The following is a 203,815-nucleotide window of genomic DNA, read 5'->3' on the forward strand; positions in this document are numbered from 1 at the left end:
ATAATATATGTAACCAGTGCCTGAGGGGTATTTATTTGTAGAGTGAAGATGAACAGTGGGGTCAAAGTGTTTCCTGTAACATTATTCCCTCCTGATTGGAGAAATTTAGGTAGAAATTCTGGCCTCCCTATAAGTTGAGGCAGAAACATAGAGAGGAGAAATTCACCCCAATCCTAGAAATATCTTCTACAAATAATGATAATTTTGCCCTTTCCTTTTTTCATTCCAGTGGTGTACTAGAGCCAGTTAGTACCAGCTCTCAAGGGTCAATTATTAAATTTTCAGGAATTTTAAGAACTTTAAACAGAGCTATTATAAACAAATTATATAAACTTAAAACCAAATAAATTATATTAAAAAACAAAGGTAATACTAAAATTCATCACTTCCTAACTTTTTTCATTTATATTTTACTAATATCTATGTTCTCAAGTTTATTTACATCTATTGTATCTATATGGTTGTAAAAATTATATGATAGTAACCTAAGGTGTATCCATTCCTAAAACATGTTTAGTGGTTTCAATCATTTCTAGCTGGAAATAGGTCATGGTGGGAGGATTTACACTTTGGAAATTGGCAAATGCTGTAGATCAGAGCCCCTCCCAGAGCCATCTGTTAAACACTTACCAACACCCCACTCCTTTAATTCATTTGTCATATGTTTTGGCTGGTACTTGTAGGGCATTCAAACCCCTGTAGGTTTGGGGGTAGTTGACAGTGAAGCTTTGGAATCAGACTTCCCAGATTTGAATCCATGCTTCACTATTTACTGTGTGATGTTGGGCAAATTACTGATCCTTTCTGTGAAGTTAGAAGAAAGATTACCTACCCCACGCATGATTTTGAAGTTAGAGCACTTATTACCTAAAACACATGTAGAACAAACAATACCTAACACATAATATGCATAATTATTTTAATTTAGATAAATTTTTTATTTCAAGTTTTTATTTAAATTCTAGTTAGTTAACATATATGGTAAAATTGGTTTCAGATGTAGAATTTAGTATTTCATCACTTACATATAACACCCAAGTGCTCATCACAAGTGCCCTTTTTAAATTATGCCATGAAGCCTCTTTCTAATCCTATTTTACTAAGGATTTTTAAAGTCAGGTATCACTGCTGAATTTTATCAAATGTTTTTACATCTCATTGACTAGACACTTTTGATCTTTGACATATTAATATGGTGAGTTTTATTAGTAGAATTCTTCATATAAGAAAAACCTTAAATCCCTGGAATAAATTTCAGTTAGTCATGGTGCACTGTTCTTTGAACACACTAGTGAATTCCATTTGCTAATAATTTGTTTTGCCTATTTCCTTATTAATATAAATTATCTTGGTCAAAATTTTCTTTTTTGTAATTTTTAGGTTTTGGTATCAGTGGTTTTATGACTTTCTAAAAGTAATCAGGAAGCTTTTATTTTTTCTGTTCTTGTAAACAGATTTGGTAGCCTTCAAAAATAACTGATTGCTGCAATATTAGAAAGAACTCACCTAAGGAACTATCAGAGCCTGGCACTATTTTGTCATAGCTCTTTGTCTTCTCTATTTTAATAATTCTCAAATTTGGCTGCACATTGGACTTACTGGGGAACTTTTAAAAATATTGATGACTTGGGGCGCCTGGGTGGCTCAGTCAGTTAAGTGGCCAACTTCGGCTCAGGTCATGATCTCACGGTCCGTGAGTTCGAGCCCCGCGTTGGGCTCTGTGCTGACAGCTCAGAGCCTGTAGCCTGCTTCAGATTCTGTGTCTCCCTCTCTCTGACCCTCTGCTGTTCATGCTCTGTCTCTCTCTGCCTCAAAAATAAATAAAACATTTTTTAAAAAAATTAAAAAAAAATATTGATGACTGAGCCCTCTCAATACATTCTGTTTTAATTGGTCTGATATGCAGCTAGGGCATGGGGACATTTTATTTTATTTATTTATTTTAATTCCAGCATCATTAACATACAGCATTACATTAGTTTAAGGTGTATAATATAGTGATTCAAAAATTCTATACATTACTCAGTTCTCATCATGATAGTGTATTCTTAATCTCCTTCACCTAATTCACTCATTCACCCATCTACCTCCTCTCTGGTAACCATCACTTTGTTCTCTATATTTAAGAGTCTGCTTTTTCGTTTGTCTCTTTTTTCTTTGTTTTGTTTCTTCAATTCCACATATGAGTGAAACCATAGGTATTTGTCTTTGACTGACTTATTTCACTTAGCATTATACCCTCTAGATCCATCTATGTTGTTGCAAATGGCAATATTTCATTCTTTATATGGCTGAATAATATTAATTGTACATATATGCCACATATATACACATCTATACCACATATTTTTTTTAAGTTTAATTTTAATTCCAGTATAGTTAACATACAGTGTTATATTAGTCTTATGTGTACAATATAGTGACTCAACAACTCTATACATTACTTGGTGCTCATCATGATAAGTGTGCTCTTTAATCCCCATCACCTAATCCACCCATCCCTCCACCCACCTCCCATCTGGTAACCATCAGTTCATTCTCTATAGTTAAGAGTCTGTTTCCTGTCTTCTCTCTCTCTCTCTCTCTCTCTTTCCCTTTGTTCATTTGTTTTGTTTTTAAATTCCACATATGAGTGAAATCATTGGTATTTGTCTTTCTGTGACTTATTTCACTTAGCATAATACATTCTACCTCCCTCCACATTGTTGCAAATGGCAAGATTTCATTATTTTTGATTGCTGAGTAAATATGCCTCTGTGTGTGTGTGTGTGTGTGTGTGTGTGTGTGTGTGTGTGTATCCCACATCTTCATTTTTTAAATTATTTTTAAAGTTTATTTATTTGAGAGACAAAGAGAGCATGAGTGGGGTAGGAGCAGAGATAGAGGGAGAGAGAGAATCCAAGCAGGCTTTGCACTGTCAGTTCAGAGCCCAGTGTGGGGCTTGAACTCACAAACCATGAGATCATGACTTGAGCCAAAATCAAGAGTTGGATGCTCAACCACCTGAGCCACCCAGGTACCCCCACATCTTCTTTATCCATTCATCAGTTGATGGCGATTTGGTCTCTTTCCATAATTTGACTAGTGTTGATAATGCTGCTGTAAACATAGGGGTGCATGTGCCCCTTTGAATCTGTATTTTTGTATCCTTTAGGTAAATACCTAGTAGTGCAATTGCTAGGTCATAAGACAATACTATTTTTAATTTTTTGAAGAGCCTCCATACTATTTCCAGAGTGGTTGCACCAGTTTGCATTCCCACCAATAGTGCAAGAGGGATCCTTTTTCTCCACAACCTTGTCAACACTTGTTACTTCTTGTGTTTTTGATTTTAGCCATTCTGACAGGTGTGAGGTGATATCTCAGTGTGATTTTGAATTGCATTTCCTTGATGATGAATGATGTTGAGCATCTTTTCATGTGTCTGTTGGCCATCTGTATGTCTTCTTTGGAGAAATGTCTGTTCATGTCTTTTGCCATGGGAACATTTAAAAACTCTTCAAGTTGGGGCACCTGGGTAGCTCTGTCAGTTAATCGTCCAACTCTTGATTTCGGCTCAGGTCATGATCTCACAGTTCGTGAGTTTGAGCCCTGCATCGGGCTCTGAGCTGACAGTGTAGAGCCTGCTTGGGATTCTCTCTCTGCCCCGCCCCCCCCCACCCCGTGCACTCTCTCTCTCAAAAAATAAATAAATAAACTAAAAAACAAAACCAAACCAAAAAACCCCACAAAAATCTTATAAAAACTCAAGTGACTATCATGTGAAGCTAAGGTTTAGAACAACTGCATTTCATTCCTTTCACTCAGAATATTAACTTATCTTGATTTCTATCTTTTCTTTAATGAGTTTTAGTGATTTATATTTACCTGGAAAATTATCTTTTCCTCCAGTACATATTTCCCCCTCTGGTCTTCCTTAAGTTAATTTTGTTTATCTAATTTTGTTTATCTAATTTTGTTTTATCTTAAGTTAATTTTGTTTTGTTTATTCTAACCTCTACATCAATTTTATCTGTTCTTATTTTGTTTATGTTTATTCCTTTTTGTTAAATAATGAAACTATTTCAGGCTATTAACTTTCTCTAACAAAAATCTGTGTATAGTACTTATTAATATATGCTACTTTTATTATCAGTACTTTTTAGATAATCTGTAATTACTCTTTGATTTCCTTCTTTGATCTAAGGATTGTTTTCAAAGGGCTTTTTTTTCCCTCCATTTTCAAGTAGCTGGGGTTATTTTCATAATCATGTCTAGTTTTATTATTGTCACAGAACCACTTCTGAATTACTTGGCCAATGCTTCTAAAACATCTGCTTGATATTTTTAAAAATTTTCATTATTGAAGTTCATCTGCTTTATATTAATTGAACATGTGTAATGCCAGGCACTTAAAAAAGGAAAAGCAACTGATTAAATGAGTTTAATAAAAAGAAAAAGAAGTGGCACCAGCTGCCCTTCCATCCAGGCAAATTGGTCTCCTAGTTTTGGCCTTCTTGGGAAGGAAGTCCTTGAGAAGGAAGTCCTTGAGACTTGATGCACCAGAATCCCAGATGTGTACTCAGGACTGAGGCCTTCTTCATTGCTTCCCTTACACACCCTTGTTTATCAGAAGCAAGTCTACAATAAAGTCATTACACTAAGCAGGATCAGCAAACATTTTCTGTAAAGGACCAAATAGTGAAATATTTTAGGCTTTGTGTGTTGGGTTACCAATATTGCACGAAACATATTTATAATAAAAAGTATTCATTGTTTGTCTGAAGAACACATTTAATGAATCATTTTACATTTTTATTTGCTAAATCCAACAACTGTATTTACAGGCTATCTGGTCTCTGGCAACTACTCAGCCCTGCCATTGTAGTGTGAAAACAATTATAAACAATGCATAAGTAAGTGGGAGTGGCTGTGTTCCAATTAAACTTTGTTTATAAAAATAGGCAGTGGCCTATATTTAGCTTGGGGGCCACAATTTGTCCTGCCCTACATTAACCTGGTAGTTTTCAATGTTTAATGTGCATCAGACTCCCATGGAGGTCTTGTATTTTAAATACTGGTTTCTGGACCCCATCCCTGAGTTTGATTCAGTGGCTGAGGTAAGGCCCAACTGTTTGCATTTCTATCAAGTTCTCAGTTAATGCTGCTGGGGGTGATGGTCTTTGGAGCACACTTTGAGTACCACTGCATTATAAGAAATGCCTGTTGCCTTTTTATTCCTAAAATCCACTCAGAGGAACATAGGCCTATTTATTGTTATTTATTCAAAAATTTCACCAATGTTGTAAGACAAAAAATTTAAGTGCTACAATTTAAATATTCTCAAGGCCAGATCTTCCTGATCAGCAATGCTTCCCTAGCACATACGGTACCTTTGGGCTAATTATAAAAAGTCACTCTCTGTCAGGCAAGAACTAGAGGAAAAGGCATCACTTCTCTTGAACTCACACATCACCAGGGTGCACAGCTTGATAAGTTGAGCACAGGCTAGATTACATAGGCTGGATTTCAGCATTCACTCTTCCCTTCAGGAGCCTTTGTGCAGTGCACAAATGGGACAATGCTCCTGCAGCCTTGCTAATCAGAAGAGTGTTATTTACAATTTATTTATCAAAGAAACACATTTGAAATGTAAAATTTCCAGTAAAAGTTTACTAATTTTCTTGAAGTAAAACAAAAACAAAAACCTCAGCAAACAATATTCTCTTTTATCCACTTGGATTTGACAGACTTTTTTCAGCTTTAATGAGGTCTAATTGACAAAATTATAAGATATTTAAAGCATACAATGGGATGATACACAATATTGGTAAGCAAAATCCCATAAACAAGCTGACCAGCCACTGTGCTCTTTTTCTCCCTCAAGAGAAGAAAATAAACACAATTTTAAGAAATCCCCTCTATACAGAAATTTAAGAATACTAATGCCCAGTGTTAGCATAGTGAACATAGTCTGCACTCTTTGGGATCTTTGGAATTCATTTAAGGTTTCTTTGTACTCTAATATAACAACAGTATTTTACAAATGTTCCATGACCTTTCAAAAAGATACATTCCCTGTATGGAGGCAAGAGAGTTTGAAATATATTTGCTTATAAACGTATGCTTTTTTGTTAATATTATGCATATATTATATGGATTCTCTATATTCTCACTTATCCCCTTGATCTAATGACTTAGGATATAGTATAATACCCATTAGGTCAGGGAGAAAGGTCTCATTAATGATTTTATATCCATGGCACTTAGCACAATATGTGAAACATAGTAGACATTCACTTATCAAATGAATAAATTATTTGGGGCTGCAAAATGGGTTGGAATGCAATTGTGCCCAACTGCCCATTCAAACAAAAGATGAATGTTTATCCTTTATACTTTCTCCCTATTGGAATCCTCCAACCTGGAATCAGTGCTGCATTTCTTCCTGAAGCTATACTTCTCTCCAACTTAAGTTTTGAAGGCAGGTTCTACTCAGACCTTATGTTGATCTTAAAACATAAACTAAAATAGCATAAACTAAAATATTGATGCAGTTTCTCTCTAGGTGGTTGTTTTTATTTACTTAATTTTGCTTTTTTTGGGTATTTTCTAGATGTTCTATAATGAACAGGCATTGCTTTTGTAGTTAAGAGCAGAAAGAAAATGTGCGATTAGAAATATCACTCATTTTTTTTCTCTGACATTTCTACTCTCTGGTTCAAGTTCTACTTATTGACAGCATACAGAAATAGAAAATTCACTCCTCTAGATGGAGATTCCATTAATATTTAAATGGACGTCTCAGATTTCTTGAGTCTTCTTTAAAGTTTCCTTCAAAGCTTTGTCACGTGGTTCCCAGATCTTTCACCATCTTGTTTGTCTCATGAACATAGCCCCATGGATATGGGTAGTCCCAGTGGATAACCATTTAAAACAGAGGTCCAAGAACTGGATACGATATTTTCAGATGCAGCCTGATTCACACAAGGTACAACAGAATCTCCCTCGGTTCATAATATGGTTCCACTAGTACAGCCTACAATAGCACTAGCATTTTCAGTGCCCATGACAATACTGACTCACATAGAATGTACTAAAATTTCTGTCTTTTTCATTCCTTTGTCCCCTTTGTCTTTATACAACTAGGTAGCATCCACACATAGCTGTCTCACCTGTGCTTTTCCTGTCTTCCCTCCTCAAGCAGGCCGCAGATGGTGGATCTAAGGAATGGGAGCACAGTGACAGAGTTTATCCTCGTGGGCTTCGAGCAGAGCTCCTCTTCCACTCGGGCATTGCTCTTTGCCCTCTTCCTAGCCCTCTACAGCCTTGCCATGGCCATGAATGGCCTCATCATCTTCATCACCTGGACAGACCCCAGACTCAACAGCCCCATGTACTTCTTCCTTGGCCATCTGTCCTTCCTGGATGTCTGCTTCATTACCACCACCATCCCACAGATGCTAATCCACCTGGTGGTCAAGAACCACACTGTCTCCTTTGCCTCCTGCTTGACCCAGATGTACCTGGTTTTTGGTGTAGGTGTGGCCGAGTGCATCCTCTTGGCTTTTATGGCCTATGACCGTTACGTTGCTATCTGCCACCCACTCAGCTATGCACACATCATGAGCCGGCAGGTCTGTGTGAGGCTGGTGAGTACTGCCTGGTTCTTTGGGCTAATCAATGGCATTCTGCTTGATTATATGACATTTCGTGGTCCATTCTGTAGAGACAACCACATAGAAAACTTCTTCTGTGAGGCCCCCATAGTGATTGCCCTCTCTTGTGGAGACCCCCAGTTTAGCCTGAAAATGATCTTTGCCGATGCCATCGTGGTGCTGCTCAGCCCCATGGTGCTCATTGTTATCTCCTACGCCCGCATCCTGGCCTCCATCCTTGGCAGAACCTCCTCCTCAGGTCGGGGGAAGACCTTCTCTACTTGTGCCTCCCATCTGACTGTGGTCATCTTTTTCTATACCTCAGCCATGTTCTCTTACATGAATCCTCGCAGCACACACGGCCCTGACAAAGACAAGCCTTTCTCCCTTCTCTACACCATCATCACCCCCATGTGCAACCCCGTCATCTATAGTTTTCGAAACAAGGAAGTGAAGGGGGCCATGGTGAGGGCCCTTGGGAGGACCAGCCTGGCCCAGGCAGAATCTATCTAGTGGGAAGACTCCTGGAAGAGAAGTCCCCCCCCACCACCCAAGTCTTGACAATTGGGCAACTCTCCAATGCTGAGAGCCTCCAGGAAAGAGCATTCATAGCTTTCTTTCTACTAGCATCAGCCCTGGAAGATCCTGTTGATGTCTAATGCTCATCTGTCTGATTTCACTTCCAGTATAGATTTATCTTTCCAAATTTCTCTTACTGATACATGTTCATGATTGGAGGGGCGAGTAAAATGAAATGGAAAAGTTTATTCCAAATTTGGGGGAAAGGTAGTAAGCTCTTCAAGAGAAAGACAGTAAGAGGATGACCATTCCATTCTTTGGAGCATTTCTCTCTAGGGCAAAGGCAATTAGCAGGAGCCCCAGCTTTGGGAAAAGAACAGACTGAGAGCCATGAGGGAAACAAAGGGATGTATATAAGTTTGGGAAAAAGCAATGGGTGAGAGAAATGTGTTAAGGGGTATGTAATATTATCCCTATATGGTGGCTACAAAATTCTCCAAGAAAGTTCCCAGAAAAAGTAAGAACTGATGAATAGGATTGTATTACTTCTCCAAGGAAACAAGAGGAGGAGCTATATGCCAAATACATGTGAATTATTAATGGAGAGGTGGGAGGGCAGAGGCAAGAACAGGAAGTCTGAGGGGTGCATCCACATCCCCAGATTGTAAACTGGGAGTGGGAGCTATAGAATGAAATCTTGTAGGGTCAGGGAAGCTTCCAGTGACATCTGCATTTTATAAGAATATAAAAAGAGCACTTTAAGTTATTTGTGTATTTGTTCACTTTCGCTGGAAAAATTTTGTGCCCTGCCTGGACGCATGTTTTGCAATTTAAATATTTCCCTTTTGTTCTTGAAGATTTCTTCCTCTCTCTTGTTTTACTTATAATACACTACATTTCCAAGACTCTGCTCACACCTCTATCTCTTTCTTCCCTGCCCCTATTCAGTTACCTAAAGTCTAGAGCAGGAGTTCTCAGCAGGGATGATTACCTCCCCCAGGAGGTATTTGGCAATATCTGAAGACATTTTTTGGTTGTCATAACAGGAGGAGGGTGTGTGCAACTGGCACCTAGTATGTAGGGGTCGGGGGTGCTGCTGAACATCCTACAATACACAGAACAACCCCCATAATAAAGAATTATGCAACCCAAGAAATCAATAATGCTGAGGTTGAGTAACCCTGGTCAGGAGATAAAGTATTAAAAGGACAGAATGAGGAAGATGATGAGAGGAATTGATATGGGAAAAAAAGAGGCAGGAGGAAACCAAGAATTTAGGATGCAGAATTTTGTCTTCAAAGACACTTCTGGTTTACCATGGGCAGGATTTCTGCTGGCACTGCCACGGCAACAATCTATATAAGTAGATGTGATAAAACCTGCTGTAAAACCTCTGTGTTTATCCCTATCTGAGTCTACCCTTACTCCTCTACTTATCTCAAATTATAGGACTTTTCCTTCTCAATCACATCCTTCTGCCTGCCACTAGCATGGACTCCTACTTAAATTCTGCCCATTTCCTCTGTTACTTCCATTCAAACTTCATCCATCCATCAGTGATCTTTCTCTTGTTCCCACCAATCTCACATTCTTGCCTAGCTCAATCCTATCATTCATTGCGTTTGCTCATTTGCATTATGATTCCTGCAAATGCCATTCAGTGCAACCCGTGAAAACCATGTGCCCTCTAACAGGAATACTTCCTAGAATGTCAACATTTTTCTCATTCACCTTATCAATCTCCCTCTTTCATCAATCTGTATATTTCCCCCACCCATATGCTCCTCTCATATAAAGGATCCACTCTTCCTTTTATGTATGATGGATATTTTCTTTTCCCCTATAGAACTAAATACATACCTTCTCCCTCTGATCTGTGTCCTGGCAGACAGACCTTTGTTTGCTGCCTCAATGGGTTTCGTTGCCTTCTACATCCTGTTGGGCTCAACTAATAAGAGTTACTTAGCAGGATAGAGGAAGGCAGGAGAATTAGTGAGTGAGGCTCTTTATTCTTCTGCTTCTTCCCTGATGTCCCAGAATTACTGTCAGGTGTCCTCCAAAATCTCCCTTTCCTGTCCCCATAAGGTGGTACCTGCTTTCTGCTCTTGAGAGCCTGGGATGCTTCAACATCCCTTTCTGATTCCCCTAATCCTGTTCACATCCTGGTAACCCCCCTCATTAGTCCTATTTAAGTATGCCAACCATTTCCTCCCAGAACACTGACTAACAAGTACCAGGCACATATTAGCAACCGTGAATTGAAAATTTTTTCGAAATAGGCCATATACTAGTCAATAAAGCATATCTCAAAACATTTTAGATATGGAATCATACAGATCAAGTTCTCTGACCATGATACAGTTAAGTTAGAAATCAGTATCAAAAAGATAACTAGAAGGAAGCCCATATGGTTAGAAATAAACACAACTCTAATTAACCTACATACCAAAGAATGAAGTATAAGTCTAGTCCAACGTGGAAAGAATAAAAAGCTTGGAAGTTGCTGCTCCCACACTCACCAATAAAAAAGGGTAAACAAACTGAAAGTCAGCAAGACTTCTTAGATCTATCAGAGAATTGAAGTCACAGGAAAAACCACCACCCCAAAAACTAGGAGACAAGGGAACACAGAAAGTTACAGCTTTCTGGGAGTAGAAGCTGCATCTTGAGCCTGGTCAGAACATTAAAGGAAAATGAACTATTACTAGAGACTGAGCATAGGCTAGCTTCAGAGATAAAAACTACTGAGGTCCTGCCCTCAGAGGAGCTCTCGTAGTTTCATGAGTTTTACTTCCAGCAGCCCCATTGGTTTCTCATGATGAACATCAGGAAATAAACCCCCTGTGCTTCAGCAAGAGGAAGGGAAAAGTTAGCATTTTGAAATAAACCCAGAGAGCACTGTTCTCCCTAACAGTCTCCCCTCAAGGAAAACTATTTTGTGAGAACCTAACAAATCTGGGGGAGGATCCAAGAAAAAAAAGGAAAACTGAGAGGGACCTATGAAGGTTACAGCCCAGGGACAAAGGCTCACTAGGAGACTGAGACCTAATCATAAGACTATGGAATTCTTCCACTCCCCTGTACCTTGCTACCACATCAATAAGGCTGGAGAATTTCAAGGAGTACAGCTGAAAGAGCTGAATCCTCAGACCTTATTTATGAAGGAGTCTCTGGGGAAACAAAAAAACAGCAAATGAGACAAAAACGAGGACACGAGGACATTTTAACCTCTGACACCACAACTACAGCAAACAGTAAACACTGCCTAATGCCTAACACAAAACTTCCCACTAAAGGCCTATTTACCTCAGTTCCTTTTACCCAATACCTCATGTCCAGCTTTCAACAAAAGAATTGATGATAATAAAAATTAGACAATTTTACAAATCCAAAACTTGTAATGAAACTATTTACAATTTTGTGGGATGTACCTAGAGCAATACTTCCTTCTATTAGGAAAAAAAAATAAGTGTTAAAAAGTAATAAATTAAGCTACCAACTTAATCACAGAATAATAGATTATGCAAGGAACATGGAATAAAAATGCATCATATAATTAATTCAAACAAATCTAAAGATTGATTAAATTGATAGAATAAATTAATAATTTCATAACTGTGGCATGACTGATCAAAAATAAACAGACTTAAACAATACTAAGAATTAAAAGGGCACATAACTGCAGACTTTGCAGAATGAATTATAAGAGGCCTTCTGTTTCTGATATTGGTGGACCATGTAATTTGGACCAACTGTCTCACTAAAAACAGCAAAAGCTGGACATATATTTTAAACTATCCACTTGAAGGCACTAAAGCACTAAAAAAGCAGTGAAGAATTTGGGGGCTGACATCCAGGAACATTCAATCTGCATTTAAGCATGTTTAGAAACAACCAATAAAAGGATTAGTAAAGTGAGTGATATGTCATAAAGAAGATGAAAGAAAGAATAGATAGAGCAAATACATATTTGAAGAGAAAATAGCTGAAATTTTTCCAAAACTGGAAAAGACATCAATCTACAGATTAAAGAGGTCCTAAATACATCAAAAATACATTATTTATAAAAAGAAATACACACATGAGCACACCATTAGAACTTCTGAAAATGAGAGGCAAAGAGAAAAACTTAACAGCTACCTGAATAAAAAGACAGATTCCCTTCAAAAGAACCACAATTAGATTGACAGCTGTCTTCTTAACAATGAAAGTCAAAATATAAAATTTATTTTATATAAAACTGCATTATGGCAGGCTAGAGAAGGGCTGGAAGTCTAAGAAAGATAACACTCCGGCTAGCTGGAAAAGAACATACATCCACATTGTGAACTGCCTGTGGTGGCCATGTGGCAAGGAACTATGGGCAGCCTCTAGGAGTTTATAGCACTGTCAGTTTATAGTGACTGACACCAGCAAGGAGATAGGTACCTCAGTAGTACAACTGCAAAGAAATGGATTTTGCCGACAAACAGTGAGCTTGGGAGAGGACCCTAAGCCTCAGATGAAATCACAACCTGGTGGCTCCTTAATTTCAGCCTGGTGCAACCCTGAGCAGAATACCCAGCTAACCATACCCAGACTCCTGACCCAAGGAAATTGTAAGATAATAAAATTGTGTTACCTTAAGTCCTTGAATTTGTGGTAATATGCTACATAGCAATTGAAAACTAACACAAGTTTTTAAAATTCTACTATAATACTATGGAAAATTTTATGACATTAAATCTGCTTCAATAAATAGAAAAGTTCTAGAAAAGATACTATTTTCCAGAAATGACTAAGGGAGAAATAGAAAACATGCACACATTTGTAATCATACAGTAAATCAGTAGTTTAAGATTATTTCCACAAAATTGAAGATGACATAAAGAAATGGAAAGACTTTCCATGCTCATGGATTGGAAGAAAAAATATTGTTAAAATGTGCATACTACCCAAAGCAATCTACACATTTAATGCAATCCCTATCAAAATACCAACAGCATTTTTCACAGAACTAGAGCAAAAAATCATAAAATGTATATGGAACCACAAGAGATCCTGAATAGCCAAAGCAATCTTGAAAAAAAAGCAAATCTGGAGGTATCACAATTCTAGACTTCAAGTTACACTACAAAGCAGTAATAATCAAAACACTGGAACTGGCACAAAACTGGAGACATAGATCAATAGAACAGATAGAAAATCTAGAAATAAACCCATAATTATATGGGCAACTAATCTTTGACAAAGTAGGAACGAATATCCAATGGGGAAAAAACTCTTCAACAAATGGTGTTGGGAAAACTGGACAGCTACATGCAAAAGAATGAAACTGGGCCACTTTTTCCTCACCATACACAAAAATAAATTCAAAATGGATTAAAGATCTAAATGTGAGACCTGAAACCATAAAAATTATGAAGAGAGCACAGACAGTCATTTCTCTGACATCAGCTATAAAAACATTTTTCCAGATATGTTTTCTGAGGCAAGGGAAATAAAAGCAAAAATAAACTATTTGGATTACATCAAAATAAAAAGCTTCTGCACAGTGAAGGAAACAATTGACAAAACTAAAAGGCACCCTACGGAATGGAAGCAGATATATGCAAATGACATAACCAATAAAGGGTTAGTAACAAAATATACAAAGAACTTATAAAACTCAACAACCCCAAAATGAATAATCCAATTAAAAATGGACAGAACACATGAATAAACATTTTTTCCAAGGAAGACATCCAGATGGGCAACAGACACATGAAAAGATGTTCAACATCACTCATCATCAGGGAAATGCAAATCAAAACTACAATGAGATACCACCCCACACCTGTCAGAATGGGTAACATAAAAAACACAAGAAACTGCAGGTATTGGCAAGGATGTGGAGAAAAAGAAACTCTCTTGCACTGTTGGTGGGAATGCAAACTGCAGCCATTCTGGAAAACAGTTTGGAGTTTCCCCAAAAAGTTAAAAAAGAGAACTACTCTACAATCCAGTTAATCTCACTACTGGGTATTTACTCAAAAAAAGTACAAAAACACTAATTTATAGGGATAATGCATTGTAGGGAGGATAGATGTAGGGATAATACATGTTTATAGTAGCATTATTTACAATAGCCAAATTATGGGAGCATCCCAAGTGTCCATCAATAGATGAATGGATAAAGAAGATGTGATATATACACAATAGAATATTATTCTGCCATAAAAGAATGAAACCTTGCCACTTGCAACAATATGGATGGAGCTACAGAGGTTAATGCTAAGTGAAATAAGTGAGTCAGTCAGAGAAAGACAAATACCATATGATTTCACCCATAGGTGGAATTTAAGAAACAAAAAATGAGCAAAGATTTAAAAAAAAAAAAAAAAAGGAGAGGCAGATCAAGAAACAGACTCTTAGCTATAGAGAACAAACTAATGGTTACCAGAGGGGAGGTGGGGAGGGATGGGTAAAATAGGCAATGGGGATTAAGGAGTGCACTTCTCATAATGAGCACTGGGTGATGTATCACTATATGGTACTATATGGTACCATCAGTATATGGTACAACTGAAACTAATATAAAACTGTATGTTAACTACCCTGGAATTTAAAATTAAAAAATGTATTTCAATAATATTTCTATAAATAAAGAACCAGACATAGGATTTTAAAGCAAATACTATCAATCAAGGAAAGTTAATCTAATTTTATATAACTGGAAAAAGAGGAAAACACCTCAACTTTTTATTTTTTTTAAATATGAAATTTATTGTCAAACTGGTTTCCATACAACACCCAGTGGTCATCCCAACAGGTGCCCTCCTCAGTGCCCATCACCCACCCTCCCCTCCTTCCCACCCCCCATCAACCCTCAGTTTGTTCTCAGTTTTTAAGAGTCTCTTATGTTTTGGCTCCCTCCCTCTCTAACCTTTTTTTTTCCTTCCCCTCCCCCATGGTCTTCTGTTAAGTTTCTCAGGATCCACATAAGAGTGAAAACATATGGTATCTGTCTTTCTCTGTATGATTTATTTCACTTAGCGTAACACTCTCCATTTCCATCCATGTTGCTACATAGTATTCTTTCTCATTGCCACGTAGTATTCCATTGTGTATATAAACCACAATTTCTTTATCCATTCATCAGTTGATGGACATTTAGGCTCTTTCCATAATTTGGGTCTTGTTGAAAGTGCTGCTATAAACATGGGGGTACAAGTGCCCCTATGCATCAGTACTCCTGTATCCCTTGGGTAAATTCCTAGCAGTGCTACTGCTGGGTCATAGGGTAGGTCTATTTTTAATTTTTTGAGGAACCTCCACACCATTTTCCAGAGTGGCTGCACCAGTTTGCATTCCCACCAACAGTGCAAGAGGGTTCCCGTTTCTCCACATCCTCGCCAGCATCTATAGTCTCCTGAGTTTTCATTTTAGCCACTCTGACTGGCGTGCACCTCAACTTTTTAAATGATAACTTTGATACCAAAACTTGATGAAGACAAAATAAGCTAATCTCACTCTCAAACATAGTTGGCAAAATTCTCAAATAAAACTGTCTCCTACAATGTATTAAAAATATAATACCTTATATAATGAACAAAATTGGGTTTATTCCAGTAATTCAGAGTTGATTTCACATCAGAAAATGAATTATGTAAATCACTACGTTAACAGACAAGTGAATACCTCATGATTATCTCAATAGATGCAGGAAATGCATCTATTTTGCATTTATACCTGTTTATAACTTAAAAAACAATACTTCTTAAAAAACAATACTTTGGTGATTATACACCAAACTGAACAGCAAACATTCTCCTCTAACAGTGAAACATTAAAATTACCTTCAGATCATAAAGAGGGCTAGGTAACCATTATCCCTACTTTTATTCAAGATTATATTGAAGATCCTAGAAAGTACAATAAAACAAGGGAAATAGGTAATTGATATAAGAACTAGAAATGAAAAGGCAAAATTGACTTCATTTACAATGATATATGATTGTCTTCACAGAAAAACTAAAAGAATGCATAAATAATATATTAAAATTGATATAATTTAACACAGTTACTGGATACAAAATCAATGTACAAAAACTGAATTGCATTTCTATATACCAACAAATTAGAAAATTAAAATTTTAAGATATGATTTTAAATACTATCCAAAATATAAAATATATAGGAATAACTCTAATGAAAAAGGGTAATCCATCATGGAAAGATGCATATAAATTTATGGAATGTCATTAGAGAAAATCTAAATAAATGGAAATATATACAGACTTACCTCACATAGCATCAATAGAGTTAACAACTCTTTGCCCTAATGGCTCTTGAAATTATACCACTTTTGGACATCTCTTTTTTAGATTTACAAGTGACCCTTGAACACCAGGGGCCTGAACTGTGCAAGTCCACTTACACATGGATTTTTTATGGTACATTACTGTAAGTGTATTTCCTCTTCCTAAAACGATTTTCATTTTTACATTTTCTTTAGCTTACTTTATTGTGTGAATACAACATATAGTACATATAACATACAAAATGTGTCTTAATCAATTGTAGATGTTATTCATAAGGCTTCCAGTCAATAGTAGGCTATTAGTTGTTAAGTTTTTGGAGGAATTAAAGTTTTATACAGATTTTTGACCACACATGGGGTGGTGCCCCTAACCCCTATGTTGTTCCAGGGTCAACTACAATTATTTTTTCACCCAAATTTGAATTGCATATCATGTTTGGGTTGGAATTCTGTCTTTAAAATGTTGTGAACCAGAAGTTATAGGGAAGTGAGGACACCAATAAGGTTCCTTCTTACAGTATCAATTAATGGTATAGAAATAGCTATAGGGGCGCCTGGGTGGCTTGGTCGGTTAAGCGTCCGCCTTCAGCTCAGGTCATGATCTCGCGGTTTGTGGGTTCAAGCCCCACGTCAGGCTCTGTGCTGACAGCTCAGAGCCTGGAGCCTGATTCAGATTCTGTGTCTCCCTCTCTCTCTGCCCCTCCCCTGCTCACCCTCTCTCTCTGCCTTTCAATAATAAATAAACGTTAAAAACATTTTTTTTAAAGAAATAGCTATAAAGAACTTGACAAGTTGGCTTTTTTTTTTTTTTAGGAGTTTTTGAATTGGTGTCTGAACAATGTCAGACATCTTGTACTGCAAAGGTCAATATCCTGAAGCTTAGCTTTTGTGACTTATGCTTGAAAATCGTGTCTTCCTCCAAACTGAATTATGTTTCCCAAATGCCCCAATTATATTAGATCTTGTAAGACCTAGACTTGGAGACCACTTGGTTGGTGGTGAGTGGAGACCATCCCACACATTTAGAATGAGTCAGGACGCAAGCATCATAAACTTTAACTTTATAGGACTCCAGGCTCTCCAGGGGTAGAAAGAAGAGCATTAGAGGATTGAGGGGATATGAGGATGACTGAAGTTCTTTGAGTTATGCTGAATCTAATTCAGTACTAGGCAGGCAGGGTTTGGGAAGAACAGTGGGTAGATCAGGGGGAAGAAGTTATTCCAGGGGCGCCTGGGTGACTCAGTTGGTTGAGCGTCCAACCCTTGATTTCGGCTCAAGTCATGATTCCAGGGTCATGGGATCAAGCCCTGTGTTGGGCTCCATACTGAGCATGAAGCCTGCTTAAGACTCTCTATCTCTCCCTCTGCCCCTCTCCCCAATTTGTGTGCGTGCACTCTCTCTCTCTCTCTCTCTAAAATAAAAAAAAAAGCTAAAAAGAAGGTCATTCCAGATTTGAAGAATGGAAGTGTGATAATGAAGAGGTAGAGGATGGCAGTTAGAAGGGAGGCATGTTATCAAGGAGAGCTTGTGGCTGTTTGTTTAGCACCCTATTGGCAGCATTTAACAAGGTAACTGGAGCAGAGTGGGTACTCAGCCAGTGTTTGTTGTTGTGTTGAATGTAGTGTAATCGTATGAAAGTGAATATTTAATTGGGGGCACAAGTCATCAGAAACCCTAACTAGAAAATTAATGCAAAATAAAATTGGTAGATAAGAGTTAGAGGGCTCCCAGATTTAAAGCTGAAAACACAGGGATAATGATATTTGCTAGGCCCCTTATCTATCAAGTTACCTGGTAAATGGACCAGAACTTCCCTGGGAAAACCTGAGACTAGTCTAGACTTTCCAGGCCACCTGCCATGGACATAGCCTCACGAGGGAGTCTTGGATGGGACTGGTTTGAGACTATCCCTGGGGATCCAGTTAGAATGGTAACACTTCAGGAAGAGATAGTTGGCCTTATTACAGTTGGCTCCCAGCAGTAACCAGTTAGAAGCTCACATCTATGTGCATATGTGCATGCATGCACACCTTGCACATGTGCATTCACAGAAGGATGTCATACTCCCTGTCCTATAAACAAGCAGCTGGTTTGCAGCAAAATTCGCGGTACCCTCACTCTATGCCTGTGGATCCCTCTTCTGGGGCTGAGATCAGCAGAGCCAATGTCATCACCCTCATGTACCAAAGCCCGTGGAGAAGGTCAGTAAATGTACTCACTTCCGCAATGAAAGTTGAGCCTGACTTGGTTGGCATCTATCAGAGATGAATACCCCCTGACTCCCTCAGTGACCACCTGTGTTCAGATCACACCAGGCTCTTCACACAGTGGCCATGAAGGAGAGGCCACTCCATTAACCTCCACCTTGTCTATTTCTCGCTTTCTAGATGCCTAGCTCTGTCTCCACTTTTCTAATTCTCTCCAGCTACTCTTTTCTTGGGATCTCCCTCTGAGTCCCCACCAGGCTCTCAGAGTCTGCCCACCAGCCCTCATGGCTTTGACTGAGGGGCTTATGGCTTGGATGTTTCTGGTGGGGCCAGTCTGGTTTGCAAAGACCAGTCTCTAATTGCTGCAGAGAGAAAGACAATCCAGAAGGTCAATCTTGTACTCCTAGAACTTAAGGAAGCAGAATCCAAGTACCTGGCTATTTAGTTTTGATTCCACATGACCAGGGAGCCATGACTAGCTTGCCTGGTCAGTCTCTCAGTCTCTTTTTCCACATTTGGCTTTGGCTTTGGCTTTGGCTTTGGCTTTGGCTTTCTCTCTCTCTCTCTCTCTCTCTCTCTCTCTCTCTCTCTCTGTGCTGAGATTTGGGTTCTTAGTTCTCTGTCTCTTGATGTGCTTCTTTATCCCTCCCCTAAAGGTCCACCTATTCCTCACTTTTCCACACATACACCATCTTGTCACATGTGCACATTCTTTCCTATTTCACTCTTCTCTATTTCAGTCTCTCTAATTCTTTCTTTGGCTTTAACATTTTTCCTCCTTTTTTGTTTGGTGTGGGTAAGATCTCTCTGCTATACCAGAGATATCCTAGGATATCCTAGTATCCTCCCAGAGGATTACTTTTTCTCCTTTCCTTTTTCAGTCTTCCTCTTTATGCTTGTGCATGTCAGTGTTTTCTGTTTATCTGGCACTTTTCTTTATTGTTCCCTGGAGAAAGAGAGGCTGAGAAGTGACTCAATGATGATCCTTTCCTAGAGATTGTGATACAGAGCTTGGGGTTGATATTTTTTGCAATGTTTCTGGGAGAAGATTAAGAGAAAATGGGACTAAAATATATTAGGGGGAAAAAAACTTAGTTAGATGGAAAGACCCTCCTGACAGGGAGAAGTAGGAACCATTAGGATGGATGAGATCCTTCCCTTTCTCTGAGTTTCTGCAAGTGGGAAACTGGACAGATCTTTACAATATTCCTTCCACATGTGAAGTGAAACCACAAGGAGATGAAGAGGAAACAGAGATCACAACTAATTTTTATTTATTATCTAATCTGTGCCACCCATTAACTGTACATTATTTTAGTTAATCCTTATTTTATAGGAGAAAAAACTTGTGACTCAGCTAGCCAACTCCACATTATAGTAAGTGACGATGCCAAGGCTGAATTTCAGGTATGCTTGCCTCCAAAGTCCCTGTACTTTACCCCATTAGCCTCTTTGCTTCCCTATAAAGTGATAAGATCAGGTTCTAGATGTAGTTTTTGAATCTCTAAATATATAACTATTCACCTTTTAAAATCATCCATTTCTCAGTCCAGGAATCTTTCTGTGCTTCAGCTTTATATTCTTCTATTCTATTGATATACATCCCCCCTCCCCATCTCTCATTACCTCTAATTTTTTCTCTCTTCTCTAAGCCATTTAGAGTCACTCCAGTTTTTTTCAGGCATTTTAAATAGTAAAATAGCTCAGATTAACTAATGCCACAGAACAGCTGAAGTTATCCAATCTGCTGATGTTGAGTAATTCTTGATTACTAAGTTCTCCTCTTCAATTTCTTACTCATCCCTCTTTGGACATATACACAGGCCATCAACATTCAGAGGAATATCATTATGAATACCTTTGCATATCATTTTCTTTTTCCCTTTGCTTTTTTGGTTGTTTTACTCTTTAACGTTCCGTACTGAAAGTGACTGACAAGGGAGAGGAGCAACAAGTCTAGTCTGGTTTCATTATAGCTTCTAATGGAATAGGAAGTTCACATTAGGGTTCAGATAGAGAATGGATAAGCACAATGGATGATCATGTCTTAGGAGAAGGAGGGAAGCAAAATACGGAGTTAGAACTTGAGCTATGATGAAACTGACGTTATTTTTGGTATTTCCATTATTTATGGTATCTCCCACTAGTGCAGATCAATAAGGTCTTCTGTGAAAGTGTGTGACCTACATTTACCTTTTGGACATCACAGGAATCTAGCCCATAATAGGCATCTGGCGTGCCCAGCATTGGCACATTTATAATATTTGGCCCTGGCCAGGTCATCATCAGGGGACTGCAGGTACTTCGGGGGCCTCAGTTTCAGAGAGATATGGAGAGATTGAAGTGAATCCAGGAGCAAAGAGGTAGCTGAAGCAAAAAGAATGCAGAAGACTAAGAGAGACACAATGAGAGATTTTAGAACATTTCTACAATTTCACTCAATTGGATAAATCTTTCTTGCAAGCCAATTATTGAAAATGCACATGGAGGAGCAAAGAGACTACTCCGTGTCCATCTCACTTAGGAAAATGGAGATGGAAATGAGCTTAAAATAGAAAAGAGGGGAAATGGTAGATCTATAGAAACACTTCTGAAGTGATTTAGTAAGACATTGAGATGGGTCGTCTTTCCTTAAAAATCATTTACATCTGTCCTCCAAATATCTTTTCAACCATGGTTCCATATGCTTTTGTCTATAAAACTTTGTTAGGTACCACATGGCACAACCTGTTGTCTTCCAATTTTCTTCTTAAATTCCTCAAAGTTCATGTGGATGTGTTAGCAAAACTCATGAGGGTCCAAAGCTTTTTTAAATCTTTAAAAATACCACAATTACAGGGCATTCTGAATAATGCATAAAATCAGAAGGAAAAACAATTATTTTTTTCTGACAATGTAAGGATTTGGTAAAGGTCTGGACTGTCTTTCTAATGATGGGGCTACTGCAATAGGTCTCAGAATAAGGCCTGATGGGTGACAGCTTTTGTCTTACAAGGTCTTTCTAGTTTCACTTTTTTTGGCTCCTGGTGAAGAGTCTCACTGTAGGTTACTATCTTTCTAAAATTTTATCTTATCTTATATTTTATTTTATTTTATTTTATTTTATTTTATTTTATTTTATTTTATTTTATTTTAGAAAGCAAGGGAGAGGGGCAGAGGGAGAGAGAGAGACAGAGAAAGAGAGAGAGAGAGAGAGAGAGAGAGAGAGAGAGAGAGAGAGAGAGAAAGAATGAATCTTAAGCAGGCTCCACACTCAGCTCAGAGCCTGACATGGGGCCCAATCCCACAACCACAACCCTTGGATCATGACCTAATCTGAAATCAAGAGTCAGACACTTCACCAACTGAGCCACCCAGGCACTCCTGTCTTTCTAATAATTCTGATGTGAGATACAATCCAGCTAGATACAAAATACTTGGTTCTCTTCCTTCACAGATAGGTCTGCAACTTGTACATTTTTCCTGATCTCAGGTTATGGATGACCCCACTCTCACTAACAAGGAGCTCTGTAGATCCTGGTTGCCCTTCTCTTTTAGCAGAGTTAATTCAAGGACCCTTATAGCTTTCTAGAGGTTTTCATCATGCCTGTATTTTTAAATGATCAATGGTCCTTCTTTTGTTTTTTAAAATCTCATTCTTAGTTAACAAAGAGAAATTGATTATTCACTTTAGGGTGAACTGTACATTCTCTGGGCTGGAATCAGGAGAGTGGATGCCTTTACCTTCTTCCTGAAGGCTGCCTGTTTATCTAGTCTTATTTAATTATGAGAGTTTTTCAGCCTGTCTCTCAGTTCTCAGCCTTGAGAAGCAGTGAAAATCTCCACTCAATTCTCGAATAAGCCCCAATTAGTTAAATGTTTTATTTTATATATTTAATTTCAAAATTATTGAGTATCAGCCATTATGGAATTTGATGCCTCCAATCTACCCATTCATTGTCAAACTGGGTACAGGAATTTCTATTTTCCTTAATAAATATTGAGGAGAAACTGGTTTTCATCACTGAATCTATCCTTTATATCACAATAATCACATATCTACTAATAATTCAATTTACTAAAAGAACATCTTTTTTAGGGCCACTTTTTGCCTCTTAGAGTCTTCCTCAAAGTTTATGTATAATTTCAATTTATATCTAAACTGAAGGTTTCCTGGACTTAATCCATGTTCCCACCTAGATTGGCCATTTTTTCTTTTATAAAAATGCCCTTTTCCAAGAACAGCCTCTGAATCTGTCCATCATTAGCAGATATTTTTTCCTGAGCCTTTTCTTATTACACTTTTCTTATTATACACTTTCCCCTGAGCATTTCATTATTTTACTACTGTTGAGATCCTGCAGTATTTTTTAAATTTTTTTTAAATGTTATTTTTGAGAGGGAGAGACAGAGACAGAGTGCAAGTAGGGGAGGGGCAGAGAGACAGGGAGACACAGAATCCCAAGCAAGCTCCAGGCTCTGAGCTGTCAGCACAGGGCCTGACATGGGGTCAAACCAACAAACCATGAGATCATGACCTGACCCAAAGTTGGATGCTTAACCAACTGAGCCACCCAGGTGCCCTGAGATTCTGCAATATTTTATTAAAGCCCTATTAGAGCTCTTAACCATATCATATTATAGTTCATTTGTAAAAATATCTCTACCCCCAACTGTACTGCATGCTTTGCCAGAACATAATGCTTAGAAATACATTTTTAGGGGCGCCTGGGTGGCTCCGTCGGTTGAGCGTCTGACTTCGGCCCAGGTCATGATCCCACACTTCGTGGGTTTGAGCCTCGCGTTGGGCTCTGTGCTGACCGGCTCAGAGCTTGGAGCCTGCTTCAGATGCTGTGTCTCCCTCTCTCTCTGCCCCTCCCTCATTCTGTCTCTCAGTCTCCCAAAAATAAATAAACGTTAAAAAATTTAAAAAAAAAAAAAAAGAAAAAGAAATACATTTTTAATTTGTGGATTCAGTTTTTAAGAGGCTTCAAGGCATTTTGAGGATTACTGACATTTAAAAATGTAAATGTCTCAATATTTTTTAGTTATCCAGTGACCTAGAAAAGGAAACATTAGTTTTGTGGAGCACTTTCCCTACTGCAAATACTGTTCTATGGGATTTACATATATATACATACACACACATTTTTGATTGAATTAATAAATCTCCTCTTAATCTTCAGAACAACCATACAATTATGTATTTTACAGACTTAAAAAATGGATTTAAAGGAATTTATTTCCCAAGTTGATGCCACCGGGGGCGCCTGGTGGCTCAGTCCAACTTCGGCTCAGGTCATGATCTCGTGGCTTGTGGGTTCGAACCCTGCATCGGGTTCTGTGCTGACAGCTCCCTCTCTCTCAAAAAATAAATGAATGTTAAAAAAATAATTTTAAAAAAATTTAAAAAAATAAAGTTGATGCCACTGGCAACATTAAATAATGCAGAAAGTTGGAACTCAGATGTTCATTTATTCTATTTTTCAGCAAATATAGCTATGTGCTAGGCAGTTTCCAGGAGATAAAGATGTAAAATCCCTATGATTAAGGAGCTTGTAATAGATGGAAGATGTTGTAGCATGTGATGAGTGTTTCCCCTAGCAGATGTAGGAGTGAGTGCCACTTCAGATGGGCCGACCTGGGCAAGAGTAATTGAAGTCTTCACTATGGATGCAGGACTTGATGTTGGTCTTATAAAAGCAAGATTTTGCCAAATAGAGAAAATGTCTGAAGAATGAATTCCAGAAAGAGGGAATCGCATACACAGAGACTTGGAGGCCTATGGTATTGTGGGGGATGTGAGCTGTAGCTGGACTTTAGGGTGTCTGTAGGAGAGTAGGAGAAGATAAAGAATATTGGCACTTAATATAATATGGAGGTTAGAAAGACAAGAGTGAAAGGTGACTTTTGTGGTTTCTGATTTAGGTTACTTAGAGTTCAAATAATACAATTAACTGAGGAGGAAGGATAGGAGGAGGAATCATGGATCCTCCTGGGGGCACTGATAATTATGTAGGCTGGTGTCTGTCCTTTGCCTTGGTACTGGACCAGTCTAAAACAGACCTGACATACTAGAACTTTCAGTGAAATATTCTCAAAAAACCTACAGAGCAAGAAACTATACCCCTTAACCAGTAATATCATTGTTTAAAAGCCCTTGTGGGACAGAAAGTTCATCTAGCTACCATTTCTGCTTGTCCTAACCTTGAAGGAAATGGAAAACCACTGGTCATCATAGAGGTTTTTCCCAGGATGAACTTCCTCAAGGGCATTGAAGCTCCTTTTTTTTTTTTAATTCTGCTACCTCCTCCTACTTCTCCAAATACAAACAAACAAAACAACAACAATAACAAAAAAACAAACATTGATACTGTCTCTAGATAAGACCTGGTTGTTCATATGGCCAGAAATACTGGCTCCATGGTGATTTAGAATTTCATTTTCTGAACTTATATCATAAATATGCTATTTAATTACTCATCTTATTGTACCCTCCTCCCCATCCCAACCCTGTTCTTAGGCCTGTTTATTCTTCTTTTAATTATGATAGTAAGATGGGAATATAGGTCTGGAGGATAGAAACCAGGAGACTTCTCACTACTTTTAGCACTGTAGGCCTTAGGACACTAAGTGGCCCAGGCAAAGAAAGCTTACCATGTGGTCCTCCTCAAACATGAGAGCTAGGAGCCCTCTAACATAAGGATTGGGAGCCAAAGCCCAAGCTAGTAATAAACTGTTTTCCTGGACGACTTCTTTGAGACCTCTTGGGAATAACTATGATCTCAAGAGGCTACCAGTGGTAGAGCTGGGTGCTCAACCATGTCTCAATCACACTCCATAGAGATATTTTTGAGGAAACAAACAATTCAGCAAGATGAAAGAATACTTTGATTTTCAGTCTAAAGAAGAGAAGTCTATGGGAACTTAGTGACTTCAAATCTCTAAATGACAAGTTTTTTACCCTTTGTGGTTTCCAGTTGCCTTTGACACGTTGATTAAGCTATGAACTCTCCAAGAAAAATGATCTCGTGCACACGTTTTCCTACAACATTTCAGAGATGCACGGACACTCTGAAATATACCTACTGATTCCCCAGAGCTCCATGAACTCCTTGATAAATATATCTATCATAAAATTTTTCTGCTCAGAAAAATAATGCTTTTTAGGTGTAGACTAGAGTAGTGGGAAAATGCCTCATTATAATGTAAGATTTTGATTCCTGTCATATTTACTGAAGAGAATCAGGACACTATTGAATACATTCAACAGTTAGCCACAATGTTTCTGTTGCTTGGTCATGAAATTATGTATTTAATCCAAAAAGCAAGGGATTAGGGTATGCAGAAGATAAACCAGGTTTCAAGCTATTTAAGATTTGAAATTACTAGAGGCACATTTTATTTACAGCAGACCTGAAAGAGAATAGCCAAGCCTCACAGAGGCTGAGGCTTTCTGAGAATCTACATGATTTAAACAGGGCTGGTGAATTTGTTTACAACTTAAGTGAACTAATCTCATTCTTAAAACAAACATACTCTACAGAATAAACAATACAGTGCTGTATTGTATTATATTTTCTTTCCTGTGGTCATAGCATGCTAGGAAAGCAACAGGAGCATTGTGGCTAACTGTTGAATGTATTCAATAGTGTCCTGATTCTCTTCAGTAAATATGACATGAATCAAAATCTTGCATTATAATGAGACATTTTCCCACCAGTCTAGTCTACAATAGCACACTTTGTTCATTGTGCTCCTGTGGTCATGGAATGTAGACTTCTCTCCCTTAACTCACCAGCACTATACTTTGAGCATTCAACATATGTGTATCAGCACAACTCTGCTCTCTCAGGATCTTCCCAGACATCATCATGACTCATAGTTTCTTTTCGTTATAACCAAGGCTGTATCACATTTCCTGGTTTAAATTTTATTTCCATATATGTGATTATATTACTAACAATAATCATTAGGGACTTTGAGGGGTTCATTAAATAACACTGCTCTTCCCAACTGAGTCTGAATCATCTGAGAAATAAGACAAGTCTGAGATGGAAGCTAAAACATCATTTTTATTAATAACAAAGCAGACATTTGAGCATTTGGACTTCCTAATCCAGAAGCACAGAGTCAGACAGATAAAATTTCCTCTGTATTGGCAAGACTGTACAACCACAGAGTCTCCCCAAACAGGATTAGAGCCTACCCCGGAGAAGGCCATTCATTCCCAAGGGGAAGGTGAGAGGAAAGGGATAGACAACACATGCTCCATTTCTCCTTCTAAAGTCACCAATCCAGTAAGCCACCCCCTATGGTATGGTGTAAATGAAGAAGAGAAAGGTCAGGAGTGTTATGCTATCACAATTTCACCCATGTGGAAGGAAATATCAGGAATATGGAAGAAGTTAATCCCTGCCCTACCCTACTCACGATAGTATCTAGCATTGTAACCATTAAGTCTATGGTTAACTATAGGGTGTGAAATATTGAAACAGTCCTACCTTCACCTTCATATTGGCTACTCCTCCAACACAAATCACTGCTCTATTGAGAGGCTCTTAGAACTTTTGAACAGTTCTATTTTGCTTGCAGATAGATTCTAAAATGAATCAGAACAGTAAGTTAATCAATTCTGAAGCCACTCTAGACCCACAGTTGATAATGTATTCCCTATTCCTTTCTCCCTGCCAAATGATGTTCATCTACATTGTCCATCATAACTTAACAGAGGGTCTTCAATGAGATTAAATTATATCATTAAACTATAATACTAAGTCAGAGGTTCAAATGTCGTGACATGTGTGGACTATTTTATAAACTATTATTAATTTAAATGAGATTACAGACCCTTGACTCTTTAAACAAGAAATTCAAGGCATCACCGGTGGTTATTTATCTTATATCTGTATACTTGGCATAAGAAAATCCCATGATCCTCTTCTAGTTTAACAAAGCAATCTCACAAGTATATGTGCCTTTCTGAAAACAGAGAGTTATCAGTTTAAATATTACCATGGCCATAATTAAGGTCACCAATAAAAATGATATTTTAGAAGTTCAAGGTTAGGTTTATAGCACATAGCAACAATTTCTTATATCCAGTCTCAGAAAATTCTTTGGTCAGAAATAACTTCAAGGACATGTTTTAGAATAATATGAGATTATCAGCAGCTAAAGGAGAATGAATGTTTTCTTATTTTCTTGCTGGTATTTCTTTAAGTAACAATTAAGAGAGCATGTGATTTTCAAGTCAAAGTGCAAAGATTCAGCTAGCACTGAGACAAAATTAAAAATCCTGAGAAGCAGGTGTCTGGGTGGCTTAGTTAAGCATCCAACTCTTGATTTCAGCTCAGGTCATGACCCCAGGTTCATGAGATCAAGCCCTGTTTTGGGCTCTGCACTGAGCTAGGAGCCTGCTCAGGATTCTCCCTCTCTCTCTCTCTCTCTCTGCCTCTTTCCCCTCTTCCTCTCTCAACATAAATAAATACACATTTTTTTAAAAATCCTGAGAAGGTCAAAACATACACTATGAAAAAATCGGAGCAAATAGGGTTATTAACAAATGGAATATGTGACAGTTGAAGTGCAGTACACACGTAACTTAATATTATTATTTAAGTAAACATCACCTATGGTGTGAATATCAAAGAACTAACAAGGTCTTTACCACAACTTCTCTTCCAGAGTGGCCCATCAGGTCAGACCATCCTCCCTGGACCAGTTCTTCAAATACAATGAGATTTTCTCTATTATTTGCTGCAGTGATTCAGTGACAAACATCACCACCAGCCAAGCAACAGAATGAGGTGGGATATGATTTTCAAATTATTATCCTGTTTATTTATACCAATGCTTGATTCATTAACCCTGGTTGTTAACAGGGCACTAGATGCCAGGTATCACAGAGTATTCTTTCTGGGACTGTGAACCACAAATAAGAATTTATACTCCTATAGATCCTAGTGCTTTCTTAGGTTGAACTTCAGTTTCTTCTTGGACAAGTCCCAGGCTTGTCTGGAGCATAGCTCACTGACTTCTCTTGCCCAGATTCTGACCTCAGCCCCAATATGTCCACTGGGTCCGTGATTCCAAGCCATATCTTGGATTAAACATTGCTCTCTGACCCTCCCTGCCTTTTCTGGGGCCTGAAGAGGAGAATATCTAGGTACAAGTTCTAGAGGGGCATTCCAAAGTACAGATGATGGGAATGGCCCACTGCCTGACCTATCAGGAAATCACCTACCGAGAATACAAAGCTAAAAGGAGTGGCAGTAATTGGGTACATCTCTTCTAAAATTAAGATAGGCAACTTGAGATATTTAAAGACATGGAGAAAAAAATAAAGATATGGAGAAGAGAAGGGAGTCCACCCAGAGGTAGCTAAATGGCAAACACCCACACCAAATATGAGAAAGGGAGAGGGGGAAGAAAGAGTGAGAAGTAGAAGTGGAAAAGGGAGAGCAAAAGACTAACACAGGGGGTAGAGTGAGAGTGTATAGAAAAAGGAGTGGGAGAAAAGAAAATGAAGAGTAGTTGGCAGAACTTAAGGTTAAAAAGGAATATACTAACCAACTATAAGCATCTGAAAGTGGAAGGGATCTGATATCCTAACTCAAAGACAAGATGAAAAGTACAAGAGAGATTTAATATGAACATAATGACTTCCAAAAGTTTACAATAATGAGAAAAGAACATGAGTTTCTGAATTCTCATTCTCTGATGATAGAAAAAGAACAAGACTTATCCCAGAAGCCAAGGGACAGATCAAGATTTTCTGAAGGTCCATTCCAAAAAGGCTGAATTTGTGCCCTGCTCATAGCTTCCCTTGTCTCACAGTGATGGTTGCATACTTTCCACCCAATGGTGCAGAGCCCTAAGTTTCAACCCCAGTAGGAAAACTGTCTCCTATGAGGAAAGCACACAATAAAGAGTTCACAAGTATGCCCCATCTCCAGCATGCACAGCATGGGTGTTTGATGCAATAGTGGCAACCACTAGGAGAAGGAGTCTGGAAAGAGGATGGATGACTGGTAATCATGGCTGTTTCCAGAGGTATCCAAATTATTATCAGCTAAGGGACAATGCCAAAGGCTAGAATGTTATTGTTTTCTCTGAAACTTCAGTCATTTATCATTTTAAATATATACACTAAGACTAAGCATTTTTTTCTTCTAGAAAAATATGTCTTTAAACATGTCCCAAGTGCTTCCTAAATATGATCTTCTATAAGCTAATAGCCACAGTGTCTTCCTTCAAATACTCCATTCTTCAATTTCTTAAACCATTCCTCAGTTAGCCTGGGTTCCAAGCCCTACTGAGTTTTGCACCTTTGAATACATTTTTGTTAGTGGCTAATCCTTCAACATTTGGAGCCCTGTATAAGATGCAGTACTTCACTTGAGGCCTGACCAAACCAGAGTAAAGTATAACCATCACTTCCTCAATTTTTGATATTACAATTCCATGTATGTAGCCTATAGTGACCTTGATATCTTCACTGCCCCATAACATGGCCACTTACATATTTTACTAAAGTTCTAAAATGTTTACCGCTGCTCGTTATTCCTTTATAGCTGGGTTTTGGGGCCCAAGTGAGTACCTTGCATTCCCCTACAACTATCTCACCTGTGCTTTTCCTGTCCTCCCTCCTCAAGCAGGCCGCAGATGGTGGACCTAAGGAATGGGAGCACAGTGACAGAGTTTATCCTCGTGGGCTTCGAGCAGAACTCCTCTTCCACTCGGGCATTGCTCTTTGCCCTCTTCCTAGCCCTCTACAGCCTTGCCATGGCCATGAATGGCCTCATCATCTTCATCACCTGGACAGACCCCAGACTCAACAGCCCCATGTACTTCTTCCTTGGCCATCTGTCCTTCCTGGATGTCTGCTTCATCACCACCACCATCCCACAGATGCTAATCCACCTGGTGGTCAAGAACCACACTGTCTCCTTTGTCTCTTGCTTGACCCAGATGTACCTGGTCTTCTGTGTGGGTGTAGCCGAGTGCATCCTCTTGGCTTTTATGGCCTATGACCGTTACGTTGCTATCTGCCACCCACTCAGTTACGCCCAGATCATGAGCCAGCATGTCTGTGTGAGGCTGGTGAGTACTGCCTGGTTCTTTGGGCTAATCAATGGCATCTTTCTTGAGTATATGTCATTCCGGAATCCCTTCTGCAGAGACAACCACATAGAAAACTTCTTCTGTGAGGCCCCCATAGTGATTGCCCTCTCTTGTGGAGACCCCCAGTTTAGCCTGAAAATGATCTTTGCCGATGCCATCGTGGTGCTGCTCAGCCCCATGGTGCTCATTGTTATCTCCTACGCCCGCATCCTGGCCTCCATCCTTGGCAGAACCTCCTCCTCAGGTCGGGGGAAGACCTTCTCTACTTGTGCCTCCCATCTGACTGTGGTCATCTTTTTCTATACCTCAGCCATGTTCTCTTACATGAATCCTCGCAGCACACACGGCCCTGACAAAGACAAGCCTTTCTCCCTTCTCTACACCATCATCACCCCCATGTGCAACCCCATCATCTATAGTTTTCGAAACAAGGAAGTGAAGGGGGCCATGGTGAGGGCCCTTGGGAGGACCAGCCTGGCCCAGGCAGAATCTATCTAGTGGGAAGACTCCTGGAAGAGAGGTCTCCCCCCGCCCACCCAAGTCTTGACAATTGGGCAACTCTCCAATGCTGAGAGCCTCCAGGAAAGAGCATTCATAGCTTTCTTTCTACTAGCATCAGTCCTGGAAGATCCTATTGATGTCTAATGCTCATCTGTCTGATTTCACTTCAAGCATTGTTTTCTCTTAGGCCTTCCTGAGGATAATTTAAGACTTTCATGTTTTTCTTCTATGTTGTCACATCTTTTAAAGGCATAAGTGCACTTAACTCCATTTAATTTTATTCGTACAGTACTTTTACATACTATTCCTAGCCTGAGTTTTGCATACACATTTAGGAGCAAACTTTTCTCTTTCAACTTATCATTGTAGTGTTCTTTTCTTTCTCACATTCCACTCTCATATCCTGAATCCACCCTCATCCACCCCACTCCTACATAAGAAAAAATAGGGGAAGAAGTTAAGAAAAAGGGAATTAGGGAGCAGTGTTGACATTAAGAAAAGTCAGAGAAAAGAAGAAAAAGAAAAACGAAGGATGATAAGCCTGAACCCCATCTTCTTAGCTTCCATTAGCCCATAAGGGAGAACTTTTATGATGGCTTTAAGTGGCTACCATAACACTGCATTCAACTTATGTTTATGCTTGTGGGTTGTTGAGGAAATGCAGGTGAGATAGACCAATCTGTCAAATCCCTTCTAAATCTTCTAGTTTCCTTAAGTAACATGACTGTTTGATATTTCCCTTATGATCCAAGTGGTCAATACCTCTTCCAAGCTTCTCAGACTATTAGTTTCCTTCCCTGGTATATACTCCAAATTAACTCCCCTCTCCCTACTGCCTTCCTTTTTCCCAACCATCTTTCATTTCATTGCACCTTACTTCCCACCTTAAATAGACATATTTCATTCCCTGTACTTTAAGTAACACCTCTCCACACTATCTCTACCATTGCAGAAGTCTTTCCATTTGCAACCCTAACCCCTCTCACTTCTTCTAGCTTTTCTCCTTAACCAAATTTAGCGTCCCTTGAGAGAGCATTATATTCTTAACCACTCTTTTTTTTTTTTTTTAATTGCATCTTTCTCATGCCCCTTTCTTAATAATAGGAAAGGGAACAGGTCTGTTATTTTCTGGTGCCACTTCCATAAGATGAATTCACCTCAGTTAGGATTCCCTCAAATAGATGTACTACCCTTTCCATATTATACAAATCACACTACCTTCTGCAATGACTTAAAGCAGTAGCTTCACTCCACAAAATTCTAATCTTTTGAGTCCAAATTGGTGAATCTCTAGATATCAGAGGACATGTGAGAAGCACTTCTTAGTCAGCAAGGAGGAAGAAATGAAACACCACTATAATTGAGAAGAAACAATAAACACAGAACAAAAAAATTTCCATTATCGAAGAGAAATTACACCAGGCAAAGTTAAACAGGAAAGAAAGACTTTATTTAAGACTACTGCAATAGGAGGGGAAGCTGGGTGGCTGCTAGTTGAGCGTCTGACTTCCGCTCGGGTCATGATCTCAGTTTGTGGGTTCAGGCCCCGCATCAGGCTCGCTGCTATCAGCGCAGAGGCCCGCTTCAGATCCTCTGTCTCCTTCTCTCTCTCCCCTTCCCCCTGCTCTCACTCTCTCTTAAAAATAAATAAACATAAAAAAATAATAAAAGACTATTGCAATAGGAGGTTGAACTCAACTCTACTAAAACAAGTGGCTGGAGAGTTCTTAAGAGCTGCAGTAGGGCTACCTGTGTGTGGTGACTGGTTTTACTCAAAGGAAAAGTAAGTTTACAGGTTGTAGTTTTGCAATTTGGAGCAAGATGCCCATTGATGTTGGGCTCCTACCCTCCCATAGAGACTAGGAAATAGGAATGCCATCTTCCTGAGGGTTGCATTTTAAAGGAATGGCTCCCACAAACAATAAGAGACTCAACTACAGAGAACAAACTGAGGCTTAATGGGGCAGGGAATGGGTGATGGCATTGAGGAAGGCACTTGTTGGGATGAGCACTGGGTGTAGCGTGTAAGTGATGAAGCACGGGAATCTACTCCAGAAGCCATGAACACACTGTATACACTGTATATTAGCTAGCTTGACAACAAATTATATTAAAAATAAAAATAAAATAAAAAATAAAATAAAGTAAAATAAAATAAAATAAAATAAAATAAAATAAAATAAAATAAAATAAAAAAGGGATGGCTCCCAGGTCATTGAGAAAGAACTTCCCTGGGTCTGGAAACTAGAAAAAGGCTTTAAAGGAGATTCATATACATTTCAAAAGGGGCACAGAAAGATTGGCAATTACAAGTTTTCTAAAATAAATGCTCTGAGAAAAGGGGCCAGGGGCCTATACTTAAGATGAAACCTGTCTAAAGTTGTCAAGCAGAAAGGGAAAGGATAGGGCCTTCATGGTCACCATGGAGAACAAAAGAAGTGCTTATTCTTCCCCCTAGGATCTCAGCTTCTTCTCCAAGTTTGAGAATTCCTGTCTCAAAGAGGCTTTAAGAGAAACAAACAAAAAGTAAGAAAGGAAAAGAAGAGGGTGCTTTTTGCAAAGTTTCCAAGAAATTTCTTGGCTTTACATTTGCCCAACACTGTTGTATGCTGACATTGTAACAAGACACAGTTCTGGCTTTTAAGCTCAAAGTTTAATAGGGCAATATAATATAATATATTAATGGTAATATAAAGAACAAACGTTATAAGGGGCCTATACAAAGTATGTTGGGAGGGCAGATAATAACAGCAGCTCACATTCATCAAGCACTTATGTTCTAACAGCTCTACATTTGATCTTCACGATACCCTGGAAGTACATTACCTCCATTTTAAGAGGCAAAACTGGGGCTCATAGAGGTTAATTTGTTCAAAATCACACATTTCAAATGGCATTTCTAAGTGGGCAGCAGTTCCAGAGCCCACATTTAGCGTAAGGATGTAACTGAATAACTGTCCCAAAGAATGGAGCAGGCTTTATACTGAGGAGATGGCATTAGAACTAAGCCTTAAAGAATAAGCAGTGAATTGTAAATTGGGGTGGGGTGGGGCGGGGAGGCTAGAAGCTGGGGTTGAGTAACTCCAGGTATAACGAACTGCCTGATTCCTTGTTGAAATGCTTTCAACGTGGAAGGTGGAGGGTGAGTATGGCCAGGAATGTTGTAAAATCGGGATGAGCGACCTAAACTGTCTTCTCAAGGGCGAGCACTTTCTCATTCAAGGACCTGGGCTCTGGGAGGCCGGGGCACCAACGGACCTTGCAGGGGCAGGGGCGCGGAGGCAGCGCTCCAACGCCAGAGAAGCCGACGCCTTGGTGGTGTCTCCTACTTCAGCCTCTGCCCTGGTTCCTGAGCCCGGGAGGCACACGAAAAGCCCCCAGCGACTGCGAAAACGCACGTAAATGCAACAACCAGAAATCACTCCGAAATGACCGTCTCGTCCCAGCCCCCTCACTATCCGTATGCAAAACCACTTGTCGCGGGAGGATGCACGACAAGCCTCTAAGGTTACCACAGTTCAGCCCAGGCCCTGAAAACGTGGGGAGGGAACCCAGGAATTCTAGCTCTGGTTCCAGCTCTTCCAGCCTTCAGGATCCCTCCTAAAACCGACGCCATATTTCCCAATCTAGCATGCCCAAACTACCCATGAGGCTTTGGGCCCTGACCCGATTGCGAAGGGTAAAGAAGATGGGCGTGGTCAGCACTAAACAAACAAACAAACAAAACAAACCTGCGGCCAATCACCCTTCCCCAACTTCTCGGATCACCGTTATGGCAGCCAATGAGCGTCTTCTTGGCCGCGCTGGGGCGGGATTGCGCTAACCTGAAGACCTCCCGGGAACACGAGCTATTCTGGGAGACTAGGCAGCAGCCGCGCCCCGCGGTAGCTGCGTCTCTTGGGTTTGGAATACCCTCCCAGCTGAGTGGAAATGCTGAAGGGCCGCTCCCCTTTGGTGGAGGATGGGATGCAATGGGATGGGATGGGATGGGGGCGGAGCAAGGCTGGAGGCTGGGCTGAGCATAGATCTTTGCCTATCACGTCGAGTCCTCCTACCTCCTAGCCTAGTCCACCGATCTGTAGCTTCGATATTTTCAGGTGATAGTGAATAATTGTTGGGCTCCTCCTCCCTTCTAGACAACGCCGGTGTCTTCGAAACTTCTTTACCTCCCTTTGCAGTTACTCCAGGAAGCCTTCCTTGACTCCTTCCCCTTTCTGGATTCATTGGACTTTATTTGGGTTCCCTTCATAACCAATGCATTTTCCTAACACTGTACTCTTACTTCTTTACTTCTCTGTCTTCCCCACTGATATTCATTTATGCGTCCTTAGCATAGTACCTGGAGGTGTTGTAGCGCTATTTTCTCAACGTAGCAGAATCCTGATGTTTTAAACCAAAATAGCAAAACTCTTCTAGTAGGAGTGGAGAGGGAGTGTCCAGAGCCTTGAACCCCCCAAGGAAGCCCCTGAGGCATTCATCATTAGTGACTTAAGCTAAATATTCACTTTAATATCCAGAAATATGGCTTACCCAGGACATGAAAATTAAACATGTCTAGATCCTCTATAGGGAACTCTTAAAGTCTTATCTTTTTGGACTTCCAATTTGATTGCACGTTTGTTTTTATTTTCTAGTCTACAGGCCTAGATATCTCTTTGCCTCTGCAGATCAATTCCTGGCCCTCTTTACCCAGCTCTGGGCTTGGGAGGCTGACCTGCATGGAACCAGGTCAACAGATCCCCTGACCCCTGGCTTTCTATTGGGTTCAGCCAATGAGTAGTATAGGCAGAAGATTAGAGGGAAGTAGGAATGTGAGGTTAGGCTATTTAATCCTCTGGCTCTTTCCCTGTGGCATTGTGGCAAGCTCACTTGAGTCCCTTTAGGTAAGATCTCAGCTCTTGTCATTGTAGCCTTCTCTACTTATCTATTTCTAAGTTGTGGAACTGCATCTCCCATTACCTCTTCAGGCTTAGCCCCTCTAATACCAGATTTGGGGTACTGTAGCTCCTTTGCAATTTCCCTACAACCTACCCACACCGTTATAAATAAACCTTTATGAAATTCCCCAAACTATCCTAATTTGAATATGCCATCTGGTTTCTGGAGATACCTAATATAAGACCATTCTCTTTTACAGAAGTAATGAAATCAGTTTTTTTCAAATGGAAACATTTTGGAGGCTGTATGATGTAGTACAAAGAGCATGGGCTTTGAAGTTAGAGAAAGCTGAGTTTCATGTCATTCAATTATTCATTTGTTTGGCAAATATTCCACAGTCCTGTTGGCCATGGGAGATACTTTAGAGGGTGCTATGGCACTCAGCCCATTCTCCAAGAACCCTCTTCTTCTCCCACTGGGGTGAGCCCTAGCAGTCAAGTTAGTACTATGGAACACCACACCCCATTATCACCACAATCAGTGCAGCAAAGCTAGATTGATTAAGTCCTCTTTCCTAGGAATTTGGAATTGGTATGCAGCAGATATACCCACTTTGGGGCTGGAACAGGCAGATACTCAGATATGGAGCCATTGTCTTCTTGCATGTATGTGAAGAAGCAAAGAAAATTGGCAGGTAGGGAGAATAGATTGAAGTCGGAGGACAGAGAGAAGCAAAGATAGAAAACCATATCTTCAGAGAAAGAGCCTGAGATAATGGTTGCCCTGGTTTTGTCAACCTTGGAGGGCCAATTGCATTTTTGCTCTTGGGTTTTGGAGATAACCTGGTGTCTTTATAATAAACTTTTTTCCCTCAAAATTATTATAGATAGGTTTACATTTCTTGCAACCAAAAAAGTTCTAAGATATCTACCTCATGTGGTTATGGGGATTAAATGAGATGAGGTATTTCAAACATCTAAAATCAGTGCCTCCAAAAATGTATATAGCACCCCATGTGTTCTGAGCATCAAAGGTATCAATTCTTTGTATTTCTTTTTTGGAATAACAAGCCTATTTTGCTGTCAGTATTTTTACAAGTTTTTCCTCATTTCGGTTTTTTCTTCTCTAAGTGCTATTCTGTTCATGGTTTAGTGCTGATAAATTTGTGTTTGTGTTTTCCTGTGTTTTGTTTTGAAGTTTTTGTTCCTTGAAGGATTGAGTTCATCATACTCCTCAGTTCATGATACACCATCATTGTGCCTGCAGGGAAAAACCCTCTTGTTTTATGTCTTTATTTCTTTATTCCATCTTTACATTCTATCTCCACTCCCATTCTTCCCCAACAATAGGCAATTTTCTGATGTGTTTAGTGTGTATATTTCTGTTTAAATGTGTTCTTAGAAAATAGTTATTATTTGGTAGGCATGTATTTTTAAATGTATTCCAAAGCTACTGAGTTATAGGTCTCATTCTGTGTCTTACGTTTTTCACTAAGCACTGTTTTTCATCTCCATCCATCTTGCCATATGCTAACATTTAATCTGTTCTTTCACACTGATGCCATGGTGTGCATTTGCCATGTTGTACTTCTCCACTACTCCAGTGATGAACACCCACATTGCCCCAGCTCCACTTCACTACAAATAACTCTGCAATGAACATCCTCTTATTAGCCCCCTTCTGAACTTGTAAAGAATTTGTTTTATGTTACTTAAGAGAGAGATTACAGGGTTATAGGGTATGAATCTATTTAATGTGTCCAAGTAATGCCAGCTTGCTTTCCAGAAGTGGTGAAACCAATCTTGTAGCAGATTTCCACATCCCTGACATCTGTAACTCTCTAGATTTCTAATTTTTGCTGGTGTGATAGGTGTAAACTAATATATTATTGTTGGTTCAATGTGCTTTTGATTATTGATGGTTTTGATCAAATTTCTATATGCATACTAGCTTTTTCCTATTTTTTAAATTGCCTATTGATATCTTTTGCACCTTTTTTTTTCTATCTGGTTGCTGTTCATTTGTAGGAGATCCATATCTATTCTAGGCTATTATATCCTTGTCAGTTTTAGACAAAGCAAATGGTTTCTTATTCTGCCATCTACCTATTAGCTTTGTCCATGTTGGCCTTTGTAGAACATAAATCTTTATTTTGTAATCAAATCCCCCAGTTTTTGCCTTATAGTTTGTGCATTTGAAAGTATTGAAATATATGGACTACTCTCTTAGTTATGCCTACTCTCTGCCTGACATCTCTAAATCTGAGTTCATTGGCAAGGTCCCTGTGATCATTCATTCCAGTCCTCTTCATTGGACTCCAAAGCAATTGTACTGACTAAATTTTATTCTTAAGAGAACGCCATCTTCTTTGAGCCTTTTCCCCCTATAGAGTTGCAGGCTATAAAAATCATACCTTCTAGTTACTTGAAGTCAGGCTTCCAGTAGCCCTGGACTACCTCTTACCTTACTTCTTTGGCTATCAGGAAGAACCAAAATGCAATAGTTATTTTCAATATTTTCCTCACCCTCATTTCACCAATCAATTCCATCTTTGTGGGTCAGAATCTGACCCGGAATCATCTTTCCTCTGCCATCTTCTTCCTTCTGAAGGATTCTATTACATTAAATCAACTTCCCCTCACTTCTGGAACTTCTTTGTGCCAGTTTCATAATTTGTTCCTGGCATCTATAATCCAGTTCATCTGTTTTGGTGGAATCTAGCACATTTTTACAATAATATTGCTTCTTTTCCTCTCCTTTACCTTCACCTAAATAATTCATTTCCTGTTTCCACTCTCAAGGATATAAAATCCCATAAGACTGTCTTCATGATGTAAAGTGCTACTCTTTTATCATTTTCTTTGTTTTTTATTGTATTCCTCCGCTTACTTTCTTATGTCTCTTTCCTTCTTCCATTCCCTACACTTTTTCTTCCTCTTTTCCTTTCTGAATTTTATAAATACTAAGAGCAGGGGCTGACTTTCTGTAGATCACAGCAAAGAAGCTGCTTATGTTCCCACATATATGTGGTGTGTATCACATGACTGCCAGTTCCTTTCCAGCTGCACATCAGATCCCAATTGTTTATTTGGAACAATGTACCGCACCTTTTCTCACTGCCGTGTCCCAGACATGAGTCCCACCCTACCAAGTTTCTTTATATCTGTGAGAATTTATTTTTCTCATTGTACGAAATCTCAAGTTCTATTTGTATATTACCTGTACTTTGTGCACTGGTGTAGAGGCCATAAGTATTTTTCCCCAACCTCTTTCTACTTACTTTTTCCAGAGAAGTATGAGATGCCAGCTCAGCTACTGCTTTTCTTCCAATGTTGCACTTGATGTCCTCTGTAGTATAAATTTTTGTGGGTTTTCTCAGCATTTCTTTACTTTTGTCCTCTCCATTTTACCTTGTTTCCCCCACCCCTTGGCCCCCATCACACACATACACACCATTTCCATTTTAAAATTGAAGTACCCTTAATTCAGTTGACAATGCTCAAAGAAAACAGATTTTTCCTTCAATATTCTGAGAAGTACTCTCTCCCGATTTGAGAGCACATCATTCCCTTATCATTAGACTATGAGAAACTTAAGGGCAGAGACCATGACTTCTTAGAGTCTGCCCCAGTGCCTACCACCTTCCATGATACATAGTAGGCAGTTGGTAAATACTTGTTGGCAAATTGACTCAGTCATGGTTTCCTTCTTGGGTGTCTTTTTCCTTCATGCTTATAAGAATTATTCACCTGCTCTAAAGGAATGTTGACTTGCCCTTTTTATTATTGAAGCTGAACCACCAGTTAGTATATTATAACTACTAATAGCAGAGATGGGGCACCTGGGTGGCTCAGTCAGTTGAGAATCCTACTTCAGCTTAGGTCATGATCTTGTGGTTCATGGGTTTGAGCCTGCTTCATATTCTTTGTCTCCATCTCTCTCTGTCCCTCCCCCACCTCAAAAAACAAATAAACATTAAAAAAGAATTACTTGTAGCAGAGAAAGGTACAGTACCATTTAATGGGTTAAAAAAACAACACTGATCTATATAATTTAGACAGAGTTCTGGTTCTGATATTGTCATTAACTATGCAACCTTGGGTATGTCATCTCATCTATTTCTTTAGTTATATGCAATGGCATCATATATTCACTGCAGGAGACTACACTTTTTTATAACGTGCTTGGAGTAGAATAAAATAAATTTCTCTCATCCAGGCACTAAATGGGAGAGAAACTATTTTTCTCAAAATAAGAGAAAGAATTTGCTTGTTACTCTGGAGCAGGCAGGAGGAAGAAGAGAGTAAAGGAAGGATAGGGTAGAGGAGCCTGTGAAAGGCATAAACTCCTCAATGGGAACTCTCCTTGTGATCACTTCTCCCTCATCTTTTTTTATTCAAGTCTACAGTAAAAATTTTTCAGTGCCTAGTAAGGTTATATTTGTTATTGAAACCAGTGAAAGGGCTGTTTTATGTGTCCCAGAGCTGATAAGAAGTCAAACTGAGGCAGCTTGCATGGACTCGGGATTGTGGATGCAGAAAGAAGCAAAAGCAAAATAAACCATAAGACGCTACAGGCATGTATGGAATCCTGTGGAATTCCCAGATTTTGGCATTTGAATTTGGACCAAATTTAATCAGATCTCTAAGGGACATAGCAGTCTCTTCAGACATCTGAGTTATACATAAAATGGTTATATCGGGGTGCCTGGGTGGCTCAGTCAGTTGATCATCCAACCCTTGATTTTGGCTCAGGTCATGATCCCAGCATCATGGGAATGAGCCCCACATTGGGCTCCATGCTAAGCATGGACTTAAGACTCTCTCTTTCTCTCTCTCTCACCCTCTCTCTCCCTCCACCCCTCTCCCCTGCTCATGTTTGTGCTCTCTCTTTCTCTAAAATAAAATAAAAATAACACATAAATAAATAAAATGGCTATATGATCATCACTAAGATTTCTTTCAGCAGTAACACTTTTGAAGATTCTAAGAGATGGGGACATTTTTTTTATTACCAGTTCTAAAATTCTGTATTTTTTTAATTCTATATTTAAGGCTCAAACATTTATTTCTGATTATAAGGAAGTTCCCATGCTACTGATCTCATCAATTCCAAATATACTTCCCACTCCCCCATTTTAACACTTCTGAAATGGGATGTGTCTCATAATCAGTAATCAATGTCAGCTTACAATTACTGTTGGCCAAGCAGCAGTCATGACATTGTTGTCATTGCCTACACATGCCTGGGCCTAGTTGTTATTCTAGGTGGTATGACTGGAAATCTACAACCCCTTGATGTTTCAGTTAATTGACCATTCAAGGACCATTTGAAGGAATATTAGTTCTGGTTGTTGTCTGAAAATATTCCTTGAACACTTTCTGGCAAGATCAAAAAGTTCCAGCTTTAAAACTTGCAGAATAGATTTTTTTGGCCTGGAATAAATTGCCAGAGACAATAGGGAAGCTCTCTTTTTAAGAAATGCTGCTTCACTAACACTCAAAATGACCCAGAGAATATAATGTTTGGAAAAATAACAGACATCAACAACCTTGAGTCAAAAGTGATTCAGAAGTGTCAGACTCAATATGAAGAAATTATAAGAATTCCATAATGACTTTAAATTATATTTGTGTGCTTTGGAGTGATACAAAAAAAAAAAAACCCATCTCTTTCTAAATAAGTCTTTCTAAATAAACTTTTTAAACAGAATAAAATTTTTAAATAAAATTGATAAAGCACAGTGAATGTTTAATTGGCAGTGTTTTTTTTCTTTCTTAATGGCACCTAAAATAATTATGTGTCACAATTGATGATGCCTTAAAGTCAATAACATATGGTAAATACTTAAGAGAATATAAAAATTAGAAAGAAGTTCCGGCCCTCAAGATATTCATAATCTGGAAGGGGGAATAACAAGCACATAAATAACAGAAGTGAGTAAATAAACAATAGAAGTAAGGAAAATATAATAATTATCCCCAAAAGAAGTACCAACAGAAAGATTTGGATATTCATGGGGTGCCTGGGTGGCTCAGTCAGTTAAGCTTCTGACTTCAACTCAGGTCATGATCTCATGGTTTGTGGGTTCAAGCCCTGAGTCCAGCTCTGTTCTGACAGCTTGGAGCCTGGAGCCTGCTTGGGATTCTGTGTCTCCCTTTCTCTCTGCTCCCCTGCTCATGCTCTGTCTGCCTCTCTCTCTCAAAAAAAAAAAATAAACATTTTTAAAAGTTTAAAATAAAAGATTTAGATATTTAAAGGAGGAAGAGATCACATTAGGAAAGACTCCATGAAGGAAGTAGCATTTGAGAAGGACCTCAAAAAACTGGTAGGATTCCAACTGGCAGAGACAGAATGGAGCAGGAAGAGTAAAGAGAATGAGCAAAGAATCAGATGTGGGAAAGTGGGAATTTCTGGGGAATGGTAAATAACTTATTTTGACTACAGGGTTTGTTTAACCTTTTCGTTTTATAGGTCTCTTTAAGAATTGGATGAAAGCAATGAATTGAATTCCTAGAAATAAAAGCACAAATTAATAATCAAAAAGTTTTACATACCCCTTCTGGGGACTTAACCATTTGCAGGTAGCATAAGAGAGAGAAGAGGGAAAAGCAGCCTTCCCAGACCCCATGAGAAGCTGGTACAGGTGACCAAGGCTGCAGAAATCCCTTTTCTAGAGGAGAGATTTGCATCTGACTGCACTTAGGAAGAATGACTAAGAGAAATGGAATCAAGGGCCAGGAGGGACTCATCCAGTCTACTCATCCAAAGATTAAAAGAACTGGGATACCCTTGGGAATCATTTCTAGCTGACTGGATGATACAGACTTCCAAAGATGGAATGTTGGCTAGAAAGCGTACCTGGGAAATAAATGTATGGGTTAAAAAAAAGTATGCCAGGGTCTTATCCAAGAGGACCTTGACTCCCTACAACCACTGGATTTTATACTTAATTCAGGAAGTAATAGGGACATGATGTAGATTTCTGAGGAGGATAAATGTTCAGAGCTGTGGTTTAGGAAGACTTACCTTCAGGATTATAGGTATGTGAGAGGCCAGGGGAGACCAGTTAGGAGTTTATTGCAGTTGGTTTTTATATTGTTCAAATACATTCTATTTATTCAGCTTCCCCTGCCACCCACTATTTGGCAAAGAGCCAGGCCTTTAGTAAGCATTTGGTAGGGCTTGCTGAATTGAAAGCCATAAATTCAGAGGGTCTCCTTGTAATGTCCCTATTCCTCGCCAGGTGGCACCATGACAGCATTATTTACAGAGCTGACTTCCTTCCACAAGCACAGTGCTTCCAAGCAGAAAGGCTGTGCTTCTGTGAGGGAATTTACCTTCTGGGGACAATCTAGAAGTTGGGGGGAAGTGGTAGTTGGGATAAAAGATTCAAGAATACTCCTTTTGTACTTCTATATAATTTCTTACTGTCACAGAGTATTTTGGCTGAATTTCTATCCCTAGGCATGTACCTGTGGAAAGGTGCCTAGGAAAACCTGCCTTTGCAAAGATGCAGTTTTCTGTCTTGCGAGAAGTATAAAATTGAGTATATAGGGGAAAGAACTGTTTCTTAGTTCTGGGAAAACTTCTAAGTGAGCCATTTCATTAAACATATCAAGCAGAGACCATAGTCTGTGGTAACACATAAAAATGCATATTTATGTTGGAGGCCATTTTGCATCTCTTATAAAAATAAGTATTGGGGTGCCTCGGTGGCTCAGTCAATTAAGCATCCAAGTTGATTTCAGCTCAGGTCATGATCTCCCAGTTCGTGGGATCGAGTCCAGCATCAGGTTTTGCACTGACAGTGCAGAGCCTGCTTGGGATTCCCTCTCTCCCTCTCTCTCTGCCCCTCCTCCGCTCACATGCCCGTGCTCTCTCGTGCTTGCTCTCTCTTAAAACAAATCAACACTTAAAAATAACAATAATTATTTCTCTAGAACAGAATTTAGTTGTACCAGGCTCAAGTTGTACCTTATTTCTATGAAGTTGTAGGTCTTTTCATTTTGAGATTAAGAACTAACTCTGAGAGGGGCGCCTGGGTGGCTCAGTCAGTTAAGCGTCCGACTTCAGCTCAGGTCATGATCTCACGGTCCGTGAGTTCGAGCCCCGCGTCAGGCTCTGGGCTGATGGCTCAGAGCCTGGAGCCTGCTTCAGATTCTGTGTCTCCCTCTCTCTCTGCCCCTCCCCCGTTCATGCTGTGTCTCTCTCTGTCTCAAAAATAAATAAACGTTAAAAAAAAAAAAAAAAAGAACTAACTCTGAGAGATTTCCCTTAGAAATCAACATCCGAAGCAACAGAGTTATGGTGAGTTACATGCAGTGCCATGTTAGGCCCCGACATAAAGTGCAGCACAAAGCTTTGGGGGGACAGGGTGCATCTCCTCACCTTTACACATCAGCAGTGCTCTGGCAAACTCCCAAGTATGAGAAGACTTGGAAATAATGGGAGACAGGATTCTTAGCACATTTTAATGTGTGTTGATATAATTTGAACTTGTTGCATAGGTGGTGAATAATCAGATTTATGTGAAGATTTCAATTCAAAGTAGGAAATACTCTGGAGGTCCCAGGAGGCAAAGGTGCAATACAGTACCAGTTCGGCAGGGTAATTTCTTCTTTGGTATTTTTCAAGTTAAAAAGCCTCATTATTCTTTAGCTCAGTGATTCTTTTTTACTTAATTCTTACCTTTAAGAATTACATTGAAACAACAGATATCTCTAAGGAATATTGATACTTACAGAATTTTGCATTCAATTTCAAGAAGCTGTGTCCCGGCGAAGTTCAACAGGGACCCTGTCCATGAGTCCCAGGTTAGGAATCTCACCTGAATCTCACTCATCAGGAGCTTCCCAAAGGAGAAATGCAAGAGGAGGATAGGGAATAGGGAGAAATAAGATGATGGGAGAACAACTGTGCTGCCCCCCCTAGGAGATGCTGGTGCAGGTGACTTTAAAAAGCTGAAGGACTGTTTTTTTCTGGGAGAGATTTTAATCTGGACTTGGGAGGAATAGCTGGAGAACTTTTAGGAGGCCCAGGGCTAAGGGACTTATGACATGTTTAGGACAGTGGGCATAGGAAGGAGAACTGAAATGGAGCCAAACGGTAAAGAGCTCAACCAGACCTATAGAGCCTAATGGGCTAAACTGCTTGTGATTCCTGTCAGACTCTGCAGAATCTGAGCCACAGGACACAGGAAAGAGGCACAAGAATGAAGCCATGGTGGGGAATACCCGGGAGCATTGGCTCCTTCCTCTCAAGAAGCAGGTCCAGAAGGCCATCTTCTCAGTGCCATCATTATGTTATCGTCCACTAGACTCTGATGAGAGCCACTAACCAAAACTTGAACTTCCATTTCTTATTCTGAGAAGATGAAAAGAGACCAAACCTAATGCTATTTCCTTTTCAGGACTCTGAGACTCTTGACTGGGGAAATAAGGGGCCTGAAGATCTAAATAACAGAGCAATTAACACAGCAGTTCCAATTTAGGGTTCTTTAAGTCAGAAGACCTGGGTTTAAGTCCTTGTTCTTAAAGCCAGCTAAGCTAAGCCAAGCACTAGCTGTGTGACCTTGAGAAAGTCTTGGCGTCTGTTTCTGAAACTGTTAAGTGAGAATAAAAATAGTGCTTACTTCTTGTTGGAGATAAAAGTGAACAGTGTCTGGCACACTGTAAATGCTCAATAGGTGACAGATGTTATTGTTATTGGTGTTGAATGCTGGAACTATAACAGGAAACTATCTCCCAGCCTTTGGGGATAGTTCCCCACAAATATGCTTCAGCTACCCTCTCTAGGGCCCCAGCACACGATCCCCAACCACTGAACAACCCACAGCTTCCTCTGGTTATCCTATGTATACAGGGCTGGCCCCGAAAATCTTTTTGGCCCGTAACTGCATGACATTTATGATGAGGCCCATATCACCTCAGGAATCTCATCATACGCCTTTATATGATTCTCCTGAAAGTTAAAGAGTTCATTAGACAGGGAAGGATTATATAAAAAGAGAGCTTCTAGCACCTTCTCAAGGTAGTTTCGTTTTCCCAGAGGAGCCAGTCACTACCATCCCCATCCCAAGAAAACTATAAAAAAAACTAACATTTGCACAAGAATTTCTACAGGTCTAACAACTTCTTGTCCCCATTTTACACATGCAGAAATTAAGTCTCAAGCAGTAAACCAAGTCTCAAACAGTCATTCAGTGTTGGAACTGAAATTCAAACCCAGATCTGTGATTCCAGTGCTCTTTCAACCTCTCCACAGCAACCAGTAGCAAGAACACACACACACACACACACACACACACACACACACACACACACACACCATGCACACCACACACACACACACACAGAGCATTCCAACTCATTCTTCTCCCAAATTTGTTTGGGACAGCCTTGGGAAATTCCATTGCCCAAGGGAGCAGACTATAGCTGATGTCAGTCTAAGCTCCACGGGGAATACCTTACCAGCGGTCTCCACTAGAGGCCTGAGGCAGTTATTTGTGGTTTCTTTTGTGATGTGTCACTCTACTCCCAGAGATCCCGGGCAATCCCTCCCAAACAATACCCAAAATACCCCATCCCTAACCCTCCCATGGAACAGGTGTCATGCCTGCCATTCCAGGACTCAGATTTGGAAGTCATCTCCCAGGGACCAGGTGCTTCACTGAAAAGAAGTCACTTGCACACCTGGAGTTCAGCTACTAAAAACTGCTGTTAGTTTGGGAGTCTCAACACATACCCTCTCCTTCTCCCCTGTCCAGCTTGAGTTCAAAGTCCAGGATGGAAGGGAAAGTAGGTTGAGTTGGCAGTGCGTGTCCTGACCAGTGCAGGGTCAGTCAACTCCTTGGAACCGGAGGTAAGGAGAGAGGAGGGAAGGCATGGCTTGTGCAGTCCCAACTAAGCCCTGGTCCATGTAACGGGCCCAGAAGCCCCACCCTGACATCCCCCTAGTACCAGTCAGCAAAGAGGGGAGATGACGCCTCTTTATTAAGGTTAACACCAAGGAAAGCATTGAGAAGGAATACACAGTGGAGGAGAAAGGGCACACAAAGTCACTACTCAAGGAGGTGGAAGGGAGGCACATCAGTTAAGAACCTCAGGACAGCCACATGCTCCATGCCCTGGTTGTGAGGGAAAAGAGGAAAGGAGAGGGGAAAGCGCCATGATAGCCTGGGGCTCACAGAAGGGTCTGAAGCCCCCTGAACCTAACACCAGAGCCACAAGCCCTGCCCCTCAGGGCTCACACACTACTGCACGAGTCGACATATGTAACACACACAAGACATTATGGAGGCAACACCGAGAGGCAGCGGGCAGGGACAAATTGACAGGAAAAGGAACTGAAGTTAAGCAGGTGTAGCCAGGAGAGAGACAGTTTTTGGCTGCAGCCTCCAAGAGTCCCTCAAACGTCCCCTAAATCTGGGCTGCTGCTGAGCACCCCCAAGTCTCTGCCTGTGTACTGGGCTCTTTGTTCTCTAAGCCCCAGTGAGTGGATAAAGCAATCCCAGATGAAGTCAGTGACAAGGCAGGATCCGCTCTGCATGCAAAAATCCTAGAGGTTGAGCTATTATGTCTTCATGCACATTCATAGCCAGCTCCTCCCAGCCCAGGGGCCCTTGGAACCCCATTCACTTAGATTCCTAGGGCTGCAGTTCCCTCCTCAAGCTTCCTTTACCAATCAGCAGCCGCAGAGATCTGTGAGGGGGAGAGGCTTCTGCAGAGCGCTGAATATCTTGGATTTCAGCAGAAGGGTAAATTTTCTGTTGCCAGAACAGAATACCCTCAATTCCTTAGTTTCTAGGTAAATCGTTAAGAGATTATTTGCCATAGTCCTAGATAAGTCCTTTTTCAGAATAGAAAAAGCAGAATTTTATTTACACAATTCAGGGGTTCTCCTGTTGGCCGGGGAGGGGGAATGGTCAGGGTAGGGGGTGGAAGGGAGTCCAGAGATGGGCGCTTCCTCTCCCGGAACCTCACCTTTCCGCAGTTTGCTACGTCTCCCTCGGTTGGGCAGAAGGGATTCTTGACGCTCCCAAAGTCCTTCACCCTATAAATCCTTCCTCGAGGGAGTCTCTCTGCCTGACCCACATGAGCAGCGGTCGGAGTGAAGCATGCTGCACCGCACCGTTCAGTCCCCTCGCGTCATGCACTCGGAAACCCAAAGCCAGCCCGGGAAAGTAGTGCCCCCTCGGAGTCCCCTCACAGAGAGGCCTCGCCCTCCAGCTGCAGCAGGGTAATGTCGGGCAGATCGAGGGGCTCCACAAGTGGCCCGTCCCCCCCAAGGAGACCAGCACAGGGGCTCTCGGGGCGCTCACAGTGACTAGTGGGTGTGGCGGAGCTGGGCATCTCCTTCTCCTCTTCTTCATCGTCGTCCTCGTCCTCAGGATCTCGACCCAGCAAACCGCTGTCCCCGATCCCAGGCGAAGGGGTCTCCGGCTCTTGGCGGGCACCCGGGAAGCTCCCCTTGCCGCCGACCACGCCCAGACCGCCCTGGCGGGGCGCCGTGGTCATAATCTGGCACATGGAGACGATGGCCCGCTGGTTGGCGCACACGTCGTCCGAGAGCACCTGGATGTGCGAGGCCTGCTCGTCCAGGGCCCCCCGCATGGCCCTCACGTCCTCAAACAGGGCCTGCAGCTGGGCCTTCAGGTGCTCCATCAGTTCCTTCATGCCGCCGTTGTACTCCCCGGAGATCACGTCCCCCACGGCCGGCACGGTGGACACCTCCAGAGGTGCCGGCATGTCGCCGCCGTCCTTGGTCATGATCTCCAGCAGACCGTCCTCCATTGAATGGCAGAAGCGGGCGGTGGCGGCTCTGGGTCCGGTCCAGCCCGGCCTCCGGGGTTGGGGGGTGAGGTGGGGGAGAGGGACGGGGAAGGGGGAGAGGTCCCCGGAGGGGCGGGGAGGAACCGAGGGCAGAGGAGGCTCCCGAGAGGGCAGGGAGCCGACGTGAGGAGACGAGTCCCGGGCGGAGGGCGCGGGCAGGATCGGGGGAGGCCGGAAAGAGCCGGCGGGACGAGGACCCGGCGAGAGTCCCGGGCCGGCGACTCTCCGGCTTGCCCCGGGGCGAAAGCGCCCAGACCTGCCTCGCCTCCCGAACTGCGCCTGTGTCAGCGCCGCTCTCCCGGCGCCACGAGCTGCGAGGACCCGCGGGTTCTCTGGGTCACAGAAGCGCTCGCGGAGGGGCCCGGGCGGAGGCCAGCAGCGGGTACCGCTCGGGAATACCCCCGGCCATTAACGGGCAGCGCCCGCGAGTGTGCTTGGAGTGGCAGGGGCGGGTCTCCCGGCCTCGCCGCGGATGCTCCCCTGTTTCCAAGGCGACGCACGGCACGTAAATGACGTGTGTCTCCATGGCAACCAGGAAGTAGGGAAGAAAAGGAAGGATGGTTGCGAAGCTGCAGTGGGGCTCGGGAGTCGGAACGGGCGGGTGGGGCAGGAGGGGAGGGGACGCCGCAGTGGCCTCCGCTGAGTGGAGAGAGCGTGTGGCTGCGATGTTTAATCGGGAAGCATGAGAGAGCAGTTTGCTGCATGAAACCCCAGGTCGGGGAGACATCGTCCCTCCCCCCGTCTGGGTGCTAGACCCTGAGCGCGACCGCCTTGGAAGGATTTTCACCCACCCGCAATCCTTTCTCAGAGGACGGCGCCAGAGCCGGGTCCTGCTTCTGTGTCCTCCAGCCGTCCGCAGGAGAGCAGAGAGGGTGGAGAGGCCGACGCTGGTCCCAGACTGGAACTGGGGCGCCGCGGCGCCCCGGCGGTGCAGAGGGTGGGGAGGGCACTACGCAGGGTGTCTGTCGCCTTTCCCTCCGGCTCCTGCAGTGAATCAGCCCTCGCCTCGTGGTTAGCACAGAAGCTAAGAAAGGGTGGGATTCCCTCCCGTCTGAGATGAGCCCCAACCGTTCCTACGCACTGGGAGTTTCTGCAGGATGGTGGGGCAAAGTACTTAAGTTTTGAGAACGAAAGCTCCATAAGGGCAGAGATTTTGTGTCTCCGCGCCCTCAACCGTGGAGTCCCCAGCACCGAAAATAGTGCCTGGCACGTAGTAAGTAAATGCTCTCTGTGTATGTTGAACGAATATTTAAACAAGAACCACCATGCCCCCGTTCCCTCATCCAGAACTCCACAACCCACACAGAGTTGAGTTTAGGAGACCTGAATTCAATTTTGTTTCTGCCATTTAATTCAGAAGTCTTGGATAAATAATTTTCCTGATCTGTTAGGGCATTGGACTGGGTAGTCTAGATTATTCCTAACTCCGAATAACATTCTGCATCAGCTCACAGGTAAAAGGGTAAACTGTTGGCTGTGTGTGGAAGGGATGGGTAAGGACATGGGGGGATGGGTGTGAAGGCAGTTTCCCCTCCGCAGGCCCAGTGGCCACGTACAGACACACACTGAGTGTCTCAACCTTTGTGACAACTCCTTTCCCTATTGGAGAGATGGAGTGGGGAAGGGGGGTGGGTAAGAAAGAAAATTTGAATTTAATATATTTACAGATGACTTGAGATTGAGAAGCAAAAGCACCTGGTCAGCAGCATACTAACGAGTAAATGACCCTATTAATTTGGAGACGCCAAGTGGCCGGAAACTAAAAATGAATTTCATGAGAAGACATAAATCTAAGGAGGAGAAACAAACTGTATCACTTCAAGATGGGGAAGAGCTAGGTACAGCTGAGTGTTTTGCACACTAGTAGTTCAGCCTTAGCAAACGTGTTACCTTTGGGTTTCCCTGGTAAGGAAGAGTGGGGCTGACCCAAAGAAACTTTCCCAGTGCTAAAGAACCGTTTGGCTTATGCCTGTTTCACTATTAAAATAGAAATAAGTGGGGAAATAGCCTAAAAGTAGAATATTTAACCTAAGGCATTGCCGATATAATCAAGTACTTAACAGCCTTTAGAAATTTGTTTTCCCAAAACAACTTTATGAACAAATCAAAACCCCTACGGTGTGATATTTCCTAAAATAAATGATGCAGCCCTATTTGCTTGCTCATTCCTTTCTCCATTCCCCAAACTTGTGGCTCTCTCACCTTGGTTATTACTTCTGCCTCCACCCTGTTCCCCACGGGTTATTCCTAAAGCTTAGGAGACGACAGCAATATTTGGCTTTCCTAAGCACAGCCAAAGTGGACTAGTATTTACCAGAAAAAAAAGACTTTTAGCAGAAAAACTATAGGAAAACTAGAAACAGAGACAACATACACACACACACACACAAACACACACACACACACACACAGAGCTAAGCTTCTACAGCATAAGCTTCTAATCATAAGATAGCAAGCATATTCTCAGGGCATACAGGTTCAACCCCACTGTTCATCCTTTCCTGGAGAGTTCTGCTATAGCCAGAAAAGACATGAATTGCAGGTTTTTTGCCAGGGTCTGTGACTTCACATTCTTGATCAGCACTTCACGTGGTTGATTTCATCTTGCCAGCTTTCTCACCTTTCAGGCGGGTGCCTGCCTTCTACCTATAAAGAGTAACCCTGTCCCTAGTATAGGGCCTCCCATCTTAGCTTTAATCTTACATTAAACATAGTCCCCATATAGTGAGAGCTGGGTTATGTCATCATACAGGGCTTTTTGCCACTATTGTTGAGGATACCATGTATGTTAAGGCTTTCAAGCATAAGATTACATCATGCTGCCCAGAGATGTTAGCATGAAGTCTGCTGAGAGTACAGGGGGTCTGAGCCTAGAGGGAGGGGAAATTATTGGAGAAGCACAAAAGAACATGGGAGACAGGTGCAGAGATCAAGGGGTGTGACTGATCCAGTCAAGTTCCAGGTCAGACATTTGAGAGCCAAGGGTAGGCGGGAAGTTGGGGAGTGGACTAGTAGCAGGACTTGAAAATGTAAGGAGGAGACAATCGGTGCATCAGATTCAGAACCAGATCATTTTAGGAATTGTGTGTCAAAATGGGACTAGGGAAAATGGGAGAAGGGTCTAGCCTCTGAAAAATAAGAGCGACAGATGCAGAGAGTGAAGGAACCTCAGTCAACTGGCCGGGTTTCAGGGCTGGGACTTCTGGACACCAGTGCCCTAGGGTTTGTTGAGTGGGTCCATTCCCATGCAAAAGAGGGCTGAATGGGTACTCTGGCCATGTCATTAGAATATTCACACATATCATGTATGCCACATAGCAAAAAAAAATAATAATAATAATAACCCTGTCTTTCTTTTACCTTCCAGAAACCACCTTAGTTGTTCTATTCCTTCATCCCAGTCTCATGAGCCAGTGGAGTGAAGAGATTCCATGGAGCATAGATACAGGTCTCCATCAGGTACACCTAGTTCCAAACATCACAGCCTCACTAGAATGGTAATTGTCAGTAGTCTCTGCCATTTTCCTCTAACTGGCGTCCAGTTTATTTCCAGTTTCTCTTTTATATAGCTGGTATACTTTTTGCACTATAACTCCAACAACCATGATGAAGATGCTCACTTGACCCAGATCTAGAGTGATGATCAAAATCAAAGTAGAACTGACTGCTATACCTTAGGTCCACGATCCCAGACAGTACTCCCCAGATGTAAGTCTTACGGCATTGAGTTGCCTTATGGCATCTCAGCATGATGTCACATTCAAAAGAAACACATCCAATAGCCAAAAAGAATTAAAAAGCAATTTATATTAATCTCTGGGACTTTATTATAGTTTTTTATTCTTTATTTATTATTTATTATAGTTTATTATAGTCTCTGGGAAAACTCTAAAGGAATTTGCATTCCCAGCACAGAGCAAAAGATCTTCAACTTTTCTTCCCTCCTTCTCTATTCATCTTGTACATCGTGACATAGCTGTAGCTGCCATCCCCTCTCCTTTCTCTGCAGACACCCCCAAACTTTCTCTCAAGCCTGGCCTTTGTTTTCTCATTCCCCTGCTTACTTCACTTCTTGGATGTATTCTTTTTCTCTTCTGCAGGAAGGAACTCCTGGTCCTTGTTTCAGCTCCTTTGATTTTGTTCTCCATTCTGCACCATTCTCAGTGACAGGGGTCTCCTTCCTAGGGGGCAAGAAAGACTGAAAACACCCATTGTTGTGAGTTTGGTCTCTCACCAAACTCTGCCTGGTGTTACAGTCTGTTTTTCTCATTTCCTTTACTCTTGTACAGAGAAATGGGCATGGTACTTTGCAAGGACTTTGAGCTAGTATGAGCCTCCAGCTTGGAGAGGGTGTCCAACCGTCCACACTCTCAAGAACTCTGTTGTCACAGACATGACCATGAGGTTAGACACACACACACACACACACACACACACGCACCTACGCACCCACACCCTCTCTTAAGTCTGAGCAAGACTTCCAGTGGCTTGCTCTATGCCCTTGAACTATTTTTAGGAGTCTTAAAAAGACCATTCCCCCTACATTTCTTTCTCTTCCATATCAGCTTTACTCAAAGCAAGAATTCCAGGGGACCTTCCAACTTCTTATGCAGTCCGAATTTCCACTACAAATAACCCGTCATTCCAATTAAACTTGTTGTGCTGGTGTTCACCCTGTCTCCCCTTTCTGCATTACCCACTGCAACAGCTTCTTTGTGGCAACACCAGCAGAGGCTTATTTCTTCTCTCAGTGTATTATGTCCAATCATTTATCATGTGCCACTCTGGCAGGACTAGTTCCAGTCCAAGTGTTGCTGGGTAGTTGGCCACAGACTGGCATTCGGGGCTCTGGGGCCACCCATGATGCCTGGTACAGGGCCTCATGCACCCTCCATCATTTCCATGTGTTTTCTGCACCCAGAAAGTTGCCAACAGCTCAGGGACTGGTTTGGCCCCAAGTCAGAATCCTCAACAGGCACTGATGATGCTTTACCACCCGAGAACACTCATAATTTTTGGTGCCATAGGACAATTTTGCTTGACAAATTGCCTCTCCCAGAGTATCGGTCCAATTTGGAGGAAACTCTAAGCATCTGGGCAGGGTATGGACTCTGGTATGTCTGCCCTTCCATTTAAAGGAATGTATAGAAATATAGTGTTCCTCTATACTGACTTATGCAGACTTCCCAGCCTCTTCCCACCTGTTGTATCCTGAGAAAGTCTGTAGTATTCTATTGTAGACAACTCATACAAAATGTTGTGGTCTCACTCTTACTGTTACATCTAGTTATGCTCTCTCTCCATACCTCTCAGAGACCCTAAAATAGTATCAGAGGTAGCTTTACCACTTCCTTTTTGCTACGAGGTAGTATCCCAAGGATAAGCAAAGCATTGCCAACTGCATTCTAGCAGCGACTGTGAGGGTGCACTATGCTTCCATTCCATTGCACACATGTGGGGACCACACTACTATTCATGATGGTGTCACACACTGGGTCCCCAAAGGTGACCCACATCCTCAAAGTACTGCAACAGTGCGGGATCTTAGATGGAAGTAAGGAGAAGGGTCCTCTCCCCACCTTTTCCACCCAGCCCCTCAAGCCACTGTTTTAAAAAGTCCCACGTGAAAACAACTCCATCTTCTATGGTCAACCATAAGTTTCACGGTTTACAGGCCCAATGCCTGCTTTGTTTTCTTTAAGGTGCAAGGATCCCCTTCACTCCAGAACTCTCTAGTCCTTTCATTTTGCTTTGCTTTGCTCCATAGCAGTTAACATCCATCATACTGTATTTTACCTGTTTGTTTGTTTATTGCCTTTCCACGAGGGAGTGAGCTCCATTGGGGCAGAGGTTTGGCTTTGTTCGCTGTGATATCTCCGACACCTAGAATAGTGCCTGGCACATGTGCTGAGCTCAAGAAATACTTGTCAAATAGATTAATGAATGAAGGCTGAATCCACATCCAAGAAAAGAAACATCTCCCTTAAGGACATGTAGCCCGCAGAGCTCCAACTCTGGCTTATCTTCGAGAGCAGCATCGTTTTTTGTTTGTTTGTTTGTTTGTTTGTTTGTTTTGGTTTCAACCATTTACTTTCATGATTTGTAGCTTATGTTCACACAATTAAATGGCCCTGTTAGTGACTTATTTCTTTGAACAAAGATACTTATTATCAGATACATAGAAGTAGCCACTTCTTGCAAAACAAGCGTTTGTGGCTTTGAAATGAGAATTATCACCTGCCTACCCACTTGAACCCCCAGTGGTATATTCCACCACTCTCTCCATCTCTCAAAAATAATGAGGCCAAGTTTTGGTCAGAACTCAAGGTCGGAGGACTGCATGCTCTCCCCTCTCCTCAATGTTGTTTGAGAATGGGATGATGCCAAGCAGTGTATCCCCATCCTGTATGTCAAGGAGAGCTCCTGATTTATACTCTTAATCTACTGGAGACAGGCTCCATAAAAGTACCAAGCTACTGGTTATAAGATTGATAGCTAACTGAAAGAGGTGTTATAAACAGAAGGGTTGCTGTGCTTTAAAAAACTAGTGTTTCTCTTCTGTTCGAGTTCCTGAATTGGTAGACTAGTAACGTAGGGTAATGTTAGCCCAGGATACTTTTTACTGTAATAAAATGTAAGCCTTTTTCCCCATTGTTTGTGCCTGCTCTACTTCTAAAACCAAATCAAACCAACACAAAAATTCTCCACATTGATCAAATACATAACAAAGGAGATCTAAGGATCAGTCTTTCTAGAACAGTAAAACCAAAGTAAAATGAAACATCACACATGGATCAGAAAAACAATATTCCAGAAATTGAGGTTAGTCTCTAAAACAATCCAAGGAGAACAATTTCAATAAGATTTTGCTTTTCTCAACAATGTTGTCTAAGTCTCTAAGAAGCAGAGGGAAATTTTATGTGAGTTCACTGGTGATTGCCAGAATGAATGCACTAAGCTGGGGCTTAGTTTCCCTTAAAGTACAATCCTGAGTTACATATCTGTTCTCCTATCTATCCCAGTTCATCCATCACTGTATCACACAACTGCTCCCAGTTGCTTCTTATGTTACTAAAAATCAGTTCCCTCCTACCAATGGCACTAGTGGTTTTTGCTTCTCTGCAAAATAATGAGTACCATTCAAGACACCTGCAGGTGTGATAACTAATAAACTGCCCACAATTTCACATGATTAGAACATTGAAATTGCTGATGTTTAATTGTAATGAGGTCTGTGAGACCCCTAAGTCTCCTCTACTTCATACTTGTGGATTTTTATTAGTGTTTAGGAGGACATTCTCGTCATTGGAAAGAGTGCTTATCGAGAAAGGTTCTTTGGAGTGGAGCACGAGATGATGCCAGGGTGTAATTTGAATTTAAAGTCTAATGGAGGAAAGGAAATAATCAACAGAGATGTGAGAGAGAGGGAAAGGCTAGAAAGAAGTTCTCAGTAAATTTTTAACTCTGAAACAAACTAGCACAGAGAATAGATAGCATCACTCCCTGATCCACTGTGCGGGCAAGACACAGGATGAGGCATTTAAGTCAGATTTTTTAAAGGGCCGCTTTCTTTTTTTCACGTTTCAAGTTTTTATATAAATTCTAGTTAGTTAACATATAATGTAATATTAGTTTCAGGAGTAGAATTTAGCTATTCACCACTTGCATTAATACCCAGTGTTCCTCACAACAAGTGCCCTCCTTGAAACCGACCACCCATTTAGCATCCCCTGCCCACCCCCCCCCTTCAGCAACCTTCAGTTTGTTCTCTGTAGTTAAGAGCCTCTTATGGTTTGTCTCCCTCTCTTTTTTTTCCTTCTCCTATGTTCATCTGTTTCATTTTTTAAATTCCACATATGAGTGAAATCATATGGTATTTGTCTTTCTCTGACTGACTTATTTCACTTGACATAATACACTCTGGGTCCATCCACATTGTTGCAAATGGAAAGATTTCATTCTTTGTGATGGCTGAATAATATTCCATTATATTCCACACACACACACACACACACACACACACACACACACATCTTCTTTATCCATTCATCAATCCATATACATTTGGGTTCTTTCCATAATTTTGCTATTGTTGATAATGCTGTTATAAACATTGGGGTGCATGCGCCCTGTTGAATCAGTATTTTTGTATCCTTTGGGTAATACCTAGTAGTGCAGTTGCTGGGTCATAGGGTAGTTCTATTTTAGTTTTTTGAGGAAGCTCCATACTGTTTTCCAGAGTGGCTGCACTAGTTTGCATTCCCACCAACAGTATAAGAGATTCCTCTTTCTCTGCATCCTTGCCAACATCTGTTGTTTCCTGTGCTAATTTCAGCAATTCTGACAGATGTGAGGTGGTATCTCATTGTGGTTTCAATTTGTATTTCTCTCATGGTCAGCGATGTTGAGTATCTTTTCATGTGTCTTTTAGCCATCTGTATATCTTTGGGAAAATGTCTATTTATGTTTTCTGCCCATTTCTTAACTGGATTATTTGGGGGGGGGGTGTTGGTGTGGAGTTTGAAAAGTTCTTTATAGATTTTGGATACTAATTCTTTATCATATATGTCATTTGCAAATGTCTTCTCCCATTCCATAGGTTGCCTTTTCGTTTTTTTTATTGTTTCCTTCACTGTGAAGATGCTTTTTATCTTGAGGAAGCCCCAATAGTTCATTGTGTTTTTGTTTCCTTTGCCTCCAGAGACTTGTCTAGTAGGAAGTTGCTACAGCCAGTGTCAGAAAAGTTGCTGCCTTTTTCTCCTCTAGGATTTTTATGGTTTTCTGTCTCATGTTTAGTTCTTTCATCCATTTTGAATTTATTTTTCTGTATGGTATAAGAAAGTGCCCCAGTTTCATTCTTTTGCATGTTGCTGTCCAGTTTTCCCAACACCATTTGTTGAAGAGACTGTCTTTTTTCCATTGGATATTCTTTCCTGCTTGATCAAAGATTAGTTGGCCATATAGTTGTAGGTCCATTTCTGGATTTTCTATTCTGTTCTATTGATCTATATGTCTATTTTTGTGCCAGTACTGTCTTGGTGACTATAGCTTTGTAATATAACTTGAAGTCCAGAATTGTGATGCTTCCAGCTTTGTTTTTTTCTTTTTCAAGAGTGCTTTGGCTATTCAGGGTCTTTTGTGGTTCCATATAAATTTTAGGATTGTTTGTTCTATCTCTGTGAAAAGTGCTGGTGGTATTTTGATAGAGATTGCATTAAACATGTAGATTCTATGAGGCCAAGCATTACCTTGATTCCAATATCAGACAAAGACCCTAGTGAAAAGGAGAATTACAAGCCAATATACCTGATGAACATGGATGCAAAAATTCTGAACAAATTCTAGCAAATCGAATGCAACAGTACATTAAAAGAATTCACCACGATCTAGTGGTATTTATTCCTGGGCTGCAAGAGTGGTTCAATATTTGCAAATCAGTCAACATCATATACCACATTAATAAAATAGAGGACAAGAATGATATGGTCCTCTCAATAGATGCAGAAAAAGCATTTGACAAAGCACAGCACCCATTCTTGATTTAAAAAGAAAAAAAAAACCCAACCCTCAACAAAGTAGGGATAGAGGGAACATACCTCAACATCATAAAAAGCCACATCCAAAAGACCCACAGCTAATATCATTCTCAATGGGGAAAAACTGAGAGCTTTTCCTCTATGGTCAGGAACAAGACAGGGATGTCCAATCTCACCATTGTTATTTAACATAGTGCTGGAAGTCCTAGCCTCAAAAATCAGACAACAAAAAGAAATAAAAGGCATCCAGATTGGCAAGGAATAAGTCAAATTTCACTCTTTGAAGATGACACAATACATTATATGGAAAACCTGAAAGACTCCACCAAAAAATTGTTGAACTGATACATGAATTTAGTAAAGTCTCAGGGTACACAAATCAATGTACAGAAGTCTGTTGCATTTCTATACACCAATAGTGAAACAGCAGAAAGAGAAATCAAGGAATCGATCCCATTTGCAATTGTACCAAAAACTGCAAGATACCTAAGAATAAACCTAACCAAAGAAGTAAAAGATCTGTACTCCGAAAACTATAGGACACTTGTGAAAGAAATTGAAGATGACACAGAGAAATGGAAAAACATTTCATGCTCATGGAATGGAACAACAAATATCGTTAAAATGTCTATACTACCTAAAGGGCTTCTTGAGAGTGATGGATATCTGAGACGAAGGAGCCTGAATCTCTTGGAGGACCTGAAAACTGGGCGAGTCTTACTTGTCTGAGATTATCTTGGAAAGAAATAGATTTATATATGTTTGAGTCCAGCTCTGTGATATTTTGGCACCCTACTGCCTGCATTTTAACCACAAATCCAAAGTGAAAGAGCCATGAAGTGATTTTGTGTTTTTCAAAATAGGAAGACTACCAGAAGCTACACAGGTACTTCTCTAATCCATTTCCTCCTCCCCATTTCTATAAGCAACACCACCCTTCAGGCTCTTGCTATCTGATGTCCAGAGGGTTGTATAGCTCCTCAATCTCAGCCTTGCCTCTGCCACTTCCCTTCCCTCTCTTCCCCACAGCAGTTAGAAAAATCTGCCTAAAATTCAGATTTGAGCCTGTTCGCAGACCAGCTTAAATGTTCCAAAGGCTTCTCATAGCTTCCGACCTCATTTTTTTTCACCACTTTATGCCCCATTGTTTACCTTCTAGATGCACAAATCTGCTTGTAGTTCCCATATCCCAGCACACTTTCGTGCTGCCATACCTTTATTCATACTGTTCTCCATGTTTAATGCCTTCCTTGACTTTTTTCCCCTTTATTTTTGGACCTTAATCAGTTGTGAAATATAACACAAATATATACAAGTAAATAAACATATCTGTACAATTTAATGAACAAAGGTAATAGATGTATAATCACTATCTAAGAAACAGATATTGGAATCATCTCCCCTCCCCTCCCCAAAGCCCCCATTGCCATGCTGGAGTCAAGACTCTCTCCTTCCTACGGATGCCCACTATCTTTATTGTCATGATAATAATTTTTCACTTTTCTACATAGTTTGTCACATATTTATACAACCCTAAACAAGATAGTATGATTTTGCCTGTTTTTGAATTTTATATGATGGAATCACAATGAATTTGTTCTCTTGAACTTTATATGAATGGACTCACACAATTTATTGTTTTATGTCCGGCTTATTTTCCTCTTTTTCACAATATTAAATTTGTGAAAGTCATCAGTTTTGGGGGTGTACCTGTGCTTCATTCGTTTTCATTGTTTTACTGTATTCCATTATATGAACATACTGCAATGCATAAATATTTGTATTCTGTTGTGTTCTACCATTGATAGTTCAGTTGTTTTCAAGTTTAAGACTATTACTACAATACTGCTATAAATATTCTAGTACATGTCTCATGGTACATATAACAAGTTTTTCTAAAATAGAAGTTTTTCTAAAGTTTATACATATGGATGGACTTGCTGATCATAGAATATGCTTATATTCAGCTCTACTGGAAAATATCAAATTGCTTTCGAACATGGTTGTCATAATTTACACTCCACCAACACAGTAAGAGTTCTCATTACCCCATATTTTCTCCAACCCTTGGTGTGTCAGACTTTTAATTATTACCTTCTCTCTGATATAATCCCAGGTGCCTAGAACAGTACCTGGCTCATAGTAAGCATGCATTACATATTTGTTGAATGAATCAATATTTCTTAATTTCCAAACATGAGACTTTTCTAATTGTCTTTTTTGTTATTAATAGCTTAAATTAATTGTAGTTGAAGAATACTTCCTATACAATATGAACCTTCCAAAATTTGTTGAAATTTGCCTAATAGAGAAATTTTTATTTATAATCACTACATACATACATCATGAAAGAATATGTGTTTTGCATTTGCTGGATGCAAGTTTTAGATATATACATTAGTACAAAATTAAAGAGATTTATAAAGTGTTTATAAAAATTTTCTATATCCTAAGTTATTTTGCTACTTATATTACAAGTTACTAAAAAGGGGTTATTATAATCTTCCACTATATTTCTGAATTTACCTTTTGATAACTGATAATTTTTTCTTTATATATTCTGATGCTATAAGTGTAATCTAAATTTTTTAATTGCCATAATTTCCTAGTGAATTGAATCATTTTCATTATTAGGTGGTTTTCTTGTTCACTAATAATGTTTTTTGCCTTAAAGTCAATTTTGACTGACATTAATAAGAGTTGCACCCGCTTTCTTTTGAATGGGGTGCATGATGTATCCTTTTCCATTCATCTACTTTCAACCTGTTTCCTTAAGTTTTTTATTTGTTTGTTTGTTTGTTTGTTTGTTTGTTTGTTTGTTTGTTTTGAGAGAGGGAGCACAAGCAGGTAAGGGGCAGAGAGAGGGAGAAAGAGATTCCCAAGTAAGCTCCATGCTGTCAGCAGAGCCCCACATGGGGCTTGATCTCACGAACCATGAGATCATAATCTGAGCTGAAATCAAGAATCAGATGCTCAGCTGACCGAGCCACCCTGATACCCCAATGTTTCCGTAAGTTTTAGGTATTTTTCTGGTAGGTAGAATATAATCAGATTTTGTTTTGTTTTGCTTTTTATCCATTTTGACAGCCTTTGTCTTTTATCTAAAGCATTTGGTCTAATTATATTTAATATCAATACAATTAATATTTGGTTTAAACTATATTTGTAGACTTATCTATTTCTAATGTCTATTAGATCTTACTTCCTATATTTTGAAACTCTTTATTAAGTGATGATTGTTATGTTCTTTTGCTAAACTGACCACTTTACCATTATGAAATGGCTTTTCTTTATTCCTGGTAATATCCATTGCTCTAATATTTACTTAATCTCTATTAATAAAGCCATTTCAGCTTTTTAAATTAGTATTTGCCTGGCATATCTTTTCCATTTTTTCTTTTGTCATATGTATGCCTTTATGTTTAGAATATACTTAGGTCTTACTTTTTATCTAAACTGACCATCTCTACCCTTTAATTAGGATATTTAGACTACTTACATTTACTACAATTATGATAAGATTGGTTTTCAATCTCTCATCTTGCTGTTTGTTTTCTGTTTGCCCCATCTGTTCTTTGTTTCTTTCTTCTTATTTCCATTCCAGTGTTTACATTACTTGAATTTTAAAATGATTCCTTTTTACCTTCAATACTGACTTAATAACTCTCCTCTTTTCTTTCTCTTTTTCTCTTTTGCTTTGCTGTTAGTATTGCTTTAGAACAATTCTTTCCAATAGAATTTTCTGTGATGATGGAATTGTTCCATATTTTCACTGTTCAGTATGGTAACTACTAGCCACACGTAGATACTGAACTGTTCTACTGTGAACTACTAGCCACATGTAGATATTGAACACTTCAAGTGTGGCTAGTGTGACTAAGGAACTAAATTTTTAATTCTATCAAATTTTAATCTTAATAGCCACATGTGGCAAGTAGCTACTGTATTAGACAGTGGAGCTATAGAGTTTATAATATAAGCCTGCACTTTATTACAGTCAACCTTGAAATAGTGTTAAGCACCTCACAACATATTTTCATTTCCTCCTTTATATCCTGTGTTTTTGCTGTTATATCTATTACTTGTACATATGCTAAAATATCAGGTACATTTTTATTATTTTTACATTAGTCACATCTTTCCAAGAGACTAATATGTGGGAAATATTTTTTATATTTTATTTTATATTTCATCTTCTGTCTGTTTAAAATGCTCTTTATTTTACATTTGTTTTTGAAAGATATTTTTGCTGAATAAAAACTTCTGGGTTGGCCTTGTCCTCTGCCTTGCATAGCTTTTATAAGAAATATGCTGGCATTATTTTCTTTGTTCTTCTGTAGCAGAATGGCAAACTTTTCTGTAAAGGGCCAGATAGTAAATCTTTTAAGCTTTGCAAACCATAAAAGCCTTTCAGACCACTGCAACTACTCAACTCTGCCATTGTAGCACAAAGCAGCCATAGCAAATACATAAATGAGTGTGTGGGGCTGTGTTCCAAATAAACTTTACTTACAGAAACAAGAGATGGGCCAGATTTGTCCCGCGGGCCATAATTTGCCAACCCTTGCTCTATATGTAATACGTCTTTTTTATCTGCCTGCTTTTAGAAATTTTTTCCTTACCCTTGGTTGTTAGCAGTTTGATTAATATGTGCCTTGGCATGTTTTGTTTAAGTTCATTCTACCTGGATTTCATGCGCTTTCAAATTTGGAAACTTTTTAGCCTTTAAGTTTTATTTAAATATAATTTTAGCCCCCAACTCCTGAAACTTCAGTTGCATATATATTAAACTGCTTGATGTATCACTTTTGCTTGAGATCACTTTTGCTCTGACCCTTTCTTTTTCAGCCTTTTTTCTCTCTGTATTTCATTTTAAATAGTTTTTATTTCTGTGTCTTCAAGTTCTCTAATCTTTTCCTCTGTAGTCTATAATTTGCCATATTCCTCCTGTAAAATTAAACAACTTTTATTTATTTTTTAAAAATGTCTTTAGGGGCACCTGGGTGGCTCAGTCGGTTAAGCATCCGAGTTCAGCTCAGGTCACGATCTCGCAGTTCGTGGGTTTGAGCCCCACATAGGGCTCTGTGCTGACAGCTCAGAGCCTGGAGCCCGTTTCAGATTCTGTGTCTCCCTCTCTCTCTGACCCTCCCCCGTTCATGCTCTGTCTCTCTCTGTCTCAAAAATAAATAAACGTTAAAAAATGTCTTTAATATTTATTTAGTTTTGAGAGAGAGAGCAAGACAGAGACAAAGTGTGAGTGGGGGAGGGGCAGAGAGAGATTGAGAGGGCCACAGAATCCAAAGCAGGCTCCAGGCTCTGAGCTGTCAGCACAGAGCCTGATGCGGGGCTCAAACCCACAAACCGTGAGATTGTGACCTGAGCCGAAGTCAGACTCTTAACCGACCGAGCCACCCAGATGCCTAAAATTTAAAAAATTTTAAATTTGATAATTATGATTTTGTTCAATATTACGTTTGAAAATTTGCGTCACATTATCACGGTATTACTTGACTCACAGTAACATTTTACATATTTAAATTCAATACAACCACGAAATAAAACTATTTACTTAAACAGTATAATTCTCCTTTCATAGAAGTGGCTTTGTGTAACAAGTTTGATTTCAAACTGTCATTACCATTCTGCTCTTTGGCCCCCAATGTCCAGAGACAGGCACATTTCAACTCATTTCTGTAACGAATATTTTATAACCAGCTCCCGAAGTTTGCCATTTCCTTTACCCTTGTAGAAATTCTTTAAAATGCATTAAACAAGGATACTATTTTTTTGTCTGGTTAGATGGAATCCATAAGTGGACCCACTTTCTGGCATGTCTGCTATCAATTTCTCTGAAAACAAGGCCTTCAAAGCAGTGCCCAAACCCTGAGTCAGACTATTTCCCTACAGTTGACCTTTAAGCCAACAAACACAATCCATTATGTTTGAAACATTTCTAGAAGGCAGCCTAAAGTCGCCTTTAGTTAGCTTGCTCCTTTTTCTATTCTAAGCAAAAAAAAAAAAAAAAAAAAAAAAAAAAAAAAAAAAAAAAGAATTTGTATAAGAATGCAAAAGAATGTATTTAACTTTATGAAATATTTCTAAGAATATCTACTGAATCTTAAATCTTGTTTCCACTGAACAGGTGAAAATTTGGGTGCTCAGAGAATGGTAGCACTTGAGATAAAGGCCTTAATTCGTTTATGTAGAGAACGTACTAGTTCTTGAAATTTCCGTCAAAACCACTGGTGAAATTCTATAATGTGCATCCCTATTTCTTTTCCAAACAGGTATATTGTGAGGTCTGCCTTACACTCAGATGCACATCAATGCTTGCAGGCAATCCAGATATAAGTTTATTAAATGCCCCTGCCCCTTTCTTTTACATGGAGCCCATCTGTGAAAAATGTTCTCTTCACATTTCCCTTGGCCAGAAGCTAAAATATTTAAAAGTATTAAACAATTTTCTTCATAAATGATGATACTCCTTAACTTCCAAGTGTCTGATCCCTTATAACTGTAATTCTGTAATGCTCAGAATTAAGAATAATCTAATTTTCAGTATCAGGGCACTATATGTCATCAGCTTCACAGGAGTTGTCTGAGGAATCATGAGGTTCGGCCCACGGAAGATGTCTGCGATCCATCACTCAAAGATTCATCCATAGCTCTAAGTCATTCAGCTTGTTATTCTTCAGTAAGATTATTGCCTTCTTCAGAATACCTATGGCTTACAGATTTAATTTGAACACTCAATTTTTAACTTATTTGATTTTACATTTTTATTACTTCTTACACTGAACTTATTTGCATTCTCCTATACTGTACATAAAATGTTTCATGATACCAATATTAGTATTAACAATAAAATTACAGAATGATGTTTAGGATTCTTCACAGTCTGTTTTGTTATTAGGATATATTCCACCAAGGAAGGACAAAGTCTTGCATTCAAAGGTCATTTGAAAGAAATCTTTTGTGTGTGTGTGTGTGTGTGTTACCAATCACACACTTAGGTTTACTTAATTTGTTTTCAGTTTCAGGGATTGCCCTTTTTTCCCCCTCTTTTTGACTTAATTTACTTTTTGAATATGTAAAATAATTACATGATTCTAAAGTCAAAACTATATCAAAAGGTTTACTCAGAGGAGTCTCTCTTCTAATCCTACCCCTGATCCTGGTTCCCCATCTCCACCCACCTATAAGTAACCATTGTTATTCATTTCTGGATTATTCTTTAATGTCTAATTTTATATAAGAAGTAGCTATGACAAACATGGATGGAACTGGAGAGTGTTATGCTAAGTGAAATAAGCCATACAGAGAAAGACAGATACCATATGTGTTCACTCTTATGTGGATCCTGAGAAACTTAACAGGAACCCATGGGGGAGGGGAAGGGAAAAAAAAAAAAGAGAGGTTAGAGTGGGAGAGAGCCAAAGCATAAGAGACTCTTAAAAACTGAGAACAAACTGAGGGCTGATGGGGGGTGGGAGGGAGGGGAGGGTGGGTGATGGATATTGAGGAGGGCACCTTTTGGGATGAGCACTGGGTGTTGTATGGAAACCAATTTGACAATAAATTTCATATATTAAAAAAAAAGTAGCTACGACATATACTGCTCTTCACCTTGCCTCACATAATGTATTGTGATGATCATTTCATAGCAATGCAAAGAAATATTCCATAGTCTGTATGACTATGTCTACTATGTACTATAATTTATTTACCTATTCAGTTCCTCTCTCTTAATGGCACTTGGGATATTCATAGTCTTTTGCCATTAAAAATAATGTCACAGTGAATAACCTTGTGCATGTATCATTCCAAATTTGTACAGATGTACTTTTAGAATAGATTCCTAGAAAATGTGCTTGCTGGGTTAAAGGGTGAATGCATCTATTTGTAATTTTGCTAGATAGTACCAAATTCCCTTCCTTGAGGGCTAAATCATTCTACACTTTCAACGGTGGCATATCAGTATGTCTCTTTCCCCTGTCCTTCGGCAACAGTGTGTTCTCAAACTTTTGGATTAGTGCCAACACGGTAAGAAATGCTACCTCAGTGTAATGTAATTTGCTTTTCTTTTTTTGAATGAGCGGAGTATGTTTTACTACTTTAAGGGACACTTGCATGAATTTGTTAGCTATGTTTATGTCTTAGTATCTATGTGTATGTGGAAAATACATGATTTATGTCTTTTTATTTCTAGGAGTTCTTTATATGTTAGATTAACTTTTTCCCATGGCTTAAGTTGCAAATATTTTGTCCAGTGAATCCTTTGCTTTGGCCTTACATGTGGTATTTGAGCCATGCAATTTTTAAAAAATATTTATGTAACAGAATTTATGTCTTTTATTGATTCCAGATTTTGAGACCCAGAAATGCTTTCCTACTCATGTTTTCTTCTATTATTTTTAAGGTTTCCATTTTTGTTTTGTTTGGTTAACTAATCCATGTGGAGTTTATCTTACTGTGCAGTATAAGCTATGAATCCAATTTTACCTATGTCCAAATGGTACCTGGATGTCTCAGCAGCATTTATTACAAAGTCCATTTCTTCATTGTTTTGCAATATCTTTATTGTATATTACATTCCTTTATTACTGGATTTCTATTATGTTTCAGTAGTGTATCTTTCTATTCATGTACCAGTTCTACACTTTTAGTTATGAACGCTTCATTGTATTTCAAACGTCTGGTAGGACTGGCCCCTCCTCATTGCTCTTCTTTCCAGGGCTTTTTCCTGGAGAGTTTTGTTTATACAAAGATAAACTTGTTTATTAAAAAAGTTTCATATGAACTTAAGAATTGATTTATCTAACTAAAAGAAAACTTGTTAGAATTTTTATTGGAATTATATTAAATTTGCAAATTAAGGTATGTCTTTCATTTGTTAAAGTCTACTTTTGTGTTTGGGGGGAGTATTATAAAGTTTCCCTCACTGGTTTTTACATATTTCTTATTAACTTTATTCCTAGGAATCTTATAATTATGGCTGCTATTGCAAATGGGATGGGGAAGTTCTCTTCTACGTTATTCTCTCTCTCTCTCTCTCTCTCTCTCTCTCTCTCTCTCTTCTCTCTTTTTGAGTTTATTTACTTTGAGAAAGAGAGAAAGCTGGGAGGGGCAGAGAGGAGAGAAAGAATCCCTCAAGCAGGCTCCATACTGCCAGCGTAAAGCCTGATGTGGGGCTCGAACACCGCACAAACCGCGAGATCAGGACCTGAGCTGAAATCTAGTCCGGCACTTAACCCACTGAGCCACCCAGGTGCCCCACTTCTACGTTATTTTCTACTGGTTCTTCCCTGTATGTATGATGCCTACCAACTTCTGTAAATTGCTCATTTATCCTGCTACCTTACTGGATCATCTTTTTATTTACAGTAGTTCTCCCATTGTTTCGCTTTCATTTTCTAGACACACCGTCATATTATCTGCAATTCTCATACATCTAATTGTTTTCTCTGTATCAGTGCTGTGGCAAACACCTCCAACCCCATGTTAGATGTTATAGTAACCGTGGACATCCTTGTTTTGTTTCAAACATGAGCAGAAATGCCTCCTGTGTTTTCCCATAAAAATAATAAGATGCTGGTAAGCAAGATGCTTTATGATATTAGGAAAAAACTCTTTTATTCCTCTTTTCAAAATTAGTTTTATTAGAAATATATCTTGAATTTTCTCATATATTTTTCCAGAATCTATGGAGATAATCACAAGACCTTTCTTCTTATATATAATAATATTAATAAATATATTAGTGTATTTTTTAACATTGAAACATTTTTGCATTCCTAAAACAATTTCCACTTGGTCATGACATATTGTGCTGTTTGATTCCATTTGCCAATATTTTATTTAGGATTTTTGTATTGATTGGTCTGTAGCTTTTTTTTTTTTTTTTTTTTTTTTTTTTTGGTCTGTAGCTTTATATTTTGTATAACCTTTATCAGATTTTGGTTTCAATGTTATATTTATTTCATTAAAGAATTTTTGAAGTGGTCCTTTTACTGTGCTTTGGAATGGAGTTGGGATTATAATTCTTTAAAGAATCCTATTTGAAACATCTTGGATACTTTTTAAGGAGATTTTTAAAAAATATTCTATCCAGTTTTTCAATTGTTTTCAGCAGATGGCTGAATCAATTCCTTCTTTTTCCGGGAGAAAAAAAAAAACGTCCACCTTTCTTTACCTTACTTACCCCTAATCCTTTAAGGCTCTGTTCAGTTATAATCTTCTCTAAAAAGTCTTCTCTGAGCCCTCCAGGTTGTGCTAAATTGTCCCTTTTCTGGACTTCTATTGGGTGGCATTTATTCTTGCATAGCCTCATAATACTGAAACAATTCATTAATATTATCATTATCTTCCATTAGTCAAAAGTTTCTTGTGGCAGGAATCCTGTATTGCCTCCATTTAAAAAAAAATTTTTTTAATGTTTATTTAATTTTGAGAGAGAGACCGAGTGGGGGAGGAGCAGAGAGAGGGAGACATAGAATCCTAAGCAGGGTCCAGGCTCTGAGCTGTCAGCACAAAGCCTGACGTGGGGCTCAAAGTTGCAAACCGCGAGATCATGACCTGAGTTGAAGTCCAATGCTTAACTGAGTGAGCCACCCAGGCTCCCCTTGCCTCCACTTTTTAATTTCCAGTGTCTAGTGCCAAACACACTGCCTGAAAGTTAGTAGGAGCCTTAATAAATATTTCATGAACTGATCTTTGATCAGATCCCCCCCCAACACACACACACACACACACACACACACACACACACACACACCTGATTCCTCTCAAGTTCCTACCTTTGTTAATGGCTTCTCAATTCACCTAGGAGCATACAGAAAAAATCTAAGAATCACTATTGGCAAACTGTACCCTCTCATCTTCAGCTTGTAGTCAATCACTAAGCCTATTAATTCTAACCTAAAGTATTTCAAATTCACTCTTCTCCCTTTATATGGCCACCACTCTAGTCCAAGTCCCCATCACTTCTTGCCTAGATCACTTAATTGCTATTTTTCCTATTTTAGTCTTTACTCTGACCTTTCTATAATCCATTCTTCATCAGAAACTCAAAGTGATCCTTTAAATACATAGACATGATTATGTCACTTGCATAAAACCTATCAATAGCTTCCTATTCTTTTGGGATAAAGTTTAGAATCCTTAACATGTCCACCAAGACCCTGCCTGATTTGGAGCATCTGTTCCTTTTTGGCTTCAACTTGTGCCCTTGGTCTCCTTATCATTCTGGCTTCTTATTCTTCTTCCAATTTCGTAAGCTTTTTTGCTCTCACAGTCTTTGAATACTCTTGTCCTTTTGCTGCAGTGCCCACTCCCTTCACCTCTGATCCATAGCTTTTATCTGGTTATATCCATTCATTTTCCAAGTCTGTGCTCAGGGAAGTTTTCCTTTACCTCCCAGTGTTATAGAGGCTCTCTGTTGAATGACCATATTACCCTCCGTACTTTCCCTTTATAGAACGTTGTCTAGGCATTTGGGTGATTCTTTATCTAATGTCTATTTCTGACACTATAGTTTCCCTGGAGGCAGGGACCATGTTGATCTTATATTAAATTGTATCTTAAGAATCTATAATAAGGAACAGCACATTAATAGAATTTAATAAGTATTTATTGAATGAATGGTTGAATGATGCATGAAGGAACACAGAACTACTTGCTGAACGCTGAGCAAGAAGCCTGAAGGAACAAATTCTCCATTTCTCCTCTAGGGGGAGACCTACTCCTACTAGAAATAGCATAGACCTCAAGAGAGCACAAAATCATGAAGTTAACAGTTAGTAAGCTTCCTAAATCCCTGAAATTGATTCAGAGAATTCAATAATTCCTTGCTAGTAGAACTCTCCAGATCAGTCTGGACCACCCAGTGGTACCATAAGAGTGAGCATTTCCTGTGTTAATTTCCCTTCCTTGAACGATCTTAAAATCTCTCCTGCTAGTTGTCTATTCCAGTCTTGGTTTGCTAGGTGATTTAGCTATAACTGATCACATTCTTGGAAAAATAGTATCTATGTATATCTAATTTATATATTATCATTAACATTGTTATTTGTATTTTTACTACATTCCCCCCTTCCAAATCCCTCAAGCGTTCTTTCTCTGTGAAGTCTCAAAATGTCTTAAAATTATTCTGATAGTGTAAAATATTGGTAACCTATAAGGCCAAAGTAATTTTCAAAAAGTAGTTATTTGTAAATTTCCCTGAGCCTTTGGGGAAAGTTAAAGGGAAAAAATAAAAGAACAGTGTGAATATTGGGAGCCTGTCTGCCTCTGAGCAGATTCTGAAAGAAGTCCTTGTTTAATCCTGATGACATGTCTTGGGAGACTACCCCTGCTGCACATTAATTCGGTTCTTTTCTCTGCTGAACTACTTTCTCTTGGACAAGGTTTAAGTGTATAAAAAGCTTCAGGAGGCTTATATTTCTCTGAACTTTTTTTTTTTCCTTTGCTCTATTTCCAAAGTTCCTTTTCAAATTTCCCTTTAAATGTAACTTCTGACATCTTTCTCGGGATCAAGGACCAGTACGTAGAGGCATTCTACTATTCCTGTCTTTGGGAGGTCAGTTCACTTTAGTTCAATCCTGTTTACATTTATCCAATACCTACTGTGTGCTGTGGGGAAGGGAGCAGTGAGTGCAGGAAATCTAGATCTGTGCCTTAGAGGCGTTTATGGTGCAACTGGGAGGACTAGACAAATACAAAATATTACAAAGATGACATAGATAAGAACCAACATTTAGATAGCTTACAAAACCACTTTTCACAAATGTGATCTAAGTTTTGTGAAATTAACTCTTGGGGTAAGTGTTGTTACTCTTGTCCTGTACAGATGAGTAAACTGAGATTTAGGTAATGTAACTTGCTTAGACAAGCAAAGTAACTGGAACTACTGTCAGAACTGGAAACGTAGTCCCTATGGCATTTGCAGATTATGATGTCTCTAAAATAAGAGATGCAATAAACAATAGCTCTAAAAACTGAAGAAATTCAAAGAGAAAAACACTATTATATTAATGAAGCAACACTATTTTTCCTAACTAGTCTGACACTTAGATCTTACTTTTTCTTACCCTACTTTGTTAATTTTGACTGATCCCTTCTCTCTCCTTGGCTCTTAGGATATCACAAACTTCCTTTTGGTTCTCCTCCTCTTCCCCACCCCCTCCCCCACTTTGGTGACAAAAGCTCATTTGAAGAAATTACTTCTTACTCAAGTCACCTTTCTCTAGGAAGGGTGTCAGGAAAACTTTGCATCAACATTAGCTGAGTGGCCCCTGAAGAAAGATGAGTCCTTTTCAGACAGAAGAGGAAGAGGTAAGTTCTGGCCAGAAGCCAGAAAACTGTTGTGAAAGGCTTTGGGTTACCACTTACAGAGGCTGCAAGACAGAATTCCTCTCCCCCAGCACACTGTCACTCTAGAGGATAGCACTCAAAATCAGGAAAACGTTTGAAGCCAGCAGATGAAGAGAGGAGTTTTTCACTCCAAGAAAAGGAGTTGCACAAAAGCCTGTGCCTGTTAGGTAGCCACCAAACTCAAAAAGTAAGACACCCAGATCTGTAACCTGGGACACTTCAATGGCACCTACCCAGATACCGGACACTAATACATGTTGAACAGCAATGGCATCAATCGCTACAAGCAAAACAGCATTATCAAATTTCTAGTTACGTTTATGCCAAGGTCTGAAAATAGGAACGCTAGTTGTACTGTCAATCAACACCATCTAATGAACACTTCTTGAGAGCAGGACTGGAATTAGCAGGGAAGAGAAGAAAAAATAATGACCTAAAAGTCGTATGAGAGACACACAACACATTTAAAACAAGCAAAAAACAACTCATTTGTAATCAAAGCATGAAGATCACAAATAACAAACTAAAATGTATAGAGATGGAGCTGGAATGTTGAATGCAAAATTCACAGATGTGATCAAAATGCCATTTTGGTTTTTGGCTTTTACCATCTTTTAAAGATACGGGGAAGGGATAATCTTCCCCTGCAATTTTCCCTGAATGGGAAATTGGGCAGATTCCCTGACTTTTTGGTTCATTCTTTGATAACTGACAATCCTTTAAGTAAGTCACTTTAAGTCAAGAAAGAGTCTTGATTTGGTATTTAGAATGTTTCCAGTCCAAGATGGCAATCAAATACTTCAGTCTTCATTCTAAGCACTAGTTTAAGACTTCTCCTCCCCCTTCCCCCACGTAAGGCTTCTTGTGGCTGGTGGCTGCCTGCCTTCAGCTTTCTCCTTAACTTACCTCCTCCCCCTCTAGCTAGCTGCTGTTTGACTTGCTGTGTAAAAGTGGGAAGCAAGACAGCTCAGGGATATGACAGATCTGTACTACCTGGGTCAGGCAGATGATTTAAGTTGAATTTTTCCTGTAGGGTACTTTAAAGGTTCTTTGCAGATTGCTCTCATCAGAGACCTCTCACTCCAGTCTTTTTGGCCTAAATAGATGCAGATGGTTGCCTCTGACATCCTCTGTGTATTCTAGGATTCCTATGTTTGTTCACCTCTAACTTCTGGTCACGGCGTCTCTCCACACCTCTAGACAACCCTTTTTGAATAAACCAAAGGCAACACCATGCTGACTGTCTTCTATATGGCCCATATCTGGTCTTGGAAACATTCACACATTCGTCACTGCTATCGAATCTGGGAGTGCTGCAGATCCCCCTGCAGCCACCTCCGCTTTGCGGCTACTGCCTTTAAGTTGTAGGCGAAAGCTGGTGCAGGCCACTGTGTTTCACAACTGTGGGAAACAGTTGCCAAGCTCTCTGGTCCCACAGAAATCCCTCTCTGGGCTGGAGGACAAGGATGCAGCACCAGCACTATGTCTCCCTCTGGGTGGGAAGGGAGTGGGAACAAACTGAAGAAGCAAATTGTTCCTCAAGCAGAAACAAATTGTTCCTCAAGAAACATCTTCACAGACCCTTCCCCTCTACTATTCTTTTGATCTCACTCTGAAGTAGAACTGTTCTTCACCATTGACTTTGCACGTGAAAACTTTATTGAAATTATTATCCTGAATTGCAACTGACTGTTTGCAAATCTATATCCAAGCCCTGAAAATAAGGGAATGTGTTTCTCCATCACTGTCTTCCCTGCACTGTGAGCCCTGAGCCTGGAACAACATAGGTGCCGGCAAATGTTTGATAAATGTATGAATGAATGGACCTGAAACTTCCTTTGGTTGTGCAGTGGATTCTCAGAAACATTATGAAATAATCTGCATAGATGGCCTATGCGAGTCTCCCTGGGAGACAAATAATTCTATATTTATAAGATGTTGGGAGTTTCGCAGAGTTTATACACCTCAAAATTTACCAATGAAGAAATTTTGAGAAATGAGACAACACAGGGAAAAATTCATATTTTTCAAGGAAGAAATGGATAAATAAACATGAGATAGTTCAATTTTTAGAAAACTTATGGGATGTCAAATCCAAACTTCCCCCCAAACTGTGAGAAGTGTGGATATTATCTGAATAGTTTAACTAAAAACCCTAAAGCTGAACAAAACAACAAAGAAAAAAATGATTTAAAATAGTTGGCAAAATGTTACTGTGTTAAATATAGATGATGGATAGGAGTTCATCATACTATTCTCTCCAGTTTTTTCAGTATGCTTGAACATTATATAATACCAATGACATTTAAAAATTGGAAGCTTGGAAACAGCACTGTCTTTACCTTGCTTTAGAAAGGAGGCAACAGAAGAAGCAAAAATGGAATGGAAACTATGTAGACTTTGGCATCCTATAATTAAGACTTCAAAGGTCCCATTAATATAGTAGTATTATGATAGTCATAAAACTGTACTCGTTTGATGAAAGTAAAAAAATTTGGAAGCAGGAACTTTTGCTTAGGAATTAAATAGATTCGGAATTATAGAAATGGAAGGATATTCAGAAATGATTTCAGCCAATGCTCTCACAATGAGAAAACAGATGCCCAATGAAATGGAATGAAATAACTATCAGTCTCAGAGCCAGGACAAAAGCTAGACCTTCTGTACTCTGGGTACAGGATGTACTCCACCATCCTGGGTAGTATATGACATTGAACAAAAGCAGCCTGCAGTCACCATTCCCTCAATAGGTCAGTTGTCTGAAGCTCATTCTCCACTTAGAGAAAGCTATGGATGGTGCCAAACAGAGCATCACTTTACTGGATCTAGAGACAGGGAGACTTAGCACACCTGGGCCCACTGCATGATGCAGTGGAATTTATTACACATCTGACTCTCACCTCATTAATTCCCCAGCTAAGTAGGATTCAATGGGGATTTGGGGGAGAATATACCATTGGGGTATTAATGTGAGTCACACAGTTCTAGACATAGGGATGGGAGTTTGAGAGGTACTAACTGAACCGAGGTTAGGTTTGACAACACATGTAGTGGCTTGATTTTTCTATGATCTTCCCTGCTGGTAGCCAGGAAGGGCTGAGGTTCACAGGATGAACTTCCCCATTTGTGATTAGCACCAACACAGGTATCTCTTGCTCTTGTGTTTGGAGATTTAACAGTCTCTAGAGCCCTAATACAAATTTCTGGTTTAGAAGCAATGGGCACAGAATCAAACTGTTTCCATTCACTGAATTTGATCAAATGCTTTAGAGCAGCTTGCAGGGGAGGGGGGAGGGGTCTAGCCTCCTTCAAGCTTTCCTAAGTAAATCTATGAATTAAAAGCAATGTAGTTAATATGTAGCTACAGCTTCAAGTCAACTCCCCAGAACCCCTCCCAATCAGAGAGCTACCGCTAAACCCTTCTTCCATAGAGCTGTCAATGACCAAAGCAGCCTTTAATCCCGACCAAAGCAGCCCTTTCTTTAATCTAGAGTATAGAATTGGTGGCTTACAAGGCTGAATGTTGCCTGTTTTCAAAATGATTTTTTTTTTTAATGTTGCCAATATTTGCAACTTGGAGGATTCACTTGTTTAAAAAAACTGGGTATCAGCTTCTTTGGAAAAATTGAACAACCTCACCACAGCAGAGTGGCAGAAGGTGGCGGACACATTCCTGCATGGCAAAAATCTTTTGAGTTTGGAACGCAGGGGAGGCTCACTCCTCAGTCAAGGCATGAGATTCTCCAGTTCACCATCCCCTCATTGATGTTCATGAACTGTCTGGGCCCTGCTTTCTTCTCAAACTGGTTGATGCTGCTGCTTAGAAAAAGCTTTGGGGAGTAGCCTGTGCAGGCTACTTCACTCTACCTGCACCACTACGTGCTGCTGGCTTCCAATGTTTATGCTTTTGCTTGGGAAGGACATCACTGAGACGCTGCAGCATCTCCCTGGCTGGGAAGGGTTACTGTCAGCGGGTACATCGTTTTCAGTCTTCGACATTTGGACTACTACGCCTCTTAGGCGGTTGTTTATCTTCGGTATAGTTCCCTTTGAGGAAGGGTGGACACTATCCAGGAGGTTTCAGAAAGCACACGTTTCCAATATTATGAATAATGATGGAAGTCTCTTTTATTTTCCAAAGACACTTCTTACTAACAGTTTAGTCTCCTAAGCAACCGAACCAATGTAGCAAGGTTAGAAATGAGGTGCCCAGGCCCGATCTCAGCTGGAGACCGTGGGAGGCAGCGGAAAGCACGAAAGGACCCACTACAGGCCTGGTCCACAAAGGGGCGGCCCCACAGACTCGGCCCAATAGCCAGGGGCGGTGAGATTTTTGCCTAGAGCTGCGGACCCAAGACCCCGGGCAATGGCCGACAGCGCTACATTGCGCCGGCGCACAAACCCTCCAGCAGGGAAAGAAAATAATCCGTTAACTATGCCTGGGTAGGACGGAGGCTGCCTCACGACTCTGCGCAGGCGCCCCCCGCCTGCAGCCATTGGCCGGTGCGCAGGTGCCCCAATCGCTCTTCACATCCTGTAAACAGAGGCCAGCTGGAGACGCCAACTTCTGTTTCCGGGTCACACCTTGACAGCGGCTTTCACCGCCCAGCTCTGCCCCGAGGTTCGGTGAGTGCGTCCCTCGCTGCGGGCCTGCCTGCAGCCAGGTTCCCTAACCCGTGGCACTACGCCCAGTAACTCCTCCGTTCCCCGCTCGGGTTTCGTTAGCCCTCGCGGCAGAGACAGGTTCCCGGCCTTGGGGAAATCAGGGAGCGGGTTGGTTAACCTCCGGGGCTCCACCGGTGTAGGTTGCGCGACCCTCTTTCACCCCTCGTTCCGGGAGACCTGCCGGGGTTGCTGAGATCTTTTCGGATCCCATGCGCAAAGTGACACCACACGTCCTCGCATTTCGTGTCCTTGCCCTTCGGCCCTTTGCCTCGGCAACAAGTAGCGGCCGCGAGCTCTCCCCCTCAGCAGGTGTGGTGGGGTTGGGGGCGCCTCTGACTAGGCTGAGGGTCTCTCAGCTCGGGCGGAAGCTGAGGCGTCACTAGCACCAGAGCTGTTGAATGTCGCCTGTCTTCCACTGTGCTTCTAGCATCGCAGTAGAATACCTCTTGGTGTCTTCTTTGGATCCGAAGTGAAAGAAAATGTGGGAGAGAGGACTCTTAGTTCCAGCAGAGGAAAGGGGCCACTTGGGGTCAAACCGCGCACGGGCTGCTGTCGGAAGATAGGTCAAGTTTACATTGCCTTGACCCTTCCCGACAGTGCATATCGTCAGTGTGCCCCGAAGTTTCACTCTTTACCGGGAACTTCGATGCAGCAGCAGAAGACCACTGGTCATACCCTGACTTAGGAGTTCTTAGCCTAGAGTCCCAAGAACGCCTCGAAAATGATTGCAGGGTTTAGTTTCTTCAGATCATCCATTGCCCAGAAACGGTTAACAGAGCAAGTCCAGTCTAAGCCTTCCACTTTAGATGCTCTGTCTTCTGACCCCTTTCTTGGGATCTCTAGTTCAAATGCACGGCTGCTTTTTTTCTCCTTTCGCCTTGCAACAAAGAAGTGTAAGATACACGCCCTTGTTTCCGAGTTTAGTGGCTGTTAGATTAAAATTATGTCAAGTCTAAATTATCTAGAAAGTTTCAGAGAGACATATAAACAGGTGTACATGTAAGCTTATTCGTTCATAATAACATAGGGGAGAAGAATGCCTGATATGAATTATTGATACCTATGAATTGAATATTTTAACTTGCATTCTATTAATTAATACTGTATACAGTTTAAACAGATAAATAGTAAAATAGAAACTATTCAAGTATAAGGAGATACTTCATTACAAAAAGCAAAAATTACATAATTTGAAGTGACCAAAGTCATTTTAGGTTTTTTCCCCTTAGTCTAAGTCATATACATAACATTTTTGATTATGCAAGTCTTGAATTTTTAAGGATCTAAAGTAATAATTTTTACATTAACTCAACAAATATTTATTGAGAAACTGCCATGTGCCAGGAGCTATTATATTTGGGGCACCTGGGTGGCCCAATCGATTGAGCGTCCGACCTCAGCTCAGGTCATGATCTTGCAGTGCACCAGTTCGAGCCCCACGTTGGGCTGTGTGCTGACAGCTCAGAGCCTGGAGCTTGCTTCAGATTCTGTATCTCCCTCTCTCTGCCCCTCCCCTTCTTGCTCTCTCTCTCTCTCTCTCTCTCAAAAATAAACAAACTTTAAAAAAATTTAAAAAAAAAGAAAATAACACTATATTTACCCCCAAGGAGCTTATAGTTTAATAGGAAACCTTATTCCTAAGCAGTTACACCTAGAGAGCTGATGCTGCATAGTATATTTTCTCTACAGTTTTTGATATATGCCTTTTCATGGAAATGCTCCATCTTGTTTGTTGTAATTTTAAATGTTTCCCAACTAGTGTATGGCTCTTATATAGCCAAAACTTCTATCAGTTAAATTTAAGTACATTGCATTATGTTCTTTTCCATGCTAGAACCCTCTGTCATATTGTGGTTTGAACATATATTTGCCCAAATCTATTTCTCAGTTGTCATGAATGGCCAATTATTAAAATTTTTAATTCATTTTGCACTCTTAAATCTGCTTGTTTTCCTGTAGCTACAAACATACGTCGTTGGTGTGAACTTTGATTTTTTTTCTTATATACATGACTAATTATACTTTTGAGTTTTTTGTTTTAGAATACCACTTCAAATATTTCCCACTTTTTTCTTTGCTGAAGACATTTTAAACTGTTTCACAGATGCCTTGCCATTGTTAACATAGATGTATTTGTTCCATAACCTTTTCCCTCTCTTCTCACAGGTATCGATCACTTCTTAGCCTTTAGTCAATCAACCGGTATTTATTAAATACCTACTTTTGTGAGCCTCTGTGGCTGGCCTTACATGAACAATAATATAGAAGACAGGGACCTCGCCTTCTAATTGATTACAATTTAGACGAGAAACAATATAAACATAACTATACTGCAGGGCCAACTGTAACAAGTAAGCTAAAGGTGATGCTGATCGTAAAGACCACAAAGTCCAGAGGAGGAAAAGAATGTTTTGTGGCATCTTCTGCCTTTAAAAAATATCTTCTTCCTTGCCTGGTCTTGTTTGTAAGCTACACAGAGCTCCATAAGGGTCTTGGGGCCTCTTGAGGAAATCTTGTTCCAGACTATTCAGAGAGTAGAATTGAGGTGCTGAGGGTCAAAACATTTTCGTCCAGGTTTACCCAGCTCCCTGAGCGACTATTATAATCTATTTCTCTGTGATTAAGAAAAAATATTAATTCATCATTGACCTCTTTGAAATCTACTTTTACTATTGGGAGGGCCTCAGAGAACTAATCCCAGAGACAGGTATGCTCAGTGATATTGTGTATGCCTAAAACTTCTTTGTTTCAGGCAGTTTGGAGCATGTGAACATACTCTGAGCCTTGATGAGTTCCAGTATGTGGTATATTATGCAGAGCATTCAGAGCAAATACTCTCTCTCAGAGCGCTTAATCCGAACAATCGCTGCCATTCGTTCCTTCCCACATGATAATGTAGAGGACCTCATCAGAGGGGTGAGTGTGCTGTATTGATGGAGAGTACTTTGGGAGGTGAAGCGGGAAGGTTCCTGGGGAATCGTGATAGATTACAGATTTGCAGCATTGACTCAGCGCAAGATGACAAGGAGTTTTTACAGTCCTCATACATGTATTAACTTGACGATGCAAATACAGTTTCCTTGTGTTTTGCTTCTCTTTCCTTCTCCCTTTCACTTTGTGCATCTGATATTTTTCTTCAGGAAATATGTTCTGGATGACCCTAGTCTCACGTTCTTTGTAAAATCTCTGTCTGGATATGATGCATGTGGGATCCAGCAAGCTCAAAGTCTCCTACACGTGTTCTACTAAGGGAGGAAGGAGACGAGCAAAGCAGAAGCAGTTTTCAAATCCTTGTGGTTTATAATAATCACATAGAGAGATATCACCTGCCGTCTATCTTAACAACAGCTACCACTTTTAATTCTGTAAGGAATGTCAACCTTTAAATGCAGGGTAATTTTTGACTTAAGAAAGCATCTTAACATCTTTAACCACTGCCATTCAGCAATTGTTATACAACTAGTGTCCTAGTTGTATCCTAGTATCCTAGACAGTCTTTGAGATATTTTCCTGATTATTATTCCTGCTGAAGAGAAGTTACAGGGTAATTTTTTGATCACTAGAAAATGCATCCAGATGGTTGCTTTTGTACATTTCTTTTCAACAACAGTGGAATCCTTATTTACCGCCTGGAGCTGTGTAGCTGCTTCAGGGTTGTGTGGTGCAGCTTTGAGAAGGAATAGTCATACAGCGTTAACTTGTTCTCAGCAAAAGTGGTACCAGAGGATTCAGCAGTAGGAAGTTTGTCACGTTCTAATTCTAGCTCTGCTGCTGAGTCATTCGGCGACTTTGGTCTGACTGTGAGATCCCCATCTCCTTTCATCACATTTGAAAAGAGCCATACCTCCGGAGGCTAGGTGGCAGAGAATGCCCATACTCAGAGGCTACTTTGAAGATGTTTATAAACAAAAAGATAACGTTAAGATGACCTTACTATTAGTGATGGTCATCCGTTGAATGACAAAGAGGGTGCCAGGTCTCCTGGTTTCAGTCTGACCGACTCACTTTCTGGACTTTTGTAGAACATGGCGGCCGTAGAAAGTGGATGGGTTTTCCAGCTTTCCTGAGTGGTGAGAAGTTTCCCATTGCTTTTGCACATAAGGTTATGTCCTCAGTGATGCCTAGATGGCCATCTGGCAAGTTACCTTGTGGAAAAACTTAGTAAGTTGATCTAGGGAATTGATAGCTTCTTTCTTTCATCTTCAGTGTGTTCCCTCGGTTTGGATATTAGCATTATATTATTTTAATATGTAGTAGAAACCGGGACTAGTAGTATGTTTCCACTACAGTCAGAGCTAGAGCCGTCTTCCACCCTGGACTCAGTTCTGAGTCTCATCCTACTCAGTGAGCCAGAGCTGAGCACACTGACTGAAGTTTCCTTGTGCCCGTAGGGAGCAGATGTGAACTGTACCCATGGCACACTGAAGCCACTGCACTGCGCCTGCATGGTGTCAGATGCTGACTGTGTGGAGTTACTCCTGGAAAAAGGAGCTGAGGTAATGTTTTTAACACTGTCGCGTTAATGAGCCACTACAACTTGAGCTTCACGTTTTCTTAAAATTTCTGTCTCTTCTCCCGTCCCTTCCCACCTTCTAGCCCGTGGTAACATTGGCATACCCAATATCAAAGCAGAATGTAATGGTAAATATCTATATAGCGATCCAAAGGATTTCATCCTTTGCCTTTCTTTCTTAAGTTGTCCCGGGCTCCAGGAAGAGGGAGTTTTATCTCCCCTTTTTCTCTCAGCCTTCTTTCTGGAGTTGTTTGCATTTCCATTCAGTGCTCTCACGGCCTGTTGACTGTCCAGGAGCTCTAAGTACCGAGGCCCCTGGAGTGATTAAATCTAAACCATTTGACACCTGCTACCAGACATGCACTTCTAATACCACTGTTTCTGGGGGATAGATGTCATTAGGTAACCCATTCCTCAGGATTGGGCTACTTGTGCTAGTTCTGCCCACTAATTATTTTCCGTTTATTGTATCCTGTTCCTGTCTTCTTTCTGACGTATCTTAAGACAAGAAACCTAGATTAATTTATATCGGCATCAGCAAGAAGCAGCATGGTATAATGAAAGGTTAAAAGAATAGACTCTGGAGCCAGACTTCATGGATTTGAATCCCAGCTCTATCACTTCCAGCTGTGGGACTTTGAACAAGTTACTTAAGTTTTCTTTGCCTCGGTTTCTCCATCCGCAAAACGGGGGTGACAATGGTATCTTCTTCATAAGGTTGTGAAGTGTTTAGTACACTGGCATGTAGTAATTGCTAAGTAAGTGTTTGTTAAGTAAATAAATAAGCAGTTTTGACTGTTTGTAAGCAATCTGGAAGTTGCACGTGCTGAGGCGCCAATTGGAATCAGACATGCCGCGAAGCTGGTGTGCAGACCCCAAACATATTGGTCAGTAAGCCTAAGGGGCCAGCCGCAGCACCATCCACCCAGCCATGTTGTTCTCTACTTGTCATTATCTGTTACATAACTCTTGTGAGTGACCCTGAAAATGAAAGCCAGTGATTTAATGTCAGTGATGAAAACTATCCCCGGGGGCGTGGAAAGTTTTTAGCTAAATAGAAAGTTGAACTGAGTTAAATATATCAGCTTATTTTTATTGCATTTTATGGGGGAAGATAATATGTTAGTCTTAAGTTTGGGTTTTGAAGTCTTTATTATAGGGAATGTTGATTTGTAGCAAGTCAGCTGCTTTTGCAGTATTGCAAGGTTGTGCTCTTCTCTTCACATGCCTTTATTGAGGTTCTCTTATGACCGCACGGCATAGTTTTGCAAGGGGCTGATCGGATTAACAATTTGAGCTTCTCGGTATGGTTAAAGAACGCGGCAAAGCTATATGGGTGGAGTTTGGCCTCATTATTTTTCAATCTGGTTGCCATCAGCCACAGGTTAGAGTGAGTTGGGATAAGTAAAATAATTCAAAACCTTTACTCTGGCTCATGTGTTGAAACTACTTTCCAATAAGTATCTCCCAGAGTAGTTACAAGGATTTAGACTTCATCTTCTCTTTCTTTACCCTTTACCCCATGGTAGAGATCCTAGTGAATAGTAAAGAATGTAGCAGAAAAACCCTAAATAATGCAGGCCAGCTGATCAGTGCACATAATAGAGTGCTGGTTGTTTTGAGACCGCTCTCTTCCTATTTGCTCCGAAGCTCCTGACATCTCTCCGTCTCGATCACCAAGACTCCCTGGGAATTGCTTGTTGATTCTCATATTCAGAACATGACAGAGCACAGGTAGTGGATAAACACATGCAAGCTTCTTTGCCCACCCATCTTCCTCTCGGTAGTCTAGCTACTGTCATATAGTTCCTCCGTCTTTACAGGTGAATGCCCTGGATGGTTACAACCGAACAGCCCTCCACTATGCAGCTGAGAAAGATGAGGCTTGTGTGGAGGTCCTCTTGGAGTATGGCGCAAACCCCAACGCGCTGGATGGCAACCGAGATACCCCACTTCACTGGGCAGCCTTTAAGAACAATGCTGAGTGTGTGCGGGCCCTCCTGGAGAGTGGGGCTTCTGTCAATGCCCTGGATTATAACAACGATACCCCGCTCAGCTGGGCTGCCATGAAGGGAAATCTGGAGAGCGTCAGCATCCTTCTTGATTACGGAGCGGAAGTCAGAGTCATCAACCTAAAAGGCCAGACGCCCATCTCCCGCCTGGTGGCTCTATTAGTCAGGGGACTTGGAACAGAGAAAGAAGACTCTTGCTTTGAGCTTCTCCACAGAGCTGTTGGACACTTTGAATTAAGGAAGAATGGCACCATGCCACGGGAAGTGGCCAGAGACCAGCAGCTGTGTGAAAAACTGACTGTTCTGTGCTCAGCCCCGGGAACTCTAAAAACACTGTCTCGCTATGCTGTGCGCCGGAGTTTGGGCCTCCAGTATCTGCCAGATGCAGTGAAGGGCCTTCCACTGCCAGCCTCTCTGAAGGAATACCTCTTACTTGTGGAATAGGCTGGAGAAGTTGTTTGCACCATCAGGCAGGCAACTCTGGGTGAGATTTTTCCCTGTGGTACTGTCTCTTTGTCTTGGAAAACAGGAAAAGCAGTTGTTCCTGTTGTGTGGTTTATATTTAGAGGCAACATGTCACAACAGTCACCTCCACACCACCTCCCCTCCCCAAACCAAGCAACCAAACAAACAAACAAAAAATCCCTCACTTTTGTTTTCTCTTTATTGCTTACTTGGCTTTTTATATTGCACCCTGCAAGCGAAGAGGTCTCCCCCTACCCCCCTCCCCCTTTAGGGAAAAAGTCAACAATGCAACTGAATTCTCTAGGAAGATGAAGAGTATTTAAAGAGTGTGTGTTTAGTTTTCCTTTGGGAACATGATTAACATTTCAGAAGAATCCCTCTAGAAACATTTTAACTGGTCAGTGAAGAAGTCTAAGAAAAGTCCAGCTAACAAATGTGGCCCAAAGGTGAAGATACTGAAAGCTCAAATGGTGTGCAGATTCACAGTTGGGCTGGATGATATTCCTAGAGTGCCACGTCATGGAGCATTCAGAAGGGACTGGCCCCCTGTCTCACCATCAAAGGAAACAGCGGTCTTGGCCTCTTTTCCATGGGTGTGCCTGAGGGTTCCAGTAGTTCAGCAGTGTTATTTCAGAACTAACATTTTCTTACTGCTTTCCACATAGAAGAGGTAGCAGGTTCTGAGCAGTCCTAAGAACTTTTCTAACGCAGTTCTTTCTCTTGGTGAACGCCAGTTTGCTCCAATGGGCTTATTAGCAGGTGCTCTTGCACCTTAGATGAAGGTGTTTACTCTAGCAGGGAAGGAGATGGGCTGGGCTGCCTTTTCCCATGGGTCGTCTTCATTTCCCTTTAGGGAATTCACGCTACTGAGGGTTCAGAATTATTTTCCTTTCAGTTGTTTTGGCAACTTTGCTTTTTACGGATCTATACAAGACATTGGGGGAGGCCAGCGAGTGGGGGAAGAGCATTATAAGAGCTGCTTTCAAGCTGGCCCACCTACTCAAAAAGGAACTGTTTTAGTGAACCATACTTAGTCAACGATACTCTTCCTTTTCATGTTCCTAAACTAGATCAAGTAGTTATTATTCTTGGATGACCCAGATGCAAATTTGAAAAACTTTTTAAGTTGATCGGGAACTACAAATAAAAATGACTGCAATCTGCTGACACAGCTAATTTGAAAAAACATGTCTGCTTTTGCCCTTTTGCCATTGGTGGTTTGTTTTTTTTTATTTTATTTTTTTGGGTTTTTTTTTTTTTTTTTTTGCTCACTTAAAAAAGAAATAAACACTTCTAAAAGCAAGTTTGGCAGTTTCTACTGTTCCTGCTTTTCTCCACATCGTTTAATCACCCAGAGCCCCGTTGTCCGTAACTTTGAAATGGGTTGTCACCACCTCCCTCATAAGCTGTTTTGAGGATGCAGTGATACCAGGGCTTAATATTTACTGTTAATTTTTCTTCCCCTTAATGAACTGCACAAAGAGCATTTGGCTGCCTTAAGTCTGGACTCCTGACAAGCCTTCTCAGTTGCTGTTCAGAACTGTTTTCAGGGTGTAAAGGTAATACTTTGGATAGCCAGCAAAAGTGACATATTAGAGATCATCATTCCTCCACGGCCGGTAAAACCTTGAACCTCTTCCTGCTTCATCAGGCAGGTGAGGAAACTAGGTTGGGAGGAGTATGCACGCTTGTGCTGAGAGTCAGGATCTGGTTATTGGAGGCTAAGCTTAAACTTGGCATCAACAGGTGCCATCCTGTCAATTTGGGTAAAATCTGCGGTCTCGCTCCTGAAGACCAACTACATTACATGGTTACTTGGCTGATGAGGAAGAAGCTATTGTTATGGAATAGAAAACAAATGGAGCTGAATGAGAACTGACCGCTTTCTCAAGCAGTATTTCAGCCAGCCCACCAAACCGGGTCCAGGAGTGGGGGTCTCTTTCCCAGGCCTTCAAAATGTGCATGTCTCCTCACAAATGGGGTCTGCGTTTCATCTAGGAAGGAATAACAGGGGAAGAGTTGAGAAGGAAGAACCCTGAGTTGTCAGAAGAGAAGTAGAGATCATGGAATGGCTGGAAAAACCCCTAGGTAATGGGTATATGATCACGAGGTGAAACACAATTTCATGCTTAAAGGAGACTGGCAGGGCACCTTATGGCTACAGAGGATGCAGGAGGGACTAGTGTGCGATAGGGGGTAAGGACCAGTATATGATGTTCTAGGACCGTATGTGCAGAGCCAAGAGATGGAGAGGAGTACATGGGGTGATCATACGGGATGCATTTTCCCACGTGTCTGTCTGAGCAGGGTCTGGTGCTTTGGGTTGACAGTATGACATTCTACTTACAAAAGTGACAACAGGAGAACCAAAAGCACAGTGACCAGTTGGCCTTTATTAGTGTTACTGCAGTCAGAGTAGTAGAGGAACCAAGACTTTGTTATCACAAGAAATAAATAGAGCTTATTTTTAGGAAGATTCTAACCGAGTAGTTGAAATCTAGCAGTAGCACTAGAGGAGCCCAGTCTTGTGTGACAGATGAAGCTGGGGTAGAAGTGATGATAAATTCTACCTCAAAGGACCTTCTACGCACTGCCCACTGCCTCAGCTCCCTGGCCAGAGCTGGTCATGGCTACAGGTGCAGATTAAAAGGAAACCTAATGAAAAATGGGCTAAAACACTTGAGAATGCATGGACTTGGATCTATCGGGGGGTGAGCTGACCATGATCAGACAATCCATTACCCTCACTCCAAAGAGGGTTAGATAGAAGCTTCTCCAGATCGCTTCCGGCTGATGTGCTCCAGGTGGGCGTGCTCTGAGGTGTCCAAGTCAATCTCATACTTGGCTAGGATTTTGAGGATGGGCCTCAGCTTCAGCCACCACTGCTCCTTGGGGATGCGGTGGCTACAGAGGAATGAGACAGATGATTTAATCTTTCAGCACCCCAACTGATTTCTATCAAAAGCTTATAGGAAGAAGTTGAGCAGAAGAGGCTGGATTTTAGGACATGGCCTAAGATCCAAAATGGGTACGAGTCCAGGTGTTACTCCTAAGATAAAAGGATCGAAGACAGCGAACAGGTTGGGAAGAGGAGATCCTGAAACTACCGGGGAAGTAGATGTACTCACTCAAAATCCGTCTGCTCCTTCAGCTCAGTCACCGGTTGAAAGACCAGAGCCCTCTTACGCATCCCCAGAACACAGCCTGAGTCTGGTGTATTGGCGAAGATCCTCCCTGCAATACAGGATGGTCAGTAGGCTTCTATAATGGGGAACCAGCCACTATGGGGGGGTCTTACCCTCTTACCCCACCTACCATTACGGTAACTCTCTTTGATTTTCCCAGACATCCAGTTCATAGCCTTGGCACCCATCTTAGTGGCAAAATTCCTGTCAAACGGAGTTGGGCTTCCACCCTGGAAAAAGAATCATAAAAATTACAGAGGGAAGGACTCTAATGAAGTGGCAGAGATACCTGAATACACACAGAAAAAAGGAAAGAACAGGCCCCAGGTTTGCAGCTGGAAACAGGAATCCAGAAGTCTAACCATGAAGGAAATCCTGAGACAGTGCTGAGAACAGAGTGAGCTGGCACAGCTTATTTGGCCATTTACCAGGGGTAAGAGTAACTAATTAGATATGGGGGGACCTGGTCTCACAGCTGCCAGATCCTGTTCATTCACTTCCAGTCTGATTGGCCAGTCGCCTCCTTGCCCCTCTTCAGCCTAGCAGCTTTTGTCAGTCACCATCATCGACAGAAGTGTTCCTTGTGAACCAACATAGATGTCCTTGGTAGCACCTCAGAATAATATAAAACATCATGCAGATTTTCTCTGAACTAAGTGAAAGGAGGTGGGAAAGTGGGGAATAGATCGCCATGCTTTATCCAGTTAGACCCCATTCCTGCAGGGGCTAATAAGCTCATTCAAGTTGAGGATACTGGGAATTCATAGGTAGGTAGACAACGGTCAAAGGTCCATACTTAAGCAGAATCAGCTGGGGACATTTGGGATGGGGAGGCCTAAGACCACCAGTACCGTCTGTGAGTGAGGCCTGCCGTAGGTGGGGATTGAATGTGGATAGCAGAAGGGAATTCGTTTCCCCCGGAAACCCCGGTTAGTACAGACAGAGCCCAACACCAGCAAGGTGGCTGTACTTCTTGCACAGGAAGGCAGCATGGCATGCTGGGAAGAGCACTGGAGTGCATTCTGGCTCTCACCCAAGCTTGATGAGCGGCCCTAAAAAAGTTGTTTCTCCCGTCTGGGCCTCATTTTCTTCATCTGAATTAGTGGTTCTCAACTAGAGATGATTTTGCCCCCCAGGGGACATTTGGCAAAAGTCTGGAGACATTTTGTATTTGTTACAACTTAGGAGGGAGGTGCTACTGGCATCTAGTGGGTAGAGTCCAGGGATGTTGCTAAAGCATCCCGCAATGGCACAGAACAGCCACCCGCAACAAAGATTTATCCAGCCCCAAATGACAATGGTGCCAGTGCTGAGAAGCCCTGCCCCAGGAGGGATCACATAACCTCGAAGGCCATTTCCAGGGTAATGCTGTTTCGATTCTGTGACAGTAAAAACTGCAGGCTCGTGCTCTGTGGTGGCACCGACAGCCTCCAGCAGATTGGGGACCAGTGGGAGACCCAATGGCTATCGGGGATTGTGGCCGTCTGGTGAAGGGTATGACTGGGGTGTCTTCCCGACCTGCTGCATGTGCCCAAGCACATTCTTCCTGCTGTCAAATATGCCCTTCCCCTCCTCAGAGTACAGGTTGAAGATGAAGTCCGTGGTATAGTTCTCATTGCACTTCTCATTCCTGCCAAGTAGAGACCAAAAGCCTGTGACTTTGGTTGTCTCCCCATCCCTCCCAACCCTTTTCTGCTTCAGTAGGCTTTGTTCTTCCCTTTTCTGTCTCCTCCCATGGCTCCAGTTCTCTCACTGTGTCCCCAAATTCCTCAGGGCATCCCAACCATGGATTCATTCTGTGGGCTAGAGCCAAAGCCTAACTGTTCTCTTCGCTTAGGAACACACCATGGATGAGGTACCTTAACACCAAGCCCCTTTTCACAGTGGTTTTCATCTTATGCACCAGATGTTCAACATTTGCCTGAAAATAAGAGAGTAAATCTTAAGCCTTGCCAGGAGTGGATAAGGCCGGGCAAGTGCACAGATCTCTTGTTCCCCACCAGGCCTCTCCAGATGGGGAGAGAAACTGGAAGAGAGCTGTTTACAATCTGTGCCTAGTCCCTGTGAGAAGTTCAGTGCACGCTGCAATGTGAACAAAGACTCCAAACGAGCCAGGCAGAACTGGGAGAGGGTGACTTAAGGACAGCCATGGTAACTGCCGGTCTTCACCTTTCCACCTGCTCCCAGTGTCCCCTTCCAGGGGATTCTGCTTCCCTTCCCTCAGAGGGCCGAGTGGGGGGCCCACTGCTCTCAGTGTTGGCCTTTGAATGGGTTGCTTGTCGGTGCAGCAGTGATTCGCTTGGGAGGAACCAGTTCCTTCATCTGGGCTTTGAGATGGGGGTGAAGGAGGAAGACTCCCACCTTCCATTCCCAGCAGGGACTTGAGTTCTTGCATGAGGGAGTTCCCTCAGCCTGCTGCCCCTGCACTTTGTGGCTCTTCTTCCCTCCAGTGAACTGAAATCTTGGAAAACTAGGATCATACGGCCCCTCTGAGAAAAAGGAATCGGAGCGCCCTACCCTAACCCCGGGAGGGACAGGAATGAGAAGAGTCTGCTTTGGTAGCAAGGGAGCCCAGGGCGGGTGGCATGATCAGTAGAGACACCACCGACTTTCTCTGTTAGTTAAACCACCTACTCACAAGTTTAGAAAAGTCTTTTAACCTCTCTAAATCTTTCTTGTCCGTAACACGGAGATAATAATAGCTCCCTTGCACGTGTGTTTTGAAGACAAAATGCAAAAACACGTTGAGAAGGGCTTAGCAACGTGGGGCCTTCGAAACGAATGCTCCAGAAACAGCAGCTGTGGTCACGTGTGCGAGGTTACACTGGAGATGCCCTCTTGCTGCTCTTTCTAGTTTCCTCGCAGGGCCCCAGAGACCAAGCAGCTATCCTCATCTTGAGCTCTCACAGCTCAAGATGCTGTGGGGACAGACTAGGGCAGGGGAGAGCTGCATAACAGGCTCTGAGTGACCATCTACCTGCAGGTCCCGAATGGTGAAGGGCTCCTCAAAAATGTAAGCAGCATCAGCCCCAGCTGCCAGTCCTGCCATGGTGGCCAGGTAGCCACAGTAGCCACCCATCGTTTCGATGATAAACACCCGACGCTTGGTGCCTGCCGCTGACTGCTTGATGCGGTCACAGGTCTGCAAAGACAGCGGGGTCTCAGTTAGAAAGACAGAGTCCGGGGTCTGATCCTTGTCACTTCTCTGGCCCTTGCCATAAACCGGCCCCGGCACGCCACCCTCCCTGGCTCAGCCAGGCCCCTACGCCTCATCAAGTTCTTGCCTTAGGGGGCGGCCGGCACACCTGCCAACTGCCCTGTGGAACTCGCCTCCTGGGAAGGAAGCTGTACTTACCCTTTGTGTCGTTCAGGGCAGGGAAATTAGGCTATCTGACCTCAGGACGGAAAAAAACATTTGGGACGCAGAGTACTGATGCGTTGGAGGCTGACAGGTGAGAATGAACACCGTAGCGTGGAGAAATAAAGTGCGTAAGGGCCTGGGCTCGAAGAGGCACCGTTTGAACACTGTCACTTGGTTAGTACAAAAACAGTAGCTCACTCTCCAGCACACGTGGTCCAGGGATTACAGAGCTGGCCAGAGGCCTGGGAAGCGGGGGCGGGCTCTCACCGTGCAGATAGTATTGAGTGCTGTGTCAGCCCCCACGCTGAAGTCCGAGCCGGGGACGTTGTTGGAGACCGTCGCGGGGATGACCACAAACGGGATGCACAGCTCGTCAAACAGCTTCCTGCCCTCCATCAGTTCCAGGCCCCCTGTGTAAGCCTGAGAAGGAGGGTGGCAGCCATGAGGGGAGAGGGAAAAGTGGGGAGGAGGGGAACAAACGGGAGGGCACTCACCTCAAAGCCCCCAATGATGACAAGGCCCTGAATGTTAAACTTAGTGATGTTGGCACTGATCTGCTCAAAGCTCTTCTTGGGTAGAGTCCTAGTTGATTGGGATGAGGCGGGGTGGGCGATGAGGTGATGGAATTTGGAGAATTAAGCAAAGTTGAGGGAGAAAAAAGCTAGAATTAGAATGTGCTTTATGTATAACTTCTTGACCTGTGCCCCCTTCCCTGCCCACCCCCTCATGGCTGTGTAAGGACACATCCTGGGGCTTAAAACTGCTACAGCTGCTAAGAGATGTCTAGATATGCAGGCCTTCCCTCACTGAGGCAACTGTGAGCTTGGGGACAGAAGATGCAGACTACAGCAGTGTAGACGCTGACCTAATGAACTGACACCCACATTACAAGGGACATCTTTAGGGGTGACTAGGAGGAGGTGCTTCCAAAATGCCACTTACCTTTTAGTCCCAAGTTTGGAACCACCTTGGCCAGTCCAGCCCCCAACATAGCTCCAGCCAGCTTCCTCGATCTGCAGGAAAAGATCACACAGGTCTGCCCTGTGGACTGAATGCTACTTCCTGAGTTCTGATCCCACCCCGACACCCACCCTGGCTGGAAGAGGAACACCACGCATCGGCTTTTCCCCACCTCAGTGAACTTCCTCTGGTCTTATTGCCCATTCACAAATAGTAAGCACCTACTTATGCCAGGCACTGCACTGAGCTTTGGGACAGAGAATTAAACAAGGTGTGTTGCCTGTAAAGGGTTCATTTCAGTGGCTCCTGCCTATTCATACTGCCCTAAGATTAAGCATCTACTTCTTTAAAAAAAAAAAAAAAAGAAGATTAAGCATCTACTTCTGCTCAAACCCTGAGAGGAAAGAAAGGTAGAGAGAGAGAGGGGAGGGGCCAGGAGAAAGAAAAAGACCGACAGGTCACCCCTGCTACGTGCCTCAGAGTACGTGCCCTCCTCCTTTTAGTCCCCGTACCTGACCCTTGGCCAGGCCCTCGAAGCCATCATGTACAACCAGCACCCGGTTGCCCTGGATGAGGCCAATCCTCACGGTGGAACGGACGGCAGCGTTCATGCCTGCGGCTGGGGCCCCCACGTTCATCACGGCCACTGTGTGTATGCTACTCTGGGGAGAAGAAGTGGAGAGGGAGCAGGACGAAGAGGGGGACAGGTCAGTAAGGGAAGCTGAACCCTGTGTCCCTCATGGTCCTAGGGTCAGGACATGTGCCTCTGGACAATGTACCCCCTCTCCAGGAATGCCAGCACAGCCTGTTCCCTCATCCTGTGGAAGCAAATTCTTTATCACAAATCAATAAGGAAAACCGCTGTCCCTGCCCACAGATAGCATTATGTAACGAATGAGGCCTTCCAGAGCAGCATTTCCCAAAGTGTGATATTTGGACCGCCTGATCTAGGGAGCCTGTTAAACCAACCTATTCCTGGCCATGACCCAGAGCTAAATCCTCTCTGAGGGAAGGATCCAGCAATCTGCACGTTAAATAAGCAGCCCAGATGATTCTGATAGACACTCAGTACCGAGAACCACTACTTCAAGGGAAGAAGTGGCTGAAGTACATTCATATGATCATTCCCAGGTCTGCCCAAAGGATTAATCCGTAAATCTCTTTCCCAGTCCTTGCACGCTACCTCGTCGATCCTAAATTGGATGTGGGCCTTGGGGCAGAGACGTCCGGGGCACATTAAGAACATGGGGCTAGTATCTGGGGGTGCTAAGAGAAAATTTCTTAGTAGGGTCAGGGACTCGGCACTGGAGATTTTAGTGGGGCGAAGAAGCTGGCCAGGCTCTAGGTTATATGAGTGGAGGTGGCACTTCACGGAGGGAGACTGAGAGACAGAGTCAAAGGGAGAGAACTCACCGGTCCCTTAGAGACTGGGGGTCTGACATGAGCCAGAAGCTTGTACACTTCCCAGTTGTTCATGAAGCTCCTGGAAAAAGTACAGGTGGGGTGGGGGGTCTTCAGGCCGCTCCTCACGGCCAGGAGCCAAGGGGATCTAAAGTTCTGTTCCCAGTGTGAAGTCCAGCTGGGCAAACCTCAAAGGACATAACTGGGACCTGGCAGGAACTGGGCAGGGGCTGAAAAAGGGCCAGTAACCGATCAAACCCTCCCTGAGGACTCTTCTCCCAGGCACTGCACTCAGCACGACACGCTGTCCCTTGGCTAGAGAAACTGAAAACCTGGCTGGAACCCACACAAAAACCACCGGATTACAGCAGGCCAATCCCAGGAAGAGCATCCCTGGGACAAACTGTGCCTCCTGGTCACCTCACAACCAGCTCTCTCAGGAAGGAACTGTCACAAAGACAGTAAGAACAGGGAGGGGCAGAAGCTCTTATATTGGGTTTTAAACCGTGTCCGTTTTTTGCTCCATTCCAATATCTGATTTTTGTAGCTAGTGAGCTTCCGGTCATTCCTCACCGGCCTCTCAGCTTCATGGCTTCATCAAATTTCCTGTCGTTCATGGCCTTGGTCACATCTTTGGTCTGAAGGAGGAGCACAGCAAGAGTCATGACTACAGGGCAGGGTTCTACACAGCTGGATTCCTAGCCCGTGGTAATGCTCTGTCTCCACTCTTATGCCTGGATCCTACCCACCACACCTCCCACCTTTGCTATGCTCCCCAAACATTCACAGAAAGCAGCATCTTTGTTTTTCCTTAATTTTTGGAGAAATGAGCAGCCAAAGGAAGGAGCTGATTCAATGCTCTACTTATTTGAATATTTTTCAGAGTGGAGGAGTGCTCACAGATAAAATAGCATCTTCCTCCATTCCGCAACCTGAAAGTAGCCTCTAAACTGAGTGTATGAAGAAGACCCTACGGATCCCAGTTAGGAAGAAAAGCTGATCCCTGCCGTGTGTCTCCCAGCTACTGATTTCTGCTCTGTGAGCCTGTGCTTTAGCTTTTGGGATACATAGTTCCAAGCAAGGCTGGAGCCTGTCTAGGCTGTAGGTTTCTGGGACTCCCAGTTTGAGGGAGAAGCAAGCCAGGAAATGGGGAGCCAGCCCTGAGCATGCAGGCCAGTCCTAAGAATCAGCCAGACACCTCAGCCCCAGACACACAGCTCTGTGGTATCACAGGAGTGATTCCTTTGTAATAAGAGCCATTTCCTGAGCACCCGGTATTTTCCAGATACTGCATCAGACCTTCTACAAAGCTTCCCTCTGCTCCTTATAGTAGCCCTCAGGGTGAGTGTTAGGAACCTCACGTTGTTTCAGAGAAACATGTTCAAGGTAGAAATCATAGAAACATACGAGCTAGCCAGCCAGACCATAATACTATTCCCTGCTTTTAATAACATTTGGAGACATACTCCGTTTCTTTTCCAACAAAGACATGGCAAAAGCATCCGAGGCTGGATATTGTGCGACGTTGGGTCTCACTACTTGGTAAGATGTAGCATCTCCCACGTTTCTTAGGAACATTTAACAGATGGGGACACTGAGGCTTAGAGAGGGGACAGCTCCTATGCAAAGCCTACTGTGCCCTTTCCTCATTTGACTCTTAACTACACCATGCTGCCTTCCCATCTCCAACAGGAGTTCCAGTGCCCTTCGAAGTTGGTCTCTTTCCCTCTAAGCTCTAGCTCAAAGACAGGGGCTTGGGCTGTTAGGACGGGGAGCTGAGGTCGGTACTTACCATTTGGACACACTCCATGAGGGGCAGGCGCACAGCCTGGTTCCCAGAGAGGCTCACCACACAGGCTGGGGTGTCTGGAGTCCCTTCCAAAAGTGCCATCACTGCCTCCACACCCATCCTGCTGCCCTGCAGGAACCCAGGGAGAAAAGACAGTCTGGTTCAGGCCTCCCCATCTGGACTGGGCCTGGAGAGCCAGGGCACCTGAGGCCCTTCCAGATCACAGGGTTGAATTGCACATTTAAGGACTACAGCTAAGAGCTTATGGGGCTTTATCTCCCTACCCAGATTTCATCTAAAGCTTGATTCTTCATCCTCTTACCATTAGAATTCTATTTGGTTCCAGAGAAGCATGTCCATTGTAGTAATCAAGGAGATTACTGAGGCTTAATATTCCCTTCTTATTGATAAAACAAGGGAGAGTATTGCCTCTCTCTTCTAACAAAAGTAGGATGAGAGGGTTCAACCTGAGTGTCTAAGGTTAGATCTTAATAATTTTACTAATGATCAAAGCTGAGATATTAGTCCTCACTATTTGGAGAGCATATAATTTCCCATCATTTTTTGCAACAGAAGAGAACTCGGGTGGATGGGAATGAGTCAAGGGCCACTGCAGTCCAGAAGCTGGAGGGAGGCGGCATGGCCAATGGTGTAAGCCCCTGTCCTGGGAAGTGGGATTCTGCAGGGGAAGGACAGCAAGTCCTGGGTTCTAAGACGCAAGGGCCACAGAACCCCATGACTTACCAGGATCCGGTCAAAGGCGGATGGTGTCCCACCCCGCTGCACATGCCCCAAGACAGTGACCCGGGTGTCATATCCCAGACGCTTCACCACCAGCTGAGGAGACCAAAAGAGGGACAGAGAGATACAGAGTCAAAGAGAAAAAACAAGCAGAGGCTTAGATAAACCACGATGGCTTAGCCTCTTATCTTATATCTTATCTTCCTGGGAAACCAGGGGGCAGGAAACCTGGGGAGAGATGTACAGAAGGACTAAGGGGAGACTCAGAAGTCACTGGGGAAGGGGGTGGGGGGTGGTGTCCAAGGCCTCTCTGGTTTCATTCATACTAACATTCTTGATGTCTTCTGAGGTTATGGGTTTCCCAGTCTTGTCGATGGCACCCTCAGCCACAATGATGATGTTGAGACGAGAACCACGGGTCCTTGTCTGGTCAAGAACAAAGAGGAAAGAGGTCAGTGGGATGAAACCGATGGAGGGGAAGTGCATCATCAGTGAAACAGGCGAGTGGTTTTTCAAGGGCAAAATAAAGTGCCAGTACCTCGCTGAGCCGGCGACAAAGATGTTCCTCCCAGTCATCATCCGGTGGACACTCAGGAATAAAAACCCAGTCAGCCCCACAGGAGAGAGAGGTGACAAGGGCCAGGTATCTGAGATGAGAGGCAGAAGCGTCACACTAAGAGCCACGCTCCACAGACTGCCTGACCCGTACCTGGCAGGTCTGCCTGTTCCCATAGGTGGTGAAATGTGTGAGGATCTGTGCTTTCATGCTTGGGGTGAGGGTAAGAGCGCCGCTGAGACAGCCTCTCAGTGAAGTTTTGTCCCTGAAGGGCACCTTCTCTTCGTGCTCACCTGCCACGGTGGCTTCTAATCTCAGAGCGGTGTCTGTCCTGTGCACGGGCACACAGGCACACCCTTCCACGCATGGGTACGGGGGTGGGGAAAGGGGGCCATAACCGAGACAAGCATGGACACCTCTGAATCTGCTATCCCTGGGAGACCTCTTTGGACTCTCTGGGGAAGAGAAGGCTACTGCTGGCTCCACAAAACAGATGAGTGGAGACAGGGATCTTACCCACAGTGCCGGCCCATCACTTCTAGCACAAACGTCCTCTGGTGGCTGCAAGAGACAGACACAGAACCTTTACAGTCCCAGTGTCCTGATGGTCCCAAGCCGCCACCCACATGTAGGCCGCAAAACCTCCCTGGGAGACGCATTTATATTGTTAGACCTCCCAGCGGGTTTCTGGAGAGACCAGGAAGACCCAGACCTAGGTCTAGGATGGCTACAGGCTGACTAAAACATAGCAGTAAAAGGTGTCAGTACTGTGGCTCTGTTCCAGGGAGCAATGGGGTCCAGGAAAGGAAAGAGAAAATAGGAAAAGAAGTGAAGAAGTGAGGACTCGACCAGCATCAACCTGGAATCCCCTAGGATGACCCTGGCAAACTGTTACCTTCCGCCTCCCATTCTCCCACACTGCCTCCCCAGGCCGCCTACTGAGCAGCGGCAGTGACGGCCTCTACAGTCTACACTATAGCTGAAAGGGTGGCTAAGGTTTGGAGCTCCCTGGATTTGTCTCATGTTGGACACTGATCATTTGGGAGACCCTACAGGTATCAAAGCCCTCAGAGCTACAATGTGGACAGTGGGCAAGACAGTGACAAGGGGCAAACATACGGCCTGTAGACAACAGTGCAATTTCAGGGCTTTAGGGATGCTTCTTCATTAAAGACAGTGTTCCCACCCCAGAAAACGGGTCGTTGGGGGTCTAGAGCCCAAGGGCATTAATCTTCTCTAGACGCCCTAGCCCTGTAGCCTGCCCCAGCTGCGATCCTCCTCCACTGCCCCACCTGCCCCCCGCAAGTCCCCTAACCTCTGAGCAGTGGTGGTGATGGCGTCCACAATCTCTATGATCCGGTGCAGGGCGGAATCAGTGCCGATGGTCATATCAGTGCCACAAAAGTCATTGTCAATTGAGCCCACCAAACCCACGATATTCAGATAGCTGGACTTCGTAGCCTCCTCTGCTGTGATCTTACCTGGCAATGAGAAGCAAACCAGGAGCCACCTTGACATGCCTAAAGAGCAGATGACTGGAGAGAGAAGGAACTGCAGCCAATGGGAAGCATAAGCAATGGCAGAGAAAGGAGGGCAAAGACCTCCCTTTTGTGTCTGGGTGATGATTTCCTCCAATGGGAGGAGAGGGGTGTGTGTGCATGCGCACAAACAATACTTATGACAATGTCTCACCCGCTTTCTGGAGGTCACTCAGTAAGTCACTCCACTCAGAACGGAAGGTGTCAGCCCCAGTGAGGCTGCCATCACCCCCGATGACACACAGATTAGTAATCCCACGCTTCACCAGGTTGTGGGCAGCGCGGAGTCGTCCCTCTCGTTCACGGAAGTCCTTGCACCGGGCACTTCCAATGACTGTGCCTCCCTGTGGGGAAGAAGTAGAAGTCAGCTCTCCAGATGACACAGCCAAATTTGAGCTCGACATGCTAAGATTTCCCCTATTCCAACATCGTGATGAGCTGTCATAACTACCTGGCTTTCTAGGAAGTGCCCTAACATCCTTAAGAGTCATTTGTCCTTTCTAGGGGCATCTGGGTGGCTCAGTTGGTTAAGTGTCCGACTCTTGATTTCAGCTCAGGTCACAATCTTGCAGTTCGTGGGATTGAGCCTTGCCTCGGGCTCTGCGCTGACAGTGCAGAGCCTGCTAGGGATTCTGTCTCTCCCTCGCTCTTTGCCCCTTCCCCACTCACAACTCTCTCTCAAAATAAATAAATAAACTTTAAAAAAAAAGTCATTTGTTCTTTCTAAAGGAAAGGGAAATAATTCTGGCTGAGCTATCATAGGGTCATTCCTATATTCTGCTACACCTCTTAGAAGACTGCTAAGGTTAACCCATTTCATTGAAGGCTTTGTCATCAAAGTGATTATCCTCAAGGAGAGCAAAGGAATACATACATGCTGTTGGCTTTTGGACAATCTCCGTCTTTCACATGTTCTTAGAAATGTAAGATGTAGCACTGACTTTAGTCTTTGGAAATTCTCCCCAGTGGCCTGACTTTATTGGATTGTGTCCACACTATAATTAGCAGTTCATCCCAACGTGCTTGGTCATCCCAATGTGCTTTCCCTCTTGAACTCACTGATTTCTAATTGTAACCAGGCCCTGCCAATCCTTTCCCCTTCACTCCTCAGGATCTATGGTGCTCGTGGAAGGAGACACAATATCCACATATTCACAGGAAAGGTAGTTCTGAGTATAGAAAGCCTTAAATCCCCAGGGACTTATAGATGCCCCAAGAGAGGTAAGTATACTTAGGATTTTCACAAATCGTACAATCTTCTGGCATTCATGCCTTTGGGAGTACTGGTAGAGAATTCTGACTCATTTTCAGACCACTTAACAGCAGGCACCATCGCCTATAAAAAATCTTTGCTAAGTACTGCATATTGTATTTCTTCCCATGGATTTTTAGAGGACTGCGGTAAAGAATGGGGGTACAAATGTAATTTGTGGATTTTTCAGTAAATCAGAAAATAGGTATATAATGACTTACGGAAAGTAGCACAAAGGGTTATGGATACAATCCGCATAATCTTAAGGTATTTTTGGAAACTCTAAAAGGCTGTGCTGGTTCCTTCCTCCCTTAAACAGTGTGGTTTCAAGTGACCTTCTCACCATCACATGAGGACCAGCAGATTTCAGCTCTACTTCTGGCTCTGGCTCCAGGCCTCTGGGAAGGTTATTTTCCTGGCCAGACCCTCCCTGTGACTCCAGAGCAACTCCTGCTTACGTGCCAGTTCCTTAAGTCTTGCCTGTGACCTTTCCATAAAGAGCAAACTGTCCTGTGACCGCACCCCCACCCCCATGCCACCCTAGGAAACCAGGGTGATGTTTTCAAATGCAAAGAGTAAAGGGCAGTCGTGGCACCTCTCTCGTCACAGAACCCTTCACGTCGAGCCACATGGGGGGAACTTGAGCAACCATGAGGCCAAACCAGAGTGGGGTGGGACAAGGACAGGACAAATAAGGAACAGGAGTCCTCTGGAACATACCAGCTGAAGCATCATCGAAACACTCTCCCAGGTGGCTTCCCTGATGTTATCTCCACCATCCACCAGGCCTTGATAACCCTGTGGAGCACATTACACCCATTCAGCTTCTGCTAAGCCAGTTTTCCCTAAACCCCCACAATTAGGACAGGATCTCTGGGAAGCAGTTCTCTGAGAATCAAGTCATCTCCTCCCATTACTGATCCCTGGATGCCCATGACACTGTCATATTTAACACAGTCCCAGGAAGAAGACATCAACCTTTCAATACCCTCTTCTATTTCCCTGCAATCTCAAAAGGTCAGGATGTCCTTCCTAATATTTCATCCTAATTCTTCTTGCTTCTGGTTTATCCCATGTCCTCCAATCTGCTTTCCCGGGGAACTAAATAGCAGATAGTTTTCATAACAGTAGAGGGAAAAGAGAAGGGTGGTGGAAGAAGGGCAGGAGAGAAATGGGACCTGAAAAGATACAATTTAGGAGAAGGCAGATAAACCTTACAGGGAAAAGAGTGGGCAAAGAATGAGAGGGAAGGGAGAGAAGGAAGAGGAGTTAGAACCTCAGAAGGTACAGCAAACTGCAGAAATCTGATGAGACTTTGTTCTTTCCAAAGGCTCTGTCTCAGGACATACTAAATTTTCTCTGAAATACTCATTTCAGCTTCTCTCTTTGTTTTGGTGGAGGTAAGGGGAAGAGAGAGTTACTTCTTCCTTTAAATTGAACGGGCAACATGAGGACCCCATCTGTAGATCCCTATATCCTACCATCATTACTGGAGACTGGAGTCGGGGAGAGACACTCTTAGAGACAAGGAGCTGAGATAGGTCAGGCATAGCATGTAACTGGGAGGTGAGGAAACAGGAAGTAGGGAGGGGGGAGCATAAAACAGAGAAAGAATGATGGAGAACAAAGTAGAAAACCAACCTCATGGACAAAGAACACACGGGCACCAGTAAAGATACCAACTCGAACCACAGCCCTGACAGCAGCATTCATACCTGAAAGGAGGGAAGCAAGACGACAGGAAGAGGTTACTCCTGAGAAAAGCAGCCTGGACTACAAGATATCTCAGTCCTTCTCTTAGGCTTTTCTCTGAATCTAGAATCCTCTTCTCCTCCAAGTCTTCTGGCCTCCCCCACAACACTAAATTATCGTGTTCAGTGTTAATGTAGCTCCATATACCTCCAATTCATCTCCCTTCCCTCCCCAATCCCATCTTTCTTAAGACCTTTCCCTGCCAGGGCAATCCGGGGAATAATAATCTTGAATGCTTACAGTAGGGTTAGACACCGCTAAACGCCTGTCAAACCTCATCTCATTTAATCCTCTCCACAACCCTAAAGTTACCTCCATTTTACAGATTTGGAAACTGAAGTTCAAAGAGGTCAAGGTCACAGAGCCCAGTCTCTCCACTGGGAGACAATCAGGACTAAAATTAATTAGGACTAAAACAGAGAGGAGAGCCTTTCCCCTCTCTCCCATGTTAAGTATTCTCCCTTTCCGGTAGCTACTCAGTGACGAGAACTGTCTTTTCTGAGAGTACTGTGGAGGAACCACCCTGCACAGCACACAACACAAGGGGGAAGCTATAACGGCCTCTGTATTAGAAACAATGCTACTGATAATTGTGCTGAGCAGAGCTTCCCCAGTGAGACATGGAACACATACCTGGGTCTTGATCCCGGTAACCCCATCCTGCCCTGTCATGTGAGAAGGGGCTCATGGTGATGCTCAGGGAATCTCAGAGCCCTGATAGATCAATTTCTTGTGAACCATTTTATCCACCTGTCCTCAGATACCCCAGAACATTTTTTTGTTTCAATCTACAATCTATTCCTAGGGTCCTTAACCCTGCCTGGAGAAATATCATGTGCCAGTGAGCACTAGAGAAACCAGTAATTAGAAAAATCTGCTAAAATCCATCATGAACTACTGTAAATTCCAAAGCTACCTGGAGCAGAATAGAACCAACAAAACCAAAATGTCTATTTTGGAGGGTTTTTTTCTGCAGGCTGACGAAAGTTGGTGTTAGATGACTATAAGCACCAAATCAAATTGAAGGCCCATTCACTCACTGAGCAAATATTGACTAAATACCTACCATACTCCAGGCACTATCTAGGCACTAGGGAAACAGCAGTTGAATGATACAGTCTAGGGATGCAAAGATACAGGAGACGGTAATGGTCCTCAAGACTTGTGAAGAATATAACATGGTTACAATATGGATCCCTATGAAGGAGATTTGTACAAAGCGCAGTGGGGACAAGGAGAAGGAGCATCCAAGCTGCCAGAAAGGAAGTCAGAACAGGTTATACAGAAAAGACAACATTTGACCTGAGACCTAAAGGACAATTTCCTTATAAATCTTTTACGTCAGGTGGACACTTTGGGGGACAGTGCTCTAGGCAGGAAAATAGCACAAATAAAGGTGAGGGTCAAGAAACAACCTTAGGTAACTGGGTATTACAAAGGATAAAACGTAAGACAGGAAGTGGTGAGCAGTGAAGCTTCAAAGGTAAGCAGGCACCTGTATGCCACGTGAGGAAGCCTGGCTCTTATTCTGTAGGCCAGGATTTGATTGGGGATCCATGGGTGATGGTTTCAGGAAATCCATGAACCCATGAAACTGTATGAAAAGTTTTCTGGGCACGGGAATTTCCTTTGGGAGAAGGTCCACAGCTGTCATTTGATTCTTAAGGAGGTCTTTGGCCTAAAAAACAAAAGTTGCAAATGATGGAGAATCTCTAAGAATTTTGAGAGTGGAGAGACATGACGCTATCTGTATATCAGAAAAGATCACTGGTGGCAATGTAGAGGACGCTGGGATAAGATGGCTCTCTGGCAGCCTAGACAAAATGAGGGCCTAGACTGAGAGAGTGGCATTTGGGACAAAACAGAGACACTGGACAGGAGGCAATGGGGAAAGAGAAGCACAGCACTGTGGTTAGATTTCAAGGTGTTGGAGAAGAAGATGGAAAGGCCCCATGACTGACAGGCAAAGAGTTAAGACTGAGGTGCAATTAACTAAGCAGAGGCAAGTTTTGATTCAGGCAGGTAGGGGTGTGGATGATACATTCGTATTTGGAAATGTTGAGCTTGAAGTTCTTGTGGGACACCCATGTGGACTTGGGAGAGATGGTCTCACAAGAATATGTAGAATTAGAATGGGAAAGGCAAGGAATGGAACGCTGAGGAAAACCAACGCTGAGGGAATGGGCAGGGGATGATGGGTTCCATGAAGGAAACTAAGGAGCAGCAAGAAAGGCAAAAGGAAACCCAGGTCTTAGCCATGTCTTGGAAGCCAAAGGGAACAGTTTCGAGAAGTTGTAACACTGCCAAATGCTTCCAATAATCGATCTAAGATAAGAACGGGAAGGTTGGGCTTGCCAACAAGAGGTCACTGGTGAGCACTGCTGTCAAAGCCCACTTCCGCCATCACTAAGGCAAAGTCACATAAGTCTAGAAGTCTAGGTTCACATTCTCAAACTGAAGGAATCAAAATGGAAAACTCTGTGATGGGAGCAGGCTTCTCAGAAGCTTTAGGAAAAGCCTGCGTGTCTGAAAAGAACAAAGTCAGGGTCAATGCAAAGCCATCAGTGCCTTAGTAAGGATAAATCAGTAGGTCAGAACAGAAATGAAACTATTGTTGATTTATTTTCTAGACTTTCACAATGCCTGTGGGCTTGTCTATTGGATACCTACAGTTCTGGAGTATGAATTTGTAATCTTAAGAAATAAGGAAAAAACACTCTACTGAAATTTATAGGTTGGAATGCTGTTTCCTACTCCTAAGCTGAGTAAGGGTAGGGAGAAAAGATTTAAGAAAAACAAATGACTTAAAAGGTTTTAAGTACAAAGTAAACAATAGATGGCAGGTAGGAAATATCCAAATCTATTGGGCAGAAGAAAAATCCCACAAGAAAAGAAGATTCTTTCTCTTCTCTCATCCCTTTTTACCTTCTTACCTCAGTCTTGTCAACCTCCAGAGGTCATCCTGCCTCTAAGCTGGACAACCGTTTTCCTAGAAATCAAGTTTTAGGACCCTAATTGTCCCCTATACCTGCATTTCAAACCCCCCAGTTCCCTAGAATTCACCGACCAGGATGTATACACATAACTTATGCTAGGGAGTCCCAGTAATTCTTTGGGCTCTCCTACTTAACATCACTGGCCTATTCTGGCCTCAGACCAGTCCTGGCCAGGATCTCCTTAGCTGTACCATGTTGCCCTAAATAACTCTCTATTCACAGCTGTCTGACTTATTAGAAGCAAGACGAAGGATAAGATTACAGGCACCACCCAGGGGGTATTCTGGGTACAGCCAGGAGGGGCTCTGGAGAACATCAGAAGCACATACTTTGGAGTTTCTAATTACAGCCTGTAGGCAAGAGGCTTTGGGGAGAACTATGGGTAATGAGTCTCTATGACATGAGATAGAAAAAACTAATAAATGACTTGGTCACTATCTTTTTGAAAGCAGATGTTAGAAAGTTTCTACCTTAATTGAACTTTGAATAGGAAAAAAAAATCCTTTAATTCCAACATGAAAAATAAATGTTAGATCTGAATTACACTTCTGACAAATATGTAATTAATATTATGAATACTAGAATAGCAATCCAGAGAGGTAATAGAATCCCTGTTCCTGTAATCCTTTAAAAACAGGATAAACATGTATTTGGAATGGACTGCCCATCTGAAGGCAGAGGGCTAGAGCGATGACTGAGATCCTTTCCAGCAGAATAAGCCAATGTTGTGTGGGCAAATGTGGTATGGTTTAGCAGAGCTGGGGCCATTCCTGGACTGGAATTTGTATCTACTCAGCCCAGTTTCTGAGCTCAGGGTGTCTGAAATCTGGCCTCTCTTCTGCTTTAAGAGGTTATTGGCTTTGCTAAGCTCAGGGAATGACAGAGCTGTGGCCTCTGTGGATTTTATAGAACCCAACCTTCACTTTCCCATGTGGCCCACAGCCTCTGGGTTAAAAGTCATTTCTGTGCCCTCTCCCTCGGAGAACTGAAGATCATTAAACTTATCACTGGGCAGGCCGCTACTTTATTTGAGCTGCTCCTTTAGCTGAGACCTCTCAACTCTACTTTGAGTTTTCTGCTTTGCTTCCCTGCCTCCCTTAGTTTCTTCCTGTACCACCTGCTCACATGCACCTGTGATGTTATGTGGCCTCGCAGTGGGATATTTCCCTGGGTACACTGTGCCTGTCACAAGATCCCCTAGGCCTTGGTCCAGCTGGCCCTCCAGAAATCAGCTTATGCTAGCGCCTGCCTCCAAGAATGATCTTCCCTTAAAGCTGGTGATGGTCCCTCTAAAATAAGAGGGTTTCTGTGCTCAGGATCAGAAGCTGAAAGGGCTCTGCTGCTCTTAGACCCAAGTTAAATCCTAGCTCTCTCTCTCTCCCTCTGTCTCTTTTTTTTTTCCTCTTTCCCTCTCCAGAGAGCCCTTCTTTTTCATAAATTCTGAACTTTGTATGCCTCACTTGGATTTTTAGCAGGCTCTTCTTGCTTCACTTAATCCAATTTCACAGGCCACCCTACCAAGGTTTTAGGATCAACACTCAAGAGTTTATGGAGCATGGGATTCTTTCCAGGAGAGAGCAGAGAAGCAATAGAAAAGCAAGGTCAGCCTCAAGTAGGGCTCTGCATTCCTAATCTGGCCACTCTTCCTGAACTCAGACCTCTGTGCCCCTCTTCCTGAGTGTCCTCATTCTGGCATTCTCATGTTCATAATACATATCACAATTACAATTAAATATACATTAGATAAAAAATATACTTAAAGCCTAGATTTACTAACATATAATGAGGATCATAAGAACAATGTGTAACTTTTTCATTGATGTATCCTTAGTGCCTGCCATCCTGCTTGAAATGCAGGTGCTCAATAACATCCTTTGCATTTAACTAAGGATACATTTATATAGCACCTACTTTGTACACCAGACACTGTGGAATGAAGAATTCATTCAATGAAGAGTTCAGTCTCTTGAAATCTACCTTCTCTGTGAACTCTTCCCTGGTTAATCCAACCAAAGCCTATCTGTTCATTATAGAAGTGGGTTCTACTTGGTTAGGCACACTTGATTCTTGTTATTTATAAGCCTTACATAAGAATTCCAGTAACGTATGCTATCTTTTCTCCTAAAACTATAAGTTTCCAAAGGAAATTAACTTCTTCACAACATACAAGGCAGGGCTCTAAGCAAAGTGGGTGATTAACACAAAGTTTAGGAAGCCTACAGAGAGTGGTGCAGAGTGAAGGGGAGACTGGCTGAAATCTCTTTCCTTCTCTATTTTTCTCAGCACAGTCTCCATGTCCTGGTATCCCTCTCAAAGAGATTCTGAAGGTAGATTTCAACGTATTATAAATTACAATATACAAGATCATCAGGAGAAAAAAAAATCACACATTCCCTATCTCCCACTTCGTTTTTCCATATACCTGATTTCCCTGACTTCCAGGCTTCTGGGACTCAACCCAGAAAGGGGTTCTCTCTGGCTTTGCTTTCTGCCCCCGCCCCCACCTCACCCCATGGGTCTGTACCGATTAACTGCTGCTATTCCTGCTTATGCGAGGGACAAAGGAATGGAAGAAGAGGAAAGGCCAGAGAAAACTAAGCATGAAGCAGAACTGTGCCCAGTAGAAGGAAATGTGCTGTAGGAGTGTGGTGCCGGACCCTGGTTGGTGCAGAAACTCTACGTACCTCAGAGGTAACACCTGAAGATCTAGCTAGGGCCCACCAAATACCAATTTCTGCATCTCCCCCTTTCCCCACCTACATTTTCTATGTATTTGAAGTGAATCCACCTACTGCTTTCTCAACAAGTTTATCTCTTTAGTCTCTTTCTTCCTAGTGATGCTTGAGAAAACACCAGTCTTTTAGGTACCAAAGGAACAAAATGGTCCCAAATCTTCAGAGAAACTTGGAAAGAAGTTTTATGAAGATTTGAGTAAATTAAAGTAGAGGAAATAATATCCAGAAGCACTTGGGGACTTAGACCTGACAGAGATTCTCGGGAAAGCCCAGGATTCCAGTGTGAATCTACAGCAGGAGGACATTAAGGACAGTTCTATTCTACAGGCTAAGGGAGTTAAGAAACTCAAAAGGGCCTACCAGCCATGGTTTTTTTGTCCCTCCCCAAGCAGGGCCTTCCTCCTTACCTTGGGCATCTCCACCAGAGGTTAACACGGCGATGGCTTTGCCAATCCCCAGGGTTTTGGCTGCATGGTGCTCTTCATGGGTCATGATCCACTCTAGAATTGAAGAGCACGATCAGTTAAGACACAGGTGGATTGAGGTGCTCAGGAAATGGCTCTGTTAGACTGGCTAGAGCCACCTCAGTCAGGCTCTCCTACTATACTAAGTCTGAGCTTTGCAGCCTGGGTGTTTTGGACTTCTTCCAGAAGAGGGCCACGCCCCCACAAACTGACAAGCTGAAATGTCACAGTAATCAAACCCAACACTGCAAAGGTCCTGGCTAATCCCTCCCACCTGAATTGGAGTCTATTTGGAGAACAAGCTAAGGTCAAGGGGAAGGGCAGTTGACTGAACAGAAATGAGAAAAGAAGGAGGAAAGTTAAGGTGGCCTCAAGGATTCCTCCTTTTAATGAAGGGAAGGGCTGCTGCAGACGGTAGGAATCGGCTGAGGTTTGGGGCACTGATGAGAACCAGCCAAGTGGAAGCAGAAAAGTGAGGGAAGGCAGGGTTATGGTGAAGATTAGGGTTTCGTTTTATGGAATTGGGCTAAGCTGGAACTGGGGTTTGAGGTTTTACATGCACATTTGAGCCTGCACAAAACGATGGTTCAGGCTCAGGAATGGTTAAAGACATTCCATGCCTTCTCCCATCGCTCTCAGGCTTCCTGCCTCCTGAGCCTCTCTTGACTCATCTTCAGGCCTTGCCCTTCACACTACATGCTATCAAATGGGAAGAACAACACAGAATCATAGCCAGATATACATAGATTATGTACACGCGCCATGTGAACACCTTCGTATTTTTGTCTTTAGGGCTTATCTCTCTCAAAGGAACACACAAGACATACTTTTGTGTCTATAAAATGTCAAAGGAGTCATCACTCTACCAGTTATCCAGGTTAAAATCTAAATTTTTAAATTGATCTCCTCCTTACTCTGAGAGTCAAAAGTTACCAAGTTCTATTCTTCTCCCTTACTATCTTCCCTTATCCTCCCTTATTTGCGATCCTCAGCGCCTCTCTCCACCTGAATTGCCTACTACAATAGCTGGTCTCTGTTTGTGTTTCCCTTCTCCACTCTACAAGAGACATAGAATAAACCTCCATGGGTAGGTCATAGGACCCTGAGGATGCATTCATTTGAACTGGGCCAAATCACTTGAACCGGGGCTGATGACCTTTATGCACAGCTCATGTTTCTGCTGTGAATCTGAGGAAATCAGGGTAGCCGCTGATAAAGACACAGGTCACATAAACACACAAATCTGCATACATACCAGTAAAGTACATGCAATGAGACACTCGTGAAGACATACAAACACAAACATATATAGCGTTATTATGGGACACAGATTCACAGACATACTACATATAATCCATTCTGATGGATGAAGTCCAAATTCTTGAGTTGGCATTCAAAGCTTCCATGATCTAGCCCTTGCCAAAGCTTGAACCTTTGTTCCCATGAATTTTCTGTCCCATCATCACCTGAACATTACTTTGCTCCTTCCCATTTGTGTACCTGGGCACACTGCATCCCTCATCCAGAAGGCCACCTTGGTCCTTTCACAGATATCCCATTCCATCATTTAAGGCCAGGCCTAGCTGCAAGCCTATGAATATTAAGACTATTAACTCTTCCTGATTACCATAGGAGGGATTCTTTGTGGACCTCCTCTAATCACATATTGTCTGGTATTAGATCATTCATTTAGCACTTAATTACTACTTTATATGGTATTTAAATTGCTTCTTATATATTGACAATAAGGTTGGACTGGATCAGGGGTCAACAAACTACAGAGCACAGGCCAAATCCAGCCCTTTTTTTGGTTTTGTATGGCAGCAAACAAAGAAAGGTTTTTACATTTTTATTTTTCTTTAAGAAACCTTTTTTTAGAGAGAGAGACAGAGAGAGAGAATATCTCATACAGGCTCCACATTCAGCAAGGAGTCTGATGCAGGGCTTGATCCTACAACCCTGGGATCATGACCTGAGCCAAAATGAAGAGTCAGATGCTCAACTGACTAAGCCACCCAGGTGCCCCAGATTTTTACATTTTTAAATGGTTTAAAAAACCATTTCAGGACATGTGAAAATTACATGAAATTCAAATTTCAGTGTCCATACCATTCTCATTCTTTCACACATTATCCTATGGCTGCTTCTGTGCTACAACAGAGTAGATTATAGTGACAGAGACCAGATAGCCTGCAAAGACTAAAATATTTACTATCTGGCTTTTTACAGAAAGTTTGCAGACCCCTGGATAGATGACTGCTACGAGCCACTTTCCCTAACTAGACTGAACAATCCTCCAGGGAGGGATCACGTTCATTTTTTTAAAACTTTCCCACAGCTTAACCAAAGGCTGGTGAAGTCCATGCACATAACAGTTCAATAAATCCTTGTTGAAGGCATTAGTGAACTGACGGAACAATACAAGACGCACATAGACCTATGAAAACTTTTATTTAGTATGCTTGGATACAGACAGCTCCATATTCTATTTCTAACGCATAGAGATACAAATAGGACTTAAGAAAGCATATAGTGACAGTGAAAGGAATGTAATAAACATATGGATACAGACACTCTCCTATTAACTGGAGTGTTCATGTCCAAATTTCTGCTGTTCTCAAGAAAAAAAAAAAAAAGACTAAGTAACTGGTGCAAATAAGAAGGCAAACATTTGGAAACGAAAGAACAAAACATGAGTATGCTGATCCCATTTTCCTTGAGTTTTTTCTTCTCATTCACTCTGGGAGCTCATCACTGACAAACCCACACAGGGATCTGCCACCCATGGAGTTTCCAGTGAGGGAGAGAATTCACCATTAACAAGGGGGAAGGTTAGGAGTGCTGACCTGCAAAAAAGAACCTTCTCCTGTATCTCTAAACCAGTTATAAGAGGCACAGGACACAGAAGTGCACGCAGATTCATATATAAGCAACCTTTAGAGATCCACAGTGACACACACATAGAAGCACACAGACATAAAACCTAAATATAAAATCACATGTGTGAAGATAAGCAGGAGGGAGGGATAAATACAGGGAGGCAACATCCTAGGTGCACTGATTTGAACTGGCTGAGTGCCTAGGGTAGGAGTGAGGCAGCCAGGGGTAACGAGGTCCGAGCACCACCCACCCATCCCTGATTCCCAGGGGCGGGGGCTGTGCGTGCTAGCGGAGGAAAATGAACCGAAGGGCTAGGATTCTTCACGGCTCCCCTACCCATCCCCCCTCTTCGCTCCAGCTTCTGATGCCATACCACCTCTTCTTTTCCCGTCCGCTCCTTCCAGTTCTCCCCAGCGCCTCCTCCCAGCACGGTCATCCCCACCTCGCTCTCGGCTTTCCCCCGCGGTCTTTACTCAAGGGCCCCTCTTGCCTTTTAGTCTTAGCTCTCCTCCGCCACGGCTTCCTTGCAGACTGTCCTTGGGGAAGGGGGAGGGGAGCTTGGAGAACGCGGGGAGGAGCCAGGTGGAGGCAACAAGGGAGGGGAAAGAGGAGAGGCTTCCCAACCTCCACTAGCTGATGCTGGCCCGGAGGCTCCGCCTCCTCCTGCTCCTCTTTCTCTACCCCTCCCTCCTCCTCCCAAGGACAGCTCAGATATGGCATCAGCTTCTCCTCACTCCCCAGAAGGTTCTCGGGTCCCCATCTCTGTCTCGGGAGCCATCAGCTCCTGTACATAGTGGGAATCAGAAATTATTTAGTTGCCTCTCACGTTGTCTGCCGAGACAACTGTTTCCTAGCCAGACTGAGACTCCTTGCATTCAAACATCCTCAACAACTAATAATAAACCTCCCCCTCTGGCCTTATGCATTATCTCACACCTCTGTCACTCTTTGAACAAGCATTCGTGGAAAGTCTTTGCGCCAGGTTTTGTATTAGGTGCTGAGGATGAAAAGATAAATGAAATAGAGTCCCTGCCCTGGAGGAACATTGAACACCGGTATTTTCTGTAGAGGGACGCCCAAAACTCCTTTTATATTTATGTACCTTTCTCTGAGAAAATACAGGGCTGCAAAGCAAACAGTGTCCGTGGAGGCAACATGGGCCAAGAACTCCCAGAGCTAAGGGTGCATCCTTTCCTCAGATCCTCTTTACTCTTTCCACTTCACCCAGGTCTTTGTTGCAATGCCTCTCCACAGGCATCTCTCCTCTCCTGACTTCCTATGCCCTCCCTCTTGCTTACTTTTTTTCTGCCTCTGCATATTCTGGCTGCAAACAATAAGAATAAAGATAAAACCACTGGAATACACAAAAGTAACTTTTGTGATGTAAATGTTACCATCCAAAGACAGCCTAAAGAATGGAAGAAAATATCTGCAAATCATATATGTGATAACAGATGGATAGGTATCCAGAATATATAAATAACTCTTGCCACTCAATAATAAAAAAAGATAATAACCTTGGGGCACCTGGATGGCTTAGTCGGGTTGAGCATCTGACTCTTGATTTTGGCTCAGGTCATGATCTCACAGTTCATGAGTCTGAGCCCCCCTCACTGATGGTGAGGAGCTTGCTTGGAATTCCCTCTCTCTCTCTCTCTCTTTCTCTCTCTCTGCCCCTCCTGCATGCACACACTCTTTCTGTCTCTCAAAATAAATAAACAAAAAAATTTTTAAAAGATAATAACCCAATTCAGAAATGGGCAAAAGGTCTGAACAGATACCTGACCGGTAAAGATACACAGATGGCAAATAATCATATAAAATGATGCCCAGCATCGTATGTCATCCGGGAACTGCAAATTAAAACAGAGACGTACTACTACATATTGTTAGACTGGCTAACATCAAAAAAAATTAATAATAAACCTGATAGTACCAAAAGCTGACAAGAATGTGGAGCACCAGGAACTCTTATTTTTTGTTGGTGGGAATGCAAAATGGTACAGTCACTTTAAAAGACAATTTGGCAGTTCCTTACAAAGCTAAATAGAGCCTTACTGTATGATCCAGCAATCACATTTCTCTAAGTATTTACCCAAATGAGTTGAAAACTACATCCACACAAAAACCTGCACACAAATGTTCATAAGAGCTTATTCATAGTTGCCCAAAACTGGAAGTAACCAAAATGTCCCTCAAAAGGTGAATGGATAAACTGTGATGTATCAATTCAATGGAATAGTATTCAGCAAGAAAAAGAAATGACCTATGAAGCCAAGAAAAGATATAGAGGAAACTTAAATACATATTGCTTAGTCAAAGAAATCTGTCTGAAAAGGTTACATACTATATGTTTCCAACTAAGTAACATTCTGGCAAAGGTAAAACTATAGAGAGAGTAAAAATATCAATGGTTTTCAAGGGCTTAGAGTAGAGAGGGAATGATAAATATGTAGAGCACAGGGGGTTTTTAGGCCAGTAAACCTATTCTGTATGATGCTATAATGCTGGATACATGACATGGCATATTTGTCAAAACTCATAGAACTTCACAACACCAAGAGTGAACTTTAACATAAACTATGGACTCTAATCAATAATAATGTATCAATATTGGCTCATCAACTGTAACAAATGTACCTCACTAAGTAGTAATAATAAATGGAAACTGACCACAGGAGAGGAAACTCTGTGTGCAAACTGCTCAACTTTCTGTAAGACTAAAACTTCTGTAACAAACAAAGTCTACCAATTTAAAAAACATATTCTGTTCAGTGAAATATCTAATAAAATTGTAATATTAAAAAACAAAAAATGGGCAAGGGTTTAGACATTTTTCTAAATAAAATATACAAATAACCAATAAACATATGAAAAGATGTTCAACATCGCTAATCACTAGGGAAATGCAAATCAAAACCACAATGAAATTCCACTTCACATCTATTAGGATGACTATTTTAAAAAAAGGAAAATAACAAGTATTGGAGAGGATGTGGAGAAAGTGGAACTCTTGTGTCTTGCAGGTACAAGTGTAAAGTGATGTCGTCACTATGGAAAACAGCTTTCCAGTTCCTCATATTAAACAGAGTTACTATATGACCCAGCAATTACACTCCTAGGTATATACCCAAGGAAAATGAGCACATATGCACACACACACACACACGCACACACACACAGGCACACACACACATGCACACACACACAAATGTGTACACCAGTGGTCATGGCAGCATTATTCATAATAGGCAAAAAGTGGAAACAGGCCAAATGTCTCCAGTGATGAATGAATACATAAAATGTGGCATATCCATATAATAGAATATTACTTGCCAATAAAAAGAATGAAGTACGGATACCCTGCAACCATAAAAACATTATGCTGAGTAAAAGAAGCTAACAAAAAAGACCTCATAGTATATGATACCATTCATATGAAATAGGCAAATTTATAGAAACAGGAAGCAGATTAGCAGTTGCCTAGCACTATGGGGAAATGAGGAGTGACTGCTGATGAACACGAGATGTCTTTTGCATGTGATGGAAATGTCCTAAACTTAAAGTGACTGCAAAACTCTATGAACATAGTATATACCATTGAATTGTACGCTTTCATTTTAATGAAGTTGAGCTTATCAATTGTAGTTGGCCCTTGAGTCATGTGGCCCCTATGCAATCAAAAATCTGTGTATAAATTTTGAATCCCAAAAAAACTTAATTGCAGTTCACCCTTGAACAACATGGGTTAGAACTGCATGGGTCTACTTGCGCATAGTTAATAGTTACTACTGTTAGTAGTTAACTTTTGGGGGAGTCAAAAGTTATACACAGATTTTCAACTGCATAAGGGGTTGGTGTCCTTAAGCCCTGTGTTGTTCAAGAGTCAACTGTACTAATAGCCTACTGTTGACTGGAAGCCTTACCAATAATGTAAATAGTTGATTAATACATATTTTGTATATTATACGTATTATACTGTATTCTTATAATAACGTGGGCTAGAGAAAAGATTATTAAGGAAGTCATAAGAAAAATACATTTATAGTACTGTACTGTAAAAAAAACCACAAACCTGTGTATAAGTAAGTGGATTCACACATTTCAAACCTGTGTTGGTCAAGGGTCAACTGAATTTCCTTCATGAATAATGTCTTCGGTATTGTATCTAAAAAGTCATCACCATACCCAAGGTCACCTAGGTTTTGTCCTATGTTATCTTCCAGTAGTTGTATATTTTTTAATTTTATATTTAAGTCTATGATCCATTTGTAATTAGTTTTTGTAAAGGGCATAAAGTCTGTGTCTAGATTCACTTTTTTGCACATGGATGTCCAGTTGTTCCATCATCTTTTGTTGAAGAGACTATCTTTGCTCAATTGTACTGCCTTGACTCCTATGTGAAAGATCAATTGATTATATTCATGAGGGTCTATTTTTGGGCCCTCTATTCTGTTCCACTGATCTAGTTGTCAATACTTTGACCAATATCACAATGTCTTGATTAGCTTCACAGTAAATCTTGAAGGTGGGTAGGGTCTGTCCTCCAACTTTGTTCTTCTCATTCAATATCATGTTGGCTATTCTGGGTCTTTTGTCTCTTCATATAAAGTTCAGAATCAGTATGTTGATACCCATAAAATTACTTGCTGGAATTTTGATTGGGATTGCATTTAATCTATATATTAAGTTGGGAAGAACTGACATCTAGACAATATTGAGTTTTCCTATCTGTGAACATGGAATATTTCTCTATTCAGTTCTTCTTTTATTTCATTCACCAGAGTTTCTAAAATTTTCCTCATAAAGATAATGTATATATTTTGTTAGCTTTATCCCTAAGTATTTCATTTTGGGAGTGCTAATGTAAATGGTAGTGTGTTTTTAACTTCAAATTCCATTTTTTCATTGTTAGTATACAGGAAAACAATTGACTTTTGCATATTAACCTCCATCCTATAACCTTCCTATAATCACTGATTAGTTCCAGGAGTTTTTGTTAATTCTTTGAGATTTCCTGTGCAAACAATCATATCACCCGTGAACAAAGACAGTTTTATGTCTTCCTTCTCAATCAGTACACTTTTTATTAGCTTTTCTTGACTTGTTGCATTAGCTAAGACTTCTAGTACAACGTTGAAAAGGAGTAATGAGAGGAAATATCTTTGCCTTGTACCTTATCTTAGTGGGAAAGCTTCAAGTTTCTCAATATTAAGTATGATGTTAACTTTAAGTTTCCACTGATATTCGTTATCAAGTTGAGACAGTTCTCCTATAATCCTAGTTTACTGAAAATTTTTATTATGAATGGGTGTTGGATTTTGTCATATGCTATTTTTGTATTTATTGATATGATCATGTGATTTTTCTATTTTGATCTGTTTATGTGATGAATTATAGTAATTAATTTTGAAGTGTTGAACCAGCCTTGAATACCTGTGATAAATTACTCTTGGTCATGGTATATAATTCTTTTTATACTTTTTTGGATTCAATTTGCTAATTAATTGATTTTCAAATGTTAAACCAGATCAAATGGCTCTTGATCATGGTATATAATTCTTTTTATACTTTATTGAATTCAATTTGATAATATTTTATTGAGGATTTTTACATCTATGTTCATAAGAGATGTTGATCTGTAGTCTTCTTTTCTTTTAATATCTTTGTCTGGTTTGGGTATTATGGTAATGCTGACCTCGTCGAATAAGTTAAATGTATTCCCTCTGCTTCTATCTTCTGAAAGAGATTATAGAAAACTGGCAAAATTTCTTCCTTAAATGTTTTATAGAATGCACCAGGAATCTATCTGGGCCTGGTGCTTTTTTGAAAAGTTATTTATTAGTTCAATTTCTTTAACAGATTTATGCCTATTTGGGTCATCTGTTTCTTCTTGTGTGAGATTTGGCACATTGTATCTTTCAAGGAATTGGTCTATTTCATTTAGGTTATCAAATTTGTGGGCACAGAGTTGTTCATAATATTCTTTTGTTGTCCTTTTAATTTCCCTGGAATCTGTAGTGATGTCCCTCTTTTATTTCTGATAGTAGTAATTTGTGTCCTCTCTTTTTTCCCCTTAGTTAGCCTGTTTAAGTCTTACTGATTTTATTGATATTTTCAAAGACCCAGCTTATGGTTTCATTGATTTTTTATTTTCAATTTTATTGATTTCTGCTCTAATTCTTATTATCTCTTTTTTTCTGCTTACTTTGGATTTAATTTGGTCTTCTCTTATAGTTTCCCAAGTTGGAAACTTCAGTAATTGCTTTTAGACCTTTTTTTCTTATATATGCACTCAATACTATAAATTTCCCTTTAAGCACTGCTCCCACTACATCCAACAGATTTTGGTAAGTTGTGTTTTAATTTTCATTTTGTTCAAAATATTTTCAAATTTTTCTTGAGATTTCTTCTTTAATCTATGTGTTATTTATGTGTTGTTTAGTCCCCACGTATTCAGGATTTCCAGTTTTCTATTATTGGTTTCTAGTTTGATTCCATTATGGTCTGAAAACAAACATTGTAGAATTTCTGTTCTTTCAGTTAAGGTATGTTTTATGGCCCAGAATGTGGTCTATCTTGGTGAATGTTCCATGTGAGCTTGAGAAAAATGTGTATTCTGCTGCTGTTGGATGAACTGTTGATGTTATTTATATCCATTTGATAGATGGTGTTGTTAAGTTCATCTATGTCTTTACCTATTCCCTGTCTGCTGAATCTGTCCCTTTCAGAAAGAAGAGTGTTGAAGTCTCCAATTCTGATAGTGGATCTATTTCTCCTTTCACTTCTATCAGCTTTTGCCTCAAGTAGTTTAATGCTGTGTTGTTAGGTGCATATACATTAAGAAGTTATATCTTATTGGAGAATTGACCCCTTTATCATTATGCAATGCCCTTCTTTATATTTGATAACTTTTTTTACTTTGAAGTCTGCTCTGTCTGAAATTAATAGAGCTATTGCTCCTTTTTAAAACTAGCGTTCGCATGATATATTTTTCTCCCTCTACCTTTAATCTATATGTATCTTTATATTTATGGTGGTTTTCTTATAGTTAACACATAGTTGGGGCATGTTTTCGATTAACTCTGACAATACATTAATTGATGCATTTAGACCATTGACACTCAAAGTGATTATTGACATAGTTGGGTCAATATCTACCACATTCATTTCTGTTTTCTATTTATTGCCCTTGTTCTTTGTTCCTATTTTTGTCTTCTACTCTTTTTCTGCCTTTTGTGGTTTTAACTGAGCAGTCTATATTATTCCATTCTCCTTTATTAGCATATCAGTAATGCTTTTTTACTTTTTCAGTGGCTGCCCTAGAGTTTGCAATATTTATGTACAACTAATCTAAGTCCACTTTCAAATAGCACTATACCACTTCACGAGTGGTATGAATACCTAAAATAACAAAATAATCCTAATTCCTTTCTCCTATCCCTTGTACCATTGCTGTCATTCATTTCAGTTATATATAAACATACATAAGCATATACAGTTGACCTTTGAGTAACACTGGTTTAAATTGTGCAGGTCCACTTATATGCAGATTTTTTACAGTACCGTAAATGGATTTTTTATTCCTTATGATTTGCTTTTTTTTCTTATGATTTTCTTAATAACACTATCTTTTCCCTAGCTCACTTTATTGTGAGAATATAATATATATAACATACAAAATATGTTAATTGACCATTTATGTTATTAGTAAGACTTCCAGTCAACAGTAGGCTATTAGTAGTTAAGTTTTGGGGCAATAAAAAGTTATACATAGATTTTCAACTGTGCCCTTAACCCCCAAATTAGCAACAAATTCCCTCAATTAGTCTGAGAAAGTCTATTTCTTCACTTTTAAACAAGAGTTTTGCAGGGTACAGAATTCTGGTTCTGATTTATTCTCTCTACATTTCAAATGTTTCACTTCACTCTCTTCCTGGTTTCATAGTTTCTGAGAAGAGGTCAGATGTAATTCTTATCTTTGCTCTTCTATAGGTAAGGTGTTTTTTTCCTTTGGCTTCTGGTACTTTTTCTTTATCTTTGATTTTCTGTAATTTGAAAATAATATACCTAGGTGTAGGAGCTTGACTTTATTTATTTATTTATTTATTTATTTATTTATTTATTTATTTATTTTGCATATTGCTGAGCTTCCTGGATCTGTGGTTTGATGTCTGACATTAATTTGGAGAAATTATCAATCATTATTGATTCAAATATTTCTTCTGTTCCTTTCTCTCTTTCTTTTCTCCCTCTGGTATTCTGATTATGTGTATGTTACATCTGTTGTAGTTGTACCACAGTCATTGGGTATTCTGTTATATGTTCTTCAGTCTTCATTCTCTCTCTCTCTCTCTCTCTCTCTCTCTCTCTTTTTGGTTTTTGAGAATTGTATTGATATATCCTCTAGTTCAGAGACTCTCCTCAGCCATGTTCAGTTTACCAATACAAAAGGCATTCTTCATTTCTGTTATAGTGTTTTTTTTTTTTTAATTTCTGGCATTTGGGAGGGGGTGGTTTTTCTTAGGATTTCCATCTGTCTGCTTACATTACTTCTCTGTTTTGCATGCTATTTTATTCATTACGGTCCTTAGTACATTAGTCATAGGTTTTTAAAATTCCTAGTCTGCTAATGCCAACATCCCTGCCATGTTTGGTTTTGATGTTTGCTCTGTCTTTTCAAATTGTGTTTTTTGCCTTTTTATATGCCTGTAATTTTTTCTTGATAGCCAGACATGATGTAATGGGTAAAAAGAAGTGCTGTAAATAGGCCTTTAGTAATGTGGTGGTAAGATGTGGTGAGGAAAGGAAGCATTCTATAGTCTTATGATTACATTTCAGCTTATGCCTCTAGACTGTGAACTTCACAAGCATTTCTCAGGTTTTTCTCCCTTTAGGTGGGACAGGATGGCTAGAATGGGCTAGAGTTGGGTATTTCTCCTCCTCAGGTCAGTTAGGCCCTGGTTAACTAGTTTCCTCTGAAGGCAGGGCTTGTTAACAGGAAAAGAATGCTCTCATGTATTTCAAATGTTTCCTTTTCTCCTCGCCCTGTTGGAAGCTCCAGGGGATTTTTCTGATATTGCTGTGAGAATCTAATTGAGCTCCTGAAAGTAAATCTCACAATATTATGGGGACTCCCTTTGACTGGGTCCCCCTGTAGTTTTTAACTCTCGGAATTCTACACTGAGCCTCCAACAACTTGTTACCCCATCACTGGTTCCGAGAAGACTTCCGCTCATGGGTCTCTGCTCTAGGAACCTGTGATTAACTCTACTTGTCTATCTGTCTCTCCAACTTTGGGGCTAGCAGTTTCTTATGAATCCAAGAAGAACTGTTAATATTTCAGTCTTTTTACTTTTACTTATTACTTATTGATGTGGTGATGACTTCCAAGCTACTTACATGAGGAATGAGAAGTTGGAATTCCAAAGTCCAAATTATATACTTTAAGTAGGTGAATTTTAAGATATGTGGACTATATCTCAATAAAGATGTCAAAGTTTTGGGAAAGGAAAAGCTGGAAAAGTTCCCCCTACATTCTGGAGTTTCTAACTTTAACATAAAGATTGAAATTTGAGAAGAAATCCATTCCTGCCTCCTTCTACCAAATACCAACTCTTTACTTATTTGTTTGCTTGTTTTTTAACTGTTTATTTGTTTTTGGGGGGAGAGACAGAGAGACAGAGAATAAGCAGGAGAGAGGCAGAGAGAGAAGGAGACACATAATCCGAAGCAGGCTCCAGGCTCTGAGCTGTCAGGACAGAATCTAATGCAGGGCTCAAGCTCATGAACCATGAGATGATGACCTGAGCCAAAGTCAGACGCTCAACTGACTGAGCCACCTAGGCACCTCTCAACTCTTTTTTTAAAAAAATATTTTATTATTAGGGGTGCCTGGGTGGCTCAGTCGGTTCAGCGTCCGACTTCGGCTCAGGTCATGATCTCGTGGTCTATGAGTTTGAGCCCCGCTTCGGGCTCTGTGCTGACAGCTCAGAGCCTGGAGCCTGCTTCAGATTCTGTGTCTCCCTCTCTCTCTGCCCCTCCCCCTCTCATGCTCTTTCTCTCTGTCAAAAATAAATAAACATTAAAAAAATAATAAAAAAAACCTTTATTTTTAAGTAATTTCTATATCCAATGTGGGGCTCAAACTTACAACCCCAAGATCAAGAGTCACATGCTCTACCAACTGAGCCAGCCAAGTGCCCCTACCCAAAACCAACTCTTAAGTCTTCATTGAAAGTGTTCTTAATGAATTACTGTATTAATTAGTCTACCTTAACTAGGTGAAAGCAAGGAAATGTCACTGTTACTTATAGTCTTATCCCAAGACACTTGATCCTTTAGACTCCTTTTTCTGTGCAGGGATCAATCATGCCCAGGAGTTTCTGGAAAACTATGTAAGCACAAATCAAGGAAATACTATCTCAAAAGGCACGTAGGGAACTTTCAGGTCAGTTGGGGGAGGGAGTGCCAGAACAGAAGCATTTTCTCAGAAGTACTTAGGCCTTGCTTATGGACATCTTAGTGCAATCTCCAAACTTGAAGATGTTATTTTCTGAGAATTATGCTAGTAAAAACCAACACAAAATAGAGATAGCTAATGGGAAAAACAGATCATATTGAGAAATAGCTATAAATGTCTTCCACTTTTAAAAATGACTTTAATTAATTAATTAATTAATTAAGAGTGTGTGCAAGCAGAGGAGGGGCATAGAGGGCAAGAGAGAATCCCAAGCAGGCTCCACACTGTCAGCTCATAGCTAGAATCAAGAACCATCCAGGTGCCCCTATAGAAATGTCTTCCTAATAAGAATCTTGAGAAATCCCTATTCATTATTAATTCATACATTCAACAAACATTTATTGAGGACTCATTATATGCTAGCCACTGTGCCAGGTAATGAGTTATAATAAACTCTTACGAGTTTAAATCTGGAGGGACTATCAAAGGTTCACAGGAAGTTTACATTTCACTGGACCTGGGATATAATTAAAGAAATAAATAATCCAACTAATAATTATAATGTATCAAATCCTTATGACATGAATATATTAGTTGAGGGTAAATGAATTAAGAGAAAATAGAAACTGGATAGTAAGAATTCGGCACTGTTTATTTGTACTGCTCCTGAGTAAAACACTAAGGGATACAAATATTCCAGCATTAGAGAGATGGATGAGATAATGAAACAGTGATTAGCTCTTTAAAAATAGATTTTCTTATCAGGAGACTATAGATGCTGGAGAGGATGTGGAGAAACCGGAACCCTCTTGCACTGTTGGTGGGAATGCAAATTGGTGCAGCCACTCTGGAAAACAGTGTGGAGGTTCCTCAGAAAATTAAAAATAGACCTACCCTATGACCCAGCAATAGCACTGCTAGGAATTTACCCAAGGGATACAGGAGTACTGATGCATAGGGGCACTTGTACCCCAATGTTTATAGCAGCACTCTCAACAATAGCCAAATTATGGAAAGAGCCTAAATGTCCATCAACTGATGAATGGATAAAGAAATTGTGGTTTATATACACAATGGAGTACTACGTGGCAATGAGAAGGAATGAAATATGGCCTTTTGTAGCAACGTGGATGGAACTGGAGAGTGTGATGCTAAGTGAAATAAGCCATACAGAGAAAGACAGATACCATATGTTTTCACTCTTATGTGGATCCTGAGAAACTTAACAGAAACCCATTGGGGAGAGGAAGGAAAAAAACAAAAGAGGTTAGAGTGGGAGAGAGCCAAAGCATAAGAGACTCTTAAAAATTGAGAACAAACTGAGGGTTGATGGGGGGTGGGAGGGAGGGGAGGGTGGGTGATGAGTATTGTGGAGGGCACCTTTTGGGATGAGCACTGGGTGTTGTATGGAAACCAATTTGACAATAAATTTCATATATTGAAAAAATAAAAAATAAAATAAAATAAAAATAGATTTTCTTTAATTTTAATCCTAAATTCCAAGACCATACGTTTCACTTTTACCTACTTTTCTGTTTATCAACCAACTTTTAAATTTCAAATATAGTTTCTAAGGAATGTGAACAACTTGTAAAGGGTATTTTAGCTGGCTATGGTTGATCTATCTTACATATCAAAATTTGGATACATAATTTTATGGTAGATTGATGATGGGAGAGAATTTTGAATCTGGGCAGTTGTAGGAAATATGACATATGTCCAACCCTCATCCCTCTAATGGGGGAGGCTGAGAAGCATCCCTCAGAACAGGTACATGAAGCCTACAGGTAAACACAGTATGGTGGCTAAGGAAGAGGGGGTTGAGGAAGAGGTCTAAACATTGCCATACAAACTAGGGTGCCTAAGAAAAGTGTCAGGAGTAAATTGCACAGCTTATTAGAGTTTAGGACCAGGAATTACAAGAGCAAAGCAGCAAGTTAGATAGACAAAAAAGAGATGAGACCAACAAATTCTCCAGGCAAACAAACTAAGCCAGCTGCTGAATTTGAACTCATTCCAAGATTACTTTCATTGCTGGTGTGGTTTAATGGGGCTGAAGAAGGATACCCTGGACTCTTCCTCTAAAGGAGAAAGCTGAAATGTCCTCGGTTTGTACTGGGGCCCTCTGATAGGCTTCTCAAGGGGGCCTATGCCTGTTCTAATGATTTACATAACTAGGGGACTGGTGGAAATCTAGAACTTTGTCCAAACTATAATCAGCTTTATTCAGTTGTTGAGGTTGGTAGATAAAATTCAGAATTTAGAGGACTTGGCAGACAATGAGGGGGAAAAAAAGGACAGAACCCAAAAGAAGGTCAGCTGGACTGAGAAGCCCATGTGGTTAAAATCCACTATTTCTTCTTTCTTGTACTATCTGGTGGTGGTCTACCTGTTTTCAGCATGTCAGGAAAAGCTAATATGCACATAGAAATGCCAAATGATATCTCACCTCATATGTCATGCCTTGGTAACAAACAATGAAAGGCATATTCTTTGTATTAATTTTCAGAGAACAGGAAGGTATTTAGAAGGTCCTCTTGGACTTCACAGAACTCTCCAGATACCAGTTAGCTACTGAGATGTTGGCATGAAGTCTAGGCAGAGAGTAGGTGCAAAAATTATAGTTACTATAAAAGAAGGCATTCTGGAGGAGAGAAGTGTCCAAATATGTTTAAAGACAATTATGCAACACCTAGATAGGAAGGGCACTTCAATAAACCAGCTGAAGTATTCTAAAGTATGTGGTTCATATGCCCTGACCATTAGCTCTGCTAAGTAGTGGGTAGGTAAATGAAGATATAGAAAGCTTTGGACAGTACCCTCCAAACCAGTATAAAGCTAGACATTATTACCAGAGAGTTGAGTAGATCATGAAGACAGAACATCTCTTTAACAATGATTACCTAACGCTGGCACAGATTGGGGGGGGGGGGGCAATAAAGAGGATGATGTATGCCATACTCATGAGCCCATTCATTACCACAAGGATGGTGTCATGACTATGGAATGGGTACAGATCTACATTTAGACCACTGTGATGAGATGATGAAGATGATGTTAAGGATGCTAGTAATGGTGTACCAGGACATTTGGGAATGAGAAGTAGGTATGGCAGTTGTCCAGGTATGACTCTAACCCAGAAGAATAGGAAATAGCATTACTCTAGGTTTCACACATTCAGTCAGCAAATACTGAGCACCTATTACATGGTAGGCACTGTTCTAGACTCAAGGGGATCCAGGATGGAAAAAAAAAAAAAGATCTGTCCTCATGGAGCTTACATTCTAGTGAGGAAAACAGATAATAAACAAATTAATCAAGTAGTGATAAGTGCTTTGAAGAAAAATAAAGCAGAGCAAAGAAGCAGAGTGACAGGGGCACCTGGGTGGCTCTGTCAGTTGGTTTTGGCTCAGGTCATGATCTCGTGGTTTGTGAGTTCGAGCCCTGTGTTGGGCTCTGTGCTGGCAATGTGGAGCCTGCTTGGGATTCTCTCTCTGTCTCCCTCTCTGCCAATTCCCTGCTGTACACCTGCTCCCTCTTAAATAAGTAAACTTAAAAAAAAGAAGAAGCAGAGTGACAAAGGTGTTATCTTAAATAGGGTGGACTGGAAAAACCTTGCTGAGATGACATTCTAGGAAGAGGTTTGAACATACAAGAAAGAAAACCATGCTACCTTTGGAGGAACAGCTTTCAGATAGAGAGAATGGCAAATGCAAAGGTTCTAAAACAGGAATAAGGTAGGAGTGTCATACCAGAGGATCACTAAGATTTCCTTTGGACTTGACTCAGAATTGTAAATGGGCTACAATGATGTGGTGGGTTGATGTTGTGAAATACATGCAGCAATTGGGTATGAGCCTCTCTCTGAGTTGGAACATCTATCTGGTCCTCTCACTCCTACAAAACTCCTAGATCTCATCTAGTAATTATCTGTTTCCTTCCACCAGAACGGAAAACTCCTTAAGGAGAGACCCTGGGCATAGACAGTAAACCACTGTCTGCACTGAAGAGTCATCTTTGGCTCTGGCTGGGAGAGGATGACTCCTGGAGACAGAGCAGCCGCCACCAGCCACTGATACTAATGTTTCTGATGTAGGGCACTGGTTTAAGACAATGCCAGTCTAGCAGATTCAGCATCATCTGGATATTTGTCAGAAATGCAAATTCTTGGGTCTGACCTGGAACCTACTGAATCAAAAACTCTAGGGGTGGGGTCTCAGCAATGTGGTTTAACAAACCCTCCAGGTATTCTGATGCACGATAAAGTTTGAGAACAATTGTTCCAAGTGTGGAGGTCTGAGAACACCATCACTTGAAAAATGAACTTGCATGCCAAAAAGGCTTGAATAGGTCCTATGAAGTCATTTTCACCAACTACTATCAAATTCTTGGGAAAGCTAGCTCAGGAAAGAAGTCACAGGTGTCCAGATGACCCCTACTATAGGCTGAAGGCACTAACTTCAAGCCTTGATTAAGGCAGAGGAAAATAAACTCTTCAGCTAAGATATGTAGCCTCAAGCTTAGACCAGATAAACTTTTTCTTTCCTTAAAGAGGTAAGCTTTGGGGGGGGGCAGTATCAGAACAGAGAAGACAAATAATAATTACATAAGACAATCCTGGGAGTCTTCCACTTCAGATCTACTAATACCTCATCAAGCATGTGAAAGGGTTAGATGTTTTAGTAAGCACTATATTCCAAGGAATATATATTTAGTTCTTAAATCTATTTATCTGGGTTGACTTGAGAGGCAGTTTGATAGGGGACCACCCAGAGTAGGGTGGCCTAAGAGGATGCATGAGATTTTCTCTATTAATCAATAAAAGATGGGGGGAAAAAAGTGTTCCACAGGTCTAATGGTATCCTTGCATATTTGGCTGAAAGAAGAGAATTTGTATGGCTATTTTCTTACTTAATGATCTTCCCAATTCAGTTTACATTTGAAGAGCCCTGAGAGTTTCAGCTTCATGAAAACTTAAGTTCTCTGCAGCTGGTCCTAGAAGGTTGGGACCAGATCAATGTTGAATGGCAACTAGTTGAGACTAAGATGATCTTTATAGAGGCAGAACCCCCACTGATTTTCCTTCAACAAGGGTTCTTGGGTCACTTATAACATGGCATCTGTATATGGAGAATCTTGTGTCTGATGCAGAAAACAGTATAACCTGCTTGGAAGAAACTTTGGCTATGGTGACATCTTTACGTATCAGTTGCATTCACAGTGTTGGAGAAACTTTGCATCCTGGTCTGCATAAACCAGGGCGTGAGCGGGTTTGACGGTCTCACTGTTAAAAGAACAGAATGGTGGGGAGAACCTGGGCAATGCTGGTGACAGATAGCCTAACTAAAGTGAGGAATCTGGTAGTAGGGTCTTACCCTTCCAAGGAGAAGTGGTAACACAGGGGCAGATGGGTGTAACACAACTATCTTGGCATGCTCCCTCATTTGCAGCCCGATACGTAATCATCTCAGGAGTCACAGGTTACTAAGGCCGGCTGTCCATCAGTGAACAGGAGTGGTATATGCAGAGGAGAGGGTCTAGGTCTAGTGGGCAGCTGGATCCGCTGGACCAGAGTCTGGCCCACAAAGCTACCTGCTGCCCATGAGCCATTCTGCTGGAGATGATGGTCTTACACTCTCGGCTCCCCGGGAATTCTAACCACCATTCTTTGTAAAGGTTAGGGCCTAGGTGAGTCACTCCTTTGCTGTGCCCCAGTGTGGGAACCAATGGCTTCCCTATGTTAGGAACTGACCCGCTAAAGGCCAGAAACACACACACACACACACACACACACACACACACACACACAGCCTGCCTCATCATAGTACAGGCAGAGCTGTCTATTCTAATGTGCAGGGATTTGGAGAAAATAGTAACTGCAGCTGCTTCCCTGCCAAGTGTGAGATTAGAAACAAAATGTGTTCCATTTTTCTTCAGGATTAGAGCTCAGCATGTCCACATATAGCTTCACTTGGGGCAAGAAGCTGACCATCCTAGAAGGAGTCCCTATGCATTCTTCAGGCTGGCAGCGGCAGCAGCAGCAGCAGCAGAGGGACGCCAGGCCAGGTTTTGGGGGTGTTTTGGCATCAGTAGCTCTGGGCTCACCTCTGCCAACCATGCTATTTGATGGCATGATTTCCTCACTCATGCCCTACGTGAGGAATGGAGCAAGGCAGTGACATTTCCCATCCCACCAGATCCGGTGACCACTCTTGCCCCCTCCAATTCATCTTCAACCCTGGGGCCAGACCTGTCACTCTTCAGTGATTTGACCTAGAAGGCATAGCATGATTTGGCTCTTATACTATCCTTATAGTTCACTCTCCAGCTACTCTTCCCTCACCCAAGTTCTACTGGTCTTCTCTATTCCTCTAATGAGCCAAACTCCTTCTCAACTCAGATTCTACTGTCCTCTTTCCCAAAAAGCTTTTCTACCCCCTCTTCCTGGCTAAGTCACACTCATCTTTCAGGACTTCCTTAGAAAAGGTGTTTCCAACCTCTCAGGCCAGGTTAGGTGCCCTGTTTTTACATTCTGTGATATTATTGTTTTCCATGGTACTAGGACCATTCGAATAATCCCGCTGTGTGTGATTATGTGATTACTTCTTACTCCCACAAGACTAAAACTTCATGCAAGTAGGCAACGTACTTGTTTTGTTTGCTGCTTTATTCCCAGTGCCAACTATAGTGCCGGACATAGTATGCGCTCGACCAATTTTCTTGGAAGGAATAAAAAGAAGGAGGGAAGTAGAGAAGGAGGAAGAAAAGGAGGAAGGGAAGAAGGAAGGAAGGAAACAAAGGGAAGCAGGCAGGGAGAGAGGCAGATAAGGAGGAACAGAGGTCCCAATATTGATTCTTCATCTCCAGTGGAAAAGCTGGAAGGATTCACTGTAGCTCTTACCTGGGGTCTCAGTGCTTAAAGGCAGAAGTTAACATCAGAATTTTTTTCCATGGGATAATGCTGAGTTCAAACCACAGAAGCAGGTCCAAATGAGCCATCAGAGCTAAGGGGGTCTGAAGCGAGTATTAGGTATAGAGCAAAATGAGAATGAGAAAAGTAGGGAAGATAAGGGAATAAGAAATAATCTATACAAATTCAAGGAACTGTAGGACAAGGCCACCAGCTGGGCTTATTTCTTATACCTAACAGCTGTTTATGGATGGGCAAAGCAAGTCTGATTAAAGGGACACAGACCCCACATCGTTGTCATATATAGATACATATTACTCCAAAGTCTTCATAAGTTGATATTCTTGTGTATAAACCATTTTCTTGTGAGTATGGTTAACTCTAGGTTCACTTATGAGACTGAATTAAGCTATAGTTTATGCATTTCAAAGCTTAGGACTGGCTCTTGGACCATAGTGCCCTGCCTACATGGTGCCCTGCTAGAGTTCAGTGAAGCTCTGCCTAAGCAGTCAGTTGGTCCCTCCCTTCCCTACATCTCTGTGGCATCCTCTTTTGAAATTCAACATTTTGAACCAAAGGTATCCAGCCCTTCACTTACTTACTTCACTTACTCACTCACTCATTTCAAACCAAAGGTATCAAGCACTTCACTTACTCACTTACTCAAAACTATCAAGCTCTTCACTTAACTCCCTTCTTGATCAGAGGCTCCTGGGGGAAAGGGAAAATGCTAGTTTGTGTTCACAGCTATTGAGCCTAGAATAATGACTTTGAATAGCAACTGCTCAAAAGATTATTGGATAAATGCTGCAATATATTTCACAGGTGCTGAGAGTAATTATTCCAATGAATTTAAGTTCTTGAGGAAGATCACTTTAGACTTGAATTTCTTCCTGAAATAGAAGGAGTTGGACTAAATAATCTGGACTAAATAATCTGTCAAACTGTAAACTATTAGAAAAATGACAAGGTTATGTCTTATATGTATAATTTGTACAATGTCTCTATCATTTCTAGTCTATTTTGGGGCACATGTGGGAATGCAATGTTTGCAGTGAACTGACTCCAATATAGATGTATTTCATTTGAGAGGAAACCTAGGGATGTGTTTCCAATGTTTCATATAAATTGTGAGTTACACACTATTTAAAATATACAACAGTGGGGCTCCTGGGTGGCTCAGTCGGTTGAGCGTCCGACTTCGGCTCAGGTCATGATCTCGCGGTCCGTGAGTTCGAGCCCCACGTCGGGCTCTGTGCTGACGGCTCGGAGCCTGGAGCCTGTTTCAGATTCTGTATCTCCCTCTCTCTGACCCTCCCCCATTCATGCTCTGTCTCTCTCTGTCTCAAAAATAAAGGTTAAAAAAAAAATTAAAATATACAACAGAAATTTGTTACTAAATGGATTCCTAAGGTGAGTATTTTTTACAATATTTGGAATCACTTTGCAATATAATAACTCCTTTATATAATCCATTGAGTTTCACATTTTTACATATCCAGGTTGCTAATAATAGTATAAACTAGATTAGTGCCTTACAGTTATGAGCCAGTTGAATTACTATTGACTAAATTAAGGTGTTCTTCATAGAGAGAACTGTCCCTCTTTCTAGTTTCCCAGATGATCTCCTACTTTCTCTATGTCCCCTCCACACACACACACACACACACACACACACACACACACACTTTCTCCCTTGTGTCTTAATTCATATTTCAAATTTGGTAGTTGTATCCTAATTTATAATGTATGCATAAACTTCATTTTCCAACACTCCTTTCCACCTCTCCCCACCCCCTTGTTTAACTACATGCCTCACCAGTTTTCAAAATAGGTATGCCTTCCACAGTGTCTGGATCATCCGTAGCATGTAGATACTTCATGTTGTCTATCTCAGGTGGTGGCTTTTGTATGAGCATGCTGGAAGTTGAAGCTTCTCCCCCTGAAAAGCAGTATCTCTAGGTTACTTGAGGTTATTCTAAAGGTGGGATTCAGGGAAGGAAGTGCTACTTATTCTCCTTCATTTTCTCTGTAACTCTCAGCTGTCCAGGGCCTTTTTTCCATAATTCAGTGAAAAATTAGAGAAGTGATGACTTTTCTCAATATTATCTTACCTTAAAAAGGTTCTACTCCTTTGACATAAATGAGAGAAAAGCAGAACATATCTCTAGATACTTTGAGACTGAGATGTAATAGAAAACCATTTTTCTTTGGGACTCTATCTTATAGGTTTTAGAGTATCAATGACAATTGTAACCAGAACTTCCACAGATTAGCCCAGAAAGTTTAAAATAATTCACAAAGGACAGAGAAATCAACTACTAGGTCATGTGTTATAAATTTTGTTCTTCCTTAACTCCCAAGTCCTCCTTACCTGCCTGGGCCTATTTCCACATATCAGACCAAAATCTCAGCTGATACTTGTGCAAGGAAGAGACATGACTCAGTGACAAATATTTTACTATAGTGGGGATGGAATAAAGTCAGTTGACCCCTAAAGCCTACATTTACACTAGTAAGTTTTACATCCTGTATCGAAATTCCTGCAAGAGAACCCATTTGTCACTGGTGTATAATCAGGAGACAACGGTACCTGTGCTCTGAGGAGTCCTGACTAACCCGCGAGATTGAATCACACACGTGAAAAATTTCAGATGAAATTCCTCCTTATGCATGGCTGTCTCCTAGAAATAGAGACGGAGTTTAATCCATATGAACAGATCTATGGAATGATTTAAGATGGACAAAACTGATATGGATCAGGTATGCCCAATACTACATGACAATATGTAGTATCAGCATATGAAGTCATGCAAATAATCTACTTTTATGTATTTGACAGGGCAAGATCTGAATTCAGCAAGCATCTCCTTTTTTCCAGAGTAGGTAAGAGGCTGGGGCCTACAGAGACTCCCGTTCTTTTAATAAAGTCTGAGCTCAGACTTCTGAGGTCTAGAGGGTCTACTCAGAAGCATTTCTCCAAGACTTCTAGACAGGGCCTGAGTCCAGAGGCCAAGTTGAAGGACTTTGTAAAAAGTCTGAATGAATAAACATACTTCTTCCAATTATTTTTTTTTTAAAGTAGAGCACAGATTATATGTTAATCCATTCAGTCACAGGAGCAACACCAGGGCCATTTAGTTCTTCAGAGGGCAGACTCCTGGATCCTTTTCTATTTTTACTCGGAAAAGGAGGTCTTTGGTGGACCGCCAATAGCTTTCCTCACACCTCTCCCTATGTTTCAAACTCTTCCAGAGGTCTGTAAAGTGCCACAAGTTTCCAGAATCTAATTTAAACTAATCCCAAACTGCTTTTTTTTTTCTTCTCCCGAATGGCCAATCAAGCATGATGTAGTGCAAAGACTACAGGCCTACAAATTAAGAAACGTGTTTCCTAGTCCCAGATCTCCCATGCACTTTGTAACTTTGGGAAATGACTTCACTTCCCTGAAACCGTTAGATTAAGATATTTCTTACAAGCACTAACGTTCCGTGATTCTCAATGAAACACGGTATAGAGCTCGAGTTAGCTCTCAGGTCCACATCCGTCAAAGTGGCCACAAGTTTCCTCCGATTGACGGCCACAGCAAAAAGCTGCCATGGAAACCTGAGCGAGAGCAAAAATCGCCAAGCGGAACCAGAAGACGGCGTGCAAGGGGATCGAGGGAACAGGAAAAAGCGAAGGACGACGGGCACACTAACAGTAATCCGAGAACGAGAACGGGAACGAGAAAAAATCCCAAACTAAAAGGGGAACAGGGAAATTATGACTTCAGCCTTAGATGGTCCCCGGGCTTCTCAGGCCTGGCCACACTGCGCAGGCGTCCCCCGAGTCCTCAACTCTGCTCTTTGACCTCCCGCCCCACCCCCGCCCCTCCACAGCCACCGGACGGCTCTTCCGGTGTTGTGGAGGCTGTTCCGGTTCGCGGCGGTTCCCGGGTTTTGCGTTCCGCGCCCGGCCGGAAACCCCTTCGCATAGCAGCCGGTTCCGGTTCGGTGAGTGGCGGCGGGAAGCTGGGGGAGGGGTGAGGATGGAGGGAGCCTGGGCCGGGAGGCAGTGCCGGTCCGGGCCCAGCGGCCTGGGTTGGGCTGGGCGGAAGCTGGGAGGGCTGTGGGGACGGCGCTTTTTCCTCTGCCCCGCCCCCTGGGACCACCTCCCCTCCCCCCGGCCATCCACCGGCCGGGATGTGGCCGGCGGCCGTTAGTTAGGCTTCCCGAGGCCGTTCCTTCAGGCCTCTTTCTCCCGGGCCGGCGAGAGGCCGTCTCCCTTGTCGTTACCACAGGCCCCATCTCGGCGCCCAGCCCTCCTGGGGGCAAAAAGGCCGGTTGGGATTTCGGGGCTTTCCCGCCCGAGCAGGGTCTTCTCTCACGGGAAAGCTGTTTTCACCGGGGAGCTCAGCTTTCTGTTACACCTGCTTCACCTCCCGCCTTCCTTGAGACCTGAGTGATATTTCTCGACTACTTCTGCGTCTCACGTAAACATTTCTCCAACTCTTTTACTCTGTGGTATCTCCCTGAGACGTGATATCGCTAGTGTGCCACCACCAGAAAGAAACGTCTGGACCCTCCTGCCCAGGTTATGAAAACCCCCTTAACTGCCACGGTTTGCTTACCTGGCTCATCGCCTCCTGGTAATTCCCTTGAACCGTCTCTTTCTTGGTGTGCCCTAACGTGGTCTCTCTGGATATACGCCCGGCTTCTCTTCAGTTTGTTGATTTCTGTTTATCGGTGCCTTTGCAGTATTTTCACTTATCTCGTTGGCAATAACTTACTCCTTTATCACTTTCAAGTCAGCCTTGTTGAGGTCATTTCACTTCACGTTTGGTACACTTATTTGGGGGGGTGCTTATAAAATTTATATAAAGCCTTATATAGGCTACCACTTACTTTACTTCGCGTCTTTGTTCTAATTGGATATTCTGAATGGAGTGGATCACACCATCTCCTCAGTTTTTGTGGAGCTAGTTGGTGTCACGGGCTCCTGTTGAAAGGTAGATTCCACAGAATTTGGAATTACAGTTACAGTGAAACCTTCCTCGTCTCTTCAGCATGATCCCTGAATCTTCTTCCAATTTAGCGATCCCTTTTTCCCCTTTAGTCCCAGTCTGGAAGCCTCATTTCATTTTTCTCTTGAGAAGTCTCTTTCATTCCCCCCCCCCCCCCATTCCAATTCATCCCGACTGCAGACATGGTCTTCATGTCACCCATCTGATGAGTTAAGTCTAGAGGGAGCAAATGGATTAAAAAACAGGTTCTGCCACTTCAGGCCAAGGTGATGTAACTCGACTACTGCTTTGAAAGTCTTTTCTTTACCTGACTCCCACGCCTCCTACCAATTGCACTGGCTTTATTTTCTTGCTATGAGGATCTTTTTATGGATCTGTTTTCCCCCCCAGTTGACAGTGTTTCAGCAGCAGGGACCATTTCTTACTCATCTTTGTATTCCTAATACCTTGTATGTAATTGGTGCAGAGTAAATGTTTGTGTATGAAAGGAATTGAATACTCAGTGTTTTAAGGCGTTACAGTGTTGAGGTGTTAGAGTCTAACTGGGAGAGATGGCATGTGAAAATACGAGAAACACAAGCAAATACGTGGTGTATACTACGAACTGTATCATATACATATCCAGAGTTCAGACTAGAATGATTCACTTGGTCGTTTCCATATTTCCATTCCCTTCTCATATCATAAATTATTCTAACCCCATTTGGTCCTGGATAAAGCTAATCGCCTCTCCTCAAGTAAATACTTTCTAGTAACTTCATTGTGGCTCTAAACATTCTCTTTTACAGTCACCTGTTTGCATGTAAGCTTATACATGTTTTGCCATACTTGTTACATTTTGTTACTGTCAGGACTTCGCCATCTTTTTTTTTCTTTCAAATTTCCTATTGTTTTGTGTTCAGCTATTGACTTCACCTGAATAGCTGTAATAGCTTATATTCTTTTAGTAAATTAAATGAACAATGTGAACTAGGAAATATTGTTTGAATATTTTTTTAAAAAGTTTATTTTTGAGAGAGAGAGAGAGCACGTGAGCTGAAAAGGGGCAGAGAGAGAGAGGGAGAGAGAGAATCCCAAGCAGGCTTCGCACTTTCAGCGTAGAGCCTCGCAAACCGTGAGACCATGACCTGAGCCGAGATCAGGAGTCTGACACTTAACCGACTGAGCCACCCAGGCACCCCGGAATACTTTTCTTAAAAGGCAAAAAAATCTTAGGGTTACAAGAGTTTGGTGGCATTAACGTTTCCAGATCCAGCATTTCATGTTGAATCTTGGAGTAAGATATCCCTACTTCTAACGTAAAGGCAAATGGCAAAGAGAAAGTAACATAAGCACACTGAAGAAGCTGATGCATTTGTGTTACAATGTAAATGTGGGGCTTTAATTATTAATGTGGAACCCAGGGGATTCTGCTTTATTTAAAAAGGAAGAAGAGGAAAGAATACTTGGAAAATTTCCAGATAGAAGCCTTTTGTTACGTTGAGCATTTGGAAATATATTTGAAGCCTGAATATAAGGCTTAAATTCTTTGGGAACCCTCCCCAGCAAGACTGGGTAATCAGATGATTGCTCTGCTTAGTCTGTAGCTATGCCAAGAAAAGCTCAAGCAGGCTTCCTTTGTGCCTGCATTTCATTATTGTGACCGTAAGGAATACCTGTTATCATCATCTAGCCCTTAGTAGATTGAAGCCCTGATATTGCTAAAGTTGATGAAGTTGATTGATAAGGTTGATGACAAACTAAAGTTGATGATATGCTCAATCTTTTTAAAATATGGTGGGGCGTCTGGGTGGCTCAGTTGGTTAAGCGACTGACTCTTGATTTCAGCTCAGGTCATCTCAGAGTCCTGGGATCGAGCCCTGCCTTGGGCTCTGCTGGGCATGGAGGCTGCTCTGGATTCTTTCTGTCTCCCTGCCCCTCTCCTGCTTTTGCATGCATGCATGTGGACTCTTTCTCAAAAAAAATAAATAAACTTTAAAAATTTGGTAATGAGATTATGACGGTAATAAGTGTGACTGCTACCATCCCTAGTCTCCTCTTCAATCTGCCAAGAAGCATGAGTGCCAAGGACATGTTTATTAACCTAGTTCCACACAGTTAGGCTTTTAACTTCCTTTTTCTGGGAAAATTGGATACATCAGAGGAGAAAATTTCATGTAGGTAAAGGGGCTTTGGTTTGTAGCAGTTTAATTAATGATGGGAGAGAAAGTACTTTAGTACAATTGGGAAATATTCCTTGATTGTTCTTAGAGTGTCAGTAGCTTTATGTTTGGCCACTGAGTAAAACTTCTAGAAAAGAAGTCTAACAGGACCACCACAAGATCTATCACTTTTTAATTAAATGGTTTAGCATGAGGTAATAAAGGAACGGTTTGTGAAGAATTTCCAGGTTGTAATTTCAGTTCAGTCACTAACTTTATGACCATATATATACAAATCAATCTTTAAGGTTTGGCACTCCCAATTTGCTTCTTGCTGTAATGTTCTGTCATTCTGTGGGTAGTCTGTAATTGCTGTCTAATACAGCTCAGGTTCTGGAAATGTTTCAAATTGCCTCCGGTTAGTTTTAGTGTCTGTTTTCTCTATCAAGTCATCTCTTCTTACCATTTTATATTTTTCTTTCCTAAGAACACAAATGTCACTTTGAATGGCTTCCTATTCTACAATTGTATGAAAGAGGTGTTCCAGTATGTCACATTTCCGTTTTCTGTCTTCTTTTATAGAACTTTGTATCTTTGCTAAAGTCAGTGATGTGAAAAGACCTGACATGGGTAAGTCTAACTCTGAAGTAGTAATTGAGTCTTTTAGTTACTCTGATTAGTTAGGTTGGAATGAAAAAATGTTGTTGTTTTGTTTTGTTTTTAACATTTTCAGTATTTGCATCTTTGTGCTTAGTAATAATCTTAAGAGAGATCTCAACTTAATTATGTAATACTGTAATACTAGACAATACTCTTGGTTGAGACATTGTTTATAGCATCATTTGGAACCATTTTCTCATTCATTGTATTGAAAAAGCCAAATACACACTAGCAAACATTTACTATGTGCCAGGCCCTGTTCTGAGTACTCAAAATATATTAATTCATTTAATTTTTTACAACTGTCTTACAAGGGTGTTTAATATCAACAAGGAAAGTGAGACACAGAAGTTAAGAAACAACTATAACTGGCAGAGCCAGAATATAAACTCAGGCAGCCTGGTTTCAGAGTCCCTGTTCTTTTGTACTATGTTATACCACCATCTATATGATAAATAATTTGATTAGGGTAAATTTTAAAATTTCACTTAGCTGGTAACATTGAGAATTCACTATGAATGCAACATTTTGCATTATTCATAGTTCTTCATGTCTAGAAAGGGGATCCATACAAGGTCAGGACTAGTAGCCAATTAGGAATAGGTTGAACAGTCTATACAGTTAGATCTTACACATCTTATAACATCTCACGTGCTCCTTTTAGATTCACATTAGTCTTCTCTCTTGTTTCTGTTTTTTCCTTTTGCTTAGTCTACCGTCTCTCTTACCTGGTCATTTGTTTCCCTTTTCTCTAATTGCTGATGTCAGTGTAAGTCACTGAATTCTGTCACTCTCATTTGCTTCTATTCTCTTACATTAACAAAGGTCTCAAAGATGGTTATAAAGTAAGGTTCTGCCACAGTATTATAGTAATTGAGCTGATATCTGTCAAGAGCCATATGTATACATTATACTTTTTGCAGAAAAGACAGTTCAGGTGGATTCATTTTTAAGCACTTTTTGAGTTAGACAAAGGAAATAAACAGTTATTAACTGTTTTTGAGTGTTTGTTTTTGAATGATGAGTTTTTTTCCCTGTGTGTGTGTGTGTTTTAAGTAGTTACTTCTTTTCTAGTTAAAACATTCAACATTTCTTTAGGGGAAATTTAATTTTTTAAGGAAACTTTGAATTAAATGTGTTTTGTTTTTTTTTTTTAAATACTTGTATAGGTTTTGAACTGTTTGGCAGATGATCTCAGTCAATTCCAAATGAGCCAATTTCTGCACATGGGCCTCTTTTTGACAATGACATTTTGAGATTGCTGGCCAATGGTTAGTTATGAAAGAGGTTTTATTTGACTATAGAGCTGTTCTTTGGGAATCATTTTTATTAGGTGAAAAGATTTGTTCATAGGAAAGTAGTTATTGAAGAATTCTATGACTTGAACTAATTTTGGATTCTTTTCGCAGATGATATTGCTGATAGGATGAGGATGGATGCTGGAGAAGTAACGTTAGTGAACCACAACTCCATATTCAAAACCCATCTCCTGGGACAAACAGGTTTTCCAGAGGACCAGCTTTCACTTTCTGACCATCAGGTTAGGAATAATTTTCTTCCCTTATTTAATGAATTATTTTGGTTTCAGTTTTCATCTAATGTAATTTAAATGCCATACTCAAAAGGACGAATGTATATATAAACTTTTTAGAATTGGTATTTCTGGTGTTCTGAATTTTGTTTGATATATTAAAGTTAAAACAAGAACCAGGCTATGTATGAGTTCTTTGAGAACTGTTTATTTTAGAAAACATTTTATTCCTATGCATATTATAATCACGAAAACACAGGTCAGTGTTCTTTTAAACTAGTGTCTTAAAATTGTTGGGATTAAATGGGCAATTTGTAAATATTCAGAGGCTCTGAGATTTCCCAGTGCTATAAAAAGTGTAGTTTCTCAAAGGACCAGAAACAACAGCATCCCGTGGGAGCTTGTTAGAAATACGGAATCTCAGGCTTCACCCCAGACCTCCTCAGTCAGAATCTACAGTTTTAAAACTTTTTATCTGATAAAGAGAAATACCATGTGATCCAGTAATTCCTCTACTGGGTATTTACCCAAAGAAAATGAAAACACTAAATTAAAAAGATATATGCACCCCTGTGTTTATTGCAACGTTATTTATAATAGCCAAAATATGGAAGCAACCTAAATGTCCATTGATAGATGAATGGTATACATATACAAATGGAATATTATATAGCATTTAAAAAGGATGAGATCTTGCCATTTGTAATAGCACGGATAGACCTAGAGAATATTATGCTAAGTGAAATAAGACTGAGAAAGACAAATATGATTTAGCTCATATGTGGAATCTAAAAAACAAAACAAATAAATGAATAAACAAATAACAGAATAAGATTTATAAATACAGAGAACAAACTGATGGTTGTAGAGAGGGGAGTAGAGCAAAATGGGTGATGGTGAGTGGGAGATAGAGGCTTCCAGTTATGGAATGAATAAGTCACAGAAATAAAAGGCACAGCATAGGGAATATAGCGTGACAGATGGTAGCTAGATTTGTGGTGAGTATAGCATAACACATAGAAAAGTTGGATAATTGTGTACACCTGGAACTAAAATGAATACTTTTTTTTAAAAAGGAAAAAAATCTTCAGCTGGTTTATTTGCACATTAAGGTTTGAGTAATAAAGCAGTTTTTTTTTTTAATTTTTTTTTTTTTTTAATGTTTATTTATTTTTGAGACAGAGAGAGACAGAGCATGAACGGGGGAGAGTCAGAGAGAGGGAGACACAGAATCTGAAATGGGCTCCAAGCTCTGAGCTGCCAGCACAGAGCCCGACGCGGGGCTCGAACTCACGGACAGCGAGATCGTGACCTGAGCCGAAGTCGGCCACTTAACCGACTGAGCCACCCAGGCGCCCCTAAAGCAGTTTTTCTCAGTAGGAAAGCCATTACTAGTATGGATGAGACAATTCTTTGCTGTGTGAATCTCTTCCAAGCATAGCAGAATGTTTAGCATTCTTCACACTTGGGCACTAAATGCCTGTAGTATCTGCCCCCAATAATCATTTTTAATAATTTAACTGAATATATATCCACACATTTCCAGATTGGTACTGGGGTGCAGTACCCACCCCCGATTAAGAACTTCTGTATGAAGTTATCAAAAGATTCCAAACAGGTACATTTTGTCACCCCCTTTGATAAATGATACAGCTGGCTTGCAGAACAGGATATACCACATACATATTTACCTTCTAGTGAACATCCTTTGCATTAAGTTGTGTAACAGATACTTTGCCCGTTTTTCCCCTTGAAGCCTCAGTAGTTCCATCAGATTGTTTATGTATTTTTCTTTCTTATTAGTACGTAGTACATTTATAGTATATAAAAATACAATTATATTGAATTCTGAAATATGTCATAATCTTGTTTAATGGTACATTTTTCCTAGTATAAATTTTTATCCCATTTTATTGTAAAAATATGATTTACGAAAAATCTTTTGCTTTGTTTAGATATTACCTTCCAGGGAAGGAAATTTGGACCGATCTTATACATGTTCTACAAGAAGTGCAGCTTATAATCCAAATTATTATTCAGGTATGACGCATTGCTTGGAGTCAAGGCATTTATACCATTCAGATTTCTTCCTAGCAAATTGTTTGTGTTTACTATCTCAAGTGAAAACATTGTCAAGAGCAAAATTGTATTTTCTCCCATAAAACATCACTGTGTGTGTGAATGGGGAAGGAGCATTGCTATAATACTTTACTGACCTGGTCTCAAACCACATATTTTTAATGAAAAAGTTTTTTTTTAATCCATTTCCTTACTTGTTCATTATGTCATTGTGAAAAGCAGTACAGCTTTGGTTTTGGCTTTTTTTTTTTTAATATGCATATATGATGTAAAGGATATTTGTTTTGGGTGGATTTAAAGCACAGAGCTAGCCTATTTATTTTGCTTGAAATCATGAATCCTAAAAAATTATTTCTACACAAGCTTGTCCCTCCATCAGGGCAGGAAATGTTAACTACATGTTTCTGTCTAGCACCTGCCACAGCCATGCTTGCATATTCAAGGGCTTGCCTATTCAGCTTGTGATCCATGACAGAAGTCAGCATTCTCTAGGCTATTCCTAGTCCTTGGCCTGCCTGACTTTCCATCTGCCCCCTTCCTAATGTTAGGACTTACAGACTTACAGTTATCTTCTGGCTCTGTCTTGGGGAAACTAAGAGGTTTTTGTTGGTTAGCTTCCTGGCACTACAACCCAGGAAGATGATGGTGGTCTTCCCATGTCTTTTCACTACTAATTCTTCAATCTCCTCACCTTACCGCAAATATGGGAATACTAGTAATACCATTGAACCTGCCCTAATGGGATTTTTATAAGGATAAATTGAGATTATAAATATGAAATGCAAATAATAATTATTGTTATTTGGCTTCCTCAGGATTCTTTGTCAGCAAGATGAGATCTCCTCCCCTAAAAAGACGTTAGTATGATGATCTTTTTAGATTTATATTATATTTAAATGTCATTTAGGTGGGTGGTACTTTACCCTGGGCTCTGGATTTCCTCTCCTGGTATGGGAAATGGTCTCCACATAGTGTGTGCATAATTTGTATGGAAAAATCAGTTAACTGGCTCAGAAAGTAACTCTGCCATCATTATTATTGGAAAGGCCTTTCTGATGAGCAGAGAGCCTGAAATCTGGTTGGACAGCTCATTCTAGGGGAAGGACAGTTGAGTGGATAATGAAATGAGATCATTAATGAAATGAGATCATTAGTATTTCAATTTGAACTCAGGCTGTGTTTGCTTGTAATTTCATATGTTGATTTTCCATTGGGTAGAATATTTGCTTGTAGTTTAAAATAATTGCTTAATAATAAACAGTTACATAAAATTATACTCAAAATCTGCTGACCATAACAACTCAACTCTGGCCTTTTCTAATTTTTATCTGTGTACATGCTTGGTATACATCGTATGATTCAATACATGTAATCTTTTTTAGCCCATATATTTTTATTTTTACTTTTCCATCTGTTTACATGTTATTCTTTGTATCTACCTTTTTATGCTCATTTCTAATAATCCATGGGACTGATATGCACATTCACAATACTTTATGTACATTTCTAAAATCCAAAAAGCTCTGAAAACCAAAAATTATTTTCTTAATTCATTTGGTATCAAAAGTGACCTGACCTGAATTAATTCCTTGGCAAAACCTACATGAATTGACCTGAAGCTGTTTGTGTCTTTTATTTATCTATAAATATGAGTATTTATTTCACTGCAGATATATCACCACACATTTCACTGCAGATCCATCAATATGTTTGATTACAGGGTGCAGCTTCAGATTATACCTTGAAGTGCTACCATAGTATATACCAGGATATCTCTCTAAAATTCCAAAAATTTTAAATTCACAAATGCAGTGGGACCCGAGGGGCTATGAGTTAGGATAATGGGCCCATGCAATCATTTGCTTCATTATTTTCCCTATAGTTTAGGTCCCCTTCACACTTACTGTTTTTAGCTATTGTAAATAATATGACTTAAAAACATCTGTATGTATAGCTTTTTTTTTTCTTTTTAAAAAAAAATTTTTAATATTCATTTATTTTTGAGAGACAGAGCATGAGCAGGGGACGGGCAGAGAGAGAGAGAGAGACAGAATCTGAAACAGGCTCCAGGCTCAGAGCTGTCAGTGCAGGGCCCAATGTGGGGCTCAAACCCGTGAACCATGAGATCATAACCTGAGCCAAAGTTGGAAGCTTAACCGACTGAGCCACCCAGGCACCCCTGTATAGCCTTTTTTCTTCTAAATTTCATTAGACCCTTAATATTCACAAAGGATATATCTGAGATTATCTCAAATCCTCATGTTCTTGACTGTGGTGATATTTGGCCAGATTCTTGGCTTTGTACTCAGTGACATGATTCTTGAGAGTTAGATTTTTCCTGTTTGTCCTCATACCATAAATTGATCCTCGTATCAAAATCTTACACTGAAGTTTTTCTCTGTCGCTTGAAGGCCATTTTTTTTTTAGGAAAAGCAAAAAAATAACTTCATAACAGTTACTGTATATGTGATGAATAACAAATAACAACAGCCATGTTGAAATGGGGATGCTGAACTATTAGATTCATTCTCTAAATTAAAGCGTGAAGCAGAGGATTCAGATTTGTGCCTACCAAATTTCATCTAATCCCTGACCAAGCAAAGGTATGGCATGTCACAGACCTCCAGGGTTGCTCTCTGACCATCAGAATTTTTAATCTGTGAAGGCTAAGAGTTACATACTTTTTTCTTGTAATAAAACGTTCAAATCAAACGTACTTTTTATTGTGTACTTTTCCTAATTTTGTTCTCCTGCCACACCCATTCCAATTGATTTTAAATCCTGCAGAATTTTGTCTCTACTACCTCTTTTGTATGTATTCTTTTCCGATAATCCCCACATTAATTTCTGTGGTCAGTCACCATGAGCTTCACTGCTTGATTGGGCTAGATGTAGGTATCCCATTTACTGCTTTAGTCTTTTCATTCTGACTCTCTCAGCCTTTCATTCTGACTCTATTCTCTTTTCCATCAAGGTGAAAAAGAACATGGGAAAGCCCCAAAACTTTAGAATCTAGGGTCTGGAGCTTACCATTTACTGCTTTACTGGCTCTGCCTCTCTATATCAAGCTTTTAAAAAATCTGCTTCTTATTCCACTCAAGATTAACCTATTTAAAAACATTGATTTAAAAAAATCATTTTTAGAAAGCAGAGAAAATGTAAATCTTTCCGTTAATAACTTAATGTTGCTCAGACTTCAAGAGCTCTTGATTTTATTAAGAACACAATTTATTGTGCTTAATTATTAAGAACACAAAAGAAAATTAAAACATTTTAAACCCTAAACAAAGAAAAGTAGATAAAGATAAAAAGAAATGATTTTGCTCAAGCTTAGAGTCATTATCAATGTCTTATCTTTGGAAAATATGTTAAATTAGGTTGCCACACTGGCATTTAGTAGATAATTTAAAGCATCCTGCTATTTATAACTAAATAAACCTGAAAGTTAACAAGAGCAACTGATGATGGTTACTTTCATAGTAGTGATTGCTTGATCTACATTTTTTAAAATATAAGAGTTTATTTCATTATGTTCATAAAATATTGCCTTGTCCTTGTAGAAAATTTGTAGAGAAAGTAGAAAAATACCTATCATTCTGTTATTGGAACACAACTAAAATTAAATTTTTGGTGTATTTCCTTATAGTTTTGTGTGTGTGTGTGCACATAATAAGTAATCTTAATTGTGGCATTTGCAATCTGATCTCTTAATGATGACAGAATACCAGGCTAAACCAACACCAAAAAAAGAGTGTCTGCAGCCCTATGTTGGTCCCTCTCTATCGCTGCTTGATTACATCAGCAATACTGGACTATTCATTGCTTTCATTGAGTGGGGATAGAACCACCTTGTTCTGGTTAAACAGACTGCCTGATCCTGTGCTTTCCCCTTGCATTTGAAAGCTGAAGCCTTTGTCAAATGGCATTGAGGAGGCTACTCTGGCTTCTCCTTGGTCTCAAATTTCACACTTGTCAGGGTAATTTTGCATTTTTTGGTAGACTTATTCCTTAAGTAGACATCTCTAGGCAAATCATTCCCTAATCATATTGTAGCAAAACGTGTGAGAGACAGATTTCTACTGTTATTACTTTGCATTTAAAGATAAAAATGTTCTGGCCTTTAATAATACTCATTTTTATTAGTCTTATGTTTCTCTCCTTAAAGTAACAGTGATAGATGCTATGCATAGATACTGATTACAAAGGTAAAAGGTTATAATTCATTTTGAAAGTAAATATAATTTTAGATTAGGTTCATCCACTGGTGAATCAACTGGTACTAACACCACCCTTGACCACTGCTGTTTTTCCTGTCTTATTCATCCTAAATCCCAATATTCCTGATCCTAAAAAAACAAAACAAAACAAAACAAAACTTATTTTTGTCACCTGGTCTATTTTTTGGATACAGTATCAAGAGCTACATTAAATATTTGAAATAACATAATATTGTGCAGAATTCTGTGGTAATTCGCTTTGAAAGGTCTTCAAAATGATGTCCACATTAGGCAAAAATTCAAGAAGTAGACAATTATCATTCTCAATTTTCCGCTGGTGTTCCTCAGAGTTCCATAACCTAATATCTGAAGTTATTTTGAAGGTGCTGTTTTAAATTGTCTGATCCTGCTGATAGGGAGAGGTGGGTTTAGAAATTATTCTAGTCCTAGGTGAAATTTCAAGAAACTTTTCTTACCCCAGCCTATAAGCCACAAGTCAGAAGATCCAAATATAATTCTTACTTAGTCTGATTGCAATATCAAGCATTGGAGGGAGTATTGATATGTCTGATGATTATGACATTAAGTGACTGAAGATAATCATACCAGAACCAGATGCATATGATGGGTCATTCCTGCCATAAGCCAGCCAGAATAAGCAGCAATGAAGTTATCTCTGCTCTTAGAGAGAGCCCCTGAGTCGTGAACATGGTAATTAAAAACAAAGTGACACCAGCTGCTTATTAAGCAATAACTGTTGTTCATTTGAATTACAATTCTCCTTGGCCCTCCACCTGCTTTCTTACTGGTCTGGCCTACCTTCTTTCAGGCCCAGGCCTGGGAGTGCTTGCAAGATATAGTTGGGGTAAAATGTTGACTTTTGGTGGACACCACGGAGTCACATTGATGCAGATAAGGCACATGGCTGTGGCAGGATTCAGCTCCTTCATCAATTTTCAGGTTAGTATGGCTGAATCAATTATAGTTTGTAGAAGTTCCCTTACTGCAGACTTTACTGGCAGTTGAGACTGGGATCTTTCTTCCATGAGACACATGGTGCTATGCCACATTACTTTGGAATACAATGTTGGACATGGTTGCAGTCATATGGAAAACTACTACTGTCGGTATTTGTCTAATTATTCAAACTTTTATTCTTTTAGACAACCCTTCCTCAGACAGTTTTCTTGGCTCAGGAGATTTAAGAACCTTTGGCCAGAGTGCAAATGGCCAGTGGAGAAATTCCACTCCAGCATCAGGTTCAACTTTACAAAAATCAAGAAACAGCCGAAGTCTTTACCTCGAAACCCGAAAGACCTCAAGGTAGGTATTCTGGCTGCTTAGTTCGCAAGTCTTTCCTCCGGTATAAGAGAAAATGGCCATAAGATGGTTGTTAACATTGGCATTTTAAAGGTGTAACACCATTTCTGAACTTTAAACCATGAAAATATGGACAAATGCATTTTAAACTTTCAACTTTTAATTGGTGCTGAATTTTGGTGACATCCAAAGCTTCTCATTAGAGGAGAGTTTTGAGGGAAATCTTGGTGCATATGAATGAGTATTTATTTTGGGATTAATATGGCTATTATGAATCTTAACGTGGAAGTCGTTCAATTTCTACGACTTCAGTAGCAAAGAAATCAGCGCATTTTTATAGGCTATCACATGAGCAGAGACCTGGCTCCAACCAAAGAAACTCTGCACCCCATGGCCTCAGGGCTTTATCCTTTAAGCCCAATTTCATAGGCACTACCTTTTCACTCACTAAGCTTATAAAGGTTTCCCTCAAGAACTTTATTAGTAAGATATTTCTTTTTTAAAATAGTATTTATGATTTCTTAAATTTTACTCTAGTGATGGATTTTAGGAATATGGTATCATTTAATTTCCTGCTTAGTTAAAGCTAAGCTTGCTGGCATTGATAGAAACCAACGAGATGGCTTTTATTTTATGATTATCAGCACGTGGACTCTGGAAACATGTGTCAGTACTCCCAGGGATAGTCTTCTCCACTCCTTATTTTTTTTAATTACACAAGAATTCATTAATGCATTCACATTGTAAAAATTAAAACATTGCCAAAAAAGCTGAAGATCCCTTGGCCACTCCTCACAATTTTATTCCCCTCCCCTTGGTGTATTTCCATCCACACCTTTCCCTATGTGTGTTTCTCTTTTGCTCTTATATAGCGTGAGATATATGCATGTGTACTATGAAATGTATAATGTTATTTTGTCTTCATTAAAGATTTTCTATATGCATCATTTGGCAAGTTGCTTTTTTTACTCAGTAAGGCTATACTGTTATTTTTAAAAATAACATTATTATAGAAACAAGTACATGTGCTTTGTGAAAAATCAGAAAATACAGATAGGTAAAAATAAAAAATAAAAACATCATGTTTCCACCAGTTAAAGATCACCTCTGTAATATCTTAGTATATTTCCTTCCAGATGTTTTGCTCTGCATTTATACACATTTTTTCAAACATGAATTCATACTGTGCATACTTTTATAATAATCTGATTTTTAAGTCAATCACATCTTCTTTTCCATTCAGTAAATTTGTCTTGTACACTAAACTGTATTTAAATTTTCCTAGTTGACCCAAAATATCCTTTATGGCTTCTTTGTCCAAACCAATATATAATCTAGGATTGCATCTGGTGGTTATTGCCTTTAACTCTCTTACAATCTAGAAAACCCCTTTTTTTCTTATGACATGACTTTTATACATAGTGTTCCACCCTTTGGATTTGACAGGTTTCTTCTTCATAGTATTATTTTGTCATTTATCCTCTGTATTTTTTTGTAAACTAGATTTTTGTCTTCAATAAAAACTAGTGATGTGTTACATCACATTAGAAAACCTCTAAATCTGGTTCTCCTATCATTAGTGATTCTGGAGTAGAGAGGTAACAGTCTGATCCTTTAGTACAGTTAGGTATTCCCCCTTGTGACTAGAATATAACTGATGTAAATGATGTTACTTTGGTGTTCTATCAATGACCAGTTTCGTATCAGCCTAATAGTTATTCACATCAATTGATAATTGTTATCTGATAATTTTTTTAAATTGAGGTATATTTGACATATCACATTATATTAGTTTCAGGTATATAAACATAATGATTCAGTATTCATATGTATTGCAAAATGATCACCATAGTAAGTCTACTTAACATCTATCACCATACATAGTTACAAAATTATTTTTTCCTGTGATAAGAACTTTTAAGACCTCTCAACAACTTTTAAATATGTAATATGGTATTAATTATAGTCATCATGCTGTACATTACATCCCCAGAACTTACTTAGAACTTGGAAATTTGTATCTTTTGACCTTCTTTGGCCTGATAATAATTTTATTAGAGTTAATGAAATAATACTTTTCCAGTGTTATCATTTCTTCTACACTTATTGTCACTCTGCTGTGAAGGAGAGCTTTTTTTTCTCAGTAGATAGGGTTGTTTGGTTACCTTAAGATACATCTACTGGGAATGGATATACAGGATATACGATTAGATCTTCTTTTCCATTACCAATTTTCAAAGTGAGGTTTTTTTGTTTTTTTTTTTTAATAGCCACTTCATGTGGTTCAGAGGAATTTTTCTTTTCTTTTTTAATGTCATTACAGATTCAGTGTGTTTCAATCTACCACCATCATTATTCTTGTAATGTTCACATTCTCACAGCTTTATCCAGTGGGAGTTCTTTCAAGCTTACTGCTGTGTCTGGCCCAACCTCATTAATTGTTGGAAGCATCCTTGCTCTCTGGCATTGCAAGATGTTCTCCCACTGTTTTTTTCTTTAGAAAATAAATCTTTTGCATTAAACACACACACACTCTAGGAAGCATCAATAAAAAAGACATTGTGAAGAATTCATTATATCTTCACCAAGCCAGTTATACTTGCCTTTCTTTTTGTAGCTGCATCCACCCATCCTAAGGAAATAAGCCTATTCCCAAAATTCTGAGTCCTTGTTCCTTTCCCCACTCTAACACACATAGAAACCATTATAATTTGAAGAGTTAGAGGCAGAGCATGTAAGTGCTTTTTTTTTTTTTTAAGTTTTTAATTCCAGTTAACATACAGTATTATGTTAGTTTCAGGTGTAGAATGTAGTGATTTAGCATTTCCATACAACATCCTGTGCTCATCAGAAGTGTATTCCTTGATCTCCATTACCTATTTCACCCATCCTTCCATCACCTCCCCTATGATAACCATCTGTTTGTTCTGTATAATTAAGAGGCCGTTTCTTGATTTGTCTCTTTTTTTTTTTCCCTTTGAGAGAGCATGTAAGTGCTTTTTGATTTTCTTTAGACTAGTCTGATTTCATTTGGATCCAGACTAATTGTACTGATTTAAAGAGTTGTTTTCATTGAATTCAGCTTAGTCAGCTGTGTATTCTGCATCCTCAGCAAAAAAAAAAGAAAAAGAAAAAGAAAGAAAATTCAGTATGCTAAGAGCAAGTACCTTATACTTACTGGGTAATAATAGATGAAAAAGACCACATAGAAAGAACTTTAAATTATTAATCAAGTCTTAGAGATAAGATTGAGCTTTAAGTTCACAAAAGCACTTTTCCTGCCAGTGTTTTCCTTTATTTGGGGGTACAAACAGTTTAAAGAAACAAAAAAATTCTCCTTCAGAGGAGGTAAATAGGCCAGAAGGAGAATTGGCAGAGAGCGATGCAGCCTAAAAGCCTTCTGGTTGTTTTTAATGAAGGATGGGAGCCCTCTGTTGGCTTTTTAGGAAATTTTAAAATTCAGTTTAGATTTTTTTTTTTTTTTAACATTTATTCATTTTTGAGACAGAGCACAAGCAGGAGAGGGGCAGAGAGAGAGGGAGACACAGAATCCGAAGCACGTTCCAGGCTCTGAGCTGTCAGCACAGAGCCCGACGCAGGGCTCGAACTCACGAACTGTGAGATCATGACCTGAGCTGAAGTCAGGGGCTCAACCGACTGAGCCACCCAGGAGCCCCTAAAATTCAGTTTAAAAGCTTCTTTGAGAGGCTTTAGCTTTATCCATCTTTGCATAAATAATTCCCCACAAAGGGCTTGAGGGAGGGGGTTGCAGCAAGTAAATAGAAAGTGTAAGATACATAGACCCCAAGTTTACTGAAGAAGTCTGACCTGATATACTTTTTGTCATACTGCACAGGTCTTTGGTTCCTGACCAAAGGAACTATAAAGTTAAGAAATGCAATTTTAGATGTTTGGTAATTATGTAGTATGGTAATCTAGGACTTCTTAAGTTGCAGAACCTGGTGCAGCAACCCATGCATCATTTCTTGTATATGTCCCTCAAATGGTACATCCATTATTCTACCTGTTGGTGTTTTGTTTTTGGTATTTCTTGAAAGTGAAAATCACTAGGTTGGATTTTCTTGCTGTTTTTTTCTTATGAACTTTTTTTTTTTTTTTTAGTGGATTATCAAACACTTTTACAGGAAAGTCAAATCATCACTGCCATGTGTCTGCATACGAAAAATCTTTTCCTATTAAGCCTGTCCCAAGTCCATCTTGGAGTGGTTCATGTCGCCGAAACCTCTTGAGCCCCAAGAAAACTCAGAGGCGACATGTTAGTACAGCAGAAGAGGTAAGGAAAACCTGCGACAAACACTGCTAAAGGTTAGAATCTTTCCCTGTATTCAACCGTTTGTTCCTCTGATTCAGACATTTACTAACCATCTGTTCACTTAGTCCTTTCTCTGCTTTTTGTTTCTTAATTTAGATTTTAGGAGGACTTCATTATTTTTCTTATCATCTTCTCTATTCCTGTTGGGCAGCAGACTTACTTTTCAGTATTTTCTAAATGAGTTCTCATATATCAAACTATCTCTGGTTTTTTTGGGGGGGGGCCCTTCCTCAACTCTTGTTTCATATGGCAAACTGTTAATCTTGCTGGGTTTGATGAAATACCTGCCTTTATTTCTTATTAGGACAATTTTCCCTTAGTGTAAGAAGAAAATCAAGAAGCCAGCTAAATAATTTACAACCCTTCATTGAGTAAGAAGATCTTTGAGATCATAGATGTTCCCCCCAAAAAAGATGTTTTGTTGACACTTTGGTTGTTATATGCATTCAGTAAGCCTAAAGGAGAAATTCAATTCTGTAAATATAATATAGCATATAGTTTATGTGGTAGGAAATGTGCTTGTACCTGTTAAGTTAAATACTATGCATCTAGTCAGCTTTGGACTGCTTGCTATTGAAGATACAAATAAATAACAGTACCTTACATTTATATTGCATATAGAGTTTCCAGTATGCTTTCCACATGTATTACTATGTTGAATCATTTTAATCCTGTGAAATAGATAGAGATGATATGCACATTTTACATATTAAGGAGAGTAAAGGTGAGAGGTCACACAGTAAATAGCCAGCCTACAACCCAGGTCTTTTGGAGTCTAGTCTGGTATGCATTGTATTATACAACCCAGCGGTATGGCTCCAGCCCATTGGAGCTTACAGACTGGAGAGTCAAGAATATAGCACTATGTGCTAAATAACTAGATAATTTGTTAATGATGATTGTTTAAGTGGCAGAACTTGATTATTTGTGACGTGGTTAGTAAAAATGCATTTTTTTTGGTTTTAAGTTTGTATTGAATCTAAAATATTCAAGCAGAGGGTGGCAGAACTAGCAAGTCATATTTAGTAGGTAAAGGATAGATAAGAAACTGGCAGCAGTTGCCTTTGGTGATAAGAGCTGAGCAATAGTAGAGATTTATTTTTCACTTTTGTACTATTGAATTTAGCACCATGTATGTATTAGTTATTACATACATAAATCATATTTTTTTAATTACTGGGGCTGTGCTTCTGTTGGATCCTAGGCAGCCTATGGGGTACAGAGAGACTTGTGGGGGAGGAGACAGCAGCAGCATGGCAGCTGGATACTGGCCTCCCAACTCTCCCCTGCCCCATGTGGCTGCTGCTGAGATCACTAGGATCCTTAAGACTATGTGCGTTCATTGTAATCCCACTAGCTAACCAGTCCTTTGGACCACTCAGCCCCTCCTCCTTTCACCTCTGCCTTCAGCCTGAGGACTTGGGCCAGGTGAATAATTTTATCCTTCCAACCAACCCTCTAGGCCAATGTCCAGGGTGGGCCATTGGAGGACACGAAGGTGGAGTTTCTCTTCCTTCTACAGTGTCAAGAAGATGCCAAAGATTGAATTTATTCTGTGAAACGAGATGCAGAAAATTTTGCCTCATTTGTTTTTTAGGTCTGTATTCTGATATGAAAATCAAGTCACTTGTAGTACAGGAATATGGGATTGCTCATATAATACGAGTAAGATAAAATATTGGACCAAATTTTATTAAACTATGAACAGATTATTCAGATATTTAGTCTTGGATAGTACTAGATAATCTGGATTAAAATAAAATTCTTTTTCTTCCCTTGGGAATAAAGAATTTACTGATAGGAGCTTACAAACTGAAGGAAAAATTATTTTCCATGGAAATGTTGGGATCTCCAAGGGAGATACAGTTTCTTATGTTAAGGAAGGAAAATTAGATATTAATCTTATTGCTGGATTTATTTATCACCTTCAGGAATATAAAGTCATTTATAAAATTAACATGATGTTAACCACTGCATTGTTCAGCCTTACAATAGAAGTTTAAAAAGAATACATAAAGAAGAATTTGGAAATATGTAAGTGATGGCTAGACCACCACTTGGCTGAAGGCTGATTCAGGGATATCATTAAAGAATGGTACTAATAGGGTAACCACTAGCCATATGCACTACTTAAATTAATTCAGATTAAATTATAATTTATATATGTAATATAAATAAATAAATGTATAAATATAAATTAAAATTTACTTTCTCAGTCATACTAGCCACATTTCAAGTACTCATTAGCCACATATTGCTAGTGGCTGCCATACTGGACAGTGTAGAGTATTTCCATTTTAACTGAGAGTTCTGTTAACATTGTTTAGAGGAAATGAATTTCTGTTTGGGAAAGAGAAAATACTAGGGACAATAAAAATGTAAAATGTTAAAAACACATGTAGTTTCTTTTCACTGATATGTTGCTTCCAGACATCCTTCTCTGCAACATACTGAGCAACATTTTAAGATGTCGGGCTTTCTTAATAGACAGCACTGATGGTTTTATTCATAAGAAAACCCAAAACCTTTTACAATACTGGGTTTTTTTTAAGCTTTTTAAAAAGTGTTTATTTTTTGAGAGAGAGAAGTGAAGGGGTAGAGAGAGAGGGAGATTGAATCCCAAGCAGGCTCTGTGCTTTCAGATGTGGGGCTCAAACCCACAAATCCTGAGATCATGACCTGAGCTGAAATCAAGAGTCAGATGCTTAACCGACTGAGCCACCCAGACGCCCCTACAATTTTGTTATAACCAAGAATTTTGGACTTAAAAACAGAAGGTTGTTGAATTATGTACCTTTGATAGTTGAGGTTTATATAGTATAAAGCTTTTACTTTAAACAGAATCAAAATTGGAGTATTTATGAAGTTTTTTGAGTAATTTGTAACAAAAAGTTATACCAGTTTCCTACAATTTATTTTGTGTTCTCTGTTAAATTTTTATAATCTTACAGACAGTTCAGGTTTATGATGGAGCCTCTTACAGACGCATTTAAGTACAAGAATCTGGCACATATTTTAAAAATAGAATCCAACACCTTAATTACCTTTATACTGTTTGAAACTTTCCTTGGTCCTTTATTAGGTTTAACACATAACATTATCCAGCTTCTTTCATTTTAACATGTTACCAATTATTACTTCCTTTCATCTTAATTTAATAATTTGCTTACTCAGTAGAAATAGTTCAATAAGTAATATACAAAGAAGGATGTTTTCTTTTACTTTATTTGTAATACCAGATGCTCCAAAAAAGAATTGTGTTTGAAGTTTCAAATGACTTACCTTTTTGGATTTTCTTTTGGAAAAGTCAAATATTACATATATGTTCTTTTGAGAGTTGCATGGACTATCTTTTCTTTGCCTGAAATGGTTCTAAATAGAAGATAAATTCTTGTGACCTCTAAATTAACATTTAGAGGCTTAAAGAGACCTTAGATAATTGTTTGGAATATAGAACATCTATTCCTGCTCATTTTATGTTGTCTAATAACTGTGAGGTTGTTCAGGCTTAGACAGAAGCTTTTCTTTGAAGATACATGTACTGGGGAAAATGATTTGTGGGTGAGTTATGTGTGTTTAATAGACTTTTAAAAATCAGTTCTTACATTAAACTGAGGGTTACTGGAGGGGTTATAGGAGGAGGGATGGGCTAAATGGGTAAGGGGCATTAAGGAATCTACTCCTGAAATCATTGTTTCACTATATGCTAACTAATTTGGATGTAAATTTTAAAAAATAAAAAATAAAAAAAAAAAGAATGAAGACTAATTAAAAAAAAAATCAGTTCTTACATTGAATTAATCTAGGTGAGTCACTTAATGGCACTTTGTTTCTTCATGTTTTATTTATAAGGATAAAAACTTATTCCAAGAAACCATTTTGCTATGTGTTGGGAGGGAAGAGAGAAGCATTTTTAATTTTATAGGGTTGAAGTCAGTTTATGAAGGTTGAAGGGTACCACAAACAAAGATCTTTTCTATTTCACTGTTCTCAGTGTGCTCTTGAAGTCTTCATGGGATGGGGATGTTTCTTTACACCTTGGTGTGCAAAGTAACCTCTTACAACCAGTTTATCTGCTTTATTCTCCTTCCTATGATGTGATAATGCAGTCAAAGCTTTTTAAAATCTAGTTTAGTAAGGAGGTGGAAATGAACTAAAATGACTGGTTAATTAAGAGTTATGGGTGCCTGGGTGGCTCAGTTGGTAGAGTGTCCAAGTTTGGCACATTGGGCTCTGCACTGACAGTACGTAGCCTGCTTGAGATTCTCTCTCTCCCTCTCTCTCTGTCTCTCTCTCTGCCCCTCTTCACATGCATGTGCTCTCTCGCTCTCTCTCAAAATAAATAAACTTTAAAAATAATTTAGGGGCACCTGGGTGGCTCAGTCGGCAAAGCGTCCGACTTCAGCTCAGGTCATGATCTTGCCGTTTGTGAGTTCGAACCCCGCGTCAGGCTCTGGGCTGACAGCTCGGAGCCTGGAGCCTGCTTTGGATTCTGTGTCTCCTTCTCTCTCTGCCCCTCCCCCACTTGTGCTCTGTCTTTCTCTATCAAAAATAAATAAATGTAAAAATAATTTTTTAAAAAAGTGTTAATTTCCATTACCCAGGTGGTACTATTCTTCTGATTTCCCTTCATGCCCTCCATTTTACCACTCCTGAAAACGTGTTAACCCCATTGTATTGTGGATTATGAATTCGGTTATTTGGTATAGTGGGAAAGTGGAGTCAAAATTTACATTGGGAGGTATTGAAAAATTTCAGTCATGAAAGTGCCACATAACACAGCTTTCCTGTGTATAGATCACTATGTAGTTGGTTGTCAATCTCTTACAACCTAAATAATTGTAATGATGCTTCATTCTTCAGACTGTCTACTTAAAGAACCTTTATGATAGCAAATTTAGGTTTTAATAAAAAAAGACATTTATTTTAATTACAGTTTTTAAATTTATCTCTCAGATGCTCATGGCCTCCCCAGTAGAATAGCTAAAAACTACAGATTTGGTAATTGATATTAATGTATACCTGTTAATGGTCTTTCTCTACATTATAATTTTTGTGCTGTCACTGAAGTGCCTGTCCAATACTGCAGACAGTCTCTTCACAAACACTAGAAAAGAGTATGTCATCATCTTAAATACAGTATTAATGTATAAAGGATAAAATAATGGAGTTTATTTTCTTCATATAGAAAATTGCAATTTGTTTTTCCTCCGGGTCTATTTTTCCACCAAATGCTCAACTAATTCTACTTATTTTCTTATTACCCATCTATTCAAATTTTCTCATTACTCATCTATTCAAATTTAAGGATAGCTCTTTTTCATAAGGAGTATTTATTTACTCATGCCTCATAGTTCAAGGTGAATCTTGTTAGAACAGTAACATTATAGTGACAACGTAATTGAAATTTACTATGTAGGAAACAGTGATCAAGAAGAGAAAACTTAGTGTCTGTTTGCCTTTGCCTAGATAATTGCTTAATTCATTCTATTTTTAGCAAAATGCTTCTGTGCATATTGAAATGTCACAGTGCAGGATGCTGCTAGCCTTGCCACAAAGTATTAAAGTTATTTTTTGAAGATTGGTGGTTATATTAAACTGTGTATAAGATTTTTTTTAAGTACCAGAGTATATTATTTAGTGAATGCTTCCCATTGTTTCTCTGGATCAGCATAGAATAGATGCTTTACTATAGTTACAAGTCCTTATGTAATCTGGTTCTCTGCTGAGTGACCTCATTTCTTACTGCTCTTCTGATTCACGCTGACCTTACTTTTCCTTGAACACATCAGACACATACCTGTTTCAGGGCATTTGTATTTGCTATTCCTCTACCTGGAATAGTCTTTTATAAATTTTTATGACTTACCTCATCCCTTGATTTAGGTTTCTATTGAAATATCACCTTTTTAGAAGGGTTTTACCTGTTGCTGCTATTTCCCCTCCATCACTTTCTATTTCCTTGTCTTTATTTTTTCATTTTAATTTTCCATAATTTTTGATTAGTCTCGCTTGCCAGTCCCTTTAACTGTAATATAAACTCCACAAGGACAGAAATATTACTTTATTCAGTGCAGTATCTCTAGTGAGTGGTGCTTAGTAGGTATTCAAGTCAATACACGAGTGAATGAATATCATGGAGTATGTGCTTTTCCCTAAACTTATTATTGGGGTTTAGGAAAAAAGAGTAAATATTTGAGATAAAAACCATCTTTGGAAAATACTTACACTGTTAAAATTGGACAGGATAGAAAACAGCAAGGTATCCCACTCTGATCTTGACTATTCTAGTTGCTTCCTTGTGACTTTTTTAGTAGATGTCAGGAATCATGGGGTTTCTTGGAATCCTAATTGAGAAGTCCTCAAATGTTTTGTTTCTGGGACTGTCTCAGTTGACTCAAAAGTGATTGCCTATTGGCCTTCTGGTTTCATATCCTATAGTTTGTCAGGAATCATGGGGTTTCTTGGAATCCTAATTGAGAAGTCCTCAAATGTTTTGTTTCTGGGTCTGTCTCAGTTGACTCAAAAGTGATTGCCTATTGGCCTTCTGGTTTCATATCCTATAGTTTGTCTGCACTATTATTTACATATATGTCCCATAATTTTCCAAAATATAATATCTTGTATTTATTTCATTTAATTCCTGTTATAATTTTCTAGATATCCCTAATGATAATTCTTAATTATCTTGAAGGACTCTGCCTTAACTTTGGCAGAGCTTCTGGGAGTCTAGATGCTGCTTTGAGAAAAAAGTTGCCTTATTGGATGTTTAAAATTTCTTCTTTTTTTTTCTCTAGACAGTCCAAGAAGAAGAAAGAGAGATTTACAGACAGCTACTACAGATGGTTACAGGGAAACAGTTTTCTGTAGCCAAACCCACCACACATTTTCCTTTACACCTGTGAGTCACAGAAACATATATCAAATGAATTTAATTCTGTACTTTGTTATTTGATATTAAAACTATATTCTCCTCTTGCTAGGTCCCGATGTCTTAGTTCTAATAAGAATACTTTGAAAGACCCACTGTTTAAAAATGGAAGTTCTTGTGCAGCTCAGATTATTGGCTCTGATACTTCATCATCTGGATCTGCCAGCATTTTAACTACCCAGGAACAAGTGTCCCACAGTGTGTATTCCTTATCGTCTTATGCCCCAGATGTTGTTGCATTTGGATCCAAAGATTCTGATCGTCTCCATCAACCCCAACATCACCACTCTCTTCTACATCAGCCAGACAACTTACCAGCTTCAAATACACAATCGGAAGGTAACAATGGTTTCGTATATTTTCCATAATAATAACCAGTTAACTGTTTATGGGATCTATGGGAATTGCAAGGTTGTAATGTGCATGTAATTTAATTAACATATAAGATACTTTAAATATATATAATTCAGTTAGCCGTACCACAAATAAACTAAACCTATAAATAATTTACTTTTTTCTTACATGGAGATGCAAATGATTTCATATAATATTTTACTTAAAAGGATTAACCTCCTGAACAGCGTCTAGAGTCAGAGTATAATCATCCCAATTACTTCAATACTTTCTCTGTTTCTAGTACTTTGCGATGAACATTAAGTACTCTGAAGTTCTAAGTTTTGGAACATCAATTAAGTATTGAAGTAAAATTTCTTAACCAGGTAATACTTAGTAGAGAAACCTGCATAGTAGGTTTATGCATTTTAGAAGGGTCATCAGCAAATTTTGGAAACAAAAAGTTTTCTACTTAACTTTTAGCTAACCAAAATATCCAGACACTTAGCACTCCAGTTAATTAAGGTTTTCTATGATAATTTTCTTTGTTTGCTTAGTTTCCCCTTTCTTTAGGTGTGTGTTATATGTGTTTATGATAGTATGTATTTAGGTATATAACTTAAAACGAGTTTAAGGTTAAGTGATTAGACATTAGGGATCTTTTGATAGATCAGACTCTAAGGCTCTTTCCTCCTTCCTTAGGTTTTTTTTTTTTTTTTTTTTTTTAAGATATTTCTCACTTTCTTAAAATTTTCACTTGGGAATTAAAATTGTTAGTGGCATCACTATATAGCTATACATATTCATGAAAACCTTTATAAAATTTTGTGAGATGATTTACTGGGAACTACCATTAAAAAAAGCCTTTAACCTCAAAAACATAACATTGTATGACAAATGCTTAGCTACAACTAAACTGAAACGAATATGCTGTAGTACATTGAATGTTTCATTACTTTCCTTGTACCATTTAATAAATATCCTAAATGAGGTGTCAGTCATTTAGAAGGACATGATTCCTGCCTTTATCAATAACACAAAATAAATGATAGAATTTGTACTTTTTTAGACCCTGCTACTTCTGTAGCTTTTTCTCTTTCTGCCTCTGCCTCCCCCTCCCCCCTCTCCTCTTTCACCTTATTCAGTCTTATGGTAGTTCATGAACTAAAGACTTTTGAGAAGTTGTGGCTTATTCTTGTTCCCCAGGAACAGAAAGAAGCAGCATAGGAATCAAGTACAGCCCAGGAGTAGATGATGAAGGGCATATATACTTGTATTTTTGGAGCGACTTCTTTCTTTGTGAGGCAGGCTCTTCCCTAAGCCCTATTTCTGGCTCAGTGAAAGTGGACCTGCCTCCTTTTGTCTTCCATCTTACCTTTGTCCTTGTGCTGAATTTTTTATGAAAACAGAATACACTGAAGTATGGGAGCTTAAACTATAGACACCTGGAGTGTATAACTGGGTAGAATTTTTTAAATAATAATATGCTGTTGTGTTTCTTTTTTTAGGATCAGACTCTGTGATTTTACTCAAAGTAAAAGATTCCCAGACTGCAACTCCCAGGTAAACTATGGAAAAAAAGACATTCTTGATATATTGTTTTCTTTTCCCTCTCTTTAATCACAATTTCTTCACTAAGAGTTGCATAACATAAAAGTCAAACTGCCTCAATTCAGATTTCTCGCCTGTGTTATTTGAATTATTTCAATGACTTTTTAATTAGTTGTCTTCTTCCGTCCTCGTTGTTGTGCTTCATTCCATCTTCTGCCATATTCTCTAATCCATTCTTTGCCTGTTCTTTTCCATCTTCCATTCTATATCCAGAGTGGTCTTTCTACAATGCATATCTGATCATTCATTAAACTCCCTCAGGAGTGGCTATCAGACATAAAATCATGCCCAAACTCCTTAGTATGGTATACAAAGCATTTCCTCCACATGCCTTACTTCCTATCACACATTCTTTCCTTTAACAAGTACGAATTGATAACCTACTATGTGCTGTGTCCTAATATAGACATTGGGGATAATAGCAGTGACCAAAATGAAATCCCTGCACTCAAGGGGCTTACATTCTAGTTGTAAGGGGTGTAAAGAAAGAGGTGGGGGACAAATTATGAACAAATAAATAAATGTGTATGTCTGATAGTGATAAATGCTGTGAAGAAAAATAAAGCAGGGCAATATATAGACTGGGGTTAGGGGGGCACTGTTTATTTGGGCGGTCATGGCAAGGCTGAGAAATGACATTTGAAGAGAGACATGACAGAGGTGAGAGAAGGAGCCATATGGGAAGATGGGAGTCTTTCATGTGTTAATTACACACACATTAGTAGTGTGTGATAATGTGCTTTCTTACCTGCATAGTCATTGTTCCATCTGCCTTGTATGTAACCCTACCTCAACTTGTCTATCTAAAGAAGCAGGAGTCTCTTTCTTAGCTTTTAAGTCTCAATTCAAGTCTAATTTTCTATATGATACTTGACTTCTATATGGAACTTCTTGCTCTGTAATTCAGTAGGTTACTACTTAGATTGCAGTTTCTTTGCCATTAGCAGTTCAGTTGCTGGAATGAAAATAGTATCCATTTTCCATTGAGAAAATTAGGAATAACGATGTTTCTTTCTCATCTCAGTTTCTGTACTTCTTTGCAACTCTCCTGTGTGTCCTGAATTTTAGATATTTTTAAAAAATTCTGTTATAATTTCTCAAGGAGACTTTACAGTTTGGATTCCTTATTCTTTATGTGTGGGTTTTGTTTTATTTTGTTTTGTTTTTATTTTGAGTCAGACCTGGGTTCTGATCTTGTCCAGGCATCACATCACATAACTTTAGACAAGTTACTGTTCTAAACCTAGTTTCCTTATCAATAAAAATGCCAGTGTTAATACGTTACGGTTTATTGAATTGCTGTGAAGGTTAACATACAGAAAAATACTTACAATGAAAGTGTTTCAGGGTGCCTCAGTTAGTTGAGTGTCCAGCTCTTGATTTCAGCCCAGGTCATGATCCCAGGACTGTGATATTGTGCCCTGTATCCAGCTCCTCACTGATACGGAGCCTGCTTGAGATTCATATTCTCTCCCTCTCTCCCTCTCTCCCTCTCTCCCTCTCTCCCTCCCTCCCTCTCTGCCTCTCTCCCTCCCTCCCTCTCTGCCTCTCTCCCTCCCTCCATCCCTCCCCCCCTCCCTCCCCCCTCCCTCTCCCCCTCCCTCCCCCCCTCCCTCTCCCCCCTCCCTCTCCCTCTCCCTCTCCCCCTCTTTCCCCCTCTCTCACCCCCACCCCCTTCCCTGCTTGCTCACTTGCTCTCTCAAATAAAATAAAAGTCGTTTAATGCGTAGTACACAAAAGTAGGTATTCTTTATTGGGAAAAAGTCGATCTCATGTAGAGAATGCTTTTAATTCTTCAGTAGTTCTTTACTCTGTGTGCCTTTCCTTTATGGAGGATTTCTATTAGTGATGCCTGAAGAATGAGAGGGAGGGAGAAATGATCTGTTGGATAAGGCCGATTGAATAATGCTGTTTATTGCAGTTGGAGCCCGCTTTCCCAAGTCTTGGCCAATGGGCTCTTTATTCTTAATCTCCCACCACTGCCTGTCCATTAAATTCTAGCAGTGAAGATCTGCCCTTATTTCCTAGAATATAGCATGCTGTTTCCTGTTTTTGTGCCATTGTACATGCTGATCCTAACCCCTGGAATTTCCTCTCTTTCCTTGTCCACTTGTTAATCTCGTTTTGCTTTTCAAAATCTGACTCAGGTGTTATTTTTTTCTCAGGACATTACTCTGACTTCTCCAGATAGTATTAGTCTTTTCCTCTGGTACTTTTATCCCTATATCTTATTTATTACTAATACTTTTGCATTTATCATCTAGTGTGGATCATAATGCCTGGCACATGATGGATACTTAGTAAATAAATCTTTGTTAAACAAATGAATTTCCTAGAAATCCTAAAAGGCTCTCTTGCATAGCCCAAGAACTCATCATCTTCATGTTGGTTTAAGGCTTTGGTTTATTGAAAGGTATGTTACAATAGTAGAAATCACAGTCTTTGGAATTGGACACAGTTTCTAATCCTGACTCTTCCAAGACAGATGATCCTTCTGAACTTCCCATTTCCTCTTCTATACACATGAGTAATAATTCCTTATTCTGTATTGAGGTTTAACTAAAAGAGAATTATCATGAGGCTTAACTAATATAAAACAGCTAGAGCAGAACTTCACACAGAGTACTAAGTAGGTGCTCATAAGTAGTTGTAGTTATTTTTACTGTATGCTTCAATCATAATGAGAAATAATATATAATCTCTTTGAAAAGCAAGAAGATTTTGTTTTTTCCCCCTGCATTTTACTTTCCTAATCCATCAAATACCTACGTCCACTGAAGAGAAATACTTTTCCCTTACATTATTCACGTATTCAATAAACACTGAGTACTTGCTGTGTGCCAGGCACAATTCTTGGTGCAGAGGATACAGGAGTAAATAGAAAAAACAAAAATTCCTATCCTCATTAAGCTTATGTTCTAATAAAGGAAGCAGACAAATTTCAATAGCAAGATCTACTACTATGAAATTCTGGGCAATTCCTGTCACTTTATGTTGTGCAGTCAATGTGTTTTCATGTTCATTTGTTTTTAGTATCACACACTAAGCCCCTCACAGTGCTACCACTGATCTTTGTGGCTTTCTATCTTGGTTGTTACATCAGTATCCACTGTGCCAAAGGCATAGGCCGCTTCTCCTATGTTTTCCCCTTATTAACCTCAGTGACAGTGGGGAGGCAGTAGAACAGCATATTCATTGCCAAACCCTAGCCTAAGGATGGTTGGGAATACTAATTCTCAAAAGGTAGTCTGGGGAGCAAGGGATACCTTCTGAGTCCTTGTTCTTGCCTTCACTAGGACAGACTGTAGCAATTCAAGAACTGAAAGGGATTCTAACCTCCATGTTTTACAAATTTGAAGCTAAGGACCATGGAAATGAAGTGACTTGTTCAAAGTCACACAGTGAATCCGGGTCCACTCCAGGAGATCCAGGTCTCTTAACTCCCAATTTCATGCTCTGTGCACTTCTTCTACTTGTATCTGAAAGTTTTTTTTGGAAAAGTGTTCACTCTTCTGTTTGTTTCTGTGAGAGATCACAGTTAGGGATTGGCAAGGAGATGAGGATGTGTGAGAAGAGCAAGGGGCTCTGGAAGAGGGACATGCCTGTGACTATGCTAACTAAGCATTATTCATTTGGGTTGTCAGCAAGAGCCGTGTGGAATAGAATTGGTCTCTCATCTTTGGAGTGGAGCTGTATATTGCTAATTCTCCACTTTGGTTCATTGGCTAACTAACCATCTGATACAGACTATTCTGTCGGTGGGGATTTTCAGTATCCATTATGACTTGGTTGAATATATTTTGATTCAAGTAGACTGACAGGAAGAAGTCCAAGATCCCATAAGGTTTGACTAAATCATTAACAAATCTGTCAATCTATACCATTTTGGAAGAGTAACGTTCTAGCTTAATATATTATCTTGACAAGTGATGTACTCTTTCCCGTTGGGTTGGTCTCATAAGGAGCAAGGTGCAAGTAAGGACCTGTGTTACAGTTAATTTCTCTGCTGAACTTTGGGCCACCTTTTTAACTACTATGTATGTGAGTGACTCATAGCTGTATTCCTTTAGTTCCCAGTTACAATTGTTTTATGTAATTTATGACCTTTGCTTTGTTGTATACATATAAAGCATTCTTTTAAATTATTTCAATGACTGATTTTCTTGGTGAAAATATTTGAATTTTCTTATGAGCCTCCTGTTCATTTGCCATTTTTTTTCCCCACCATAGTCCTGCATTTTTCCAGGCAGAGCTGTGGATCAAAGAATTGTAAGTTATTGTTTTTGGTATCATTTTTCTTTCTCAGTCTCTTCCTTCTCAGAAGAAGTCAATTAGCCAATCACCCTACCTATTTTTAGTCAGTAAAAATTCCCTATTTATATCTATTTATAAAACAGCTTTTAAGTTGTTGGGTTTTTAAAATTCTCTTGGGGTTGGGGCATTTCTATGCTCAGGTTTATTAAATATATAACAATTGCTGAAGCTAAATTGAATTGGAAAACTATTTCGATATTAAGTATTACATGGAAAGGAAAATAAGTGCCCTTATTTTTACATTGGTAGAACTAATTTATTGAATAATTCACATTTCTGGAGTTTGAAAAATCACTAAAAGTTTTTAGTTTCCAGTTTTAATAACTCTAAGGTATTCAGATCCCTGGACTTGTTCACTGTTTTTAGAGAAAAAAATAAATCCATATTTTTTCTTTTGGATCATAAGTACAGTATTTGAATTAAAACCTCAATAGTATCTTGTATTATTTGCTCCTTTGGGATTCAATCACATTTTTGGATTTCTAGAATGAAGCTTCAGTCTCTCCATAATCTTAGAGATTATGTTAATCTCTAAATTTTAATGTTAAAAAAAAAGTACTACACATTTACACATAGCCACAAATATCACCTGTTCACATTTAGCAACAAACTAATAATTTCATCATTTGATTAAAAATAGTATGATAATTTCAATAACACCATGTGGTTTCACTCTGTCTTAAATAGCGATAAGGTTAGTGTAGGCACTTTAGACTTTCTATATGGAGGTTTTATGTTTAGTGCTCATTGTGCATCAGTAACATGCATGATGCTAAGACAGTGGTCTGCATTTGTGTCACATTCCTTTTCATTTCCTAGAACTAGTGTTTATGATTCTCGAGCACGGGAGAGATTGCGCCAGATTGAAGAGCAGAAAGCACTAGCATTGCAGCTTCAAAACCAGGTAAAAAACAAAATTGGGGATAAGATTGTAAATAAATAGCACATCCAAGTTGCAACTAATTTAGAAGATTACCTGGATTTGGGATCAAAGTTGTAATTGCGAGCTGCTATGATAGCATAGCACTTATATTGTGTGATTAGTCTATGTGCTTGGTCTCTCCAGATGGTTCTACTCAATGTATGTAGACAAATAGTAGTTTTATTTATCCCACTTATTCTAAAGTTCTGTTTTGCAGAGACTGCAGGAACAGGAGCATTCAGTACATGATTCAGTAGAACTGCATCTTCGTGTACCTCTTGAAAAGGAGATCCCTGTCACGATCACCCAAGAAACAGAAAAGAAAGGTCATAAATTAACTGATAGTGAAGATGAATTTCCTGAAATCACAGAGGTAAATTACGTACTATGGATTCTTGTGCTAACAAGCGTGTTTAGAAAAGATACTTAGAATGAATTTCAAACATAGAAATAATAGAATACCTGGCATTTAAAGTATCCATTGTATTGCATACTCCCGCTTTCATTTGTATTACTAATCTTGGCTTTATTTTTAAAGGATTATTGAAAATTGAAGAAAGAATTGTGAGTGGTTTTTCATGACTTCAGTGAAAAAACATTTAATAAATTTGTGTTTTATGTACATTTTTACTTTTAATGTATATGTACGGTAGTTTGACATCAGATAGTAAGTTGAGGCTTACTATTTTTTTAAGTAATAAAAAATCAGTTAAATATATTAAAGTCTGTACACTTTTTTAATATTTATTTTTGAGAGTGCATGTGTGCATGCACAAGCTTGGGAGGGTCAGAGATAGATGGAGACAGAGGATCTGAAGTGGGCTTTGTGCTGACAGCAGAGAACCCAATGCAAGACTCAGACTCACAAACCGTGAGATCATTACTAAGGCTAGGTTGGATGCTTAACTGACTGAGCCACCCAGGCACCCCAAAGTCTTTGTACATTTTAAGATAATCTGTTCCTTGACTCATTCTTCTGTTTGAAAAACTATCATATAGTTAGTAAGTATAACACATGTATTATAGTGTGCTGGATTCCATAATTTACATTTTAAAAACCCAAATTTTTCTAGAAAAATGTCTGAAACACACTACCTGTATCCCCTGCTACCTTTTGGGAAAGAGTCTATTTGTTAAGAAATTGTGTGGGCCAAAGATATGAAGTATAATTAGGTCTTCTTGTAGACTTAGAAAATTTGATAGCAGAAGGTTATTTCAGACTTTAGGAATAAAAGGAAGAAAGGTCTGAAATGTTGTGCTGCAATGAGAAGGGGGGACAGGATGGAATGAAAGGAGATAACCCAGGAGATTACTGGAAAGAACAGAAACCAAAATGTTAGAAGTGAACAGTTGATTACTGATATAGTCTGGGGGTTATATGGGGTTTGGTGAGAGATCTAGTGTGTCTATAGCCATGTACACTTCATCTCTGGTACCTCTTGGTTCCCTAGGAAATGGAGAAGGAAATAAAAAATGTATTTCGTAATGGGAACCAAGATGAAGTTCTGAGTGAAGCATTCCGCTTGACCATTACACGCAAAGATATTCAAACTCTGAACCATCTGAACTGGCTCAATGATGAGGTAATCTCGCACCTGTTTTTATATTCAAATAGTAAGCATTAAGTGGAAACTAAGTCAAGGTGTTACCTCACTGTTTCTTGAAATGTGGTCCTCAGATGACCTGTGTAGAATCAGCTCTCTTAGGGTTTCTCCATTCTCCTGAATAAGTATGAGACAGTGTGGTGGAGATACTCATTTTAAGCAAATACCCCAGTTTATTTTTTATGTACCTTCAAGTCTGAGAACTGCTGATTTACCATTTTATGTTTAGACAGTTTAGACACTGAGGGAAAGGACATTCATTCTCACTCTCTTTAAGGCACCTACCCAGTAGTTCATCTATCGAGCAAATATTTAATAGTGGACTGTGTTGTAGCATGAAGGAGTTCTTTGGGATTTCCATTAGGGATTCCATTTCTACTTCCTTTTTTATCTCTACTTGTTCTAGATCACTTAGGATATGAGAGATAAGCTTTCTCAAGTAGCCTACATTTATAAGTAGCCTACATTTATTACATATATGATATATATATTTTGGAAGTGCTTATTTTTGAGAGCGAGAGTGCGCATGTGTGTGCAAGTGGGAGAGGGGCAGAAGGAGAGGTACACAGAGGAACTGAAGCAGGCTCTGTGCTGACAAAAGAGAGCCCAATGCCAGGCTCAAACTCACAAACCGTGAGATCATGACCTGAGCCAAAGTTGGATGCTTAACTGACTGAGCCACCCAGACACCCCCGTGATGTTTTTTAAACTGACATTGAAAAAGCTGTATTAAATATTTGATGTACTGGGTTGAAAGAAAGGAAAGAAAGCTATGGCTCTCAGCTTCTGCTAATAATTTTAAGTAGATTAATTATACTACAGTCTTTAAACAATCTTAAACTTGTAGGAGCCTATTTTATTTCAGAGCGATATTTTCGTGGCAAAAGAAGAGAACTGGGTTGGGTTTTTTCCCTGAGTAGCTTCTTCCTTTCTTAGGCCCAGAAGAAACATCCTTGCCTGATATATTGAGTATACTCAAAACTTCACAGCTGTGGGAGATTTTTAGAAACTCAGTATAGTATGCACTAGCTATTCTAGATACCTAAAGTTTTGTCTTGTATGCTTACAGTCTTCCAAATAATAATATTGGCTAACATCTTTTGAGCATTTACCTCATGCTAGGCACTATTATTGTAAGTGTTTTATGTGTTCTATTCATATAACAGTCGCCACAAACCTTGGAGAGGTATATACTGTAGTTTAACTGTCTCTGTTTTATAGATGAAGAAACAAAGCCTGGAAAGATTAAGAAACTTCTAAAGTTATATGGCTAGTAAGTAGCAGAGCCAGGATTTAGACCCAAGCGTTGGGTCTTATCTGTTATACTATACTGCCTCAAAATCTTAAATTGGATCCTGTCTTAGGATTAGATGTATTGAATGTGAGAGCCATATGCCATGCCCAGCATGTTGATTTTCTTTAGGGCCAGCTGGACTAGCCCCATTCTTTTTGCCAAAGGTCAGTTTCTAAAATACAAATTTCAGAAGTTCATCACTCCCTGAATAAATCTTTGAACAAAAGTGTTAAGGAATATATGGTTTGATATTGTCTTGCTTTAGGGGAAACCACCCTTGCTCAGAATAGTGATACTAGAACATTGGATCAAATAACAGAAAGAAAAAAAAAAAAGAGTTCACCAAATCAAAGGGCAAAATAGAAATCAAGGACAGTCAAAAGTATCCACCAATTAAATGTTTTTGATTTTAAGACATTAATCTGTGGTTTCTTGCCATTTTTTGCCTACTACTGCTAAATGGGAAGGGGTCAGTTATTCTATTTGGCTTGTAGCTCATTTGTTGTAAATTACGCAAAACCTCCTAGAGGGCAGCAATGAGTGGGATATGAGCTGAGTCCTTGCTATTTACTGTGGCAGTTACCTCAGTGAGATAGATACCTTACAGAAGCGGCATTCATCAGGACATATTTTCCATTCCCTCGGCCCATCAAAGGTTTGGTTTCTAGCAAGCAAAGTTAATGGAAATTACATTATGTAGGAGAGTCGAGGAGAAGGAGAGATTCCTTGTCTACTTTATCTCTACTATACCTACCCATAACTTGTGTAGGGAGTGCTTGCTAGAATTATGTTAACCTTGAAAGCAGGTACCAGTTCACATGTCTGTGATGATGATAACTATTTTGTTTTTATTTATTTATTTATTTATTTATTTATTTATTTATTTTAATTTTTTTTTTTCAACGTTTTTTATTTATTTTTGGGACAGAGAGAGACAGAGCATGAACGGGGGAGGGTCAGAGAGAGAGGGAGACACAGAATCGGAAACAGGCTCCAGGCTCCGAGCCATCAGCCCAGAGCCTGACGCGGGGCTTGAACTCACGGACCGCGAGATCGTGACCTGGCTGAAGTCGGACGCTTAACCGACTGCGCCACCCAGGCGCCCCGATGATAACTATTTTGAAATGCACCATTGTCAAAGTACTGTATTTTTCAGGCTTTTAAGGTTACTGTTCTTGAGAAGTTAACATTCTGATGAGGAAATAGTAGATATCCTTAAGTATTCATGTTCATTTAAAAATAAGTTATTCTGTTTCTCAGTTGTGAGTTCTCAGTTTTCTTTTGCAAGTAATTTGTCCTCTCTCCAATCCTATTCTTCCCTCAAATATATATTTTCATTATAACCATTTCTCTTCTTTCTGTATTTCCTATCACTTTTATAGGCTACTTTAAATATTTCTCCAAAATAAGGTAACTGATATAATATTCTTACCATTTTATAGATAAGGAATATAAGATCCTAGAAGTAAAGGGGATCAGATTTAGTTTAATAAGGAAAATAAAACCTAGAAGTCCTGTATTTAGAATATGTACAGAAAGCCATTAGGCTACCCTTTCTCTTATCTCTTTACTAAAAGAAGAGTTGGCTACATTACCTGTTCATAAAATAACAGCTTTCAAACATATTTTCATGAGTGGATTTATGTATAGATGAATAGTTAAATTCTGTATAGCTTCAGAGGACTAATGATTGACAGGATTGACATTTTAACTCACTATAAGAAAATGAAACTTCTCAAAAATGGAATGTGGGAACTGGCTGCCTTTGTAAAGAATACAAAAGGAGGCTGGAAGGCTGATAACACCAGGGACATTATAGATGGGGATTTCTATACTGGGTCTGGCAATTAGTTTTGAATAGAAATATCTAAAGAAAGGAGGTCAGGGTTAAGAAGAGGTGGAATTAGTTGCAAAACTAGATTAAAAATCACAATCAAGAAACAAAGGAAATGTTTTAAAAATATTTGTTTACTTTTAATATAATTTATTGTCAGGTTGACTAAATAGTATATACAGTATGCTCTTGGTTTTGAGGGTAGATTCCCGTGATTCATCGCTTACATACAGCACCCAGTGCTCATACCAACAAGTGGCCTCCTCAATGCCCATCACCCATTTTCCCCTCTTCCCTGTCCCCCCCCCCCCCCCCCAATCAAGCTTCAGTTTGTTCTCTGTATTTGTCTCTTATGGTTTGCCTCCCTCCCTCTCTGTTTGTAACTATTTTTTTCTCCTTCCCCCATGGTCTTCTGTTAAGTTTCTCAAGTTCCACATATGAGTGAAAACATATGATATCTTTATTTTAGAGAGATTGAGAAAGAGAGAGAGCGTGAAGAGGGGAGGGGCAGATAGAGAGGGAGACATCGAATCCGAAGCAGGTTCCGGGCTCCACACTGTCAGCACAGACCCCAGTGTGGGGCTCAGACTCAAGAACCATGAGATCATGACCTGAGCCAAAGTCAAATGCTTAACTGACTGAGCCACCCAGGTGCCCCAGAAAGGAAATATTTTTAAATGGATGCCAGCACTAGAAATTATTTGTTGATTCCTGGCGATTGATTTAGGTAACTTCTGTGATTCAGTGGCTTGATGTTTGTGCTTTATAGCCTGATGATTCTACTTCTTAGAGGGCTTAAGCATTGTTTTATAAGTCTTCAGATAAATTTAGAAATACATGGAAATTATGTAGGCATACAAGTAAATGGATCTGACTTCTGCTTCTGGTCATGATAAAATAAAATGGATGAGGTTTACCCTTTCAGTTTAGCTAGAAAACTGAACAGAACATGAGACAACAATTTTCAGATGGTGGATAACAAGATCCCTGAGAGAAGGAAAATGAAAGGGATGAGCTAGTGATTTCCCCACCTCACTAGGGTGGTATGTTGAAGGTAGAGAGCTGGAAGAAACTGGAAGTATCTGACAGTCTTGCCAAGTGGAGGAGACAATTCAGACATCAGGGAGGTGAAAGTCGCTAAGGTTTGTGAGGTACAATACTGAAGGGAGGGTGGCTGCACAAAGAGAAAGTCCCAGAGACATGCAGAGGCCCCACTTAAATCTTTGACTGAGCATTGATCTGTACGTATATAGAAAGAAAATACCAGAGGCTAGGGAAAGAACACCAGAAAAAAAGGAATCAGAACAAACCTCAAAGCTAACACAGGTGCTTAGAGTAGTTCGTATTCCAACCAGTTAGAGTGGAAAGGTCATGAAGCATTGAATAGAGCCTCAAAAGGATATTACCTCAGGAGTTGGGCCAAACTGGCCCTAGAATAGAGGCTACTCTGGGCCTGTGGTAGCAAAGTTTAATTTAAGTCTTGAAAACTTGAAAATGAGTTGAATGACTTACCTGTATCACAGAACAAAAGCCCAACAATATTTAAAGAAATACAGGGGCGCCTGGGTGGCGCAGTCGGTTAAGCGTCTGACTTCAACTCAGGTCACGGTCTCGCGGTCCGTGAGTTCGAGCCCCGCGTCGGGCTCTGGGCTGGCTGATGGCTCAGAGCCTGGAGCCTGCTTCCGATTCTGTGTCTCCCTCTCTCTCTGCCCCTCCCCCGTTCATGCTCTGTCTCTCTCTGTCTCAAAAATAAATAAACGTTAAAAAAAATTTTTTTTAATAAAAAAGAAATACAAACATATTCTGGTAACAACAAAACCTAGTGACATGAAATCACAATATCCAGCATCCAATCAGATGTTACCAGGCATATAAGGTAGAGGGAAAATGCAACTTAGAACAAAGGAAAAAACAGTTACTAGAAATACCCAGAAATGACAAAAATGATAGAACTAGCTTATGTTGGCAGGATATTAAAGGGGATATTATAAATACATTCCATATGGTTAGGAATTTAGAGGAAAATTAACATTATGGTGAGAAAAATGGAAGATGTAAAAGAAGATTTCAGTTGAACTTAACAGGGATGAAAAATACAGTATCTGAAATAGAGAATGTATGAGGTAAGATTAATAGTAGATTGGACCCTACAGAAGAAAAAAGTAGTGAATTACAATATATGGCAACAGGAACAATCCAAGTGAAACAAAAGTCTGAAGAAAGATGAGTATCAATGAGCTGTGGAGCAATATTAAGCAGTCTGAGCATGTAATTAGAATCTCAGAAGGAAAGATGGGTGTAAGTGTTATCAGAAAAATGTTTGAAGATACAATGGTAGATTTTCCAACTTTGGAAACTTAAACACTGGCAGATTCAAGAAATTCAGCATACCCCAAGTAGAAGAGACACCACACCAAAAAGTATAATAATCAAGTTGCTGAAAACCAGTGGTAAAGAAAAACATAATAAAAGCAGCCAGAGGAAAATAGATACATTATATACTAAAGGAATATATAATGTGTTTCCAACAGAAGTAAGTTAAGCCAGAAGACAGTGTAGCTACCTTTTTCAGATACTGAAGGAAAGGGGTGCCTGGGTGGCTCAGTCAGTTAAGCGTCTGACTCTTGATTTCTGCTCAGGTCATGACCACATTGGGGCTCTACACTGTCAGTGCTTGGGATTCTCTCTCTCTCTGCCCCGCCCCCATCTCAAAAAATAAACTTAAAAAATTTTTAAGAAAAAGGTACTGAAGGGAAAAGAAAACTTGTCAACTTACATTCCGTACCCAGCAAATACATCTTTCAAAAAACAAGGGTGTACTTTTTTCAGACAAACAAATGCCGAGAGAATGCATCACTAACAGACCTGTCTTATAAGAAATATTAAAGGGTATTCTTCAGACAAAAGGAAACTATGAGGTAGAAATTTGAATCTATACAAAGGAATGAAGAGCAGTGAAAATGTCCTCATTTTTTAATACCTCTGTAAGACAATTGACTAGTGAAAGCAGAAATAAGACAATGTATTGTGGGATTTGGAATATAAGATATGACAGTCATAACACAAAAGAGGGGGGAAGTGAAAGTACATACTAGCATAAGATTTTTACACAGTATGTGAAGTGGTATAGTGTTATATGAAGATAGATTGTCATAAGTTAAAGACCTATATTAAAAATCCTAGAGCAACCACTGAAAAACAAAAATAAAAAACAAAGAGGTATAGTTAATAAGCAAATAATGAAGATAAAATGGAATAAAAATACGCAATCCAATGGAAGCCAGGAAAAGAAGAAAAAAGATATGAAGAACAGACCCAGCAATATCAATAATCATTAAATGTAAATGGTCTAAGCCAGCACACCCAATAGAAATATAATGTGAGCCACATATGTAATTAAACATTTTTTTTAATGTTTATTTTTGAGAGAGAGAGAATGAGCAGGGGAGGGGCAGAGAGAGGGAAACACAGAGTTTGAAGCAGGCTTCAGGCTCTGAGCTGTCAGCACAGAGCCCGACACGGGGCTCAAACTCATGAACCATGAGATCATGACCTGAGCTGAAGTTGGATGCTTAACCGACCGCGCTATCTAGGTGCCCCTTAAATTTTCCAGTAGTCACATTGAAAAAAGTAAAAGGAAACAGGTAAAATTAATTTTAATAGTATATTTTACTTAATGTGATGTATGCAAAATGTGTCATTTTAGTGTATAGTAAATATTAAAATATTATTCAAGAGATATTTTTACCTCCCCTTTAAAATTTGTACATGGGGGGCCTGGGTGGCTCTGTCATTTGAACGTCAGACTCTCGATTTCAGCTCAGGTCATGATTCCAGGGTTGTGGGATCGAGCCCCACACCCAGCTCCGCTCTGAGTGTGGAGCATCCTTAAGATTGTCTCTCTCTCCACCTGTCCTTCTCCCCTGCTTGCATGCAAGTGTGCTGTCTCTGTTAAAAAAAAAAAAAAAAAAAAAGCAGAACTGTCACAAGAAAGAAACCCATTTTGTTTTATTATTTATTTCAAATCCCTGTTTTTGCTTTTTTAAAATTTTTTTAGTAATCTCTACACGTAACATGGGGCTCAACTCACAACCCTGAGATCAAGAGTTGTGTGCTCTTCCCACTGAGCCAACCAGGTGCCCCAAGAAACCCATTTTAAATGTGAAGACACAGACAGTTAAAAGTAAAAGGATGCAAGTACTAGTCAAGAGAAAGATGAAATATAACTGTATTAATATCATATCAAGTAGAATTCAGAGCAAGGAATATTACCAGTGACAGACATTTCAAAAGGAGTAGGTTCTTCAAGAGTACTTAACCTAGATATGTATACACCTAGTAACAGAACTTCAAAATATGTGAAGCAAAACTGATAGAACTGAAAGGAGAAATAGATAAATCTTTAATTACTGTTGGAGACTTTCGCATCTCTCTCAACAATCAATAGAAGAAGTAGAAAATCATTAAGGATATAAAAAGCCAGAGTAGGGGCACCTGGGTAGCTCAGTCAGTTGAGCATCTGACTCTTGGCTTCAGCTCAGGTCATGATCTCGCAGCTTCATGGATGCAAGCCCCACATTGGACTCTGTGCTAACAGCACAGAGCCTGCTTGGAATTCTCTCTCCCTTTCTCTCTGCCCCTCCTCCACTCAGGCTGTGTCTGTCTCTCTCAAAATAAATAAATAAACTTAAAAAACAAAAAAAAAGCCAGAGTAGGTACCCAAATGCTTGTGGGCAGGAAACACTTCCTTCTCTACACAGCACTAAATATGCCCTATTCCGTGTGGAGAGACAGGATGATGCTCTCCGGTCTCTTTATTTTCCCTCCAGGACCCTGTTCTTCCTATCATCCCTTACTATTAATTTACATGGATGAATTAGGAAAAGAGCAAGCAGACATGTCTTTCCTTATTAATTATTGTCAATTATTTCCAAAGTGCAAAATCATTAGACTGTTGGAATTTTGTATTTCTGACTTCTTTCCAGCTAGGGAAACACCATAAGGAAAAGACTCATAGCATTTATGGGGAGTGAGGGAGTACAGGTGAATTAAGGTAGAATCTATGTAGCAGACTGACTACACTGATGACAAACCTAACTAGCCAGGCAGACTAATTACCTATTTTGTAAGTCTCATCTCTGAAAGGAAAGAAATGTCTTTCAACTATCCTGTATCACAATAGCCTTGGGTATAGAGAAGTTAGTCTTACTTGATTGATAGTAGGGAAGTAAGAAGTAAGACATAATAAGTGATATACTAAGATCATCTGACTTTTATTGCAGAATCAGCATCTGAAATCAGAGCACATAACTCTGCCTAGCATTCTGACTTTTGTAACAAAAGTGGAAATGGAGAATTAGTAGTGATCACAGCTTCCTGGTTGTTTCCAAGAAGCTGTTAAATTTAAGTGATGCTCAGTAAAGAGAGCAAAACATTTAATGTAAAACATTAAGCCCAACTAGTCAAGCCTAGCACAGGGAATAGGTTTTCCTTAGGGAATAAAAAGTGATTCCACTAGGCAAAATGAGATAAATTAGTTAGGTGAATATGTGTCTACCATATGCTCTGTACTCTTACATGTAGAATAGTGATCAGATTGGAAATTTCAGTGTTTCTAACATGACTTACTGGTAGGTTCCACATCATTATAGTTATCTCTTAAAGGCGTTTCTTAATAGAACTAGTCCTTTTGATAAACCAGGGATTTATGCAGGGTCATAGGGAGAATAGTAATTGCAGTTATCACAACTCCATAAAAATAGATGTTGTCTGTGTTTGTCTAAAACTTTGGCAGTAATTCTAATAAATAATTTGTTACTTGAATTTGCATGTGAGAAAAATCCTGGGTATGTGTTCACAGTGAGGGATGCAATACACAGAGCTTACCTGAAGTCTGCCTTCTGTATTAATTAGGTTAGATCTTAAGGGCAAATGACCTGACTCATAAGTGCTGCTGCTTGTCTTATCTCTGTGGTTTGTGGTTGACAAGGATAGATTTAATTTGACCATCAGAATAGGGAGGTCAAGTTGAAAACGTAGAAAAGTAAAACAGGGAAAATGGCTCCCCCCAAACTTGCCTTGGTCTCTGCTTAGGAGCACTGCTAAGCCCAGGACTTTCAGAACATTTTCTAAGCCAGTTAGAAAGGTTTAATGTGTAGAATTGGGAAGGGTTAAAAGTTAAGATAGTATTGTTATTGAGATGTTTTACTTCTAAATGGATGAGAAAACAATAGTTTAGCTGGTTTACTGGGTGAGAAGGAAGATACAAATAGCAGTGGTCATTTATGTCATTGTGGTAACATACAGGGAAAATATTGAGTCCTTAGTCTGAAAACATTGTAGGCTTCTTTTTTTAAAAGAGAAGCTTTTCCAGCTTCAGCCTGGCAGCTCTTCAAATAAAATCACAAAGGAACAAGACACTATAAACAACAGTCCCACCCCTCAAAAAGCACTGCATAGACAAGCAGGCGCTCATGGCCAAGGCTGTGAAGGCAGGAGGAGGGGCAGCCCCTTAGTCACTGGAGCCGCAGCGGGCATACAGACAAGTGTGGGCCCCAAAAAGAGTGACAAGTGGACCAACACTGGCACTTGTCCCCACATACTGGTATATTGGCAAGACAAACACAGCACAGGGCTGATTTACTACTTTTAGCCCCCTTATTTCAAGGGGAATTCAAGATCTTCTGGCACTAAGAGAGTCTTGTGTGCAAAAAAGCTCTCACTATAGGAGGGGAGAGACCCTTGTCTTCACAAAACACAAGCAAATGCTCTATCACTGCTTCTCTTTCATCTTAAACACTGTGATCCCTTCTCTCATTTCTTTTTCCTTCATCTTCAGCCCTCCTCTGTGAGATGACACGTAGGATTCTTTTTGTTCTCTAACTCCTAGCTTGTTTTTTTTGGTATGATTGTGTCTTGGCTGACCTATGGCAATTTTCCTCATTTGGACAGAGTAATAGCTGAAAAACTGAGGAAACTTGGATCTTCGTTCTGCCTCAGATGTCAGATTATACATCCTCAGTTAATGGGAAGGAACATTGAGGCCACCAAGCTCCCTTCTACTGGGATACAGGGGAAGTGAAAAAGAGCCCAGATCACTCCTTAGAGCTAATTAACAAGCTGACTTTGGAGGAGGTCCTTTCCCTCACAGTGGACAGACCTTGGTTGGAGGCAGAACTGAAGCGATGGAAGAGGGATTCTCAACGGAATTAGACAATGTGGTATCCTGATCATTAGGTCTCTTTTCTTCTTAAGTTGGGTTGGCCTTCAGCTTTATAGTCCATGCTTTTACAATTAAAACATAAAAATAAAAAACCTAACAATCCAGGCTGTGTAAGTCTAATTTCATTGGTTTCTAGAACTCCTTCCTCCTAGGAAAATCATGGGTAGCATGATACTCATTTATGTCATCCTTTTTCACTTCAGGGTAATGATCCCAAAGGTGATGCTCCTCTGATAGACACCTAAGGGAGATACCTCTTCATGGCTTTCATGTGCTTGGGCCTCCTTATCTCTGCCTGATTCTTTCCATCTCCTGCTCGAGTCCTTATTGCCTTTTAGAGTACATGACTTGTCTGCACCATGGAAAATTTGGCTTACAGTGAATGGCAGTCATCTGCCTATTCATTTCACCCCTTGGATTGAAGGGTTTAGCCTCGTAACATGGCTAATGCTGTGGGATGAGTAGAATACCAGAGGAATCAATCCTTTCTTGCTGATTTTTTTCTCACTAGAGAATGTAGTTTATAGCCTAGAAATCTGTGCCTGTTGGACAAGTCTTCCTGCATTCCTGGCTGCCTTTCACAGGCCTAGAATCATCGTTAGCACCATTATCCTTGGGGGCAGAATTAGATTGAAAGCCTCCATTTGAGAAATCTGTGATCCTAATTATGTTTTGATTCATTATCATTATTTAAAATAACTGAGCTCCTGTTATCTATTGGGCATCACACTAGGCAGAGGATTAGCCACAACCCAAGTCCTCTGGACCTGTTGGGCCTGTTGCTCAGACTTCAGAGATGCAGGCAGAACAGTGTCTGTCTTCAGTCCTAGTCTTCCCTCCCACCCCCACCCTCAGAGCTCTGCTTCAAGGCGAGTGTGGTTTCCCTGCAACTGCCTAGGCGTCCTCTTCTATAGGCCCTTTCTCTAGTCTAGACCATGTTTTGGTGTGTTCCTGGCAGTGTTCCCTGCTGCCTACCCAGTATGTAGTTGCCTACTGTTGGGCAGTAGCTCACTGCTCTGGCATCCTAGTGTGTAAATATTTGTCAAAGGACAGGGGCGTTTTCCCATTCCCCAAAAAGCATTCTGAAAAATGTGCCTGTTTTCTTAGTCATATTTCCAAGCTGTGGATCAGTTAGCCCATTCATTCCTTGCAGTTGACAGACACTGGCCTGGCCTTAGCTGGCCACATAAAGTCGGTATGCAGTAACTTCCGGCACGGTAACTTTCAGGCTTGAGTACCACGGTGTCTTGGACCTACAGGAACCATAGTGGACACGGTCAATATTAGAGAATACGTTGTTTCATTAACAGAAAGTATCACGTATCTTCCATAACGTGAATTAAATTTCTTTCGCTCATACTTGATACTGGAGGCATAAATAGAGTCAACAAAAATGAGAAAGCTAACCATATAGATTCTGGAGGAGAACTTTACTCTTCATGTTTGTGACTGGGCTTTCAGGTCTCATGTAATGTAGGTTTTTATACAACATCCGTGTCTGCCTCTGTAAAGGTACAGTGCTGAGCTGTCAGTTTAGAGGTGTTTTTCCCAGTGCGGTTGATGGTTTATCCTGTCACTCAGTTCTACTTGAGACCAAAGCAGTTTGCCTCTGCAAGATGGCTTATTAGGCTGGAAAGGCAGTCTTTAGCCATGGAACAGTTTTCTGTCTGTGCAAAATTACGTGACCCACATGTAAGGATTGAACTGTTGGTCTTAGCTATTATACTAGACTGTGAGCTCAGGATTTCTTTAAGTTGTTCACCCAGCCTCAGTAGATTAAAGTAACTACTAATGTGTCTTATCAAAATGTTTGGCTCCTTCCTTTCCTTTTCTCTTAAGTCTCGCCTTCTAGCACCCCTTCCTCTGCACTCTTGTTTTTTGACCTAATCCTCAGTCTTCTACAGATCTGACCAGCATGCTCTCATATGGATCCTACAACCCATAATATGTGTGTGTGTGTGTGTGTGTGTGTGTGTGTGTGTGTGTGTTCACTTTTTCTGTTTTCACTGTTTACAAGTACCTCAACCCTCCAGAATTTGATCTAGGGGCATGAGGCTGTTGGGTGTTGAAGTCTTAATTGATTAGGAAACAATAATATATGCTGTGCAATACAGCAACTGCTTTTCCTTCATAAAATACAACTGTTTTGAAAGGACTGAATATCTATTTTAATACATAAATTTCTTCCCATAGATCATCAATTTCTACATGAATATGTTGATGGAGCGAAGTAAAGAGAAGGGATTACCAAGTGTGCATGCATTTAATACCTTTTTTTTCACTAAGTTAAAAACGGCTGGTTATCAGGCAGTGAAACGTTGGACAAAGAAAGTGGATGTGTTTTCTGTTGACATTCTTTTGGTGCCCATTCACCTGGGAGTGCACTGGTGTCTTGCTGTGAGTACCTCTCCTTTAATCAAATTTAAAAGAAATCTACATAATTATAGAATATACAGAGTAGTGAGTAGTAATTCTACATTTTCACTGGATGATTGTGAGAAAGAATAGTATTTAGTTGGCTGAAAATTGGATAGATCAATGAACTTCCTGTCAAGAGTGGGAGATACTTAGACTTTGAAGAAAGTTGTGGAATTTCCTTTTCTGGAAATATTTAAAAGGGAGTTGTAAGTCTATAAACAGCCTCAAGGCAAGGCATGGGGAGAAAAAGTGACTTTTTATGATGCTGCCAACTCAGATTCTGTGACTATTGTTTTCTGCCTAATCATGATTTGCATACTTGGTAATTTAATACTTTTTATGACCCTGAGAACATGAATACATTAGCTTAATATATTAACAAAAATATAAAAGTTATTTCACAATCTATTTTGAATTACATTTTAAAAGCATAAAGCCAAAGAGAAATTCTGTACATAAAGAACAAAACCCCAAATCTTTTACCATCTTTCTGACACTGTGTGGAAATGATTTTATTCATCTTACAGTCTCTGAAGAGCATGTGTGTCTTCACTGTTGTCTGCATTGCAGATGAAGAACCTACATACGAGAAAAAGATTTCAGGGCCACTAATGAGGTCACCATAGTTCCATGTAAATAATCCCCTTCTTCTTTCCTCACAGCTTAAGCATGGTATAATGCAGAGTATCAGTTAAACTTGTTGTGATTTCACAAGAAATCTGGCAAAAGGCTCTAAATTCCAGGGAAGGGAAAAGCTGAGAAACTACTTTTCTTCATTTTATAAACACGCAGATTTTTTATTCCCAGGTTGTGGACTTTCGAAAGAAGAATATTACCTATTACGACTCTATGGGTGGGATAAACAATGAAGCCTGCAGGATCCTCCTGTAAGTAGGGAGTTGAGGACAAAAGAGTTTGGTGTCAGGGCATATGTTGTGTTTTTCCAGCTGTTGAACTCAGTTCTTTTGTTACCGTCAATGGAGTGATTAATAAAGAAAATTTTCATATTAGGAATGGATATTTTATGTCTGAGTAAGTCAAGTTTTATAGTAATATATGATACCCCAAATATATGGGACAACTATTGTCCCAGTGCACTAAAAATAATGAGTGAGTCAATATGTATATATAGATATGGAAACTACTTAGAAATCATCTAATCCACCCTCCTAATTTTTCAGATGAAGAAATCAAGACTCACAGAGGTGACTTTGATATGCTCAGGTCCTACTAGTTAGTGGCTCAACTGGGAACCAGAATGCAAATCTCTTTATACCCTTTATCTGTTTCTCTCTCCAAAATGCCTATTCCTCACTGTACCACTGTACCACTCTGGTGGCCAGGAGGAGGTAGGTTCCAGAATGAACAGTTTGCACTTAAGAAGAGTGCTGTATATGAGGTATGCACTCATCAAGTTGTGATTTGGATTGAATTTTCACACAGGAGAGTCAAAATTAAAATAGTGAATAAATGTCTTGATATTGCTAGAGAAATCTTCTTCCACGAGACTGAGTTCTAAAGGACCATATAAACCAGGGAAAAGAATCAAAACTCATTCCTCAGGATGAGTAGCAGGTAGCAGGAACCTGGGTGTCAGAGGCAGAGGTCATGTTTCTCTTGGGTTGCCAGGGTGGGCATGAATTATGGGGAGTTGCAGGGGAAGTTTAGGAGTCCAGAGATTCCCTGCCCAGCATTGCATTATATACTGTTTTCCCCAGAAGTGCAAACAAAACCCTTCTTAAGGATTGTTAGCCCCATTCTTAAGGTGGCAGCTGTCCTCAGTGTTCCCACAGCTCATCTCATTCTCTCCCAATGCCTTTAGCCAATACCTAAAGCAAGAAAGCATTGACAAGAAAAGGAAAGAGTTTGACACCAATGGCTGGCAGCTCTTCAGCAAGAAAAGCCAGGTACATTTCATCTTGATAAAGTAGAAATCCTGGGAAGGCAAGGTTTTACTGCTTGATTCCCAGGGACCTTCTATCTTAGTGTCTAGCCTGACTTCAGCTTGGTTGTTTGGTTCCTCAGGGAAGATAGAGTAAGTTCTGTGGGAAAACTGGTAATGTGTTTCTCATGCAGAACTAGGTTTTCTAAATGCCCAGCTATTTTGCTGAGCTTTTCACTCCTGTGGGAAATGTTTGCTGATTGGCCATGTGGGAGGGACTAGTCTTTACATCCTTGGGTGTCATGGAAGTCTAAGAGAGTCTCCTGTGTTATTAATAGGAAGATTAATATTAATATGAAGACCTGACTGAGATGCTATATTTTTTCCTCTGAGCTTCTGTTGTTCTGGGTGGTGGACTTAGGGTCATCTCTTCAAAATTCAGGGAAACCTATAACATTTGTATTCTTTGGTTCTTATTTATAATCTAATTAGAAGGAAAGAAGTTTGGAACAATGTTACCTTTTTGTTTTTGATCTTTCAGGAAATTCCACAGCAGATGAATGGAAGTGATTGTGGCATGTTTGCTTGCAAATATGCTGACTGCATTACCAAAGACAGACCAATCAACTTCACACAGGTGAGCTGAGCCTTCAGGAAGGAGCCCTGTGACCACCCTGTCTCCAGGCTGCCCGATAGATGTATTTTCATCCACTTGCTCTGCTTATGGGACTCTGTCTGTGGCTCATAACACTGGTGGTTACTGCGGTACCACATCACAAGAAAAAGGATAGTGATAGGCTACATCCTGGGTTATCTTACATCACGTATCGTAGTCAAGGAATCCTGGTCATTAGCAGATTCTTCTTCTCTCTCTCCCTCACCTACCTCAATTCCTATAGGAAACAGAGAACTGGGACCAGAGCACGTTTTCTTCATTTTCTCTTTATTTAGTTAGCAGTCAGGTTTTGGAACAGGCCACACCTTGAACTCCTAGTGTATTTGTCATGTTGCCTTCCTCCTCTCTGCCCCTCACCTGATACACCTGATCATTCTTCTCTTAGTTTGTGATTGTTTATTTCTGTCCATGTGGTCCTTCAGAGACCAGAGTGGATTGAGACTAGAGATTATGGTTTATTCTGTGTCCTTCACTTCACATTAATGGTTTTACCAGACTTTTCCACCATAGCCCTTGAGTGGAGCTGATTCTTGCAGTTCCTATAACTCTTCCCCTAAAAAGTGAATTTTTGATTTTTGGGCCTTAGACTCCTATCTTCTTCAGGGTTCAACATAGAGTACTTGATAGACACCATTCTCAAAATTCTTAGAGAAGTTCAGGTATAGCCTGGGGACTTCTAGCAATGCCCAATAAAATTTGTAAGGCCACAACAATGGAAAAGAGCAATAGAGATAGCAGTAGAAAACAATAGAAGAAAATTACATGTAATCAAGAATTGAGCAATTTGAAAGACCAGAAATGCAACTGAGGCTCTTTTAGTTGTAAATCTTGAGAAGGGAAGAAAGGAGTATTGGGTCTGGGTAAAAACAATGAAAAAAATTAAGTGTATCTCTGTGTCCCTACAGCAACACATGCCATACTTCCGGAAGCGGATGGTCTGGGAGATTCTCCACCGAAAGCTCTTGTGAAGACTGTCTCAGTTAGCCGACATTGACCTTGCGGGGGACCAGCTCTTTGTTGTCTATAGCCAGAGACCTTGGAGACAGCTGCTCCCAACCCTCTGTTCTTGTAAAGCCCTTGATCCTGGACCAGGCCCTGGAGAGATGCATTCACAAGCACATCTGCCTTTCCTTTTGTATCTCAGATACTATTTTTGCAAAGAAACTTTGGTGCTGTGAAAGGGGTGAGGGACATCCCTAAGCTGAAGAGAGAGACTGCTTTTCACTTCTTCAGTTCTGCCATCTTGTTTTCAAAGGGCTCCAGCCTCACTCAGTCCCTAATTTGGGGGCCGAGAGAAGCTTGGACAGATTCTTGGTTTCATATAAACTCTTGTTAGGCCTTACTAAGAGGTAGGAAAGGGCATGGGCAAAAAGGTAGGGATGAAAACCACCAGCATATACACGCACACATACATACACACAGGATTTTCAAGATGTGTTGTCAGGAAAGTGACTGTAAACTGGACTTTGGGTCACATGCATAAGTCCCTCCTCCAGGATTTTCCCTATTTATATGCCTCTTTGTGAAATCCGTCTGCTTCTGTACAAGGCTATTTTATCATCTGTAGCTTCCTCCCATCCTGAGGCACAGCACATGAGCCCTGGGTGGACCCCAAAGTCCCAGGCAGTCCTTTCCTTAAAGCAGGGGTTTGCATGTGCTCACAACACATGATATGGGGAAGACCCACCCAGGGAGCGGTTTAGTGGAGCAACAAAGGCACCACTTTTACTGCCGCCTACTTCTGACCAAGAAGAAGGACCTCAGTCTTTAGCATAAAATTCCAGCATTGGATGAATGCAGGTCTAGTTTGGTCTGTGGCTAGTTAGTTTAAATATGTTTCTAACCACAGAGAATTTTATATATATATATATACATATATATATACATATATATATATGTATATATATATATTTCACAGGGATACGTGTTTTTTTAAAAGGCTGAATGTGTTCACCACTTTAGCCTGTAGATTTATTTCCATTTTCCAAATTTAGCTCTAGCACGCACAGAGCCCAGCCCCTATGTGTAGGGTGTTTGTGGACTTCCTAACAATATTTTGAGGCCTGAATGAACTTTGGCTTAGGGGTAGAGGTTACAGAGGGAGGCAAGATTTTCAACTGGAAAACGGGTGGAATTTGGACTGATCGACTTGAGACTAAAAAAACCGCTATTCCTTTTGTTCTTTCTAGCATCTCCCCCACCCACCGAGCGCTCCTCAGGCTAGATAGTGAAACGATCCAATGCCAGTGTCATTTTGTACTTCAGTTCCAAAATAGGAACGTTTTATACTTTTTTCTGTATTGTAATAGGTAGTTTTGTATGAAATATTTTCTCTTCTTCCCTTGTACCCCATCCTTTCCAACATTGTGCTTTCTCTCTGGGCTTATTTGAAAATTTTACTCTGTTTTATACCAAGCTTGTTTAGTACATTTTTCTATGTTTTACCACAGGTTACAATTTGAAAAGAAAACTATTTTTTTTAAATATTCCATTGTTAACTGAATGTTACTGTTTCCACTCCAGCAACTAGATGTCCTACCTTTTTCATAACTGCCTGCGTTTTTGGGGAAGACCACCTTTTCTTTCTTTCCTTCCTTTCTTTCTTTCTTTCTTTCTTTCTTTCTTTCTTTCTTTCTTTCTTGTGTTTTTCTATAGGAAATAAATAGCTTTCTATTTATGAGTTGCTGAGACCTTTCACATTCTCTGTTAGAAAGCTATGGCATGCAGGCTCATTGTAGGACTCCTGTACATGGATTCTTGGTACTTAATGTATTTCAGTGGCAACTTGAAAGGTGGCAATATGGTATAGATTCTGATTATGAATCAGAAGACCTGAGTTTTTTCAGGTGCTCTTGCTACTGTCTGGGGGACTCAGAACAAGATAGTTCTCTGTATTTATTGTTTGTCCATTTAGATAACATCTGTCTTACCTTCCTCACAGACTTTTTGTACAGACCAAAGCAACAAATATTTATTGCCATGTATAACAGAAAATGAAACATGCAACAAAAGCACTTTGAAAAATATATAAGGAATTGTTGAGCCTGTGTGAACGTGGACCCCCTTTCTGGTCAATACATTTTTGTACAAGGGGAAGTTAGTGATCCTGAGACCACCCTACATGGGTGGACCAAGCTGAGACATAGGTTGTAGCCCAGGGTGGCTCAATGGGAACCACCCATTTGACTATATTTGGGTCTATATTTGACTTCTATGGTGGGCTATTTTTCCAGAGAGCTAGCCACAAGATCAGGACTAGCATCTGGAAACTTAATTTCTCCTTTATTTAAGGGTGGGCTTTGACGACCAGGGAGGGGAAAAAAAGAGGTTCTTGCATTACATGGCTAAGGGCATGCTACCAATATCTTATTTAAATTGCTTTAAACTAAAGCCTATTGCTTTCCTTTTCTCCTATCTTCCATTCTTCTCTGTGCTCAGTGCTCGTAATGACCTACCTCCCCTTAAAAAGGAACACTCGAGAGATGATGAACTCTATCTAGATATAGAGCCTTCAACAGAAACCACAGTCCCAACAATCACTCCTGGACCCTGTACAGAGAAAATCAGAACATTTGAGAATACATGGCCCAAGGCATGGAGGTTAGTTCTGTCCCATTTTTTTGCCTGGGACCCATCGTTGCTCCTGGGAGTCCTGTTTGGGGTTGAATGTAAGAGTTCTTTTCCCTCTTCCTCTCCATCATGGAGACTGTGTATAAATGTGTAAATTGACTTCTCTATATATGAGATGCTTCATACTTGTGTGTGGTATCAAATTTTCTTTAGCCCCTCTAATTGAGTAATTGTGCCAGCATCTTCTCCCCACTGTCCCTAGCAATGTTAGCCCCAAGTTTTAGTGTCCTGGGGCAGACACAGGTAGCCTGAAAAAGTACTGCCAGCAACCCCATCCCATATTCTGTCCATCACCACCTGGGTTCACATGGCTTATAAAAGGCCTAGAGGAGAAGGAGAGGGTTCACTTAAGAGCACCAGTGTTTTTAATGTTTCGGCTTCTGGTCATTCTCCCTTGCCATCCCTCCAGCTCTCAAATATGTCTTCAGAGTAAGAGAGACAGATAACTGACACTTAGACTTTGTCTTCTCCCTTGCTCCACCTGGATGGGCCAGGGCAAGGTAGAATATAGAGTCTCAGGCCCTGTTGGTGATTCAAACAGGCTATATGCTGAGCCCCTGGAGAAGTTGCCATGTTTCCCTGCCCAGGAGGAACCTGCCCATAGCTTCAAATTCATCCTAAAATTTTGGAGGGGACAAATAAGGCTGAGCCAGCATCTTTCCTTATAGCCCAGGGCCTATTTCACCTGTGCTGAGTCCTAACACTAACTATCTATTAAAGAGCCCATCTAGTAAGACTACCATTCCCAGCTTTGGAGATGAGGAGAGACCTAAGGGTATGTGGGGTCATGCTGGTCATCCACTCATGAATCCCCTGTAGAATATAAAAGAGAAACTAGAAGACTTTGAGCCAGAAAATAAACCTTAAGATAACGTTAGTGCAGGCTGCCTCTTTGGTCTGTTGGGGATAGGGTAGGGATAATTCCAATTATGAGTGGTTGGACCAAATATCTAGAGTCTTGTCAAAGTCTAAGATTCTGAAACATTGAGGGCCATAATCCTGCTTGGAATAGAATTCAGTCAAGGTAAAGATTCAAAGTTTAAGGCCAGTATGAATATGGCTTCGTCATAATAATAAGGCCCAGGTCAGAGTGTCATCCTAATGCAACAGATCATAGCTGTTGCCTTTTCTCCATTCTCAGCTGACGAGTAGCCATCAACTGCTTGACTCCTGGAGAATGTCCTTCCCCCTCTGCAGAACCGGAGTGTCCAGAAGGGAAAGTTTGAGAAAGAGAGATACATGGAGCCCAGGGTCTTCAATCCGCTGGACACCCTTCATTCAGTTTACTCCTGTGTTCCTTTCACAAGTACCTGTAGAGCACACACAGACCCAAATCCCCATCTGCCTGAAGCCTTCCCTGACTGCATTATCTTAAAATCTCTTACTAGACCGCTGCAGCCCTTATAATCAGAAAATGATATAATTCCACATGGTATTTGTATTGTATTATTTAAAAAAAAATTTTTTTAATGTTTATTTTTGGTTGAGAGGAAGAGCATGCATGAGTGGGGGAGGGACAGAGAGAGAGAGGGAGACACAGGATCCAAAGCAGGCTCTAGGCTCTGAGCTGTCAGCACAGAGCCCGATGTGGGGTTCAAACTCACGGACTGCGAGATCATGACCTGAGCTGGAGTCGGACACTGAGCCGTCTGAGCCACCCAGGCACCCCTGTAGTCTGTCTTTTACATCAGGAATGGTCTGAGACCCATTGCCACAGAGGGCAGGTGAATGATTTGGTGCCTTTTCTTCAAGCCAAGAGTGTGAGCTGCTTCTCTGGCTGGCCAGGGAGGAATGGGGGTAATTGCATTAAACACTGACTCAGAAAGACAGCATTTTGAGGATCAGAGAAGGAGGGCTGCCTATGGCAGCCTGCAGTGGGGCTGCACCTCCTTTGTGGTTCCAAACAGGTCATCTTTGGTCCAACACCTAAAGCCCCACTCGGTCCTTGCACATCTTCCTTGGCAGGTTAGCCTGCCCTTGTGGGGTCATAGTCTCTGTCCCAAGGGGCTAATCAAAGTGTTTTTTTTTCTAACCACACATCTTTCTGGTTTTCTCCATCTTTTTTATTTCCAGTGATGTACATCCCTTGTAGATTGAGACTGTGAGTCCCTGTCTTTCTGCCTTGCCCTTTAAATGGAGCATTTTACGTGCTGCCTGTCTGTGTCTTGTTTGTTAGCCAGAGCTAAGTTCCTGGAGGGCGTTTGCCTCATCTGATACTCTGGGGAACCCCTTACACTGGGTCTTTAATAAGCATGTGTTTAAATCACTGGACTCGGGAGCCCTGGAGGGTGGTGTGAAGATTTGGTTTGACCAAGGAAATAAAAGCCACCTGTCCTCAAAGGCCATAGAGTCTAACTAGTTTGGAGGCTAGGCAGACACCAAACAGTGGACCTCATCAAGAAGGCCGACTCGTAGGCACACAGTCCACTTTGAAGCTGGCTGTGGATGATGGAAGGACAGAGGTGGAGATAAGTCAGGGATGGTGTTGCATTTATCTACTTACATGTGACTCTCTCCCTACTTCTTAAAGGTTGATTTATTTAAAATAAATTCTGTGGATTTTGCTTTCTTGCTTTGACTGGAAACTCCCTGGTAAAAAAGGACTTGGTGGTGTTTGTCTCTCTAAGACTGTCTCTCTGTCTCTTTGACTGTTTATTCTGTCTCTGTGTCTGTGTCTCCTGATCCAAGTGGGACCAGTGATTGGATCCTCAATGTGGTCTGGATTCCTGAGTCCACCCCTTAACCAGGAGTCTGAATACTGTTCATTCATTCATTTCATTCCACATACCTGGAATTGAAGCCTGGAACGCAAATAACATGCAAATCCGTGGCTCTCCGGCACTTTTTAAAACCAGACCTGTCTGTGGAGCTGGCCAGAGAGCCCTCCTGAGCCAAACACACCAGTCAGGACTTCCAACCCACTCTGCTAACAGCATCCCTTGTCTCCTTTCCCCTCTCCTGCACCCCTTCTTCCTCACAATCTAAAAGAAGTGCTCTACCTGTAAAGTTCACACTCCAGAGAATAAAACATAAGGAAGCACCAGCTTCTGAAAAATCTTCCACTATGTTGATAAAATGGTTTTATGTGTGTGAGTTAGAATGAGTCTCTTATAGCCTCCAGGATATTCTTGAGTTCTGATATTTTTCTAGGCATGGTTAAGATTTTTTGGCCATTTGAAAATGGTTGGAGCGAGGAGGGAAGCCTTCAAGCCATTCTTACTTTCTGATTCCTGAATGTGGTTAAAGGTAGCTGATAATTGCCTGGATCTGCATGTCCATCACCAAACAGGGAGAAGACTCCTTCAAAGTGGAACCTGGATCAGATCATGAGTCAGAGTCAACCTCTGTCCCCAGCTGCTCCTGGGATGCCTGGCGTGGCCTTGCACTGCAGAAAGTTACAAAGGGCCTGGGGAGAAGGTGGGGAGGCTTGTTCTGTTCCTTAAGGAATTCATGTTCCAGACACTCTTCTGAACTCCAGGGAAACTGTTTTGCTTCCTTGTGTACCTGTGTCCCATTTCCCATCAGCCTATCACCGGTCAGTGATCTCTGTCTACCATGGCCTACGAGGCCCTACACTGTGGGCCCACCACCCCTCCAACAGCCTCCCCCACCCCTCAGCTCAGGGTCACTGGTCTCGGCCACACAGGCCTCCTTGGTGTTTAACAAACCAAACTTGCTTCCACCTCACAGAGGTTCTACTTCCTGCTTCCTGTGTCTGGAGGGCTTTTCCCCAGATAGACTCCCTTGCTTCCTACAGACTCTGGTGCACTGTCAACCCCACACCTCAATTCTCACACTCCCTGGCTCCATTGCTTTCATTCCTTCTCCGTAGCATTTCCGATATGACTCTATTATTTACTCATTTGTTCTGTCTGTCCCTCACTAAAATCCTATTCATTCTGTGTCCCAGGTGCCTCGAACAGTGGAAGGAGAGGATTGTTGAAGGAGTGAAGGAATTACTCAGCGTCCCTTCCATTTTGACAGCCTCTTCTCCAAACCTTGGGTCTGGTTTACTGTAAAAGCCGGGGTCTCTGGCTTCAAATGCATTATCCACCTAGCAGAACTATCTCCTTCCAATAACATTAACAGTAAGAATAAGCATTTATTGAGGCCTTTTGTGCCAAACACCTTATATACATTACCTCATTTAATCCTGACAAGTGCATGACATAGGTGCTGTTACTATCCCCATTTCTCAGATGAGAAACCACAGAGCGTAGGGGTTGGCTAAGTTAGCCCAAAGTCTCAGAGTGACAGTGATAGGAAGAGGGACTCCAAGCCAAGAACATATGTCCCCAAATCCCTTAGAAAGCCCCATGAGGTGCTGCTTCCACACAGCCAGCACTGTTGCATCTTAACAGGGCAAGCACCTGACGTGGACATCATGGGAGCTCTATCAATGTGAAACCAAAGAAGAAAACTTTGGTGAGGTCTCCAAAGGCTAACCCTCCCTCTTTTGTCTCCTGAGAGGGATTGAGGTCCTTGCCTCTTCACCTTAGATTGGAGGGTCAAGCGGCATGGTGGGGTCCCTCTGCCTTTGGGTTCATTTCCTCTCGGCTTCTCCAGAAAGAGGTACCGAGGAATTCCCTTCACGCCTCCTACCACAACCCGTTCTCCCACTGCCTTTCTTTTGCCTCCCACTCTCATCCCCAATTCTGGGTTGCCCACATTAGCACGTTTTCCTTGGAGGCCTCTGGTCCTAACCTAGAAGGGGGAAGGGCTGAAGATGGGAGGGTGATGAGGAGGGAGACACCAAGCAGGTGGAGCTCATCCCCACAGGGGCCCAGGAATCAAGGGTGTGTGCGTGGGGACATCTGGAGACATTTCTGGTGTTCCACAGTGTTCCATTTTGTCTTTTCGCTTGTTTCTGTGTCTCATGCTCTGTCCCCTCAGTATGGAGTTTCCTCAGCCATTCCAACTGGTTTGAGAATCTCAGGAATGTGTAGCCCTGTGCCCTCCTGCTCCCCACCCCCACCTCCGTACACAGAGCCCCTGTAGAGGTGGAACTTAGTTCAAACTAGAGGCCGGCCGAGTGGGGGAGGGTCCTCCTCTTTTACTGGAGAAGAAAGACAACACACCCTTCCTCCCACCCTCTCTCTGATTTCTTCCCCAAAATCAGTCTGCCACTTGCAGCTCCCTCTCACACAGACTGGCCTTTCCCACCCTCACCCCTCACTGGGGGCCTCTGTTGATGGTAATTACTCCTAATTGTTTTCTCTTGGCTCACGAGGCCTTCCTTGCCTGCCCTGAGCCAACAGTTCTGTGTCTGCTCAGAAAATGGGCTCAACTCAGACCAGAGGCAAGCCTCTTTGGGTCTCAAAACCCAGACTTTAGATCTAATACAGAGGGTAGCTTTGACCATGGGTGAGCTGTAAGGAAGGCTGCTGCTTGGACTCTCTCAAGGCAGATTGCAGCAAGAAATACTGATCAGACTTCAGGAGCACATTCCAGCAGCAAGGCTCCTGGAGAAGCTCTAAGCCTTTCCTTCCATGAGGATCTTAGTAGCAGAGAGCTTGGGCCTGGCCTGGGGGACTGGACTCCTGAATGGGGTCTCTGAGCCCTGCCGCTGTGGCCTTGGTGGTATGGAGCTGCCTATCTTACCATCCAAGGCCTTTCTCCACCGGAAGACCAGCCTCCGGCCCCATACATCATCCTATGCCAGTGGGGTGAGCAGGCCTTTTGCCAGAGCTTGAGACGAGACCATCACAGTCACACACATGTAAGCATGGAGGCTTTGTATTGCTCCCTCCTGGTGCCCCCAGCTTCTGGATCAATACTATGGTAACTGGTGTAGGGAGGAAGATGAGGGTGAGGGAGGGGGACTGGGGATGGTGGGGGTAGACACGCACACACTGTCCCTTTTTCCCTCTGCAGGGCTGCTGACCCTGATTCATTCTACCTCCAGAGGAAGATCCTTAGTGATCCAGGGCTCTTTAGAATCCTATATAGCCCCTGGAAAATTATTTTGGGGTGTTAGCCAGAGAGAAGAGAGGACATAGAAGTGTTTAATTAATTAATTAATTCAAAAATAACGAAGTGCCTACTCTATGCCAGATCCCTGTGTTAGGTGCTGGAAATGTCCTCAGTCTCCCAGTCCAAGCATATAACACTTTGCTCTGGTCCCAGCCTAAAACATTTTGTCCCCAGGCCCTGTTCCTGGCACCACCACCATCAGCCTGAGCCTCCTCTCTCTGTGCATTCCACGCCTCCCTGACTCACTGCTACTTTGCTCAGCTGCAGAGCACATTTTCTAGTGAGCAGAGAAGCCTCTGCAAGAAGGGGCCTGAGGAATAGACATGAGGATGGAGAAAAGGCCAGTTTCACTCAACCCCAGACCTCCAGGGGCATCTCAAAGTCCTGCTATAAAGGGTCTGAGCTCAGAGATTTCCTTTAGATTCTGGAGTAAGATGGTTACACCGTCTAGACCTGGGTCTCTCCTTCCTTCTTTCCCATGATTGGACCAAGGAATCAAATTAGGTTTGTTACTTTTTTAAAGTAAACTCTGTGCCCAATGTGGAGCTTGAATTCACAACCCCAAGATCAAGAGTCACATGCTCTACTGACTGAGCCAGCCAGGCACCCCAAATTAGGTTTTTATCAGAATGTCTACTTGGATCTGAGAGTGTCTTTTTATTCACCCATCCATCCATCTACCCATCCGCTTATCTATCTTCTGTTCATTCAACCATTCACTCATCTATTTTTTTAGGACCTACCCTGTGACAGGAACTGGGAAGAGAGGGATGAATATGGTATGGTTGTTGGTCTATTTTTTGGTCCCCAGGGTATCCCTCTCAGTCTCAGCTACTGCCTCAGAAGCTAGATCTCTCTTCTCCCCTCACATGGGGGACCAGACTCCAGCTGAGGAGGTCTCACGATAGGTAACTAGGAGTCCTGAACCAGTGGCCACTGGTAATCAGGGCCAGTCAGGGGAGTGGGGGCCAGGCTAGTGGTTGGAGGAATGAGGAGGCACTTGGCCAGGCCACTGAGCCCATCACTGTGGTTTGGCTCCTTTGGTGAAAAAATAGCCAGTTTGGACAAGTGTCTGCCTGTGTCCTGAGCTCTGGGTTGCTCCCAGACAGGAGTTGCTCCATTAAACAAACCACAGCCAAGGGCAACAGGGGCCCAGAGAGGACTAGAAGGGGGAGTGGGAACATGGGGCTCAGGACAGGACTTGAGCCAAGCCTGTCCATCCCAGGCATAATGGTGCAAGTGAGGCCTGCTTGGTGGGTTGGAGGTATGCGTGTGCATCATGAGAGCTGCAGGTGAGTCTGGAGAGAGAAGCCAAACCCAGACTCACAAAGAGAAGACAGCTACAAAGGTAAATAGGGTCAGCAATCTAGAATCTGTTTTAGGACAAGAGTTGAAGATTCTTCACCCCAAAGCACCCAGATAGGTACAGAAGGTTATGACGGCACCAGAGGGTGTGTGTGTGGTGTGTATACTCTAGTCACATATGAGTTTGGGTCTTTATTATTTATTTTTTCTATGTCTTCCACTTCATTCTAAAATCAGAAGGACTCTGAGTGGTTTCGGCTTCTCTGGGCCTCTCCTCCCCTTCCCATGTGTGGCTGAGGGCGAGTTAATGGGACCTGTACACACAGAGGCTCACACAGCCTTGAAGACAGAGGCCCATTCATACCAGGACACTGCGGCACCTCTCTCCCAGGCTGGCCTGCGGTCCTGCTCCTGTGGTACCAACACGCACAAGTGAGAGACGTGCGCCTTTGCACATGCAACCTTGCTCTCAAGCACGCACATACAAAGCCACACTCAGGCTCTGTTAACCCTTCACTTCCATGTGCAGGGCCTCTGGGCTCTTAGTATGGGATCTGGCTTTGCCTTTCTCAATCCCTTTACGCAGCCCAAGTCCCATCTGAGTTCATCCTTGAACAACCTCGTCAGGATCCCAGGGAATCCACCATGGGCTTGCAAAGACTCCCAGTGCCCAAGACGGGGAGTGAACACAATCTCAATCAGAGACAAGATGGAGGCATTTTCCTCAAAATCAAGGACTATTACAGTCTGGGTTCAAATCACTGCAAGCTGTGGGGCCTCAGACAAATTATTTAACCCCTCTGGGTGTCAGTTTCTGAACTGATATGAGTACAGGAAAACTTGAGGTCCACAGATAAGCCTACTAAAATTATATGCAAAACATGTAGAATTCTACATTTTGCTAGAAAGAGGCTTCAGAAGTTTAGCCAGCTTCTCATAAATCCCTTGAACACTCAAAGCTTAAGAACCAGTAAACTTATTTATTTTATCTTATTTTACTTCATTTTATTATTTTTTTTCATCATGACACGTATACTCTTAATCCCCATCCCCTATTTCACCCATCCCCTCACCAACGTCTCCTCTGGTAACCATCAGTTTGTTCTCTATAGTTAAGAGTCCATTTCTTGGTTTGTCTCTCTCTCTTTTTTTTCTTTGCTCGTTTGTTTTGTTTCTTAAATTCCACATATGAGTGAAATCATATGGAATTTGTCTTTCTCTGACTTATTTCACTCTCTAGCTCTATCCATATTGTTGCAAACAGGAAGATTTGAAAAAAGATTTCATTCTTTTTGATGGCTGAGTGATATTCCATTAGGTATGTATGTATACACACACACACACACACACACACGTACACATATACACATACATTTCTTTATCTATTCATCAGTCAATGGACACTTGACCTGCTTCCATAGTTTGGCTATTGTAAATAATGCTGCAATAAACATAGGGGTGCTTTGAATTAGCGTTTTTGTATTTTGGGGATAAATACCCGGTAGTGTGATTAATGGATCAATTATAGGGCAGCTCTATTTTTAATTTTTTGAGAAACTTCCATACTATTTTCCACAGTGGCTGCACTAGTTTGCATTCCCACCAACAGTGCAAGAGGAACCAGTGAACTTTTGGAACTTTCCAGAACTCTCTAGGAGTTGAGTGCTTGTAAGTGATACAAACATGGCCATTGAAAGTCCTCTCAATCATCTAAGGTCAGTGTCAAACCCACCCTGTACTACTTAGTGCCTGAAGTTTTCTCACATGACTCCCACTCCTATACCCCCACCTTGGGGAACTACACACCTTATATCTATGAAGAGCCCAGGTCAGGCTCAACTGAGGGTCTCCCATCTGATGGACTTGGGATGGGGTCAGACTGGGGTCATACTGGAGGGTCAAGCCCAGCAGGGTTTAGGAGGAAAGAAAGAATGGTGATAGATATTAGAAATAATAATCATGATTCTGATGTGTATTGAGTGCTTAACATGTGCTAAGCATTGTGTAACCAACCAATGAAGTGAATAATATCATTATTCCCATTTTATAGATGAGGAAATGAGTTCAGTCAAAATTGTCAATTGCTCAGGATCCCTCCACCAGTAAGTGGTAGAAGCTAACACTGACAGCAAGTCCGTTTGACTCCAAAGTCTTAAAAAGAGAAGGAGTGAGAGGGCATTGAGGGGACAGCCCCATCCCTGGTGACATTTCAGGTGAATTGAGTACCTCAGTGCAGCATTTGGGGCACAAAGCTGCATCAGAAATCTCCTCTGGGGAGAAAGGGCCAGAGCCAGAAGTCTGCCTGAGCCAGTCCTTGGGGGTATGAGGACAGCAAGCAGGCTGGGCTGAAGGCACTGGCTCTTGAGGGCTTTCACCAGGTCTCAAAGACCTCTTTGTTCAGTGCTCCGACTTCTACAAAGAACTCTCCAACCCAGAGTCCTCTGGAACCTTGGCCTGGTCCACCAGCATACAAGGGTCTCCAGTCCCACTCTCCCTCTGCCAGAGAACAGCTAGCCCCCATGAAGCCATGGGGTCTCTAAAAGGGTGGGTGGCTGAGGAACCAGGGCCAGACAGCTAGGGACAGGGAGTGGGCAGGAGGGACTAGGTCAGGGAGAATGAGAGTGGGGGGCTGCCTGCTGGCTGCTCCCCAAACAAACACATTTTCTCCTTTTGAGGCAGAGAATCAAAGAGTTACCAGCTGTTTATTTTTACATTGCTTAAAAGAGTTTTGCAAATTCCTACCAATTGCTGTTGAAGAGCTCAGAATTTCCCCCAACCACTTGATACAGTTCCCCAACCTCTTTCCACAATCCTTCCCATTGCCCCCTCAGCCTCTGCAATATCAAAATGAGCAGGGGAAGGGGCATCTGGCTGGCTTAGAAGGTAGAGTATGTACACTTTGATCTCGGGGTCATGAGCTGAAGCTTCACGTTGGGCATAGAGCTTATTATAAAAAAGGAAAAAAAAGAACAGGAAAAGTAGGAAAATATGAGAGTTGAACTCTTAGTGGATGTCCTTGCACTTAATTCCAGCCCCTCATCCCCAGACTGGAGTCTAGAAGGAACTAGAGAACACAGGAAGGAGCCCTAGTCCCAAGGAGCTCTGGAGGATGCCATGGATCCCCTAGGGAGCAAGGAATCTCCAACTCCTTTCCTAGCCCCGCTGCTGGACCCTCCTAACACCCTCCTCTGCCATTCTTGTCACTCTTTTTGCCTTGGCCCTTCTGGATTTGGGCTCCACCTCCTTCCTGAGGGTGAGGATGGTGGTCTTTGTTGCGTTTCCCCAACCCCAGAAGAATATGACTTATAGCTCTACCAGAGCCTCCATTTCTGTGACTTTGTTTGCTTGTCCTCCTTTGCAAGGGACAGTATGAGGCTGTTCTCAGAGAGCTTTCGTTTCTCCCCACTCATGGAACACCTCCTGCAGGTGCCCTGGTCTCTGCTTGCAGTCACTTCCTGCTCCAACACAGGCATCTTCCCAGCCTGATAGCCTGGCCCAATTTCACAGCCAATTCCAGAGACTTCCTGTCTTTGCAGAGCAGTGTGACCTAGGGGCCTCAGGGACTGAGATGGTTCAAATGTGGGCTAGAAACTACTTAGGACACCAGTAGGGAGTGGGGACACCAAATAAAAAATTAGTCACTTAATTTCCAATGTTTGACTTATTTTAAAGTCTAGAAGTAATCATCATGATAAAAGTCACAACTTTGTTGGACTTCTTTACATTTACTTTACCATTAGAATTGCTTCTATTTTGAATACCAATCCTTTCAAAGCCGGCACTTGTAATGGTTTTAATCTAGCTCCAAGGGCTCTGTGTTGTCTCTAAGCAAGAGAAAAAAAGCATCCTGGAAAAGTCAGCCCTCTGTGTCCCCAAAAAGGGGGGTGGAGGGATGGTGGGGTACCACAGAAAAAGGGCAGAGGATTGGGGCCGAGGGCCTTAGGTTCAACCCCAGAACCGTCATTTGCTACTTGAGGCTTACCCTCTCTAACTTCCATTTTCTCCTGTCTAGATGGGCACAAAGTTATCCCACTGTCTACTTCAGGGTATTATAATGAAGGTCAGATGGGATTGCAGATGTCAGAGCACATTGAAAATAGTCACAACATCAACATTAATCATCATTAGAGCAAAGAGTGGAGGTAAGATCCTGGAGAGACACCCCAAAGCTTTATAGTGGCATTTTGCCCACTTCTTGGCCTCTAAGCCAGCCCAGAGATATCCAGGGAAGGAGACCCCAGGCCTCCTCTCTAATTCTGGCCTCACAACTTTGTGAGAATGGTCTCTGTATTGCTGATAAGCACCTTTTGGTTACCTGAACAACATGTACATTGAACAACAGTGGTTTACGTTTAACCAAGGCCCATTTCCAAAAGGCTTCCTTTGCTAATGACAAACAGGTCTCTCCAGTCTCCAGGGGAAGTGAACCCATTTGAGGGATCCCTGACCAGGTAGGTCTTCGTGGTCCCTGTGCTGTTGATGGGGACCGTCACATCCAGGTTCGCTGTCTTCCTTCTGGCCAGGGCAGAATGTGGCCTTGTGTGCAGTTTCTATCCCGGCAGGCGCACAGGCACAACCCACCGGTTGAAACTCGGCCCTCCCTGGACAGCCCTCAAGCACTGCATTTTTTTTCAGTTGCTCTCACCAACCCCACAAATGAAATTATCTTCCCTGCTTGTGCCCTTTGGCTGTTTCTGTTTCAGGGAACCGTGGGCTCAATAAGCTCCACTGTTCTACCCAGCTGGCCAAACAGCCTCGTCTCTGTTTTCCTGGCCAGACCCTGGGGCCTGGAGTCCTGCCTCCGGGAATTCCAGAATTCGAGAATGTTAGAGCTGGAAGAAACCTCAGCCAGTCCTGCCCTAACCGCTGTACAGATGGGGAAACTGAGGCCCAGGGAGGGAGGGGAAGGCTTTAGGAGCTCAGAGCCTCAGAGTTTCCTGTCAGCCTAGCTCATGCAGGCAGCAGCCATAGCCACCATCCCTGGCCTGCTGGCCTGCCTGCCATGGAGAGCTCAGACTCTCCCAGGTAGCCCGCCCCATTGCTGGAACAATAGGAATGTTCTTCCTAATGTCGGGCTAAAATTGGCCTCCTACCTCCGTTTAACACTCACCTATCTGTGCAACCTCCATGGAGATACGACTAACCTGGACAGAACAACTGGAAGTCAATTCACCATCAAAGGGAATGGAATAGACTGTCGGGGACCATTCTTGGGCAGCCCCTGCCTACAGGACTGGAGAGAAGGCCCAGCGTCTGGATCAGAGGGACCCGGGTTCAGTTTCGCTCTGTTGTTTCAGAGTTGTGTGATGATGGTGTGTTACTTAACCTGTTTAAGCTTCAGTCCCTTGTCTGTAAAAACAGGAATAATGGTAGCTGCCATCTCAAAAGGCTGCTGTGAGGATGCTGTGGGATGAAGTGGAGAGTGATTTGGCATGGAGCTGGTGTGTGGTCAGAATACAGCCGCTGTGGGTTTCATTGATGCTGTTGTAAGAGCACAGGCTCTAGATTCACATTGCCTTCATTTGAATCCCAGCTCCTTCACTTACTATGTAACTTACTTGACTTTGGACAAGTTACTTAACCTCTCTGGGCCACATATTCTGCATCAGTTTGGATATTTTTGGTTGTAAGTTACAAAAAAAATGGACGGGAGGGAGGGAGGAAAGAATCCAGCTCAATTTTCTTAATAATGGACTTTATTAATTCACATGACAATCCTAAAGTCATGAGAGTTTCAGGAATAGTTTAATCACGACTTCTGCTTATTCTCTATGATTCCTCTGGCTTTGCCTTCCTGATATGTTGGTTCATCCTCAGTATGGTTCACCCATGATCCTAAGATGGCTGCAGACAATTCTAGGCCTCCCACCTGTACATATCACAGTCTAGCATAAAACAGAAAGAGAGGTCTTTTCTTCCCTCATTATTAAGTCAAGTTCTAGTCTACACTTCACTTGGATCAACCTGAAGGTGTTCCTCTGGCATGCGCTATGGGGTTACCCTGATTGGCTCAGATCTATTGGGGCCTACCCTCAGACCTGGGACTCGGGTCAACCCTGCCTAGCCTGCAAGTCTGCTACACAGTGTGGGTGGGATATGATGATGGCTGCATGGAGAGGCAACCACCATGCATTTGTAAGGACTAAATGCAATAATGCATGCAAAGCTTTTAGAGCAGTTGTCTGACACCCAGTAAGTGTTAACCGTTTGTCATTAACTATTAATGTTATTCATATCCTGAGCACATTCCATCAGTCACTTTTCAAAGGCACTACTGAGGGCCAGTTTGGGGGACTGTTCCAATTGTGTCACCAAGCCCTCTCCTTTCTGTTTTGTTTTTTTTTTTTTAACATTTATTTATTTTTGAGAGAGGCAGAGATGGAGTGTGAGCAGGGGAGAGGCAAAGAGAGACAGAGACACAGAATCTGAAGCAGGCTCCTGGCTCTGAGCTGTCAGTACAGAACCCGATGCGGGGCTCGAACTCACAGACCGCGAGATCATGACCTGAGCCGAAGTCAGATGCTTCACCAACTGAGCCACCCAGCCTCCCCAAGCCCACTCCTTTCTACCTCACAGCAGCCATGTTGCTGCAGCCCTCCTCCCTGTTTCTTTCTCTCTTGGGCCCCTCCTCAGCCTCAAGCCATTGGGAATGCTTTAGGCCCTGCAGTGCCGACAGCCTGCTCTTGATCATGGCTTCTATAACTCCCTAACCCTCTCCTAGCTCCAGGGTACAGCTGTGCTGCCCAGCTCTTTGTCCCATAAGTAGGGTTTCCTTTATAGTCTCTCCACATCTTAATTTGTCCCTCCAAAAGTTGCTTTAAAGCATCCTGGACCCTAGCTCCATTCTCCCCTTTGATCTGTGTCATTCAAAAAACACCAGCTCCAAAATACAGGGGAAAGATAATACATCATCCTCTGCTGGCTCCATAAATTATCCCAGGAGAGATCAACTTTCTCCTCTGGACAAAAGTTTAAGGGTGTCCTTAGTGGCATGTGTTCTACCAACCTGAGTCTAGGCAGATTAAACCCAAGTCTTGGTGATGCAAAAATGCAGGAGATTTCTTACAGGAAAGAACTTCACATTCATGGTTAGTATTGGAATCTATTATTTTCAGATGACTGATGCCGTGAGCTTCTCTTTGACCTTCTTGCTACAGCAGAGAGAGCATGAGTGGTGCTGGTTACCAAGACTCTGGTCAACACTAGCCCCTTGCCAGAGCCTGGAGAAATGTGTCTGGATCCCTTCTTGTCTTACTGGTGCCATACAACTTAGTCCATTTGGTATCTTTCCATGGATCTGCCCAATGGCCCTGGGGGGGGGGGTGGCTTATATAGTTTACAGGTAAGAGTGCCAGGCTAGGGGCGCCTGGGTGGCGCAGTCGGTTGAGCGTCCGACTTCAGCCAGGTCACGATCTCGCGGCCCGTGAGTTCGAGCCCCGCGTCAGGCTCTGGGCTGATGGCTCGGAGCCTGGAGCCTGTTTCCGATTCTGTGTCTCCCTCTCTCTCTGCCCCTCCCCCGTTCATGCTCTGTCTCTCTCTGTCCCAAAAATAAATAAAAAACGTTGAAAAAAAAAATTAAAAAAAAAAAAAAAAAAAAAAAAAAAGAGTGCCAGGCTGGATGACTTTACATAGTTTGTATAAGATCACCTAGCTAGGGGTGTCTGGGTGGTTCAGTCGGTGAAGCATCTGACTCTTGATTTTGGCTCAGGCCATGATCTCACGGTGGTGAGATAGAGCCCCGAGTTGGGCTCTGTGCTGGGCATGGAGCCTGCCTTGGATTCTCTCTCTCCTTCTGCCCCTCCCCCCCTCAAAAAAAAATCACCCAGCTAAAAAGTGAGAGAACTGGGACTTGAATCCAGGCCTCCTGAATGCAGTGCCAGTGTTCTCTCACTGCTGCAGATCCACGTCTTGCCTTTGGACTGGTCCTTGGGAAGGAATGCCTTGAGAAACTGGAGTCAGGCCTGTGTCTTCGTGCACACCCCAGCCTGAGCCAGAGCAGGGGCTGGCCAGTGCAAATGATCAGGGAAGGGCCCTAGAGCCAGCTCTGACCCTGCCTGGCCTCTTCTCCCAGCAGGGGAACACAGTGGGGGGATCCCAGGAATTAGACCAAATCCTTAGCTCCATCTGTAAACATGGCTGCAGTCTCTTTCAGATTCCTTGAGCTCCATTCACATCTTGCTGGGTGAATCTCTCTCTGTTTTTGGCTTCAGTCTCCTCCCTATGTCTCTCCTCTCCATCGGACTTTGATTTTCCTCTCTCCTGGCCTGTTAGGATACACTGATATCCAGTGTATCTTGGTTGGCCTTTATCTCTTGTTGATGTCACCTTTCTTCCTCTCCCTCAGTTCCTCCTCCTGAACTTCTGGGTCAAGCAGGCAAGGGGGGGCTCCAGGAGAGGGGCTGCTGAGCTGCCTCTCCTCCCTCTCTCTCCCCCACCAGTGCCCTCCCCTGGCAGCTGCCCTGCACACTTCTCTTGGGCCCTGGCTCCTCATCACCATAGCCAGGTCTTCCTTGATGTGTGGGGCTGAGACAAGGCACAGGGAGGCCGTTAGAGCCACTTCTCTGGATACAAAAGCCTCTTTCTCCCCCTCAGAGATGAGGTTTCCAGGCAGGTTATTTTTATAGCAGGGCTCAGGCAGGATCCTTCAGAGAAAATAAACAAAGTCCCACACACCAGTCCTTCACACCCCTCAGTCCCTTCCCTGGAGAGGGGTCTGGCCTGGCTGTGCCCGCACAGGGACACCCACCGCCTCAGAGGGGCTACAGGGGCTGCTGCCTGGCTGGGAGAGGCTGGGAGGTCCAGCTGGGGAAGGAGCACTTGGGAGGGAGACAGACAAAGGTCCTCTGCAGCTGGCCCCAAGGGGTCTGGGAGGAGAGGGCTGAACTCCTGGGGACCCCATCTCACAATGTGGGAAGGGGTCTCCATTCCATATCTGCAGAGGAGAATTAAATTCAAATTCAGATTTAACCCAAATTTTCTAAATGCCTACCAGGCACCGTGCTTGGAAGTTTCAAACACATTTCACTTATTCCTCATGGTGGAATCCAGTAGAATTCAGATGGACAAATTGCCATTTTGTACCCACTGCTATATGCCCTGTTTTAGGTGCTTGAAAGACAAGAATAAACGAGACACATAGGGGGCTATTCTCATAGAGCTTTCCAACTGGTGGGGGTCTAGATTCCTCAGTACAAAAACTTGAGGTAGGTAGTATTATACTCATTTTGCAGGTGAGAAAACTGAGGCTCAGTGAGATGAATGACTCATCCAAGGGAAGCTTGGGCCTCAGAAGTCAAGGTCATCAGGGATCAGCAATCTCTAGGGGACAGGTTTCAGCTAAGAGGATGTAAAGGACAAACAGCCTGAGCAGGGATAAGGGAACAAGGGACAAATCCACATCCAGCCTTCCTGGGGTCCCCGGTCCCCATCATTCCAGATCTAGGGTAGGGCACACAAGGTTCCTAATCCTTGAAGGTAGGTAGGCAGGCAGTGATGCCTCGTCTAACAGAGCCCCAGAAAGGAAGGCCTTTCATAACTAGGTTCCCTGGAGTCCCCTCAAAGCTCCTTTATGAGGCAGCCTCAGGTTGAAAGGACTTCATAAATCATGTGCATTCCCCGTTTGGCGACAAAAATACCCAGCCCCTGCACGTCCCTGCCCAGCGGAGGCAAACAGAACTCACTGAAGCAAAGTGCGAGTCCACACAGGCAGCCACTGTCCTCGCCTCCCTCAACAGAGTCTGTCCCAGGACTCAGGCTCCTCTCCCTCTCTGGACACAGAATTCCAGATACCAACCATTCACACTAATTACCCTTCAGGAGGAGTGAGCTTCCTTCCACGTGCTTCCTCAGCCCCACTGTTCCTTCAGCCTTTTCATGACTAATAGTGGAAGGAAGGAATGTGTTCAGAAGTTCCAAGTATCAGTAGGTAGAGCTCTAGAGCATTCTTGAAGAGCCAGAGGAGGCCCAAATAACACGTTCTGGTATCTATACTTCATCGTCTTTAAAATGGAGCTAATAATCCTTGTGTTGTTGTCTTACCAAGAGCTTATACGCAGGCAGTGTTTAGCACGGTGCCTGCCACATGGTGAGTGCTCAAGGAGTCCGAGCCACTGTTGGCCCTCCTCCCCGGGAAAAGCTAAGTATTCACTCATTCATTCAGTTTATTGAGTGCCTGTATGTGCTGGGCACTGGGGGCTCAGGGTCTCCTGACGCCCAGCCTCCAGCCTCCGGGGGTTCACAGAGTGGAGGCTGTTCAGACAGACCTTACCCTCGGGACTCCCAGGATCAGGCAGGGACGAGTATGGGGCATCCCCTTTAAAATCCACCGGTTTACTTCCCACCGCTTTCCCTGGTTGCAGTTTGTTGTTTTCATTCTGCTAGGGGCTGACCTCAGCATGGTTTAATGGCCTCGCCTCCTGTGGCCCCTCTCAACTGACACCTGGAATGCCACTCTGCGCCGCCTGGGCCTCGCTGTCGCTGCTAATGAGGTTTCCTAACAAAGCCCTGCCTCGCTGGAGTCTGCTCAGAGGGACTTCTGGACTGCAGCCTGGGGACCCGGGCTCTGTGGGAGGAAGGGGATGTGGCGAGGGGGGAGGGCTGAGGGAACACACATTTCTTTCAGAGAAGGCCGAGGACCGGGTGGGGGAGGGAAGGCCCGCAGCTCCTCTAGGCCTGTGGCCACTGGCCGGTCACTGGGGCACTGATGCTAAACCCCAGGCTCTGGGGCCGTCTCTGTAGTCAACCAGAGCAAGGGCTGAAGGGGACAGGACCAGGGGTAGGGCCTGGGCCTCCGGGGCCACACTTAGCACAGTGCCCTGCACAAGGGGGCCCTGGCTCAGTGTGTGCTGGTGGCCTCTCTCTAGCCTGCAAGATGGCCTTGTGTGTGCCCAGCCGTTGTCCTCTCTGTCCCCTCCCATCTGCCCCAGGGAAGCTTCATGTGCCACCGCTGCCGGTCTTGGCTGCCCCTGGGAAGATTCTAGTGTGAGGCCAAACTTGAAGGAAGAAGAGGTAGCTCCACAATGAGCCCTCAAGACCAAAGAGGACTCACCCAGAGAAGAGAAGGCGGTGAGATGGTCCAGGAATAGATGCTTTTCAAGGCTGCGGAGGACCTTCAGACCTGGGAGAGGGAACACTGCTCTCGGGCTCCGCGGAGCCTCTGATCAAGAGAAGTATGTAGAAAACACATCACAGGACATCCACCATCAGTCGACAAATACCTATCAAACACCTACTCCCTGTAAATGACTGCCAAAAGGCTGCTCTTGGTCAGAACTAAACTCCAAGTTCAAGGAAGGGCAGCCACCACAGGGTACTTATTGCTGCTGTGTATCTGGTGCTGTGCCAAGGGCAGCATCTCATTCAGCTTTCCCAAAAACCTGGGAGGAGGGAGATGTTGCTGTCATCACCCGTCATTACAGATGAAACAACTGAGGACCAGAGAGGGCAAGTAATTGGCTCAAGGACACACAGCTGGTAAGCAATAGTGCTAGAGTCACAACTCCAAGCCTGGCCCTGAGCGTTGTGCTAGACCATCAGTCTGCCTGTTGGGAGGAGGAGATTCAGAGGACTGGGAGGAGGTTGAGGAAGCATAGGGCAGGTTGGAGGTGAGTGGACAATGTACATCAGCAGAGCAGCTGGAGCAGAGGGATCGCCAAAGGGGGGACACCAGATTTCCAGGCAGTGAGTACATGGGCCTGTGGCGTAAGCGGAAAGATGGATTGAGAAGGGCCTGAAGTGCCAGGCTGAGGAGTCGGCCTCTATCCTGTAGGTAATGGAGAGTTATGGAGGGCTCTTGAGTATGAATTATGGGAGTAGTATTTGAGGATAGCGAGGCCGGCCAGGTGCAGACCTGTATGGGACGGACGGAACTGCATTCGAGGGAGCTGTGACATGTCCCTGGAGCTATATACAGCCCCTCTCCCTGGCCAGTTCAGGGCAGGACCATCCTGCTGAGATCAAAACCGTGTCTGTCAGACTGCCATGTCCAGGAAACTTCAGATGAGGGCTGAGAGCAAGTGTGCAGCATTCCCAGAACTATTTGTCAGATCTGAGGACCACCTAGACTTATTATTCATTTAATAGCTTCCTTAAATCAACTCTCTCACTCTCTTTTGCTTTACTCAAGGTTACTTGAACTGAAAACTCTGTATCATGGGATTGACATTCTACCTTTCCCTCCAATCACATTGAAAGAAATACATTTAAAAATAAATATGTAACCATTAAAATGAAAAATGTTTATCCAAGTTCCATCTAAAGTCACCCCAGGGACCTCTGCATTTAGGAAATATCGCCTTGGTGACCCTCCCCTCGCTCCTTCCCCGGTTGAAATGACCTCACTCAAAGATTTCACATTTGGAAAAAGCAAGTCAGAAATCACTCAGAGCCAGGGGAGGGGAGGAGGTTGGGCACCAGGGGGCCTCTGCACACCAGTCCCAGTGGGGCGTGAGATGGAGGGGCTGGGGCAGCTGAGGGAGCTGCCTGGGGAGTGAATGAGGCCTTGTTTCCCGCAGTGGCAGTTAGGCGGTGTGCAGAGACCGGGCCGCAAATGTAAAGTTTCCAATAACTTTTGTGGATGGTTTTCCAATAAACATGTATGCCATCTGTCTGGACCAGGAGATGTGCAGTCCCAGGTGCCTGGCGACGGGGCTGGGTGGGGGGCTGCTCTCTGCAACGTCAGGCCTCTGAACCCCTCCCACCGTGTCCCCCCTCCCCAACCCCGACTGGTCCCCTTGTTCTTTCTTTTCGCTGAGATTAGAATAGCTTGCATTTGCTGAGAGCTGAGTGTGAATTCTCTTCACATTTTATCTTACTTAATCCCCACAATCGCTTTATAAGGTAGGTGCTAGCATCGTGCCACTTTCGTAGGTCAGGAAACATGGCAGCACATCAGCCCAGGAGCCCTTTGGACCCAGGTCCGTGTGACCCCAAAGCCCGTGGTCTCAGCCACCTGCACCCTATTTCCACTGCATCGCTCTTCCTCAGCCTCATCAGCGCACCGCCCTCCCTCTCCTCCTCTGCGTCTCTGGTCAGAGCCAGTCTCAGCCAGAAGCAGCACGAGAGAAGCCCCTCTCACAACTGGCACCACTCATGAATACAGCGGGCTGGTCTGCAGGTCAGTTGAGCTTTCTGACATGGGATTGACCAATCTAATCTCAGAGACCTTTTTAGCCATTGAAAGTTACTTAATTTATTGGCTCTGGCTTCAGATGAACAGAATAAATAAACGTCAGCTGAAAAGGAAATGGTTTCTGTGGTCTTTCTCTGAATTTGGTCCATCAAAGCCAAGTTCCAACTCTGGTTGGAAGCATGCTCTCAAAAGCATCTTCCAATGGTGTCCTTTCTTTGTTTAGTTGACTTATCACAGGGCTATACGAATTGATAATATGTCTTTTTCTTTTTTCTTTTTTTTTGTAGATGCTCAATGGGCTTGTTGGGTCTATCCAAAGACAGAACATTATAGGAGAGGAAAATATCTCAAGAAGTAAGTTTCTCAGATGTCAAGAGACAGAAATGGTGGCCTTGAAGCATTCCAGCTACAGCCCTAGAAAATACTCAAGGCATCGTGGCTTATAATGAATCAATCAGCATGTTGCATTAGCTCTGCTAGCACAGGCCAAACTGATTTCAATCCTCTATTTCTTGGGTCAAGCTTTTTGTAGGGTCCAGTTGATCTGTCAATGTATATAATCTTCACAAACTCCCAATGTGGAAGCAGTCGGCTGGTACTTATAACCCATGAAAAAGAGTCTGATCCTCTGTGCAGAAAAAAGTCCATCAAGGATAGGGGTGCCTGGGTGTCTCAGTCAGTTAGGCATCTGACTTTAGCTCAGGTCATGATCTTGTGGTCTGTGAGTTCAAGCCCCACATCAGGCTCTGTGCTGATAGCTCAGAGCCTGGAACCTGCTTTGGATTCTGTATCTCCCTCTCTCTGCCCTTCACCCCCTCACACTCTGTCTCTCACTCTCTCTCAAAAATAAATAAACATTAAATTTTTTTTTAAAAAAGAGTATATACACCTTTGAGGTGCCTGGGGGGCTCAGTCAGTTAAGTGTCTGACTCTTGATCTCAGCTC

The 203,815-nt window shown here is 41.3% G+C and overlaps 6 protein-coding genes and 1 pseudogene across 17 annotated transcripts; 4 read left to right on the top strand and 3 right to left on the bottom strand.

Moving 5' to 3' along the window:
- The first annotated feature begins 6,870 nt into the window (after positions 1 to 6,870).
- LOC109249276 (olfactory receptor 10AD1-like) lies at positions 6,871 to 8,150 on the top strand. The gene has a single exon (XM_019419646.2). The coding sequence runs from the start codon at positions 7,194 to 7,196 to the stop codon at positions 8,148 to 8,150; it is 957 nt and encodes a 318-aa protein (XP_019275191.2). The 5' UTR covers positions 6,871 to 7,193.
- A 20,165-nt stretch (positions 8,151 to 28,315) lies between these two features.
- LOC109249033 (olfactory receptor 10AD1-like) lies at positions 28,316 to 33,372 on the top strand. The gene is made up of 2 exons (XM_019419181.2): positions 28,316 to 28,433; positions 30,285 to 33,372. The coding sequence occupies exons 1-2, from the start codon at positions 28,429 to 28,431 to the stop codon at positions 31,246 to 31,248; spliced, it is 969 nt and encodes a 322-aa protein (XP_019274726.2). The 5' UTR covers positions 28,316 to 28,428; the 3' UTR covers positions 31,249 to 33,372.
- A 13,729-nt stretch (positions 33,373 to 47,101) lies between these two features.
- Positions 47,102 to 49,718, bottom strand: CCDC184 (coiled-coil domain containing 184). The gene has a single exon (XM_019419188.2). It carries the CDS (start codon positions 48,921 to 48,923, stop codon positions 48,336 to 48,338), a length of 588 nt encoding a protein of 195 aa, XP_019274733.1. The 5' UTR covers positions 48,924 to 49,718; the 3' UTR covers positions 47,102 to 48,335.
- LOC128774991 (ERO1-like protein alpha) lies at positions 49,712 to 75,868 on the bottom strand (annotated as a pseudogene).
- Positions 75,869 to 76,377: 509 nt separating this feature from the next.
- Positions 76,378 to 83,603, top strand: ASB8 (ankyrin repeat and SOCS box containing 8). Of its 4 annotated transcripts, none has more exons than XM_019419183.2 (4): positions 76,378 to 76,495; positions 79,291 to 79,450; positions 80,926 to 81,030; positions 82,871 to 83,603. In XM_019419183.2, exons 2-4 carry the CDS (start codon positions 79,322 to 79,324, stop codon positions 83,501 to 83,503), a joined length of 867 nt encoding a protein of 288 aa, XP_019274728.1. In that variant the 5' UTR covers positions 76,378 to 76,495; positions 79,291 to 79,321; the 3' UTR covers positions 83,504 to 83,603. The 4 variants fall into 4 exon arrangements, with proteins under 4 accessions (XP_019274728.1, XP_019274727.1, XP_019274730.1 ...); XM_019419182.2 differs by having other exon boundaries at positions 76,386 to 76,495; positions 79,287 to 79,450; XM_019419185.2 differs by lacking the exon at positions 80,926 to 81,030 and having other exon boundaries at positions 76,386 to 76,495; positions 79,287 to 79,450.
- A 2,294-nt stretch (positions 83,604 to 85,897) lies between these two features.
- PFKM (phosphofructokinase, muscle) lies at positions 85,898 to 129,190 on the bottom strand. 3 transcript variants are annotated; one of them, XM_019419170.2, is made up of 24 exons: positions 129,100 to 129,190; positions 128,326 to 128,448; positions 106,198 to 106,290; positions 99,949 to 100,022; positions 99,028 to 99,105; positions 97,210 to 97,399; positions 96,833 to 96,998; positions 96,034 to 96,078; positions 95,500 to 95,608; positions 95,292 to 95,387; positions 94,965 to 95,057; positions 94,224 to 94,349; positions 93,005 to 93,069; positions 92,444 to 92,513; positions 91,543 to 91,692; positions 91,013 to 91,083; positions 90,565 to 90,652; positions 90,338 to 90,490; positions 89,687 to 89,851; positions 88,569 to 88,630; positions 88,228 to 88,339; positions 86,840 to 86,939; positions 86,653 to 86,758; positions 85,898 to 86,428 (listed from the first exon to the last, which is right to left on the bottom strand). In XM_019419170.2, exons 1-24 carry the CDS (start codon positions 129,179 to 129,181, stop codon positions 86,284 to 86,286), a joined length of 2,562 nt encoding a protein of 853 aa, XP_019274715.1. In that variant the 5' UTR covers positions 129,182 to 129,190; the 3' UTR covers positions 85,898 to 86,283. The 3 variants fall into 3 exon arrangements, with proteins under 3 accessions (XP_019274715.1, XP_019274716.1, XP_053750726.1); XM_019419171.2 differs by lacking the exons at positions 128,326 to 128,448; positions 129,100 to 129,190 and adding an exon at positions 109,625 to 109,753; XM_053894751.1 differs by lacking the exons at positions 85,898 to 86,428; positions 86,653 to 86,758; positions 86,840 to 86,939 and adding an exon at positions 86,967 to 87,863.
- An 858-nt stretch (positions 129,191 to 130,048) lies between these two features.
- On the top strand, positions 130,049 to 183,891 carry SENP1 (SUMO specific peptidase 1). Of its 7 annotated transcripts, none has more exons than XM_019419176.2 (19): positions 130,049 to 130,501; positions 134,235 to 134,282; positions 135,722 to 135,852; positions 137,799 to 137,883; positions 138,738 to 138,779; positions 143,303 to 143,462; positions 147,582 to 147,753; positions 154,590 to 154,693; positions 154,776 to 155,062; positions 156,565 to 156,619; positions 160,898 to 160,936; positions 161,801 to 161,885; positions 162,121 to 162,276; positions 163,355 to 163,486; positions 176,051 to 176,254; positions 177,083 to 177,162; positions 178,098 to 178,182; positions 178,699 to 178,794; positions 182,272 to 183,891. In XM_019419176.2, exons 1-19 carry the CDS (start codon positions 130,288 to 130,290, stop codon positions 182,278 to 182,280), a joined length of 2,184 nt encoding a protein of 727 aa, XP_019274721.1. In that variant the 5' UTR covers positions 130,049 to 130,287; the 3' UTR covers positions 182,281 to 183,891. The 7 variants fall into 7 exon arrangements, with proteins under 7 accessions (XP_019274721.1, XP_019274717.1, XP_019274720.1 ...); XM_019419172.2 differs by having other exon boundaries at positions 130,056 to 130,501; positions 179,739 to 183,891; XM_019419177.2 differs by lacking the exon at positions 130,049 to 130,501 and adding an exon at positions 130,539 to 131,136 and having other exon boundaries at positions 179,739 to 183,891.
- The last annotated feature ends 19,924 nt before the right edge of the window (positions 183,892 to 203,815 follow it).

The sequence above is a fragment of the Panthera pardus genome, unplaced genomic scaffold (genome assembly GCF_024362965.1).
Source record: "Panthera pardus isolate Hobbes unplaced genomic scaffold, ASM2436296v1 HiC_scaffold_6, whole genome shotgun sequence".
In the NCBI taxonomy this organism is placed as follows: Eukaryota; Metazoa; Chordata; class Mammalia; order Carnivora; family Felidae; genus Panthera; species Panthera pardus.

Coding starts and splice junctions, on each gene's coding strand:
- PFKM (XM_019419170.2), bottom strand. CDS start 129,181: ATGCATAAGGAGGAATTTCATCTGAAATTTTTCACGTGTGTGATTCAA. Junction 128,449..129,099: donor CAGGACTCCTCAGAGCACAG/GTACCGTTGTCT, acceptor ACTGCTTTTCAG/GGGGAGAAGCTTCAACTTCC. Junction 91,084..91,542: donor AGGGCCTGGCCAAGGGTCAG/GTACGGGGACTA, acceptor CTTTTCCTGCAG/ATCGAGGAAGCTGGCTGGAG.
- CCDC184 (XM_019419188.2), bottom strand. CDS start 48,923: ATGGAGGACGGTCTGCTGGAGATCATGACCAAGGACGGCGGCGACATG.
- SENP1 (XM_019419172.2), top strand. CDS start 130,288: ATGGTCCCCGGGCTTCTCAGGCCTGGCCACACTGCGCAGGCGTCCCCC. Junction 138,780..143,302: donor ATCTCCTCCCCTAAAAAGAC/GTTAGTATGATG, acceptor TTATTCTTTTAG/ACAACCCTTCCTCAGACAGT. Junction 156,620..160,897: donor TCCCAGACTGCAACTCCCAG/GTAAACTATGGA, acceptor TCCCCACCATAG/TCCTGCATTTTTCCAGGCAG.
- LOC109249276 (XM_019419646.2), top strand. CDS start 7,194: ATGGTGGATCTAAGGAATGGGAGCACAGTGACAGAGTTTATCCTCGTG.
- ASB8 (XM_019419183.2), top strand. CDS start 79,322: ATGAGTTCCAGTATGTGGTATATTATGCAGAGCATTCAGAGCAAATAC. Junction 79,451..80,925: donor TAGAGGACCTCATCAGAGGG/GTGAGTGTGCTG, acceptor TTGTGCCCGTAG/GGAGCAGATGTGAACTGTAC. Junction 81,031..82,870: donor TCCTGGAAAAAGGAGCTGAG/GTAATGTTTTTA, acceptor CCGTCTTTACAG/GTGAATGCCCTGGATGGTTA.